This window comes from Myotis daubentonii, chromosome 17, assembly GCF_963259705.1.
Source record: "Myotis daubentonii chromosome 17, mMyoDau2.1, whole genome shotgun sequence".
NCBI classification, from domain to species: Eukaryota; Metazoa; Chordata; class Mammalia; order Chiroptera; family Vespertilionidae; genus Myotis; species Myotis daubentonii.
The window spans coordinates 7,133,248-7,421,605 of record NC_081856.1 but is presented as its reverse complement, the minus strand read 5'-3'; the positions used below and the strand labels follow the sequence as shown (position 1 = coordinate 7,421,605).

At 41.1% G+C, this 288,358-nt stretch overlaps 3 protein-coding genes, 1 long non-coding RNA gene and 1 pseudogene across 8 annotated transcripts in view; 4 read left to right on the top strand and 1 right to left on the bottom strand.

Annotated features, from left to right (window-relative positions):
• Window positions 1-27,894, top strand: part of PKIA (cAMP-dependent protein kinase inhibitor alpha) — a 28,292-nt gene extending 398 nt beyond the window's left edge. Inside the window, exons 1-3 of one of the 2 annotated variants that reach the window (XM_059672690.1) lie at window positions 10,842-10,957; window positions 19,632-19,809; window positions 21,512-27,894. In XM_059672690.1, coding sequence (XP_059528673.1) covers window positions 19,659-19,809; window positions 21,512-21,591 — 231 coding nt within the window. In that variant the 5' untranslated portion in view covers window positions 10,842-10,957; window positions 19,632-19,658 and the 3' untranslated portion in view covers window positions 21,592-27,894. Of the gene's footprint in view, window positions 1-10,841; window positions 10,958-19,631; window positions 19,810-21,511 lie in introns of those variants that run through there. The other variant, XM_059672691.1, reaches the window with a different exon arrangement.
• A 36,894-nt stretch (window positions 27,895-64,788) lies between these two features.
• ZC2HC1A (zinc finger C2HC-type containing 1A) lies at window positions 64,789-124,956 on the top strand. Of its 2 annotated transcripts, XM_059672678.1 has the most exons (10): window positions 64,789-64,909; window positions 74,983-75,056; window positions 78,959-79,075; window positions 84,836-84,977; window positions 87,247-87,395; window positions 93,099-93,198; window positions 94,014-94,113; window positions 102,864-102,980; window positions 106,550-106,657; window positions 123,248-124,956. In XM_059672678.1, exons 1-10 carry the CDS (start codon window positions 64,894-64,896, stop codon window positions 123,411-123,413), a joined length of 1,089 nt encoding a protein of 362 aa, XP_059528661.1. In that variant the 5' UTR covers window positions 64,789-64,893; the 3' UTR covers window positions 123,414-124,956. The 2 variants fall into 2 exon arrangements, with proteins under 2 accessions (XP_059528661.1, XP_059528662.1); XM_059672679.1 differs by lacking the exon at window positions 102,864-102,980.
• A 4,597-nt stretch (window positions 124,957-129,553) lies between these two features.
• IL7 (interleukin 7) lies at window positions 129,554-186,391 on the bottom strand. 3 transcript variants are annotated; one of them, XM_059672673.1, is made up of 6 exons: window positions 185,822-186,388; window positions 178,017-178,150; window positions 139,584-139,664; window positions 138,444-138,575; window positions 133,177-133,230; window positions 129,554-130,272 (listed from the first exon to the last, which is right to left on the bottom strand). In XM_059672673.1, exons 1-6 carry the CDS (start codon window positions 185,829-185,831, stop codon window positions 130,153-130,155), a joined length of 531 nt encoding a protein of 176 aa, XP_059528656.1. In that variant the 5' UTR covers window positions 185,832-186,388; the 3' UTR covers window positions 129,554-130,152. The 3 variants fall into 3 exon arrangements, with proteins under 3 accessions (XP_059528656.1, XP_059528657.1, XP_059528659.1); XM_059672674.1 differs by lacking the exon at window positions 139,584-139,664 and having other exon boundaries at window positions 185,822-186,391; XM_059672676.1 differs by lacking the exon at window positions 138,444-138,575 and having other exon boundaries at window positions 185,822-186,390.
• A 415-nt stretch (window positions 186,392-186,806) lies between these two features.
• LOC132219919 (uncharacterized) lies at window positions 186,807-225,407 on the top strand. Its single transcript, XR_009449634.1, has 3 exons — window positions 186,807-188,387; window positions 221,939-223,587; window positions 224,499-225,407. It is a non-coding gene; the product is annotated as an uncharacterized LOC132219919 (long non-coding RNA).
• A 29,045-nt stretch (window positions 225,408-254,452) lies between these two features.
• LOC132220063 (tropomyosin alpha-3 chain-like) lies at window positions 254,453-269,295 on the top strand (annotated as a pseudogene).
• The last annotated feature ends 19,063 nt before the right edge of the window (window positions 269,296-288,358 follow it).

The following is a 288,358-nucleotide window of genomic DNA, read 5'->3' as shown; positions in this document are numbered from 1 at the left end:
AGTATCTCCATGATCTAGCTGCTTATCAAAATTAAGTGCCATGATGGCCTCACGTCTCCTAAGCGGGGAGCAGCCCGGTAACGGTGTGAGGAAACCGGCTGGTTTCGTGTGGGGTACATCTAGTCTTACTCTCAGCATGGAAGGGAGCAGAAGGGGACTGGGGAAGGGGGAGGTCTGTTTTAACGTACCTATGTATGTCAAAACCACACCAACTTTATCTTCATTAGCAATTTGAGATAAAGGGATAACGAAGATATCCCAAGAAGAAAGATTCTAGTGACATCAAAATCAGGGCCTATTCATCTCATTCATTATTATATCCTCAGGTGTTAGCTCCTGACTCCTGGTTAGTGCTCATTGAGCAACCTTTAAAATCACGTTCCTTGCAATCCAATAAGTAAATTAAAATAGTTTTTGTCTTCAACAGTTTCTTAAATCAGCACTTAGAGAAAGGAAAACCTTGCCTTTAACTGCGAGAAACCTGAGCAGTTATTAGTTTCAGCAAATGTGCTGCCCAATGGATCTACCCCTGGCTAGAAATAGCTGTCAGACTTGGGAACCCCCGGACCTGAATGGACTTCCTATGTATAGCTTTTCCTCTCTTTAAAGGCTTGTAGAAAAATGCTGTCTTCTGTGAAAACTTGGCCTTTATAAAGGGCATAAAAACACGCAGTGATTCTTAGACCTTGAAAAGGTTTGAAATATTTTCCTTAGTCTGGGAATCCACATTTTGGAGGCATGAAAACTGAAACTCAAGGAAGTTCAATATTTTGCCCAGCATCGAATGGCAAACATCGAATGGAAAGTAGCAATGGTGGCACTCAAATCTGGCTTCTAAATCCCTTTAGCGTGGCCTATAATACATCGCAGTAGCTGCTTATTTTCATTGTCCACAACACCACATTCCCACTATGCCTCGTCCCTCGTGCTTCTTCATGAAGGATGATAACATTATTTGCAAACTTTAGCCATAATTACCTGTTTAAATATTCGCTTTTTGTAACTAATTGTGAAATGCTGTTTCTGTTAAAAATATGTAGAAGCATGCTTTTTCCTTCTCGAAATATCTCCGCCTGAGTTTATGACCTTTTACTGTTGATGGGTGAACATGACCTGTCTGCTTGGAAAAGATGAATTCAAGGGTTCTTATGTGTTAAATATTTACCTCACTCCCTGCAATGTGCATAGAACCCTTTTTCCTGAAATTTTGAGCACCAACTAGAAAAATAGAAAATCTTCATACTCAAGTAGTTTTTCCTGCAGTCAGTGAAAAGTTTCCACTTGGAGATATTTAATTTCTGAATCCATTGTAATTCTTCATCAGATAAGTTGGTTTTTGTTTGTTAAAACCAGTATTCTGTACTTAGTTTGTTGAATGTTTCTGATAATAAAATATAGTCATAATGGTAATTTCCAGTACTGACAATAGAGTTGGTAATAGAGACAATCTATATTGATAGTAAAGTGATTTTTATAATGTAAAAAATGTCATAATGTTTCCAGATAATCTGTCTCCTGGATCAAAATGTACTTATTATTAATCCCTCACTTTACAAAAATTTTTAAATTTCACTAATATAATGATTTTACCACATCTTTTAATTCATATTTTAAGATACTTTGTTCAGTGCATTATCTCATTTTAAAATGAGATTACTATATATTATATATTAGGTAAATATTAACATATAGTTCTTAATGGCTATATTAATACTTAATTACTCAGATTTGTTTAATTCCTACTGCTGTTCTTTAGCATTCGCTTTCTCTCTGGAGTCTATCCTACTGACTTCAAAAGCTTGCAAAGTCAGAAAGCCCCATTTAAAGTGAATGGATGGACAATGCTTTAAATAACATAGTGATAGTTTCAAAGAAGGCGATTAAACTTTGTGCTGAAGATCATCCCTTTAATAAAGAGATTAATAATAATTCTAACACTCAGACGTATAATAAGGATGAAAACCGTTAATGATAATACTGAACAATGACATTTTTAGTAAAGGGAGATATGAAATACTATTTAGGAAACTAGTATTGCAAAGCAGATAAAGTGACAAAGATTATACATTATTTAAAATGTGTTCAAACATAGTCATAGCAACTGTTTTTCTTTCTGGCTGCAAAGAGGCATATTGGAGTGTTTAAGCACTATTGCAATTGGAATAGCTAGTTAGACACTACACAGAAAATACTTGATTGCAGAAGAGCAGATGTTAGCATATGTGGGAATGTGTGTGCTTAATGAATGCATTTTTACTCATTCAGGAAGGAAAAGAAGGCCATTTTTACTTTAAACGTGGCATTGGGATATGTTAAAGTGCCATTCTTAGACTTTTGCCTCTGTTACTGTTCCTCTGGCATTCCCCAAAGGGTACCATCCTTCATTCATCCAAGCCAGAAACTTGGAAGCAATCCCAGGATCCTCATTGTAGGTCCCCTACCTTCCTGCTCTCCATCCAGTAAGCCACGGATTCCCGGCTCTCCGATAGCAGATAGCTCTCACCAGTGTACATTGTTCGGTCACTCTCCAGGCCACAGCTTCCCACTGACCCACTTCTACTCCTTGTGAGCAGGCCACCTTTCAATGTCCCTCATCCTAGGCCAGTGGTCGGCAAACTCATTAGTCAACAGAGCCAAATATCAACAGTACAACGATTGCAATTTCTTTTGAGAGCCAAATTTTTTAAACTTAAACTATATAGGTAGGTACATTGTTATTAACTTAATTAGGGTACTCCTAAGCTGACCTTTGCTAAAAAAGTCTTCAATCTGATTGAGGTACGTTCACTGAGGTCGACCCCTTCCAACTCTCCCATCCACACTCGTCTTGTATACTTGTTTCGTTTATCTCCTTTCATTCATCCTCTCTATATGTGCAAACCATCTCAACATACCTTTCTCAATCCTCGACACTACATCTTCTTTCACTCCACAACGTTCCCTAAAATTAACTTAATAAACTTAAAGTTTTAAGTCAACTTCGCACGTGGTATTTTGTGGAAGAGCCACACTCAAGGGGCCAAAGAGCCGCATGTGGCTTGTGAGCCGCGGTTTGCCGACCACTGTCCTAGGCGATGGCACTTTTGGAAGCTCCACACACAGCATATTAAATGTATTAAAATGTGCCCAAATTAAAGATTCAATATAATTTATAGATAACTAACTATAGGAGAGCTGAGTGACCCTGCGTTTGATGAGATGTGCTAATATAGTGATAAAATATTAATTAAGTAGTTCTCTATCTCAGTTTTGCAGGTTTTTCACACTATAGAATTATTTTTTCTGGTGTTAAATAATTTTGTAACTCCCTCTCAAATTCAAGGTCCGTGGAAGTGTGCTTTTCCTATCAGTGAGGTGTCTGAGATGAGGGCCGTCACATGGACAAGAAGACCAGATACCCGGGAGTTGGAATGTAAAGTGTTTATAGAACAAGTATAAAAATCAAGGAAGAGCCTGTAGTGTCAATTAATATTATGTGTATCAGATCGTGGTTTTAAAAAGCAGAATTTGTTGGGATGTCAATAAAATATCACCTTATAGAGTAATGTCTCAAAAACATAAAATAAAGTTTAGTATACTGTAAAAACAAATATTGAAAATGGCAACTGGTTTAGTAAGTGGTCAAATCATCTCTCGGTTTCAAGACTTAATGCTTCTAAACCTTTGTTATTTCATCTTTAAAATGGAGATAATGAGAGTACCTATTTGATAGAATTGCTGCGATACTGAACTTATATAACTCACATAAACTTCTTAATGTTATAGCTGGCAAATATGTGGTATTTTTGTTATTATTATTGACTAGAGGCCCGGTGCACTGACATTCCTGCACTTGGGGATGGTGGGGCGCATCCCTCAGCCTTGCCTGTACCCTCTCACAGTCCTGGAGCCCTCAGGGCACGTCCGACTGATGACTTAGGCCTCCTCCCCACCTAAGCTGGCAGTCAGACATCCATAGAACTGCCATGGAGGCGGGAGAGGCTCCTGCCACCATGCCACCGCCTCTGCGCTCACCAGCAGTGAGCCCATCTTTGGCTGAGTGGTGCTCCCCCTGTGGGAGTTCACTGACCACCAGGGGCAGCTCCTGCGTTGAGCATCTGCCCCCTGGTGGTCAGTGCAACTCATAGTGACAGTCCGTTCTGCCATTCAGTTGATTTAGCCTTTTATTATCTCTCTATATAAAAAGCCTGTTGTCATGATGCCCTTATACCGTAACAACCGATCAGCAGGAGGCTGTGTGCACGGCAGGTACACGCGGGTAAGCAGGGTCTTGACGCTGTGTCCCCGCGAGCACCAGTGGGGACTTGACTAGGAGGTGCATCATGGGAGTCCTGCGGTGCTGGCCGCAGGGTGGGACTCTGGGACTCGGGGCCATTGTGCAGCACACCGGCCCTGCAGGGCGGGACTCCGGGACTTGGGCAGCCCCGCGGTGCGGGCAGGATCCCGGGTCTTGTGCGATTTCGTGCGGTGGGTCACTAGCATAGGATAATGCACTAGTAAACAAAAGCCGTTTCAGGATTCTTGTGGTCATTGTTACAACTTAGAATAGAAGAAAAAAATACTACTCAGCTTGATGTGACTTTTCATTATAATTTTAAAGATGGAAATGTTAATAATGAGTGATTTTGAGAAGAAATGTGTCATTGTTCAAACATCCTTTTAAAAGCTAAATATTTATTTGAGGTAGAAAAAAAACAGTCTTAGTTTAATGTAAAGGTATATATTTTAACAGTATCTTTCCTCCTTGGACTCCTCCAGAGCCAGAAAAGGAGAATATAAGACAGCGATTTAGAAAGTACTGCGTTATATAACAAAGAACAGCACCAGCCGCAGGCTCTTCATGCTTCTGTGATTTTGATGTGAATAACCCCAGGTTCTCAGTCTGACATCAGTACTACCACTGACTGAGTGAGACACAGTCCAGTTGATTAACCCCTCTCTGCTTTAGTGCTTCATCTGTAACGTACAAATAATATTACTTGTCACTTGACAACCCTGGGTGCTTCTCCAGCTAATTGACTGTCTCAGCAGGGATGCTACAAAGGGTTTATAAATGATTTATAAATCATTTGCAATATTAAATAAATGATGTAAAAAGCCCTAACAAAGGACAGAACAAATCATTCCATGCAGTGATTTGCTACTTTCGTCGTATATGTTTTGTAAAAAAACAAAACTTATAAAGAGGTAGCCCTCAATAAAGTGAAAATAGGATAGATTACTAGGAATTCTAGACTGCTTTTGATTGCTGTTATCTTTTAAAATCTGTTGTTATAATTAAGAATATACAGACGAAAATGTGTATTAGTGGGAATAATTACACTTTATCTCCTTGTATTAAAACTCTTACAAGCCCTAGTCAGTTTGGCTCAGTGGATAGAGCATCGGCCTGCAGACCAAAGGGTCCCGGTTCATCTGGGCAAGGGCAAGTACCTTAGTTGCAGGCTCCTCCCTGGCCTGGGCCCTCATCTGGGCTTGTGCAAGAGGCAACCAATCCATGTGTTTCTCTCACATCGATGTTTCTCTCTGTCTTTCCCCCTCTCTACTACCCTCCTTAAAATCAATGAAAAAGATATCCTTGGGCAAGGATTAACAACAACAAGTCTTACGGGACAGGAAAAAGAACTAAGTAGAAGTAAGGAAGGCTTACTTTCACTATTGACAATGGTAGAACCTTGACAAATGTACTTAACCAAGAAGGATATTGAGTAAGATAATTAAAAACAGATCTATGAAACAATTTTTGTAGATGTAACATCAACATATAAAATCCTGTGCCAAGCATTGTAGGGGACTCCAAAATCAAAGAGCCAGATCTCAAAGAAAACATAATACATCCCTATTAAAGTAACATGAAAATAATTATTGCATAGTGGTGAATTAAATAAACACCGTAATAAACATTATTATTATTATTACGATGGTAAATTGGAGAAGAATAGGTTTAGGTAAGTAAGTAGTTGGCCCACAGTTGCAATAGTCAAGAAAGAGATGACGAAGGTAATGACCAGAAAAAGAATGGAAATGAAGAATACTGAAGTCACATTGAATGGGTAGAGTTAAAACATGAGTTTTATGAAATGATTGGATGTGAGGAATTAGTGAGATGGAGTAATTGAAGACAATTCTAATTTATCTATCATAGACACCTGAGAAAACAGTGTTACTGTACACTATAGTATGAGGGGAATGAATAGTTTTGAGGGTGAAGGTGAAGATAAAGCAAAAAATTCCATTTTGAACTTACTAAATGTGAGTTTTCAAGGACATTAATGGTGGAATACCCACTAGGCAGTAAAAGCTCTCAAACTACCGGGCCACAAATTTATAGATTTGATAGTCACATACACACAGCTGGCACTTAAGAATTACCAAACAGAACTTAAAGAACAAAGAGGAGAATAAAGATTCTTTAAGAGGTAAGTGGAAGAAAGAGCAAGAAGAAATATGAGAAGATTATAGGGGAACTGAAAGTATAATATCTGTGGTAGATTAGGGAGAAAAAAAGGACTTGCATGCATGCATCTAGGCATAACCAATGGACACAGACAGTAGGAGGGTGAGGGCCTGTGCTGGGGGGTGGGAGTGGGCAGGGAGTGGTCAATGGGGGAAAAGGGAGACATATGTAATACTTTAAACAATAAATAATTTAAATTAAAAAAAGAGAGGGGTAACAATGTGAACTGCTGTGTACAGTTGTTATAGATGATTATTGTGAAAAACCTATTGAATTTTGTGATTAATCTGTAACAGTCTTTCTTTGAGAAAACAATGGTAAATTGATAGCTATGAAAGTCAAATGGCAAAGGAATTAAAAGTAAAATAACCCTGACCAGTTTGGCTCAGTGGATAGGGTGTTGGCCTGCGGACTCAAGGGTCCCAGGTTCGATTCTGATCAAGGGCATGTACCTTGGTTGCGGGCATATACCCAGTAGGGGGTGTGCAGGAGGCAGCTGATCTGATGTTTCTAACTCTCTACGCCTCTCCCTTCCTCTCTTTAAAAAAATCAATAAAATATATTTTAAAAAAGTAAAATCATATAGAGGCAATAGGAACAATCAGCACCCACCTCTATTCCTGTAAGTCTGACAGTAAATGAAATTAAAACAGGGGAGTATATTAAAGAACATGCCACACATACCACGTTAAAAGAAGGAATTATTTTACAACAAGGAAAATGCAAGCAATTTTATAGGCATTGGGGAAGTAGGAAAAATGAGACTGCAAAAGCACAAGACAGACTTGAAGACCTGTAATGGAAGGGAAGATGGAATCAGCACCAGTCAGGTGTTAATATTGGGCAAAAGGATTCTTGAATGAGGAGAGAAAGACACCTTTTGATGTGATAATAGAGGGGAATTGATGAAATTCATGTAAGCCAAGTCTTGCCATAAAGTCAATGGGCAAGATGTTCTGTGAAGAGTAGGAAAATGAAATATAAGTAAAACTGAAAAAGGTGAAGGGATTGAGAAGTACAGGTTGGTTGTTACAGAATAATCGTGTGGATGCAAAGTACAGCATTGGGAGTTAGTCAATAATATCGTGGTAGCTATGTATGGGGCCAGGTGGGTACTGGAAATATTGGGAGACCATTCTGAAAAGTACATGATTGTCTCACCACTATGCTGTACATCTGAACTTACACAGAATAATAGTGAAAGTGAATTGTAATGGAAAAAAAACTGAAGAAGCACAGAAAAATAAAAAATTGCTATTGTTAGTGTGGTGAAAGAGATAGCTAGAAATGAGCCAAGGGATTTATGAGTAGCTGTAAGGTCACCTGTTCTTTATTTCCTTAAGGAAGACAGCTGTGCCTCTGGCTTCATAAAATTTACAGGCTTGGATTTCTCATTATAAAGTTTTGATTTGTTAAGCATTGTGTAAAGAAAAAACGGGATTTGAATCTTGGCTAAAGAAAGTTTCTGAAGAAGAAATTAATGATATAATTGACTAGGTATGTTATAAATTACAAAAAATATGAAAATGTGTTCATGTATTGATAGATAGATGAGAGATAGATTTAAAGGCATCAGGGTCACAATGATCACATCAGAAATAAATTGATGAATAGGAAAACAATTGAGAGGAATGATCAATAGTATCAAATACTGGAACTTTGAAATGAGAATTTTTATTACATGGTGGCAATCAGGGAAGAGGTGGAGACCTTCCTCCAACTAAGGAGTTGGGATACTATCTCTAATAGTATTAGTCAAAATGTACTGTGAAAATCATTAAGAGACATTCTATTTTTCTCATATTTTATTCTAGCAATGTTTTGTGGTAAAAGGTCAGTGCTGTGGGTTTAGAATAAACACACACACATGATTTGACGTGACCTAGTTAATAGATGTTGGCCTGTATCTGTGATACAACTCAGTACGTGAGGTCGCTTTTTTAAGTGTGGTTTTGATAGAACATGATCCAAACTCCTGTGAAGGGCAATCCGGGAGCATGTAAGTCACGGTCTGATGCGGGGATTATAATTATGCCTTCACAGAGGAGGCTTGTGTGGACATTTTCAAATCAACTTGTTGCTATTAATAGGGTTGTGGTTCTTGATTTTCTTCCCTTGATGTCATTCACTCCAAAGTGTAACTAGATGATAGACCAATTCAAGGGAAAAGAGAATTGAAGTAGCATCAAGTCCCGGAACCCTGTCCAGAGTTCCTGAGACTTAGTTTGACACCCTGTGGCTTGTGAGATTAAGTGGCTGTTTTGGAAATAAGCTACTAGATTGTTTTTAAGATGGAATTAGACAAGTAATATCCTAAGACAGCAAAATAAAAGAGAAAAAGATGGATAATACTTAGCATGGTAATAGATCAGCTGCTACTTCGTCGTGGTCAGAAAACCACGGCTCGCGAGCCACATGCGGCTCTCTGGCCCCTTGAGTGTGGCTCTTCCACAAAATACCATGTGTGGGCGCGCACGTACAGTGCAACTGAAACTTCGTGGCCCATGCGCAGAAGTCGGTATTTTGTGAAAGAGCCACACTCAAGGGCCAAAGAGCTGCATGTGGCTCGCGAGCCGCGGTTTGCTGAGCCGCAGTTTGCCAACCACTAGAGGATTCTAGGAATTAATTATTTACTTAAATTCTTTACAAAACAGTTTCCTCCTCTAATCCATAGAGTTCATCAATAGCTTCCTCTTACTATGTACATCAATGGTTCTCAAAGTTTGGCCCCTGAATTCCTGCACGTCCCCCCAGCCCTTTCAGTCATTCCCAGAGACACCTTCAATAGGTTCTCAAGTTCAAAAGAATTCCCATAGTAACCCTCATGCTGTCTGCCTTGTTTGCTTGTCTGCCATTTGCACCGCTGGCGCAGAGGTGGTGGGGAAACGCTGCACCTCAGCACTGGTCGAGTCCGTGGCCCCAACACTCCTAGCAGCCCTGGGATCCCTCACCACCCACACTCACAGTTAATATTATTTTACATGCAAATTTACCTAAGAATGTACTTGGTGAGACAGTAAAAAAAATATTTTGTCAAATCTCGCCCTTTAAGTGTGGGTCTTTTTAATATTCTGTGTGATGTTGGGGGCTCCCCAGGCACTTCTGCCAGGTACCAAGGGCATGGCCATCTAAGTAACTGCTTGACGGCGGCAGAACGAGCACCTTTTCCCATGAATCACCATTTTTACACGAAAGAACAACTGACAGGCAAACTGTGGTTTCTCAAATTTGGGTATTTGGCAGAGTTTTCTTGAAAATGAACAAAGTGAGCCTGTCACTTTAAGGGATCCAAAATCCAACTGAATCTGTTGCCAGTGAAAAAATCTGAGCGTTGAGACAAAAATTACCATTTTGGAAAACTTATCTGTTCCTGGGGACTTGTCAGTTTTTCACTTCTAAAAGACTTTTTTGATGAGAGAGCTGGCTATAATAATAAACTTAATACTATATAGTGAAATATGATAGAATTTGGAAATTTTATATAACCCAAGAAACCAGTATTTACCAAATGACGAATGCCTGATATTTTTAAAAATATGCGTAGGCGAAAGAGCCATTTAAAGCACTAGGTATACAACAGGTTTTAATAAAACAGAATCTGGAAAGCATATTAATATGGCTTTAGATTACACATTGCAAAAATTTAAAAAATCTGCAATTATCCCAAAAGGCTATTGCAATTTGCCTCACTTTTCCAACCCCCCCCCCAAAAAAAAATCTGTGTGAGGCCAGATTTTCTTCACATACTTCAACTAAAACAACAGATTGAGACAGATTGATTACAGAAGCAGATCTGAGAGACCAGATGTCTTTCATTAAGCCAGACATTTGCAAATTTAAGCCAGAGAATTACAAAATTTAAAGCAATGCCATTCTTGTCGCTTTTTTTTTTTGCTTTGGAAAATATATTTTATTTTATTAGAAATATTTATGGAAACATTTAATGGTTTATTATCTATATTTTAAGTAATTAACAAATATTTAACTCAATTTGTCATGTGGTAAATATTGGCAGATATAACCACAGAAACAAAAGCTCACTGGAGTTCTCAATAATTTTTTAGAAAGTTATGAAAATCTGAGTCAAAATACTTCCGAAACACTAATGTAGACCACGCCCTAAGAACATAGTAATATACTCAAGGGCTTTTAATATTCCCCAGGATTTCATAAAGTAACAGTTGGGACGTTAAAGAATTGCCTTTGTAATAATGGGACCGGAAGATTTTTCCTTCTCTTTTAAACTTAAGTCATGTCGTTCACATTAGAAAGAAAGACGTCTCCAGTGCATGCTGATGGCATTCTCTCCATTCTTTCTTCCAAGTCAGTGAGTCTCATTTCATGTGTCCCCATTTGCAGGAGTAAAATTAGCATGACATCCAGTCACCATTTGGCTCATGACTCAATGTCACTATAAAGATCATTTTAGCAGCTTCACAGGCCCAACTTCTTCTAGGGTACATCTATGTGGAACTCTTCAATTTGTGTAATACAGGACATGTAAGTACATACCTTTCCTAGCCTCTTGCACTCTATCTACATCTGTAAATTCTACTAGAGTAAAATCTTCTGGTTTATTTTCTCAAGGACTTTGTGTATATGATATTTCAAAAGGTAAAAGTTACAAACAAGGAAAAGACCAGCACGGATCATGAATCTCAGTTTAGAAAGCCTTTATACAAGGGAAGAATCTTTAGACCACCAGCGTACCGTACTCCTTGTGTTAAAGAGTGAGGTAGGGGAACTTTTTAAGGGGGAGAAGAAAGAGCAAGCTTATTTCTTAGGCGTGGATTTTGACTGAACTTTCAGATATAAATATTACAGATTTATGCTTTAAATTTTAACCTACCTTTAAATAATACAGTACTTAAATAATAAAGTGTCTTTTCTCCTCTCTAATCAGACGTTAAATATTAGTACAATTGGGTCTTTTGTAAACCTGGATACAAAAAAATAGCAGCATGTTATCTTGTTTATATCTAATACTACCGTTTTGCCATGTCTAGAAAATTCTAATTATAGCAACATAAACAGGGACACGCTAGTGAAGATTCAAAGCCCACTTTTGGTAAATTGTCCAGGCTTTATTCCGACTCGCTTATTTTTATAAAGCCAGACTGTTTGCTAATTACTTCTCTTTAAGCCTCTGCCAGCTGCTGACATTTATTAGAATTTTGGTGACTTTCATAATTTTTTTGGTGAATATCTGTCAGAAAACATCACTTGGCAACAGTTTCCCCAGAATTTCTAAGCAAAACTTTTGGTGTAACTGAAGAGCTATGGCTACATATTTATTAACTGAAAGAAAAAAAATAACATAGCTGCCATGCACGTAAAAATAACTGTTTTTGAGCACATAGTCAGAATTCACTAAAAGAATTATAACATGGAGAAAGAAAAAATATATTGAGTTCACAGCACCTACATATTTTGTATAAAATATAATTGTATTCCTTCACTCTCATATTTCTACATGTGCTATTTGTCAGTTATTTTTTTTACTGAAAATTAAGTCTATTGCCTGGAGAAAGAAAATGTAATAAAAATTAAATACTCCTACAATAATAACTATAATAATTATAATCACTACTATAATTGAATACCCAGGACTTAGTTTCTATGTTCCCTTAAAGGGTTAAAATTGGGTGCACATCAGTTTAGCAAATATATTTCATAAATACTATAGGAATTCTATAGGAATTAGCTCTTTTCACAATCGCCATTATTATCTTTCATTCTATTCAACTGAGTGGTTGAAGTTAAACAGCAAAAGTGGGTTCTTTTCAGATAGCAATAATTCTGGTATGAGCTTTTCCTATTTTTCACAAGGTAAATATGAGAGTCATCAAATAAAAACCAACACAACCTGGGGAAGTGATTAAATATGGATATCAAGCGAGAGAAATGAGTAAAAGATGCTCCAACATAATGTATCCATGAGGCCAGTTTTCTCTATTTGTGTGTTTTGTTGTTGTCTTGTTTTGCTTTATTGAATTTGAAATGCCTGTGCAAAACCAAGTGGAAATACCTATTCGGCAATTTCCCTGGTGTATGAGAGCTTATGAGAACAGTCTCAGTAGAAGATGCACATTTCTGCATTAGCCATAGTGAAGAATTAGATGCCTTGGGATTAGATGATTTATTCAAGTCAGGAAATGAGGAAGGGCAGGATTGATCCTTAATTCCTACAAAATGTGCCCTTATTTCAACAGGTGACCCTAGAGAAATGTGAAGAATACAAATAGGATGGAGCCAGAATAGTAAGATATCGTGGAAGCTAAGAAAGCGACAGCTGGTATTTTTAACAGCACTTCCTACCATGTGCCAAACATTGTGTTAGCCTCTTTAGATACATAATCCAAATAAATCCTCATAGCCACCTTGACTAAGTATAGTTATCACTATTTATAGATGAAGAACTGAATACAGAGGGATTAGACATAGCATAACAAGTTAATGGAAAGTCAAGGTTCAAATACAGATAGGTCTGATTCCTAGAATAGTAAATGGGCCTCATTACTTACTGTATATTCAAGGGGAGAGTTCCAAACAGAATGTAGCTGGCAGCCTCATGCACTGCAGAGACCTCAAACAGGACCAACCCTCACAAGAATGGTTAACATTAAGCTGTTACTTAATATTAATAAAGATCACTGCAGTGATCTATAAGAAAGTAGTCTACATAAAATATACTACATAAAGGCCAATGAAATACAAAGAGTATAAAGATTCATTCAAAAAAACTGAAAATAAAAATAGTTGAACCCTTCAGAGAATTTTAATGAAGGAAAAAGATTAGTCAGTGCAAAGACGAGTGAAGGTTGAGGAAAGGGTATTTGTTTGAATGGTTCGTCCAAGTTTTTTAGTTAAAGAAGACCTGAACATGCATATAAACTTAGGGAGAAATCCAGAGGAGAAGGGAGACTCAAATTCTGAGGGGGAAAAAAGTGGACGAAGCAAGGTACTATGGAGGTGATAGGAAATAGAATTGGCAGCATGCTTCCGAAAGAAAGAGGTAGTTTGTCTAGGAAAGAGAGACTAGTGACCCCGGAGAAATGTGTTGGAGAGAGGAAGAGATTTAAGAGAATTTGCAACAGATGTCCTGAATCTTCTCAGAAAAGGAAGATCTAAGTCATCTCTTAAGGCAGGTAGTGTCTGGTTGTGTGGACAGAAAGGGTTTGGAATCCTTCCCACGAAGACAAGCATAAGCAAGAGTCAACTAGAGGTGAACAAAAGAATTTCCCAACAACTCAGAGTGTTTACTAATAATAGTGTCACAAGTTTCTAGTTGAGCCAATTGGCACAATTTTGTGACTTTTTCTGGTAACACCAGCTACCCAGTAATAAGATCAGAGGAAAGGCACCTTGCTGTTTTCCCAGGTGAGACTTAGGAAGGTTGAGGTCACAGAGGGACTTCTTTTTTTAAATCCTCACCCAAGGATATATTTTGATTGATTTTTAGAGAGAGGGGGAGGGAGGAGAAAGAAAAGCAACAATTCGAGAGAAAAATATCAATAGGTTGCCTCCCATACACACCACAACCAGGGAACAAACCCGCAACCTAGTATGTGCCCTGAGTAGGAATTGAACCTGCAAACTTGGTGTATGGGATGATGCTCCAATCAACTGAGCCACCTGGCCAGGGCCAGAGGGACTTCTTGGTGCTAATTAGAAGCTACATGAGATGTTGGGCAATTGATCCAGCCTGGAGCTAGAGGAAACTAAAATAAAAGGAGTTAAAATAATTAAAGATATGACCTAATTCACTAAGAGTAAGAGGAAAAGAAAACGAATAGGTGGTTATGGTCACAGAAGGGGAATTCCAAATTCAAGATTTTAAAAATGAGGTATTGAATGATCATTGTTTTTACAACTTCATGTGCGGTGCCATAATGAGCATGCCATCTAGCTGTCTCCCTTTCCTTAGGAGAAAATGGAAGGCCATGAGGTTGAGTGAGTTTCCAAAAGTCACTCCATGACCCAGGGGAAGAACCAGGACTAATTTTAAATAAAATTATAACAACTATTAAAGCATATTCCCACAAAAAAGAATAGTGAATATAGTCGAGGGAATGGAAACCAGTGTTATCCATAACACAGTCTCAGTAAAGCATGTAGTAAACACATAGTTCTTATTTCAAAATTGTATTATACTATTCCTCCTGCTCTCCTGTTCCAGCTTCCCCTTAAAGAAGAGAGAATATGAAGTTTTCTGCAGGTTGAATTAGCAGCTCCCTCCATGTGCATTGGGAGAAGAACTCAGCCTGCAGGAATGGGCTGCCAACCTCAGTTGCACTTGAATGGCATCAAGTCATTTCAGAGCGACAGGGTGTATGTCCATGACGCATGGGATTCACTATGTTTGTGTCCTCCCCAATTACTATGTTTTGAAAACATTCCTTTCTCTTGATTAGTGCTATGAGTATTTAATCTTAAACTATAGTACAATGTAACTGGTACTATAGGAGTGAAGAAAATTGTGCTATTTTAAAGTTCTGTTTAAACAAGTTAACCTAACAGAAATTCATTATTTCACCTTAGTATATATGCCTCTTTTGACCTCCAGGGAAGGATATAAATTTAAACATAGAAAAAGAAATTAAAGATTTGCAGTTGGTGTTTTTGTTAACACACATATCTCATTTTACCTTGAAAATATTTTTCTTCATTATGTCTTTCATTTTCTTTATTGTTGAAAGTATTACTGATGGCCCCTTTGTTTTTTGTTTTTGTTTTTCTATTGACCACCTTCTCCCCACATACTCCTCTCCCAGCCTTCACCAACTTATTGTCTGTGTTCATGGGCTATGCATATATCCAGGTAAGTTCCCTGGTTATTTGCTGCCCTCAACCGCCCACCCTTCTCTTCCCTTCCCTCTGAGATTTGACAGTCTGTTCCATGCTTCTATGTCTCTGGATCTATTTTGTCCATCAGTTTATTTTGTTCATTACATTCCACATATGAGTGAGATCATGTGATACTTATCTTTCTCTGACTGGCTTATTTTGCTTAGCACAATATTCTCCAGGTCCATCCATGTTATCTCAAAGGGTAAGAGATCCTTCTTTTATATAGCTGCATAGTATTCCATTCTGTAAATGTACCAAAGCTTTCCCCCCCACTCATTTACTGATGAGCACTTGTGCTGCTATGAACATAGGGGTGCATACGTTCTTTCTAATCGGTGTTTTGGGTTTCTTACGATATAGTCCTAGAAGTGGGATTGCTGGGCCAAATGGCAGTTCCATTTTTAATGTTTTGAGGAAACTCCATCCTTTTTTCCACAGTAGCTGCACCAGTCTGCACTCCCACCAGCAGACTGCTACAAGAGATGTCTGAGAGGTTGCTGCCTATGGTTTCTTCTAAGATTTTTATGGTTTCACTTTTAGATCTTTTATTATGTTGAGTTTATTCTTGGGTATGGTGTAAGTTGGTGGTCTAGTTTCATTTTTTTTTTTTGCATGTATCTGTTCAGTTTTTCCAACACTATTTATTAAAGAGACTGTCTTGACTCCATTGTATGCTCTTGCCTCCTTTGTCAAATATTAATTGAGCATAATGGTGTGGGTCAATTTCTGGGGTCTCTGTTCTGTTCTTGTGCCAGTACCAGGTAGTTTTGAGAACAGTGGCTTTGCAGTATTACTTGATATCTGGTATTGTGATCCCTCCAACTTTGTTCTTCTTTCTAAAGATTGCTGCGACTATCTTCATATACATTTTTGGAGAGTTTGTTCTAGGTATGTGAAATGTGCTGTTGAAATTTCATTTTATTTATTTTATTTTTATTAAAGGTAATTTGTTTATTATTTTAAAAAATATTTTTTATTGCTTTCAGAGAAGGGAGAGGAAGAGAGATAGATAGAAATATCAATGATGAGAGAGAATCACTGATTGGCTGCCTCCTGCATGCCCCCCACTGGGGAGCAAGCCCACAACCTGAGCATGTGCCCTAAACCGGGATCGAACCTGGGACCCTTCAGTCTACAGGCCAATGCTCTAGCCACTGAGCCAAATCGGCTAGGGCGCCATTGATATTTTAATAGGAATTGCATTGACTCTAGAGTGCTTTGGTTATTACAGACATTTTAATGATGTTGATTCTACCAATCCATGAACATGGTATATTCTTCCACTTGTTTATATCTTCTTCTATCTCTTTTCTCAACATCCTGTAGTTTTCTGAGAACAAATCTTTTTACCTCTTGGTTAAGTTTATTCCTAAGTATCTTATTTTTTGTTGCAATGGTAAATGGTATTATTATTTTTGTTTAGTTTCTCATTCTGAGAGTTCATTATTGGTATATAAAGATACCACTGATTTCTGGGTGTTAATTCTGTATCCTGCTATGTTGCTGAATTCATTTATTAAATCTAGTGGTTTTTTAATGGAGCCTTTAGGGTTTTCTATGTACAGTATCATGTGATCTGTGAATAATGATAGTTTTAATTCCTCCTTTCCGATTTGGATGCCTTTTATGTATTCTTCATTGTGGCTAAGACTTCCAGAACTATGTGGAGTAAGGGTGGTGAAATCGGACATCCCTGTCTTGTTCCTGTTCTTAGGGGAAATGTTTTTAGTTTTTGCCCATTGTATGATGTTGGCTGTAGGTTTGTCATATATGGCTTTAATTTTGTTGAGGTATGATTGCTTTATTCCCACTTCGCTGAGAGTTTTTATCAAAAATAGGTGTTGGATTTTGTCTAATGCTTTTTCTGCATCAGTTGATATGATCACATGGTTTTTGTCTTCTAATCTATTTATGTGATGTATCACATTTATTTGTTTGCAAATATTGTATCAGCCTTGCATCCCTGGGCTAAATCCCACTTGGTCATGGTGTATGATTTTTTAATGTATAGCTGGATCCAGTTTGCTAATATTTTGTTGAGGATTTTAGCATCTATGTTCATCAGGGATATTGGCCTACAATTCTCTTTCTTAGTAATGTCTTTATCTGGTTTGGATTAGGATAATGCTGGCCTCATAAAAATAATTTGGAAGTGTTCTTTCTTCTTGAATTTTTTTTTTGTAATAGTTTGAGGAGGATAGGTGTTAGTTCTTCTTTGAATGTTTTGTAAAACTCCCCTGTGAAGCCATCCAGACCAGGGCTTTTGTTTGCTGGGAGATTTTTAATTACTGCTTCAATTTTATCAGTAGTTATTGGCCTATTCAGTTTCTGTTTCTTCCTGTTTGAATTTTGGAAGATTGTATTTTTCTAGGAATATGTCCGTTTCATCCAGGTTGTCCAGTTTATTGGAGTATAGTCGTTCAGAATATTTTTTTATAATCCTTTGCATTTCTGTGAGGTCAGTTGTTACTTCACCTGTGTTATTTCCGATTTTGTTTATTTGGGTCCTCTGTCTTTGTTTGTCGATGAGTCTGCCTAGAGGTTCATCCATCTTGTTTGATGAACCAGCCCTGGGTTTTGTTCTTTTGTAGTTCAGTAAGTTGTAGGGTTAGGTAGCTTATTAAAAGTTTTGCTTGTTTTTTGGAGGTTGGCCTGTGATGCTATGAACTTCCCTCTCAGAACTGCTTTCACTGTGTCCGGTAGATTTGGGGTTGTTGTGTGTTAATTTTTATTTGTTTCCAGGATGTTTTTTATTTCTTTCTTGATCTCTGTGGTGACCCATTCATTGTTTAATAACATGCTTTAGCCTCCACGTGTGAATGTTCCTGAGTGTTTCTAATTTCATGCCATTGTGATCTGAGAAGATGCTTGATATGATTTCAATCTTCTTGAACTTGTAGAAACTTGTTTTATGTCCTAACATGTAGAATATCTTTGAAAATATCCCATGTGCACTTGAGAAGAATGTATATTGTGTAGCTTTAGGGTGAAATGTTCTGAAAATGTTGATTAATTTCACCTGATCTAGTGTTTCATTTAAGATCACTGGTTCCTTGTTTATTTTTGTCTAGATGTATCCAGTGATTTCAGTAGAGTATTAAAGTCCCCTAATATTATTGTATTGCTGTCAATCTCTCCCTTCAAATCCTCCAGAAATTTTAAAATATATTTGGATACTCCTGTATTGGGTACATATATGTTTACCAGGGTTATATTATCTTGTTGTGTTGATCCTTTTACTATTGTGAAGTATCCTTCATAATCTCTTATTATGGCTTTCACTTTGAAGTCTATTTTGTCAGATATGAGTATTGCCTTTCCAACTTTTTTTTCATTTTCATTTGCCTGGAAATTTTTTTTCATCTCTTCACTTTCATTCTCTGTGAGTCCTTTTTCTGAGGCGGGTCTCTTGTAGACAGTACATATATGGGTCATGTTTTCTTAACCATTCAGCTACAGTATGTCTTTTGATTGGCGCATTTAAGCCACTTACATTTAAGGTTATTATTGATAGATACTTATTTGTTGCCATTCTTTTCATTATGTCTTTCATTAAGGATGTGCATCACCAAGTTTGTTCTGGAAAATTCGCTTTGACATCTTTGTAAAGCTGAAATTTTATTTCAAAGATTCAGTCAAGGAAGATTGTTATTTCTCTCAAGCAATGGCTTCCCTAGGGGCCACATGGGAACTGTCCTTCCTCACTGGGGGCAGTATTTGATTCCTGACATTGTTTAGAATTGCTGGTTCATGCTGATGATAAAAAGAAAACTGAATTTTGCTCAGTTTTATTATTGTTCTTAGACTTTCTGCAGACGAGGCACTACCTTACTTACTACCTCTAGGATGGAAAACTTCCACCTCTCCCCAGCCCCCTCGCCTTGGTATACAACTGACCTCAAGTTCTCTTCTCTGGAGTTGAAGGCTGACTAAAATGGCATTAGAGAAGAATTTTATGATCTAAACCAAGTGGCCACTATCTATGGCTTGCAAACCAGTTCTGGCCCTATGCTTATTTTTGTAAATACAGTTTGTTTATTATATTTGTTTGACATTTTATCTTCGACTGCTTTTGCACAACCACAGAGTTGATTAGCTGGGACAGAGACCGTTTGTCCCTGAAAGCCTAATGTATTTACTATCAGGCCCTTTGCAAAAACATTCCCTGACCCTTGATCCAGAAGCAAAGCATTGCTTGCTTTGTGGCCATGTAAGCAAAACAGTTATTTCACATTCCTATTATAGGGCCATAATTTACCAAGTGTCTTGCAACATTATATTACCTGCTAATTTATGTGTGTGTGATTTTGTTTTTGTTTTTTAGTTCCTGCTATGTGGATATTTGTTAGCAATGACTGATGTGGAAACTACATATGCAGATTTTATTGCTTCGGGAAGAACAGGTAGAAGAAATGCAATACATGATATCCTGGTTTCCTCTGCAAGTGGTAACAGCAATGAATTAGCCTTGAAATTAGCAGGACTTGATATTAACAAGGCAGGTGAGTTGTTTGATACGCATCTCTCTATGAACATAGAATGTCAGCATTTCACCAAGTCGGATTAAGGCATGACAATCCATCTTCAAAAGTAGTCTATAGAGTTATAAACAGTCTAACGCAGGATAAAAGTCAGGGACTGATCTCTTATTCCCACTCCATTTTCAATGACTTCTCTTTACAGGGTTTCTCACTCAAATGCTCTACAATAATAACAACTATATACTGGCAAACAAAATATCACTAGCTAAGAATTATAATTCTTGAGTATTTCAGCTTCTTTTAGTTTATACTCAACAATATTGCTATCCCATGTTTACCTTAACTTGTGAACAATCACCTATTTAGCCATTTATAGCATTGTGTTAAACCTAGAGAATTGTCCCCAGAAACTCTAGAAAAGTCACCTAGGAAGTCCCAAACACCATGGGGGTCAAATTCTTCATCTTGTATTTATGCAACAAGTTTTATCTTTAAATATTTTACTCCCTTGCACCTGCCCTAGTCTGACTTCATTCCTTTGTTTACCAAGAACTTCTCCTTTTTATCAAGTTCTTGTCGCATGCTAATCCACACATCTTAGTTCTAGGACATCTGCACATCTTGGGCATTTAGTCATTGCTTCATGATGAAAGTAGTGTATGAGAATGATGTATAATGTTCTTGGGACCTCTTTACAACGGAATTACTTTTTAATGTAAAAGAACTACTTTTAATTTCCCTGAAGTATGGTATATGGTGAGATGTTTTGTGTGTACTTATTAAGACTACAGGATAATTCACTTTTCAGCATTTCCACCTAAAGAATGGACCAGCCCGCTTACCTCTAACCATTTGAATTATGATAGCAAACTCTTAGCAAACATTGTTATAATTTACATGATTGCAACATCCCCAGATATTTTGTCCATGAAGTCATATTGGTTGCTTAGCAATGAACTACCACAAGCAAATATACGTATCTTTGAATAAAAGATTGCCTACAGCTTGCCCTCAGGTGAAGTGACCTATATGGAGAGAAAGCATAGTTTAATTTCAGAGTTTGCAGCATCTCTAGCTGGAGTTGCTGCGGAGGGTGCAGTGAGGAGGGTGGTTTTATTGGGGTTCTGTGCGTGTTCTCCAAGGGCAGGTCGAGCCATCACTGCTGTGTGACAAGAGACTGGCCAGCCGGCATAATGTCCTTTCATCTGCCACGGTTGCTTTTAATGTAAAGTAATGAAACCTCTGAGAATTCAGCTGGGGTTATCATCAAGTGCTATAAATGATGTAAAATGCATAAAAAAGTCTTAAATTAAGAAAGTTAGGAATAAAAAGGGAAGCTTCCTCCCCACTTCCGATTTTGGCCTAAAGAACTTGTGATTTCTGGCCCCCATAAGCCTTCTAAAAATGAGCTCCAGGACCTGGGTGTGAGATTTCCTAGTTACTTACCAAAGGCGCACGAGATCACTAACCACTGTGAAAATGCAGTTATTGTTTTATTTTTGAGCCAGGCTGTACCAAGGTCACAGATTCAGAATTAGCCAGCCCACTTAAGCTATTTTCTTGATGGATAATTAATTACCAAGAAAACACACTTTTCCTACGAGGAGTTCAGACTTCGGGAATATTTCTTAAATTCCCAGTGTGATATGCCTAGGCCGAGAGCGGGTAAGTATCAGCGGTGGCTTTTATTTTGCCTCATCCTGTGTTCCGTTGTCTCTTACAGAAGGTGAAAAGGATGCACAGCGGAGTTCGACAGAACAGAGTGGGGAAGCTGAGGGGGAAGCAGCCAAACCCCAAAGCTAACAACACCCCACGTTGATCTTCCTCGGCCTGACGATGTCTCAGGTCTCCGGGCCTGGCTGGAATGCATTTGTGTCCACGAGGGACAAGGGGAGAAAGGAAATGGCTGTGCCGCCCAGCAGGAATCTGCTCGCTGTCCCGTTAGACATGGGGGCAGAGGCTCTGGCCGCAGACAGACCTTTCTCCACCTCTGTCCTTAGCAATGGCTGAAGTCACGTGGCTTGTGTCTGGATGTCACCTTGTACGGATCCGTGCACTTGACCACATGACGAAATGCTTGTAGACGGTAGCAGCAACCTACGTGATGATTCTCCCCGTAGCATCTGGCCCCTCACAGTGTCAGAGGATTTAATTGTGTCTAATTGCAAAGGGTTGGTTGATCCCAGAGTTTAAGTGTCTCTGGCCCAAGTATTCACCCAGTAAGAGAACTACCCAGAAAGCACTGTTTTTAGCATCTTGTGTCCGTGTGTTCCTGCTGTGTGACTTACACTGTTTTGTATTGTATAATATAGATGCTCGGCACTGCCCCCTTCTTTGATTGCTCATGAAAAACAAAAACAATGTATGTTACTGTGAATTTTTATACCACTCATTTTTATAAGGGCTGCCTTCTTTTCTTCTCCATAGTGTGGTGGTGTATACAGGATAGAGCACACTTCCTTTTTAAAATTAGTCTTTCCCCTTGATTCACGGCTGAGGAATCGACAAAGACTAACAGATTTATCAGGACGCCTTTGCTTTTATCAGGCCAGAATTTGGAAATATCCATTAATGTGAATATTACCTGAATTCAGTTTGTTTGGTGTCTGCACAGACCAGAATTCAATCTGCAAACTTTGTTTTATTCCCAAGTGCAGAACTTTCCCCAACTAATACTTTTATTTATAATTATGAGGATTTTGGAGAACGAGGAAGGTGGGAAAGAGAAGCCAGGATAATACTAACAACTGGAAATGTTTTATTCTTATGGAATCCAATTTCTCACAGTGCTGTATGCTACTGTTCAAATATTGAAGACAGCTCATCTCCAGGGAGATGAGAAAGATGGAGAAAATGATCTCCTTGCAATTACGTGGACACCAATCACAAAAGTAAAGCCCTCGTGTTGTGTTTTTCTTGTCTTTTCTCAGCCCTATCAGATCCAGATGTTATTATGCACTTTTTAATGTTTCTAAACTTTTACTAATAACTAGTGTGAATTGCATTCTGATATAATCATCATCATCATCATTAGAAGCTAACAAAATCCTCATTAATACTGTTGATGGCCTCAGCTATGTTTTGACATCATGGTTCTTATTTAGAAAGTTTCTGTGAGCAGTGTAATCCCTCTGGTCAGTATTAGGAAGTCATTTGTCAGTGGTAATAAATAAGGACCCAGTACTATGCCATTGGCTCATGAGTTACTGGACAACAGGGAGACCTTTTATGATAAAGAGCCCACTTAACCGTCCTCGAGGTCTCAGTACAGTCCCCTATGAAGAGGGCTAAACAGCATTTCAACAGGTAACTCTATGGATATACCAGGAACTCAGCCTTCCTTTGTATTTGCAAGCAGGATGAAAGGTTAAGCCTGTCCTTACCCCCTACCCTCACCCCCTAACAGTACTTTTCAAAGGAGAGGGATAAAGGCATCGGTATTGTTTGGTCCTCAATCACAGATTCCTAGAAAAAATGTTAATAGTGTGAATCACTCAGAAAATAGAACAATGAGCTTCCAGAGGACTTTCTTCTATCTAAACCATTAGGGTCCAAAATGTCCTCTTAAAATTCAAACAAACCTACCTGTGAATGGACTTAAGTGGGAAAGAGGCTATTTTAGACAGTCATTGGTAGTCCATTTAAAACACCCAACCCATAAAACCCCCTTTTCAATATCCTCATTTACTATCCTCCTAGTTTTCTTGTGACCCTAGGTTAGGTTCTCTTCACCCCTCAAGTTGTGGGATTCCACACTGATTTTGTGTGATTTTGTAAAGTGTAGGACTAGTGCTGAGTATTTATGGAGGGTTGATATTCCTATGTGATACACTATGATTAATGCATGTGGTGTCCTGCCTGTCTTTGAATATATAATAGTGCTAAACCGTGAAGTCATATGGAGCTTTTGAATTATTTTGACCTCTTACTGCTACTTTGTCTGCTGTATTCAAACCCAGAGGCATACCCAAGATGAAAGATAAAAATCCACTTTCCAATACATCTCCTTTACTCATGTTACTCAGCAAAAGTTCACAGTATCTTCCAGATTTTATTATAATATCTTTGATGTGCAAGTTAATAATACACAAGGAACTGCATTTTTAAGGAGAGAAGGAAAGGGTAGTAAACGAAGGCACTGGTTGATAATACACAGTGAATGCCCATTAACTAACCAACATGCTTCCCAGCACATATTCTCCCATTTAGTCCTCAAACAATTCAATTTAAGAGGTAGTGTTATCCCATTTCACAGATTAGCAAAATAAGGGGGAATGAGATATAACTTTTCAAAGCTTAAGAGGCTATAAATGATGAGATTTAGATCTGCACCTATCTTTGTCTGTCTAGAAGGAGCTTTCTCCTGCACAGTCATAAAACAAAGCCAGGCATGGACGTTAGAGATGGGCGAGTTGACCTCCACATGTTAGAAAAGGAAACCGAGTTCCAGGAAGGGGAACTGTTTTCCTCAAGGTGACCTATGTAATGACAGAGATGTGTCTAAATCATGGAAAGTGTACTTTTTAAAGAAAGAAATTCAATTAGCATTTATTTTTGTGTGTGTTATACTTCCCGAAAGTTATTTTTCTGGCATGTAGTCTATAAATTTAGCACGGGTCACATATTTTTTATGTCCCATGCTACCCATTTGGTTTACCTAGAAATATGACAATTTCAGTTTTTCGATTCATTTGCAACAAGTGTGAACTTACTAAATTCAACTTTTATCGATTGTGAGCCTCCTATGCCAGCATGTAGTTATCATAATTCATTGACATATTTTACCAATAGATAACAGGTATCCTTCGATTTGGGGGCAATGCCCCAAGAGCTGCACATGGCAGTGCCCTACCCTCGAGTCTTCCTCAGACCCAGTGGAAATGCATCGTTTTAGAGCTGGAATGACACTGCTATTTCTCTTCAGAGAAGCAATAAAAGGTCAAGAAATGTAACTAACTGCCTGCGGATAGCAATGCTTTGTGACACCTGTAGTAACAGGGAGAAAATGTATAGTCATTGAGTGAAAACAGGAAAGGATCTATGATTTATGGTGTCTCCATAGGCCCTCAATTGTACTTTAATTACAAGTGGCAGCCTCTGAAGTCATTTGTGAGCTTGTATGACTTTTGTATTTAGCAATGTTGCATGCTCACATAATTGCTATTAAAAGTAATACATTTTTCTGAAACGTACAGCCTGCAAAGAGTATTTATTGAACGCACACACGCCAGGTGCTTGAGAAAGTGCCGAGGGTGATAAAGGAGAAATACAAGCCTCAGCCATCCTGTGGTGGACACACCCCCATTCCAGCCGCACCCTTTCCCGGCCTTTACTGCAATTATTTTTGACTCCATTCCACCAAGGGAGCCTGCTTCCTGGATTTATCATCTACCAGAGCCAACTCTTACATCCTCAGCCCCAACATCACTCCTGTGATTCTTACTTGCTCATCTGCAGGCAGTAATTTAATAACAGAAGAAAGTCGGGTGTTTACCAGAATCTCCTGAAAGTTTTTACAACACTCCCTCCTCCACCAGCCCACCTGTGGATTCATTCACTCACAACACTCTCTTCCCTTGAACGCAGTCCTATGCAACTTTGCTATCTCTCCTCCCACCCTCACTCCCAGCAACTTGAGAACCAGAGATCTAGAAGAAGTTCAAGTTTCCCAGATGCACCTGCCCTGTTCACTCCACCGAAAAGCTGTAAAATACAGTGCTCGCAGACACCCAGGGCCTTACTATATGAGAAGTAAAGTCTTGGCGTAGAGGAGCAAAGAGAATTTATCTTTTATCTTGCTGTTGCTCTCTTTTCATCATTTTCCCCACACGCAGGCAGTAAAGGCTGAGCAGAGACTAAAGTGGGATGGACTCTGGAGAAAGCCAGCATCACACAGCACTCAGCCTGAGTCCAGGGGAAGTCTGGAGCCAAACAAGGCAGATATAACTGTAGATCTTTCAGTTCATCTTACTGAGGGCACAGGATAAAACACTACATAGGGCCGTGGGGCAAACTGCAACAGTGCGGCGAGTCTGCACCCGCTCCAGTGTCTCTTCTCTTGTATATATTTTTGCATCTGTCTGGTCCCGGACATGGGGATTTGGGATCCTGGCCAGCTCTCATCGTTAAGCCAAAATGAACAAAACTATCTGACTACAACTGTGTAACTGTGGGCGCATCCCATATCCTGCCTAAGATTTAAAACCTCACCTGAGGTTTTAAAATCCTATTTTCTTTCTGACCTTAGTGGTTCTGTTAATTATCCTTTACACTTCACTGACTTTGCCCTTTTCCACAAATATACTCAGGTTCTCAAGTTCCCCTCTTTCCGTCACCACTTATATTTCTCAAAATAGTAACCTATGCGTTCTGCCTTCATGCTTCTCCTCCTTATTTCTTATCTTTCTGCATTTTGACTTCCAATTAAAATGTTCTCATTACGAACGACATCTGCGGTAACTCCCAGACTCTCAGTAATTGTCATTGATGCCCTGGCCACTGTGGAAATGAAAAAGAGATGATGGTACAGAGGACTCAAGCTTCACCTAAAACAAAATTTAATGATTTTATCATTTTAATTGATAGCTGCGTGACTGGATAGAGCTAAATAACAAAGTCTTCTTAAGGAAGGAATCTACATGTCCCAAGAAAAAATCCATTTGCTCTTCCATCAAAAGTGGATGTGTCCCCTGCCTTTGCCCACATGCTCCCCATGGTAGGTGGCTACAGCCTCAGATCTTGCGGTGCCCATCTCTTCATGGGGCGGTTGCCATGTGTACAGGCTCGAACCTGGATGCCGGGCATCTAAAGATGGGCCCGTTCTCTCCTGGTGTTTTTGAGTTCTGTGTTCTATTGAATTCTGGGATAACTGCCAGTGACACATCACTAGTTCCTCTCAACAGCAGCCACGTACAAGCAAAAACACCCAACTTCCCTGGCCCCAGTCCCACTCCAGTTCTCTGAATGAGATCTAAACAAGCATAGCAATCCCAATGGCCCAATATATTAGAGCGTTTATATACATTTACTAGCCTACCCTGTGGCTTGTAATTCTGTTCACCACGGGACCTTTTTTGAGATGCTTCATTTGCCTTCCTATTGTTTCCCTCCCCTCCCCCAGATAAGTTTGTTGTTGTTCCTTTCTCTTGGGCAGTTTCCCACTCTTCTTGACTAGGTCCTCCTTGCCTACCTCCCCACTAACTACTGTGGTTCCTTCCCTGGGGTTCCATTCTTATTTCTATTCCTCAATCCCACTCTTCAGATGACCTCTTCCACTCCAACACCATCGGTCACCCTATTTACATGATCAATTCACATCTTCATCTCCAACCCAAAGCTCACTTCTGACCATCTGACTTACTAGATAGATCAACATGGATTTCCCAAAATTATCTTAGTATTAAATATTCTGACACTAAATCCAGTAAACGATGCCATTCTTCATATGTGCTTCTTCATATGCTACAGGGTTCATATAACGGCAGCACTGCTTTCCCAGCAACCTCAACTCAACATTCTGAGTTTTCTTAACTCTTCTTCCTCCACTTTTTTTTTAGTCCATCAATTCTAAGTCTTAGCTACTTCTTGAAACAGCCCACTTCTTCTTGTCTACACGTCAAACTTTTAAATCATCACTTAGCTAATATAATACAATGGCCTGCTCGCCAGGGCCTACCTCATCGGGCACACTTTCTATCTGTCTTGCAACCAGATGTATCTTTCTAACGCATAAGTGATGGTTTCACTCCTCTATTGAAAAAAAATCCTTCAATTTAGCCAGACAAAATTTTTTAATATAAGTGTCACATTTTATATTTATGTAACTTTGTGCTCTGTGTTAGCTATTTTCCTGTTCATAAGATCTTCATGCTTATTGGCAAATTCTTATTGATCCTTTTAGAATATGGTTTACCTTTTTCTTTGGAGCCTTTCTGAATTATATTCCCACTCCCAAGTCCTACCCTAAGAAATTAGCTGTTCTATACTCCTTGCTCCCCTAATATTTGCTAATCACAACTATTTGTTTACATGTGTGTTTCTCCAACTTAGAATAAGCTTTTTGTATCTTTATTGTCTATTAATACTCAATAAATATTTGTAAATGAATGCCTGTCCAACTGAAGCTCACAATATAGCTACGAGACAGAAATCACACACAAATTAAGAGAAAATGCAATTCAGAGATAAAGTTGATAGTTGAAAATAGTGAAGACTGTATAATATTGCACTATGAAAGGCAACTTGATTTCTATCACTCTTTTATAGTTTATGCCATAGAGTCATTATTTTTAAATTTGATTCTCAAATTGTATGCTGCATGTTTCACATACACACAGAGATTTGATATGACTTATATTGATGAGATGTCCAGTAGGATAATGTATAAATAAATGAGCCGGTCAATGCAAGCCTGATAAAGGTATTTCTTAGCATTCCGTAGTGTGAATTCCCTTCAGTTTGCTGGACTTGAAAACAGCTAAAAGAAGGAGATTGTATCTTAGTCCCCTGGCCTAATTAACACATTAGCCAGACAAGAAGATTGTGGAGACTTTTTTGAACAAGAGGACAGTGGAGTTACTAAGAATATGCATTACAGAAATACACCCTAATTTACTTTAATAGCCTAAAGAAATGGGAGTTCTGATAGAATATGATGAACCTCAAAATGGCAGGAATCCATGGGGAAAATAATATGAAGAGACTAAGAAATATATTTTTCTATACTCAAGAAAGGATGCTAACATATGTGTATAGAACCTGAAAATCTTTGTCCTGAATATTGCATCTATAGGAAAACACAAAAAATAGTGGCCATGGAAATAACACTGGAAATCTAACAGGACTAAAGAAGCATTGTGTGCATTATGACTCTGAAACTAAGAAATAAGAATGTTCAAGTTCATGATGAAGGTTCTCCCAATAGAACACAAGTTTGCACTTGGGCTTGCGTGAGTCACTGTACACATTTCATTGAGTAGGACGATATGACTATTATGACTTTTTACTCAGATGATTCCCAGGCCTTTGTAACACAGAACTGGGAAAAGAGATCTCGACATAGGTCAGAATGATAAGAGAAAAAGATTGTTTATGAAGAATCAGTATCAGAGTTGTTCTTCATTAAGGACAAACCAAGTAATGGTTCAAGCAGATTAAAAAAACTTTTTGCAAGTGAACTATATTCACATAATAAAAGGGCAAAAAATTAGAGGGCGAGAAAAGCAATGAACCTAAGGTTTCTAAAAGAAAGTTTGGGAGGTTTGACAATAGATTTCAATGAAAAAAATAGTCAAAGATAATTGAGGAGAAAAAAGAATATTTTTATAGGGTGTGAAATAGACCTTCTTTAACATTCTTAGAGATATATGTATATGTGAGACTTTTGAATGTGGTTCCATACAAAGACAGGACCATGTGACACCCTCAGGTTTATTACAGTATATTAATTTAGTAGTAATAGTAAGGCAAGTCCATAAATATACAGGATGTCCCAAAAAATGTATACACACTTTTTTCTGATAGCTCAATTGGTGTATAGTTCTTTTCAGATTTAATCTATTAGAACTAATAATTATTCAAAGTGTATATACATTTTTGGGACACCTTATATATGATAAAGGTCTGACTCTGATGAGCAATAACAGATGAACATGGAGCATGGCATGCAGATTCTGGGAGAGAAATATTGCTCAACAAGAGTGATCATGGAGAAGGATACACTGGAATGATGTCTTGAAATGTTTATTTCATTGAAGAAACAAAGGTTAGACATTCTGCATTTAAAAATGGCATAACTTGAGGTACACAGGTAGAAAAACATGGGGTCATATATTTTTCAAATAATGCAAGTTGGCTGGAGCACCCTATATGAGTGCTAAGTCCAAGGAGAGACGCTGGAGCAGGTGGAGGTGTAGAAACCTGAGACCCTAAGGAGGACCTGGGAGCCTCGGGAGCTGGTGAAGGTCACTGAGGACTCAAGACTGTGCCCAATAACCCGGCCACAGTGGGCAGGGCAGCTCCAAGAGCTCACTCCCGCTGAAGACTATGGACATCAGGCAAAGTCCTGGGCACAAAGACCCTAAGACACATGAGGTCCCTGCCAAGGGGCCTAACATAGAAATGAAAGAATTCTGAAAGTGAGAGAGAAGTGTTTGAAGATGGGCTAAGGGCTTTGAGATGGAAGGCCACACAAGGACTTATTTCAAGGTTAAGACTCCAGGAGCTAAAACCCCCAATGTCTGAGGGAATGTGAGCAGCAGCAGAGATGCATACAGCTTGTGCACACACAGGACCCTCCCTGTCAAAGCAGCTGCCGCTGTCCTTTACCCACGCTTGCTATTGTGCGCAGACGCACTCCTCAGAATTACAGGCACCACACGTCTCTGCTGACAACATATGTATCTTTCATACAGCTCCACAGGAAGGGGGGTCGAAGACTCCTTGATCTTTTCTCAGGGTAACAATAACTGTCAGGTTCTGAACACATTTGGATGTTTGAATATATTACCTGCATTCCTCACAATTCCTCTGAAACATGAGCACACGTATCCCCTTATAAGTGATACGGCTCAGAGTGCTCAAGTGCTTGTCCAAGACCTTGTGGTGTGCAAGTTGCAAAGCCAGGACTGAAACCGACATCCACCTTCTCAGGTGACAATTCCCATGCTCTTTCAACACGCCAGAGCTGTCCAATCAAACCACAACGCAAGCCAAACATGACACTTTATGGTTTCTAGTAGCCACATTGATATAAAAAGAAAGTAGTGAAATAAGCCAATGTATATATAAAATATTGCCATTGAATATATAATCAATATAAACATTACACATTTGAGAGTATCAATTCTTCAAAGTCCGGTGTTTATTTTATACATAAATCAGACTAGCTACCTTTTAAGTGCTCTGGGCACATTGCACTGGGTTACGAAGTATTCAGCAGAGAAATGACTCACTCTTGGGGGGCGGGGGTACAAAGTGTGCATGTGGGTGTACAGTTCTTTGTCAGTGATTCTCAACTCAGGCTGCCTGTCAGCATCACCTGGAAAACTTTTCAAACATACTCTTAAGAACTGAGCCCCATCTCTACAGATTTTCATTTTATTATACAACAAGGCCCAGGCATCAGTATTTTTTAAACTTCATTGAAGTGCCATAAATATTTAAAAGTGCACGTAAATGTGCAGTTTTCTGGATTTTCATAAAATGAATAGACCTGGGTCATCAGCATCCAGATGTAGAATCAGAATATTCCAACCCCTTGAAGCCCCTGCCAGGTTCTCTTCCAGTCACCATCCCCTGCCAAGGTGAAGTGGTGGATCCCCATCTGTTCTTACAGAGCAGGCCCTGGAGGTCAGCCCAGAACTGACACCTAATACGTTAATACCCATTGCAGATTGCTCTTCTGCAGAGTTCTGTTCTCAAGTTTCTTAGGTCAACTTGTAGTCCCAGAAATAATAAACACATGCCAATCCATCTGTCTTCCAGTGGCTCTCTACTCAAGAAAACACAGGTCTTTCAAACCTCCATGTCCCCTGACCCACGCAGGTCTGACCTCCATTCAGCCCTGGACCTCCAAGCTGGCTCCATCTCAGTTCAGCCCTTCTTGGCTGCATGATCCTAGGAAGTAGGTCTTCTCCCTCCTTCCCTCAACTATCTACCTATTTTCTCACTTGAGTTTTACCTTCCTCAGTATCCGCAGATCAAATGAGTAACAAATTTGCACAGTCAGTAACACAGAGTCCAACTTCCTGCTGAGCAGGCTTTTATATAAATCCCAGGCTTACAGCTTTTCCTTGGTACTTAATTCCCCAACCATTTGTTTCAGCCCTTCCCATTACCACTTGGATCCTCTGATCCTCTAAATTCAATTCGTTGGAAATAGCATTTTTTCTTCCTGTTGGTCATTTACCTTCCTCAGATGTGAGTGATTTAAAATATTCTAAGAAAATTCAAATAGATGTCTTCAACAGATGTCCCCTCATTGAATGACAGGGGTAAAATCATCAATTTAAACATTTCCTAACTCCGGCCAACCTGATCGACAGAAAAGTGGCCCAAATCTTTGAGCCCCATGCTACAATGAATTCTGAGGAATAAAGAACTCCTCTGTGTATTAAATACCAAGCAATATTTAGCCTGCCATTTGTGGAATTGCGATTGCTTCACAGTGTTTTTCTCCTGCTCCCAGAACAATGTCGTATTGTACTTACAGCCTAGACAAGAATACGTGAAGAAGTCTGACTGCAAAGACAGCACTTGCAGTTGGAAGAAGGAAAACATGGTCATCAGTGCGCTCCCTTCACGGTTCAATGTGACAATATCCTAGCACAGCTGTCTCCTTGACTCCATCCCACTGGGCTGACTTGTTCCTCATTTCCCACTTGAGCGTCTTCACTTCCTTTGATTCCTCCCCTGCTACATATCACTACTTCCCTCCATTTGATCGCTTCATGATCCTTTTAACCCTCAAGGACACCCACTCAATTGCTTTCCATTCTCCATCCCCTAACTCCGTGTCTCTCCCTCAGTCCCTCTGCCTAGGACTTTCTTCACTCTGCTCCGCCACAGCCTAACTTTCTGTAGGAGGGGGAAAACAAAAAAGGAAAGGAGAGCCATACCCGAGCTTCTCAGATCAACCTGAAGTTTGCAGGAAGCATGGACATAAGCCCTGGATATTGGCGGGAAGAGAGGCCTGAGAGAAAGTGAAGGGGAAGAATGCATGAAAAATACTGGTGGTAAGAGTAATTCCACCTCGATCACCATAGAATTCCGCTGAGTCACGTTTCAACTCTGGGAGCGGGGCAGAGACTACTCAGTGCCACCGAGTGTCACCAGCAGCAGAAGTGAGAACTGCTGTAAGTTCCCCAAATGTCAGAGAGACAACTTGATTTCTCATCTGTCTTTTCAGTGAAATGCTGAATGATTGATAATTGTAGGAAACGCTTGGAAAACATATTTAGGAGAGACTAGTTTTTAAGAGCAGAGGCTCAGAACCCAGACACCTTACTAACGAAAAGAATGATTTTGCCAAATTTATTTAACCACGTTGGGTTTCAGTTTCTTATCTGTAAGAGGAATGATATCTCTTAAGAATGTTGAATAACAGTAGGTAAGAGAATATTAAAAGGTTGCGATTAGTTAATACATGTAAAGCACTGTTCTCAGTGCCTGGCACTAGGGATAAAGATTGACGAGTGACATTACTGCGGTTGTTGTGTTGTTATGTGAGATGTGTATTTATAGTCTGAGATCACTCAGAAAGCATAATCATATGGCTCTTAACTCTTGATTAGTGGTGCCTCCCAGTGGCACAGAGATTTTATCTATTCACTTGTGAACAAATGTGAATGAGTTCCTTCTACTTGTCAGATACTTTGTGAACTACACAATGGTTTCACCATAGGGATGATCTCCAAGATGTGAAGCTCACAAAGCAGTAAAACCTGGTTTAGTCGGATCCTAGTAAATGATATCTTAGAGCATTTCCTTCGGTCTATTGTACAAAAGCCAAATTTCGAGGAGTAAAATGAGGAAGAGGAGGAGAGAGAGAAAGTTCTTCAGGACTGTCTTAGAGTAAATTCAAGTCTGTCTCTAACTTTTTCTTACAACTGTTACCTTTGCACGTCCACAATGCCAGTAGATAGTAGAAGGGCATATAAGTTCTCAAAATGAATACGAAGTCATCAGGATTGGCCCTGGAAGGACAGGGATGACCACTGGACAGGCTCAGTCATTTGATGACATTGATTTCCTCTGTCATCTCTTACTTGGCACCTCTGAGCGCTGTTTCTTTTTAGTCTTCTGACTCAAGTACATACAGAATCTCATGCTTGTGTTCCCCTTAGTAAAACTGAGGCCAGGGAGAGTCTGGTAAACACCAAAGTGGCCAAAGGGAGGGAAAAGAGAGAGAGAGAACAGGTTGTTTGGATGACTAAAAGAAAGTTTCTCAGTTTTAATCTAGTTAATGTCAGTCTAGGAGCTCCAGGCACTATCCAGAAAATCCCCCCTGTTCATCCATAGGCTTTTCCTCCTATCCTAGTTTCTAGACTAAGAGACTCCTCTTCCACTAGTTAGATGCTTCATGAAAGCCACCTTTAAATAAGTATCAATGTCCAGCATACAATATTATTTATATGATTAATATAATACTCACACATTTTTCATATATACTAAAGAAGTGTTTTCTTATTGATATATATTTAGATATATATATATTTTAAAATCATCTTCAAACTCTTATAATCTCAACCAGCATATACCAGCCCGAAAACATGGGGTGGGGGAGGGACTGTAGGGAGAATAACTGGTGAGGGAAGGAGACTTGACTTGGGAGTGGTGAATATACAATACAGCATACAGATGATATGTTGTGTAATTGTGCATCTGAAACCCATATAATTTTGTTAACCAGTGTTATGCTAATAAATTCAATAAAAAATAAATAAAATAATTTATAATAATTTTAAAATAAAAAGCATTTTCCTCTTAATATTAAGCAAATTTTATATAATAGATGTTCTGGTCAATAAAATATTTACTATAATTTTCCTTGAATAAATATTTCTGTGTTAAATAAAGCACATCTCTCAATCTGATAGGAAAACCAAGTCATTTAATAAAATTAATCCAGTGTTTCATATATCTCAAATGAAAAATAAAAATACATCTTCGGCCGTAGCCAGTTTGGCTCAGTGGCTAGAGCATCGACCTGTGGACCAAAGAGTCTGGGTTCGATTCTGGTCAAGGGCAACTACCTCAGTTGCAGGCTCTTCCCTGGCCCGGGCCCTGGTCGGGGCATGTGCAGGAAGTAACCAATCAATGTGTTTCTCTCACATTGATGTTTCTCTCTGTCCCTCTCTCTTCCACTCTCCATAAAAATCAATGAAAAAATATCCTTGGTTGAGGATTACCAAAAAAAAACCCCCCAAAAAAACAAAATAAAAAACCAACAAAAACACCTTCATATTTTTCTATGTCTCTAGACTTTTCTATGTTTCTATTTTCTAGCCTGCATTTTTGTAAATATTGGTAAATAATAAGTAAATAAGTAAAAGATATCAGCCTTCTGGTGGATATGCAGTTCTTGAAAAAAAAAAATGCCCTGTGTCTCTTCTAACACAGCAAAGAGATTTTGTTTTCGGATTTTGTTTAGAAAGCTGCTCACTCTGAAAAGCAGTGGTAGGTCGGCTTGGTACCAGAAGGAAGGAAGTCGGCAGCGGCCTCCGACTGAGAGCTCCCAAGGATACTGGGACAGCACACTTCCCCCTTTCACTCAACTGGCCTCTAAGTCATAAATATATGCACACAATCTCCGGAGAGTCCTCAGGAAAACCAGCTTAATAAAACGAAAATGTTTTCCTGGCGATTCTAATACCTTTATTACAAATATCTTCCTTTAAGCCCCAAAGTCCGAAGGCACAGTACAATTTGCCTTTACTGCCTTTAGCCAAATGGAATACTCTTCATGTATATCCTCCTGATGTTAGATCCCTGTGTCAGTCAGATATGGCCAAAGAAACAGATGCTTCTTTGTTTGGTTAAGTGTCTTTACTTGGCAATGGGAATACAGCCTTTTGGGAAGTATCATCCATTGATAGGAACAAAGCAATACCTACTAAAACTGCATGTTAGAAATGCAGAAAACTTTGTCGAAAATCATTATTTCAGCTGAGGCCATTTTTAAAACTCTGATCAAATTCTGAAACAGATTTTGAAGTGTTGCCTCAGTAGAAATATAGTAAAATATGGTGTATATCATATCACTAATAAACATTTAACTTAAATACTTAAACACTTTATGATACAGAATCATTTTTAAATAGAAAACACATATTTCAATATACAATCTTAGCAGCTAAGATTAATTTGTAAAAATCTTTAATTTGGAAATTTTTAGATGAATCAACTCAAGGCTAAGTATTTGAATCACTTTTGATTGCAACATTGGATTTAATTGAAAATGTAACATGGGAAATATTTATGATTTCTTCCACATATCTCACCATATTCTTTTGATTATAGTTGGTCTGAAGGAGGAATAGGATTGAATGGCTATTATCCTATATAATAAAAGCTTAATATACTAAGTGTCCAGTCGTCCAGTTGGCCGTTCAACCAATCAAAGCATAATATGCTAATGATATGCTAAAGCCGCTCAACTGCTCGCTATGACATGCACTGACCACCAGGGCGCAGACGCTCCAACCAGTGGGTTAGCTTGCTGCTGGGGTCCAGCCTATTGGAACTGAGTGAGACGGTCCGGACACACCCTGGAGCCCTCCTGTGGTCCCTCCCGGGCTGGCCAACCTCCTACGTCTCTCCCCGGCCCCAATCATGCACTGGTGGGTTCCCTCAGCCTGGCCTGCACCCTCTTGCAATCTGGGACGCCTCAGGGGATGTCAGAGAGCCGGTTGCGGCCCGATGGCAGAATGACCAGTCACTATGACACACACTGACCACTAGGAATCTGACGCTTAACACAGGAGCTGGCCGCTGGTGGTCAGTGCACTCCTATAGGGGGAGCACTGCTCAGCCAGAAGCCAGGCTCACAGCTGGCGAGAACAGTAGCGGTGGTGGGAGTCTCTCCCATCTCCGCTGCAGTGCTAAGGATATCCAACTTATGGCTTAGGCCCGGGCTCTCAGACTGTGAGAGGGCATAGGCTGGACTGAGGGATCCCCCTCCCCCTGAGTGCACAAATTTCGTTTACCTTGCCTCTAGTTTTAACATAAGTAGTAAACATAACAGACAAGTTACCTGAACCCAATTCAATGAACATATCTGTTTTTCAATATTTTTGTTAAACTGTACCAGAATGTTTTTGCTATTGTTTTGAGACTATAAAAGGGTTGAGTTATCACAGGAGAATGCCGTCTTAAACAATTGTAGAAGCAACGAGTTCATGAGAAGAAATAATATATTTGCCTACCAAAGCATTCATTTACTCACGACAGCTCTCTAATATGAATTTTAACTTTAAACATTTATTAAAAGAAAATTTTAAACATATAGCAACTTAAAAAATAGTCTAAAGAACTCCTTTGTAGTCATTACCCAGCTTCTGCATTATCACTTCTTAGGGAATCTTGTGTCATTCACACGCCCACAATCCCCAACCCAACTGGATTATTGTGAGGAAGGCCCAGACATCAGATCATTTTACCTTTAAATATTTCAGTTTGTATCTCTAAAAGATAAACACTGTTTTATACATTATCACAGCAGCATTATCACAACTAAAGAAAAAGAATAATGACCTACCCTATATGATAACAATAAAACAAAATAGGACATATAGAACCAAATAGATTCATGGAACTCAAGGGACCACTCTGACCACTACCACCAGTCCTCTGACCAACATTTAAATAACTTTTCCCCTAATAACATTCTAGAGTTCACAGTTCTCCTTAGTGATTATCATTGACCATAACCTCCTAACCATCAATTATGCCTCCATTTTCCACTTGATTTTTCACGGGGCCACATTTGTGCTCATGGTAGCCAATAGAAATAGAACCCATCAGCACTTGAGAGAGCAAACCACCCTGGGACAGTTCAAATTTGTGATGAACTAGTGAAATGTATGAAAAATTTTAATCTAAGATTCATTTTATAATTTTAACACAAGAGATAGTATTTCTTGACCTACATACTGTAAGTTTAATACAAGAAATAGTATTTCTTTTTTTAAAAATATATTTTATTGATTTTTTAACAGAGAGGAAGGGAGAGGGATAGAGAGTTAGAAACATCAATGAGAGAGAAACATCGATCAGCTGCCTCCTGCACACCCCCCACAGGGGATATGCCCGCAACCAAGGTACATGCCCTTGACTGGAATCGAACCCGGGACCCTTGAGTCTGCAGGCCGATGCTCTATCCACTGAGCCAAACCAGTTAGGGCAAGAAATAGTATTTCTTGATTGCTCTCACCTACCACTTCTGCAAAGTTGAAGAAATATAATCGGTAACCAACACCATTTCTCACCTACCACACCATACTCACGTCACCCTGAGATCAACAAAGCCAGGAACTCTCACATCTCTGACTATGATTATATACCTTCTGCTAACATGAAAAGGGACACTGGACCTCTGCTGAACCACTGAAATAGTTTCTTCTTCTAAGTGCCGAGGTCAACTCTGGCTGACTACCATACAATGATCTGAATTTTCAAGGACTGCTCGGGTCAGCATTCCAGCGAAGAAAAGAACAGAAGGGACTTGTTTCCATTCACCCCAAAATCCACAGGCTTGAGCTGACTTGTCTGGTGTTCCTAACAAACCGCAAATGGTGCTGGCTGCTGAGAACCAAAATACTTCCTGCTATTCTTAACAGAATGTAAATTTGTCTCTGGCTCTCCTGCAGTTGTCTTTGTCTGTTAAGCAAGACACCACATGGCCCATTTGTGTCCCAGTTTGCCCATTTTGTGAGGCTATTTGCTTTGGAAATGGAAAGCAGCTTAATTCAAAGAATAACAGATTATTCTTTCCTAATTTTGGTTGAAAATGACCACATTTATTTCATAAATTTAAAAAAAACCCACCCTTATGATTGAGAATAATATAATGTTTAGTAGTGAAGTTGCTGTTACAAATCCACAGAGAACGGTCCTCCTAGAAAATAAACTCTTATCTGCAATTACCTCAAAAGATTTACTATCCTGAGGACATGGGATAAAATAATCTTAAAGGTCTGAGGCCGTTACTTTGATTTCAAATGTGGTTGAATGTAGCTGTCTCACAGCTCTGAAATTGTCACAGAATAAACATTTTGCAAATTCTGTGGGCTATACAGTTTGACTAGAGAGAGAGCCATCCACTGGGGGCTGCTAAGCCAATTATGGGGCATGTTCACTTTCTTAGCTCCTGCCATTATGCAGATAAAATTAGGCTAATATGAAATATCAAGGACAACTTTAAGAAAATAAGTGTGTTACAAACGAAAGAAGATATGTATGTTAAAAGTCAGGAAGCAGGGGAGAGGCCGACTCTACACTTGGTCCTCAGAGCAGCCTTGAGTGCTGAATCTAGAAGAATGCTAAGATGTATAAAAAATCAGTTCTTTTTTTTTTTTTTTAAACTATCAACAATGAATGGCCTATTGAACATTAAAATTCAGTTCATTTTGTTAGAAATATTATTGTACATGCTCCACAGACAGGAATTAAAAAGTTACCCCTCCCCTTGGTATAATAAGCATCAGGTGCATATTAGGAAACAACTGTTACTTCATTTCTTCTATTCGGCGACCCCACTGTCCTATATAATAAAAGGCTAATATGCAAATTGACCGAAGGGCAAAACAACCAGTCGCTATAACGTGCACTGATCACCATGGGGTAGATGCTCAATGCAGGAGCTGCCCCCTGGTGGTCAGTGCGCTCCCACAGGGGAGTACTGCTCAGCCAGAAGCCAGGCTCACTGCTGGTGAGCACAACGGTGGTAGTAGGAGCCCCTCCTGCCTCTGCAGCAGTGCTAAGGATGTCCAACTGCCAGCTTAGGCCTGGTCTCCGTGAGGAGTGGGCCTAAGCTAGCAGTCGGACACCCCCTGAGGGATCCTGGACTGTGAGAGGGCACAGGCCAGCCTGAGGCGTCTCCCCGCCCCCACCTTCCCCCCCCCCACCAAGTGCATGAATCTCATGCACCAGGCCTCTAGTGTCTCTATAACAGACTTGGGCCCCTTAACAAGTGGTCCTTAGAGGACACTTAACCATGACATAATAGAGCAATAATTTTGGCACATAGGACAGTGACATGAAATACAGTTCAAAATCTATTTCTTGTTCATGAACAATTCATATTTTGTAGTAGATACTGGTATATCTTGCATTGACAATCTTCAGCATACTATGAAAAGACACCACACCAAAGCCCTCATCTCTTCCTCCCCTTCCCTCGGTCAGCATGTGCTTAATCCTCTGTGCATCCATCCTTCAATCTGTAAGTTCATCTGAACGCAGCAACTATAATGTCTGATTTTGTATTCTCTTTCCTGGAAAAAAACTCTTAACATAGGTTTGCCATATGTATGTGTGTACATGTATCTGTGTAATAGATATACATATGCATGACATTTTTAATACTTACTGACCTAATTTTATTCAGTAAGACTATAGGACTAGCCACTGATACAATGGTAACAGTAATTATAATATGTACACACATGTTCCAACCTATGATTTTTACTTCATTTTCAAAAACTAAAAATTTATTTTAGTCATGTTTTATATCTTGAACAGAAACATGGGATGAAAAATGTGTAGAATTTCTCCCCCCGCAGGAGAAAGCAGATTGGATGGTAAAGGTCTGCCAGAGAAAGAGGTCCTCTGCAGTCTGAGGGAGTGACTCCACACAGGAAACCAGGGTGGCTACATTCCAAGCTCTAACCTCAGAACCCCCAACCCCTGGATTCTGCTCACGCAGCTCTAGTCCACTCTGCCCTCCCTCTGCAGAATCCCACAGAGAAAGCATGAGGGACTGGTGTCAGGTCTGAAGAAGACTGGACAACACATCAGGAAAGGATAATAGGGGACTTACTGTGAATAAAGCAGTGTCAAGTCTCAGGACTACAGGGGAGAAAATGGTGGCCAAATAAAATATACTAATGAACAAAATAGATCCAGTGACTTAGAATCATGGAGCAGACTGATGAAGATCAGAAGGAAGGCAGGTGTGGGGATGGGGATGGGGGGAGAGAGTAATCAGGGAACTTACATGCATATATGCATAGCCCATGGACACAGAGGACAAGGTGGTGAAGACTTGGGAGGGATGGGTGTGAGGTGGAGAGGGCCAAAGGGGGAAAACAAAATGAAGGGGACATATGTAATACTTTCAACAATGAAGATAATTTAAAACATAAGAAAAATGTGTAAAATTCAAATTTAATACATGTGTAAAATGACACTAAAAGTTATTTATGCATAAGAAAGTAACATGTAAAATTAGTAGATTCGATAAATAATTACACTATCAATTCTGGTTATATTACTAAAATATAAACAGATAATATCTAAATATATTCATTGATAATAAGAAAAATAAAATAGACATATTCTAATTTGGTAATTGTAGGTTTTGCAAGATTATGGCATTTCCAGGAGCAGCTGTTCAATGTTTCATCTTCCAAAAGTAAAATTTAAATTTACTTTTTGAGAAAGTCTTTTTAGGTTCTTATTCTCTATATCAACAGTGATTTACTGACCTCTTAGAATATGATACATATTTAATGTAATCTAACAGCCCTGATAACGGTAACCATTTCACATATACATAATTTACATATATGTTTACATCTACATGTAACTATAGATATATTTTCTTTTTGTGGTTCTCATTCTAGTGCAGCTCCTCCTTGTTTATTCCTAAAAAAACACCACCAGGGGGCAACCAAGCATAATTTCTGTTTCATGTCTTGCTCTAATTACTAATATTATTTAGATAAAATGAACATTGCATAAATGTTCTACTATAACTTAATTCTTTGCTACTCCTGATGATTTTTCAAGTTACTAGAAATGTTTGAACAAAATTGAATCCAATACAAATTAGTAACAAAAAGTTTAAGTACTTGTAACTCTCATATTTTGTTTACAGCATTTGATTAAGCAGTCATAATCCCCTTAAAATCTGAATAAAGGTCAAATGTGAACTATGAATTGTTTATGCAAACAGAAGTGAATTTTTTATTCCCTCTGAGATTATGAATTAATCAAAAGTTTTAAAATAAAATAAATAAGAAAATGAGGAATGATAAAGGGAATTGAGGGACTGGGAAATAGTAAAGACAATTTGGAGAAGAGAAACAGAAGTGAATTAAAAATGTGCATGTTTCCATTTACACTATACAAAAATAGTTGAAATAGATTCCTGGTAAATATATTCCATTAAGAAATAGTACTAGTAAAAAATTGGCACTCAAAGTAAAAATGTAAAAGTATTTCAATATGAAACACAAGACAGTGGAATGGGAAACTTTTGGATAAAGTATTACATAACTCATTTAGCTCTATGGGGAGGGAACCCTGTAATGGACATTTCTGCAAGCAAAACTTTGTTTTTCCTAAATTCATCTAAGTTACCTAGAATCATCCCACACATACACTTAAATATATTAAACTAAAGTAAGTATTAATCTAGTTATGACTGTTTTATGATTACATCTTTAGAAAGAAATATTTATTTTCTAAAGGAATTCGCAGCTACCAGTTATATGGTTTTTAATTTATCAAGGCAGATTTCATGCTACCCAATATTAACACAGAATTTATTAAATGTAGATTCAGTTTAATAGTAACTGATAGGTTTTTTTTTAATATATTTTATTGATTTTTTACAGAGAGGAAGGGAGAGAGATAGAGAGTTAGAAACATTGATGAGAGAGAAACATCGATCAGCCGCCTCCTGCACACCTCCCACTGAGGATGTGCCTGCAACCCAGGTACATGCCCTTGACCAGAATCGAACCCGGGACCTTTCAGTCCACAGGCCGACGCTCTATCCACTGAGCCAAACTGGTTTCGGCGTAACTGATAGGTTTTAAAAATCAATATATAATTATAAAAAATAATACTTTTTGACAAATGTACATAACAGTTTTTATTGTCTGCAAAAAACTGAATGTTTATTATTAGGTAGGGAAAAATGGCTAGAAGAAAAGGGAATCACTGGAATACAAATGAGATAAACTTGTGCAACTTAACATGCCTCACAAGATTTCTTTATATATTAGGATAAAATTGTGCAATGGTGGCAATAGTATTGATAACCTATAAAAGTTAGGTTCTAAATTCCTATGCAGTGTGGTTCAGCTAAAATAGAGCCTAGAATTCCTAATTGGGAATAGTCATTCAAATTGAACTATGTATTTTTTTTGTAGGACATATACAGTGTGATCCAGTTGTTTTCCATTATTTGGTTGTGCTGAAATAGGAATGTTGGTCACATCAAACATTACACTTAAAAATGACCAATCTTTTAATTAAAATTAACTTTTAAATGTTTATAAGAGTATTTGCTGTGATCTGAAATTTGTGATATTTTTGTCATGAACTGTAATGCTCCTAATTATTGTAAGGTAATAAAAATAGTTATGGGGACTATTAAAAATGTGAATTCAATATTTCCTTTCCTAGGGAAGAAAAAAGCATGAAATGTTTTTGACTCAATTTTTGATTTATTTTTTTATAAATCCTACAAGAGGCCCGGTGCACTCGGGGGCCAGGGGGGGTCCCTCAGCCTGGCCTGTGCCCTCTCGCAGTCTGGGACCCCTTGGGAGAGAATGACCTGCTGGCTTAGGCCTGCTCCCAGGTGGCAGAGGGCAGGCCCAATCCCTAGGTGCAGCCCCAGGTCGGGCTCAGAGCAGGGCCGATGGGGGAGTTGGGGCACTGCCCCCTGTCATGCACAGAGCAGGGTGGATCGGGAGGTTGCGATGCCACCCTCAGTCACGCTCAGGGTAGGGCCGATTGGGGGGTTGGGGCACCGCCCCCTGTCACACTCAAGGCAGGGTCGATGGGGAGGTTGCGGCGCCACCCCCTGAAACGCACAGAGCAGGGCCAATCAGGGGGTTGGGGTGCCACCCTCTATCACCCACAGAGCAGGGCCGGTCAGGGGGTTGGGGTGCCGCCACTGTCACACTCAGGGCAGGGCCGACGGGGAGGTTATGGCTTTACCCCGTCACACACAGAGCAGGGCCCGTGGGGGGGGGGGGGGAGGGTTGGGCGCCGCACCCTGTCACACACAGAGCAGGGCCAATCAGGGGGTTGGTGTGCCGCACCCTGTCACACACAGAGCAGGGCCCGTGGGGGGGTGGGGAGGGTTGGGCGCCGCACCCTGTCACACACAGAGCAGGGCCAATCAGGGGGTTGGGGTGCCGCACCCTGTCACACACAGAGCCGCAGGGCGATCAGGGGGTTGGGGAGCTCCCCCCTCTCAGTCACAGAGCAGGGCTGATCAGGGGGTTGGGGTGCCTTCCCCTGTCATGAACAGAGCAGGGCGGGTAGGGAGGTTGTGGCCCTGCCCCCTGTCACACACAGAACCACAGGGCGATCAGGGGGTTTGGGCACTGCCCCCTGTCACACTGATCCCGGTGCCGGGAGGCCTCGCGGCTCCGCTGATCCCTGTGCTGGGAGGCATATTACCCTTTTACTATATAGGATAGAGGCCTGGTGCACGGGTGGGGGCTGGCTGGTTTGCCCTGAAGCGTGACCTGGATCAGGGTGAGGGTCCCCACTGGGGTGCCTGGCCAGCCTGGGTGAGGGGATGAGGGCTGTTTTCAGGCTGGTGGGTGACTGAAGCTCCCAACCTGTCCTTTTTTTCTTTTTATTCTGGGCCAGCTTTAGCTCTGGCTCCAGCTCTGAGGCCTCTGCTGCTGAAAGCAGGTATCTGGTTTGTTTGGATCCTATAATCGAAACACTGTATCAACTCCAGCTCTGAGATCCCGGCTCGCTGAAAGCAAGTTTCTGGGGTTTTGTTTAGCTTCTATATTTGTTACATTGTTTCAAACTGCAGGCTCAGAGGCCGGCAAGGCAGGCGGGGAACGTTGGATTCCTCCGTCACTGAAACAAGCAAGCCTCATGTTAGTTTCAAGCTGCCTGGCTGCCGGCCGCCATCTTGGCTGGCAGTTAATTTGCATATCACCCTGATTAGCCAATGGGAAGGTTAGCGGTCGTACGCTAATTACCATGTTTCTCTTTTATTAGATAGGATTATTTTCATGACTAGAGGCCTGGTGCACAAAAATTTGTGCACTTGGGGGGATTCCTCAGCCCGGCCCGTGCCCTCTTGCAGTCTGGGACCCTTCGGGGGATGTCCACCTGCTGGATTAGGCCTGCTCCCCGGGGGATTGGGCCTAAGCTGGCAGTCAGACATCCCTCTGGAAGCCCAGGAGCCCTCAGGGGATGTCCAGTTGCCAGCAGGGAACAGGCCTAAGCTGCAGTCGGACATCCTTAGTGCTGCTGAGGAGGCAGGAGAGGCTCCCACCTCTGCCGCTGTCCTGGCAGCCGTCAGCCTGGCTTGTGGCTGAGCAGAGCTCCCCCTGTGGGAGGGCACTGACCACCAGGGGGCGGCTCCTGCATTGAATATCTGCCCCCTGGTGATCAGTGTGTGTCATAGTGACCAGTCATTCCCAGTCTTTCTGCTGTTAGGGTCAGTTTGCATATTACCCTTTTATTATATAGCATAGAGGCCTGGTGCATGGGTGGGGGTCAGCTGCTTTGCCCTGAAAGATGTCCTGCATCAGGGTGGGGGGTCCCGCTGGGGTGCCTGGCCAGCCTGGGTGAGGGGCTGAGGGCTGTTTGCAGTCTGGTCACAGCCCCTTCAGGGTAGGGGTCCCCGCCTGGGTGCCTGGCTGTTTGCAGGCTGGCCATGGCCCCCAGGCACCCAAGCTTCCAGTGGAGGCTGGCTGGAAGCAGGTATCTGGGTTTTAATTATCTTCTATAATTGAAACTTTGTTGCCTTGAGCGGAGACCACAGCCGGCCAGGGCAGGCGGAAAGCTTGGCTTCATCCATCGCCGGCCAACCAAGCCTCCTGCTTGCACCAGCTCCTGGCTGCCAGCTGCCATCCTGGTTGGGTTAATTTGCATATAGTCGCACTGATTGGATGGTGGGCGTGGCTTGGGCATAGCGAAGGTGTGGTCAATTTGCATGTTTCTCTTTTATTAGATTACACTAGAGGCCTGGTGCACAAAAATTTGTGCACTCGGGGGGTCCCTCAGCCAGGCCTATGCCCTCTTGCAGTCTGGGACCCCTTGGAGGATGTCCACCTGCTGGTTTAGGCCCACTCCGTGGGGTATTGGGCCCAAGCTGGCAGTCAGACATCCCTCTGGCAGCCTGGAAACCCTCAGGGGATGTCCACTTGCCAGCAGGGAGCAGGCCTAAGCTGCAGTCGTACATCCTTAGTGCTGCTGAGGAGGCGGGAGAGGCTCCCACCACCACCGCTGTACTGGCAGTCGTCAGCCTGGCTTGTGGCTGAGCAGAGCTCCCCCTGTGGGAGGGCACTGACCACCAGGGGGCAGCTCCTGCATTGAGCGTCTGCCCCTTGGTGATCAGTGTGTGTCATAGTGACCAGTCATTCCCAGTCGTTCTGCTGTTAGGGTCAATTTGCATATTACCCTTTTATTATATAGAATAGAGGCCTAGTGCACGGGTGGGGGCCGACTGGTTTGCCCTGAAGGGTCTCCTGGATCAGGGTGGGGTCCCGCCTGGGTGCCTGGCCAGCCTGGGTGAGTGGCTGATGGCTGTTTGCAGTCTGCCCAAACCCCCTTCAGGGTGGGGGTCCCCACTGGGGTGCCTGGCCAGCATGGGTGAGGGGCTGATGGCTGTTTTCAGGCTGACCAAGCCCCCTGGCGACTGAAGCTCCCAGCATTTCCTTTTTATAATTTTTTTTTATTTGCTTCAGCTTTGTGGCCATGGCGACTGGAAGCAGGTATCTGGGGTTTATTTTCCTTCTATAATTGAAACTTTGTTGCCTTGAGAGGAGGCAGCAGCTGCTGGGAAGCTTGGCATCCTCCATCAAAGGGGCAAGCAAGCCTCTTTCTTGCTCCAGCTTCGTGGCTGCTGGCCGCCATCATGGTTGGGTTAATTTGCATATAGTTGCTCTGACTTGCTGGTGGGCGTGGCTTCAGGCATAGCGAAAGTACAGTCAATTTGCATGTTTGTATTTTATTAGTATAGGATGTGGTGTTTATATCTAATTTTATCTATCTATAGATTTTTAGTGTCCTAGGATTCATAAAATACATTATAATTTACCATATTAGCCTGTTTTGTTCCATGTTTACTCTCTTATTTGGAAAACATGACATTAGATTTAATTAAATTTTATATGCACATCCCCACAAGTTAAGGTGAACTTCGTGGCCAGATGGTACCACTGTTTACAAGTGAACTACTGGAGTGAGATGTGAAAAGTCCTTCAAATCATTTGGATATTTTGAAAGTTCTATCTGGAAATACATCTAAAACACAATAGAGAGGAGATATTTATCTTTTCATAGTTTCAAGCAAATAAAGGTTTGTAATTTAAAATAGAAATTTCCAACGATTAAAACAATGCTATTCATTTATGATCTGACTCTGATATTTGCTTTTAATTTCAACTGTGTAGCAAGTTTGTTAAAATTGTTATTTAAAACCAAATCTTAATAGCTACTTTACATAAAAATTACAGAGGCTTGTAGAAGACACTTCCTGTATATCTTTAAAAATTTTTTTGTTATTGACTTTAATAAGAGGAAGGGAGAGGGAGGAAGAGAGATAGAAACATCAATGATGAGAGAGAATCATTGATCGGCTGCCTCTTGCACACCCCACACTGGAGATTGAGCCGGCAATCCCGGCATGTGCCCCAACTGGGAATGGAACCGTGACCTTCTGGTTCATAGATCAACACTCAACTGCTGAGCCACACTGGCTGGGCCCAGTATATCTTTAATATTTTAGTTTTAGCATCATAATCAAAATTTCTGATTTCAGAATATTATTTTTAAGATAACTTTTCACAAAGTGGATATTCATGCAGATGTTTATGGGAATGACATTTAGGGAATTAAAAAAAGAATCTCACTTCCACATCAGGGTCATTGAGACCAACCATGTGGGTAAAGTTGAAAATTCAGCAGGACCAGGAGTCAGATGTGACCAAGAGAATATAAATTCTATGAACTGGGTAGACTTGCCACAGAAAAGAGTGTTCAGTTTAAATACAGTCCCACAGGACAGACTGACCTCAGGTGCGTCAGTTCTGCTCCGGGTTTATGTCAAAGCTGCCTCGACGCTGATTTTCAGCCACACGTCACTGGGCATAGCGCTCAGCAGTCCTTTGGAACACAGAGGTAATTTTGTAATTGGTTTCTGTTGTTGTCTCTGAGGAAGAGCTTTAAAGTGTTTATGATGAAGCCGCTTCCACTCTGTGTAAAGGAAACAAATAAGATTCCAACAAAAACATAGACTTTCCGTTTTTGCATCTTTAGGGTCCATTTGTAAAGGATAAATCATTTCAACCTCATGAATTTTACTTTACTTTAAACTTCTTGGCTTCATTGGTACTACTAAGTTGTCTTTGGAAATGACAATAGTAAAAAAGGGTATATAAAACCCCTAAAATTTAGATTTCATGTGTGCATACTATCTACCCTGATATAAAACCAATCATGTTCACTTTTTTACTATGTCAAAATAGAAATTATGAGCACCATAGTAATTATTTCAACTCTGGGTGCAAAAATATATCTGAAGCCAGAATTTACAAGCTTCAGTTAGAAATTTAATGACAAAACTTGGAGGAATGAGAAAGTACTGCCATAAATGTTTTTGGAAAAAATAAAAGGTTTATTGGATATTTATAATTCCCAATAAAAAAATTGAGGTCATATCTATTTTAATCTGTATCTTTTTACTGTAAAATTTTAATCTGTTCATTCACCATTTAATTTCTATCTGTTTTCATAAAACAGTGAAAATATTGTTTATAGTTCTAAGACATTCTTGCTTAGAACTCTGAGGTTATGACTGTTTGTTATACTAAACAACATTTGTTTTGGAAATGTGTGCCTGTTCACTTAATGTTGAATCCTATGTAGTGAAAAGTGATTAAATTTACCCATCAATCTGGTGATCATTAACTCATTATCATTGTTCTGTAATTTCCTACATACAAATGGTTTGACTTGTAATCATCAAAACTTTTAGTTCTTAATATCTTGCTACAGAAATGTCTGTAAAAAACATGGCTTTAACAACTCATTTCTAAAAAGAAATACAAACCAAGTTTTTCCTTTTTTTTTAAAAAAAATATGTTTTTATTGATTTCAAAGAGGAAGGGAGAGAGAGAGAGATAGAAACATCAATGATGAGAGAGAATCATTGATCGACTGCCTCCTGCATGCCCCCTACTGGGGATCCAGCCCTTAACCCCGGCATGTGCCATGACTGGAAATTGAACCGTTAACCTCCTGGTTCATAGGTTGCTGCTCAACCACTGAGCTACACTGGTCAGGCCAAGTTTTTCTTTAACAAATACATCTCCCGTAATATTGGAAATACCTACTTGGCTTTATTTTTCATTTTTAAAAATTTCTCATTATTATAAACTAGAGGCCTGGTGCACAAAAATTTGTGCACTCAGTGGGAGGGGGTCCCTCAGCCTGGCCTGTGCTCTCTCACAGCCTGGGCCCCCTCGGGGGATGACCACCTGCTGGCTTAGGCCCGCTCCCCGGGGGGATTGGGCCTAAACTGAAAGTCAGACATCCCTCTGGCAGCCCGGCAGCCCTTGGGGGATGTCCACTTGCCAGCGGGGAGCAGGCCTAAGCTGCAGTCGGACATCCTTAGCGCTGCTGAGGAGGCTGGAGAGGCTCCCACCACCACTGCTGTACTGGAAGCCATCAGCCTGGCTTGTGGCTGAGCAGAGCTCCTCCATGTGGGAGCTCACTGACCACCAGAGGGCGGCTCCTGCATTGAGCGTCTGCCCCATGGTGGTCAGTGTGTGTCATAGTGACCAGTCATTCCCAGTCTTTCTGCTGTTAGGGTCAGCTTGCATATTACCCTTTTACTATATAGGATAGAGGCCTGGTGCATGGGTGGGGGCTGGCTGGTTTGCCCTGAAGGGTGTCCTGGATCAGGGTGGGGGTCCCGCTGGGGTGCCTGGCCAGCCTGGGTGAGGGGCTGCTGGGTGTTTGCAGCTGGTCACACCCCCTTCAGGGTGGGGATCCCTGCTGGGGTGCCTGGCCAGTCTGGGTGAGGGGCTGAGGGCCGTTTTCAGGCTGGCCAAGCCCCCCCGGTGACAGAAGCTCCCAGCCTCTCCTTTTCTTCTTCTTCTTTTTTTTATTCTGGGATTTATTTACCTTCTATAATTGAATCTTTGTTGCTTTGAGAGGAGCTCAGAGCTGGCCAGGGCAGGCGGGAAGGAAGCCTCCTGCTCGCTCCAGCTCCATGGCCATGGCCAGCTGAAAGCAGGTATCTGGGGTTTATTTACCTTCTATAATTGAAACTTTGTTGCTTTTAGTGGAGCTCAGAGCTGCCTTGGCAGTTGGGAAGCTTGGCTTCCTCCATCATTGGGGCAACCAAGCCTCCTGCTTGCTCCAGTTCTGTGGTTGCCGGCCGCCATCTTGGTTGGGTTAATTTGCATATAGTCACTCTGATTGGCTGGTGGGCATGGCTTAAGGCATAGCAAAGATATGGTCAATTTGCATGTTTTTCTTTTATTAGTGTAGACTTTTCCAATAAACTTCTTTGCCAATTGCCCTACTTTACAAATTAGAATTTCCAATTTTTTACTCATCCACACATCATCTTAACTTTCTAATTTGCCTTTAATTATCATGCTCCACTGTTAGCTGTTCTATAGCCCAGTTTTAAGAGTAAGTTTCCCAAAGAATCAAAATACTTCCTAATATCCGATAAAGAGACTTTGTGGCTCAGTTTCTTTCTTCTCAGCTGGAACTGTAACTGCCAGGAGGTCACGGAGTAATGGTTAATCCTCAATCACAGCTGTTATTTTATCCTAGTTTGGGTAAAATGGCAGATATTTATTCAATATATATCTATCGAGCATGTATTAAATGTGGTTTATTAAATGCAGATTTTATTATAATTTTATTTCTGCATTTGTGGTTTTCATAGTAAGATTATATGTATATTCTTAATGTTATTATTGATTTTTTTTTTTTTTTTAGAGAGAAAAGGAGGAGAGAGGAACATCGACCAGTTGCCCCCTTCACACATCCCAACTGGGGCCGAACCCGCCACATGGGCTTGTGCACCTAACTGGAAATCCAACCCATGACACTCAACCAACTGGGCGAGATTATATTTTAATGGTGTTATTAGAGGCTGCCTTCAATATTCCTGGAAGTATATACTTGCATAAAGACAAAATGAAGAAAATACTCATCTGATCCATGACAAGTCCTGTGAATTCCTTCTTTGAAATATTTATTTTACCCTTTTTGACCTGTGAAGTTATCTCACAGGAGAGTACACTGCCTCACTATGTCATCTTTTGCACACACACTCTCTTGGGGGGACGTTTAATAGTGAGAAGTCATTGTAAATTACAGTGCCATACACATTATATGTCACTTTTTAACCCAGTAGCATGTCTAAGTCAATGTCCCTATGGACTGGATTGTGCCCTCCCCCCAGTTCACATGTCCAAGCCCTAACTCCCAGTGTGACTATATTTACAAGGGGCCTGTAGGAGGTAATTAAGGTTAAATGAAGTCATAGGGGTGGGGCTCCCTTCCAGTAAGATTGCTGCTGTATAAGAGAAGAGGAGGTCTTTCTCTTTCCTCCTTGTAAAAGCGCAGCAAGAAGCTGGCCGTGTGCCAGCCCCGAGGAGTGTCAGCACCAGGAGTGGGCTCTGCTGCCATCCAGAGCTCAGCCCTCCAGTCGGGAGAAAATACGCTTCTGTTCAAGCCCCCAGGCTGTGCTATTTTGTCATCGCAGCCCAATATGGCCAAGTGCCAAACTTGGTTTTACATGTTGCTATTATTTTTTCATGGGTAATCTATTTAGGGCACCCCAAGGGTGGCTGGAGTATCGGCAAAGGACAATTTGTATATAGTTGACCCTTGAACAACAAGTTTTATCTATGTTGGTCCACTTACATGCACATTTTAAATAATAAATCCACGGTTGGCCCTCCCTATCATGGATTTCACATCTGCAGATTCAACACACCATGGGAATCTGTGTATGGGGAGGGCCAGTTTAAGTTATAGGTAGATTTTCTACTGCCCAGGGGTGGGTACCCCTAATTCCTGCTTTGAATAAGGGTCAACTGTACTTGTGTCCTGGAGAATGATAATATCAAATACAGTTTAACATTGTCAATAGGTTCTGGAAAACTGGGACTGTAAGTGAATCATCCTATCTAATAATAGACAAACATGGTAATTAACTGTACTTCTGACACGCTTCCCATTGGCTAATCAGGGAAATATGCAAATTAACTGCCAACCAAGATGGCGGCCGGCAGTCACGCAGCTGAAGTGAACAGGAGGCTTGCTTGCTTCAGTGATGGAGGAAGCCAAGGTTCCCCGCCTGCTGCTGCTGGCCTCTGAGCTGCACTCTAAGAAACAATGTTGCAATTATAGAAGCTAAACAAACCCCAGAAACCTGCTTTCAGCAGCCAAGGTCTCAGAGCTGGAGCCGAGCCTCAGAGCTAAAGCCGGCTCTCAGCTCCAGTGACAGCCATAGAAGGTAAATAAATCCCAGAAAAAAGAAAAAAGAAAAAAAGGAGAGGTTGGGAGCTTCAGTCACCCGCCAGCCTGAAAACCGCCCTCAGCCCCTCACCCAGACTGGCCAGGCACCCCAGTGGGGACCCCCACCCTGAAGGAGGTGTGACCAGCTGCAAACAGCCATCATCCCCTCATCCAGGCTGGCCAGGAACTCAGGTGGAACCCCAACCCTGATCCGGGACACCCTTCAGGGCAAACCAGCCGGCCCCCACCTGTGCACCAGGCCTCTATCCTATATAGTAAACGGGTAATACGCAAACTGACCCTAACAGCAGAAGGACTGGGAATGACTGGGCACTATGACACACACTGACCACCAGGGGGCAGACGCTTAATGCAGGAGCTGCCCTCTGGTGGTCAGGGCGCTCTCACATGGGAGGAGCTCTGTTCAGCCGCAAGCCAGGCTGATGGCTGCCAGTACAGCGGTGGTGGTGGGAGCCTCTCCTGCCTCCTCAGCAGCGCTAAGGATGTACGACTGCAGCTTAGGCCTACTCCCCGCTGGCAAGTGGACATCCCCCAAGGGCTGCCGGGCTGCCAGAGGGATGTCTGACTGCCAGTTTAGGCCCAATCCCCCCAGGGAGCGGGCCTAAGCCAGCAGGTGGTCATCCCCTGAGGGGTCCCAGACTATGAGAGGGCACAGACCAGGCTGAGGGACCCCCTCCCACTGAGTGCACAAATTTTTGTGCACCAGGCCTCTAGTTATATAATGAAACTGATTTTACCACAGGCTAATTCATATAGACAGGAGTAAAGTTGCTACGGCATATTCCCTTAGGCACATCACCAAAATCCTAAATAAAGATCCAAAAACACTTCTAATATTCAACATTGAAATAAATGTGTTATGCATACACTTACTTGTAAGAAAGATTAATAAAAACAAGTAAGATAATTCTTTTCCAACCTGCATATTCCAGTTCAGGTTCACTGGTGGCCAGAGCCTCTCCCAGCAGCTCAGGGCACAAGGTGGGAACCCACCCTGGAAAAGATGCCTTTTCTGCCACCACAGGGCCACTACACCCTCGCCCCCACACTCACACACACCCACACTCACACACACATCCCCACACACACTCACACTCACACATACCCACACTCACACACACACTCACACATACCCACACTCACACACACCCCCATACTCACACCCTCACACTCACACATACCCACACTCACACAGATTAGGACAATGTAGACATCCAATTCACCTTGGTATGTGGAGAAAACCCATGTAGACGTGAGAAGAACATGCAAACCCCACACAGATAGGGCCTGGCCTGGCAATTGATTTTGTTTTTCCATCAACATTATAATGAAACGATATTGAATAAAACAATGTTATTTGAGGACCTGCTGTTTGATAAAACCACACACTTGGATTTACCAAATCTGTCCCCAACAATAGGCCAGACCATCATCATGCTAGGTTTGGGTCATTTCATGTCCATCCACAATATCACCCTGCTCACTGTCTCTACCAGATAGTCACCTTAAATTATCCTTTTAAAAAATGTCTCACCCTGCCCCAAATCATCAAGACTGAAGATTCTCCATTGTCTGTAAAATAAATTTTAATTTGAAAGCCCAACACTCATGATCCTCTGTAACCTGGGCCTAATTTTTATTTTTCACATGTAATACATGCTCAGTAGACACTTGCATAATTAGTGTTCCATCTTCAACATATTCTCACTGTCCTCAGAATTTGCCGTTATCATTCCTGCTTTTTTTTAAACCTTGATTTCTCCTGAGATCAACCTCCTACCTAAAATACCTGTCATAATCATACACATTCTAAAAGAAAAAAGTACAAAATCCATTTCCTATAAGAAACTTCCCCAATTCCAAACCATGTGGACAGTTTTCCCCAGAACTCCCCTACTTCTTTTGACCTGAACTCTTCATCCTAGCGTTGTGTGCCTTGTGTGTATGACATGTATCCCTAGTATTTTTTTATATCCTCTTACCCTATCTAGCTCGTAAACCTCTGTACCAGTAGGTCTTCCATTCTCTGTACCCAGTCTTCTCTATTAATCCTTCCCTAGAAACTCAGTCTCCAATAATCTCTCTATCATGAATATTTAGTACTTATTTCCTATAGCTTTCATTTGCCCCTTAATTATGCTATTTATTGCTATTTGTCATGTATTATTATATTCTTCACATGCTGTTGCTCAATTCACTAGATTTAAAGTTCCCTGAGGTCACAGGCTTTTATGCTTACAATGTCTAGGGCTAAACTATGTAAAAGTACGCAAATAAAGAGACATAATTACAGCCTGAAGGGCAAAGAGCCAGCAGAAGTCCTTGGTTTAGCCAACCAATCACATGAGACTATATGGGAAACGGTATGCATAGTAACATATTAATCATAGACATATGTGTTCAATAAAACCTCTCTGCCCACTGAAAAGAACTGTGAATATCACCCCATTCACTCATATCTATTCAGTAATTTAGCAAATATTTTTTGAACATCATTGGCGAAGTGTTAAACTAAGTTTCTCAAAACCGTCAATGCCCTATGAAAATTGTGAGAATTCTCAATAGCACTGAATAAATCGTGGCTATCCAGTGTAGTTGCTATCCACTCAAGCACAGCTGGGCACAGGCTGGGATCGCTTTGGATAGCAGCACGAGGTCATTAGATGTGCACGACTATGCACCTATAACGTGGGCTTAGGTCACGTTCCCTAGAAGCAGAGACTGCACAGGGGGCTTCTTGTGAGAGAGATTGTTAGAGATGGCTCCTCTGAGTGAGGGAAGCAGGTTAGGGCAGCGGAGAAGAAAGGTAAGCGTCAGCCCACCTTGAGTCAAAGGCTGGCCTGCCATGTCCCGGGGTCAGTCAGTCATTGGCTATGGGCTGCCTTCCTGATGATGAGGCCGCAACTCTCAGGATGGCAGCACTGTTTATAAGAACAGTTCTTTAGGGAATGGAGTAGCTGTGGGTTATCAGCCAACATCCTCATTAGCCGAGGCTGGATGCACCTTCCAGAAAAGGCAATTAGAGACGGGCAATAACTGCCTGCTATTGATGCAGTCAACAACATCAATGACTAAATAACAATAACAGCTTCTGCAAAGGTGGTGAGAGCTCTCTGAATTTTCAAAGGACTGACTGACATCCACTATAATCTTTCATAGTATTCAAATTCTTGGAACACTGGTGTTTCTTGAATTATAGGTAAACTAAGTTCTGAGGAATATTCATATTTTATTATCTGGAATTCCTCTTTCTTACGGAAATATAAACTTTATTGTGTTTGAAAACAGAGCCGGAGGAGGCTCCTATTTCTGTTTTGTTGATGGTCTGTTAGCTGCTAAGAAACAGAAATGTACATAGGCTTAAGCAACTCTATGTTTATTGGAAACAACAAGCAAGCAATTGTTGGATTCATATGATAAGATTGACAATTTACCGAATTAATAATTTTGGTATACATTCTAAGTAAGAAGGGAGCAACTAGAATCTTATACTTTCAATGTAAAACTGCAAACAAGGAATTTTTCTAGAAAGACAGGTGTGCAAAAGTGGGCTTTTGTATAGTTAGTGGCAGGTAATTCTAAATACATGTGTATCTACAATGAAAATTAGAGCTTTGGTTTTTCACTTTTTCTTGGTTGTTCATAAGGCAAAACCAAGTAATCAATTATACTAGTAATTAGCAGGTGTTCATAGGGTGAATTCTCATAGTCATTTCCATTAAAAGGTAACTGCGGAACGGATAATATTTAATTAATTGTTTTTACAAACAGAGCCATAAAGCTTTAAAATTGTAAAGAAGTGTGAAGATATTCATTAAGGTGATTTATAATAGGAGAATTTTCTTTCTTTGTCCTTAGTATAAATACCCTGACATCACCAACATTACATAATACTTATTTGCAAAACAATACTTTAAGGAAACTCTTTTAAAGGCCTGGGATGCCCGGCCGGTGTGGGTCCATGGTTGAGCTTTGACCTATGAACCAGGGAGTCATGGTTCAATTCCTGGTCAGGGCACATGCCTGGGTTGTGGGGTTGGTTGCCTGCTTGATCCCCAGGGGGTTTCTGATGGTGATGGTGGTGCAGGAGGCAGCAGATCAATGATTCTCTCTCATCATTGATGTTTCTATCTCTCTCTTCCTCTCCCTTCCTCTCTGGAATCAATAAAAATATATTTTGAAAAAGGCCCCAGGAAGCTGCTATGATTAATAATAAGGAGTAAAGGGGGAAGGATTCTTGATATTTTTCTCTTTTTTTCTGCGTCTCTTCCTCCAGGTGGTAAAAGGAGCAACTGAAGGTCCTTGGCTTTCCTCAATAAAGCTAAAAATTCACAACTTCTCAAACAGTCTGGGCATGGGATTCTGTCTGAATTTTTAGAGTTACCCAATGACAAAAGGAAAATATTTTTATTGTGCTTTTGGGCTTGTATCTAAATTGTCTCTGTTTTCTTAGGATCAGGTTTGGCTATAGTAATAGGAAAATGTGTAAGCAAATACCCTCATTATCTGGAGGTGAAGACAATTTTAATAAAAACTCAAATGCACAATTTTTAAAGAAAATATATTGATGGACTTAATAGAATTAAAGTTAAGGATTTCTGTTCAATGAAAGGCATCATAAACAAAGTGATCAAACAACTGACAAACTGGAAAAAAATGTTTAAGTAATCACAATTAGCAAGAGGCTAATATCTAGGACATATAAGAAATGTACAAATCCACAAAAAGATGAGAATCTTAATATAAACTATGGATAAAATCAAGCAATTCATTGAAAGCCAAATCTGAATGAGCAAGTATATGAAGAGATTCCCAACTCTGGACTTTCGACCGATTGGCAAAAATTAGTGGTAAGCCAGCTATTGGTGAGACAGGAAGATGGGCCCTCTTGCACATCGCTGATGGGAGCACACGCTAGACCAGCCATTGTAGAGAGCCATCTGGGCATACTTACTGGAAGTGAACGTGATCCAGTAACCCGCTCCAGGGATGCATCCCAGAGAAACTCGAGCCCAGGTTCATAAGGGGATAGGCACAAAGATGTTCATTGTGGTAGCAGGCTAGAGGCAACTGAGTACCCATCACTGCAGAAATAGGTAAATAAAATGTGGTGGGTAAAATACAGTCCAGCATTTAGAGACAATAAGCTAGTGTTACATGCAGCAGCATGAGTGAATCCCTAAATGAATATTTATTTAAGAATACAAACTGAATGAAGGCTGTAGTAAAACTGTCATGTATATAAATTAAAAAGCAATGCATATATAAAAAGTACTATACATGTTTCAAGGAACCACATATATCCAGAAATATCTGTGAGCTTAGAGCTTAATACAATATAATGGTACTAGTGGTGAGGAAGCTGATAAATAGAGTTAAACTGAAGGATGGAAGGAAAAGCAATGAAATGGGAAAAAAAAAAGAGATGTGTTTGCATGGACAGTTAATGTATGTGCTATATCCTAAAAAGTATTATGAACTTAACCTGCATCTGAGATTGAAAAAAAAATAAGTTATATAACTATGCTGTAGTTTATAATTTAAACCAGGAAAAATGTAATTTAAACCAGGAAAAAATATAAACAAAAAATATGTTAATAATCTCCTTGTTTACTGACTGTCCCAGAACTTGCCAAGCTTGCATTATTTTTTTAAGGAGACTTAGGCCATCACTCCATCATCCTCAGGGATCTATACTTATCCAATGACACCCTTCAAGACACAGTTTAGGTTTTACATATCTTTAAAACCTTTTTTTAAAATAAATCTTTATTGTTCAGATTATTACAGTTGTTTCTCTTTCCCCCCCCCCATAGCTCCCCTCCACCCAGTTCCCACCCCACCCTCTGCCCTTACCACCCCTCCCTACTGTCCTCATCCATAGGTGTACGATTTTTGTCCAGTCTCTTCCCACACCCCCCACACCCCTTTCCCTCCCGAGAATTGTCAGTCCACTCCCTTTCGATGCCCCTGATTCTATTATATTCACCAGTCTACTCTGTTCATCAGCTTTTTTATTCACTTGATTTTTAGATTCACTTGTTGATAGATATGTAATTGTTGTTCATAATTTGTATCTTTACCTTTTTCTTCTTCTTCCTCTTCTTAAAGAATACCTCTCAGCATTTCACATAATGCTGGTTTTGTGGTAATAAACTCCTTTAGCTTTTTCTAATCTGTGAAGCTCTTTATCTGACCTTCAATTCTGAATGATAGCTTTGCTGGATAAAGTAATCTTGGTTGTAGGTTCTTGGTATTCATCACTTTGAATATTTCTTGCCACTCCCTTCTGGCCTGCATAGTTTCTGTTGAGAAATCAGCTGACAGTCATGTGGGTACTCCCTTGTAGGTAACTGACTGTTTTTCTCTTGCTGCTTTTAAGATTCTTTGTCTTTTGCCCTTGGAATTTTAATTATGATGTGTCTTGGTGTGGTCCTCTTTGGATTCCTTTTGTTTGGGGTTCTCTGCACTTCCTGGACATGTAAGTCTATTTCTTTCACCAGGTAGGGGAAGTTTTCTGTCATTATTTCTTCAAATAGGTTTTCAATATCTTACTCTCTCTCTTTTTCTGGCACCCCCATAATTTGGATGTTGGTATGCTTGAAGTTGTCCCAGAGGCTCCTTACACTGTCTTCATATTTTTGGATTCTTTTTTCTTTTTGTTTTTCTGGTTGGGTGTTTTTTTGCTTCTTCGTATTTCAAATCTTTGACTTGATTCTTGTGATCCTCTAGTCTGCTGTTGGATATCTGTATAATATTCTTTATTTCAGTCAGTGTATGCTTAATTTCTAGTTGGTCCTTTTTCATATCCTCGAGGACCTCACTAAATTTATCGGTGGTTTCTAGAAAATTCTTGAAAAACCTTAAAAGTGTGGTTTTGAACTCTATATCCAGTAGTTTGCTTTCCTCCATTTCTGTCATTTGTGACCTGTTTCTTTGTCTCTGCATTTTGGCTGCTTCCCTGTGTTGATAGAGTGGCTTTGTGTGCTAGGTGTCCTATAGGGCTCAGTGGCTCAGCCTCCCCAATTACCTGAGGTGGACACTCTTGGTGCACCCCTTTGTGGGCTGTGTGCACAGTCTTGTTGTAGTTAAGCCTTGATTGCTGTTGGTATCACTGGGAGGAATTGACCACCAGGACAATTGGCTGTGAGAATCAGCTGTGTCTACAGTCGGACAACTTCTGTGCTGAAGACACCCTTCTGGGGCAAGACTTGCTTCAGTGGGGCTTTGATGCTCACTGAGTCTGCCCCCTGAGTGTGTCCCTTATGGATCTGAGGAGTTGTAATCTGGATGGTCCCACTCTGACCACTGGTTACATGGGCTCTTGGATCTCTAAGGAGGTACTAATTTAGCTTCTGCCTGAGGCTACTCAGCAGGAGCTACGGAGAGATCTGCAGGTTCCTCTTCCTTGTTTGGGGTTTGGAGGTGCCCAGACGAGGCCTAGCTGTGAAGCAATGCAAGCTGCTGTGGGGCCTTGAGCCTTCTTTTGGATGTTCTGTGTCTCTCTGACCCAGCTGCAGTTTGTTAGGTAATTTTAGATCTCAAAGGGCCAGGCCATTCATATGCAAAAGCCTCTGCTCACAGCTTGGGTGGGGCGGGGTCTCAGGGAATCAACAGGGTGAAGCAAACAGCTATGGCTGATCCTCAGCCCTGCCCTAAGAGGCCCTATGTCTCAGTGTCCCGGGTTATCGCTGCAAGCACCTCTGAGAGAAAGCTGCCCTCGAGTTCCGCCCACTACCAGACAGTCCAGTTTCTCCCCGTATGAGTCTGGGTCCCCAGGGACTCTCCCGGCACTGGAGTTCAGAGCCGTCGGGAGCTTGAGACTCACTCCCGACTGAAAAAGACACCAGCGTCCTCTGTTGCTGGCGTCCTCCCTTGCCAGCCCTTTGCGCGCGCCTCCGTACCTCTGCACTTTACTTCCGCACCTCCTCAGTCTCAGTGTGCTTTTTCTCTTTCCTTCTAGTTGTAGAATTTCCACTCAGCCAGCCTTCCTGTGGTTCTGGATGACCTCTGCTTTGTCTTTTAGTTGTATTTTTGAAGTGGTTGTGCAAGGCAGCAATTTCAGGTGTTTACCTATGTCGCCATCTTGGTTTCCTCATATATCTATAAAACCTTTTAAATTGTTCCACTGATGTAAATGTCTTTCTGAAACCAATTACTCTAAGTCTTAATAATATATCAAATACATTGTTCCCTATTGCTCCTTATTATATCTTCTCCCCGGGCTTTCACTACTAGTTGTTAACTTCCTAGGGACCAGAGAAACGTATTTGGAGCTTCCTGTGGGGAAGGAACATTGTTGTGTACATAGGAGTATCTCAGTAAGTATTTGGATTCATAGATTTTCAGTTGAGATTTGGAATTGTGGTGGCAAGGTATGGGGGATGGGATCATACCTGAAGGCTGATAAAATGTCTCCTTTTGCAGCTGGAGATTAGTTTTGAGGAGGATGAGGGTTTCTTCTGGAGAAAGACAGGATCATCGTTATCACACTGTGAGTAGAGTAGCCCTCCAATCAATGAAGGAGATGAACTTTGCTTTAGGTTCCTCTATTTTTTCTTCTCTTGCTGTTTTCTTCTTCAGGACTATCACTAAAATTTCCCTGAACACTCAAAGAATTTTGTTTTTACTTCAATTTACAAAATAAAGCTAACAGTCAACTCAACGTGCTTCCTCAATCACTATTAAACAGCTCCTTCTCCCCACATTTAAGGGAAATGTGTTTCTTTTATTTTTGATAAAAATTATCATCTTGTTACGATTATTAAATGTATGAACTCATTTTTACATACTAAATTGTGATGGGTTATTCCTCTATAGGCTGTGGAAGGAAGAGACACAGCACGTAGCAGAGTTGATAAACTTCCATAAGATTCTCACTGAGATTGAAAAACTCATTTAGCTTGTGTTTCGCAATTTGAATGAGAGCCAAGGGTTGTCTCTGAAAGGGAAATTGATCTGTGTGTAAGAACAACAGGAGGCTGGAGCTTTGAAACAGAAGATATATGTAGCTTGCTCGGCCCTTTGAAAGGTGCAGTAAAGATGTGGACTGGCTCCAGGGAATGGTGATTGAATGGAAAAGAAGGCAAAGTGGAAAGAATGATCTATAATAATAAAAGCGTAATACGCTAATTAGCCTGGACCTCCTTCCGGACATCCTTCCGGACCAAAGTTGCAGCAGGTGGGGGTAGAGGTAGAGGCTGCCGTGGTGGCAGCGGGGGGCCAAACCCCTTGCATGAATTTTGTGCATCGGGCCTCTAGTATAATAAGAAAAGGTTACAATATCTATTTTAGCTACTTGCTAGTCTTGGGATCTATGTTAAGTCAGTAACTATCTCTGAACCTTTGCTTCCTTTTTTTGTAGAAGGAGGTGGGAAGATCTCTAATACATATTCATCTAGGAAAGTTATCATCAGTTACAAAGATAACTTGTCAGCTAAAAATATGAACAGGAAAGAAGTTGGGAACATAAGAGAAGAAACTGAGCTTCATTCATTTTTGTAACTGGCTAGTAACGAAAGGGCCTAAAACATTATTGGTACTCAACAAATATTTGTTGAATGAATACATCAGAAAAATGGAATGAATCAGAGGAGATGTAAACTCAGAAGAAAACACTAAGACCAGGAAGACTCTCAGACAACCCCTGTAGGAGGCAGAGGAAGGAACTCAGGACAGCAGATAGGATATTGTCCTCTGCACCCAGGGGCCAGGCCAGAGAAAAGGTGCAGCAGCCAGGGTAGTTGTAGCATCGAAGTGCTGGGAGCCCAATCCTGCAGAGGAAATTGGCAGGCATGGTTTAGAGAATTAAGATTCACAGGAGTAATGACTACCCTAATAGTACTTAAGTAGCATATCTGAACATTTGGCTTTACATTCAAGGCAGCTAGAATGCAAGATGAGGAAGGAGGTGAGGAATCCCATGAAATTGTCATAAGGTAGAATCAGCCAGACCAGAGTTTAAATCCAAGCTACCATTCAGTAGTATAAACTGCAGTGAAAAAAATGTAATCTCTCCGAGATATCTAAGAAATGAAGACTTTCATTCTAAAAAAATGAAAATTACAGTAAAACCTTGATATAACAGACTAATTCAGGTAGGGGGTGTCCATTAAAGCCTAAAGACCATTATATAATAAAGTAGGTTTTCCAAATGCATATGTTAAAAATTTGACAAATTAGTTTACCTGTTTTCACTTATGCACACATTTGTGTAATTAAAGTATGTATGAAAAGATTAATTTCACAAAGTTTTCTAGATGTATTGCAGTAATTTTAAATTAACAGTGAATAAGTCTAGTAAATGCGTGCAGTCACCAGTCCCTGGGAGTAAACAAATGCACAGAGTGGTGTGTGGCTTAGCACGTGTGGGAACGTCGGCCTTTGGGTTAATGCTGCTGCAGAAAGCCAGCCCATGAGACAGCAGAACCAATGACCACTCCAGATGCAGTGTGATCGGGTACTAATCATTCCCAGAACATTGTTTACAAGCAGTGACACTTGGATTTAAATATGTAGACTATGGTTGTAGATGAGCAATATTTTCTAAAAGTTGTTCAAAGTAACAGTTCATTTATAACAAAATAATAACAAAAACAACCTGTTAATTTAATTATAAGCAAATCTTGGTTAAAAGCATTTTAAAATTAACAGGGCATTAATTTTCACATATGAAATATGGGCCGAAAGTTTTGTCCATTAAATCCAAAGTCTGTGAAATCGAGGTTCGCTAAATCAAGGGTTTACTGTGCCTATTTGTAAAACTGTTTTTAAGATGAAATAAGTAAATATACGAAAAAGACGTAAAACATGCCTAATGTGATTTTTAAAATTGTTATCATTATTATTGTTTTGTTGTTACTATAGCTTTTATGCCCAATAAGGTGTAAGTCAACTAATTCAAACTCTGTCTTGACGTCAGTCCAAGAACTTGTAATTTGTAAACTGCCTCTTTATCTTTGGCTTCTCTTCTATGTGTGCTTTTTTTCTTCGTTAGTGCTAATTTTAAAGTTGCCACTCCCCCAATTCTAACTCTGTCTTAGCAGCACTGAGAAAAGGGCCTTTCCACACTAAGTCAAGGGTGGGGGTACGGAGAGGGAGGGGTGTTAAGTGGCCAGCATGATTGCGGTTTGGCCAACGAAGGCCAGGATCTCAGATTTCAGAGGAGCAGGAGAATGGGAGCAGGACCTGGGGAAGAGCAGGAGTCTAGACAGGCGTGGTTGAAGTTTCCCTTATGTGACTGCAGGTAAGAGATGGACCAGACCACATTCAAATGCACTTAGAGCACCTTCCCAGTAAGAGCTGATGTCCCCCTCAAGTGTGTGTTTATAATACTTTCATTTGAATGTACAACTACAATAGGATTTTTGCTTCCTAAAGGCTACTTAAGATCCATACTATTTGTAAGTTACATACTTTTCACAAATAAACAAAGTTAGATGTAATGTCAAAACTTTCCAATGGAATAGATGAATGAGAAAAATCAATGTAAGATTTGTTGTGAAAATAATATTAAAACATAACTTCACAGTAGATATACTAAAGGTAACAAGCAATATGATTTATCTCTGCCACATCAAATTTTCTCAGAAATGTAATTCTGGTGATATGTGTTAAACTGTTAAGCAAAGGTCTTAGCTAGATTTGAAGTTCCCTTTGTCAACAAGTTAGCTGCACCAACCCAGTGCCAACAGGTGCCCCCAGTCTGGCAAGCACAGTGTGCAAACTAGGGAAACGCAGTTCTGTGGCTTTCCCCGGGAATCCCAGCTTCAGGTGGAAACCCCGGAAAGTGGGCTCCGCGCCCTGGTCCCTAATTGGTCCACTTTCATGCAAATGAGAGTCTACATTTGCAGCTTGATTGGTCCAGGGAGCACTGTCCTGATTGGTCAGAACTGCACATCAGATTGGTCTTTCCGAAGCCACTCTGTGTGGCCAGTGACGATGCAAATATGAGGACACTGCTGTGCAGCCAGGGTTGAAGATGCACCTTAGGAGAGCTCTCTGCAAACTATGCCTGCTAGGTCTGATTATTCTGATTGGGCCCAGCGAACCACAAGGAGTCCATTTTGGCCGGTACAGCCCTTCTAGGCGATCGACACCTTCATTCCCAGTTGGTTATGACCGACAGCCACAGGCCTCATTCGTCAGGTGCAGATCAGTGGCCCCTTTAACTTAATGTGCGTGCTGCCCCATTAGTGGTGCAGCCAGCAGGCTTCCTGAGCTCAAGGGTGATCAAGTGGAGGGCCTGGTGGCCGAGAGGAGGTGCAGGTGAGGGAGCTGCTTTCAAGTGTTCCCTAAATCTCAGTTCTGCGCGCCGGACAGAAGTGGGTACCCGAGGAAGAGGTGGCTCAGTTCAGAACGCTGTGCGATAGCGACTAGAGTATGCTCTCCAGGCAAACCCTGCGCCCACAAGGCGGAAAATGGAGAGTGAGCCGCGTGCAGGACGTGCGCCCGGTTAGCTTGTGGGCTGAAACAGACCTCAGGGGGGCGGCGGGAACACAGAACTGCACGGACTGCTCGAGGCGCGGGCGACGCGGAGCCCATGCGGTGCCGAGATCGTGTGAACAGGAGGACAAGTTGTGCGGGCAACGAGGCTGGAGAGGAACAAAGGCAGAGCTGGGCGGCGAAGGCCCTCCACGGGGTTAGGTTTACGGCCGGATCGCCAGGGCGCCGGCCGGCGGGAAGCAGCGCGGCGGCGGCGGCGGCAGCAGGAGGTGCGCCCCAAGCCCCGCCCCCGTGAAGCCCCGCCCCCAACGTCAGCCAATGGGAGCCCGGGATGTTAGCGGGTGGGAGGCGCGGCCGCGTTGCTACAGCGAGAGCTGGGGAGCTGGGCGGCGGCGGGCGCTGCCCGAGGAGTGTCCCGGAGCCCGAGGCGAAGGCGCGATGGAGGGACTGGAAGGTGAGAGGGGAGGGGGTGCGGGCCGGGCCGCTGGAGCGGGCCCGGGACAGTTGCGGGGTCCTGGACGCTGGACTGACCAGGCGAGGTCAGGTCTGGAGCGGACCCCGCGGTGCCTCCGCAGGCCTGGGCGGGCGGGCGGGAGCCGACAGCCCCCGACGCTGTGCGGCTGATGACCTTCAGGCTCCCCCCTGGTGTGGTCTTCAGCCGAGGTTTCCACCCGGAGCCTGATTCGCCGCTGGCGCACGCCTGCGAGTCCCTTGCGACCATTTTCTGGGCTTGCCGGACTCCTGCTGCCCTACTGGTGATCACAGCCTCCGGCCCGATTTCATTTTCCTTGCAAAGTGGACCCTCCGCGAGTGTCCGCAGCCTCCCCACCGCCGGCGTTGGCCGGGGGCCTGGGTGTGTCTCCCTCCGCGAGCTGCTGACACTTCCCTGGGCCAGTGGTCCTAGGTGACCGCTTGTCCGTCTCCACAGCATCTTCAGGGAAGGATGCCAAGAGCATCTTCCAAGGAAGTGGCCCCGGCCAGCTTGAGAGCCGGGACAATAGATGACCAGGACGCGTCCGGGGCTTATTTGCGACGACTCCACTCGTGCAGAAGAGCCCACACTGATGCCTTATCTCGGGTTTATCCTCGTGCTGTAACCATGATTCCGGATTGTCCTTTGTTTCCACTTCTTCCCCCCCCTTTTTTTCCTCTATTCTTTTTACCCATTTTATCTTCTGTAATATAGCATTTGCCTAAAAACAACAAAGGAGGAAAACACCCAACTAGCATTGACAATAACAGTTTCAAGATTCTTTTTCAAATTGTGGTTAATCCTTCTGATGAAGGATAGCCTGGGAATTGGAAGATGCATAGGAAACACCTGAAGGATGAGAATCAAGAATTCTGATAAATGTCTATTTGTGGGCAGCTGCAGTATATAACAAATGAAGGTCTTGTTCTTTGCTTATTTAAGTCATTTTGGGCAGATCATTCAAGTTTCTATGAAATAAAAATTATAGTGACAATACTTACTTTCAAGATACTTTTGTTTAGAGGACTCCTGGAAGCAGATTTTTTTTTTTTTAATGAACTTTAAAAGGTGGTAGGTAATATTATGGCACAGTAGGATCTTGGGTTCTGGAATTCTCACAAGGTTATCATAATACACATAAAAGTGCCTAGAACAGTTTCTCTGCAGATTTTTATTTTGAATAACATTTATGTTGAATAACATTTGTAATACAGGCAAAGATCTTCATTTGATTTTTCACTTATATATGCTAAGCACCTAAGACAGAGTCAATAAATACTTGTTAGATAAGTGACTGTCTATGATAGGCACTATTTTAGACCCTGAGATGCAGCCAAAAAAAAAAAAAAGAAAAAGAAAAGTCAAAACCCTGCTCTCGTTGAGCCTGCATTTTAGTGAATATATATATATATATATATATATATATATATATATATTCATTTTTAAAAGATATGTTTTTATTGATTTCAGAGGGGAAGGGAGAGGGAAGAGAGAAACATCCTTGATGCGAGAGAATCATTAATCAGCTGCCTTCTGCATGCTTCCCGCTGGTGATGGAGCTGAAACCCAGGCATGTGCCCTGACTGGGAATCAAACCATGACCTCCTGGTTCATAGGTTGATGCTTAATCACTGAGCACACCAGCTGGGCAAACCTTATATTTTAGCAGTGCCAAGACATTACTATTGAAATCTTACTAAGAATGCTTTTAAAATATAATGAAAACCTATTATAATACTCACATGGGTGGAGAAATACATGAATTCTGATGTAATATGTATAGTATGTTATGGGCTCAGGTTTGATGCAACATATTAAACAATATTTGCTCTTTACTCTTCATTTGATGTTTTTGTTCTTTTTATAGGGCAAAACAATTGAATACTCATTATTTCAAATGGTTTAAACTAATAAAAGCTGAGAGTCTTGTTGAAGTTAGGACAGTGCCTTTTTTTTCTTCTTTTTTAAAAAATCAGTCCCTTTTAAGTCATACTTTGCCAAGATCAAAACTTTGAGTCTTAAGGTTACTACTCAGTAATTTCATCTGTGTCTTCATTTAATAAATATTGATACAATGACAGATAATTTTTTTGCTCTATTGGAAGTTAATGTTTAGTATCTTGGAGTTGTCTAATAAGCATTATATTGCCGTTTCCAGTAGAAAATCTTAGGAGTTTGCTTAACATATCATAGTAATTGAGCAAATATTGCACTGTTGGCATTAGACCAGTGTTTCTAGTTGAAATCAGTTACCAGGCTAATCTCGATGGTAAAACCAGAAAATATATGGACCCCTGAAAAATTTCGTTGTCATACTCTTGTAACTTTCTTTGCATGTGCATCGTATATCACTTATATTATTTTTTGTTTTCCTGGACCTTTATGTTTCTGGGAGTGTCAAGAGATGAGCTATTATGAACACTGTATTTCAAAACCGATATATTTCAATACCAATGCTTTCTCATGATTTTTTATAAACTATATCTGAGCACTTTTGCATTGTGTGGATAATTAGAGCAAAGCCTTTACTTCCTTTTCACCTAAACCTTGTCACCAGTAGGTGTATCTAAGGGCAATAGAGGTAGTTCTAGACTCAGGACAGTTCCAATCTCTCATAAGCTTTTCATCTGCAGCCATCCTGTCTCATCAGAGTTCTTTTTTGTTTTGTTTCTCCCTAGTCTAAACACATATTAGTTTACTGACTTATTCTTACCTTTATTAACATATCTAGCATTCATTGTTTTTTGGTACTCAGTTGGATGCTAGGTATTTTAATAACCAATGCTTTGGAGAGGCCTGTGTTTGGATCCTAGCTTTGTTTCTTTCCAGCTCTATGATTTGTACCTGAACCTCAGTTACCTCAGCTATGAAAAATGGAGTTATTAAAAGCCAATCTGCCTGAAGTATATTATTAACTGACATCCTATCTAATAAAAGAGAAAAATGGTAATTGGCGTACGACAATACCCTTTTCATTGGCTAATCAGGGCTATATGCAAATTAACTGCCAACTAAGATTGGCAGTTAACTGCCAACAAGATGGTGGTTAATTTGCATATGTAGGCACAGTGCAGGGAGGCGAAAGGGAAAGCAGGAAGAAGCCCCCTGCCACTGATAGTGAGATCGGAAACCCAGGGGGGAGCTAAGAGCTGGGGGGCAGGGCAAAGGCGGCCCTGGGGCCGCCTTTGCCCTGCCCCCCAGCCATGATCGGAGAATCAGGCGCCTTTGCCGCCCTGGCCAGTGATAGCAGGAAGTAGGGGTGGAGCCAGCGATGGGAGCTGGGCATGGTCGAAGCTGGCAGTCCCGGGAGCTAGGGGTCCCTTGCCTGGGCCTAAAGCGGAGCCCACAATCGCAGGGCCGCTGCAGCTGCGGGTCCCCGCTGCCCAGGCCGGACGCCTAGGCCAGAGGCGTTAGGCCTGGGCAGGGGCGGAGCCTGCAACCACGGGGAGCTGGGGGTCCCCTGCCCAGGCCTGACACCTCTGCCGGAGGCCTCAGGCCTGGTCAAGGGGCCGATCCGGTGATTGGTGATCGGAGGGTGATGAGGGTCAACTCCTCTGGCCGAGGCGTCAGGCCTGGGCAGGGGGCGGAGCTGGGGATTGGGGGGATATGATGGTCCCCTTGCCCAGGCCTGAAGCCTGGGTCAGAGGTGTCAGGCTTGGGCGGGGGGTGGAGCAAGCGATCAGAGGGAGATGGGGGTCCCCTGCCCAGGCATGATTCCTGAGCCAGAGGCCTCAGGCCTGGGCGGGGGCCAGAACCAGTGATCAGGGGGAGATGGGGGTCCCCTGTCCAAGCCTGACACCTCTGGCGGAGGCGTCAGGCCTGGGCAAGGGGCCGATCAAGCGATCGGAGGGTGATGGGGGTCTACGCCTCTGGCCGAGGCATCAGGCCTGGGCTGGGGGCAGAACCAGTGATGGGGGGAAATGAGGGTCCCCTGCCCAGGCCTGACGCCTCTGTCAGAGGCATCAGACCTGGGCAAGGGGCCGATCCTGCAATTGGAGGGTGATGGGCGTCAACGCCTGAGGGCTCCCAGTATGTGAGAGGGGGCAGGCTGGGCTGAGGGACACTCCCCTCCCCCCCCCCCCACACCCAGTGCACGAATTTCGTGCACCGGGCCCCTAGTAATATATATAAAGCATTTAGCAAAGTGCCTACTACATAGGCCCCCTTAGTACTTGTTTATTGGGTGGACAAAACCACAGGAGGTGTTAAGAGTAGTTCAGTATAGATATAGCAGGGTGCTTGGAAGTGACTGGGGGCAATCCCACTAGATAACCATAGCAGGAGGATAGTAGGAGAAGGGAGAGGCTGAAAATACATATATGATGAGAATTTGAACTAAGAAAAAAGCGGGAATTAAAAATGATAGATTGGAAGACATTTCTGAGCTGGAAAGATGAGAGATGACTGCTGGATGTGAGAGGGAACAGGAATCAAAGCAAAAGCAGCTTTCTAGCTTGGACTAAGAAATAGTATTAATGTCTTTAACCAAGAAGAAGGCCAAGTTTGGAAGATGAGGTAATGAGTTTGTGGCTTTCCAAATGTATTTGTGCAATACTTTGGGGATATATGGTGGAAAAGCCTCATAGGTATTTGGAAGTATCTCTCTGGAGTTTTTAGTTTAGTAGTCATCAGCATAGCAAAGATAGCAAATGGATGCATTCACCTGGGAAAGCTATATTTAATGAGATGAAGAAAGAAACTTGGGCAGAACAGATGCTATAGGTTTGAGCAGGAAGGGAAATGGAGAGGTTTAAACATTGTCAAGAAAGGCCAGTAGGGGAGAAACTAATATTCATTATGTGCCAGAAAAAAGCCTGTGACCCCTGATACTCCTTGAGGTCTAAGTACTGACCAGCTCAAACTCTGCTTAGCTTCAGATCGGAAAAAACATGGGTTAGAAGAGACATACATTGAAGCCAAGAGAGAAAGGACGGTAAAGATAAGGTGGAAGGGGTTGATCAGCAGTGCCTGATGTTATAGCAGTGATGGCGAACCTTTTGAGCTCGGCGTGTCAGCATTTTGAAAAACCCTAACTTAACTCTGGTGCTGTGTCACATATAGAAATTTTTTTATATTTGCAACCATAGTAAAACAAATACTTATATTTTTGATATTTATTTTATATATTTAAATGCCATTTAACAAAGAAAAATCAACCAAAAAAAATGAGTTCGCGTGTCACCTCTGACACGCGTGTCATAGGTTTGCCATCACTGTGTTATAGAAAGATCTAGTAGGATGAGGATTCAAAAGAGGCCTTTGAATTCGACAATTAGTAGATGAATGGTGTTTCTTAAGGCCTCTAATGTCTTTGATTAAAACAGCTTTCCCTGATCCTACCCTCTTCCCAAGCACACATACACATAGCATTCTGACTGTCCTCTCTCCCCTTCCTTTGCTCTATTTTTCTACATCGCGCTTATCTCCACCTGACATTTCATACATTTAATTGTTTTGATTTATGTTTTTCTATTAGAAGAGAAGAAGCTTCATGAAATCTGGTTCTTTTTTTCCCCCAACACTGTTTGCCTACCACCTAGAACAGTTCCCACCTTCTAGATGCTCAATAAGTATGTCCTTGTTGAATCAACAAGTGGATCCATTTTAATACAGTGATTAGACCTAATAAAGTTTGCCTGCAGTTTAGGTCGGGAGTGAATGAGAGGTAGTAAGGAGGAACTAGTCAGTAAATGTGTTTCCAGAAATGTGCTACTCTGGACATTGGTCCTTCTATATCTCTGGGAGGAGAGGGGAAAAATGATTTCGGTTGGGGAAATAACAGCATACTAAATCCTTTTTTTAAGACTGAGAAAGTTCTGTTCTAAGAAAACCCATTTGTTTCATCTAGAATTTTCCAAACATTAGACTATGGAGCAAAGAATATGAGGGTGATTGGTCAAACTAGTGGAAATGACTAGTCAGGTTCAGACTAGGTAGAAAGGGACATGCAGCCGGAGTTAGGTTACCAAGAACATGTAAGTTACTCTGAGATGGAGACAGTGTTCTAGAGAGCAACAGAAGGTCTGTGATTGGAGGGAGCTTGTGTATTTTGAGAGTCCAGAGGAGGACCCTTGGTGCTTTTGCTGAAAGAGGAATGGAGGTGAAGGTTATGTGTTGAGTAGGTTAGGTGTGAAATCTAGGATGAGCTGGAAAAGGGAAATCCTGTGAGATAGTAAAGATTGTCAAACTGGAAGTAATACAGCGGGTTGTAACAGATGCCGTGGCCTCAGAAGCGGGGAGGCTTGTTGCGCTTTAAAGGCTGGGTTCAGATGGTGAAGGGGCAGACATGCCACACAGAGACCCGCACTGTTCTTCGTTTCCAGGACTTCTTTTCTCTTGAAAATGCTCTCTCCTGGTTTTAAAATTTATACATTTTAGAATTTCATAACTATTTTAGATAACAGCATATTATTTCACATCACCTATATAATAGTATTATGTAATTATCATGCAGGTTTTGAAGTTGCTAAATACAGCAACTCATAACAGAATCAGTAATGTGTGTAGGATCAATTTTGTAAGGCGAGGTTGGCTTCTTGAGTGTTTTAGAATATTAAAGTGCTTTATATGCTTGGTTCTGTCCATCACTTTGAGTGCTTCTTTGCACACTGTTTGCTCTCTGCTATAATCATCATCCCCTGAATGTTATCTCTACTGTATTTTTATAAGCTGCAAAATTTGCTAGCTTTTGCTATTCAGGAGAGAGTAGTGGAATTTGCCTGCATGCCCTGGAGAGTAGTATTTTTTTATTTCATTGGTTGTGAAGCATTTTTATATGTAACATCTCAGTTGATCCTCTTTAAATTTTAAGGTAGATTGAACAGGTATTATATCCTAATTAAATGGAGGCTGCCTGTATGATTAATCATCCCTTATAAGGCCATTCCCTAAGACCAGCTAATAAAAGAAATTATAAATTTATATATCTTTATTTTGAATGAAGTAATTATATTTTTTCTTTTTTGAGATAACTGTTTTAAGTTCTTTTTCTTTAATGCTATACCTTTTTAAAAAATGTCTTTTAGTGATAATAATTTTCTTTTCCTTTAAAGACAATTTGAACATGTTGTATAATTTGTAGGAATTAATCCCAGGAGTTGAATTTTATTATGATGTAGTTTTCTGGTTGTTGTTAAGTTTTAAGTTTTTGAATTTTAAAAAAAGGAACATGATTTGGTGTTTAGCTATATGAAGACATAAGTCATGTGGACTGTTAGCTTTGTGGGAGCAGTGATGCTGCCATTCCAGTGATGCTGTCACTAGTACTTGATACAGGCTTGGCAAGTGGGTGCCTGAGTAGGCACATTATTTCCAGATGTGGAATTGATTTTTCTCAATAATTAGTTTTTATAAGATTTTGCTTTGTCATTTATTCAACGAGCAGATACTGAAATGCACTTTGAAGCAAGTAAAATATGTGATACTTTTTAACATTTAGGGTTGATGAATTTTTAAAGTCATTACTTAGAACTTAAAGGAATACATGAAAACTATAAATAAGCAAGCTAAAGAGATTACGCAGCATGTGCTATCATTTTGACCATCATTGTGAAGACATTTTTATTTTAATGTACCTAGTGTATTTTATCTGGCAACCTGAATTAAGTGATCCAGATAAATGGAATTGCTCTCCCTAAATAACCTGGCTTCTGGTATTGGAGAAGGACAAATCAGGCAGATCTTAGCTTTGCTTTTGTATTGTCCACTGCTTAACTGCCAACATAGGCATTGCCTCCATCTGAGGTGACAAATAGTCACTATCAACTACTAAAATAGGGCAGTGGACTGTTAGGAGAAGAGAGAACAAACCAGTTCCTGTCACTGTTTGATTGTGTTCCCACCAATGTCTTGATTCTCCTGATTCATTTTTGTGAACCCACTAAATATATGAAGAAAAAATTATATGAGATCATAATTGTACTTTATGCATGAGTTTATTTATGTTACTTCTTTGTCTTACATATGACTAGTGGCCTAGTGCATGAATTCGTGCACATTGAAAGGAAATTAATTAGAAGAAATATTTTAGTATTGCTATTCACCCTTTCTCTATAATAGAAGTGTCAGCCAAATTCACAATCAACAATGACAGATGGAGAAACATGCGTGCAATAGGCTACCAAGAGCTTTATATGCATCGTGCATGTGCGAGTCAACTTAGCCTTTTATAGATACAGAATAAACTTGCTTAATTAGGCCTGCTTTCTGATTTAGCTAAACTTTTTCCAGCCCATTGAAGCACCCCAACTTCTCTTTCAGGTAAATGTCAGCATAACAGCAATAAATATCAACACTAAGCAGATGATTATTGTAGATCACGCAGGGAGAAAAAGGGTAGAATATTTAATTGCAGCAGTATTTGACTATATTCTGCGCAGTGAGAAAACCTGAAGTCATTTTTAAGGTCCACCATTTCTTCTTTTCAGTCGGGTCAAGTTTCTAAGCTTTCTAAATCTGTTTTCCCAGCTAATGAAAAGAAAATAGGATTCTGCAGAGACTCCTATCTACCTACTCCAGGACTTAAGTGAGGATCAAATGAGATGAGGCATGGGAAAATGCTTCACAGACACTTGGTTACAGTGTAAAATGTTTCCACCTGGCTATAAAGCAGGTCATATTCCTGGGCTGAAGAAACTCCAAGGGGGGTAGTTGCTAGGGAGAGGAAGCCGGGTGTTGCTATGTTATGTCATTACCTGGATGGACACTTAGCATATTAACCTTTTATAGATGTAGATAAAAGAATTGTAATAATTAGTGAAATATTCAGCAGAAAATATGGTAAAGATATATGTTTAAGTATAATTTTTAGAAAATTACAGGTATGGAAATAAATTTAGGTTTGATATATTGAAAGAAAATAAAAATGACAAATTGACTCAGTTATGTAGAATCCCAAAGAATGTAGTTTCTATTATCATTTTCATAACAAAATTTGTTGCATGAAAGTACATGATATATGTATTAATTTTTTTAAATCCTCACCTGAGGATATGTTTGTTTGTTTTTTAATTGACTTTAGAGAGAGAGGAAAGGAGAGAGAGTGAGAAAATGACATGAGAGAGAAACTTTGATTGGTTGCCTCCCGCATGTGCCCTGATGAGGATCTAACTGCAACCCAGGTACATGCCCTGACTGGGAATCACACCCACAGCCTTTTGGTGTATGGAATGGGACAACTCTCCAACCAACTGAGCCACCCAACCAGGGCTGTATTAATTTTTGATTGAGTACAAGTTGCAGCAACTTCTGTCTTCATCAGTTTATGCCCGTAAGGTCAGAATATCTCAACTTGTTTGACCATTGAATTTTAATATATGTATAAAATAATGAAAAATTCACAAAATATGCCTATTTGCATAGTAAGTAGGTGATCTTGTCCTTAAAGCAGCGGTTCTCAACCTGTGGGTCATGACCCCTTTGGGGGTCGAACGACCCTTTCACAGGGGTCGCCTAAGACCATCGGAAAACACATATATAATTACATATTGTTTTTGTGATTAATCACTATGCTTTAATTATGTTCAATTTGTAACAATGAAATTGGGGGTCAGCACAACATGAGGAACTGTATTAAAGGGTCGTGGCATTAGGAAGGTTGAGAACCATTGCCTTAAAGCATTATACTTCCTATTTTATAAGGTGTTAAACAGAACAAGTTTCTTTTTATCCGAGATTATCTCAGGAAACCAGCTGATTGATCACCAATGTTGTTTCTGAATGCTTTGAAGATTAATACTATGTAATATTAACCTTCAAATAAATTTGGTTTTTAAAGTTGAGTAATTTACAATGGAGCTATCCTATAAATTAAGAGAATATGATAAATTGATTTGGTTAAAAGTAAACCAGATACATCCAACATATCAGTTTGGTATCATTTTGACCAAACTCTTAAGTCTGGTGTTCATTTTAATTGATGATGTTGCTTATTTAAAAGGAAACGACATTTTTTCACAAGAACTGATAAAACATAAGAAGCTAAGAGAAGACATTAAAACTTGGAACTTCACAATTTGAACATACAATACTATTGAGTAAATTCTTTTCTGTTTTAGAAAATGGAAGTGTTCAAGTTGGAGAATTATTACCTTGCAAGATTTGTGGAAGAACATTTTTTCCAGTGGCATTAGTGAGTACCTTCTTCCTTCGGGATATGATAGATCAGTAGTCGTTCAATACTTTTGGACAATTCTCCTAGAAACAACCTCTGCGGAATGATTGGAAGAGATACTGGCTGGAGATTCTTTGTTCAAGAGTAGAAGTTCCATCCATGTCTCCCTTCCATGTCTTCTCATCCCTTCAGAGTTTGATTGGTCTTCAGAACTTGTCTGTTAAAGTGTTAAAGTGTACCTCTCATTGTGGGGATATTAACAAAAACAAAACAGAAAACTCTTAAAAATGCATAATAATATATTTAAAGGTATAGAATGATACAGTGTCTGGTTTCAGAAAAAAGCTGGGATATATGGAACAAGATAGCTAAAGGGTTTGTAATTGTTGAAGCAGGGTGATGAGTAAAAGGGAAAACCACTATTTTCTCAGTGGTTATGGACGTTTGAAATAGTTCAAAGAAAAATTGTTTTCAATTAAAAGTATACCTAAAATATATTACACATTCTTTAGATACTTAGTACATACAAATAAAAGCAATTTTAACTGATTTTACTATAAAATAGCCATCTAAATAGAGAATAAGAAAAAAATGCCTATGTACCTTACATATTTTATTGTACTTTCAAATATAAATATACATCTATTACTATTTTGATGTAAAGACTTTTCTTTGAATATGGGTCTGATTAGAATTCTACCATATAGTATTTTTCATCCTCTTAATATTTTCAATTTGTTTCTTTTAAGCAAAGTGAGGAATTAATGATTCATAAATGTCAGTCTGACTACAGACTCCTCTTACATGACAACTCTTCTTAATTCTTTAAAATTGGTTTTCCTGCCCTAGCTGGTTTGGTTCAGTGGATAGAGCTTCAGCCTGCGGACTGAAGGGTCCCAGGTTCGATTCCCGTCAAGGGCACATGCCTGAGTTGCAGGCTCGATCCCCAGTGGGGGGCATGTAGGAAGCAGCCGATCAGTGATTCCCTCTCATCATTTGATGTTTCTCTCTCTCCCCCTCCCTCTCTGAAATCAATAAAAAAAGGTGTGTGTGTGTGTGTGTGTGTGTGTGTGTGTGTGTGTATCCTATCTAATAAAAGAGAAACATGGTAATTAGCCGTACTTCCGCTACCCTTCCCATTGGCTAATCAGGGCGATATGTAAACTCAAGATGGCGGCCGCCAGCCAGGCAGCTTGAAGCGAACATGAGGCTGGCTTGCTTCAGTGACGGAGGAAACCAACATTCCCCGCCTGCCGCTGCCGGCCTCTGAGCTTGCAGTTTGAAACATTCTTACAAATATAGAAGCGAAACAAAACCCCAGAAACCTGCTTTCAGCCAGCCGGGATCTTAGAGCTGGAGTTGAAACAGTGTTTCGATTATAGAACCCAAACAAACCAGATACATGCTTTCAGCATTGGAGGCCTAAGAGCTGGAGCCAAGCCTCAGAGCTAAAGCTGGCCCAGAATGAAAAAAAGAAAAAAAGGAGCGGTTGGGAGCTTCAGTCACCCGCCAGCCTGAAAACAGCCCTCAGCCCCTCACCCAGATTGGCCAGGCACCCCAGTGGGGACCCCCACCCTGAAGGGTGTGTGACCAGCTGCAAACAGCCATCATCCCCTCATCCAGGCTGGCCAGGCACCCCAGTGGGGACCCCCACCCTGATCCAGGACACCTTTCAGGGCAAACCAGCCGGCCCCCACCCGTGCACCAGGCCTCTAACCTATATAGTAAAAGGGTAATATGCCTCCCAGCACAGGGATCAGCGGAGTCGCGAGGCCTCCCGGCACCGGGATCAGCGTGACAGGGGACAGCGCCCAAACCCCCTGATTGCCCTGGTGCTCTGTGTGTGACAGGGGGCGAGCCACAACCCCCTGATCGGCCCTGCTCTGTGTGTGACAGGGTTCGGTGCCCAACCCCCCCCCCCCCCCCCCACGGCCCTTCTCTGTGTGTGACAGGGTAGAGCCATAATCTCCCCATCAGCCCTGCCCTGAGTGTGACAGGGTGCAGCGTCCCAACCCCCTGATCCGCCCTGCTCTGTGTGTGACAGGGGGCGGTGCCCCAACTCCCCTATTGGCCCTACTCTGTGAGTGACAGGGGGGCGCTCCTCAACCCCCTGATCGGCCCTGCTCTGTGCGTGATGGGGGGAGCTCCCCAACCCCCTGATGGGCCCTGCTATGTGCATGACGGGGGAGAGCTCCCCAACCCCCTGATTGACCCTGCTCTGTGCGTGACAGGGTACGGGCCCTAACCCCCCTGATGGGCCCTGATCTGTGAGTGACAGGTGGCAGGGCCCCACCCCCTGATTGGCCCTGCTCTGTGCGTGATGGGGTGGAGCCGCAACCTCCCCATCAACCCTGCCTTGAGTGTGACAGGGGGCGGTGCCCCAACCCCCCATCAGCCCTAACCTGAGTGTGACTGAGAGTGTCATCGCAACCTCTCGATCCGCCTGCTCTGTGCATGACAGGGGGCGGTGCACCAACTCCCCAAACAGCCCTGCTCTGAGCCTGACCAGGGGCTGCACCTAGGGATTGGGCCTGCCCTCTGCCACCTGGGAGCAGGCCTAAGCCAGCAGGTTGTTATCTCCTGAGGGGTCCCAGACTGCGAGAGGGCACAGGCGGGGCTGAGGGACCCCCTCTCCCCCCTGAGTGCACAAATTTTTGTGCACCGGGCCTCTAGTATGTGTATGTATGTGTATATATATATATAATTGGCTTTCCCACACTTAATTCAGTGATTTTTAAAAATCAATTCACTGTTTTTTCATACCATTTTCAATGCATTCACCTGAGTTTCCATAGGAAAAAGTTCTTTATTTGCCATCATTTATTTATGTATTAGATTTAATTAGATTATGTGATCACTGTAACAGCTACAACTGGCATATACCTCAGTTTTGGGGACAACCATTACATATTTTTGACATAGACAAATCAGCATGTGAAAGACCTTTAAGTCGCCTGCTAGCCATACTTCTTAATACTTAAAAGATTTTATTCTAATAGCTATAATTACAGTGCTTGTTTGTCAAATGAAAAGAAATATGTACAACAATAGATTACTAATTGTGTATTGAAAAATATGAGAGGCTCCAGGACACTGAGCCAACCAGTTTGGAGGTTTTCTCTTATTGAATAGTTTAAGCCGTTCAGTTAGTGTTTATTGAAATATAAAAAAGGAAAAAAGTGCATTTAATGCACTGATGTCATCAGTCCACATGTTTTATTTCGTGGAGGGATTATTTATCCAGTAGATTAATTGGAGGTCAGTTAACAGAGCTTCTATTGTAATGCTCTTAAAATGAATAAATATGTGAATAATTGAATGAATGAGTTGGCAATCATGGTAAGAAAAATATCGGTAGGAGTGGAGCACTAGAAGGCTCAAGAAAAATCCTGGATAAGGAATGGCAGAAAATGTGAATGCTAGAGAGAAAAAAGGGATAATTGTGGAGGTAGGACACAGGCACACAAATCTGACCACTTTGTCCTGTTATTTCATGCTAGCTTTAGTAATCCTAATTACCTCTATTATAGCAATTTTATAATCTTAATACAAATGCATTCTCCACATACACTTTTTTTAGTATTTATTTTTAGGTATTTAATGATGAAAATAACTTTTCCCCCACTCAAATAGCTTTGACTTACTGACATTATTACCCTTATTCTTAGCAATGTGAACCTGGGAGAATGTTAAATAACTCAAATTTTGAAAGGGTTTTTATCTATACCGTTTATGGTAAGAAAGATAACTAACAGCATGCAGTATATATGCTTTATAACAATTTTAGTCAAAGTAAGGTATGTCTTATTTATTTATGTATTATTTATTGCTTATTTCATCTTAGATTTTTAAACTGTCAACGTAAAGTCTAACCTTCTATAGAAATAAAAATGATATATTGTGTTTCTTTACCTTAACAGAAAAAACATGGACCCATTTGCCAGAAAACTGCCACTAAAAAACGGAAGACTTTTGATTCAAGCAGACAGAGAGCTGAAGGAACTGATATTCCAACAGTAAAACCTCTTAAACCTAGGGTAATTGTATAACCTTTGAACAGTATGAGCCTTGCTGCTATGTATATGTATTGAAAAAATTATCATTATGTGTTATACTAATCTATAATAATAAAAACGTAATATGCTAATTAGACTGGACAGCTGAATGACCTTCTGGACGAAGCCACTATGGCGGGGGCCGAAGCAGAGGTGGTCAGGGGCAATCAGGTAGGCAGGCGAGCAGTTAGGGGCGATCAGGCAGGCAGGCAGGCGAGCAGTTAGGGGCGATCAGGCAGGCAGGTGAGCTGTTAGGGGCGATCAGGCAGGCAGGCAGGCGAGCAGTTAGGGGCGATCAGGCAGGCAAGCAGGCGAGCAGTTAGGGGCGATCAGGCAGGCAGGCAAGCAGGGGCAATCAGGCAGGCAGGCAGGATGGTTAGGGGTGATCAGGCAGGCAGGGTGGTTAGGGGCGATCAGGCAGGCAGGCAGGTGAGTGGTTAGGAGCCAGCAGTCCTGGATTACAAGAGGGAAGTCCGACTGCTGGTTTAGGCCTGATCCCTGGCATCGTGCCTAAACTGGCAGTCGGACATTCCCCGAGGGGTCCTGGATTGTGAGATGATGCAGGCCAGGCTGAGGGACACCCCCTTCTCTCCCCCAATGCACGAATTTCGTGCATCGGGCCTCTAGTATTGAATAATAACCAAAATTTTGTGTACTGTTCTCAGTTTAGAAATGATCACAAACTTATTTATTTTAGACTTTGGAAAGAGGGAGGCTGAACTACTCTCTCAACTCCAACTGTTACAATGAGGTTATTCAACATTGGAGGATCACTTGCTTAGCTGTAGGCTGGAAATAATTAAAAGCCTACCTCACATGTTCCTTTTAAGTCATTGTTAATTACCTCGGGTATGCTTTAATGTGTTAAAGTCTCTCTTACCAATAGAGCAATCCCTGTATACAAAGGTAAAGGTATAATTTATAGACATCTTAGCATAATAGAGATTGATTATCTTGATTGCTAGATTGTCAGTATTTGTGATCTTATTATGCTTTTGGGAAAAACTTGTATCAGTTGCTAACTGTCCTCACATAGCCATTGACAGCTTCTTTTCTTTCTTGTTATCAAAGCAATGAATCTCCTATGATAATGTCTCTTTAATGTCACTGTGATAGTTTATATTGCTAAGAATAAGTCACATAAATACTTTGTCTGACAAAGTTTTAAAGCATTATTTCAGTGAAATAGTCAAAATTTGAATACCTCATAGAATAGGTTTTTGAAACAACCTTGCTTTCAGTGGTAATAACTTCTCCCAGTGGTACAAAAAACATTTTGGAATCTCTGAGGGAAGGTGGGAGAGGATGGGTGGGTGGGAGATAATCAACCAAATACTTTGTATGCATATATGCATAAACCATGGACACAGACAATAGGATGGTGAAGGTCTGGGGTGGGGATTGGGAGCAGGTTGGAGGAGATCAATGTGGGGGGGGGGGGAAGGGAACTTATGTAACACTTTCAACAATAAAGATTTAAAATGAAACAAAACATTTCCCTGTGGGCCAATTAATCTTACTGATGAAATCATTTGGGTAATAGAAAAAATGGAATGTTCATTTTTGTATTTTTGTCTATTTATCTAAGGGAATATTGGTGAATTTTGAATAAGGTAAACCATTATTTGAAGTTTTTCATAGTCACCTTCCAGATATATGATTGTATTCGCTTTAATTAGCTTTGAAGATAAACTACTGAAATCTCTGGGAGCAGTATAACATAGTGGGTGTAAAAAAGGGTCCAAGAGTTAGACTGCCTGATTTTAACCTTGTTCTGTTATTTAGCATGTTGTGTTGAGTTACTTAATCCATACTTCTATTTATCTGTAAAATGGTAATAGGAGTTGTAGCATCCATCTCATGGGATTATTATAGGGATTACATAAATTTATCCATGGCAATCTACACTAATAAAAGAGAAAGATGCAAATTGACCATACCTTCATGATGTACACTAGCCAATCAGGAGTGAGTATGCAAATTAACCCTACAAAGATGGTGGGTTAATTTGCATATGCAGGCGCTGAGTGGCTGGGGTGAGGTGGAATGCTTGTATCGTCGCCAAGGCAGAAAGGCGGCTCTGGGCTGGAGGGCTCCGGGCTGGAGAGAAGGCGGTGCTGGCAGCCAGGGGAAGAAGGCCCATTCTTGCACGAATCTTTGTACATTGGGCCTCTAGTCTCTTAATAAGTCTTATCTTTAGCCTATGTCTTTCATATGGGTCTATATACTTAAAAATTTAATCTTCAGATAAAAGCATTGATTTACATTAAGTAGTTTACATTCTTGCTACTTAAATGGTGGTCCATAAAGCAATAATATCAGCACCATTTTAGAACTTGTTAGAAATGCAGTGTTTCAGGTCCCACTCATGTATACTCATTCAGCACCTGCATTTTAATCCAATCCGTGTTTGAGTCATACACATATTAAAGTTTGAGAAGTAGTATGTTAGAAGATTTTGAAAATTGTAGCTTAATTCTCAGTATCTTTATCTGTATTAAGGAAATCCTACAAAATCACAAGCAGAGTGGAGCAAAGCATATACAAAATCCATTTTTGGGGAAAGTAAAGGCAGTTATAATCCATAGACCACCAAATGCAAGGGCTGCCCAAAGCACCTGAGGTCCAGGAGAAGCTACCCAGAAAGGAAGTGCAGGAAGTGCTGGGGGGCCAAGGGCCCAGAACCAGAACCTGGCAACCTGGCATCTTACAGGTGACTCCTTGATGCTAAGGGGCGTATCAGGAAGTTTATATCCCTGTTTACTACAGCCGGCAGGAACTGGGCTGAGCTACAGGGGATTGGATAGCCAGGGACTGGAATGAGCCTGGCTGAAATGGACAAAAGCCAGGAGGGAGGAGGTGGGGAGAAGAAGCAGAGTGTTGAGGCCCCACTAGTGCAGAGACTCTGAGAAAACACTAGAAAAGGAAAATACCCTTTCTGAGGGCGTGGCGCTCACTCAGGGCTGTGTCCTGTGGGAGGGAGTGTGGCTGGCAGCAGGAACCCTCTTGACCCACATTGTTTTAGAGAAACAGAAGGGGGTGTCTAATCACACTTTGAGGCCTTATTTGCATCTGTATCTGATGCCAACAGAGAAGGGAGCTATTGGCATGTGTAGCCTGGAAGGCTACCCTGGGCCTCTCCTCCCTAAAACCTCTTAGAAATAGCTGAATAGAAGAAACCCTAACTCATGTCGAGCAGTAAACTACTAGCTCAGCACTGATACAGACACTGTGTGAAAAGGGAGAAGAGGGCAGCAAGACTGACCAGTAGGTGAGCGATGCTCACTGTGGAGCCCCTTGGAGTTGTGATCAGACATTTCAGTATCAAGGACGAAATGTCAGAGTCGCTCACCTCAAACGTGGAAATGTTTGTATCTTTAGTTAAGATTTTTGCATAGATAGTCATGAGAGAAGTGGAACTATAATTATTCTTTTTATCAGAGTTTTGCTCTTGTAAGACTAGTAAGAAAGTTGTTCTTTTGTTTTCTATATTTTTAAAGAATTTTTAAAGGATTGGATGCTATTTTTTTCTTAAATATCTGCAAGAATTCAATAGGGAAGACATCTGGGCCAGGAGTTTTCTTTGTGGGTTTTTTAAAATAATAGATTCATTTAAAAAATATTTAAAACTATTGCGATTTTCTGTTTCTTCTGGTATCTGTTTTGTAGTATTTGCTGAGAATATTGTTCAATTCATCTTAATTATCAATTTTTTTTTAACACAAAGTTTTGTTTTGTTTTAATAATGTTTTCATTCTCTTGTTTGTAAGAACTGGATCATATACTATTTTCCGTTCTTGATAATTTGATTTTCGTTTTCTGTTTCTCTCTCTCTTTGATTAGTTTTGCCTTATTAGTGTTTTTAAAGAACCATGTTTTGACTTTGTTGATTCAACTTATATTCTTGATTTAAAAAATAAAGACACAATAGGAATAGTTGAATATTTCAATAATATGACAAAATAAATCTCTGGTAGCACAAGAGATTAGCATCATGTTTAATGGAGAGATACTTAGAAGTAGTTCCATTCATGTCAGGAACAAGATTAATCTCTAACCAGTATGCTACTAGCCAATAGAAAATAACAAGAAATTAGATGTGTAGGGACTGGAAAACTGCCATTATTAAGAGATGAAAACCCAAAAGAATCAACTGATAAATTACTACCAATAATAAGAGAAGTCAGTGAAGTAATGAGATATAATATTAGTATACAGAAACTACTAGGTTTTATATTTCAACATAAAAATGAAGAAAATACCCTTTATAAAAGAGAAACACCAAATATAAAATATTTAGCAATAAACCTTAAGATAATAGAGGTATGAGTTCCACAAAGAATAATTTAAAATACTACTGAAAGACAAATGAACACTTCTTCAAATGGAAATATATCTCATATTCTTGGATAGTTAGACTTAGCATATTAAGGTTTTAAGTTCCTTAAGTTGATTACGAATATAATGTTTCATTTTTACAATTATAATAGTCTTTTTAAAAAATCAGACAAGCTAATTTTAAAGTTCATATGAAAAAATATCACACAAGGATAACCAGAAAAGATAGTAAAAGAAGCAGAATGAAGTAAGCTATCCTACTAGATATTAAAATATCATAAAATCTCAATATTTAAAACAGGTATTGACACAAGGATAGTCATAATAATGGAACAAAAGGGAAAGTTCAGAATAAGCTCAAATACAAAGAGAATATGGTAAAAGTATTGTCCAAGTTCAGTGGGAAGAAAAGTCAGTAAAGGATGGTGAGACAGCTACATAGCTATGTTAACAAACAAAAAATAAAGTGAAATCCATATGTCACACCACTCATCAGGATAAATTCCAAACAAGTAAGAGATTTAAAATTTTAAATGAAACCACAAAAGCTCTGGGTGGAACCATGGAAAATTCCCATTTTACTTTGGGGTGAGATTGGGCCTTGTTAACTGTGACTACAAATCCAGAGATCATAAAGAAAAGATTTGTAAATTAAACTACATTTACAAAATAATTCTTCACATCAGAAGACTCTTTGAAAGGATAAAAAGAGGGACATGATTATTAGGGAGGGTTGGGGCTTTTCTCCTTTAGAGAGTTACTGGAAATTATTTAAGAAAAAAAAAAAAGACCAATCATCTTACCGACTTCTGCGCATGGGCCACGAAGTTTCAATCGCACCGTACGTGCGCGCCCACACGTGGTATTTTGTGGAAGAGCCACACTCAAGGGGCCAAAGAGCCGCATGTGGCTCGCGAGCCGCAGTTTGCCGACCACTGATCTAGTAGATAAGTTGACCAGGCATATAAACAGTTCACAAAAAGGCAATGCTAATGATTCTTAGTTATATGAAAAGATGCTCACTCTTACTCATTATAAGAGAAAAGCCCGTGAGAACCACAGAGAGGATTATCTTTCACCCCTAATCAATTAAAAACCAAAAAGTGAGAGAACATACTCAATTGGAGGAACTATGGGAAAACAGGAAAATATCTTAGAGGGAACTTAAGTGCAATGTGATACCTAGAGAAGTCAATTTAGTGTCTATTACAATTAAAATTGCATTTCAAAAATTACATATAACGTAGTTGCATTAAGTTCTCTTTTTGTAACTGTAAATTTGGGAAGGAAATCATTTAAGAATTCCTGGTAAGAGAATATTTAAAGTAATATGGCATTTCCTCAAATTTTATCTCAGTTTAGTGTAAAAAAATGTTCTAAAATTGATTGTGTGTTTTTTTATAGCCTGAACCGCCAAAGAAACCATCTAATTGGAGAAGAAAACATGAGGAATTCATTGCCACCATACGAGCAGCTAAAGGCCTGGACCAGGCCCTTAAAGAGGGGGGCAAGCTTCCTCCTCCTCCTCCCCCTTCGTACGATCCTGGTACATGCCTGTTGTTGACAGTTCTGCTCATGTGGGGATAACATATTGGTAGAATTTTTATAAATTTTAAGTTGTTATTAAACTGAATCCGTAATAATGGAACGTGATGAAGCATAATCTTTAAAAGTTTTGCCTCAAAGTAATGTTGATAACAAGCATTTAGGCTTATTAATATACATCAGTGTTGAACATAGAAATGCATTATCTTTTCATCTCAGTACTTCTATTTAAACATTATGATATCATTTTTAAAATTGTAGTAACTATTACATTTTAATATTCCAGGAAATATTTTAATCATGCTCACTGTGAATTGAAATGTAGTCATTCAGTAAAATTCACACAGTGATGTTGCTTAGTTCTTTGGAATCTTCTCATCTGGGAAGGAAGAAAACCATAATATTGCTTCAAAAATATACAGTTCGTGTGAGGAAATTACCATATAAACCGATATACCTAAATATGCCCTAAACTCATGCATTACATTTTTTTCATTGAGTGGGTAAAAGTTGCTTGTTATTGTTATAAAAAAAAAAAAAAAAAACAAGGCAGGATGCTGGCCACCCCATTTGAGTTGTTACGATACTAAAAGGTTTAAAATAGCACAGCTGACATTTTGATATTGATGATTACAGTAGCCTGAAGAGGTAGTTATTTTAATGTAATAAGTTAACTGCATGAAAATTGTGTTAGTATTCTGGATTTGGATTTATTTCTTTGTAAAGAGAAATTTCTTTAGAAAATATAGATATGATCATTTTTAATGTTTTATTATAGAAAAGAAGTTGGCAAACTATTTCTATAAGGGCCAGATAGTAAATATCTTAGGCTTTGCAGGCAACACTCAGCTCTGTTGCCCCTACTACAAGAAATCAACCACAGACAATATGTAAGTAAATGGGTGTAGCTGTCTTCTAATAAAACTTTATTTATCAAAACAGGCAACTGGCAGAATGGATTTGGCCTAGGGGCCCTAGTTTGCCAGCCTCTATTGTAGAGTAATTAACTTTAATGTTAGGTTTGTTTCTGGGATGACCCAACTAGGTTTGGGTCTCTTAATTCTCCCTAAATTTTCCCCATGTAGTTGAATTTTCTGTTTTGGAGGAATTTGTATATCACGTCTTTTTCAACATAGCTATATTTCTCATGTTTACGTAAGTAAGAGAGCAAGACTTCCAGTAGTTGAGCATGATTTGGGCTATAGAAATTTTAAAATCTCTTAGTTTTGACAAAACAACTTCTTTGTTAGAAATTTTAGACCTACTCACTAATTAGCAGGACAAATTTCTGAGCTTCAAATGAGTATAAATTTAAAGGTAAACTCCTATAGAAAAGTAAACTTGAAATAAGTTGAGATTTTATTTTTGACACTGCTAAGTTTTTACATTCATGTCTTTTCAGTGTCTCAGTTGAGATCTTTTATAGTACTACAAAATTTAGTTCAGCATGGGATAATTTGAAGATTTAATTTTGAAATAAATTTTATTTATAGTATACATTGCATTTTAGAATATTTTATCATGGAAGCATTTGCTCTTAAATTTGAATGGATGTTCCACCATGGAATCATGCCATTGGGCTGAATTAATTATGTTGAGATATCTTGCTTTACTTCTTTCATCTGTTGGGACCTCTAAAAGAAAATAAATACAGAGTTGATAAACTATTTTATGACAGTTTTCCTCTCATTGAAATACAGTATTTTAATAGATGATCCTAAATTTTAAAATATATTTTGAATGTAATGTGCTATTACTGCTAAATTAGTCTAACTTAAAAATATGTATATATGATAAAAACATGGCATTATAGAGGTAAAAAGAAATAACATTTTTCCTCCACTTCATATTTGTATCGAGGACTTATCTTTTTTTTCCCTTCAAATTTGATTCTAAGCTGGGAGAACATTGGACTTTATCATATACCAGAGGCCCGATGCACGAAATTCATGCAAGGGCCTTCGCCCCCACTGCTGTGGCGGCCACCTCTCTCGGCGCCTGCCCGCCGAGGCTTTGTCCGGAAGGAAGGACATCTGAAAGGATGTCTGGTCTAATTAGCATAATATGCTTTTATTATTATAGACTAGCACACTTTTTGCTTAAACATCTTTATACTAAGTTTGGATAAGTCAGGTTGAGTGGTTATAAGGAAATGAGAGATTTTGTTTATTAAATGTTATTATTTATGCTTATGTCTTCATATAAACTTATAATTCATATGTCTTATTTAAAGTATTGTGTTATTAATTGCTTCTTCTTTTTTCCTTTAGATTATATTCAATGTCCATATTGTCAGAGGAGATTTAATGAAAATGCAGCTGATAGACATATAAATTTCTGTAAAGAACAGGCAGCACGTATTAGTAATAAAAGCAAATTCTCTACTGATGCCAAAGGCAAAGCGACTTCTCGGACACAGGTGAAATGCGCTACTTAATCATTTCTACAAGTTAACTGTTTTATGTTTATGCTTTATAGAACATTTAAGTATCATTTTCTGACCTAAAATTTATGTATTACTGTTCAGGGATTTAGTAATAAATTTGAATGGCTAATTGAAAACAAATAATTACAATTAATCAATTTGAAATGGACTTGAGTTAGTAGAGACTTGTAAGTATATAGATTTTGAAGTAGTGTTAGGAAATATGTAAGAAAATAAGTGAAAAATTGGTGAAGCAGATGCAGAAGAAACCAGAGGTGATAGAGGAGTAAGAAAATGCCAGTCAATTCCTCATTGAAAATCATGTAAGTGTTGCTCTGGCTGGTGTGGGTCAGTTTGTTGGAGCGTCATCCTGTGTACTGGAAGGTCTGTGTACTGGAAGGGCACAAGCCTAGGTTGTGGGTTCAGTCTCCAGTCAGGGCATGTACAGGAGGCAACGAATCAATGTTTCTCTCTCTCTCCCTCTCCAGCCCCTTCCCTCTCCCCTTCAACTCCCTCTCTCCTTCTCTAAAATCAATTATTTAAAAAAAATCATCTAAGAACTGAATGTTTCCATGTTACGTATGAGTAATGTTTCCATGTTATGTATGAGTAATGTTCATGAGGGAGTGAATGTAGGGTCAAATCCAAATGACTAATTTTAGCCTTTATTTCTTCATTTGTGCAGTGGTGATTTCCATGAGTATTGTGAGAAGCAGATGGAATAACTTATGTGAAAGCATTGCAAACTATTAACCATAGAACAATTTTGTTTTTGAAATTGATTTTTACAGTACTATTGGTTTTCTTTAAGCATATTGGAAGTATGAAAATGTCATACTTCCAAGCAAATTTCATTTTTTTTTATAAAGCTTTCATTTGTAAATAATTTTTTTAGTACTATAAATCTAGCAGGTAATAAATCCATTTCTCTTGTTACTTACAAATAAAATATTGAATTAAAAGACTCCATTACAATTGGGGTCTTCTTGAGAGAATTTTTTCATTGAATTTTTGTTAATATTGGAAGTAGAGCACATCATTATTACTGTCACTATGGGGAAAGAACAGTGACTCATTTTGAATGATTTCCTAAACAGACGTCAAACGCATATCTTACATATAAACAGTTAAGACCATAATGCGATTTTTTGTTTCAAGAATAAAATAATCAGCAGAGCAAAGGAAATACAATAGAATGTGTATATGGCAACAACTTTGTTCCAAATGATTGATAAATGTGAAATCCAAGTAGTTGATTTTCTCACCATAAATCAGTGTTAATTCCATGCCCAGTTGTGTATGTTCATTTTAGTTTAACCCCATATTTTCTTTCTTTTTAAAAATACATATTTTTATTGATTTCAGAGAGGAAGGGAGAGGGAGAGAGAGAAACATCAATGGTAAGAGAGAATCACGGATCGGCTTTCTCCTGCACGCCCCCCACTGGGGATCGAGCCCGAAATCCGGGCATGTGCCCTGACCGGAATCGAACCATGACCTCCTTGTTCATAGGTTGACGTTCAACCACTGAGCCATGCCAGCGGGGCCATATTTTTTTGTTTCTATTCATTCAACAAATTTTTATTGAATACCCTGTTCAAGTCAGACACTGTAGCAAGTACTGAGTGTATATTAGTAGACTAAATACAGTACTTTTTCTAAAGGGGTTTAGGTGCATCCTTGTCATATTTAGCAGCTGTATTTTCATCAGCATGCAGTATTATCAGTCCCGAGCATTTTTAGTGCTTACTTGAAAAATCATTCCAAATAGTACCTTCTGCCAATTCATAAGAAACTAGCGGCCCAGTGCATGAATTCATGCACCTTGAAAGGAACTGTGGGCCACGAGGCTGTGGTAGGCACAGGGGCTGGTCTCAGCCCATCCTCTGGGCCCCTGCCTGGCCCCTTTTGCTGCGGCCTCCGGTCCCTTGTCTGCCTGCAGCCCTGCTCCTGCTGCCGCCACTCCCACATGCTGACGGCACCGGCCACGTTCGAACCCGCTTATGGCGTGAAGCAATTGGGGCCGGCGCCAGCAGCGGGTGCGAGTGGTGGTTGCTGCCCTGATCTCCCCTCAGGAGCAGGGGGAGGTGGAGAAGGCCTCAGGGGTCATCAGGGCCATCAGCTGCCACTTGCACCTGCTGATGGTGCTAAGTGATTGGAACTGGAACCAGGCACTGGCAGTGGGTGTGAGCGGCAGCTCTGGCGCTGGCAGCGACTGGCGCCCGCCTTGGTCTGGCATCCCCGCTCACCTGCTCCACCATCCTATAGTGACCGATTGTTCCATCGTTTGGTCTATTTGCATATTAGCCTTTTATTATATAGGATTAATGTCTTCCATGTTCTTTAAGCTTTTCCATTCAAAAAAGTCTTCGTAAGTATAAATATTTTGCTAAGGAAATTTACTTGAGTTGTGATCAGCATAAAAAAACATGAAATAATCAGCACCTACCAAATACTTAATGAATGAAAGAAATAATATATTGAGTGTACTTGTATTAAAAAACAATTATTTTGTTCTTTTGAATGAACTTACACAAAATTGTTGATAGCTAGTCATCCTGAAAGCCTTTCTGACACTGGTAGAATCCGGCTAGATGTTGTGGGATAGATAAAAATGCAGCTCAGTGAGGAAAGAGTCCCATTATCTAGGGCAGGGGAACAGCAACCTACTGAGAGGCAGGTGAATATGCTTTAAACAAAAGGCACTCAGAGCAGTAGGAGGATTCACAAAGGAAACTAACCTGACTCTTGTTGAAAGTAACAGGAGCTATTAGAGGAGATAGATAAGGTTGGGCCTTAGGTTGGTTCCTAGGGACCTCAGGAAGCAATAAAATTGAGTAAAATCATAGAAGGCCCAATATAGAGAGCAGAAAAGCAAAGCACCATTTGAAAGGCATATTCTGCCTTTTTCAATTTCTAATCCATTAAGTTAATAAATTCTGAAGTGGCGTAAAAATCTGTAGTGCTCGATATGTAGTTTTACCAGGCCCTTCCTGCCTGTACTCAATCTGAAGGCTTGACCTCTCACTATGCAATGTGCCCCCCTTCGTGTATGCAGCTCATGAGGGGATCACCAATTCTGTTTCTTAATTCAGTTTTATGGGCCCTGTTTTTAGTAGACATATCTCTGGTATTTTGACAAATTTTTTTACGTGTTGTTTTCCATATTTATTTTAAAATCTTTTCTAATATCTTCATTGGTATTTTAGTGGGAGACATTCGAACAGATGCCCTTTTATTTTTTTATTTTATTTTAAAAATATTTTTATTGATTTTTTAGAGAGAAGAAGGGAGAGGAAGAGAAAGAAACATCTGTGAGAGGGAAACATTGATTGGCTGCCTCCTGCACGCCCCTTCCTGGGGGAGTGAGCCAGCAGCCCAGGCATGTGCACTGACTTGGAATCCAACTGGCAACCTCGGGGTGCATGGGACAACGCCCAACCAGCTGAGCCACACAGATGCCCTTTTAAGCCAGAAACGCCTCAGCCCTGGCAGGTTGCTCAGTTGGTCAGAGTGTTGTCCCGAAATGCCAAGGTTGCAGGTTCGGTCTCCAGTCGGGGCACATCCATGAGTCAACCAGTGAATGCATAAGTAAGTGGAACAACAAATTGATGTTTCTCACTGCTTCCTTTCTCTCTCTAAAAATCAGTTAAAAAAACCCAAACAAGCCCTTAACCGGTTTGGTTCAGTGGATAGAGCGTCACCCTGAGGACTCAAGGGTCTCAGGTTCGATTCTGGTCAAGGGCATGTACCTTGGTTGCGGGCACATCCCGGTGGGGAGTGTGCATGAGGCAGCTGATCGATGTTTCTCTCTCATTGATTTTTCTAACTCTCTATCCCTCTCCCTTCCTCTCTGTAAAAAGTCAATAAAATATATAAAAAACAAAAACAAAAACAAAAAAACAAACAAACCAGAAAGACTTCTCAAGTTTTTAAAGAAACTGTCTAAGGCAGTGGTTCTCAACCTTCCTAATGTCGCGACCCTTTAATACAGTTCCTCATGTTGTGGTGACCCCCCAACCATAAACTTATTTTCGTTGCTACTTCATAACCGTAATTTTGCTACTGTTATGAATCGTAAATAAATATCTGATATGCAGGATGTATTTTCATTGTTACAAATTGAACATAATTAAAGCATAGTGATTAAACACAAAAACAATATGTAATTATATATGTGTTTTCCGATGGTCTTAGGTGACCCCTGTGAAAGGGTCGTTCGACCCCAAAGGGGTCAAGACCCACAGGTTGAGAACCACTGGTCTAAGGCTTATCTCCAACGTCTTCCAGTCATTTGTTCATCTGATAGTTATTGAAGGTTTTCTATTTGCCAAGTGCTCAAGAAATTTTAGTGTCTGGCATAATAGTTCCAAATGTGCGTGGTATTTGAGTGTCTGTGTATGAGACCCTTTTATCAAGATTTTTTTTTAAAGGTCATATACTGAATTTCAGAGAGTTATAATGTTTGACTTTAAAATTTGTGTTTAGCTAGCAACATTTTAGTAGTGCTACTATATTATAAAATATGATTTGACTTTTGAAAATCAGGCTTAAAACCCATTTTCAGAAAAAGTTCTAAGCAGTCTACTGCATTAGGCTAATTCAAGTACAGACGCAATGCAGTAATCACCTTATGGTGAAGCATTGGCTGGCACTGAGGTGGCCTGAGTCTTCATTTCCGTTCTGTTGTTAAGTTGGAGTGTAAACCTGGGCAAGTTCATTTCTTTATATCAGATCAGGTGGTTGATAAGATACTTTTGTATTTAGTAAATGAGCAAAATTTGGATCATAAGAGACAGTGAAATAAAATTAATAGTGATATCTCTTGAGAGAGTGGAGCACAAATAAAAATAACATAAGCTGATGTGCCCTGTTCTTTCTTTCTTTTTTTTTAAATATATTTTATTGATTTTCCACAGAGAGGAAAGGAGAGGGATAGAGAGTTAGAAACATCCATGAGAGAGAAACATGGATCAGCTGCCTCCTGCACACCCCCTACTGGGAATGTGCCCGCAACCATGGTACATGCCCTTGACCGGAATCGAACCTGGGACCTTTCAGTCCGCAAGCCGACGCTCTATCCACTGAGCCAAACCAGTCAGGGCTGCCCTGTTCTTTCTTAACCCACATCCCATCCCTCTGATGTGGTCTGGTGGGACGGGAAGCCAGACTTGGCTGTCTCTTCACATTGGGGCATCCCGAAGGCGGCTCTTGTAAACCTGTCTGGGCTGATATGTAATCTTAGGCATTTTGATCGGGAAATGTGGCTGGAGTATACATATGAAATATAAAACCACACCAGGAGCATGTTATATCCTGACCTTTAAAAGTCGCTCCACCCAGTGAGAAGCATTGGGTGTCTTTAAGTTTTTCTGTTAATACTTGCTTGGTGTTTAGATTCTAACATTGAGGAAATATTTCCCACTAAGCCTTTCCCCTGTGAACTGGGAAAGTTGCTCTTTGTTTATTTTAGAAATGGAACATCTTAGCCAAACTTCCAGTCCAGCAGTTTTGAGAAGGAACATTTTGGGAAACCTCTCTCTGAGGGGACACTTTTTAATCTACACTTTCTTACTTTGGGCAACAGTAAGGAATAAAAGGATTGCTCATTGAAGGTAATAAAATAATGGTTGTGAAACAATAGTTTACAATTGATATTAAAGATGATGGTGAAATAATTTATTTTCATTATTTTAGTATAAGCCGCCTGCTCTTAAAAAGTCCAATTCTCCTGGGACTCTGTCATCGGGATCTTCACGATTACCACAGCCAAGTGGCACCAGCAAAACTGTTGTAGGTAATGAGAGCCATGAAATAATTCGCTTCCATTCTTTATTATTTATAGTGTTGGTAGAGAAGAAAATGAAGATAGTGTTCTATTCGGATCATTAAAATAGATTTATAATTAGTTAAGAGATAGGGAGGGTAAAAATAAAGTTACTTTCAGTAGCTTTTACTTTATATCAGTGGTTCTCAACCTTCCTAATGCCCCGGCCCTTTAATACAGTTTCTCATGTTGTGGTGACCCCCAATTTCATTGTTACAAATTGAACATAATTAAAGCATAGTGATCAATCACAAAACCAATATGTAATTATATATGTGTTTTCCGATGGCCTTAGGCGACCCCTGTGAAAGGGTCGTTCGACCCCCAAAGGGGTCGTGACCCACGGGTGGGGAACCACTGCTTTAGATGTTTTAAAGTCCTTTTTTAAGCTTCAGTGATTATCCTTGATGTTGTTAATGATACAGCATTTGTTCAGAATAGTCAACCAAGTTCTTTTCTTGATTCTTTGACTATTTTTCCCTCATTTCAACCTATACTGCTCTGAACTTGATAGTTGTTCTTAAAAGACAAATGTTTAATGGTTAGAAGACAATATTGACTACTGAAGTGTACTTTTATTTGTATGTAAATTATAAGAAATATGGAAATTAGAAATGAAGGATACTAGATGTTCCCTGGAAATTTTATTTTTTTAAGAAAAATAATTCTTAGTTGATAATGAGTTTAGATTTATTGCCAGTAATTCATTATTTTCCTTGTCAGATACTAATTTATGTGATTTCTTTTTCAGAGTTTCATTAAAACTAATACTTTTTTATTGTAAGGTGTCTCTTCAGGTAGAATGTCTTCAGTTAGCAGCTCGTTGGGAAACAAACTTCAGACCTTATCTCCCTCGCATAAAGGGATAGCGGCCCCTCATGTAGGGTAGGTTAACATTGAACCTAATTCATTAGTGACATATAGATGTATAAATAACACTAAGGTTTTTTTGTTTAGATAATTGGCTTTTTCATTAACCTTAATTTTCTTCTAAGTTCACTTGTCTGTTAATATTGCTGCTCAGGACCACACTGAATTCTGGCGAGGCTCTAAATTAGTATACTCACTTTGGAAGGAAGTCTGCCTAACATTTATTAAGAGGCTTAAAGTATTCCTATTTTTTATTGAATAATTTTACTCGGGGAATCTAGCTAAGGAAATCATTTGAAATACTGAAGATTTTTGTAGTAACCATGATTTAGTAAGCATTATGTATCAGGCACTGTGCTAGACATTTTACACACATTTTTATTAAAATCACCCTACTACTGTATCATGAGAGGGTCCGAGAAGCAAAGTAATTTGTTCAAAGCTGCATAGCTGTTAAAAGTTAGAAGCAGGGTACAGACCAGGGTCTCTTTAGCTCTAAACATTGGTGTCTTTTCATGTTTTTATTACAATGTAAAAAATATAAAACCACCTAAATGTGTCTAGCTTTGTTTGAAGAGCAGATGTTGAAAGTTTACAAAGGGATATTATGCAACCATAAACAGATATATAAATCTTAATAAGCTGATTCTGCTATAACACGAGTGAAATGTAGGGTACAAACGCCATATTTGCTATGATAGAAGGTAGAAAAATATAGACAAAAAAAGACCAGATATGCTGAAATAGTAAAAATGGGTGATTCTTTTCCATTTATTTAATATTAAGTACTTTTTATTTTTCTACGGTTTTATAAACATGGTTTTCAGTAAAGTAGCATAAGTAAGCTTTCAATAATTATGTTACTGTGGGGAAATTATTGATAACACTAAAGATTTTAATAGAAGGCCTGGTAGTCCACTAAACTCAATTTCTCTTCCATTTTGATGTCAGAAAATGAAGGATTACCATGTGGTCATTAGAATGCAGGTTGATGTCTACATCTTTAGAAATGCCGATAAGGTTGGTATAGGAAATATAGCCCATATTACTTTCAGATATAGGTTATCACTTCAGTTTTTTATGTAAGAAATATACTAGTATATTAGGGTAAATATAAAATGAGAATAATTGCCTTTTGTGTCCTAATTTGGATTATGTAGAAAGTGCAAGAACTAAAAGGAATTTAATTTCTTTTGGAGAAAAAGAAGAACAATCAACTAACAACATCTGATTAGTTAAATGTTTTTTTCTTTTTGTTGTGCTTCCAAAAAGAAGAGACAGGTTTTCCTTAAGAAAGAGAGAGGTTATCAGTAGAACAAGTGGTTGAAAAGTAAAAGGTTCTCAGTTTCCAGTGCTAAAACGGATTTTTTTTCTTGCTTCTCTACTGATTTTATTTTAAGAACTGAAGTAAAGACATAGCCATATGTGTTTTGATTTACAAAGCCTTTCTGACCATATCACAAAGAATTACCTTCCATGTTAGTTTATAGTTTTTGTTTCTAGTGTTATTTATAGTTTCCTTTGTGTGTGATTATGAATTAAAAGCTGGTATTTTTAGGACCTCTCCTATCATGCTGGTAATTTAATCATTTGACAATAGTAGTTGCACTGACACCCTGTATTCTTAAATAGGGCGAGTGAAGCTGGCTGGTATCATCAAAAGGGGCACTGACTTTGAATTAGAAAATGAGGCTTCTGGGCCCAACTTTGCTACTAAATAGCTTTATGACTTTGACTTTGTGCCTCTCTCCTTTCTGTCTCACTCGGACCTCATCTGTGGCTCGGCTTAGATGATGACAACTGACCTAAGAAAGTCTGATCAACATTTACATCATCCCTTGGAGAAAACGTTTTTACTAACAAGCAAAGATTGTGAGCACACATTTTATGTTATGTACTGCTTACAATATGATGAAGAGTTAATATTTCTGGTTCTCTCACATCATATAAAACTGTCAAACATAACTATTCAAATTCCATTTGTCCATTTATATATGACTAGAGGCCCGGTGCACAAAAATTTGTGCACTCGGGGGGGAGTGGGGGTTCCTCAGCCCGGCCTGTGCCCTCTCGCAGTCTGGGACCCCTTGGGAGATAACGACCTGCTGGCTTAGGCCTGCTCCCAGGTGGCAGAGGGCAGGCCCAATCCCTAGGTGCAGCCCCTGGTCAGGTTCAGAGCAGGGCTGATTGGGGAGTTGGGGCGCCACCCCCTGTCATGCACAGAGCAGGGTGGATTGGGAGGTTGCGATGCCACCCTCAGTCATGCTCAGGGTAGGGCCAATTGGGGGGTTGGGGCACCACCCCCTGTCACATTCAAGGCAGGGTCGATGGGGAGGTTGCGGCGCCACCCCCTGAAACGCACAGAGCAGGGCCAATCAGGGGGTTGGGACGCTGCCCCCTGTCACGCACAGAGCAGGGCCGATCAGGGGGTTGGGGAGCTCCCCCTGTCACGCATAGAGCAGGGCCAATCAGGGGGTTGGGGAGCTCCCCCCTGTCATGCACAGAGCAGGGCCCATCAGGGGTTTGGGGAGCTCCCCCCTATCACGCACAGAGCAGGGCCTATCAGGGGGTTGAGGAGCTCCCCCCTGTCACTCACAGAGTAGGGCCGACAGGGGAGTTGGGGCACCACCCCCTGTCACACACAGCAGGGCCGATCAGGGGGTTGGGGTGCTGCCCTCTATCACCCACAGAGCAGGGCCGATCAGGGGGTTGGGGAGCTCCCCCCTATCAGGCACAGAGCAGGGCTGATTAGGGGGGTTGGGGCGCCTTCCACTGTAACAGAGTAGGGCGGATAGGGAGGTTGTGGCCCCGCCCCCTGTCACACACAGAGCCGCAGGGCTATCAGAGGGTTTGGGTGCTGCCCCCGTCACGCTGACCCCGGTGCCGGTAGGCCTTCTCTGCTCCGCTGATCCCGGTGCTGGGAGGCATATTACCCTTTTACTATGTAGGATAGAGGCCTGGTGCACAGGTAGGGGCCGGCTGGTTTGCCCTGACGGGTGTCCTGGATCAGAGTGGGGGTCCCCACTGGGGTGCCTGGCCAGTCTGGGTGAGGGGATGATGGCTGTTTGCAGCTGGTCACACACCCTTCAGGGTGGGGGTCCCCACTGGGGTGCCTGGCCAGTCTGGGTGAGGGGCTGAGGGCTGTTTTTAGGCCGACTGAAGCTCCCAAATGCTCCTTTTTTTCTTTTTATTCTGGGCCAGCTTTAGCTCTGGCTCCAGCTCTGAGGCTTCTGCTTCTGAAAGAAGGTATCTGGTTTGTTTCGGTTCTATAATCGAAACAATGTATAACTCCAGCTCTGAGATCCCGGGCTTGCTGAAAGCATGTTTCTGGGGTTTTGTTTAGCTTCTATATTTGTTACAATGTTTCTTAAACTGCTCAGAGGCCAGCAATGTAGGCGGGGAATGTTGGAGTCCTCCGTCACTGAAGCAAGCAAGCCTGTTAGTTTCAAGCTGCCTGGCTGCCGGCCGCCATCTTGGCTGGCAGTTAATTTGCATATTGCCCTGATTAGCCAATGGGAAGGGTAGCGGTCGTACGCCAATTACCATGTTTCTCTTTTATAGATAGGATACTTACATGTTACAGGAGTGCTTTTAGATACTGGGAAGAAAGCGGTGGTGTTTGCTTCTGGCTAATATATTACTATATTAACTGGAACATAACCATATTACATATATTACACAGAACCATTCATGGCCGCTGTTTAGTGGCAGGCTTCATTCCTTTTTTAGGATTACTGAGGTAACGATCTGTTTGTGCTAGATTATAACCTCTGTGATCACAAAGCTCTGTGTGTGTGCATTGCTTGCAGTTATAACTACAAAGTATTGTATAATGCCTGGCATATAGGCACACAATAAAGTTTTGTCAAGTAAATAAAAAAAGTAATGAATTCATACATTAGATCCCTCATTTGTCAACCTGTTGGCACATCACAGAATCATGGTGCCAGTACTGATGAAATACATACATGAAGTTTGTATGGCAACTATTATTTCCAGTTACAGAGGTGATTCAGGACAGAGTTAAAGGAATTAAGACACCTGGTTAACTGAAATGGTCCAGAAATTGGGCATCGTTTGAGGTTAGTAAAATAGTTTCAGTGACTTGGAATTATTTTAAGCCTACATATATACACAGAGTTTGTTCTGTTCAGCTTTTTATGCATACCAATGATCTGTAATATTTAGCATATATTGGAATCAAACCACAGACAAATTCTTTGTTTTCTAATTAACTTCTCGACAACTTTTGAGTCAACCAATTTTAACAGTTTTTTTAAGCAAAGCATACACCCAAAGGAAATTTTTCCCTAATCTAGAAGATGACTATCTTTAATTTTTAGAAATTTGAGAAGTATTATGAAATGCAGAGCTTTTAAATAAATATTGCCACATTTGAATTCTGTCACAGAGTTCACAGTCTTGCCTTGGAGAATTGTGTTTTCTTAATGGTTAGTTACCAGCTTAAGTAGATGTTTATCTGGTAATTTTCAATAGCTAAAATATCAAATTTCAAAGCTTTACTTCTGTTCTGTTGCTATGAAAAACAGCAGTTTACCCTGAAACAAAGAATGCATGTAAGGAACATTTCTTAATACAAAAATTGAATTTGGATTTTCATACTTTATATTGACAATAGTAAGAAGTAAATGTCTAGTTTTTAAGTACCTTTTGCATTGCCTGTGGCTGCCTTCCTGCTCCAGTGGCACAGTGGAGCATTTGTGGCAGAGACAGTCTAACCTGCAAAACCTAACCTATTGACTGTCTGACCCTTTTCAGGGAAAGTTAGCCACTCCTTATCTTAGAACAGTGGTCGGCAAACTGTGGCTCGCGAGCCACATGCGGCTCGCGAGCCACATGCGGCTCTTTGGCCCCTTGAGTGTGGCTCTTCCACAAAATACCACATGCAGGCGCGCATGTACAGTGCGATTGAAACTTCGTGGCCCATGCGCAGAAGTCGGTATTTTGTGGAAGAGCCACACTCAAGGGGCCAAAGAGCCGCATGTGGCTCGCGAGCCACAGTTTGCCGACCACTGTTTAGAATAAGTCAATGATTGTAGCATTAGGTATTTATAATTTGAAGGTTAGAATAAGTAAATGATTGTAGACATTAGATACTTATAATTTGAAGGTAGGTGTTTTTAAGTATTCTTCATTTACACCCAAAGATGGAACTGTTATTTTTTTAAGTCATTTGGGCTCTCCAGGAACTTTGGCTATAGATTAGGATTCTATATATCAAACACCAAACTGTTTTTTAACTTTTATTAATCTAACACTTTTTGATGGTTGAATAGGAAGAACAATGATGGATTGAAAATATACTTTCATATTGACTCTGACTAAATCTAGATGCCAATTTAAGGACATGTCATATGAGATTATGTTAAGTTTCATGATCAAATTGCCAAAATGCCTGCTATGTGGGAGTGCTTTGTTGGCTTCAAATCCTCCTTTGTTTTCCTTAGCAGCAGCAAGACGGCTTTTACTGCAGAATGGATTTGTTTATTCCTGCCTTAATTTCTTGTGGACTTTGGCTGTAAAATAATTGCCATTACTGAATTGGAGCCTTTAAACAAAAATGGCATTGAAGCACTCTAAAAACATTTAGATTGTTAGTTCCATAATGGGGTACTAGCAGATGATTGAAATTATATTCCTCAAACTTTGTAAATAATTAAAAAATACACCATAAAGTAGATTTGTCATTGTATTTTCCCAACATTTATTAATTCTCAAAGTAACCTCAGAAATAGATAATGTATAAATTCAATATGAAAATCAGCAAAGGTATTTTTTTCATAACTTGAAACATCTAAGGCCCTTGAGGTCAAGGGAAAACATGTACTAGATACAGACTTCCTGGTTTCTATACTCATGTTATTCGCTGCCTTAACTGATGGTTTGCAAGATCAAGAAAGACAGAGAAAACTTCCACCAAAGAGCGATCAGTTGGTTTGAAGTCTTTAAATTCCTTTTGATAATATCATCACTTTTGCAAAGATTTCTATTTCTTTTCAAATTCCCTTTATCTTGTTGTTACTTTGACAACTCCAGTGCTACTGGAGGTAGAGGCACAGAAATAGGAGGTTTGATAGAAAAGGGGATAGGAGTACGGAAGTGTTTACACCAAAATAAATATGAAGATGGCACATGAGAAATGTCTGTTATATCCTAGGTCTGGGTACTTTAGGGAAAGATTTAAGTATTTGAAAGTTCTTTTATAAACTAATATTTAAAAAATTTATTAATTACTCCAATATTGACTTTTATTACATAGTATTTTAAAATATATGTGTAAATAAGATTTTATATGTATACTAGAGGCCTGATGCACGAAATTTGTATAAGAGTAGGCCTTCCTTCCCCGGGCTGCTGGTACCAGCTTCCCTCTGGCACCCGGGACCTGGGACCTGGGCTTCCCTCGCAGTTCCGGCTTCATCTGAAAGGTTGTCCGGAAGGACATCCGGTCTAATTAGCATTTTACGTTTTTATTATAGATATTTATATGTAATTATTGTAAATGTAAATTACATATAATGTATTTATATGTATATATTTTTATATAGGTAATATTTTGATTATATTATTGAAATTTATAAATTTAGTTTTTGTCTGGTTATACCTTGATATGAACATAGTGAAAAGTAGCAAATAATAGCAGAATGTAAGTTTACATGATTTTTCATTTAAGACTAATATTTACTTACATTTAGCCTAAGTAACATTTTAATTGTGTGTGTTTATGTATATTCATATACATATATATACGTATATATATTTGTATAGGTAGATAAATAAATCAATTGACTTGAATTTAAAACAGGTATATGGCATGATAAATCATCATCAGAACCTGCATTTCTATTAGGCAATCATCTTATATGTGCAAAAGTGGTGATATTATCAAAAGGAATTGAAAGACTTCAATCCAACTGATCACTCTTAAAATACTGGCAATCATCTTATATATGGAATATATGGAATATTTCCATTAATTACCTCTAGATTTGTATTAGATTTTATACATCTCCTTTCTGAAAATGAACTTGTTGTATCATATGTAAGATCTGAGTAGTTCTTATATTAAAGGAATCTGACTTAAAATGCAATTTAAATTTTTCTACATTTTAATTTTTATTAAATTTATTCTGAGAAAGAAAATAAAATCTTTCATTCCTTATTCTAAATTCAGATACAGTTTGTTAAAATAACAGTTGGAACACTAATGTTTTGATCATTGTTAAACAATTCAAAGAAAATTCTGATTTGTTAGTTTAAATTCCAAATAGGTGACTTTTCCAATTATTTTTCACAAATAAAATTAACCTTCAAAATTAATCTCTGATATTTTAGAAATTTTGTTTAATATATATTTAATGAAGGCATTTAAAAAAAAGACTTTAAAATGTTTTAAGTAATGTAAACATCACCACCTGCAGAGTATTAATATCAACCTTTACAACAAAATGCCTACCATGTACAGGATAGTAAAAGAACATAAAAATGGATGAAATCTGTCCCTCCTTAGAGACCCTTATAATCTAGAAAAATGAAGAGATTCTTTTTTTGAGACATGAAACTCCATAAGAACAAGCATCAGATCTCTCTTACTTACCATGATATCCCCAGAATGCAGCACAGTGCCTGACACATAGGTGCTCAGGATTTGTACTGTCAGTGAATATATGGAAGAATGAATGAGCAAACAAGCATTCCTTAAAAAGAGTATACTTTTAAAGTTAATAAGCAGTGAGGTGTTATTCAGTGGGCTTTTAAGGTAGTTCTCCTAATTTCATAATTTAATTTAATTTCCCGTTCCCTACGATGATGCATATTGGTTGGTGATAGTACACGATTTGGTTATTTGGTTGATGTAAAACAATGAAATATTTACAAACCAGCAATTCCTCTACTGCCCTCTAGATGGGGATCCTTTACACTTCTGGCGTGGCTACTTTCTTCTTTTTAAAAATATATATATTTATTTAAGAAAGGAAGAGAGAGAGAAACATCATTGATGAGAGACAATCATTGATCGGCTGCCTCCTACTGGGGATTGATCTGTGACCTCTCGGGTCATAGGTCAATGCTCAACCACAGAGCCACATTGGCCAGGCCACTTCACGTTTTCACATGTGATTTTTCAATTGCTGCCCACAGTTTTCACAGAGGATCATTTTTACTTTTCTCTGGTTAAATTTCTAAAATAGTCATTCTTGGTTAGAAAGTCAAATTGGATAAAGATATGCATATTTATTTGATTCCTTAGTTTATATTTGTAATTTTTAAATGCAGGGGAAATGATAAAATAATAAAGAAGAAAACAAGAGAAAGGTTCTATGAATTTAGGGAAGGTAAAAAGTGAGGTTATTTGGTAGCTTCATAAGAATAAGCATCAGATCTGTCTTATTTATTAGAGTAATAACGTTCAGTTCCCATCTAACTTCACCAATTTTACTTGAAGCAGGTGTTGTCTTAAGTGTCTTCATTAATTTCATTGCCCTGCTGTGCACCAATGTGGCATTTCTTTGGCTAGTCATCAAAACTGGCAAGGTGACCTGCACGGTCAGAATTTTTATATCTATTAATGGACATTGTGCGATCTATCTGACGATGTCACATTAATCCTTACTTGGCAGTCAGATAACTAAGAGCTTGGGAGTTGGATTTCTGATGAACCAGAATAATGCCTTTAAAAAAATTTATATAAAGAAACAAACATAGCAATCTCCTTATGGGTACACCTTTATATATTTTAATAGTAAAATGGACAAGTTAGGCCCTCCACTTCGAACTGGAAGACATGTGCAAAGGTTGTATGGCAGTGACACAAAATCAGACAGTGCCATCAAAAGACATGAGTTATTACCCATTTACAAGTAAGTATTTGTAACTCAGTTTGGTTAATCTATTTCAGATATTTCCTTAAAAGCTTTATATACTGAATACTATAAACTTGTACATACCTATACTTTAAAAAAATCTTACTTTAATGATTTTTAAGCCACAGAGTGCTAAATAATCTTTTAGGACTTAAAACGGCTTGATTTTTGGTGAACATTTCTATTGTTCTAAAGCTGTTTTTAGAGCATACATTTTATTCCATTCAATTTTAATTTTTAGAGGTTGAAAAAGCAGTCACCTTCAATAATTGTTATTTTTTTTTGTAGGAGTAATATTTTTGAAAAGAAGAATATAGGTAATATTATGCCATGTATATAATATATTACTAGATTATCTTTTAGTTAAGTAGATGATGAATTGTTATAAAAAGGCAGAAAAAAACAATTCTATTATTTTATTTTTAAAATATATTTTTATTGATTTCAGAGAGGAATGGAGAGGGAGAGAGAGATAGAAACAACGGTGAGAGAGAATCATTGATCAGCTGCCTCCTGCACTCCCTCTACTGGGGATCGAGCCTGCAACCAGGCATGTGCCCTTGACTGGAATCGAACCCAGGACCCTTCAGCCCACAGACAGATGCTCTATCCACTGAGCCAAACCAGCTAAGGCCCGAAAAAACGATTTTAGAAAACATTTCCTGTAGGGACCTCAGTCTTTTTGTTAGATGGTTATGAATTCCACGTAAAACAGGAAAAGGATGTGAAAGCCATTTTGGAACTCTTTCATGTGAGACTTCAAGGGTTACTAGTGTGGGCTCCAATACAGGTCTAGCCCGCTCATTTTAACATTATGAAATTAGGGCCTAATAAATTAAGTTACTTATTAAAGGTAAAAAATACGTTATTAGAGTTCACTTAGGTAACTTTTAAACCAAGGTCTACTATCTTATATTCTCTTACCATGTATGAAAAGTAGTAAGTTTAGATATACAATTAAATAAAGATGGAGTATGTCTTGAAGATATTAGCAGCCAGCAGCCCTGAGTTATATTTAAGCAGTTAATGATAAATCCTAGAAGGAAGAATCTGTGCCCTAAGCCAGTTTTCTTTGTACTACTGCTGTCTGAAGCAGATCTGAAATAAACGCTGACTAGCAGTAAGCTAGATTAAGTGAATTCCAAAATTAAACCTTCTGTCATAACTCTTGGAACTGTATATAGTGGGCAGATTCGACCATGTGAGGCTGGGCAACATGTCAAGTGCTGATCAAGATAGTTCTTCCCAGAATCTAAGAATGGTTCCTAACATTCAGATTCTGCCTTTTAGAAGATGTTACCAAAATACATGATCGGCATTAATATGGTGGCTATTATTCATAATCTTATTTTTTCCTAATTATTTAAACAACTGTAAATTATTGATATGGTGAAATTGTGTCTGTGTGTGTGTGTGCGTGCGCACATGGTTATATTTGTATTACCTGTATATCTTATGCGTGCATTATATGGAAGTGATAGGATTTCTAACAAGACTTATTTCTAGAGCCAAAATATAAAAAATGAGTCCTTTCTGTTTCTCTTATGACTTTCAACTGGAGGAATTGCCATTTATTGGCAATTATTTTTTAGAAATTAAATTCCTAAAAAGTCACAATAGCAGTTCTGCAACATCCTTAGAGGGACCATCTAATAATTGCAGAGTAGAATACACCTCGTAGATGGACTTGCAGTGACTATTTGGGGGCCATTTGATGTCATCTATGTACCAAGGTGAAAGATGATTTTTGTTGAAGTTTAGGAATAATTTAAAGTAACTATTCAAAGCAGCCTCTCCCTGAATGATAGCATTGCATATTAAACATAAGGTTTGTAAAACCTAAATTCAAGTTAATCATGTAATCATTGTGCAAATTATTTAATCTCTCTGCCTATGAGTTTCTTTAATTTTAAAATGGGAATAATATCTTTGGAGATTTTTGTGAATATTAAAGTTACATATGTATCATATTTAGCATATAGTGTTATTTGAGAAATAGTAGATGTGTTACCTACATTATTTTCATGGTAGCTATTTGAAATTTTAGGAAATTCTATTCAACTTTATTGTATAAGTAGACAAAGAAGAATTTTAGCCAAAGTTTAAGAACTTTCTGTGTAAAGGAAATTTGGAAAGCATTTTGCTTGTTTATAAATCACAACATTGCTTATCTCTGAAATGAAAAGATTCGAGTAAATCTCTAAAGAGGGGGCAGAAACTAATACTTTACTGAACATCTAGCCGCTACTTCAGCAATGCACTTAGCCGTGCCACTTTGGTAAGTTACTTAGCCACTCTTCGCTCAGTTGTCACATTTGTAAAGTGCAGTTATTAATTCTACCTACGTCATAGGGGTATTCTGAGGATTAAATAAGTTTATGTGTAAGGTATATATAAATAAGCTTATTTATAAGAAGATAATTAGAAATATGACAATACCAAATATAGTACGCACCATTGCATAAATGTGAATTTGTAGTAGCAGCAATAGCCATAGTAATAATAATAGTATTATCAGCAGCAGCATTGCTAAATGCTCATATAAATCGCAATTTAAATCATGGAACATCCTATAAGATAAGTGAGGATGGTCCCATTTTATAAATTAGGGATTTTGGTCTCCGAGAGGTTGACCACCTTAACAGAGTTGGTTATAGCAGTTGGGATTTGAATGCAGATTCATCTGCATCTCAGAACCTGTCCTTTCACCATTAACTGTCATAGGACCACCTTATTTTCCTTGGATTCCTGAAGTCTCAGAAAGGGAATCAGGGATGTCCTCACCAAAACTTTTCCACTACTGACAGTGATAGCCCAGACTGTGTAGTTAGTGAAATTAAGTTTTTAAAGGGAAAATTGTATTAACCCATTTATTTGAGTTGATATTCCTCACAACAGATTTTCATATATTGAATATTACTTTTTTTAAAAAAATATATTTTATTGATTTTTTACAGAGAGGAAGGGAGAAAGATAGAGAGTTAGAAACATCGATGAGAGAGAAACATCGATCAGCTGCCTCCTGCACATCCCCCACTGGGGATGTGCCCGCAACCCAGGTACATGCCCTTGACCGGAATCGAACCTGGGACCTTTCAGTCCACAGGCCGACGCTCTATCCACTGAGCCAAACCGGTTTTGGCTGAATATTACTTTTTAAAATAGCTAGCTAATGTTTAAAGTGTTTAGCTGTGGGTTTTTTTTTTATCACATCTCATGCTTAACATATTATTTAAAAATTATTTGTAGGCATTTAACAAACCACATCTTTATTTTGAGGGAACTGTCGATATTAAACTGTAGATAACATTTCATGTAAAGCATATATACATATTTTCATTGATTTTATATACCATCAAGAGAATGTTAGTAAATGCAAAATGCGTTGGCTTATCTTTAGTTTTAACTACTATTGTTTTCCATTTAAAAATAATTATTTGAATTTTAATCTTTTGACTTAATCTGTCTACAGTTTCTGATTATTTTTCTCATCATGCAAATAGCAATTTGAGAAGTAAATGATTATTATTCAATACTTTTTCATTGCCACCTTTTTCCCTTTCTAGCGCTAACATCAAACCTCGAAATTCCACACCACCTAGTTTGGCACGAAATCCTGCCTCAGGTGTCCTTACAAGCAAGAGAAAAACATATGGTGAGAGTTACATAGCCAGGTATGTTTAGCCCTGGTATTTTAATAACCAGAATAAAAAATGAAATGTGTAGTTTTCCAAGGACCATATACAAAAATGTACCAGGCTTTGATAGAAAATCTGATTTTTTTCCTTTGTTTTTTATTTAATCTGGCTTTTAATTTGTATGCTAAAGAAATAGTTTGGACATAAATAATATTGACCTATACTTTGTAGTTAGAATTATTGTTATAAATGTTGAAGAATAGTTTGTTTGGTTCCACTGGATTAATTTGTGTTTTTCATGTCTTCGTTTTTAACTGCAACATGGTTATTTTTACCTCCACAAAGTGAATAATAGACTCTTTAAACCACTGCTGTTGTAATTTTCAGCAGCATTTTAATACATTTAAACTCCTCCACTGAGGTTGTGATTATTCATCTACTTCCCTTTCTAATCTGTCCCAATTATAGATATTTTCTTTGTCTCAATTATAGATATTTTTTTATAGACATCCCAACTTATTCCAAAAAATTTTAAGGCAAGGTACATAAAGGTACCATAAGAAGAAGGTACTTAGCTCTCACAAAAACAGGGACAAAAATATAAGGAAGTTCTAAGAAATTCTTAACTAGAAAAATAACTTAGTTTGGTTAGTAGCTCAGAGCCTGTAAAAGCAAAGGCAAATTATGTGGTATGAAATGCTTTTTACCCAGGCTTTCTGGTTCTCACAGGTAAACAAACATAAGCACACAGTTCTGACTTACAAGACATACAGAGAAATTCCAAATTGTAAAAACTAGCAATCAGGCACCAGTGAGGAAAAAATAAGTATAAGTACCTATTACTTAAAATATTGAAATCATCAACCATTGACTTATAAAATAAGTCTGCTTAAAGTATGTAAATATGTACTACTCTTTGTAATTTTTAAGCAATAAAACAAAATTTTAAAAAAAAGAAGAGAGGGCATTGGAATCATTAACAATGACAATATACTGTCACATACTGAACATCTATGCAAAAGAACTAAATAGAACTCAACATGAGGAAAAAAATTAGACTCAGAAATGGTTTAAATTGTAGATAAGTCACAGCGAAGGAAGAGAGAAGTGAATTAGAGGATAGATTCAAAGACATTATCTTGGGACAAATACAATGCAAAAGAAAACATTTAAAATTTCAATATTTACTAAAAGAGATCGGGATTCTCAGATGCTGCAGAGTAGCTGGAGACTTCATCCACTTGTTCCAAACTCCACAATGGATTTGTGGGTAAACTGCAGAGTGTTCAGCTTGAAAATCAGCTGAAGTGTAGATGATCTGAAGTATTGTAGCCAGGGAACGTGAAGAAAGGACAGGAGACACATAGAGGGTGAGCCAACTTGTGCACCTGCATGGCAGGGAAGCCTGAGGAAAAGTGTAGCTTTGAAGCCTCCGGCCCCTGGGAGTGTGAGGTCTCAGCCCCAGGAAGGGATTCCTCAATCCAGAGCAACAGAGAAGGGAAGGGGAGCCTGTGCAGCATCAGGCAGTGGGAATCAGTGGGGATTCAGTCCACCTGGGAATTTCAGACCGCACCATCCCAGACAAAGAGTGATTTCTTTGTTATGATACCAGCCTGGGAAGTCCACTTAGATCTGTGTCTGTGGGAAGGGCCATGTGGCAAAGACCAGGGCCAGCAGAGGGGTCTGATTGGTACACCCAGAAGAGGAGCCCTTTATTCTCTGAAAGAACTTCGGGGAGAGAGCCAGAAGCGGGCTGGACAGTGGTGTGGGAAAGAGCATAGATCTAGCCCAACTCGAGCTGACAGGCAGTCATCCTCCCCCCACCTGCAAAACAGCTGGGTGTTCCCGATCCTGGTTCTGCACCTCTATGGCTATGGCTATGTCTGATGGCACAGAGGACTTGGACATTTGGCCTGGTAGGAACATGGGTGGAATCCCCAACCAGTGGGGGCTGGATGTGCTGAAAGATTGGAGTGCCGAGCTGGGTTGATTTTATTCTATGCCCTCCTGCTTGGTGTGGCGGGGAGGGGGTGCCAGGGAGCCAGGCATAGATGAGTTATTGTGACCCTGTCTCCCGGGTGAGTTCAGCCAGTGCAGTCCTTGGAAGGAGAGGAAGTATCTGCCCCACCCTACAGACTGTGGGCACCAACCCCAATGCAAGTGTGTTTAAACCACCCTGGCCAGGTCCAGGATACCCCACAGACCCCAGTTCTATGGGGGAAGGGAGAGCAGCTGTGAACAGAGACATTTAAGGTGTGAGACCAGAGGCAGACCCAGCCTCTGGGCTATGGAGCCTCCGCCCATGGGACTACTTGGGGCTCCATCCTGCCAGGCTTCAGCCAGATTGCTGAGGGCCAGGAAGGGACAGCGACTGGCATTAACTTGCACCGCAGAACCTTCTGGGAGGCCCTGGACTGGAACACCAAGAGGCCGGATTTGGGCAGCATCAGAGCAAAATCCCACCAGAACTGTGAATCATAGCAATAGTCTTTAATGCATGGAAACAAACACAAAGAAACAGCAAAAATGGGGAAACAAAGAAACAGGCCCCAAATGAAAGAATAGTAGGAATCTCCAGGAAAAGAGCTAAATGAAATGGAGGCAAGCAGTTTATTAGAGTTCAAAGTAATGGTTTTAAGAATACTCAACGACATGGAAAAGGACATAGAAACCATGAAAAACAACCAGTTGGAAATGAAGAATGACAGCTGAAATAAAAATACACTGGAAAGAATAAACAATAAATTGAAGGACTTGGAGGATTAACCAGAGAGAGTAAAGAAAGTGAGCAAGGGATAGAAGAAATAATTACAGAAAACTAGTGGAACCTGGTGAAGGTAAAAGCCACACAGGTTCCAAAGCACACAGAGACCACAACAAGACACATCATAATTAAAATGGCAAACGTTAAGACAAAGAGAGAAATCTTAAGGGCAGCAAGAGATAGTTATCTATAAGGACTTTACATTAGGTTGTCAGCTGATTTCTCAAAAGAAATACTATATGTGAGAAAGGAATGTCATAAGGTATTCAAAGTAATGAGAAGCAAGGATCTGAAACCAAAACTACTCTATCCACAATGGCTATCATTCAAAATTAAAGGTGAAATAAAGATCTTCCTAATCTCCTCCCTCGCCCCCCCCCCCCCAAAAAAAGCTAAAATTTATTACCACCAAACCAGCATTTCAAGAATTGTTAAAGGGATTGCTGGAAGAAGGAGGAGGAGGGGATAGAGGAGAAGGTCTGAAGGGAAAGGGGTGGGGATAGAGAGCGGTACATAGGCATGAGGAATAAGAATGTCAATAAATAAGTAGCTATTGATAATAACCATAAATGTAAATAGGTTAAGTACTCCAAAAGACATAGGGTGGCTGAATTGATAAAACATGACCTATAGATATACTGTCTACAAGAGACCCACCTCAGAACAAAAGAGTTACACAGAATGAAAGTGAAGGGATGAAAAACTTTTTATGCAAATAGAAATTAAAGAAAAAAAAAGCTGGGGTAGCAATACTTATATATCTAACACTAGAGGCCCAGTGCATGAAAATAGTGCACTGGTAGGGTCCCTAGCGGCTGCTGGTGGCCGGCCGGGTACTCCCTCCCTTCCCCTGCTGCCTTCACCTGCTGCCACCGCCACCACCAGCTGGGGCCTCCCCCCCTTCCCCCGGCAAGCCCCGCCCCTTGGTCAAACTCCCGGATGACCTCCTGGTCGAAGGGACAATTTGCCTACTATGTTTTTATTATATAGGATGATAGACTTTAAAGGCTATATTGAGAGACAGTGAAAGGCACTACATAATACTAAAGGAAACTACATAATACAGTCCAACAACAGGATATAACCCTTATAAACATATATACACCCAATATAGGAGCACCTAAATACATTAAAAAAACCTCTTGAAGGACTCTTAGGAGAGATTGATAGCAATTCAGTCATATTAAGGGACTTTAACACCCAGAGGAGAGATCTTCCAGACAAAAAATCAATAAAGAAACAGTGACTTTAAACTATGCACTAGATAAGATAGATTTAATTGATATTTACAAAGCAACAGAATATTCATTCTTCTCAAGTGCACATGGAACATTCTCAAAGATAGACCACATGATAGGACACAAAAGAAGTCTCATCAAGTCCAAGAAGATTGAAATCATATCAAGTATCTTCTTGGGTCACAATGGCATGAAACTACAAATCACTATATTAAAAGCATTCAAACACATGGAAGCTAAATAGCATGGTATTAAACAATGAATGGGTTACCAATGAGTTCAAGGAAGAAATAAAAAAATTCTTGGAAACAAATGAAAATGAACATACAACAACTCAAAATCTATGGGACACAGGGAAAGTAGTCCTGAGAGGGAAGTTCATAGCATTACAGGACTACCTCAAGAAACATCTCCCATAAACAATCTTACCCTATAATTAAAAAAAATAATTAGAAAAAGAACAAGAAAAGCCCAGAGTAAGTGGAAGGAAATAATAAATATTAGAGCAGAAATAAATGATACAGAAACTAAAAAAAAAAAAAAAAAAAATCCTACAATAAAATAGACCAATGAAACCAAGTGCTGGTTCATTGAAAAGGTAAACAAGATTGGTGATTCTTTAGCCAGTCTCATCAAGAAACAATGAGAGAGGACCCAAATAAATAAAATCAGAAATGAGAGAGGCAAAGTAACTACTGACATCACAGAAATACAAAGAATTGTAAGAAAATACTATGAACAACTATATGCCAACAAACTGTACAATCTGGACAAAATGGACAAATTCCTCAAAACATACAATCTTCTATAAATCAGGAAAGATCAGAAAACCTAAGTAGACAACTAATGAAATTGAAGCAGTAACAATAAAAAAAACTCCTAGCAAATAAAAGTCCTAAACCGGATGGCTTCACAGACAAGTTTTACCAAACATTCAAAGAACTAGCACCTATTTCCTCAAACTAATCCAAAAAATTCAAGAGGAAGGAAGACTTCCAAACTTTTGTTTATGATGCCAGCATTATTTTAATTCTTAAACCAGATAAAGACACTACAAAGAAAAAAAATTACCAGGCTAATATCCCTGATAAACACGTGCTAAAACCCTTAACAAAATATTAGCAAATAGGATCCAGCAGTATATTAAAAAGGTCATAAATCATGGCCAAGTAGGGTTTATCCTGGGGATGCATGGCTGGTACAATATTCACATATCAATCAATGTGATAGATGACATAAGCAAATGAAGGATAACAGTCATATGATCATATCAATAGATACAGAAAAAGCATTGGACAAAATTCAGCACCCGTTTATGATAAAAACTCAGTAAATTGGGAATTTAGGGATCATAGCTCAACATAATAAAGGCCATATATGATAAACATATAGCCAACATCATTTTCTTTAATGTCTTACAAGTTTTTTTTAAAAAATATATTTTTATTGATTTCAGAGAGAAAAGGGAGAGAGAGATAGAAACATCAATGATGAGAGAGAATCATTGATCGACTGCCTCCTACACATACCCTACTGGGGATTGAGCTGCAACCAGGGTATGTGCCCTGACCAGGGACTTGAACCGTGACCTCCTGTTTCATAGGTTGATGCTCAACCACTGAGCATGCTGGTTGGGCAACATCATTTTCAATGGACAGAAACTAAAAGCATTTCCCTTAAGACTGGAAAAAAGACAGGAATGTTCATTTTCATTACTCCTATACAATATAGTACTGGAATTCCTAGCCATAGGCATCCAAATTGGAAAGGAGGAACTATTTATTTTTTATTTATTTTTATTTTTTTATTGCTTAAAGTATTACAAAGGGTATTACATATGTGTCCATTTTATCCCCCCGCCCTAGACAGTCCCCTAGCCTCCCCTATCACCCAGTGTCTTATGTCCATTGGTTATGCTTATATGCATGCATACAAGTCCTTTAGTTGATCTCTTACCCCCCCTACCTCCTGCCCCCCAACCCTCCCCAGCCTTCCCGCTGCAGTTTGACAATCTGTTTGAGGCAGCTCTGCCTCTGTATCTATTATTGTTCAAAAGTTTATAATGGTCTCTATTGTCCATGAATGAGTGAGTTCATGTGGTATTTTTCCTTTATTGACTGGCTTATTTCACTTAGCATAATGCTCTCCAGTTCCATCCATGACGTTGCAAATGGTAAGAGTTCCTTCCTTTTTAGAGCAGCATAGTATTCCATCGTGTAGATGTACCACAGTTTTCTAATCCATTCATCTACTGATGGGCACTTAGGCTGTTTCCAGATCTTAGCTATGGTGAATTGTGCTGCTATGAACATAGGGGTGCATATATCCTTTCTGATTGGTGTTTCTGGGAAAGGAGGAACTATTATTATGTCATTATTCATACATAGAAAGATATTGTACATAGAACACTTTAAAGACTCCACCAAAAAACTACTAAGTTTAATAAATGAATTTGGCAAAGCAGCAGGATACAAAATTAACATCCACAAATTGATGACATTTTTATACATCAATAATGAACTCTCAGGGAAACTAAACAATTCCATATACCATTGCAACAACAACAAAAAGATACCTAGGAATAAACTTAACCAAGGAGGTAAAAGACCTGTACTGAAAAAAGAAATAGAGGAAGATATAAACAACTGGAATCATATACTGTGTTCATGAATAGGAAGAATAAACATCATTAAAGTGTCCATACTACCCAAAGTAGTGCGTGAAGCGGCAGGTGGCCGGGGAGGAGCGTGTGCCTCTCCGCTCATCCCTCCCTGCTGCACCTGCTGCCGCCACTGCTTGGTAAGCTTGCTGAGCGGCACTCCCACTGTGGAAGCGCAATGACCCCCAGGGGGCAGCTCCTGCATTGAGTGTCTACCCCCTGGTTGTCGGTGCCCATCATAGCGACCAGTCGACGGGTTGTTCAGTTGTTAAGTCACTTTGGCTTTTATATATATAGATGAGACTATGTCAAACTAAATAGCTTCTGCACAGGAAAAGAAACCATCAACAAAAAGAAAAGGGAACCCACTGTATGAGTGAACATTTTTGCCAATGATACAGCTGATAAGGAGTTAATTTTCAAAATTTATAAAAAATTTATACAACTCAATACCAGGAAGGCAAACAACCAATTAAAAAATTCAATGGACTATCATGCCAGCATGGCTCAGTGATTGAGTGTTGACCTATGAAACTGGAGGTCATGATTCAATTCCCGGTCAGGGCACATGCCTGGGTTGCTTGCTCAATCCCCAGTGTGGGGCATGCAGGAGGCAGCCAATCAATGATTCTCTCTCATCATTGGTGTTTCTATCTCCCTCTCCCTCTCCCTTCCTCTCTGAAATCAATAAAAATATATGTTATTATTTTTTAAATCTTTATTGTTGAAAATATTACATAGGTCCTCCTCCTTCCCCCCCATTAACCTATTCCAGCCTGCTCCAGTCCTCCCCACCAGACCCTTACCACTTCATTGTCTGTGTCCATGGGTTATGTATATATGCATACAAGTTCATTGGTTGATCTTTTCCCACCTACCCACCCTTCCTGCCTTCCCTCTAAGGTTCAACAGTGTGTTCATGCTTCTATGTCTCTGGGTCTATTTTTGATCATCAGTTTGTTTGGTTCATTAGATTCCACATATGAGTGAGATCATGTGATACTTATCTTTCTCTGAATAATACTCTCCAGGTCCATCCATGCTGTTGCAAATGGTAAGAGTTTTCTCTTTTATTGCTGTGTAGAATTCCATTGTGTAAATGTAACAAAGTTTTTTTTATCCTCTCATCTGCTGGTGGGCACTTAGGCTGTTTCCAAATCTTAGCTATTGTAAATTGTGTTGCTATGAACATAGGGGTACATATATTCTTTCTGATGAGTGTTTTGGGTTTCTTAGGATATATTCCTAGAAGTGTGATCACTAGGTGAAATGGGAGTTCCATTTTTAGTTTTTTAAGAAAAGCCCATGCTGTTTTCCAGAGTGCTACAAGAGATGTCTGAGATTTTGTTGCCTATGGTTTCTTCGAGGACTTTTATGGTTTCATGTCATACATTTAAGTCTTTTTATCCATTTTAAGTTTATTTTTGTGTATGGTGTAAGTTGATGGTCTAGTTTCATTTTTTTACATGTACCTATCCAATTTCCCCTACACCATTTCTTAAAGACACTGTCTCTACTCCAAAGTATGCTCTTGCCTTCTTCATCAAATATTAATTGAGCATAGTGGCTTGGTCGATTTCTGCATTCTTTGTTCTGTTCCACTGATCAATATGTCTGTTTTTGTGTCAGTACTAGGCTGTTTTGAGCACAATAGCTTTGTAGTATAACTTGATATCTGGTATTGTGATTCCTCCAACTTTGTTCCTCTTTCTCAAGATTGCTTTGACTATTCGGGGTCTTTTTTGGTTCCATATAAATTTTTGGAGTGTTTATTCGAGGTCTGTGAAATATGCTGTTGGTATTTTAATAGAGGTTGCATTGAATCTGTTAATTGCTTTGGGTAATACAGACATTTTAATGATGCTGATTCTATTCATCCATGAACATGGTATATTTTTCCATTTGTTTATATCTTTCTCTATCGTCCTGTAGTTTTTGGAGTACAGGTCTTCTACCTTCTTGGCTAAGTTTATTCCTAAGTATCTTAATGTTTTTTGTTGCAATGGTAAATAGAATTTTTTAAAAAATTTTTCTCTTTCTGAAAGTTCACTAATCCTATATAATAAAAGCCTAATATGCAAATCGACCAAACAATGGAATGACCAGTGGAACGATCAGTCGCTATGATGCGCACTGGCCACCAGGGGGCAGATGCTCAATGCAGAAGCTTCCCCCAGCCCACAGGCCCCAGGACAGCCAAAGTAGGTGCTAGCGGGGTCCCCCAATTGTCCCACCCGTCACTCCACAGATTGGCCCTGATCGCCGGCCAGGCCTAGGGACCCTACCCATGTACGAATTTCATGCACTGGGCCTCTAGTGGTATATAAAAATGGTATGGATTTTGTATCCTGCTATGTTTCCAACTTCATTTATTAAATCTAGTAGTTTTTTGATGGAGTCTTTAGGGTTTTCTATTTACAGTACCATGTCATCTGTGAATAATGAGAGTTGTACTTCCTCCTTTCCAATTTGGATGCCTTTTGTTTCTTCTTCTTGTCTGATCACAATGGCCAGGACTTCTAGTACTATGTTGAAGAAGACTTGTGAAAGAGGGCATCCCTGTCTTGTTCCTGTTCTTAGGGGAAATGATTTTAGTTTTTGCCCATGAAGTATAATGTTGGCTGTAGGTTTGTCATGTGGCCTTTATTATGTTGAAGTATGATCCCTGTATTCCCACTTTGCTGAGAATTTTATAAAAATAGGGTGTTGGAATTTTTCGAATGCTTTTTCTGCATCAATTTATATGATCTATGATTTTTAAAAAAGATACATTTTATTGATTTTTTACAGAGAGGAAGGGAGAGGGATAGAGAGTTAGAAACATCGATGAGAGAGAAACATCGATCAGCTGCCTCCTGCACATCCCCTACTGGGGATATGCCTGCAACCAAGGTACATGCCCTTGACCAGAATTGAACCTGGGACTCTTCAGTCCACAGGCTGACGCTCTATCCACTTAGCCAAACCGGTTAGGGCGATCTATGATTTTTGTCTTGTAGTCTGTTTTGTAGTCTGTAGTTGTCTTATGTGCTGTATCATAGTTATTGATTTGCAAATATTGTATCAGCTTTGCATCCCCGGAATATATTCTACTTGGTCATGATGTATGATCTTTTTATCTTATTTTAATTTACTTTTAAAATATTTATTTCTTTATTGATTTCAAAGAGGAAGGGAAAAGAAGAGAGAGATAGAAACATCAATGATGAGAGAGAATGATTGATCGGCTGCCTCCTGCACACTCCCTACTGGGATCGAGCCTGCAACCCAGGCATGTACCCTTGGCTGGAATTGAACCTGGCACCCTTCATTCGGCAGGCTGATGCTCTATCCACTGAGCCCAGCCGGCTGTATGATCTTTTTAATGTATTGTTGGATCCAATTTGAGAATATTTGTTAAGGATTTTAGTGTCTGTGTTCATCAGGGATATTGCCATGTAGTTCTATTTCTTTGTCATGTATTTATCTTATTTTGGCATTAGGGTAATGCTGGCTTCATAGCAAGAGTGTTCCTTCTTCTTGGAATTTTTTTGAATAGTTTGAGGAGGATAGGTGTTAGTTCTTCTTTGAATATTTGGTAAAACTCCCCTATGAATCCATCTGGACCAGGGCTTTTGTTTGCTGGGAGGTCTTTGATTACTGCTTCAATTACATTAGTAATTATTGGCCTATTCAAGTTTTCTGATTCTTCCTGATTGAGTTTTGAAAGGTGGTAGTTTTCTAAGAATATGTCCATTTTGTCTATTTATTGGAATGAAGTCATTCATAGTATTTCAATATCCTTTGTATTTATGTGGGGTCAGTTGTTACTTCACCTCTTATGTTTCTGATTTTGTTTAGTTGAGTCCTCTCTCTCTGTTTTCTGGTGAATTTGGCTAGAGGTTCATGAATCTTATTAACCCTTTCCAAGAACCAGCTCTTGGTTTATTAGTCTTTTGTATTATTTTTTGGTGTCTGTGTCAGTTATTTCCTTACTGGTCTTTATTATTTCCTTCTACTTATTCTAGTCTTTTCTTGTTGTTCTCTTTCTAATTCCTTAAGTTGTAGCATTAGATAACTTATTACCAGTTTTTCTTGTTTTGTTTTTTAGGTTGGCCTGTAGTGTTATAAACTTCCCTCTCATGACTGCTTTCACTGTGTCCCATGGGTTTTGGATTGTTGTGTGTTCATTTGCATTTGTCTCTAGGGTGTCTTTTATTTCTTCTTTGATCTCTTTGGCAACCATTCATTCTTTAATAGCATGCTATTTAGCCTCCATGTGTTTGTTTTTGAGCATTTTATTGATTTCTAATTTCATGCCATTGGGGTCTGAGAAGATGCTTGATATTATTCAATCTTCTTGAATTTGTAGAGATTTAGCTTGTGTTCTATCATGTGGTATATCTTTGAAATTGTCCCTTGTGCCCTTGAGAAGAATGTAATTTTGTAGCTTTGGGGTGGAATGTTCTGAAGATATCAATTAGATCCAATTAGAGTGTCACTTAGGATTGCTGTTTCCTTAGTGATTTTTGTCTAGAAGATTTATCCAGTGATGTCAGTGGGGTATTCAAGTCCCCTACTATGATTGTATTGCTATCAATCTCTCCCTTGATAGCCTCCAGAAGTTTTTTTTTAAAATATATTTAGATGCTTCTATATTTGGTGCATATATGTGTACCAGAGTTATAGCCTCTTGTTGTATTGATCCATTTAGTATTATGAAGTGGCCTTCCTTATCTCCTGCTTTGGCCTTCACTTTGAGGTCTGTTTTGTCAGATATAAGCTACCCAGCTTTTTTTCATTTTCATTAGCATGGAAAAATTTTTCCATCCTTTCAGTTTTAGTCTGTGTGTCCTTTGCTCTAAGGTGTGTGTCTTGTAGACAGCATATATATGGGTCATATTTTCTTATCAATTCAGCTACCCTATGTGTTTTGATTGGAACATTTAATCTATTTACATTTACGGTTATTATTGACTAGAGGCCCAGTGCATGAAATTCCTGCACTTGAGGGGGGGTCCCTCAGCCCATCCTGCGCCCTCCAGCAGTCCAGGACTCCTCAGGGGATGTCCGACTGACAGCTTAGGCCTGCTCCCTAGCAGGTCTAAGCTGTCAGTCAGACCTCCTTAGTACTGCCGTGGAGGCGGGAGAGGCTTCCACCACCACTACTGCATTTGCCAGCCATGAGCCCAGCTTCTGGCTGAGTGGCCCTCTCCCTATGGGAGTGCACTGACCACCAGGGGGCAGCTCCTGTGTTGAGCGTCTGCCCTCTGGTGGTCAATGCGCGTCATAGTGACCTGCCGTTCTGCTTCAGTCGATTTGCATATTAGCTTTTTATTATAAAGGATAGGTACTTGTTTGTTGCCATTTTTATTCTTTATGCCTGTGTTTTTTCTTCTCTTTCTATTCTTCTTACAACAGTCCCTTTAGCATTCCTTGTATTGCTAATTTGGTGATAATAAACTCTTTTAATCTTTTTTGTATATCTAGCTCCTGATTTCACCTTCAATTTTGAACGATAGCCTTGCTGGATAGAGTAGTCTTGGATTCAGTCCCTTGCTTTTCATCACTTTGTATACTTCATTCCATTCCCTTCTGGCCTGATGTGTTTCTGTTGAGAAATTAGTTGATAGTCTAATGGGAGATCCCTTGTAGGTAACTTTCTGTCCCTCTCATGCAGCCTTTAATACTCTTTCTTCCTCTTTTACATTTGCCAATTTAATTATGATGTGTCTTGGTGTAGGTCTTTTTGGATTCATCTTTATTGGGACTCTGTTTCTTGGACTTTTGTGACTTTTTCTTCCCCAAGTCAGGGAAGTTTTCTGTCTTTATATCTTCAAACAGGTTTTCTATTCCTTTCTCAGCTTCTTCTTCTGACACCCCTATTATGCGGACTTTGTTTCATTTCATGTTGTCCCAAAGCTCTCTTAAATTCTCCTCCTGCAGGAGGCAACAGATCAATGATTCTCTCTTGTCACTGATGTTTTTGTCTCTGTCTCTCTCCCTTCTTCTCTGAAATCAATAAACATATATTTTTTTAAAAATTCAAAGGACCGGAATAGACACTTCTCCAATGAAGACATACCATTGGCCAATAGACTTGTGAAAAAATGCTCAATGTCACTATTCATCAGAGAGATGTCAATTAAAAGTACACTGTGGTATCACATCACACCTGCCAGAATGGCTACCATCAATAAATCAACAAACATCAAGTGCTGGTGAGAATGTGGAGGGAAAGGAACCCTAATATACTGCTGGTTGTAATGCAGACTGGTGCAGTCTCTGTGGAAAACAATTTGGAGTTTCCTCAAAAAAGTTAAAAATGTAACTACCATTTGACCTAGCAATCCCACTTCTGGGAATATATTATAAGAAACCCAAAACACCAATCAGAAAGAATACGTGCACTTCTATGATCATAGCAGCTTTATTTACAACTAGGGGCCCAGTGCACAAATTCGTGCACCTTGAACTGTGGGCCACAAGGCTCTGGTGGACACAGGGGCGGGTCTTGACTCAACCTCTGTGCCCCCGCCCGGCCCTCCCACCACAGTCCCCAGTCCCCTGTCTGCTGGCAGCCCTGCTCCCACTGCTGCCACTCCCACGCGCTGATGGCGCTGGTCCCTCTCATACCCACTGATGGCATGGAGCGATTGGGGCCAGTGCAAGCAGCAGCTGCTGTCCCGATCACCCCTCAGGAGCAGGGGGAGGTGGAGAAGCCCTCAGGGGCGATAGGGGCCAGCAGCCACCACTCGCACCTGCTGACAGTGCTGAGCGATTGGAGCCAGCGCCGGGCGCTAGCAGAGGGTGCGAGCGGCGGCTCTAGTGCTGGCAGTGGGTGCAAGCGGGGCCGGCACCAGCAGCAGGTGTGAGTGCCAGGCAGGACCGTGGTGCGCAGGAGCAAAGAATTTTCAGTAACTACCAGAGGCTCGCCCCTATGACAGTGACTGGCACTTCGCCTTGGTCTGGCATCCCCGTTCACCTGTTCCACCATCCCACCATGGCTGACGCCTGCCATGTTCCGTGCACACCCCCCTGGTGTTCAGTGCATGTAATATCGACCGGTTGTTCAGTTGTTCCACCGTTCAGTCTATTTGCATATTAGGGTTTTATATATATAGATAGCTAAGATCTGTAAACAGTCCAAGTGCCCATCAGCAGAAGAGTGGATAAAAAAGCTGTGGTACATACACATCATGGAATACTATGCAGCTGTAAAGAAAAAAGGATCTTTTACCCTTTATGACAGCATGGAGCAACCTGGAAAGTATTATGCTAAGTAAATTAAGTCAATCAGGGACAGAGAAGTATCACATGATCCCACTTATTTGTGGAATCAATGAACAAAGTAAGTCCAGAGACAAGGATGCATGGAACTAACTGATAGATCTGAGGAGAGGGTAGTGAGGGGGACTGGGAAGAAATAACCAGAGAACATATATGTATGTATGCATAGTCAGTGGATACATACAGTAGGCCTGGGGTGGGGCGGGTGTTTGGTAGAGGGGACTTAGGGGTAAGTAGGGAACATCTGTCTGTAATACTGTCAACAGTAAAAAAAAAAAAAAAAAAAAAATCTGAGCTGCACTATGGCCATAACTACCCATTTCAAACCATCCTAAATGGATGCTAGAGTTTTCCAAAAGCAGCAAAACGCCTTGATTCAAGAACATTAATCAATTATGTTTAAGTGCCTACACCACATAAATACAGGGCTCGGGACACAAAACTCTTCAAAAAGCAGTAACAACAGTGAGTGAGAGAACTAAAATAATTACTTGGCACTGATCAGATTAAGATTAAGAAGAGGATATGAAAGCAGGAAATTGTATTTAATGTATAAATTCTTGTGAACTGATACTACTAAAACAGAGCATTTCACATTGCAAATTTAGAATCCTGCTATCCTTATTTAATTGAAGAGAGTAGATAGGATGAGAAAGAGAGAGGGAAAAGGAGAAAGTAACTTTAGTAAAGATAGCAGGCAGGGATGTAAAATAAAAAGCTTTTGCACAGCAAAGGAAACCATCAACAGAACAACAAGAAGACCCACTACATGGAAGAACATATTTGCCAATGATACCACCGATAAGGGTTTAATATCCAACATTTACAGGGATCTCATGAAACTTTACAAAAGGAAGATAAACAATCCAATAAAAAAATGGGCAACGGACCTAGATAGACACTTTTCGAAAGAGGACATACAGAAAGCCGAAAGACATATGAAAACTTGCTCAAAGTCACTAATTATACGAGAGATGCAAATCAAAACGACAATGCGTTATCATCTCACACCGGTCAGAATGGCTATCATCAACAAATCAACAAACAACAAGTGTTGGAGAGGATGTGGAGAAAAAGGAACACTTGTGCACTGCTGGTGGGAATGCAGACTGGTGCAGCCACTGTGGAGAACAGTATGGAGCTACCTCAAAAAACTACAAATGGAACTCCCATTTGACCCAGTGTTCCCACTACTAGGAATATATCCCAAGAAACCAGAAACGCCAATCAGAAAGGATATATGCACCCCTATGTTCATAGCAGCACAATTCACCATAGCTAAGATCTGGAAACAGCCTAAGTGCCCATCAGCAGATGAGTGGATTAGAAAACTGTGGTACATATACACAATGGCATACTATGCTGCAGTAAAAAAAAAGGAACTCTTGCCTTTTGCAACAGCATGGATGGAACTGGAGAGCATTATGCTAAGTGAAATAAGCCAGTCAGAGAAAGATAAATACCACATGATCTCACTCATTTGCGGATTATAGAGAACAACATAGACTGATGAAAAGGCACAGACACAAAGACTGAGAAACAGCGATCAGGCTATCAATCCCCAGAAGGAAAGTAGGGGAGGGCTGGGGTAAGGGGAAGAGATCAATCGAAGGACTTGTATACATGTATATAAGCCAAACCAATGGACATGGACAACAGGAGGATGGGAGCATGAGTGTACGGGGCGGGGGGGAGGGGGGTTGGGGGTTAATGGGGGGATGAGGACACATTTGTAATACCTTAACTAATAAAAAAAAAATACAGCATAGAGAATGTAGTCAATAATCTATAATAATAAAAGCATAATACACTAATTAGACCGGACAGCCGAACATCCTTCCGGATGTCCTTCTGGATGTCCTTCCGGACAAAGCCACAGTGGCTGCAAAGGTTGAGGGCAGGCTGGGGGCGATGCCTTCTCCTGATCGGCCTGGTCGCCTCCCGCAGAGGCAGGCCAGACTGCGGCTTAGGCCCGGTCCCCGCGGGGAGTAGGCCTAAGCCGTCAGTAGGATATCCCCTTAGGGCTCCTGAACTGTGAGAGGGGGCAGGCTGGGATGAGGGCTCCCCTCTCCCCAGTCCATGAATTTTCGTGCACCGGGCCTCTAGTAGTGTAATAATTATGGTGTCAGATGGGTAGTAGACTTACATTAATTACATAAATGTCTAACCACTATGTTGTGCGCATGAAACTAATATATTATTGTATGTTAAATGTAACTGAAAAAAAAATGTAAGAAGATAGGAAGGAAATAAAAACTTGACATTGTGATTATACAGATTTAGAAATGTAAAGGCAAAAAGCAGAAGGAAGGTCAAATTACGGTTTTATTCTTTTCCATGCATCATTAAATAACAGCTGGGTGCATTCCAAAGACTAGAGCTTTTATTGTTAGTAATAAAATTCACAACAAAGTATGTTTCTTCAGAGATGAGATTGTTTTTCAGAGAGTAGATCAGAAAGGAAGTAGAGTTCTAAAAAAAAACTTATGCTGTCTGGCAAATGGGATACCTCAAATACATAATTCAAATAAAGAAATCTGTAATTCTAAAAAAAAAATAAGAGAAATAAGAGTGTTTTCTTAATCTGAACTGGAAGTGAGATGAAGCAAGTTTTTAGTTATGCTTAATGTTAGCCCTGTTTCCAAGAGTTATGGGACTTGAGACAGCTGATGGGAACTTTTTTCTGTACTTCCCAGGCCAGATGGCGACTACGTATCTTCACTCAACGGTGGAAACATGAAAGGCTTTGAAGGAAGTTCCTCTGGACACTTACCCAAATTCTGCCACGAGTGTGGGACTAAGTACCCTGTGGAATGGGCCAAGTTTTGCTGTGAATGTGGCATTCGAAGAATAGTTCTGTGAACAAAACCCCAAACGAAAGAGCGAAGTCCAGAGTTTGATGACTGTTACTGCTTCCAGCCAGAGCACTTCCTCTAGTTATTTTGTGCTAAAATTGATACACTTTTTTCCAGCAATTTTTGGAACATAATCCCCTTGCTATATAATGTGTGTGGTGTGTGTATATATGTGTACATATACTGTATATAATAAATACCTATTATTCCAAACTGTGCCAGTCAAGAAAATACTCATCTGTTGGAAAATGATTTCAAGTGGAATCATTAACTTAGGTGTTACTCTTCTGTTGTTGTGAAAACACATCAAGTACAAATCCTCGAACTCTAGTGCTTAGCCCTTCAGGCTTTAGGATGATCATTACTTTGAGCAAAAAATCAGAATAAACATTTTATTACTGGTGCCTATTTTCAGATAGTCTCCGCGATATTTGGATGGGATGCTTGGAGTTTTGGAATTGAGAATATTTTTAGTTGCAATTAGTTATGTGAGGTCATTTTGCAGTAGTTCTCTTCAACAATTTTATAAATTTTTTTTAAAAGAAAAAATAAGTTCTGTGTTACCTTTTACTCAGTGTATGATGATATAATTTAAATATTTTTACTCATTCTCTCAAAATGTAATTATGCAATTTCCTTTTTGGAGACACAGGCTAAAAATACAAATCTTATTCTAGTTATAACTGAAATTTTTACCTCTGTGTCTGCATCTTCAAATTTCAGTTCTTTCTTTTCTATAACCTAATGTCTAATGAGTAGTTTTATTATTATTTTTATTAATTATTATGTTTTAATCCTCACCCATTTTTCCACTGATTTTTTTTAAGGGAATGAAAGGGAGAGAAAAGAGACAGAAACACTGATGTGAGAGAGACACATCGGTTGTTTGCCTCCTGCACACCCCAACAGGGCCAGCAGCCTGCATCTGAAGCATGTGCCCTTGATTGGAATTGAACCTGGGACCCTTCAGTCCACAGGCTGAGGCTCTATCCACTGCACTAAACTGGCTAGGGCTATGGAATAGTTTTAATTTACTACTTCATTTTTGCAAAGTTTGAAAATGTAATTAATAAGAGATGCAAAAATTTTCTTCAAATTCACGTTTATTTCTATGCATCGGAATGTAGAATAAATTACTTTAGTGGATTTTAAAACAAATCACCTCACCAAATAAGTAATAATTTTGGTAATAATTATCAGTGGAGGGCATGCAGGTAAAAGAATTTGAATTTTAGTCTCTTGAAGTATAGTTAGATGTAGTTATGAGTAGGTTAAGAGAATATCTAAGTATTCCTACTCAAATTTTTTTTTTTAGTTTTTCATGTTGAAATACCATTCACATCACAATAAAAGCCACAGAAAATGTATTGCTTTGCATACCTGACTTATGTAATTAAGCATTCACAAAAATTTAATTATCCTTCTTTACTTTGGCTAAAATACATCATGTAATCATTGTCACACTCAGTGTAGCATAGTATGTAGTAGTAAATCTCTTTGCTTGTGTAGCCATATTCAGTGATTCAGTAGTAATTTCTGTTGAATCAAGCCTAACAACTCTATTATAAATATTTAAGCAAATCTTTTATAGGCAGTTCCTAGCTTATTGTTTATGATTCTGTTAAACTATAAGGATCAATGTAGAAATTTGTGGCTTATACAGTTTCCTGAAATTTATTTATGCTTATACTTTATAATTTTATTCATAAGTTGTTCTTTTCATTCAGGCAGGGGGTATAAACTTAATGTAATGGGAATTGTCATTTTACTTACATTAGAGTTTCAACCCTGAATTTTTATTAATTTATTTCTGGTTGTCTTTATTCAGTTACGTTGGTCAAAAGAGTTTCATGAATTATGAAACATGTTATGACAATATTTAAATATGTTTTTATATTACTTGCATATGTCATTTTCACATTGATTTGTCATGCATTAGTTTGGTTTTTAAGAAATTTTCCTAGATCTATGCATCATTTATTTTTATTTATTCTCACAAGCATTTGCCAGTGTGGTAGAATTTAAAAGATTGTAAGCTTAAATTAAAACATAAAAATTTCTTACACATTATTTTTAAAGTTATTAGCTTGAAAAATAAGATTATTATAATTGCTGTTGTCTCCTGTTCATTCTATGGGTTTTATTACAAATAAGTTTTCATTTTTGCACCTATTCAATAAAGACATGAAGCAAAAAAATTGCTAGTTGGTTTTCATTGATGTCTTATCTTTTAGCCAGACGTAGGTAGAAAGATAGGAAGACAAAGAAACAAAGAAAATCTTTGAAGTCAAAATGTAAGAGTTTTAAAAGTCAGAGTTTTAAAAATGAGCAGATTTTTGTGGCCATTAGCTGTCAAAGAAATTACTATTTTATTGAAGTGTTTTTGACCTTAAAGGTTTGTCACAGATTAAGGTATTGAAATATTCTCTTCATAGCCAATAAAAGCTAGCAATTGAAAACATTTAGTGACGTCCAGGTTAAAACACATTGAGTATTTCTAATTAGGTAACACACAATTGAATGGCAAACGTATTCATCTGTGATGAATACTTACTAACTTAGAGTCTAATTTAGACCATCATGCTTAAAATTATAACAGGAGTTACCTCCAGTGAAAACATCAGATTAGACATGTTTAATTCGTACTCAGTTTTCTGTAGGCTAGAAGTGAATATTGTTACCATGAGTAGAGAGGCTCAGGGAATGAAAAAAGTGATAGAACTCCTGTCTGTTTGCATTGCAGGTGTAGGTATTTTATATGGTTAAATATATTTTTAGTTCTGAGTTAGAAGATAGGCTGATTTTCCAACTGTCTGAATTATTTAATAGGGCAGTGGAGAGTCATTAAAACGGAGTTAATGATAGCCACACTCATTTTTAGTCTCACTTAACTTTTTTTTTTTCAATTGTTACTGTCGATACTCATTGATTACATACAGTTTTGCTTGGCTGTAAAACTGTATGTGGATTGATTTTTATTTTGCCGCTAGGGGGTGCTTTAGGCTAATATTACCAGCCCTCCATTATTTTAAAAGCTCCTCAGCAACATAAGCATGAATATCTGAGTGGGGATGGGAGCATGGAATTACAGAGATTTGTAAGAGAGAGGTTTTTGGATTTCATAACCCATCTGTTGATTTCTTAGAAACCTAATCTAGCTCATTTTGGGCACCAGCGTGCTTATAATTGATAGAAGTATTTAATATTTACCTTAAATTTTGTTAGCAATTATATATCTCTAATGTATTACTCATGCACATTACCAAATATTCCTTGTTCTATTACTTTAATATTTTATCTTAGTTGTACAGTTGTGTAATCTTTAAAATAAGGCCTTTTATCCCAATCATCTGGCCTAACTTTAACATGTGACAGTGACATCAATTTAAATAGGAGATAAAACGCTTAGCCTAACGTAACATGCACAAAACTAAAGCTTCATATACACTTAAAATATGTTATATATGGTCTTCCTTCTATGAAGTATTCAGAGAAATAAGATGTGATTAATTTCTGTCCTAAAGTTGATCATTTATTTGGAGAAGTTGGTAGATATACAGACAACTACAACTTGGGACAAACAAGGATTTATTTTAATAGAATTTTCTATATTGTAAAAGCAAGAACAAAATATTGCAGAAGTGTTGAAAATGCAGCTTTCTTATCACAAGTTAGACAGCCGACCATTCCATTTTCTGTTTTTCTTCCCTGTCCCAGTGCTCAGGAGGAGACCGGAGGGCTGTGAGCGAGAGCCGTACTAACCACCTTCGGAGGGAAAGGCAAGTGGCCGTGGAAAGGATGCGTGTGTGGTGGGTCCACGAGAGCTGCAAAACGCGGCTGACTTCCAGTGTCCTGGTGACTCAGAAAAAGTGCCTTTGCATAAAAGTTACCGATGACACATCAGTTCCCTCTCTCTCACATAACCCTTCCCTTTCCCCTTCCCTTTTCTCTATTTGCCCAAGCACCTCACTTTCCATCCTATTGTGAATTTGCAGCAATGAGGCTGGGAATAGGAGGTTGCCAGGATTGCTGAGTGTACTCCACAGAGAAGTGCTGATTTTATTCATCAAACCAGCAGTCTTATAAAGAAACTGAAAACTGCCACAGGGCATGAAGATGAAAGACCTTATATGCTGACAGAAATAGAAATTGATAATACATTTTTAAAAGTTGACTAAATTTAATATAAAAGCTTTAAAAATATTCATGCTTCATAACCTAGTCATCCTATATAATAAAACTTTAATATGCAAATTGACCAAACGGCAGAATGACCGGTCCCTATGATGCACACTGACCACCAGGGGGCAGATGCTCAACACAGGAGCTGCCCCCTGGTGGTCAGTGTGCTCCCCACCACTCAGCCAGAAGCCAGGCTCATGGCTGGTGAGCGCAGCGGTGGTGGTGGAAGCCTCTCCTGCCTCTGTGGCAGTGCTAAGGATGTCCGACTAAAAGCCATCAGTCAGACATCCCCTGAGGGGTCCTGGACTGTGAGAGGGCACAGGCTGGGCTGAGGGACCCCTCCCGCCCCAAGTGCACAAATGTTGTGCACTGGGCCTCTAGTTTTATTTATAAGATACATACTTCTTGATGGAATAATTGGAAGTATGGAAAAATATTTAGCAGAACCCGTTTAATAGTACTATCATTGGCCCCGTGTACGTTCTTGGTAATAAGGTATTAAAGGTTATGTGTTCAGTGAAAGAGACCAAATAGTAGGGCAATATTAAAAATCTCGCCTTAAAAAAATCCTGTTGGCTCACTAGTCATAGGGAAATGCAAATTGAAATCACAATGAGATATCACCTGGTGCTTGTTAGAATGGCCATCATAAAAAAGACAAGAGGTAACAGATGCTGGTGTGGAGGTGGAGAAAAGGTACCCCACGTGCACGGTTGGTGGGACTGTAAATCAGTTCAGCCACTATGAAAAACAGTATGGAAGAGCTTAAAAAATTAAAAACCACTACCATATGATCCAGAAATTCCACTTCCAGGAATATATCCAAAGCACTAACTCAAAATGATAACTACCTCCATATTCATAGCAGCATTGTTCACAATAGCCAAGGCATGGGAAAAATCTAAGTGTCTTTAAGTGGATGAATTATTCAGCCATAAAAATGAGGAAATCCTACCATTTGTGGCAACATGGATGGACTTTGAAGACATTATGTTAAGTAAAATAAGTCAGACAGAGAAAGACAAATATTGTATGATCTCACATGTGGAACCTAAAAATAAAAGCTTGTATTAAAAGACACCAGACACAGCCCTGGCTGGTTTGGCTCAGTGGATAGAGTGTCGGCCTGCGGACTAAAGGGTCCTGTGTTCGGTTTCGGTCAAGGGCACATGCCCGGGCTGTAGACTTGATCCCCAGTAGGAGGTGTGCAGGAGTCAGCCGATCAATGATTCTCTCATCACTGATGTTTCTATCTCTCCCTCTCCCTTCCTTTCTGAAATCAATAAAAATGTATTAAAAAAAAGACACCAGACACAGAGGATGGGGGAGGGAGACGCTGGAGGCAGGTGGTCAAAAGGTACAAAGGTCCAGTTATAAGATAACTAAATCCCAGGGATGTACAACATGATGACTATAGCTAACATTGCTGTACGCAACACAGGAAAATTGTTAAGAGTAAGTCCTATAAGTTCTCATCATAAAGAGAAAACAGTTTTTTTCTTTCTTTTCTTTTTATTATATGAGAATATGGATGTTAGCTGACCTTATCGTGTTAATCATTTCACAATATATGTAAAACAGATCATCATATCGGATACCTTAAACATATACAGTGATGCATGTCAAATATTTCCCAATAAAACTGGGAAAAAAGTTCTGTTGAGATTAAGTGAATCTGACAGTGTTAATACATAGGTCATTTATTATCAAAGGAGAAATGTTATCCAAAGCAAGTAATTTGTTCGTAATACTGTATGAAAATATTTTTATATACAGATATAGTGTCAAAATTAAATATACACACTCTATTAATTAAAAGGCAACATATATTATTCTCTTAAAAATATACTTCCCAAATTGCAAACTCATTTAGACAAGTTTTATTACATGTAAATGACAGAAGAAACTCGGTACTATGGCTTAGCAGCCTTAAAACAGGTGACTTCCTATTTTGTGAAATTATTCTGTTTTCATTTTAGGACATTTGCTATGCCATCTACTGGAGGCAATGTGCTACACAGTCACACGCCTCTGAAAGCATCTTGGACTCCTTTACGTTTCTGCTTTAAGATACATGACTTGTTCTCATGGGCATTATCCATACCTCACTGTCAACTCTGCCAGAAGATGACACTATCCACACTCATTGCATTATACTGATGCATAGTAGGCCATAAAGAAATAAAGCAAAGCTAATTTTTAATCCTTGTAACCTTTATATACACCACAGATTTTACATGTCTCCTGAACATTTTTAACAGGTCTAAAAAGGATTATTGCAGCTAATACCTTACATGGATCGTCTTACAAAAATCAGCCCCAAATTAACACCAGCTGACGCATGTGCACACACATAGGAAATAGTCCGTTGATTGCAGCGTTCGGTTCCATTGCTTGTGTCCTTCTAGTACCACAGCATGTATTTCTCAATTGCTCTAACCCATTTTTACCAGGTGCATTCAGTAATTTCTGGGAGGCGTTCTACCCCGGAAAATTGCACGAGCAGATCAATTCTTGAGGGATGCAACTAAAGTTCACGTCTTTATATTGTCACGCCATACGTTTCAGTGTTCTTTAGTGCCACTCAAAATTTTATTCCAGCAAGTTTTTATCTTTTCTAGTAGTATCATGAGGAAACACATTTCATCCTGTTTTTTCTGTCCCTTCGAAGATTTTTTCTCTTCCTACAGAAATATGCAAAAAAGTTTTAAGTTCACATTTTTATAAAAATACATGTTTTCAAATATTCAATCTTTAATTTCCACCATCTTAGGTTCTACTGAAAATTCTGTGTCATGGGAAAGGAGAATCTTGCATCATACTTTAAACCTGTGATTTCTAACTCTAGTTAGGATGATATGTAGGAAATTCAATGTTGTTGTGGTTTAAGATTTAGAATTCATTAAAGAGTGATGCCTGGTGGCTACAACAGGACAAGAATGCTATTTAAATTTTTGTGAGAAAGGTATTTGTAAATTAATTAGGTTTTTTAATATGGGAAAACATATTTTTGTGTGGAAGTAATAGTTAGCACTGAAAACAGGCAGCGTATTTTAGCAAAGATGATGACTAAGGATCTACCTGAGTGAGCATGTGCCCGAAGGTCCACCCTACCATCGGTCTGCACCCACCTCATGAGCTAACTGTCATTTGTTGATGAAAATCCTACAGTTTCCTGTACAGCCTCTGGAGAGCGGAGAAAGAGGTACCTCCCATGGAAGAGAGGAGCAAGGAGTAGCCTTGCTGATACTCTTACACTCCCATGAGCCACTGGAAGTGGGGCTGGGACGGGGCAGGGAACCTTCCTGAGATTACAACCAGTCATTGGGTATTTTATAGGTCAGATGTTGTGCTTCACATTCTTTCATTGCATCTACTTGACTCTATGAAATTGCTGATTTTACCTCCTTTCACAGATGAGGGAAGAGCTGCAAGGAGGGTAAATAAGCCGCTATGGTCACATGTCAGGTAAGTATAATGACTGGGTCTTGAGCTCAGTTGTTCTATTTTTAGTTAAGGCACAGATTTGGGTCTCTTTTAGGTGTGTGTTGAATAACATTAACACACGGCCTTGAAATATCCATTAAAAATATTAGACAACAGATATCAAAGATAATTATGAAGGAGAATTTCTCATAGATTTTTTAGTGAGGGTCCCAGGACATATTTAAAGAGTACATGTTTGAGTTTATGTAACTAAGCAGATGGGAAATACATGGATGTGAGAATTTCATGACTTTTCTTCAGAGACCAAGAGTGAACATTCATTAAAAAGACATAAGCGAAGAACCATTTTATTTCTGTAATCTTGAGAACACAGATGGTATCTCCCTTCTATATCTTTCCCAGTTTTTCTTGTCTGGTGTTGTTCTCATGTCCTTTCTTTTTTAAAAATTACATTTATTGGGGTAGACATTGGTTAATAAGATTGTGTAGGTTTCAAGTGTATGTTTCTATGATGCATTGCGTGCCCACCACCCATGTGTTCTTACCCAGAGCCCTCAGTGTGTGTAAATTGCTCATGTGTTCATCTCAACTCTGCTAGTTCAAGTGGGATTCCTAGGCTTCCTGAGCCCCAGGTAAGCAAGCTAGCCCCTTCTCTAAAAGGAGCACGGGATTTTCATGCTCCCATGTATCTATTGCTCAAATGACATCCCATCTAATAATAGACAAACATGGTAATTGACCGTACCTTCGCTACACCTCTCATCGGCTCATCAGGGAGATATGCAAATTAACCACCAACAAAGATGGCGGTTAATTTGCATACATAGGTGCGAAGCGGCAGAGCAAAGGCTTGAAGGCGGCTCTGGCCCAAGCAGTGAGGGCTTGAAGGCAGCTCCGGCCGGAGCAAAAGCCTGGGTCCCGGGTGCCGGAGGAAAACCGGTGCCAGCAGCCAGGGGAAGGGAAGGCCTATTGCACGAATCTTTTCGTGCAACAGTCCTCTAGTTATAATAATAATGGAAATATGAAAGGAGAACCCATCACTCTTATGAACCAGGTGCATCCATTTTTACATGTCCTTTCCTAATTAATATTGATATCAATTTAATGTTTAATCAAATTTCATTATCCTGAGTTTTTCATTCATATTTATTTTTATATTGCTATATAATTTTGTGCAATAGTATCTGTTAGTATAAATATTTAATACTAGAGGCCTGGTGCTTGACATTTGTGCACTGGAGGGGTGGGTCCCTCAGCCTGGCCTGTGCCCTCTCGCAGTCCGGGACCCCTTGGGGGAATGTCTGCTTGCCATGGAGGGAGGAGAGGCTCCCGCCACTGCTGCTGTGCTCACCAGCCGTCAGCCTGGCTTCTGGTTGAGTGGCGCTCCCGCTGTGGGAGTGCACTGACCACCAGGGTGCAGCTCCTGCGCTGAGCATCTGTCCCCTGGTAGTCAGTGTGCATCATAGCGACCGGTCATTCCACCATTCGGTCTATTTGTATATTAGCCTTTTATTATATAGGATAAGTAATATAAAGATGATCTATAAATGTAGAATATTCACATATACCTATAGTATATATTGTATACTCTGTACTGATAAAATAGGTAAAAAATAGGTTCTCATGTTAAATTTTTATTTCTTTACTAAGGAATAAGAATGGCTTTTTTTCTTCATATGCTTGTTTTCTAGTTTACTTTCTCCTATATACTTAATTCATGTTTTGTCTATTACCTAGTGATGTTTCAATTTTGTTGCTTTCTAAAAAAAATCAATGCTCTGATATTTCCCCTAGCTTCTTTTACTTTAAAATAGTGGTTTGGATGGTGGGCACATGATGCCATATTGAAATTTTGTAACATGAAACCCTACACATGAAACCATGAAACCTATATGTTCATGTTGACCAATGTCAACCCAATAAAATAAAAAAATGATATAAAGTAAAATAAAATAGTATTTTTTAAAGAAAAAAACAGTTTAAAGGGATGCAATTTCAAAGAAGTACCTTCGTGCTACTTTTAATAACATTATAAAATATTTTCAAAACCAACTATAAAAAAGAAAATTCAGAGAGAAACATTAAGAGATTAAGTTAAATAAAAAACTGATAAAGGAAGAAAATTATACAATTATTCTCACCAAATTCTTAGTGGGTTGGACTTCACCCAAGGAAGGTTGTTTTTTTTCTTTATCCTTAAAAACAAAATTACATTTACAACATTGAATATTAATTCTTTATTGCTTCTCCCATTAATGTTATTGCTAATTTTTGTATATTACTCTCAGCTCATCTAATCTTTTTGAGAATCTACTTTCAATTATTTGTTGTTAGCAGATACTCATTTTATTTAGAAGTAGAATACAGGCATACCTCGTTTTATTATGCGTTACTTTATTGCACTCCCCATATAATTGCATGGTGTGTTTTTTATTTTTTTTCATTTTACATATTGAAGGTTTGTGGCCACCCTGCATTGAGTAAGTCTATCAGCGTCATTTTTCCAACATTAGTTTACTTTGTATCTGTGTGTCACATTTTGGTAATTCTTTCAATATTTCAAGCTTTTCCATTATTATATTTGTTATGGTATCTGTTATCAGTGATCTTTGATGTTACTATTGCAATTGTTGTGGGGCGCCATGAACTGTACCCATATAAAATGGTGAACTTGACTGATAAATACTGTGTCCTGACCAGCCATTCCTCTATCTCACTCCCTCTCCCTGGGCCTCCTCATCCCCTGAGACACAATTAATAACCCTACAGTGGCCGCTAAGAGTTCAAGTGAAAGGAAGAGTTGCATATCTTACTTTAAATCAAAAGATAGAAATGACTAAGCTTAGGGAGGAAGGCATGTCGAAAGCCAAGTGGGTTGAAAGCTAGGCCTCTTGCTCCAAAGTTAGCCAAATTGTGAAAGCAATAGGAATGTCCTTGAAGGAAATTAAAAGTGCTTACTCCAGTGAACTGATGAATGATAAGAAAGCCAAACAGCCTTATTGCTGATCTGGAGAAAGCTTTGGTGGTCTGGATAGAGGGTCAAGCCACAACATTCCCTCAAGCCAGAGTCTAATCCAGAGCAAGGCCCTAACTCTTCAATCCTATGAAGGCTGAGCGGTGAGGAGGCTGCAGAAGGAAATTCTGAAGCTGCAGAGGTTGGTTTATGAGGTTAAGGAAAGAAGTCCTCTCCATAACATAAAGTGCAAGGTGAAGCAGCGAATGCTGGTGTAGAAGCTGCAGCAAGCTATGCAGAAGATCTAGCTCAGATAATTACCGAAGATGCTGCATGAAACAACAGATTTCAATGTGGATGAAACACACTCATTTGGAAGAAGATGACAACTAGGACTTCCGCAGCTAGAGAGGAAAAGCCAATGCTTGGCTTCAGAGCTTCCAAGGCTGACTCTCCTGTTAGGGGCTAATGTCGCTGGTGTCTTTAAGTTGAAGCCAGTGCTCAGCTTCCATTCTGAAAATCCTAGGGCCCTTAAGAATTATGTCCAATCTACGCTGCCTGTGTTCTTTAAATGCAACAAAGCCTGGGTGACAGCACATCGGTTCACAACACGGTTTGCTGAATATTTTAAGCCAATTGTTAGGACTTACTGCTCAGGAAAAAAGATTCCCTTTGAAATACTACTGCTCATGGCCAATGCACCTGGCCATCCAAGAGCTCTGATGGAACTAGACAACAAGTTTAATGTTGTTTTCATACCTGTTAACATCCATTCTGCAGTCCATGGAACAAGGAGTAATTTCAACTTGCAAGTCTTATTATTTAAGAAATACCTGTCAAGCCCTAACCGGTTTGGCTCAGTGGATTGAGCGTCGGCCTGCAGACTGAAGGGTCCCAGGTTTGATTCCGGTCAAGGGCATGTACCTTGGTTGCAGGCATATCCGCAGTAGGAAGTGTGCAGGAGGCAGCTGATAGATGTTTCTCTCCCATCGACGTTTCTAACTCTTTATCCTTCTCCCTTCCTCTCTGTAAAAAATCAATAAAATATATTTTTTAAAAAAAGAAAAATACCTGTCAAAAGGCTGTAGCTGCCATAGACAGTGATTCCTCTGATGGATCTGGGCAAAGTAAATGGAAAACCTGGAAAAGGATTCACCATTCCAGATGCCAGTAAGAACATTCATGACTCATGGGACAAGGTCAAAATATCGACATTAACAGGACTTTGGAAGAAGTTGTTTCTAACCCTCATGGATGACTTTTCGGGGTTCAAGACTTCAATGGAGGAGGGAACTGCATATGCAGTGGAAATGGCAAGAACTAGAATTAGAAGTGGAGCCTGAAGATGGGACTGAATTGCTGCATCTCATGACAAAGCCTTAATGGCTGAGAAGTTGCTCCATAGGGTTAAGTAATGGAATCTACTCCTGGTGGAGGTGCTGTGAAGAGTGTTGTAATGACAACAAAGGACTTAGAATATGACATAAACTTAGTTGATAAAGCACCAGCAAGATTTGAGAAGACTGATTCCATTTTGTAAGCTCTATGTGGGTAAAATGCTCTCAAACAACATCACATGGGACAGAGGAATCACACATGAAAGGAAGAGTCGATTGATGTGACAAACTTCATTGTTGTCTTATTTTAAGAAATTGCTACAGCCTCTTCAACCTACAGCAGTACCCCCCCAGCAGTCAGTAACTGTCAACATCAAGACAAGACCCGCCAGCAGCAAAAGATTACCACTCAAAGGCTCAGATGATGTTTAGCATTTTTTTGCAATAAAGTATTTTTAAATTAAGGCATGTACATCTTTAGGCATAATGTTATTGCACACTTAATAGACTACAATGTAGTGTAAACATGACTTTTATATACACTAGGAAACAAAAAATAATTCAGTGACTCGCTCTTTTGGGGTGGTCTGGGACTGAACCCACAATATGTCCGAGGTATGCCTGTATGAGGATGAGGGAAAAGGAAGGAGCAGGAGAGATTATCTTCCGAATACCCTGGATCCTGCAGGTATGCCCAGCACTGTCTTAATGGCTGTGAGGCATGAAAAACGAATATATGGGAAGGGGGGGAAATTTGTGATGTTTTCAAAAATAAAGATAAATTTAAATAAATAAATAAATAAATAAAGTAAAAAACCTAATACAGAAGGGTATAGTAACACAACACTAGAATTTTAATCAATATGAAAATAAAGTCATCATTAAATTGTGAAATCCTGACCATACATTTTATTGTGCTTTATCTATCAGAAGCAAAATGAAATAATCAATAGTACATGCAGACCTGACTCATGAAGAAAAGTCAATGTAGCTGACTGTATTTAATATCTTACCTTATCATTTTAAGAAAAATGCAGATTGTATCAGGTTAGTTTTGTGACATAATTTTATTTCATTTCAAGAATAAATCATTTGTGTTTTCCTTCTTGACAGTTAGTTGATTTTGGAACATGGTGATCCATGCAGAGCTCAGCACATGAGAGAAGGAATTGCAAATACATAGCATACCCACAACCCCTACCCTTCCTAGGGGAAGAGGTGATATCACTAGTTTGTCTGCAGTTTTTCAGTTGAGCCTTGACGTGAGGCTAACACACAACATGGTGTTTCCAACAGGCATTACTAAGCATTTGGATGTGTAAGCAACAATGAACCTATTGGCCTTTCTTGCATTAGACAGTAGTTTGATATCACTCTGAATAAGGATTAAGAGCTGGTAGGCTAGACTGTGAAGTCTTCATGAGTCTTGAGTGTGGCCTTGAAGGATGTAGAACAGGGCAGATCAGAATTATAGAAAAGAGACTAACATAAGTCAGGGGACAAAATGGGAAACGAGCTTGGCAAACCCAGGACACCAGGAGGAGACTGGCTGGCACTGTGCACCTAACACATGATAAGGCAACTGGTTCAACTTACGCCATCTTTGTCATCACTACCAGCAGGGCGCAAAAACAGTTTTACCACTTGAGCTGTGACCTTTTTGATCCTAAGCATTTTACATGAGTTATGCCACTTAATCTTAATAGCCTATAATGTATACTATTATTTTCCCTTCGTTTTATAGATTAAGAAACTTTCTATACTCAAGATAATCTTTTCCAATTTTTTTTTGTTTTGTTTGCTTAACAACCGCTAGCAGGCAGTAGGGAAAAATTAGCCCTATACTTATCAAAATTATTGAAACAAAGAAATAGAAAATTGTTGGTCACATACACTGAGTGGCCAGATTATTATGACCATCCCATCAGTACTTCATTGGGCCACCTTTTGCCTTCAATACTGCGGCGATTCTTCTTGGCATTGACTCCAGGAGATATTGAAAGGTGATGCAAGGAATCTGACATCATGCCTGATGAATAGCACTGTCCAGTTCTGTGAGTTTGATGGTTGTGGAACCAGCTGCCTGATGGCTCTTTTAACTTCATCCCACAAATGCTCAGTTGGATTGAGATCTGGTGATTGTGGGGGCCACCTAAGCAAGGTAAAGTCTCCCTCGTGTTCTTGAAACTCCGGCACAATACTAGCACTGTGGCATGGCGCATTGTCTTGTTGGAAGAAGCCATCTCCATTGGGATACGCCATCAACATGATAGGATGAACTTGATCAGCAATGATACTTAGGTATGTTGTGCTATTCAGACGTTGTTCCACACAAATTAAAGGGCCCAAATCATGCCAGGAAAACATGCCCCAAAGCATAACACTGCTCCCACCAGCTTGAAGGGTTCTACTCATGCATGTGGGGTGCATGCTTTCATCCTGTTTCCGCTAAATTCTCACTCTGCCATCTGCATGATGCAACTGGAAACGTGATTCATCGGACCACATGACTTTTTTCCAATGCTCGACTGTCCAATCCTTGTGTTCCTGTGCGAATTGGAGACGTTTTATCTTGGTAACAGCAGACAGCAAAGGTGTTGAAACAGGCCTTCGGCTTCCATATTCCATATGATGCAGTGTACGGCTACTGTGCCTACAAACGTCAGGTGGTCATAATAATCTGGCCACTCAGTGTATATGCCCAGTGTTAATGAGAAAGATATTTGTTAAATACATTTTACCTGTTCTATTTGCTATGAGTTTTTATAAATCTATACATATGTGGATTAAAAATATTAATAGGTTTTAGTGATAAAAATTTGCCTTTCCCCACCCCACTTATCACACTAGCCTCCTTGAAAGTTGTTAAGGCAATGAAATATGCATTCACTTTTACTGCCCCTTTAAAACTATTGATTTGCCCTAGCCAAGAGAAAAATAGGTATTTTCAAGTTGCGATTTTCCTCTTCCAGAGTTGAGTAAATGTATTTCAAGTTTAAGTTATAATAAGCACTTAGACTTCTATGATAATGGATCATTAGAGAATGATAATATCTCTAATAAAACTATAAGGGGAGTAGTTTATATTTTTGTTCAAAGTAAATAGTCCTCAGCTTACCTTCCTGGTGCAGTTCAACAGTTTTAATGTGCCCTGTGAAACTATTGATAAGTGGAGCTTGAATTCCTCATGGATATTCATTTTAAGAAATTGCTTCAACTTGCGAGCAGCAGTTTTTAAAAACGTAGCTTCCTATTACAGAAAAAAATCAGAAGGGCTGTGGTTCAAATAAAATATTATGAAATGAAAAGCTTTCTTAAGGATCCTAAAGCCAGAACCCTGTTGCTAAGCAATACCCCACCTCCACCCAGCTTTCTTTTCCAGTTAATCACATGACTGACAAGTAACTGGACCGAAACTGTGGCCTAGAAGCTGACAGCCTGAAGGGCCTGGAACTCAGTTTAATGATTAGCTTTTAAAATTCTCTTTCTCTGTAATGTATGTGTGATCTTACCACTTGTGGGTGGACACATAACAAGTTTATTTAATTTTAAGCAAGATAACCAAGGGAGAGGTCTTCTGGAAGCAACAACAATGAAAGGTATGTGTGGCTTTCTTATTGTTATGATGTTGTACATTTTGAGCTATGGATGAGTAGCTGGTAATAGGAAAATAAAGAGTCATATTCACCCAAAACAAATCACACTGTAATTAGAGAAATTTTAAAAATAAGAACTTATGACTATAGACTATTAGATGCCATAAGGTTAACTCAGCTATTATTTTTTAAAAAGACTGTTGAATACCACACTGGTTTTTGTGGAAAGAAATCACACAAGGGTTTGTTGAAAGTTTTACACCAACTAGAAGTTGTCGTGGTGTGAAGATTAGCAAATATTAAAAGAAAACAATTTCTAAATGCCTACAACTAAATTATGCCCTAACAAGCGTTTTCCTTCATAAAGATTTCAGAAATAAGAGATGTGTGTCTCTTTGAATTCAACAGTTCTAGCATTTTATAAGTGAAAAATGAAATGCTAAAGTAAACATATTTATCAAATAAGTGCAGGACTATTTGTAAAACAAGAGTATAAAAGAACACCACAGGATGACTTAATAGATCAATGGGAACTGCCTGCTTAGAGCCAAAAGAATAAGTTATTAATATAATCAATATAATTATCTAACAGATACAAAAGCATATAAGCTTCTATGAAATCAAGCTCGAATGACATACAAACTCCAAATAATTATCATTACCTTATCATCATCACATGAATGCTTTTTAAAAAAGTTAGGTTCATTATTCAGGCAATTGCTATCATTTTCTCTTATCCTGTCCTGTAATAAATAATATAAAATTAAATTATTAAACTGGGGAGTTTTCTAATATGGAGTAATTATAAAAATAACAATGTTATAATACTTGGTAGTTATATGTACATTTTCAGGAAAATACCTTTACCTTGGCTTAGCTGACTATGCATGAAGAATAGTTTCTATAGTTGAAGAATAAACAAGTATATACACAAAGCCCCACAGACACAGAGCTCCCTCCCGACTCCATAGTTTAACCCCAGAAATCATTGAAAGAATCTGACTCATTTAGGGAATAAAAGCACCTATTTTAGAAGTTATACTATAAACAGAAAATATTGTAACTTTGAGATCTTAAAGTTGAAATGCATTTAAGAGATTATTTGGCCCAATTTCCTACCACTATCAAACAGTAAAAAAGGGACTTTTCATTAGAATGAAAGGAAAAACTCTTGAGAGTGAGAGTAAAGTAGAGTCATTCTGCAGCATTTTTAACAATCCAACTTGTTTGGTATGGTTGAGGTGGGCATTTGCTAAGAAACAACGGAATGGCATCTGTGTATATTGTATCTAGCCTATATAATAAAACTCTAATATGCAAATTGACCGAATGGCAGAATGACCAGTCACTATGACTCACACTAACCACCAGGGGGCAGATGCTCAATGCAGGAGCTGCCCCCTGGTGGTCAGTGAGCTCCCACAGGAGGAGCACCACTCAGCCAGAAGCTGGGTTCACGGCTGGTGAGCACAGCAGTGGTGGCAGGAGCCTCTCCTGCCTCTGCTGCAGGTGGGTGGTAAAAAGTGAGGGGTGTTGGGGTTTTGGACGGCGAGAGCCCCGAACTGCAAGAGGGATGTCTGATTGCTGGCTTAGGCCTAATCCCTGGGGGCATTGGGCCTAAGCCGGCAGAAAGACATCCCTCAAGGGGTCCTGGACTGCGAGAGGTGCAGACCAGGCTGAGGGACCCTCCCCAGTGCACGATTTTCATGCACCGGGCCTCTAGTTGTAATATAGGAGTGGGAAGGCAGAGTAGTGCATTCCCATACTTCCTTCCTAAGGAATGTGGTATTCGAAGGTGGGGATGACTTGAATCAAGAACTTAGTGGCAGGATTAGGAAGAATTTCCTAAGGACTTAGATTCTCTGATGCACAAGGGTGGACTAGGTCTGCCTGGCAAACTCCGTTTATGTTATCAGCCTCCAGGACTCCAAGCAGACTTAGCCTGTATGTTGTCACCGAAAAACAGAATAAGAAGTGGAGTAATTGCAGGATTTAGTCATGGGCTTCTAATCTCTGCATCTTAGAAAGTGCATGACCCTTGTCACCTGTGAAAAGCATAGATGGTTTCTGGGTTCATACTGACCCTAAATGAGCATACTCTCTGTTTTACCTTCAGGAATCAGTGTCTGAGCACGTAATTATTCACTTAACATTCAACACCTAGTGGGAGCCAATGTGCAAGGCCCTCTACCAAGCCCTCTGGGGAATCAAAGATAAGAAAACAGTCCTAGTTTCTTGTGTAGTTTGATATAAATGATGGTGTTGTACTCATTGGACATTTTTACATAACTTTTCCTTATCTTTGGAAAAGTGTTTTTGCAAACAGATTTGTTTAGTACCAACCACCCCAGTCATACTGCAGACGCTTCTAGTGCAAACACATATCCTATATAATAGGAGAGAAATATGCTAATTAGTCATTATGCCCTGAGGCACAACGACCAAGCACATCACGACCAGATCATGGATCAGCAGGAGGGTGGGGCCAGTGAGGTACAAATGGGCTGCAGAGAGCTACAGGAGGGTCAGGGCAACAAGCTATGAGGAGGGGTGGGGGGAGCTACAGGAGGGCGGGGCAGTAGGTGGAGAGCTACAGGAGGGTGGCAGCGACCTACTGGCACACAGATTCGTGCGCAGGGCTACTAGTATTCTTTATAACTATCCTCAGGCTGCCCTTATACACATTCCTGAAATGTAGTTGAGAATTAATACTTGTCTATTAAGTCATTTTCTTATTGGCTTCCATTTAGTCCAAAGGAGGAGATTGTCACATTTACATTTCTCTTTGATAAAACACTCATTCATTTTTTTGGCTATACCATTCTTCTAAAAAAAGAGAACTCAAATGTACAGCTAATCCCTGTTATTTTCCAATTTAACAAAAAATATTGTATGAAAATGTGTCACAGAATTAGTGCCAATTTCTTGGGGGCATGACACATAAATATTTGAGAAGTCATCCTAAGCCTGTGTATTTGACAAAACTCAGTTGGGGCAGGTACAGAAAGGTAATGTTATACCAGTTGATTTGTTTGCCAAGTGTTTGCTCTAGTACAGTGATGGCGAACCTATGACACGCGTGTCAGAGGCAACACGCAAACTCATTTTTTTGGTTGATTTTTCTTTGTTAAATGGCATTTAAATATATAAAATAAATATCAAAAATATAAGTCTTTGTTTTACTATGGTTGCAAATATCAAAAAATTTCTATATGTGACACGGCACCAGAGTTAAGTTAGGGTTTTTCAAAATGCTGACATACCAAGCTCAAAAGGTTCGCCATCACTGCTCTAATATATACAGATGTCACTATTCACTGGAAAGGCTGACTTCTATAAAAGTCACAATTATTCTTGGCTAGTTGACTTCAGTGCACTCTATGAATAAATTAAACGTAAGTGTAAAGCTGTACAGTTACATTTTCTTTCATAGTCTATTTTCATTAAAGCCCTATAAGAAGGATGACACAGACTAAGATTTACAGAATCAAAGAGTTGGAAAGAAGCTCTCTCCCCATCTTTTGATCTAACAAATGGTAGAATTTCTTTACCAATAATAGTTTCTTGTAGGCATCTTGACATATTTGAAGATTTATTAATATATATTATGACTATGGAAAATCACAAGGGAAAGGCCAAGATCACATTGACTCTGAACTTCAATATTTTCTAGTAAAAAACATTATTTTAGATCAGCTGTTCCTAAAATACATGTCCTTTCAGTTTTTTTAAGTACTTCTTTCATTTCAGCAGTTTTAGTCTATCTTTGATTTCTTTCTTGTTGTAACAGTCTATTTTTCAGAAACAATAATAATGTATACAATGGATTTTGTATATCACTTTTCCTTTTATATATTTGTCTTTGATTTTTAAAACATGTTATTTTGTGTCATTTTCCTCCATCATGTCTTTCATATGCCTGTTCTAATGGGACACTTATTTATGATTTTTATTTTAATCCCCATTCTCCCCCTAAAATCTAGAGAACTCACTTTCTTTCCTTTTCTATCTTTCACCCAATATTATATTATTTTGAGCTCTTTTTAATTTGGTTTCTAAGTGTTAAGAGAAAATTTTTTGACATTTTCTACTGCTCTCATGGACAATTAACCTGTTATCTAAAGTCTTCATTTTCCTTATGTATTCATTTGATAATTTATATTTGTTCATTTATTTTAGTAGTATCAATACATAGCAGTTCCTTTTTGATTTTATGGTTAGTTTTTGAAGGGATGCTACAATAGATTGCATTATTGTTCAGCCACATGAACATATGTATAATTTCTCATAGTTGATCTCCAACTAACTTGCTGGGTTTGTCAATTCTCTATTCCTTCTGTAAAAATTCTTGACTTAAATAATACCCATAGCACACTAAATACTCTCAATGAATAGTTTAGTTTCTAATATACTCATCTATTTTTACTCCCATGATTCGAGTCACGTGTTTACTAAATCAATTCCTTAACCCTAAAGTCATACTTATTTATATATCACTTAAATACTATATAAACCAAAGAAATATTATTATGAAAACAGAGTTGTTTGGAGGACATCCTGTTTCCAGTCTGGCACATAAGTACTCTAGGAGTCACCATTCTATATAATAAAAGGCTAATATGCAAATTGACTGAACTGCAGAATGACCGGTCACTATGACGTGCACTGACCGCCAGGGGACAGATGCTCAATGCAGGAGCTGCCCCCTGGTGGTCAGTGTGCTCCCACAGGGGGAGCGCTGCTCAGCCAGAAGCCGGGCTCACAGCTGGCAAGTGCAGCAGCGGTGGCGGGAGCCTCTCCCACCTCCACGGCAGTGCTGAGGATGTCCAACTGACAGCTTAGGCCTGCTCCCTGTGGGGATTGGGTCTAAGGACCGCCAATTGGACATCTCCTGAGGGATCCTGGACTGGGTGCAGGCTGGGCTGAAGGCCCCCCCCCCCGAATGCATGAATATTGTGCACCCGGCCTCTAGTTTCATCATAACTTGTAAGAAGTTGAACAGACTAAAGAATCTGGAACTCTTCTTATATCCATCAGAAAAGTGAGGTCACCAGGAAAACTGCTGCCCCAAATATTGGAGAGACAGACAGGTAGATACAATAATAACAATGTATAGGAGCAAAAACTTCATGGGAAACAGTGCTGGGGTAGGGAAACCTCAACTACAGTTGGTGAATTAATTGCTGAAAGCTCAGAGTGGACAAGTCTGAGAGCTAAAGACTCTAAGAAGATCCCATCATCAGGGGTGGGGGAGGGCATTTTTCTGAATTTTACCTGCAGGATTTTTATGAATTCCTCACAGTGAATATCTGAAAAAATCGCTTTATGCTCCTGGCAGAGGGAGGGGAGGAAAACCATTCTGAAATATGCCAGAGTATTATGTTCTTCTTCTTTTCCAAATCTTTATTGTTGAAAGTATTTCCCATGTCCCCTTTTTTCACCTCCATTGACCTCTTCTAGCCCGCCCCCTATTGTCTGTGTCCATGGATTATGCATATATGCATACATGTTTTTTGATTGATCTCTTCTCACCCACCCACCCTTCACGGTCTTCCCTGAGATTTGTCAGTCTGTCCCATCTTCTATATCTCTGGATCCATTTTGTTCATCATTTTATTTGGTTCATTAGATTCCATATATGAGTGAGATCATGTGATACTTGTCTTTCTCTGAGAAGCTTATTTCTCTTAGCACAATACTCTCCAGGTTTCTCCATGCTGTCTCAAAGGGGGAGATATCCTTTTTTACTGCTGCATAGTATTCCATGGTATAAATGTACCACAGCTTTTTTATCCACTCATTTACTGATGGGCACATGGGCTATTTCCATATCTTAGCTACCTATAATAACAAATTGGTAATATGCTAATTAGACCTGACGTCTTCTGGATGTCATTCTGGATGTCCTTCCTGACAAAGCCGGGGCCCAAGGGAAGCCAGCCTGGGTCCCGGGTGTCTGTGGGCAGCCGGAGGAGGGAAGCAGCTGGGTCCTGGGTGCCAGAGGGAAGCCAGTGCTGGCAGCCGGGGAAAGGAAGGCTTACTCTTGCATGAATTTTCGTGCATCAGGCCTCTAGTTGTAAATAAAGCTGCTGTGAACATGGGTGCATACATTCTTTCGGATTAGTGTTTCAGGTTTCTTAGGATATATTCCTAGAAGTGGGGTCACTGGGTCAAATGGCAGTTCCATAATTAATTTTTTGAGGAAACTCCATATGTTTTCCATAATGGCTGCACCAGTCTGCATTCCCACCAGCAGTATACTAGGGTTCCCTTTTTCCCACATGGACTCTCCAACACTTGTCATTTGTTGATTGATAATCATTCTGACAGGTGTGAGGTGATACCTCATTGTCGTTTTGATTTGCATCTCTCTAATGATCAGTGACTTTGAGCAATTTTTCATATGTCTCTTGGCCATCTGTATGTCCACTTTGGAGAGGTGTCTATTTAGGTCCTTTGCCCAGTTTTTAATTGGATTGTTTGTCTTCCTTTTGTTAAGTTGTATGAGTTTCTTATATATTTTGGATAGTAACTCTTTATCAGATGTATCATTGCCAAGTATGTTCTTCCATACAGTGGGCTCCCTTTTCATGTTGTTGATGGTTTCTTTTGCTATGAGCTTTTTATTTTGATGTAGTCCCATTTGTTTATATCCTTCTTAGTTTCCTTTGCTCTAGGACAGGGGTCCTCAAACTTTTTAAAAAGGGGGCCAGTTCACTGTCCCTCAGACCGTTGGAGGGCCGGACTATAGTTAAAAAAAAAAACTATGAACAAATTCCTATGCACACTGCACATATCTTATTTTGAAGTAAAAAAAACAAAATGGAAACAAATACAATATTTTGTATTTGCATGTGGCCCGCGGGCCGTAGTTTGAGGACCCCTGCTCTAGGAGATGTATCAGCAAACATACTGCTACAAGAGATATCTGAGATTTCGCTGCCTATGGTTTCTTCTAAGATTTTTATAGTATCAAGATTTACATTTTAAGTCTTTTTTCCATGTTAATTTTATTCTTATGTATGGTGTAAGTTGGTGGTCTAGTTTCATTTTTTTGCACATCCAATTATCCCAACACCATTGATTGAAGAGACTGTCTTGACTCCATTGTATGCTTTTGCCTCCTTTGTCTAATATTAATTGAGAGTAATGGTTTAGGTCAATTTCTGGGGTCTCTGTTCTGTTCCACTGATCTGTCTGACTGTTCTTATGAAAGCACCAGACTGTTTTGATTACGGTGGCTTTGTAGTAAAATTTGATATCTGTTATTGTGATCCCTCCAACTTTGTTCTTATTTCTCAAGATTGCTGCAGCTATTCAGGGGCTTTTTGGCTTCCATATAAATTTTTGAAGTATTTGTTCTAGATCTGTGAAATATGCTATTGCTTTTTAATAGGTATTTCAATAGGGATTGCATTGAATCTATAGATTGCTTTGGGTAGTATGGTCATTTTAATTGTGTTAATTCTACCAATCCAAGAACACGGTATATTCTTCCACTTGTTTATATCTTCTTCTATCTCTTTCTTCAACTTCCTAAAGTTTTCTGAGTATACGTCTTTTACTTCTTTAATGTATTCCTAAGTATCTTAATTTTTTTCTTGCAATGATAAATGGGACTGCTTGTTTAGTTTCTCTTTCTGAGAATTCATTATTGGTGCATAAAAATGCCATCAATTTCTGGGTGTTAATTTTGTATCCTGCTACATTGCCAAATTCCTTTATTAAACCCAATATTTTTTTGGTGGAGTCTTTAGGGTTTTCTATGCACAGTATCATGTCATCTTGGAATAATCAGAGTTTTACTTCCTTCTTTCTAATATAGATGCCTTTTTTTCCTTCTTCTTGTGTGATCACTGTGGCTAAGACTTCCAGTACTATGTTGAGTAAGAGTGGTGAAAGCAGACATCACTGTCTTCTTCCTGTTAGAGGAAGTGGTTATAGTTTTTTCCCATTGAGTATGATGTTGGCTGTAGGTTTGTTACATATGGATTTTATTATGTTGAGATATGATCCCTATATTCCCACTTTGCTGAAAGTTTTTATCAAAAAAAGGGGGTTGGGCTTGGCCAGCATGGCTCAGTGTTTGAGCTTTGACCTATGAACGAGGAGGTTATAGTTCGATTCCCCATCAGGAATATATATATATATATATATATATATATATATATATATATATATATATATATATATGTGTATATATATATGTGTGTGTGTATGTGTGTGTGTATATATATATATGTGTGTGTGTATATATATATGTGTGTGTGTGTGTATATATATATATATATATATATATATATATACACACACATATATAATTTATTTATTCATGCCTGGGTTGTGGGCTTGATCCCCAGCTTGGGGCATGCAAGAGACCAAGAGACATCCTATCAATTATTCTATCATCATTTAAATTTCTATCTCTCTCTCCCCATCCTTTCCTCTCTCTGAAAACAATAAAAAATATATTATAAAAATTGGGTGTTAGATTTTGTTGAATGCTTTTTCTGCATCTATTGATATGATAATGTGATTTTTGTCTTTCAATTTGTTTATGTGATGTTTGATGTTTATTAATTTGCAAATATTGTACTTGTCTTGCATTCCTGGAATCAATTACACTTGGTCAAGGTGTATGATCTTTTTAGTATATTGCTGGATCTGATTTGCTAATATTTTGTTGAGGATTTTAGCATCTATATTCATCAGGGATATTGGCCTGTAATTTTCTTTGTAGTGTCTTTATCTGGTTTTGGAATTGGGAGAATGCTGGCCTCATAAAAAGAGGTTGGAAGTGTTCCTTCCTCTGGGATATTTTTGGGGATAGTTTGATTAGGATAGTTATTACTTCTTCTTTGAATGTTTGGTAAAACTCCCCTGTGAATCCATCTGGACCAGGGCTTTTAAAAAATATATATATTTTATTGATTTTTTACAGAGAGGAAGGGAGAGGTATAGAGAATTAGAAACATCGATGAGAGAGAAACATCTATCAGCTGCCTCCTGCACACCCCCTACTGGGAATGTGCCCACAACCAAGGTACATGCCCTTGACCAGAATCAAATCTGGGACCCTTCAGTCTGCAGGCTGACCCTCTATCCACTGAGCAAAACCGGTTAGGCTGCAGTGGTTCTCAACCTGGGGGTCGAACGACCCTTTCACAGGGGTTTCCTAAGATCATCGGAAAACACATATACAATTACATATTGTTTACAGTAGCAAAATTACAGTTATGAAGTATCAATGAAAATAATTTTATGGTTGGGAGTCACCACAACATGAGGAACTGTATTAAAGAGTCGCAGCATTAGGAAGGTTGAGAACCACTGGGTTAGGGCAAGGACCAGGGCTTTTGTTTGCTGGGAGTTTTCTGCTTCAATTTCATCAGTTGTGATTGGCCTATTCAGGTTTTCTGACTCTTCCCGATTCAGTTTTGCAGTATTGTATTTTTCTAGGAATTTGTCCATTGTTGTTGGCATCTAGTTGTTAATAGTATTTTCTTTCAATCCTTTGTATTTCTGTGGTGTTAGTTGTTACTTCACCACTTCCGTTTCTGATCTTATTTATTTGGGTGCTCTCTCTGTTTCTTGATGAGTCTGGCTAAGGGTCCATTAATCTTGCTTATCTTTTCAAAGAACCAGCTCTTGATTTCATTGATCTTTTGTATTTTTTTTCTTTTTGTCTCTATGTCATTTATTTCTCCTTGACTGTTTAGTATTTCCTTCCTTCTACTTACTCTGGGCTTTTCTTATTCTATTTCTAATTTTTTAAGTTGTAGGGTTAAGTAGTTTATTATTAACTAGTAGCCCTGTGCACAAATCCATGTGCCAGTAGCTCGCTGCTGCTCTCCTGTAGCTCTCCGCCCTCTGCTCTGCCCTCCTGTAGCTCACCCCCACCCCCTGCCTTATAGCTTGCTGCCCTGCCCCCTCCTGTAGCTCTCTGCCGCCTGCTTGTAGCTCACTGCCTCACCCTCCTGCTGACCTGGTCATGACAGGGTCAGTCGTTACACTTCATGGCATAATAGCCATTTGCATATTACATCTTTATTATATAGGATTTTTCTTAAAACTTCCCTCTCAGGACTGTGTTCACTGTGTCCCATTGATTTTGGGCTGCTGTGTGTTCACTTTCCTTTGTTTCCAGGAAGTTTTTGCTTTCGTATTGGTAACCCATTCATTACTTAATAACATGCTATTTAGCCTCCATATGTCTGAGTGTTTTTACTATAGTTGATTTCTAATTTTATTACATTGTGATCTAAGAAGATGCTTAATATGATTTCAACCTTCTTGAACTTGTATAGACTTGTGCCCTAACATGTGGTTTACATTTGAGAATGACCCATGTGCACTAGAGAGGAATGTATATTCTGCAGCTTTGGGGTGAAATGTTCTATAAATGTCAATTAAATACATCTGATCTAGGTTGTAATTTAGAGTCTCTGTTTCCTTGTTAATTTTTGTCTGGAAGATCTTTCCACTGAAGTCAGTGGGGTGTAAAGTCTCTTACTATGATTGTATTGCTATAAATCTTTCCTTAAAGTCCTCCTGAATTTTTTATTTTTATATGTAGTCACTGCTATATTGGGTGCATATAATTTACCTGGGTTATATCCTCTTGTTGGATTGAGACTTTTTAGTATTATGTAGTGACCTTTATTGTCTCTTGTTATGGCCTTCATTTTGAAGTCTATTTTGTCAGATATGAGTATTGCCACCCCAACCTTTTTTTTTTAATTTACATTTGCATGGAAAATGTTTTTCCATCCCTTCTTTCTCATAGTGTGTGTCTTTTGTTCTGAGGTGGGTCTTTTGTAGACAGCATATAATTGGATCATGTTTTTGTATCTATTCAGCTACCCCATGTCTTTTTATTGGAGCATTTATTTCATTTACATTTAAGGTTATTATTGATAGGTGCTTATTTATTGCCATTTAAATTCTGTATGCCAATGTTTCTCTCTCTATTTCTTCTTATTACAGCAGTACCTTTGGCATTTCTTACTGTGCTGGTTTGGTAGTGATAAACTTATTTAGCCTTTTTTTCCCTCTGGAAAGATCTTTATTTCACCATCTATATTGAATGATAGCCTTGTTGGACATATAAACTTGGTTTTATATTCTTGCTTTTCATTACCTTGAATAGTTCATGCCATTTCCTTCTGGACTGTAGAGTTTCTGACGAAAAATTAGCTGACAGCTTTATGGGAGCTTCTTTGTAGGTAACAAATTGTTTTTCTCTTTCTGCCTTTAAGAGTCTCTTTTTGTCTTAAATTTTTGGCATTTAAATTATGATGTGTCTGGGCATGGGCTTGTTTGGGTTCTTCTTGCTTAGGACTCTCTGTGCCTCCTGAATGTGTGTGACTTTTCCCTTCACCAGGTTAGGAAAGTTTTCTGCCATTATTTCTTCAAACATGTTCTCTATCCCTTGCTCACTTTCTTCACTTTCTTTATGCCTATTATGCGAACATTGTTATGTTTCATGTTGTCCCACAGCTCCTTTAAGCTGTCCTCCTATTTTTTTCACTTTTTTTTTCTTTTTGGTTCTCTGATTAAATGATATTTTTCTACCTATCCTCTAATACACTGATCCAATTCTCAGCTTTCTCAAATCTTCTGTGCATTTCTTCCAATGTGTTCTTTATTAATTATATGTCATTCTTTATTTCCAACTGCTTTTTTTCATAATTGCTACATCTTTTCTCATGCTGTTGAGCATCCTTGCCACCATTATCCTGAACTTTATGTTTGATAAACTTCTTATCTTTATTTATTTTATCTCTTCTTCTGGAGAATTCTCTTGTTCTTTCATTTGGGGCTTTTTATTTGTCTTTGCATTTTGGCTGCCTGTTTGGTTTTGTGTCTCTGTATTAGGTAGATATGCTATGACTCCCAATCTCTAGTGCAGGGCAATGTCAGATGCTGTTTGTGACTGGCCCTGAATACCTGTTTGACGTATCAGCAATCCACAGCTTGTGGCTCCCTCTGCTGGGGCTGTGGGAACCTTTGAAAAGGACCAAGATGTACAACAGTGTCTGCTTTTCTTAGCCTTGGGCCCAGGATGAGATCGGGCAAAACTCAATGCCTCCAGAAATCTGCCTCTGCCTGCAATCCCATTGGCACTCAGTTTGGATTAGCTTCAGGCTATTGACCACAGGGTGGGGTGAGAGGTCTTCCAACAGGGTTGGCTAGCTTCCTTCTCCCCAGGAAAAAATCACCTATATAGCAAAGGTCTATAGGAGAAACATATAACTCTGCAGCATGAGGGAAAGATTCAGCACAGGAAACCAGGGTGGCTGCCCTCTGGACTCAAATCCCATAGTTCCCAACCTTGGACTCTCTTCATGCAGCTCCAGTCCACTCTGCTCTCCCTCTGCCAGAGCCCAAGGAGAGTGGCTGCACATGAAATTTTGTGCATTGGCCCTTTAAGAGGGTGCCTGCATTTCCAGCCTTCTTTCCTTGGTAGATAGCAACCCTGCTGCTTTTCACAGCCAGTTGTTGTATGGGCATCTTTCTCAGTTCTGGTGCTCTGGGATGGGGAGCCCAGCTTGGAGTTTAGATCCCAGAGTTCTCAGTGGGGATGCCCCCCGCAACACACACAGCTGAGTTATTCCTCTGGAACTTCAGCTGCTAACTGTAGGAGCCCAGCCAGCCCTCTTGTGTCTCTGTCCCTCCTACTAGTCGCTATGCAGTCTCCACTTTACATTCTTAGTTATCAGAATTCTCTCCAGTTAGTCTTTAGTTGATTTTCCAAGGTGGTTTTTCTGTATTTTAGTTGTATTTCCAGTTTGGTCCTGGGAGAGTGTTGGTGTAGCTTCCACTTACTCCACCACCATTTTGGAAACCCTCTAGAGAATTATTTTCTTAACAAGGTCTGCTCTTAGGAGAAACTATAACCAGAGCCTAACCTACTGGGGTTTTATCACAGCCCAATCTATATTGTGTAAGGAAAATACCCACCTTAGTCCCCTCTAGCCATTCTGTCTCACCTATGGGTGGCAAGTACTGAGAAACACTAGTCAAGTTACAGCCCAGGGGCACAGACTCATAAAAAGACTAAAACCTATTCAGGGACCATAAAATGCTTCCCTTCTCCCCACACTTCCCACTCCCTTACTAAAGCCTATTTACCACACATCTTTTTACCCAGTACAACCTGTTCACATTTCAACAAAAGTTACCAGGCATACGAAAAGGCAATACAAGTATAATTAGAAGAAACAGAGCATTTATCAGAACCAGAGTTTGATATGGCAGAGATGTTGGAATTAGAAGATGCTTTTTTTGAAGTCCTGGCTTCTCATTAAGAAAAGAAAGGGAAATAGAAGGTATACATGCCAAGGACTTTAATAAGGAAGGTAGAAAATAGAAAAGAAAAATAGAAAATGTATAAGACTGAAGTGGGAATTCTAAGAAAGAAGCATAAGAAATTCTACAGATTAAAAAAACTGTAATAGAATAATGGGCTCTTTATTAAACAAACATGGCTGAGGAAAGAATCTCTGAACTTGAGATATGACAATGGAAACTTCCAAAACTGAAAAGTAAAGAGAAGAAAATACTGGGGGAGAAACAAAAGTGAATAGCTAAGAGCTGTGGACACCTACAAAAGTGTGTAATATATGCACAGTGTAAATATCAGAGAAGAAGAAGAAAAAAAGAAGCAGTATTTGAAGCAATGATAACCTAAAATTTTCTCCAAATTAATGTCACACATAAAACCATAGAACAAGGAAGCTCAAGAACTACCAAGTAGGATAAATGCCCTAAATCATATACCTATGCATATCACACCCAAAGTTTAGAAAATCAGAGATTATGAAACATTCATGGGGAAAAAAGGTATGGGGTGGGACCTTACTTATAAAGGAGCAAAGAATTATAACCAACTGATCCTCAGAACACATGCAAGCAAGAAAAGAGCCAACTGAAATGTTTAAAGTGTTGAGAGAGAAAACCAACAACCTAGAATTCTGTACCCCAAGAAATTATGCTTTAAACACTTTCCTAAGATCAGGAACAAGGCAAGGATGTCCTTCTCACCATTGCTTTCAACACTTTTTGGGAAGTCCTGGCTGACTCAATAAGAAAAGAGAAGGTAGGAGAAACCAAGATGGAGGCATAGGTAAACACCTGAAATTGCTGCCTCGCATAACCACTTCAAAAATACAACTAAAAGACAAAACGGACATCATCCAGAACCATAGGAAGGCTGGCTGACTGGAAATTCTACAACTAGACAGAAAAAGAAAAGCACACTGAGACTCAGAGGAGGTGCAAAAGTAAAGTGCAGAGGTATGGAGGCACACGCGGAAAGGGCTGGCAACTGAGGACACGGTTGTCTTTTTCAATTGGGAGGGAGATACAAGCTCCCAACGACTCTGAACTCCAGTTCCAGGTGAGTCTCTGGGGACCCAGACTCATTCGGGGAGAAACTGGACTGTCTGGCATCGGACGGAATTTGAGGGTGGCTTTCTCTCAGAGGTGCTTGCAGTGATTACCACGGGACACTGAGACCTGGGGCCTCTTAGGGAAGGGCTGAGGATCAGCCATAGCTGTTTGCTCTGCTCTGTTGATTCCTTGAGACCCCGCCCCACCCAAGCTGTGGGCAGAGGCTTTTGCATATGAATGGCCTGGCCCGTTGCAATCTAAAATTACCTAACAAACTGCAGCTGGGTCAGAAAGACCCAGAACATCCAAAAGATGACCCAAGGCCCCACAGCAGCATGCATTGCTTCACAGCTGGGCCTCATCTGGGCACCTCCAAACCCTAAACAAAGAAGAGGAAGCTGCAGATCTCTCCGTAACTCCTGCTGGGTAGCCTCTGGCAGAGGCTAAATTAGCACCTCCTTAGAGATCCAAGAGCCAGTGTAGCCAGTGGTCAGAGTGGGACTATCCAGATTACAACTCCTCAGACCCATAAGGGACACACTCAGGGGGCAGAGTCAGTGAGCACCAAAGCCCCATTGAAGCAAGTCTTGCCCCATAAGGGTGTCTCCAGCACAGATGTTCTCCCACTGTAGACACAGCTGATTCTCACAGCCAATTGGCCTGGTGGTCAATTCCTCCCAGTGATACCTACAACAATCAAGGCTTAACTGCAACAAGACTGTGCACAAAGACCACAAAGGGGTGCACCAAGAGTGTCCACCTCAAGTAATTGGGGAGGCTGAGCTACCAGGCCCTATAGGACACCTAACACAGAAAGCCACTCTATCAACACAGGGAAGCAGCCAAAATGCGGAGACAAAGAAACAGGTCACAAATGACAGAAATGGAGGAAAGCAAACTACTGGATATAGAGTTCAAAACCATGGTTATAAGGTTTTTCAAGAATTTCCTAGAAACTGCCGATAAATTTAGTGAGACCCTCAATAAATCTAGTGAGACCCTCAAGGATATGAAAAAGGACCAACTAGAAATTAAGCATACACGGACTGAAATAAAGAATATTATACAGAGATCCAACAGCAGACTAGAGGATCACAACAATCAAGTCAAAGATTTGAAATACAAAGAAGCAAAAAACACCCAACTGGAAAATCAAAAAGAAAAAAGAATCCAAAAATATGAAGATAGTGTAAGGAGCCTCTGGGACAACTTCAAGCATACCAATATCTGAATTATGGGGGTGCCAGAAGAAGAGAGAGAGCAAGATATTGAAAACCTATTTGAAGAAATAATGACAGAAAACTTCCCCTACCTGGTGAAAGAAATAGACTTACAAGTCCAGGAAGCACAGAGAACCCCAAACAAAAGGAATCCAAAGAGGACCACACCAAGACATATCATAATTAAAATGCCAAGAGCAAAAGACAAAGAGAGAATCTTAAAAGCAGCCAAAGAAAAACAGTTAGTTACCTACAAGGGAGTACCCCAGGGGTCCTCAAACTTTTTAAACAGGGGGCCAGTTCACTGTCCCTCAGACCGTTGGAGGGCCGGACTATAGTTTAAAAAAAAAAACTATGAACAAATTCCTATGCACACTGCACATATTTTATTTTGAAGTAAAAAAACAAAACGGGAACAAATACAATATTTGTATTTGCATGTGGCCCGCGGGCCGTAGTTTGAGGATCCCTGGAGTACCCATACGACTGTCAGCTGATTTCTCAATAGAAACTATGCAGGCCAGAAGGGAGTGGCAAGAAATATTCAAAGTGATGAATAGCAAGAACCTACAACCAAGATTACTTTATCCAGCAAAGCTATCATTCAGAATTGAAGGTCAGATAAAGAGCTTCACAGATAAGAAAAAGCTAAAGGAGTTCATCACCACCAAACCGGTATTATATGAAATGCTGAAAGGTATCCTTTAAGAAGAGGAAGAAGAAGAAAAAGGTAAAGATACAAATTATGAACAACAAATACATACCTATCAACAAGTGAATCTAAAAATCAAGTGAATAAATAATCTGATGAACAGAATAAACTGGTGAATATAATAGAATCAGGGGCATAGAAAGGCAGTGGACTGACAATTCTCAAAGGGAAAGGGGTGCGGGGGGTGCGGGAAGAGACTGGACAAAAATCGTACACCTATGGATGAGGACAGTGTGTGGGGGGGTGATAAGGGCAGAGGGTGGGGTGGGAACCGGGTGGAGGGGAGCTACTGGGGGGAAAAAAGGAACAACTGTAATAATCTGAACAATAAAGACTTAATTTTTTAAAAAAAGAAAAGAAAAGGTAATAGAAGGTATACAAACTAGGAAGGATGAAATAAAACTGACTTTTTTTTTTTTTTTTTTTTTTTTTTTTACTATATGACATGATCAGCTATTTGCACAATCCAAAAGAATAAAAAAAAAATAAAAACCTCCTGGAACTAATAGATGATTTTAACAAGGTTGCAGTATACAAGTTAGTAGAAAAAAGTTGTTTTCCTACAGACCAGCAATGAACAAGTGGAATTTGAACTGAAAAAGACAACCCAATTTTCAGTAGCATCACACCATCCCCTCCCCCCCAAATACTTAGATATAAATCTAACCAAATATATACAGGATATTTATGAGGAAAACTATAAAACTTGATGAAGATCCAAGGAGAACTAAATAAATGGAGAAATATTCCATGCTCATGGATAAGAAGACAATGTTGTTAAGAAGTTAGTTCTCCCAAATCTACCTGGAAATTTATCACAATCTCAATAAAAATCCCACTAAGTTATTTTGTGGATATCAGTAAACTGACTGTAAAATTTACATGGAGAAGCAAAAGATCCAAAACAGTCAACTCGATATTGAAAGAGAAGCTCAAGTCAGAGCACTGACACTACCCAACTCAAGACTTACTATAAAATTCCAATAATCAAGACTGTGTGATAATGGCAAAAGTATAGACAAATAGAAAATAGAACAGAAGAGAAGCACAGAAGTAAACACACATAAATAGAGTCAACTGATCTTAGACAAAGGAGCAAAGGCGATACAAGGGAGCAAAGACAGTCCCTTCAACAAATGGTGCTGGAACAACTGACATCCACTTGCAAAAGAAGGAATGTAGGCACACACCTTACACCCATCACAAAAAAGGACTCTCGGCTGGCTTTTTCTGGGTGGAAAATTATCTGTGCAGGTCTGCATCCCGGAAAACTCCAGAGGGGAGAGATAATGGTCTTAGCAAGTTGAATGTAGTCTAAGCAAGTGAAATGTCCATTGTGAAGTGGCCTAAAGGTCAGTTACCAGGGGAGGGGGTCTCAATTCAATTATTTGATCAGACCTAACAAAATCAATAACATGTTTCACCTAAAAACTAGTAATATACAAAGCAAATGGTTACAGAGGACTGAGAGAAGGTAAAACTGATGATAAATCCCTCTTCTTCTATCAAAAGGACCAATAGATATGTTTACTGTTTAATATTGAGAGAATATAATTACACATTTTTGGAAAACACTTCTAAAAGAATTTTCTTGTATATGCTAAAATTTATATGCCAACCAAAATTACAAAACAAATGAAAATGAACAAAAAGAAATAATAATGAATATTTTACACTATGGATTATTTTAAACTATGAAATTAAGGAAGACTAACTGTATAAAATATGCATTATACTAGATATATACCTGAAATAAAACATCAAAAGTTTTAAAAATTCCTAATATAAAAGGTACAAACTGATCATTAAAAGACAAATAACCTAAGAAAGTGGATAAGAACAGGCTATTGATATAAAGAAAATGCAAATTGTCAATTAACAGGAAATGATGCTCATCCTTTAGCAGTCATGGAAATGCAAATTTAAATGATAATGGGGCACAAATTGTCCTATGTGGGGATTGGTAAAAATTTAAAGGTTGATGACATCTGGTGCTGGCAAGGATGAGACAAAACAGGTTCCTTTATTTGCTGGTGGAAGTGTGAATTGTTTTTAAAATAAATATACTATTTTTTTCAGCAAATCTCAATTATGGGAACCAGTTCTAAAGAAATACAAGCATTACTATAAAAGAAGGTTATCCTATCTAATAAAAGAGCAATATGCGAATTAACTGTCACTTCGCAATAAAGATGGCAGCACCCACAGCCAATAAGGAGGGAATATGCAAATTGATGTGACAAAGATGGAGGCGCCTGCCAGAGCCATGGAGCCAACCGGAAAGGCTTGGCTTCCTGGGTCGCTGGGGCCATGCCAAGCCTGGCCAGAGAGCGGGAAATGGAGCGGGAAGGCTTGGCATCCTGGGTTGCTGTGTATCTTTACTTTTCTTGCACATTCAATTAAATTTGCTCAGATCTAAGATTTTATATTCATACTCTTGTTTTCACAAATCTCAGTAGTAGAGAATGGTCAGCTGGAGGTAGAAACTGGTGAAAATTTGGAGAGTAGCCCAGTTTCATTTTCCTTTATTAGAAACCCTTCCTTTCTATTCTTCCAGAAAGGATGCTTGTTTGAAAATTTTCTCTTTGGTTTATCCCAGTGTTTGTCTCTTGTTATTATTGTTGGCTCATAATCAACAATCTTAATCTAACTAATAAAAGACAAACATGCAAATTGACTGCACCTTTGCTACACCTTAAGCCACGCCCACCAGCCAATCAGAGCAACTATATGCAAATTAACCCAACCGGCAGCCATGGAGCTGGAGTGAGCAGGAGGCTTGGTTGCTCCAGTGATGGAGGAAGCCAAGCTTCCCGCACCTGGCTCTGAGCTACACTGAAGGCAACAAAGTTTCAATTATAGAAGGTAAATAAATCCCAGAATAAAAAAAAAGATAAAAAGGAGAGGCTGGGAGCTTCCTTCGCCCGGGGGCTTGGCCAGCCTGAAAACGGCCCTCAGCCCCTCACCCAGGCTGGCCAGGCACCCCAGTGGAGACCCCCACCCTGAAAGGGTGTGACCAGCCTGCAAACACCAATCAGCTCCTCACCCAGGCTGGCCAGGCACCCCAGCGGGACCCCCACCCTGATCCGGGACACCCTTCAGGGCAAATGAGCTGGCCCCCACCCATGCACTAGGCCTCTATCCTATATAATAAAAGGGTAATATGCAAACTGACCCTAACAGCAGAATGACTGAGAATGACTGGTCACTATGACACACACTGACCACCAGGGGGCAGATGCTTAATGCAGGAGCTGCCCCCTGGTGGTCAGTGTGCTCCCACAGGGGGAGATCTGCTCAGCCACAAGCCAGGCTAATGGCTGCCAGTACTGTGGTGGTGGTAGGAGCCTCTCCCACCTCCTCAGCAGCACTAAGGATGTCAGACTGCAGCTTAGGTCTGCTCCCTGCTGGAAAGTGGACATCCCCCGAGGGCTGCCGGGCTGCCAGAGGGATGTCTGACTGCCAGCTTAGGCCCAATCCCCTGGGGAGCGTCCCTAAGCCAGCAGGTGGTCATCCCCTGAGGGGTCCCAGACTGTGAGAGGGCACAGGTCGGGCTGAGGGACACCCCCCGCCCCCCCCACCCCCAAGTGCACAAGTTTTTGTGCACTGGGCCTCTAGTTTTTTTAAATAAAAAAATATATTTCTCTTCAATTCTGGAATTTTGACTTCTGTTTCACTTGTTACTTTCCCTTCAGAATCATTTATTATTCATAGATTACCTCTCTGGGCTCTGTTAATTGCCTTCTATTAATTGTATATATACACAAATACACAGACTAATAAGTATGTATATGTGTGTGCATGACAGAGATAGGGAGAAAGAGAGGAGAGACAGAAATAGAGAGATAGAGATGGGTAAAAAGATAACATTTATACTTGTGTAGTTATATTAAGTCTTTGTTTTCATTTTGGGAGACTTTACATGTATGTTCATAATGGTTATGGCATAAAGTCGCTCTTCTTTATTATTTATTTATTTTAATCCTCACCAGAGGATATGTTTTTATTGATTTTAGACAGAGAAGAAGGGGGGGGGGAGAGAGAGAGAGAGAGAAACATCTATGTGAGAGAGAAACATTGATCGGTTGCCTCCTGTATGCACCCCAGTTGGGGATTGAACCACAACCTAGGTATGTGCCCTGACTGGGAATCAAGCACACAACCTTTTGGTGTACAGGATGATGCTCCAACCAACTGTACCACCTGCCCAGGGCCACTCTTTGTTTTTACTTATTTTTATTTAAAAATATTTTTATTGATTTCATAGAAGGGAGAGTGAGAGAGAGATAGAAACATCATTGATGAGAATGATGCATTGATTGGCTGCCTCCTGCAAGTCCCAGGCTTGTGCTCTGACTGAGAATCAAACTGGGACCTCCTGGTTCATAGGTCAAAGCTCAACCACTGAGCCATGCTGGCCGGGCCACTCTTCGTTTTTATACACACATTAACAAGCCAGTGATTTACAAACTTTTCCATCTCATGGCACACATAAACTAATGACCAAAATTCTGCGGCACACCAAAAAACAAACAAACAAACAAACAATATATATACATATTTTTTTTCTGATCTGACAAAAAATAGGTGTAATTTTAATTGACTTACAAAAATAATAATAGTAATTACCCCATTTAAAAAATCCTCACCTGAGGATATTATTTCCCATTGCTTTTTTAGAGAGAGAAAAAGAGAGAATGGGAGGGAGGGAAAGAGGGCGAGGGGTGGGGAAAGAGAGAGAAACATCTATTTGAGACCAGACACATTCACTGGTTGTTTCCCACATGTGCCCTGAATGGGGCTGTGGATCAAACCTGTAACCAAAGTTCATACCCTTGACCAGGAATCTAAATAGTGACCCTTCGGTTCCCAGGCCAATGCTCTAACCACTGAGCATGTTGGCCAGGGCTTACCTACCCTTTTTGCTCCAAAGTGACAGTAAAAAAAAAAAAAAAAAAAATCAGGTACCTATCCTTGTATATAAGGATTTCTGGTACCAAGAAATAACCAATGAAAGACAACCTTACTATTCAAGATGACCAATAAGATGCAACTCTATTATATGACCATGTATTTATGGTTCAAGAAAGGGCATTCACACTGATGGTTATAGTTGTGTTGGCTGTTGTCATATTTTTATTTGACAATCTAGGAAAAAAATGCCAGTGCCCTGACTAAATAGTCAGGTATTGCATGTTTTAAAAATTCTTAGTTTCCTGCCTGATGGAGATGAACTCCTCTCAAAGCACCATTGTATTTTTGAAATTCCCCACGGCATTATCTAATGTGTGCTCTTCAATAAAATCAAATTCTTCCAGTTGATCTGCTGAACTTGCTGTCAAAGTCTGTCTCTAGAGATGATGACCTTCATGATAGCACCCGTTTCCTGGGTAAAGCTGTTTCCGTAGGGACAGTCACCTGTGTCCCCACTCTGGCTGTGGAGAGGGAGCAGAGCCCTTATTAAGTCCAAAGCATTTTTCTGGGCGCTGGAACTCCAAACATTCCCGTCGCAAAGGGCGGTGTGGTGTTCCTTTCATCTTACATGTCCTCCCCTCTCCATTAGTTAGCATAAGGCGTGCTCTATGGGAGTAATTCCACTCCCACCTCTCAGTTGGACTTTGATGGGTCTAATACTTAGATACTAAGTCAGTAAGGATGAGCCCATCTTCTCTACCAGAGCAATTGGCTCAAATAACCAAGGTCTAAAGCAGTCAGATCCTTGATGTTCCCCTGGCATAAGGGCTATTTCCTAGGTAATCCAATCAGAGTGTAGCCAGGATCTTGGGGGATTAGTTATAAGCAAGACAATGGTCATTTTTCTGGATTTCAGAGAAGCAAGAAACTCTGGTTGCTACTGGAAAGCCACAGCCTGAAGCCAAGTGACACATGGAGAAATGCAGAGTGAAAGGACTTGTAAGGAAATAGAACTGAAGTCCTAAGCCACACCCCAAAGCACTCAGCTGCAGGACCTTTCAGTTATATAAGCCAGAAAGTTCTCTGTAATGTTTACATTCATTTTGTTCCGTTTTCTGTTATTTGTAAGCGAGAGTGTACTAACTAATATCCCTTCTTGAGGATTTCATAACCGCTACCCTGGATCCTGGCTGCCCTGAAAACAGCCCTCATTCTGAGAGCGAGGTCCACCCATTTCCTGTGGCTGCCTCCTTCCAGCTGTCACCTGCTCCGAGGAAGTGCGCCTTGAGCATTAAACAGCTCCTCTCCTCACTGAGGTTTTTAGAGCAACTTATTTCCAACTCCAAAGAGAGGACAGAGCTTCTCTTCCTTAAAAAAACAATCTGTCACATCACCTATCCCAGGAATGTCCTTTTCCTGGAATGACTGAAAGTGCAAATAGCTCTCTCCACACAGCAATAGGCACCACCCCCATTACGTCCCAGAGTCCCAGACAAAGCAGGTTCACAAACAGAGCAAGTGGGGAAACGAATGATACACATGGCAAGCATGCAAACAGGTTCACCCAGTTCCAAAACCCATGCTTTTTCTACTACACCAAGCTTGCCATCTAAATAATGTGAATTTGATTTGAAAAATTTCAATCAACAGAGTTTAATAAAAGGGTTGAGTTGCTAAGTTCAAGACAAAAGAAATATGATAAAATATATTCTTTTCTAAATCTTGAACCCTGTCCACATGACATGATTTGCAATCCCCTTTCTTTGGTTATTCATGGTGTGTCTACTTAGAAAGTTTATGGGATGTATGTGCACATTCATACTTTATTCATAAAATGGAGTGATGACTGCCTTCATAGTAAAGATAAAATGCTATAAAGGAAAGATTCCTTTTGACAGGTCTTAGGCATAAAATATCAGCTGGGCCCCATCTTAAAGGTACTCAAATGTGAGCATGTGAGTATTTGGGGAGACAGGGGAGGAAGAAAACTCCAGAAGGAGAGAACACAGAACAAAGTACGCTGGCACAGAATGTGAGCTCATTTGGGAAATAGCAAGTAGGCTGGCTGGGCTGCGTAGGGAGGGTCAGGGCAATGCAGAGAGGTAATCAGGCTAGAAATGCGGACTGGGAGCAGACTCTGCTTCCCAAATGCCCAGAGAAGGTGTCAGGCATGCGCTCCATAGACAATGAGGGGTAACCTGTGGAAGGTTGCCGGGCAGGGATGTGGCGTGTTTCATCTCTGCCTTGTGATGATGACTGCATGTTGGGGAAGTGTTCATACTGTATAGCTGACCATGATGCTTATCTGCTTTGCCGGGAGAGTCAAATTAGGGGGCGAGTAGACATAAACTGTGGAGAAATACAATGTGAGGAGGTAGAGGTAGAGCAGGTGAGAAATACAGAAGAATCCGAAGGAAGGCGGTTTGTAAGATTTCTGTCTCCCTGGAACTGTACATCTGGTGCAAGTCCAGCTGAGTAAAGGAACTGACTCCAATTTGGAGAGATCTGCATAGTTAGGTAAATAAGCTTCTTGATTTTGGAATAGTCACTGTGAAAAAGTGATCAATTAATCAACTCCAAACTTATAATCATGTTCTAAATTTTCCCCCAAAAAATCAGGAGAAAGAAAACACATACAAAATTTCATATAGATATTTGTGCGCTCAACTCTGCTTAGCCTGTCTCGCAGTTTGGACTTCTCTGTTACTGAGAATTCATCATCAATGGACAGGCTTTGAGAAGATAGCATATATTTGTAAAGACTAAGACAGCACATCCTTATTTATCAAACCCTGTGTTCCTGCCGTCCCATCGTCTACTGCCCCACTTTTCAGGATAACAATGGGGGAAGTGGGGGAATAGGCAAAGTCTCTTGGCATTAGCATTTATTCTTTCTATGACAACAAACATATATTAATTATGCTCTGACCTTAAAAAAAAGGAGATATTGAGTACAGTGATTTAATAGTCAAAACATGTTTCCTATTAAATTTTATGCTAAAATTCTAAGGTGACTAAGTAGCACTATCCATTCACAACTGTAAATGAATTAATCAAAGCTCTGTGACTACCAAAGCCAATCTGTTAATTCCGCAGTCCTTCCTATGACCAAGAGTAGTCTAAGTAAAGCCGTTCAAATGAAGTTTATTGTTAATTTGTTTCTCATTCAACTTACACTCATCAAATAGCATGTTATATGTTGCATGTCTTCACTGGACAAATGATAGCAGAAACAGAAAGTTAAATGCTTTAACAATTGAAATTGATGGCCATCTACTGTCGAGAACACTCCAGGAATAAAACAAAGGACACCAGTCTAGAAATAACATTGGAAATGCCTATATTATCAAATATGGCATTTCAAAATAATATCATAAAAGTACCCCAAAATGCTTTTTATGCAGAAGAGTTGGAAAGGAAAACTTATGAGTGTGAATTTCCCCTTTTGAAACTACCTCTGTAGAATTTCTCTGATGAAGCTCAATTTAAAAAAGATCAATCCACAGAAAGCATCAGAAACACCTACAGTGTCATGAATAGAGTACGAAGGAGGGTACCACAGAAGGGATGATTAAATCTTGCTGTTCAACCTATTCTTTAGCTTGTGTAAAGTTCTGTATACCTGGCGGCCTTTTTCTGGTGGTGAGTATGTAATTTCTATTCATGGCAGGCCTTCCCAGCTTCCCCAACACACCCTAGATACACAACTCGGTTTTTTATTCACTTGTGTTAATCAAGGTGTGGTTATATATGCATAGGGATAAGAAATGGTATTCCAGAAATGCATGATTCAGCAATTGGCAGATTTTCCTAAATATCAATGTTCATGTCAAACACAGACACTAAGAATTAGGATCCTGGTAACACAGGCGCCTATAATCAGGATAGTGCCACAGATGAAAGAGTAAGCGCATCTTCCTCTGGGTGTGTAGGATGTTGTTATGAGAGTTCCACAGAAGTTTGCCACAGGGCATCCATTCTCTGTGTATTCTAAGTAGACTGGAATCCTACATCTGTGCAATGGAAAGAACATTGAAATAGAGGTGTGGGTAAGTGTGTCCTAACATTTCCATTAATGGCATTAAATTGCCATTTTCAGCAGGAATGGGCCTCTGAGATTATGTAAGCGAAAATTCTAATTTTCTGAATAATGAATTTTAAGGTCTGACAGCAATTAATTGACTGCCCAAAGTCTCCATGCCAAAGTGACGAAGCTGGGATTCGGACCCAAACATTCCCAGACCAGGAGACCTTCCTGTGGCACTGTGCTGTGGGATGTAGCCTCTCCTTCATCTCCTGTCTGCGAAATGAGTGCAGTGAACTGGAGCGGCAGTTTTCACAGGGCCGGTGAGAAATGCGCAGAAGGTGATGCAGAGTGGCCAAGGCCGGAGGCCTCCCTGGAGTTTGGGGTAGGATTTATTTGGAAAAATTCACAGATAAAAATTTGAAATCCAGTTACTGATGATCTACTTCTAAGTTCTACAAATGCAAAATCATCTTGTATATGTTCACATTTTAAAATAATTTCACTCTCATGAATCAAGCAGTGTATAGCCATTCAAAAATAGTATAGGTTTTGATTTGCTTTTTTTTTTTAAGGATATGAAATGGGAAATTTAGGAGGTATTATTGCAGACACATTATTTCCAACATGAAAATTATCATAAAAACCATCACTTCTTGAATGCTCACTAAATTGCAGGCATTGTTTCATGAGTATTGTATCTATTAGTTGATTTAATCCTTATACTATCCCCATTTTTAGAAATAAGGAAACTAAAGTGTAAAAAGCTTAAGTAATTTATCCATTGTCACAGAGCGAAGCAGGCGGCACACTCAGGCTAAACATTCACCCAGGGCCCATTGCGTCATAACCCAAGTATGTTCATTATAAATTATTTACAGTCAAATGAAAACATATCTGTGGCCTTCACGGTGCGCAGAAACCCTTTATCTCCACAAACTGCACTTCTAACCTCACAGTCCTCAACACCAGTGACGGTCATTGAATTAATAACCACATGAACTACCACCATTCATTGAAAACACCTGACACACACATGTTGCCATCACGTTCTATCCACACATCTTGCTTGGTTACCTGGGTGAGATTGACCTTGATATGTACCCGGCAAAGAAGGCAAGTTCTGTAAAACTTACAATATTGCCAAATCTAATGCTGACACAGAGCTGGGTTCAAAACCAATTTAAAAATTACCAATATAGAAATTCTCACAAAGTAGCTATTAAAGGGTGGGGGTAGGAGAAACCCCATTGTCCTCAAAGGGAAATGCCCAGAGTCAAGAGAAACCCGACAAGTGTGAGTGAGCCACGTCTTTAATGAGAGGCACCTAGGAAAGGGAGGCCGAGGGGGCCCCGTTCTTCCCTCGCAGACTGCAGTCGGGGTTGGCTCCAGCTCTCATCCCGCTGTCCCTGCTTAGAAAAGCCTCCTCTGTTTCCCTCCAGCTGCGGGGCCCATGCCCCCTCACTGTCGTGTCTCAGGGAGGCCAGGGTGCTATCTACTCTTTCTGCTCTCATGATGCCTGGGACACAGGGCGGGTGGCTGGGGTGTGGAGGTGAAGGAAGCGGGGAGGGAAGCAGGCACAGTCATAGTCAGTTGTGTTGGGGAACAAGGGCCGTGCTCTTAGTTTAACAATTTATTTTTCCCAAGTCCGTTATGGGGTTTGGCGAACGGCCTTCCTTGGGGAGAAGAGAGTGGTCACTTCCAGGTGACGGTGACGTGTCCTTGCTTTGGAGGAGGACTGTGATATTCCGGGGGTCATCTGCCCACACCGCTCGCCTTTTCCCCAGCAGACATTTCCAAGGTAAAGCATTCGTGAGATCTTTGTCACCGGCTGTATGCGCTTTCTGTGGCTTCCATAGGAAATTCCCACAGACCGGGCTGCTTAAAACAACAGAAACTTTATTCGTTCACAGTTCTGGAGGCTGAGTCTGAAATCAGAATGCTGAGAGGACCCCATGTCTCTCTCCTGGCCTGTGGAGGCGCTGGCCATCCTCAGTGTCCCTTCGCCTGTGGCTGCGGAACTCCAACCCCTGCCTCTGCCTTCACGTGGCCCTTTTCTCTTCTCTGCTCTTCACTTCCAAGGGCACTTGTTGGGTTTAGGACCCACCCAATCCAGGATGTTCTCACCTGAAAAGTTTTAATTATATCTGCAAAGACCCTTCCCCCAAGCCAGGTCACACTCACAGCTTCCAGGTGCATGTGCATATCAGCTGGGGCGCCACCACTCAGCCCAGGACACCATATTTTATTATTTTGGGAGGCGTGTTGTTTTAGGGTGCTAGTCAGTCATGTGGGTTCTTGAAAGATTTTTCTCATTCTTAGCCTGCCACTTTCAATGACTTGTGTGTGTGTGTGCAAAGAAGTGTCTTTTCCTTAGTTTGCTGTGCTATTTTAAACTGGTTTTTATTATTGATTTTTAGAAAGAGAAGAAGCAAGAAGGAGAGATAGAAGCATGGATTGGTTGCTTCCCGTATACACCACAACTGGGGATCGAACTCAAAACTAGGGTGCGCACAGGATGACACCCTACTGACTGAGTCACACTGGCCATGGCATGACTCTCTACTTGATACTTTTGCGAGGTTTTGGTTTATTTTAATGTGCTTCCATCTTTCAACTTACCCCAGCAGCACATTTTCAATCATGAATGACAGCGACAAATGTACCATTAGACCCTCTGTGTCATCATCTAAATTGGTCTGTTAAAGTCCCTTATGAAGGTTAGAATCTACATTATATCATTTCTTTGTAATGAGATCATCATACTTTGCAGGGCAGGTATGAACCCCTCAGCAGATTGATAATACTCAAATTTCATGTCTTTTCAATTTTTCCAATTAAACTAGTTCTATCCTGACTTGCTAGATCCACAGAAATCTTTCTGTTCAGGCGTCTGAATTGTGTGAGAATATAGAGCGTTTAATCAGTGCAAACAGAAGATATTTCCTTCCATTTGCCACGTAGGAAAAACAGGACTATTTCATCCAGCCACACCTTTTAGCTTATGCTTTTTCTTCCTGCTCTTGATTTCTGTTGCAGCTGTAAGCTCCCAACACAGAAAATCCATGCAACATAGTCGGATGTTTTTGTTGTTCCAGATGTTGTACCAGCTCCAACCATGCACAGGCCTGAGGTACCAAAATTATAATTATTTAATTCACTCTTATATGCCCAACACTGTCTCCAAGGAGATCTGCAGTGGTGGGGTCCTCAGATCTCTGTCTGGGTCTCCTCTCTCTCTTCCTCCTCTCTAAAATAAAAGAAAAATTAAAAAGAAAGAATCTAATATCATGGGATCTCAAAAACCCAAACAACAGGTTGGGTTCTTAATGTCATTCTTCCCAGGAAAATATCTATGGAAATGTAATTATTTCATCCCTAGCAACTAATTGTCCATACCACAGGATGTTGGAGGTGGAGAATTTATATATTCTTAAAACAGGTACTATTGGTCTTCTTTTTTAAAAAATTAGTTACTTATTATTTTACTAGAGGCCTGGTGCATGGATTCATGCACTGGTGGTGTCCCTGGGCCTGGCCTGTGCCCTCTTGCAAACTGGGACTCCTCTGGGGATGTCAGAGAGACAGTTTTGGCTCGATCCCTGCAGGCCAAGCCTAGGGACCCTAGTATGCATATAAGACAGTGGTTCTCAACCTTCCTAATGCTGCGACCCTTTAATACAGTTCCTCATGTTGTGGTGACCCGCAATTTCATTGTTACAAATTGAACATAATTAAAGCATAGTGATTAATCACAAAAACAATATGTAATTATATATGTGTTTTCCGATGGTCTTATGCAACCCCTGTGAAAAGGTCGTTCAACCCCCAAAGGGGTGGCAACTCACAGGTTGATAACCGCTGATATAAGATCTTCGGTTAATATCTTACTGCCCTTCTCCCCTGCCCCCTTCCCTCTGAGATTCATCAGTCTGTTCCATGTTTCCATGACTGTGGTTTCCGCTCCTGCATTGAGTGTCTGCCCCTGGTGGTCAGGGTATGTCATAACTACCTGTCAGCCGGTTGAATGGTTGGTTGGTCAGCCAGCTGCTTAGGCTTTTATATGCCAGTATATAGATTTTCCTTTTTTAAAATAGACTTCATTTTTAACACACTTTTAGGTTTACATAAAAAAGAACATCTGTCCATTCACAGTCTCCCCTACTATTAATATCTTGTATTAATGTGTGATGCCTTTGTTATAATTCATGACTCAATATTGTTACATTTTTAATAACTGAAGTTCATTGTTTACACTAGGGTTCACTCTGTGCTGTAAAGTTCTCTGGGTTTTGACAGGTGTGTGTCATGTATTTACCCTTACAGTGTCACAGATAATCGCACTGCTCTAAATTTACACCGTACACCACCCATTTCCTCCTCCCACCCCCTCCTCTGACCCCTGACAACCACTGATCTCTTTAATGGCTCCACAGTTGCCATTTCTAAAAGGTCATACGGTGGAATCATGCAGTATAAGCCCTTTAAGACTGGATTCTTTCACACCATATACATTTCTATTCCTCTATGTCCTTGGTGGCTTGGTAGCTCATTTCTTTTTATCACCAGTTACACTCCACTGAATAGAATGGTATGGTGTCTGTTCTGGTATTTTGCCCATTTTTTAATTGGATTGTTTCTTTTGTTATTGGTGAATTTTAACAGTTCTTTGGATATTTTGAAAGCACTTCCTTTATCATATATATCTTTTGCAAATATTTCCCCCGTATTCTGTGGCTTGTCTTTTTATTATTGTAACAGAGTTTTAATTTTAATGAAGTCCAACCTCATTTTTTTCTTTCATGGATTGTATTACTGGGTGTTGTAGCTAAAAAGTTATCACCAAATCCGAGGTCACTTGGATTTTTTTTTCTTTAGTAGTTTTATTGAAATATAATCCACATACAATTCACCTAAAGTGCACGACTCAATGGTTTTTGCTACACTATGTTAAGTTTCTAAATTGTGATAAATATATACATAAAATTTGCCTTTAACCATTTAAAAAATATTTTTTCCATCACCTTTTACTATGCCCTTTTCTATGAGTTTTGTAGTTTATGTTTAGGTCTAGGATCCATTTTGAGTCAATTTTCATGAAAGGTAAAAGGTGTATTTTTTGTGTGTGGATGTTCAGCTGTTCCAGCATTATTTGTTGAAAAGACTATCCTTTGTCCACTGAATTGACTTTGATCCTTTGTCAAAGATAAGTTGACTATATTACTGTTGGTCTATTTATTCTGTTCCATTGACTTGTCTACTCTTTCACTAATATCATACAATTTTGATTACTCTAGTTTTATAGTAAGGCTTGAGTTTGGGTCATGTCAGTACTCTGGTGCTTTTCAATATTATGCAGGCTATTGTGGGTCTTTTAACATTCCACATAAACTTTAAAATCAGGTTGTTGATATACATAGAACAACTTCTGGACTTTTATTGGAATTGCATTGATCAAGTTGCATTGACATCTTTACAATACCAAGTCTTCCTATCCTTGAACGTGGAGTATTTCTCTATGTATTTAGTTCTTCACTGATTTCTTTTGTAGGTTTTCACATATAGATATTGTACATATTTTTTTATATTTATACCTGAGCATTTTTCTTTTTTAATGCTACTATAAATGCCAATTGGAAAAATAGAAAAGCAATTGTCTTTTGTATATTAATCGTGTATTCTTCAACCTTGCTATAATTGCTTATTAGGTTCAGGAGTTTTTTTGTTGATTGTTTTGTATTTTTTATGAAGACAATGATGTCATTTGTAAACAAAAAACATTTTATTTCATTTGTATATATTTTATTTCCTTTTCTTGCAATACTGAATTAGCTAGGATTACCCAAATGATGCTGAACAGGAGTGATGAGAAGGTACATCATTAAAATGTTCTTAAGATAAAGAGACTTTAAAGCGTTAAAGAGTTTTGCAAAAGGAGTGAAAGAGAGCGAATCTTATTTGAATCATATGTATCAGATTTGAATTTTGGAAAATCAATTCAAATGCTGGTGAAGATGTACAGTGGAGGTAATCAGATCACCCAGGGGCCCATGGAAGGCTATGTGCTACTGAACTAAGATTATAACAGTGGAAGTCAACAGAATGAATGACTTATACAGGCATTACAATGATACATTAATCTATAGGATTTGGTGATGAAAGAACAAGGGTGTCAAGGATAATGATGGGATTTCAGGATTGATTGACAGGACAAATATAGATGCTATTACCAAAGACAGAGAATGCAGAAACAGGAACAAGATAAAAGTGATGGTAATTAGTTCTCTATTGCGTATGATGTGCCACAGTACATCAGGGCAGAGATTTATAATTGATATTTGAACTAAATGGTTCTAAAGTTCATGTGAGAGGTGAAGACAGAAGTTGAATCTCTGAGGGCCTCTAGAACAGAGATAGAGATAGAGATAGAGTTAAAGATATTAGAAATTGTAAAAGCTAATAATAACCTATTAGTCATTAGATATTAAATTTCATAACTTAGAACAAAGGACAGCCCTTAATGAATGTGTATTATACTGAGTCATCCTTAGAAAGTGTTTGCCCTTCTCTAGCGGTCTTCATATTTTAACCAGCCTCAATTCTGGTGACTCAGTTATGGTAAGAGTTCCATAATTCAATCATATGAGTCATGTTTAAGCAAAATAATTTTTTATGAATAAAATCTACACTAATAAAAGAGAAACATGGTAATTGGCGTACGACTGCTACGCTTCCCATTGGCTAATCAGGGCAATATGCAAATTAACTGTCAGCCAAGATGGCAGCCGGCAGCCAGGCAGCTTGAAACTAACATGAGACTTGCTTGCTTCAGTGACGGAGGACTCCAACGTTCCCCGCCAGCCACTGCAGGCCTCTGAGCCTGCAGTTTCAAACATTGTAACAAATATAGGCTAAACAAAACCCCAGAAACCAGCTTTCAGTGGGCTGGGATCTCAGAGCTGGAGTTGATACAGAGTTTCGAGAACCAAAACAAACCAGATACCTGCTTTCAGGAGCGGAGGCCTAAGAGCTGGAGCCTCAGAGCTAAAGCTGGCCCAGAATAAAAAAAGAAAAAAAAGAAAAAAGGGAGCAGTTGGGAGCTTCAGTCACCTGCCAGCCTGAAAAAAGCCCTCAGCCCCTCACCCAGACTGGCCACCCCAGTGGGGACCCCGAATCTGAAGGGTGTGTGACTAGCTGCAAACAGCCATCATCCCCTCATCCAGGCTGGCCAGGCACCCCAGTGGGGACCCCCACCCTGATCCAGGACACCCTTCAGGGCAAACCAGCTGGCCCCCACCCATGCACCAGGCCTCTATTCTATATAGTAAAAGGGTAATATGCCTCCCAGCACCGGGATCAGCGGAGCTGAGAGGCCTCCCGGCACCGGGATCAGTGTGACAGGGGGCAGCGCCCAAACCCCCTGATTGCCCTGCGGCTCTGTGTGTGACAGGGGGCAGGGCCACAACCTCCCTATCGGCCCTGCTCTGTTTGTGACAGGTGAAGGCGCCCCAACCCCCTGATCGGCCCTGCTCTGTGGGTGATAGAGGGCGGCGCCCCAACCCCCCCTCCCACGGGCCCTGCTCTGTGTGTGATGGGGTAGAGCCATAACCTCCCCATCGGCCCTGCCCTGAGTGTGACAGTGGCGGCGCCCCAACCCCCTGATCGGCCCTGCTCTGTGGGTGATAGAGGGCGGCGCCCCAACCCCCTGATCCGCCCTGCTCTGTGTGTGACAGGGGGTGGTGTGCCAACTCCCCTATTGGCCCTACTCTGTGAGTGACAGGGGGGAGCTCCCTAACCCCCTGATGGGCCCTGCTCTGTGCATGACAGGGCGGAGCTCCCCAACCCCCTGATCAGCCCTGCTCTGTGCGTGATGGGGTGGCGCCACAACCTCCCCATTGACTCTGCCTTGAATGTGACAGGGGGCGGTGCCCCAACCCCCCAATCGGCCCTACCCTGAGCGTGACTGAGGGTCGCATTGCAACCTCCCAATCCGCCCTGCTCTGTGCATGACATGGGGCGGCGCCCCAACTCCCCAATCGGCCCTGCTCTGAGCCCAACCAGGGGCTGCACCTAGGGATTGGGCCTGCCCTCTGCCACCTGGGAGCAGGCCTAAGCCAGCAGGTCGTTATCTTCCAAGGGGTCCCAGACTGCGAGAGGGCACAGGCCGGGCTGAGGGACCCCCCTCAAATTTTTGTGCACCGGGCCTCCAGTAATGTATAACATCCCAAAATAGTTGCTATCAGATATCAAAGAAATACCTGATATTGGATTCATGACAAGTTTTCAAAGAAACAAATGTTCTAGAAAAAAGATTTCCTAACTTATTTGAAACAAATTCCATGTTCTCATTAACATATGAAGTTGATTTATAATTCATATATTATTTATCATATATTATTACAATTCATATCTTTGTTTATATGGAAAAATATCAGGTGCAAGGTGGTGCACTGAGCATTCTGTGGGATACAAAGATAAATCAAACACGAACCGTCCTTGAGATACTTATAGACTAGTATGGGAAAATAAGATACAAACTTAGGTAAGTATGCAAGGAGTAAGAGTTAAGAATCATAAATTTCAAATAAAATTGAGAAAGCAATCCTACTTACAATAGCATCAAAGATACATAAAATGCTTAAGAATAATTTTAACAAAAGAAATTCAAAGCTTACAGCCTGAAAACTACAAAACTTCATTCAAAGAAATTAAAGATCTAAAAAAACGGGAACCATCCTGTATTCATAGATCATAACCATCATTATGCCTTGTCAAAAAGATAGTACCCCCCAAATTGATCTACAGGTACAACAAAATCTATTAGAATCCCAACTCACTTCTTCTTAGAAATTGACAAGCTGATTCTAAAATCCATATGGAATTGCACGGGACCTGAAATAGCCAAAACAAGTTTGAAAAGGAACAAACTAGAAGAACTCTCACTTCCTGAGTTCAAAATATACTCCAAGTCAATAGCAATAAAAACATATTAGAATAGAATTGAAGAGTCCAAAAATAAACCCATACATGTATGGTCAAAGGATACCAATACTATTCAATGGGGTAAAGAATAGTCTTTTCTCTCCAAGTATGGCTTATTTGTTGCTTTATAAGATAATTATTTCTGAATAAATTTCATGGCAGTCCTTGATTATATGTTCATTGGAGACCACTTAATAATATTATTGTTATTATTATTTGGAAGAACTTGACATAGAGCATTGCACATAGTAGGGGATTGATGAATATTTATGAAAGGAGGAAAATAATCAGGACAAAAGAAAAAGAGGAAGGGAAAGAAGGAGAAAAGAAGAAAAGAAAAGGTGACTTTTTTGCATGTCTCAAAAAATTTGAGCACTATGAGAGATCTCCGGGAGAATTCAATTTCCATATTTTATAAGGGACTGAAGAATCCAAAGAGGTTAGATGAGGTATCCAAAATCAAAATGCTTGCTAAGAACAAAGCTAGTAGCAAATTAGATCTTCTGATCCCTCTTTCAGGGCCCCTCACACTGCACTGTGATGCTGGTTCACAGTAAAGCAATTTAACTGAGGGAACCAGTGAAAATATATTTTTCCATGAGGCAGAAGATTGCTTTATTAATCCTTAAAATGAATGTTCAATCATGGATTGTAAAATAAAATGTGTAACTTAAAAATAATAGCTAATTGCCCTGGCCGGGTGGCTCACTAAGTTGAGCATTGTCCCCTGCACCAAAAGGTTGCAGGTTCGATCCCTGGTTGGGAGACAAATGATCCATGTTTCTTTCTTCTCTCTTCTTTCTTATTCTCTCTCTTCTCTCCTCTCTCTCCCTCTCTTCTCTTTCTCTCTCTCTCCTCTCCCCTCACCCCCCACTTCTTCTCTCTCTTAAATCAGTAAAACATATCCTCGGGTGAGGATTTATTGAAAAAGCTAATTGAATTTATGGTCCAGTTTATTCTACTTTGTTACTGTGTTTGAGCTAACCACTGAAAAACAAATAAGGAAACCCATGTCAGCTAATACCCACAGGTCTGGCTTTGTAGATCTGATGCAGCAGAATTTAGGTGTTAGACTAAAATCAGGGGACTATTCTAATTTTTTCCTTTGATTCATAAATTATTTTCAAATAGGATGGTCATGTATGAAATTATCCAGTGGGCCTCCCACATCACTGAAATTCTTTAAAAACAGGAATCTCTGGAGGTGAGTCCCAGCAGTATCTTGACAGACCTTTCAGTTTATTGGGAAGTACCTAAAATTGTGAATTACAACCTTGGTTTACACCCGTCAACAATGTTCACCTAAATTAATGAAGTATTTCCTCTTGTCCCCTTGCTTCCCATTCTACCCCACAAATTTATCTACATGGTTGCCAGACAAAAAGTTGTAAACAAAATATGATGTGTTATTACCGTTTCATTCATTCATTCATCAATTATTTATTGAGAGTCCTAGTCTTTCCTGGTACAGCAGTGAATACAAAGGACAAATATTTCTATTCTATAGTTCATACATAATGAGCCTTTACCAAGTAATAGGAATATCAACAAAAGCCAATAGGAGAACGGCATTGACGTCGAATGCCTTCCCCCTAAAGTCCTCAGTGGTTTCCTGGTGTTTAGACTCCTGTGTATGGCGGACACAGCACTGAGTGGTCTGGGCTTCCTGTGAGGATTTGGTTCTCATCTTGCATCCCACAGTCCAACCACACCAAGCCTATTGGTTTCTTATTGACATTCCTTTTCAAGGTCACCCATCCTCTCCCTGATGAGGGACCCTCTCCCAAACCTGTTCTGCTGCTTTTGGTAACACCTACATGTATTTTAAGATACAAGAATCATGTGTCACCAAAATTCATGTAAGAAGAAGTAGATGTCTATTAAATAAATAGAATCAATAATTAAAAGCCTTCCAAAGCAGAAAGCACTAGGTCCTGATGGGTTTGCCATGTAGAGACTAAAAAAATATATAAAAGATCAATGAAACCAAGAGCTGGTTCTTTGAAAAGATAAGCAAGATTGATGAACCTTTAGCCAGACTCATCAAGAAACAAAGCGAGAGGATCCAAATAAACAAAATAAAAAAATGAAATGGGTGAAGTACAACTGATCCATGGAAATACAAAGGTCTGTAAGAAAATACAATTAACAACTAGATTCCCACAAACTGGACAATGTGGATGAAATGGACAAATTCCTAGAAAAATACAATATTCCAAAACTGAATCAGGAAGAATCAGAAAACTTGAATAGGCCAATCACAACTGATGAAATTGAAGTAGTAATAAAAAACCTCCCTGGTTAGATGGCTTCATACTGCCATCTTTTTTTTAAAAAAAAATATTTTTACTGATTTCAGAGAGGAAGGGAGAGAGATAGAGAGGTAGAAACAGCAATGATGAGAGAGAATAATTGATCGGCTGCCTCTTGCACACACAACACTGGGGATCAAGCCCACAATCTGGGCATGTTCCCTGACTGGAATCAAACTGTGACTTTCTGGTTCATAGGTCAATGCTCAACCACTGAGCCATAATGGCTGGGCCACTTCCAAGTTCCCTTTATGAGGCCAGCAGTTTGCAATTTTCCAAAACTCGATAAAGACACTACAAAGAAAGAGAATTATAAGCCAATATCCCTGATGAACATAGATGCTAGAATCATCAACAACATATTAACAAATCCGATCCAACAATACATTAAAAAGATCATACACCACGACCAAGTGGGATTTATTCCAGGGATGCAAGGCTGGTACAATATTCACAAATCAATAAATGTGATACATTACATAAACAAATTGGAGGACAAAAATCACATGATCATATCAATTAATGCGGAAAAAGTATTCGACAAAATCCAACACCCTTTTTTGATACAACTCTCAGCAACGTGGGAATAGAGAGATCATACCTGAACATAATAAAGGCCCTATATGACAAACCTACAGCCAACATCATACTCAATGGGCAAAAATGAAAACCATGTTCCCTAAGAACAGGAACAAGACAGGGTTGTCTGCTTTCACCACTCTTAATCAATATAGTACTGGAAGTCCTAGCCACAGCCATCAGACAAGAAGAAGAAGAAAAAAGGCAGCCAAATTGGAAGGGAGGAAGTACAACTCTCATTATTCGCAGATGACATGATATTGCAAAGTAGAAAACTCTAAACACTCCACCAAAAAATGCCTAGATTTAATAAATGTATTCGGCAATGTAGCAGGATACAAAATTAACACACAGATATTGATGACATACCAATAATGAACTCTCAGATAGAGAAACTGAAAAACAATTCCATTTACCATTGCAAAAAAAATATTAAGGTACAATGGGGCCTTGACTTACAAGTGTCCCGACTAACGAGTTTTTTGAGATACCAGCTCTCACTCCATGGATTTTTTGCATTGAGTTGATAGAGTAATTTGAGTTAACGCGCTCCTTAACAAGGTTGGTCTCAGAACGAATTAAACTCCTAAGTCAAGGCCCCACTGTATTTAGGAATAAATTTAACCAAGGAGGTAAAAGACTTATACTTAGAAAACTACAGGATGTTGAAAGGGAGATAGAGGAACAAGTAGAGAATAGACCATGTTTCTGGATTAATAGAATCAACATCATGAAAATGTCCATACTACCCAAAGCTCCACATGGTCTTTCTACAAAATCCAGTAATTGCTCTCCTGGCTATTTAACCAAATGATTTGAAAACTCACTTTATATTTCTGTACAAAGCACTAAACATGAATGTCTATAGAAGGTTTATTCATAAGAGCCAAAAATTGGGAGCAAACAAGATTAAGTCCTAGCAGTGAATAGAAAAACAAACGGAGGTGCATCCATTCAATGGAATTTTATTCGACAATAAAATGGATGAGGCATCAAGCCATAATAAACCATGGGGGAACCTTAACTACATATTGCTAATGAAAGGATCCAGTCTAAAACAGCTACACAGGGCATGACTCCAATACAGGACATTCCAGAAAGGCAAAATTACAGAGACCACAAGCAGCTCCGGGGTTGCCTTAGGTTCAAGAGAAGGGCATGAGAGACGAGGCAGCGGGGCACAGGGATGTCAGGGGCAGTGAAACCATCCCTATAACACTGTAGTGGTGGGCACATGACATTTTGCATGTACAACACAAGGAGAAAAACCTAAGGTCAATTATGAGCTTTAATGAATAATAATGTATCAAGATCGGTTCAATCAATCGTAACAAATGTACCACACAAATACGAGATGTAAATAATGGGGAAACTTGTGCAGAGGGACAATGGGCATCTGGGAATTCTTTACTTCCTGCTCATCTTTCCTGTAAACTCATAACTGTTCTAAAATGAAATCTATTATAAAAAATTGTCCATAGTAAATAGAAAAATTTACTCATAGCAAATTATATAAAATACATACTATACTGGTATATATGTTCACATATTCAGATAAAAATAAAATAGCTATGTACATCTTTCCATGATACCTTTTCAATGTTATGTTCTGTTATTTTCCCTCTCCTGATATAATGGTTCCACAGAGACTGGCTGTTAATGGGAGGTGAGGAAATGCAGACAGTGATATTACATTATGCTCATGAGAAATTTGATGGTGAAGGGCAGTAGGGCTGACGTGGGCAGTTGTGGGAGTCTGAAGGTCTAGGAAAGAATTATTTTTAAAGGATGCAATGATTGCCAGCTATGAAAATATATAATTAGTAGCTCACTGAATTTCATCCCTTAGTTATTTCACTTTCAATAATTATAAATGGATACTTGACTATATAAAATTGCATAGTGACAGTATCTATCACATTTTCCCAACGAGTTAAAATGTGAGAAGCAGCACATACCAGGTCATTGAGGCTGACCATGATGACATGCTGGTACTCTTCGCCACTTTTACCTTCGATCTCACAATCAGATGACGCGACTGGCAACAGAACGAGGATCAGGGGAGGAATTCCAAAGATATACCTGAAAGAAACTGAAGACAACAGTACATAAGAACGAGCTAGTAACTGTTACGTCACGTGATCTGATTTGATGGTGGCCTTTCAATGAGCCTGGCCACATATTTCTAATCCTTGTAAACATGCATCTCTGGTTTTGGATAGAGTGGGAGGAACTCTGAAACTCAATACCGAGTAACAACCAAAGCAGGACAGACTTCCAGTGTCTGAGTTTCTTTCCTGTTTTAACTGAGGAATTACTGTTTGGGAAAGTGCAGAGCAGTGGTGGGTGCCAGCAGGGTCTCTTTGCTTCTGGAAAACACTCCAGGGTATGAATTCAGTTTATCCAATTTCAACTTATGTTGAACATCCCCACAGGGAAAGGCATCTACAGGTGAACAGGTAATCTAAGGACAGGTGAAAAAGTTACACATTTTTGACATTTTATGATCTATGGCATGTGACTGTGTATGGAAACCCGATGGCTGTCCAAGCGTCCAGCAGCTTCCTGAGGTGGCGTCGCAGGTTGATCCCACGCTATGACTCTGTGATTATGTTTTTGCTTTTTAGTGATGGTTTACTCTTCCCAGAACTGTGGCAACATTGACATTATATTTCGAGACTCCTTATCTTTTCAGTAGCTTCTGTTTCTAAGTACCCTGAGCCCCTATTCTCTTCAAACACTGATCTGTTTAGCTTCTTGATATGTTAGAAAAGCCCAATAAGTAAGTTCACACCCTGTTAACTAATGATTTCTATCTGTTTTTTATAAGCCTTCCTAATTGGGGGCGATTAGCTAATAAAAAAGAATCTATATTAATAAAATATGCTAATTAGACCAGACATCTTTCCAGACAACCTTCTGGATGAAGCCGGGGCTGTGAGGGAAGCCCAGGTCCCGGTTGCCAGAGGGAAGCCAGTATTGGCAGCTGGGGGGTGGAAAGCCTACTCTTGCACGAATTTCGTGCACCAGGCCTCTAGTTATCCAATAAAAAAGAATGAAATTATAAATGAATCATTTGGGGCAATAGTAATAGACTGAACAGAAAGCCTGTGGCTCCCTGAGGCATAAAAATTTGCTTATATAGGGACTTAATTCTTCATAAGCCTGTCAGAGTATCTCCTCTGCATCTTTCTGGAAACTCTTGGGTTATGTTGACAACATCTTTCCTGTGAATTTCCCAAATGAACTTCCACTGCACTTGCTGAGTGCAAGACATTTCACATGTGTGCCTTCTCTGATTAAGATAACAAATAATATCATCCCTAAGAACACACGGTAGTGATATCGTGACAAAGACCTAAAGATGGTTAAATATATCACAAAAGTTTCCAATAACATTGTCCTCTATGCTATCATTGTCCATCATATAAGAATCGGTAGCACTCCCCAGTAAATTATGTGTTATTAATGACCCATATTTTACACATAGAGGCAGTAGGCTGGGCAGATCTGGGAACAAACATGAATCCTCCATGAATCTCATCCTCTTATGTCACTGACTCTTGACCAAGGCAAGAGAAACAAATTGAGACATGGCTTCCGTTCATTGCTCTGCCAAGAAATATCTATATACATGACAAGCAATAATTCACTTAGGAGGTGAATAATAAAGATGACATCAGTTACCTTTCACTGAAGACCTACCATGTGCCAAGCATCAAGTGTCATATACATACTAGTTCCAAAGACCAAAAGAGTTCTGCAAGTTCATCTTTTTCTGAAATGTAGGTAGTAACTGCCAGGTCTGGATTTTAACCTGGCCTTGCTGCCTCACCAGGATTTGATCAGAAATGGCCACAATCTTTTGATAACATGCAAGCACACTGGTCCGAATGCAAACCACTTCCAGGTAACAGTCTCCAGCTCTGAAGCTTTCTTCTACTCCTGTTCCTTCATGCCAAAGGTTCTCAAGCATGACCAACTAATGATTGACAGGTCCTAGCTTTGTAATCAGACTTATATGCATAGTAGAGAGATGACCTTTTCTCTGTCACCTTGCAGATGCCCACGTGGTGCACGCTGGGAGGAGTAGATGATAAAGGGAAAGTTATAGAGCATAGAACTTGAAATGACCTTTAAGGGAGATAAATACAATAAAGTATGAAGTACCAGCATGAAAAGAGGCATTTTTACCACTATACATGCATGCTATTTCAAAGGAGGTTGTTTTATATTCTACATAGAGCACCAGCTGTTGTGTCCCCAACTTTCAGTAATTGGTGCTTCCCAATTCCCATCGGCCTATTTATTCATTGAAAGGCATCTGATCAATGCTTTCGAATACGACCTGGTGGAAAATTCAATCTTTTTTTGTGTATCACAACTAATTTCAAAATTTAAAACATAATTTGACTTGTCAGTAAAGAGTGTATTTTGTTGCCACTGTTGTTAAATAATTTAGCCCCAGACAGACGAGGACAAAGCAGAGTGCGAGGGTTTGCCGAGTGGAGATGGGGGTTTTGTCTTGGTGTGATGTTGAGTTGTTGCCTGACTGAACCACAGAACATCTTTTAAGCGTCACTCCCCTGATTTGTAAAATGAAAACTGTAGACTAAATGGTCCCTCCATGTCCCTTCCAGTTCTCAAGCACCCGAAATTCTCATACTCTCCCTGGCCATCGAAATGCAGTAACTCTTTAGATCTGAAATTGCCTCCTGGACAATGCTGCAAACACAGCCGGGCCTTCGGACCCACAGCTCCTCATGACTTGCACTTTGGTCTGGACTTGAAGTCTTTTCTCCACACCATGGAGATAGTAATATGAATGTTGCCTAGTTTGAGCTTGCTTTTAACACCGTCCCAGTAGAAAAAGAACTCTTATTTTGTTTCAGAATATACAGATACCCACACTTCCCCCAATCTTGCCATTTTCATTAGGTTACAGAAAAGATAAACCATGAGGAATAATGCAAGGCGAGCTGGGGCTTGTGGAATTTTCTTTAGATCTCCTGAAGGGATTGAAACTGGAGAATTTGTTTTCAGTGGGGAATCTGGTTAAACCAAAATGATGGCTGTCTAAAAAATTCTTGATGGTTTTAATGTAAGCCAAATAATACATTCAATCCTCAGCTACTTAAGTTATGGGGTCAAAGTGAACATAAATAAATTAGTTCCTACACTCCATCCAATTCAATTTTTCATCAGCCTTTAAGCCCAATGAGTGTTAATTGACTGTCCATTATGGACATTGCATAGACTTGCTTTCACTGGGAATTTGAAAACAAATGGTCCAAAGACATTCCGGTTGGACTGGAAGACATGAGTGTATATGACTTTACTAGTAATCTGATCAATTGGCACAAGCAAATGGGTGAATAAAGAAAATGTTAATAAAGAGTAGAAAACAGCCATATACATTGTATGGAAATCAGCTTTTAAGGTTACAAAAATGAATTTGATGATGTTCGCATAAAGAAATCTAATAACTGCTATAAGTATATTCAGACTGGAATGTAAATTCTATCCACAAATCCCATGATAAATATTTAGACATTTCTGAAGTCAACCTATGACATTGCATATCATATTTTACAACCATTTCATGAGGCACGTATTATATACTAATACTAGAGGCCCGGTGCACAAAAATTTGTGCACTGGGTGGGGAGTCCCTCAGCCTGGCCTGTGCCCTCTTGCAGTCTGGGACCCCTCGGGGGATGACCACCTGCTGGCTTAGGCCTGCTACCCGGGGGATCAGGCCTAAGCTGGGAGTCAGACATCCCTCTGGCAGCCTGGGAGCCCTCGGGGGATGTCCACTTGCCAGTGGGGAGCAGGCCTAAGCTGCAGTCGGACATCCTTAGCGCTGCTGAGGAGGCGAGAGAGGCTCCCACCACCACCACTGTACTGGCAGCCATCAGCCTGGCTTGTGGCTGAGCAGAGCTCCCCCTGTGGGAGCACACTGACCAACAGGGGGCAGCTCCTGCATTGAGCCTCTGCCCCCCTGGTGGTCAGTGTGTGTCATAGTGACCAGTCATTCCCAGTGGTTCTGCTGTTAGGGTCAATTTGCATATTACCCTTTTATTATATAGGATAGAGGCCTGGTGCACGGGTGGGGGCTGGCTGGTTTGCCCTGAAGGGTGTCCTGGATCAGGGTGGGGGTCCCGCTGGAGTGCCTGGCCAGCCTGGGTGAGAGGCTGATTGGTGTTTTCAGGCTGGTCACACCTCCTTCAGGGTAGGGGCCCCTTCTGGGGTGCCTCGCCAGCCTGGGTGAGAGGCTGATGGCTGTTTGCAGCTGGTCACACCCCCTTCAGGGTGGGGGACCCCCCTGGGGTGCCTGGCCAGCCTGGGTGACGGGCTGATAGCTATTTTCAGGCTAGCCACACCCCCTTTAGAGTGGGGGGGTCCCCACTGGGTTGCCTGGCCAGTCTGGGTGAGGGGCTGATGGCTGTTTGCAGGCTGGTAAAGCCCCCCCGCCCCAGTGGGGACCCTCACCCCATGGAGGTTTGGCCAGCCTGGATGAGGGGCTGATGGCTGTTTGCAGGCTGGCCACACCCCCTTCAGGGTAGGGGTCCCCACTGGGGTGCCTGGCCAGTCTGGGTGAAGGGCTGAGGGCCATTTTCAGGCTGGCCAAGCCACCCCTCCACCCCACCCCCCGCGACGGAAGCTCCCAGCCTCTCCTTTTTTTCTTTTTTCTTCTTTTAATTCTGGGATTTATTTACCTTCTATAATTGAAACTTTGTAGCCTTGAGAGGAGCTCAGAGCCAGCCAGGGTGGGCAGGAGGGAAGCTTGGCTTCCTCCATCACCAGGGGCAACCAAAGCCTCCTGCTCGCTCCAGCTCCGTGGCCACGGCCGGCTGAAAGCAGGTATCTGGGGTTTATTTACCTTCTATAATCAAAACTTTGTTGCTTTGAGTGGAGCTCAGAGCCGGCCGTGGCAGGCAGGAAGCTTGGCTTCCTCCATCATTGGGGCAACCAAGCCTCCTGCTTGCTCCAGCTCCGTGGCTGCCGGCCACCATCTTGGTTGGGTCAATTTGCATATAGTCGCTCTGACTGGCTGGTGGGCATGACTTAAGGCGTAACAAAGGTCAATTTGCATGTTTGTTGTTTATTAGTATAGACTAGAGGCCTGGTGCATGAAATTCATACACTGGGGTGGGGGAGATGTTCCCTCAGCCCAGATTATGAGAGGGTGCAGGGTAGGCCGAGGGACCCCACTGGTGCACAATCAGGGCTGGGGAGAGACATGGGATGTTGGCCAGCCAGGGAGAGGCCGCAGGAGGGCTCCAGCATCTGTCTGGCCTGTCTCACTCAGTCCTGACAGCCGGACCCCAGCAGCAAGCTAACCTACCGGTTGGAGTGTCTGCCCCCTGGTGGTCAGTGCATGTCATTGTGAGCAGTTGAGCAGCCTTAGCATATCATTACCATATTACACTTTGATTGGTTGAATGGCTGACCGGACGACTGGACAATCAGCATATTAGGCTTTTATTATATAGGATATCAATTATTAATATTTTTGCAAATGAAGAATCTGGAGCCCAAAGAAACTTTTTTGCCCCATACATAATGTGTCTGGTAAGAAGCAAGTTTCAAAGTCAGGTTTGTCAGGTTGAAGAGTCTAGAAACTCAGCTTTTAGCCAGCAAGCTAACCTGCTTCCTAGAAAAACTGCGGTGTGTAGTCAAGGGGAATGTGCAACACCCCACCTTGCTCCTCCTGGACTCACTAAGGTACTTCCTGGCCAAACTCTGCCGCATCATCCTGTCATCTCAGGAAGAAGGACACTGCTTACTTGCTGTTAGCACACCAGGGTATGTGTCAGTGGTGAAACCAGGAAAAAAATCTCACATGTGAATAAGACATGTAAGTTAGTCCTACAAAATGTCCTTTTCCATGTTTGTTTAGGACATTTCAACATTGATGTGGTGCTTGTTCAGGTTTCCTAATCTTTCTCAGGTTGCTGTTTTTCTTACTATTCCAATTTTTTGGTCCTCAGATAGCACAGTTGAGGACCACATAGTAGGTCCTCAATAACTTCAACTCTCCAAAGAAGTAGCAAAGAAAAAGGATAAAGAGTAACCCTATTCTTAAGCTTCTAGTGAAATCTACTGAAAAATATGCAGAAAGCCACTTGTAGTCATTATTCAAAGTTTAGAGTTCTAGCATTGCTTGCTGATAGCAATTTATGGTACAAGATCCTTATAGATACGTTTCAGGAAATAAAGGCTCCTTGACCATGATGGACACCCTAGCTTCCTTTCCTTGTTTTAGCTCTCACTCAGGTCACAGGTGATGCAAGGAGTAGATAGAACCAGGAGGGATCCAGACAGAGAAATTGCAGGAGACCCGTGGGCAGTGTAAGGAAAACAAGGATAGACCTAATTTTTAAAAAAATATATAAATAGTTCTTTTTTAAAAATTGATTTGAGAGAGAGAGAGAGAGAGAGAGAGAGAGAGAGAGTCAGTCATTGGTTGCCTCCTGAACACACCTTGACCAAGTATCAAACCCACCACCTATGTACGTGCCCTCAACCGGAATCGAACCCAGACCCTTTGATGCTCTGGATGATGCTCCAACCAACTGAGCCAAACCGGTCAGGGGGGCAGTGTATAACCTGGTTTCTATTTCCCCACGACCTTCCCGAGGACGCCCATCATAAATCTCCTCCACAGTTGTCTTCTACACTGTGACCCCTGCCCCTTTATTTTGTCACTGATCTGGTAATTCTGGGCGATGTCAGTTCTTGATTCTTTAATACCTAGGAGAGGGGAAAGGGCTCTTTTGATCCCTTGGTGGAGCCAGGAAAGTGCACAAACCAGGCATCAAACGGACCAGCAAGCTGCTCCCTATTCCCCGCCCTCCCCCACCCGGCTCCTTTTACTCAGACAGTATCCCAATTCCCCTCCGCAGATCCACTCCCCTCGCGTTTCTTTGCCCCATTTCTCCTTCCAGCAAACTTTGGGGTTCTTTACATTGGCCGCATGACTGCCAACGGAGCCCAGCTCCCCCGCTCTGCCCTTGTCCATTTGAAGTCCGCATTTGGCACAAATAAAATAGATTCGATCTCAGCAAGAGCCTATAATTTAGAATTTTGCCCATTTAATCCTGTCGCCACCAAGGAGCCCCTAAATAGCAAGAAATAGAAACCCCAAACTGGCCGCTCCCAGGGCCAGCAGGAGGACGTGGTTCCCGGCAAAAGGCGCGAGGTACAGCCCCAGTCGGAAACTCCCAGCCTCTCCGAGGGAGGAAAACGGGGCTTTCCAGAGACCTGTCCCCCAGGGTTTAAAAGCGCGCCCCGTGGGAACCGCGCTTTCACTTCTCCAGGGAGCTGGGAGCCGCAGGAGCTCAGCGCTCCCGGGCGCCGGCGCCGTGAGTAGCCGTCGGGCGCGCCCTGAGCGCGGCCGGGGCAGCTGGACGAGGGGCCCGAGGGCAGCGTGGCTGGGAACCGACCTGGGGACCGACGTAGCCCCGGCTCTCTCCGAGACCAGCGGCCGGCTTCGCCGGATGGACGGCGCGGAGGCGGCGCCGGGTCCGGGACGGCTCTCGCCGCCTGCCGAGCGCGGCTGCCCCAGGTGCCGGTGGCTCGGGGCCAGGGACGCCGGCGCGGCTGCCGCTGCCTGTGGGAGAGCCGGTGCTCCCGGCGGGTCCAAAGTGCAAGGCCCAGCTGTTCCCGGACGCCCCGGGGCGCGGGGCCCGGCAGCGCGCCCCAGCCCCCCGCGTGCGTGCAGGGCGCGCGGACTGGTGCGCGGGAGCGGAGCGCTTACCATGGAACATGGTCTGCGGGAGGCGGGCGTGGTCATGATGACCGCAGCTGCAGCTCGAGGGGGCTCTCGCAGGCCATGGTCACTGCCAGGACCCCGGTGTGCGCGGCGGTGGCGGGAGTCGGACCGGGTGGCCGTCTCTGCGGCTGGTTCGTCTGCCCCACGCCGCGCCCGCTGCTTCATCCATCCCAGGGGGCGCGGCACACGCCACGGAGGTCTGGGCTCTGCCTTTCCTAGAACTTCCGTAGGATTCGCCGCAGTGTACTTTCAGTTTCTACTTCGCGCTGGGTCTGCAGGTTCGAGCTTGGGGTTCCTCGCCCGGCGCCTCCAGCGCCCCCCTCCCCCGCGCACCTGCGTCCTCCCCCGGCGCTTCCTGTGCACCTGGGTGACCACGGCCGGAGGAGGGCGCCGCGGGAGGACCGAGGGGGCCTTCGGGGGCAGAGCGGTTCCCGGGCGAGACACTTCCCAGATGACCTCTCACCGCCTTGGCAGCGTCAGGCCACCGCGACCGAGGCCACTGGGCGCGCAAAGCATAGGTTGCCACTGCGTCCGCGGAAGCGACACAGGTGTAGGGTGAAAGCTGGGCGAGTGCGAGCTGAGCGCGGAGAGGGCGTCGCAGCGCCTGACGTGGGTGTGGTCGACAATGCCAATGTCTTGTGAAACTTTATATGCTGATGTGCTGTGATTAGAGAAATGATTGCCATTCCGTTTACTCATAGCCCCAATGAGTTGTGCAGAAAAGCTAACAGTACGCCAAGTTCATGAAAAAAGGAACCGGGGAGGGTGGAGAGGGTCATGCCCTCACTCAGTCCCTGGAATCGCTCTCAGCAGCCCCTTTCCGCTGTCTGTGTGCATGCACCTGCCCAGGTGATACCTCACGGAAAGGAATCCCGTGCGTCCACCTACGCTGGGGAGCGGTATCTTTGTGGACGTGGGAAATCAGAGCCCAACTTAGGCGGAGGAAGTGGCGTCCATCACAGTTAAATCACCGTGACTTTCACGTTTATCTGAATTGGCTAAGAAATCACACTTTCCCTTTGGACCGTTTGTTACTGAGGAGTTAATGTTTTATTCCCAGGCCTGAACTATTTAGGTATGTTCTGCTTTAGTTTGGTTTCTGATATTTTGCAGAAACCCTGCTTAAGTGAAGGTGGGTAGTGTAATGGTTGTAATAACGCTGATCATAAGGGCTGTTATGTGTCGGTCATTGGCTCTGTGCTAGTATTAGGCACATGTGGTCTCGTGCAACATCTTCTATGAGGGGGTTGTCTTACCTGCCCTTCACAGACGTGGGAATTTGAGTAACTTGGCAGAGCTCTCTTAGCTAGTTGGTAACAGAACTTGGACACAGACCTGCCCCGTTCTGGCTCCAGAGTCCATGTGTGGAACTCTGTGTTAGAAGTTCTTACAAAAAACGTAGAAACTGATAACAGCAGGGGACAGGGCCATGCGTCCTGTGGGTGTGCCTTTGCCCCAGCCTGCCGACCTCAGGAGGTTGTGAATTCTGAGCAGTTCACCTGGGGCTAGGAGCATTCCAGTCTGTAAGGTGTGAGGGAAAAGGGGGAGGAGGGAGAGAATAACAATGAAAGAGTGAGAAGAGTTGTTCAAGCCTGAAACTTGGATCCCTCATTCCTTTTAGTCTCATGTCCTGCATCCAATCCAGAGGCAAGTCCAGTCAGCTCTGCTTCTGGAACAAACCCGAATCCAGCCTGTGTGCCCCTGGGGACACCATGCAGACCCTGCGGTCCGGGATGGTCCCTCCCCTCACAGAGGCAGGGCACCTGATTTACACTCCCCACCCTCTGGGACGGTCCTCTGGCCCTTTGCCTTGTCCCAGGCCTAAGGTGCTGGGTGACCTGGGCTCTGCTGCCCCCCTCTGACCGTGGCTCCAGACACACTGGCCTGTTTCTCTCCTGTCCCAGCCAAACTCCCTTCCACTGGGAACAGTATCTAGCACTCAGACAGCACTGCCCAGGGACAGAGTGAGAGACAACTGTGGAGTGAGAAAATGTGAATGAAAACATGGGTGAAAGAGAAAGGATGTGAGGGCAGACAGACAGGAGGGGGCCAATGAGAACAGGAGAGGGAATGGGCGGGCAAAGCTGAGTGTTGCCATGTGACTGGAACCTAGAGCAAGGTGAGCAGTGGAGTCCGAATCCTAAATGGGAATTCTGTGCCCAAGCACACTAGGGTGGTTATTTATTTACTTAAAATCCCTGACAGTGGCATTGAGGCACAGAAATTGCATCAGCCTGCACTTTTTTGTTTTACTTTTCAGGGACAAATAAAAGATCATCTATCAATAACTTCCTCAGGAAGAAATCCATCTTCCTTTCTTTTGCACAATCACCACAAAACCTGGCATAATAAGGGCTTGTCATCAGTGAACTTTGAGGAAGCATGAGGTGAAATTATTCAGAGCTCCAAGAGAGATGTAAATTCCTCACTCTCTTCAGAACATATTCATAAAGGATTTGGAATTTTTGTTTTTGCATGAGAGTGGGCACATTCTCACCACAAGTTATTATGCATGAGAGGTGAAAGAGTCTATCTATAATAACAAAAAAAGGTAATATGCTAATTAGACAGACAAAGCCTCCATGGGCAGGAGCTGATCCCCTTGCACGAATTTCATGCATCGGGCCTCTAGTTTATGTATTAATTGATAAAATTGGGTTCTTGTGTAGAAGTAGGAAAGGATGGAACCAAGAAACCCAAGATCTCTGATCTATTTTTTCTTATGATTCCTTCAATTCCCTGTCTATTAGAGAATTAATACCATTTGTAAAAAATTCCAAAAGGAAATCTTAAATGAATGGCTGATATTTTTATAAACTGAATATTATTTTTCATAAGACAAGGATAAAATGTCTTGTGAAATTTTATATGCTGATGTTTTGTGATTAGAGAAATGATTGCTATTCTGTTTACTTGTAGCCCCAATGAGTTGTGCAGAAAAGCCAATAGTCCTCCAAGTTCATGAATTATTATAACCATAAATACTAAGAAAGAAGACAACATTCTCAGAATGATTAGTACAATGTAATAGAAAAAATGCAAATAAGATATGAAAGTCAACTTAAAGAGATAGTTGTTGAAGGTTAATCAATGTCTTTTTAAATATCGTACAGTCTTCCATCAAAATAGTCAATTATTGGTAAGCTGAAAATGTTTTCTTATTTAATTATCTGAACTATTTTTACCACCTCTCACTGCTCTTGATAGTCTGAGATCTGAATGCTAGCTGTTGGTCTGTCTGTGGATATTTTCTGAAGTTTCTATGACTTAATTTTCCAGGCATACTATTTAACATATTCAAACACACACACACACACACACACACACACACACACACACACACACACACACCCCACACACACACCCCACACACACATCCGACTTTTTTATGGGCGTGTGTTCTGTGTAGTGGCATAGAAGCCCATGTAGTGCTTAGAGGGGCTCCCTGCTTGTTTCAATGCTCTGCTGTCTTGAAATTCTTAATTGTTTTTTGACAAGGGCTCTCTCATTTTCACTTTGCACTGGGCCCCGCAAATCCTGTAACTACGTGCGTACAAACACATGTTAAGCTACACATTGTAGATAACAATGCATATCTTCAAGGTGGCTTCAGTCTGGTGGGGAGATCAGAAGTTAGAAATGTAATTTCAAAGATAAAAGAATGTTATAAAAAGGAAAGGACAAGATGTACTTCAAACCAGGGATTTTAAGGCAATCTAGACAGACTCACTTGAAAAATTAGTGAAACTAGGGTCCAGAAAAGATTCATTTACTTGGTTAGTGGGAAAATGGCTATAATGAATAACCTTCCATTTAAATCAGATTTATTTGTTTTTCAAGCCTGACCATGAGGATAAATTTTATCAAATTTTATCAAATGACCAATGAGCATGTTTACATGGTTGTGTTTTTTCCTTGTTGCATTTCCAAATAGACCACAAATTTACCATAATGCTAAACTCTAGTTGATAATATTTAACATAGAATTTTTCAATTACATTCATAATTGGTATATTTTTGTTTTTCATATTATATTTAACTGAGTTTGGACTATTTTTGTCAGATCCTCTTAGCTTATAAAGGGATGTGGGAATTCCCTTGTTTTTTGTTTAAAGAAACTGTAACTGTTTAAGCATTTTATAAACTATTTCTGGGTAGTTGATTAGAGTTCAACAATAAGACATGCCTCATTTAATAGGAGAAAGCCCAGGGATAGGAGGAGAATGCCAGTTTCGAACATTGTAAGAGTGAAAATAAAAAGGATTCCTTCGAAGGCTGAATCAAAATGGCCTCATCAGATATCGGGAACCCTGCTAGAAATGTGCATGTTAGCAGACTGATGGTTGTTTGAGTCACAAAAATGAAATTACCCAGCCTGCAATTAAGAAGAGGGAAGAGAACGAGAGCTAATGCTGGGAGGAAACTTGAGGCATGACATGTCAAAAATTACATGTCAAAATAGTATATTAATATCCTATATAATAAAAGGCTAATATGCAAATCTATCGAACAGCAGAACAACTGGTTGCTATGATGCGCAATGACCACCAGGGAGCAGACAGTCAATGTAGGGGGTGCCCCCTGGTAGTCAGTGCGCTCTCACAGGCAGAGCACCACACAGCCAGAAGCCAGGCTCAAGGCTGGAGAGTGCAGTGGCGGTGGCAGGAGCCTCTCCTGTCTCCACAGCAGTGCTAAGGATGTCCGACTGACACCATCAGTCGGACATCCCCCGAGGGCTCCTGGACTGTGAGAGGGTGCAGGCTGGGCTGCGGGACGCCCTCCCCTCTCCCCCTGAGTGCACGAATTTTATGTACTGGGCCTCTAGTAGTATTATAAAATTAAAATACAAAATATTTTAATATCACTATTCACTCATTCTCTATAATAGAAGTGTCAGAGATGAAAGTTAGTAAAATGTATATGAAAATAATATGTAAATTGATTAAAAATAAACAATAACATGACATAAAACAACAAAGAATGACATAAAAATAACAAAAACATGATATAAAAACATTGATAAAAACAGTGATTGATAAATTGATTAAGCTTAATCTATATCAACCTGTACACCACATTAAGAGTAAAAACACTTTCAGAGTGCTTGGCTAATTTTCCTTGTGCTGAAGTATTTACAACTTTAACTTTAACGTCACATGTTCTTCAAACTTGAGAGAAAGCAGCATATAACTGACCATTTCCAAAAGCGGGTTTGTCTTCTGTCGACAATGCCGCTTTCTTTTAGCTTCAGAAGTACATTGTGCCAATAGTTGGTCTTCAGATACATTCTGGCATCACATGTGGTTGGCACCAGCGAGAGCTTTATATGTATCGCACATGCGCGAGTCAACGTTTATTTTTAAATTGCCAGTGCATGTCATATGTGCCATGTATTGGCCAGTTGGTCGGATGGTTGGACAGACTGGCTGTCAGTTACTTAGCCTTTTATACATATAGATTGATAAAATTAGGTTCTTCTGAAGAAGTAGGACAGTATGGAACCAAAATCCCAAGGTACTGGATTTATTTTTTTTCTTATAGTTCCTTCATTTCTCTTTCCTCTTTCATTTCAGTTCTTAAATTCTGTAATTCTAAATAATCAGAACCCCCTATAAATCTGGTGCCTAATTTTATATTCCTTATTAAAATGTTCCCCATGACACTCTCTTGTCTACTTCTGGATTGAGTATTGGCTAGTTGAAGAGAAAAATATTTCTCAAATTGCCCTTGGAGGAAGCAAATGTAGCTTATGTAGTTTGAATTATCCAAACTTTCTGTACACCAGTGGATATGTTGTTTGCAATCAGAAACATGTTTTATATACTAAATTTTGGAGGCTTTTAACCACTGCCTTTATAGATGTCTAATTAGAGACGATTACGCCTGTGACAGTTTTCTTTATGCAAATTGTTTGAAGAGAGTAAAAAAATATATATATTGCCCTTTATTGCCTTCAAGGGCCTGGACAGAATCCCTGAATATCATCCACTTACTATGTGGAGATGTTCTGTTATTCTTATAAGCTCTTGGACAACAATGGCAGTGTCTTATGCAACCTGGAGTTCTCTGAAGTCAACAAAACCCCATTCCAGATACAGATTCTCCCCAAGGGTGACTCGTGGAAAAGGGAGAAATCAGAAAACAGGTCTTGACTGGTTTTCAAAGAGAACCGGTTCTTGGGGCAAACCTGTGATAGCATCCAGGAATGTTCTAACACCAACTACTGCTTTACCGGGTGTGCCTGAGGGTCTGGTGAGGGTGTCAAAACTCTCCTACCTAACAGATTTAAACCCCTTCTATTATGGACGGCTGTGTGACCTACTAAACCTTTTTGTTACTATATTAGGTAATTAATCAAATCAGCCTCTCCGCCAGGCAAGCCAGGGTTGTCCCCCACATTGTCATTGCCTTGGACTGTGGTTGGAGGCTCAGAGTATCCATTAACTCGTACATGACGTGGATGATTAAGTGTATTGTCACAGTAATGAAGTCAACAAGCAGTTTTCTAAAAAGATTATGTACTTCCCTGAGCTCCTAGGGTATCAGTCATTGCTCTGTGCCAATCCCATGTCAACCCGCATCCTACAAGCCTGAAACGACCATTAATGTGCTTGCCTAAAATGTTAAAATGTTGGTGGCAGTGACAAATACACCTCAATGAGAAGACCACAAAAATGAAGTTTTCAAGAGATTAAAACACTGAGATATCAACTTTGGTGTATCGATGATTTCTTCAAACAATGGAACGAAGCAAAATGTTTTTTAAGTGACATGCCCTGTGAAATGGCAGCTCGATACTTTGATTTCCTTGTTTCTTTTATTATGTTGGCAATTTTTCCTAATGTGTAACTAACAAGTTTTCTAATCATGTTTTCTTTTTCATCTCCTGGCACACATAAACTAATCGCTAAAATTCTGTGGCACACTGAAAAATATATTTTTTGCCAATCTGACCAAAATAATGGGTATGATTTTGATTCTTTCACGTCGATAACTATTCTTGTGTTGGCTGTTGTTATTTTTTAAATTTGCCAATCGAAGAGAAAAGAGGGTAGTGCCCCTGGCTAAATAGTCAGGCATTACATGTTTTAGAAATTCTTGTGGCCACCAGTTTAATGTCCCTGGTCCTAGGTAAGACATTGTTTTGACCTGTGAAACGTAATATTTTCCATTTTTTGTCATTTCTCTCCTGTCAAATTAAGATTCTGTATCATTTCCATTTTCTGAGACCTCTGAACTTTTGTTCAGGTTTTAAAAATTAGGCTCCTTTGATTCTAACTTCAAAATAACCCACTTTATAGCTTTTTATTTTAAAATATGAAATCACTGCTTCTTACCAAATACAAATAAATATATATACAAATATGTATGTATATAGTGTCCCAGAAAATGTATACACACACTTTGCGTAATTATAAAAGCCCTGAGACCAGAGGTTTTTTTCAGGCACTTTTGATCAATAGCCAGATTTAAATAAAACCAAAAACTATAAAAAAAACAAAACAGCAAAAGTGAGGGCTTTTAGGGGTTACAAAGATCACTACCAAAAGGAAAGAGTATAGGCCCAAAGAAACATCAGGAGGTTGAATCTAGAAAAGTGCTAGGAGATCCAGAGAAGATCAAATTCATACTTTTCTGTAGTTGCTTTGTGCTCATCTGGATTTAAACTACTCTCTTCTTTATGACTTTTGTTTTTTCTAGGTCTTTTGATGCCTTTAATAAAGATTTTTTTTCATCGACTTGAATTTGACTTAATACAATTCCTTCTTTTTTACCTCTGACTATATCTTCATTGAATATTAAACTGTAAAAGGAAACAAATGAGCCTCATAGCGCACCTGGTTTTGCCAGTAGACCTCTTTGGGAGTTCCTTCTGATCCTTTTTCCATCGTGGAGGGGCAATGAGTTCAATACACCCTATCAGTAAATGAAAGGAGCTGGGCATTTGCTTTCCCATGATAGTAAGTACCAGCTCAGTGTGTGCTTCTGAAATGTACTGTTGCCAAGGCAATGAGATTTTTCACCCTGAAACAGCACCAACAAAATTTCTTGTAACTGTTTGTTCTGGCGTTGCCTTTTCTATTACTAGAAATAAAGGCCAAATGGCAAGGACACACACGGGAATCAGTTCACTCTGATTGGCATATAGGCCTTCTGAACAGCTTTCCCTGCTTACTACTGTATGTGTACTCTGTACACTCTAAGATACAAAGGGCATCTCATACGGATGGCTTCTGCCATCCTGAAGTTCATTAATCTTGCTTCTTGGTAAAGGTCAAGTTCAGCACATAAATATGCTCAAGTCTCTCCCAACCCTAAATAACCCTTCTTTTTTTTTTTAAATTAAATCTTTATTGTTCAGATTATTACAGTTGTTCCTCTTTTTTCCCCCCATAGCTCTCCTCTGCCCAGTTCCCACCCCACCCTCTGCCCTTACCCCTCCCACTGTCCTCCTCATCCATAGGTGTATGATTTTTGTCCAGTCTCTTCCTGCACCCCCACACCCCTTTCCCCCAAGAATTGTCAGTCCACTCCCTTTCCTTGCCCCTGGTTCTATTATATTCACCAGTTTACTCTGTTCATCAGATTATTTATTCACTTGATTTTTAGATTCACTTGTTGATAGGTGCATATTTGCTGTTCATAATTTTTATCTTTACCTTTTTATTCTTCCACTTCTTAAGGAATACCTTTCAGCATTTCATATAATGCTAGTTTGGTGGTGATGAACTCCTTTAGCTCTTCTTATCTGTGAAGCTCGTTATCTGACCTTTAATTCTGAATGATAGCTTTGCTGGATAAAGTAATCTTGGTTGTAGGTACTTGCTATTCATCACTTTGAATATTTCTTGCCACTCCCTTCTGGCCTGCATAGTTTCTGTTGAGAAATCAGCTGACAGTCATATGGGTACTCCCTTGTAGGTAACTGACTGTTTTTCTCTTGCTGCTTTTAAGATTCTCTCTTTGTCTTTTGCTCTTGGCATTTTAATGATGATGTGTCTTGGTGTGGTCCTCTTTGGATTCCTTTTGTTTGGGGTTCTCTGTGCATCCTGGACTTGTAAGTCTATTTCTTTCACCAGGTAGGGGAAGTTTTCTGTCATTATTTCTTCAAATATGTTTTCAATATCTTGCTCTCACTCTTCTTCTGGCACCCCTATAATTCGGATGTACGCTTGAAGTTGTCTCAGAGGCTCCTTACACTATCTTCATATTTTTGGATTCTTTTTTCTTTTCTGGTTGGGTATTTTTTGTTTCTTCGTATTTCAAATCTTTGACTTGATTCCTGGGATCCTCTTGTCTGCTGTTGGATCTCTGTATATTACTCTTTATTTCAGTCAGTGTATGCTTAATTTCTAGTTGGTCTTTTTTCATATCCTCCAGGGTCTCACTAAATTTATTGGCAGTTTCTAGAAAATTCTTGAAAAACCTTGTAAGTGTGGTTTTGAACTCTATATCCAGTAGTTTGCTTTCCTCCATTTCTGTCATTTGTGACCTGTTTCTTTGTCTCCACATTTTGGCTGCTTCCCTGTGTTGATAGAGTGTCTTTCTGTGTTAGCTGTCCTACAGGGCCCAGTGGCTCAGCCTCTGCAATTACCTGAGGTGGACACTCTTGGTGCACCTCTTTGTGGGTTGGGTGCACAGTCTTATTGTAGTTAAGCCTTGATTGTTGTTGGTATCACTGGGAGGAATTGATCTCCAGGCCAATTGTCTGTGAGAATCAGCTGTGTCTATGGTGGGAGAACTTCTGTGCTGAAGACACCCTTCTGGGGCAAGACTTGCTTCAGTGGGGCTTTGGTGCTCACTGAGTCTGCCCACTGAGTGTATCCCTTATGGATCTGAGGAGTTGTAATCTGGATTGTCCCACTCTGACCACTGGGAACACTGGCTCTTGGATCTAAGGAGGTGCTAATTTAGCCTCTGCCTGAGGCTACCCAGCAGGAACTACGAAGAGATCTGAAGATTCCCCTTCCTTGTTTGGGGTTTGGAGGTGGCCAGATGAGGCCCAGCTGTGAAGCAATACAAGTTGCTGTGGGGCCTTGGGCCTTCTCTTGGAAGTTTTGGGTCTGTCTGGCCCAGCTGCAGTTTGTTAGGTAATTTTAGATTGCAAAGGGTCAGGGCATTCATATGCAAAAGCGTCTGCGGAAGCTTGGGTGGGGCAGGGTCTCAGGGAATCAACAGGGTGGTGCAAACAGCTATGGCTGATCCTCAGCCATGCCCTAAGAGGCCCGGAGTCTCAGTGTCCTGGTAATCACTGCAAGCACCTCTGAGAGAAAGCCGCCCTCGAGTTCTGAGTTCTGCCCTCTGCCAGACAGTCATTTCTCCCTGTATGAGACTGGGTCCCCAGAGACTGGAGTTCAGAGCAGTAGGGGACTTGTGACTCCCTCCCAATTCAAAAAGACAGCCTCAGTTGCCAGCCCTTTCCATGTGCACCTCCGTACCTTTGCACTTTACTTCCGCACCTCCTCTGAGTCTCAGTGTGCTTTTCTCTTTCCTTCTAGTTGTAGAATTTCCACTAAGTCAGCCTTCCCGTGGTTCTGGATGATGTCCGTTTTGTCTTTTAGTTGTATTTTTGAAGTTGTTGTGCGAGGCAGCAATTTCAGGTGTTTACCTATGCTGTCATCGTGGTTTCTCCTAAATAACCCTTCTTTTAATTTTGCTTTATAGTTATCAAGTCACACTATGTGCACATCCCCTGTTCTAGGTGCTTGGGATATGCTAGTGTACAAAACAAATAATGTTTGCTCAAATGAGTTTACATTCTAGTGGAGGAGATAGACAAGCAACAACAAAAAATAAAAATTCTATAAAATAGTGGACATTTCTAAGATCTATGGAAAAAAGTAGGGTCAGGGTAGGGGATTTGTGGATGTGGAGGGAAGTGATGAGGTGAGAAAGAGTTTTGTGATTTTGAATATGCCTCAGTGGGAAGGTGACATTTGAACCAAGACTGAAATGAGGTGACTGAGTGAGTCACATGGATGTCTAAGAAAGCATCTTCTGGACAGTGGAAAGCCAGCCTGCATACGGGGATGTCTGCTTTTAATTACTCTCCTTTCTCTTTGCTTTTTCTGTGCCTGCCTCATTCTGAGTAGTTTACACTTTCAGTGTCCACACCTAGCTATTCACCCCACGGCACCCTGCTGCTATCTACCATGGCCATCATCAGTGAACTAGTTGATGCTGCTGCTTCTTAAATTGCCTTTCAAAATAATCAAAGCAGATCATGTAAAGTATAAGCATGTAACCAATGGAGACGAGCAAAATTTTAAAAATTAAAACACCATCTAACCATTGCACTTGTGACGATTAATATACTGTAAATTTATATCTTTCACCAAAATGAGACCACACTATATTTATTGTTCTGTAGCATGCGTTGTTTTCAGTCATCTGTCTCTACTTTTATATTTCAATAAATTCTTACCTAATAACTAGATACTCAAATTTCCAAAATTGATCCCAAAGCATTCATTACATTGGAGCTCTGGTTTCTTTTAGTAGATTTTTGTATTAGAAATTGCAACCTGGGCACTAGAAGTACCCACTGTTTCTAGGCCACTTTCGTGGTCACAGCTGGAAAATTTGCGACTTTGTGTTGATCTTTCTAATTACATTTTAATAGTTTAGGTTTACTCAGTTAATTTTTAAATTTAGAATGGTGTCACTTTTCTGTTTCACTGAAAATATTGACTGACTCCTGAGATCATTAACTGAATTACTTATTTTTTTACCAGTAGATATAAAGTTGCTACAAAATTTCAATACAATTAATATATTAAATAATATCACTTCCAAGAAGTTTAAACCATTATTATAGTTCTCCTGTTCCTGAATGCCTCCCTCAGGATGTATAAAACTTCAAAATGTTGTATTCCAGAGCCACTTAAAGTCTATCTTTTCTATTATGGTTATTCTACCAATTTAATACATGATATATTCCATTGTTTCCAATGTTATTTTTTTATTTTTAATTTTTTTTATTGATTTCAGAGAAGAAGGGAGAGGTAGAGAGATAGAAACATCAATGATGAGAGAGAATCATAGATCCGCTGCCTCCTGCACATCCCCTACTGGGGATCAAGCCCACATCTGAAACCCAGGCATGTGCACTGACTGGGATTCAAACTGTGACCTCCTGGTTCATAGGTCAATGTTCAACCACTGAGCCACACTGGCGGGGCTCCAATATTATGTTTAAAAACCTAGCTACACAGACAAGCCTACTGCAGACGTGTTGGGTGGAAACGTCTACCTCTTTCCTCTTGGAGCCTTTTCTCCTTGTCCTCGTTGGTGAATATTTTCTCCATTCAAGAACACAGAGACCTTTTGTAATTTTTGAAACTGCTGCATTATGTACAAATGGCCCATAATTTTCCCCACCAGTTCTCTCTTGCTGGCCGCTTGGTGTGGTGCAGTCTGTAAAAATACTTCGGGAACATGTCACCACCCCGTTTCCTTGACATCTCAGGAGCATCGGACACTTTCTTGGACTTTCCCCTCCTACATTTCCACTGACATCGCTCTCCTGAAATCTTCCTTTTAGTGCTCTGGACGGCCGTTCTCTGCCATCTATTGTAACATCTCTAATGCTGCACTCCTTTTCTGAGTCACCTCGTCCGCTCAGATGGTTTTTACCACTGGCTATGCTCATTGCCCATATTTTATATTTCCAGCCTCATCCTCCACAGCCCTAAATTCTAGCCCTGTCTTTCAACAAGCTATGGTGAGTCTCTACCTGAGTTTCTCAAAGGTATCTCAAACTTAACCTGTACAAATGCATACTTATTTTCTACCTTATTATTCCCATCCTATGCCCTTTCAGAAGATATACTTTAGTTGTACAGTTTGTCCCCCAAGCTAGGAACCCAGGAGTGACAAAATTAATCACTAAATTCTATTGGTGCCATTTGCTTGATACTAAGTGTGGTCTGTCTACCATTCCTACTATCTTTAGGTGTTCTTTCTCTTCTCAACTACACAGTCTCCTTAAAAGACGTTTTTGAAAAAAATTGACTATGTTACTCTCTGCTTAAAGTTTTTCAACGGCTTCCTGTTTCCTAAGAGAAGTGTCCATGCACCTTCTGCACGAAAACACAAAGTTTCCATCATTTATCGCCATCCTCCTGCCATCCAATTACTTAGATGCCCCACCCGGCATCTTGAACCCAAATCATTCAGACCTTCAGGCTAGCCTACCTCTGCCCTGCTGTCCTTTCAGCCTGGAGTGCCCTTGTCCACTCTGTTCTTCAGGGTAAGCCCAGGTTTTATTTCCTGAGGAATGTCCTATCTAAGGTCACTCGTGTGGACTAGATTCTTCTTTTATCTAGGGCTTCTCAGCTATCATGGAATTGTGATGATTTTCTCCCTAAATGTGAGGTCCTTGAAGGCACAGACTTCTCGGTATTTATGGGATCTTTGAGCCCAGCACAGCGGCTATCTTGCTTGGGTGTTTGATGGAAGTTTGTTGGATGAATGGATGGCCTCCTCTGCTGTCACATGTGTTACACTACTAGACTGTCACAGTCTCCTGAGGACAGGCGCCCGTCTTGGTTGTGGCTCTACTCTCATTGTTTCCCACGGCCCCCGGACATCACAAGCTCCTGGGAACATACAGACAGTACCATCCCGTACACGCAACATAGGTAGATGCTTACAGTCTTGCTGGTATGTTTAATCATCAGCTGGTAACTAGGATTTGGATTAACTGGGGTACCTCAATCTTCAGAAATTATAGGTAGAGACAGACTCCACCTTTTAGACACAATGAACAACAAAATCCACTATTATGATTTCATCATGCATGTCTGATTTCGAAAGAATATTTAGCTGTGTTAAAAATGTGCTAGGAGGGACAACTCCTATGAAGACAATCCCGTGCCATCAACCCTCATGTAATTTGGATAGAATAAACACTATAAAAATGAAACAAGACTTTCTTTTTTAAAATGGTCTTATTTGGTTGAAATTAAAGATTGATTTAAAGTCAACCAAATACCAGTACATGTATTTGTGTATGTTCTATAACTAAGAAATAAATATAAGGAAATAGCAAGGTGAAGGGGAAGAGAATTTGAGTTTAATATAAAATAGCTTCTTAGGTCAAACATTTCTTATCTAAACATTTCCACTTACATACATTTTATTAACTTGAAATATAATTTTAGTTGTAAGATCTGCTTTAGTTACTTTATCCTCCTCCTATTCCTTCCAAAAATCAAACAAACTATCTAAAATTGATGAAACTGGATCTAAAAATTATTCCAGGATCAGTTTTTTTTTTATTTGCAACATTTGGTTTATGGGAATGACGTGGTGATAGCAATATTATTAGGATGACTAATAATGGTTTCTAGGCAGCATTGTAAATAGAATTTTGTAAGTAATATGTGTCTTGTCAGATGGAGGGTGATATTTCATAAATGGAGTCCATAAAATATATTTTATAAATCATGGAAGGTGTTGGTTTTGTCGTTTATTTGTATTTTGGAATGATGAATTCTAAACATGTTTTATCTTAATGGGATAGGCAATAATTTGATAACCTTCATGCTACATTCATTGAGGAGAAGATATTTGCATTGATTTGACATTAATTGAGTTAAACTCCTTCATATTGTTCTGTGCATATTAAATGCTTTCAAAGTATGACATGCCACTTATATTTCATTGTATTTTAGTCATGCTGATAGGGTAAGGGCAACACAAGAAGAAACTCTTCTCTAATGTTACAGTTTATATTAATAGACACATTGAATAATATCAGTATCTGTATGATGTTATGCATCTTAATTACCAATACAAGGTATTATGTATGTTTTAATTCTGAAGATTTTATTTCCTAATGTTTATTTTTCCCCTTCAAAGTGAATACCTTATTTTGTACACCTGTTTTATATTCATGCTATCATTCTTACTAGTATACCTCAACATAATAAAAACCTTATGTGACATACCTACAGCCAACATCATACTCAATGGGCAAAATCTAAAACCATTTTCCTTAAGAACAGGAACAAGACAGGGATGCCCACTTTCACCAATCCTGGAAGTGCTAGCCATAGCGATCAGACAAGAAGAAGAAATAAAAGGCATCTAAATTGGAAAAGAGGAAGTAAAACTATCATTATTTGCAGATGACATGATATTGTACATAGAAAAAAACTCCATAAAAAAACAACTAGATTTAATAAATAAATTTGGCAACATAGCAGGATACAAAATTAACACCCAGAAATCTATGGCATTTTTATACACCAATACTGAAATCAGAGAGAGAAACTAAAAAATAATCCCATTTATCATTGCAACAAAAAAATTAAGAAACCTAGGAATAAACTTAACCAAGGAAGTAAAAGACCTCTACTCAGAAAACTACAGGACATTGAAAAAATATATAAACAAATGGAAGAATGTACCATGTTCATGGATTGGTAGAATCATTAAAATGTCCATACTACCCAAAGCAATCTATAAATTCAAAATGCAATCCCTATTAAAATACCATTGGCATATTTCACAGACCTAGAAAAAACTCTCCAAAAATTTATATGGAATAAAATAAAAGACCTGATAGCTGCAGCAATCGTGAGAAAGAAGAACAAAGTTGAAGGAATCACAATACCAGATATCAAGTTATTCTAAAAGCCACTGTAATCAAAACAGGCATATAGATCAATGGAACAGAACAGAGACCCCAGAAATCAACCCAAGCCATAATGCTCAATTAATATTTGACAAAGGAGACAAAAGCATACAATGGAGTCAAACAGTCTCTTCAATAAATGGTGTTGGGGAAATTGGACAGATACATGCAAAAAAAATGAAACTAGATCACCAACTTACACAATACACTAAAATAAAATAAAAATGGATAAGAGACTTAAATGTAAGACATGAAACCATAAGTTTTTTAGAAGAAAGCATGGGCAGCAAAATCTCAGACATATTTTGTAGCAGTATGTTTACCAATACATCTCCTAGAACAGTAATCGGCAAACTGAGGCTTGGCAACCCGTGGCTCGTGAGCCACATGCGGCTCTTTGGCCCCTTGAGTGTGGCTCTTCCACAAAATACTGACTTCTGCGCATGGGCCACGAAGTTTCAATCACACTGTACGTGCGCGCCCGCATGTGGTATTTTATGGAAGAGCCACACTCAAAGGGCCAAAGAGCCGCATGTGGCTCGCGAGCCGCGGTTTTCCGACCACAGTCCTAGGACAATGGAAGCTAAGGAGGAAATAAGCAAGTGGGACTAAATAAAATAAAATGCTTCTGACTGCAAAATAAACCATCAACAAAATGAAAAGAGAGCCACCGTATGGGAGAACATATTGGCCAATGATACATCTGATAAAGGGTTTATCTCCAAAATTTATAAGGAACTCATACAAGTTAACAAAAGGAAGATAAACAATCCAATTAAAAAAATAGGCAAAGGACCTAAATAGACACTTCTCCAAAGTGAACATACCGGAGGCCAAGAGGCATATGAAAAAAGCTCAAAGTCACTGATCATCTGAGAGCTGCAGATTAAAATGACAATAAGGTATCACCTCACACCTGTCACCACACACAGTTACACAAGAAACTATCTTGTGATGAGAACTTTTAACATTTACTCTCTCAGCAACTCTCAAATAGGCCACACGGTGTTATTTCCTGTAGTCACTGTGCTGTAATATACGTGACATCCCCAGGACTTACTTATATTATAACTGGGAGTTTGTACCTTTTTATCACCTACGCCTATTTCTCTAGTGTTATTAGTTTTTATTTTCTGAAAACATGGCATTCTTAAATCTTCTGTGACTTATGTTGGTGCATGCTGGCAGGTAGGGATGTAGCTTTGTAATGAATCTTAAAACTTACTTGATTCTTTTTTCTAAATTAAAAACGCAGTTTTGGTGGTGTGCTCGCCCCTTAAGCAACATCCGCGTGGCATGAACGTGCATTCAGTGCGCCCCGGATGGCGTGGCCATGCAGCGCTTTGTGGAGGTCCGTGCTGTCCAGGGATGCAGGGCAGCCGGAGGGCCGGGCAGGAAGCAGAGCCGGTCCCAGTCGCCGGGGAAATGCCTGACTCAGAGATGCGAGCAGTTGGGGCCTGGCCGGGAAGCAGCTCCCTTCCCCAGTAGCTCTTGGCTGGCGTTTATTTCTTCACTTAGTCACGCAGTCTTTCACATGGTGGTAAAGCACAGGCTGATGGGAAACACACTTGGTTTTTGTTGTTTGCTTTGTGCAGTTAAGTGAAACGATCCAGCAGTTTACAGTCATGGAGACTCGGCATGCTTGGAGATAAACACAGTACCGAGGGTGAAACACTGACTCACGGCATTATTCAGTCCCATGTCACGTGTGCTAAGATTCATAGGCGGATGTCATCACTCAGTTCTCCAGCCAAGGACGTGTAGATGCTCCTCCCTACGCAGGCATGATGGGGACCCTGGGATCTGCAAGAGCCTACAAAACGGAGATTCTGCAAATTAGTGACAGGAGTGTGTGTGAGTGGTGATAAGGGTTGTGTGCGAGATGAGAGAGAGAGAGAGAGAGAGAGAGAGAGAGAGAGAAGAGAAAAAAGAAGAGAAGAGAAGAGAAGAGAAGAGAAGAGAAGAGAAGAGAAGAGAAGAGAAGAGAAGAGAAGAGAAGAGAACCAGATGTAGCTGGTCAGAGGCAGGTGATTTGCCAGGACTTTGTCATTCACCCTGTCTTAGCCTAATGCACCTTGCAAAGAATTTTTGGTGACTCCTGGCTATAATGGCTTTAGGGCAAAAAGAAGACGTGCCTTCTGAGTGCCACGGACACAGAGCAGGCAGTCGCAGCCACGGTGCCAGTTTGCTGCCTTAGTAGGAACGTCAGGTCCTACAGTGTCAGCTTCAAATACTCCTGTCCATTAGGGATCCCTGGAAAGTTTGAACTCTGCGTAGAACTGGTCTGCTGCTTTGATTTTAGAGAGGACTGAAAAAACATCGGCGTTTGTTTTATCAGTTACTGGTGTTTTTTTTTGAAACCCTTGTATTTTAAATCTGGAAGGAGTGGGAAAAAACCCTCATGCAGTAACATTTTTCTGCTATAGAAACAGGTCTTCCCAATATCAGCGTGGTCACATTTAGAAATTTCTCAAGGCACACATCCTTTTTTAAATCATCTGGTCTCATTTCTCCAATTGGACATCTTTGAAGACAGGTTTTGTATACTTCACAAATCAGAAAGTATTACCATCCTTTATCACAAATTGATAAAAGTTTAGTTGCAGGATGTCCACCTATAGTCAGCAGTCTAAGTGCTCCCAGTGCTGTGAGTTACCGGGGTGCGATTTATCCTGGCGCCTCCAGCGCACCCCCGCAGGCCATTGGCACCAGAGGTCACAGAGCAGACGGGATGGCACACTCAGTGGCGGCCCATGGAGCGCCCCATTGTGTTCAGTAAATGTACAACATGCTGTGACAGCCAAGGGAAGGCGTGGGGTCGGTTAACACTCTGAGGGTATGAGGCAATCCGAGTGGGATCAGAGCATCTGAATCCTGGGGTATATGAAGCTGAACTTGGGGTCAACAAAGATTCAGCTATTTGGAAATACCTTGTTGATTTTTCTCAGCTTTAAGTTAGGTATTTGTTTCTTTAGAAACCCATTTCGTTAACTGTCAGAGTAGAAAGACCTACAGAATCAACACTATGTAATTGCAATATGTAAACTATAAGGCAGATGCTAAGCAATGTGAGATGTGATTATTTCTGATATTGATAACAAAGTGCTCTGAAGCGCACCATTCCCATCGCCTGCTCTGTGTCGGCAATGAGCCACTCACAGAGAGTCATTCATCTGCTCACCCACTCAAATATTTATGGCCTAGTGGCCCCATGCACAGATTCATGCAGACTGAAAGGAAAATAACTAGAGGAAATATTTTAATCTTGCTATTTGCCCTTTCTCCCTCACCACTTGGGAGTCAGGTGGCGGCCATGCCCCCTCCGCTACCACTGATCACTGTCTGTGGGGTGATCGGACCCTGCTCACACCTGCCTTGGCCTGGTGCTGCCTGCTTACCTGTTCCACCATCCCGCCGAGGTCCGGCTCTCGTCGGGGGCCCATTGGGGCTGGCAGTGCCTCTACTGCCGCCCACTGTCAGCGTGCGTCACCGAAGCCCGCCATGGTCTGTGCCGCCCCCTGGTGGTCAACACACATCATAGTGAGCAGTCGAACTCCCGGTCAAACGACTGCCCTTGGGGACAATTTGCATATTAGGCTTTTTAAAAAAACACAAACAGAATATGATAATATTTAATGCACAGTTTGATACAACCAAAAAGTAAAACACAAGAGTAAAATAGTAACAAGAAACATGGTATTTCATTTGCAATGCATGAGAAATGATTAACATCTTTAGTTATAAACAAGCTCTTAAAATCCAGTGACACTATAAAATGCAAGGAAGCTGGAAAAATGAAATGAAAAAGTACAAGTGATGATTAAGCAGCGAGCATATGCATATTAGGCTTTTATTACATAGAGTTTGCTATGTGCCAGGTGTAGCCTGAACACTGGGGCTAAAGCAGTGAACACACGGCAAACATCCCTGCCCTTCCAGAGCGTCCGTTCCGGTAAGGGGAGAAGGACATAAGCCACAGTAACTCATCAACTTGTATGTTGTGCAAGAAGGCCATATGTACTATGAAGAAAAACAAAGCAAAGTAAGGGAGTTGGGAAATACCCGGAAGGTTGGGGGCTGCAGCCAGGTTAGGTCTAATTGACGAGGTGAGGTCTGAGCAGAGTGAGCCTGCAAATATTGGGGGAACAAATGTGAGGACATGTGTGTGTAGCGTAGAGATCAGATTCTAGAATTAATTTGGAGACAGAGCTGTCAGGATTTGTTACAGACTGAAGGCAGACTGCGAGCAGCAAGTGCAAAGGGCCTGAGGTAAAGGGCCTCATGTCTTCCGAGCACCACGACCTGTGGCCAAAGCAGAAGGATTAAGGCAGGGGTGGGGGTCAAGGCAGCAGGAGGTCCCAGAGGTTGTGGTGGGGCCAGATGTGAAGGGTTTTGGAGGCAATTTGAAGAATTTGGCTTCTGCTGTAAAGTGCGAATCTATTTTTTTATATGCAGGGTTTTATATGCACGTGCATTTTATATGCAGGGTTTTAAGCGGAAGAGTAATATGATGTGACTCGTATTTTTTAAATGGTCACTCTGGCTGCCTGTTGAACACAGAGACTGGAGTGGGTTAAGAGTGAACACAGGAAAACCAGTTTACAAGGTGCTGCAATAATCAGGCGCCAGTCCAGGGTGGTAGGAAGGTGTGAGGGAGCAGGTAGATCCTATACAATCTGAGCACCAAGTCATTGGAATCTGTGCAGGTGGAATGTAGGGTGTGAAGGCAAGTGAGGAACCACGATAAGTCCAAGGTTTTTCATCTGAGCACGTGAAGGGATGGCAGCACTGAGATGGGGAAAGGGAACAGCATTTGGGAAGGCTGTTTGGAAATATCCATCTAAATCGTGTCACCGCCGATATATGAACATGTAATCAGGGGAGAACTGTGAGCTGCAGATGTACCTGTGGCTGTTGTTGCGCAGGGTGATACTGAGGCTGTGGATGAGGATAGAATCACCAGGCAGTGGAGGCAGTTAGAGGTGACATTAAAGGGCTGAGAGATGAGGAAGGTGGGAAGGAAACAGAGTAGCGACCACCAGTGAGTGGAGGAAAGTCAGGAGCACATCTTGAAAGCCAAGTAAAGAATCATTGCCAACGCATCTAAGCATGACCAATGGACACAAACACTGGGGCGGGGGGGGGGGGGGGGCGGGGGCGGGGGGAGGGCATGTGTTGTGGGGAGTGGCTGGGGTGAGGTCAATGGCGGAAAAGGGAGACATATGTAATACTTTAATCAATAAAGAATTAAGGGGAAAAAAGGATCATTGTCAACGCTTCCAGTTGCTCAAATAAGATGACAGTTGAGAAGTGATCAGGGGTGTCGTGAGCAAGGGAGCATCCCCCAAAGGAGTCACTCACACAGGTTTGTGTCTGCCCACAATGTGGGGGAGCACTCCCCATAAGCCAACAGAGTCACACGCAGGTTACACACACAGGGGGAGTGTCTCGGGCGCGAAGTCTCTCCAGGTCCTACACGGCATCTCCTCGGTGGGGTGGCGAGGGCAGCATTGGCCTCCAGCCTGGCGGTTGGGGCCGGGCTCCGGAGCTCTGCGTCCTCACATTCCAGGGGTGGGGTCCCACTCATATGCGTGTCCAGATGGAGTCCTTATCCACGTGTCCAGACTTGTGGTTTGGGGCAGTCCGGGCACCTCCAGGGGTGTTCCCGTTACACCCCATCACCCCAGCCTTGGTAAGCACTTGGCGTACCTGTCGCACCGACAGAGACTTCACACTGGATGGTCCAAGGTGTCCCAAGGGTCTGCTCTGCTGGTGCCCCGTGCCGCGATTCAGTAACGTGGGGTCATGGGGGACCCCTCTGAGCGTGGTCAGTGCAGAGGCAGGAGGAGGAAGGGCACGGGGGCCGCGTGGACAAGGGGCAGCATCGTAGAGAAATGAGGTCAGAGAGTTGAACGGGTGTTGTTTTTAATTTAATAAGGAACATATGAAAGTGGAAAATAAGAAAAATGGAAGTGCACTTGTATGGAGTGGGAAAGTGATGGAGGGAAAGGAGAGATCTGAGGCGCTGTGACCTTGAATGGCTGGGCTGCACGCAACCCAGTGCCAGGCAAGGAGGCAGCAGTTCATCTACAGAAACAGGAGGACAGAGGCAAGGAAGAGAGTGACGATGGGCAAATATGATGGTGGGAGCCAGTGCGGGGGGCGGGGGGGGGGTGTCGTCTGACTGCTTCAGTCTTTCCCGCAAAGTAGGGAAGTGCCGCCACAGTTGAGAGTGGTGTTAGAGGTGGCGTTTGCAGGCACGAGGAAGAGACTTTAGTCACCGGAGAGGGATTAGATCATCATGATACACAGGTCTGCGGGGTGCGTGAGGTGCCCTAATCATCACAGCACAGGCCGTTCCATTCTTGAACCTCTATCCGTGGCCTCCTTCCTCTTCTGCATCTGATTCCTGAGGAGCAGACCCAACATCCCTCTCCCTTTCCTTGTCTTAAAGGCACTGCTTACCCTTTGGTGATTTACTCACTGTCCTGGGTGTTCATGGTTTGCACGTGGTAACTTACTACACTGTGATGTTAGTATTTAATGTTGGCCCTGGTGGCTGTCCTTCCCTGAAACTAAGATGTAAGACTAGATATAGAAGAAAGATCTCTTTGTTTCCGAGTCAATTTTGTGGATTGGAATCAGGAAAACATGATTATAAACGAGAGTAACCACTTTGTGACTAAAACAGTATCTAGCATCTGACTTGGTGCTCGGGTTCGGGATGCTCATGAACAGGCCAGGAGGACGTGTGCGTTGGTGAATGGATATGCCAAGTGAATCCGTTTTTGTTCTCGGGTGAATAGGAAGGAGAGCAGGGGACAGAGGAGCCACTGGAAAGCGGGCCAGTTTCCAATATTTTATTTTATTGATCTGGTGGAAAATAACGATGTCATGCCTGCGGCAGAGGGGTCAGTATCAGATGAGAAAAGATACATGCACGAGTTTTTGATGCCAGACTAGCCTGAATACCTCAAGCTCCACTGATAAATTTGACTAGGTCAGAGTATTAGAGTGTGTTGGAAGAAGTGTCTCATCAATACTCTCAAATCTATGCTAAATTAAACATCAATACCTAAGACAATTTTATGAATATAGTGAAGAGTGAAGTGGAGAAGAGACATTAGATAAAAGTAAAGGAAATCTGGATTCAAAATGGGAAGTCCTCGTTTTTACTTTCTATTTTTTTAAAATATATTTTTATTGATTTCAGAGAGGAAGGGAGAGGGAAAGAGTGATAGAAACATCAATGATGAGAGAGAACCATTGATCGGCTGCCTCCTGCATGCCCTCTACTGGGGCCTGAGCCCATAGCCCAGGCATGTGCCCTTAACTGGAATAGAACCTGGGACCCTTCAGTTCGCAGGCTCCAACCACTGAGCCAAACTGGCTAGGGCCTGGATTTTACTTTTTATGTTTTTCAAATTATAGAATTTTTATTGTTTTCAAATGCTATACAAAAGAAAAATAGACAGTGTGCATTTCTTGATTAACAGATCCCTAAATAGTGATTCTAAGTTAAATATGCTTTTTTCTCTATTTCAGTAGTTTGAGTTACCAACATGATAATCCTGTGAGTTCTCTCTTCCATTGATTACTTTGGCCTCATAAGCATAAGAATTCTTTTTTAAAAATATATTTTTATTGATTTCAGAGAGGAAGGGAGAGGGAGAGAGAGAGAGAGATAGAAACATCAATGGTGAGAAGGAATCATTGATTAGCTGCCTCCTGCACGCCCCCTACTGGGGATTAAGCCTGCAACCTGGGCATGTGCCCTTGACTGGAATCGAACCCGGGACCTGTCAGTCCACAGGTCGTCGCTCTATCCACTGAGCTAAATTGGCTAGGGCTAAGCATAAGAATTCTTGCTCTTCCCCCACAAACTCCATAAACCAAAGACATTCCTTTGTAAGAAGAGGACAATTTCAGGGGTGATTTTCTTCTCACTCTTCTTAAATCTTTGGCTTTTGCTTTCAAATTGCTGTATTTTTAAAATGTCAAACACAAAACAAAACAGAAGGAACTGTGAATTCATAACATGGAATCCTCACAAAGACCAATTTGAATAGTATTTCCAAATCCATATCAATTTTTCTAAATTCACCCTCCCCCTACTTTTGACTACTTCCTTTAAGAGGCAACTTACTATGCAGTAAATTAAATCATTTTTAGATTAAATATCTCGATTCTCTGATTTCTCCTTTCATAGCCATTGCCTATACCCCCGCACAACCATCCCATTTCTACCCCCATTTCTATCACTTCTCTGCATAAGCCAACGAGACTTGAGGATATTTCACTTATCTAAAAAATTGCCGTCTTACTCCATTTTGCCTTGTTGAGAAGATAGTAATGGCAGGATGCTCAAGAAACAACATGATGAAAAGGTATTGTGATAAAAAAAACTTGAAGATAACATAGTTGGTAGAAAAATATAACTTAACAGTTATGCTGAGGAACCACAATATACCTATAAAACATTTCTACAGATTCATTCCTCTGGGACAATGCTTCAACTACCTTTGCCTTAAATCCTCTATAAGGAAATAATTTATAATATGTTAGTCTGATACCATTAAGCAATGATTTAAAGCAGAGACACCATTGATGATTTAATACAACAAGCTATTTGCAGACCATTGGTCTTGTAATATATTGAGGTCTGGCTTTTAATCCTGGTTTTGCCATTGACTAGAAACCTTAAACTCAATTGTGAGGCCCTAAGTATGCTATTTGAAAGTGAGGGCTTCAGTTAGACATCTTCTAGACACTTCTAGTACTAAAAAATAGTAAATAAAATCCTAATATATAAAAACCCAGGGTCTGTAACAACCGACTGAAGGCTTGGCCGAACAGCGGAAGTTAGTCCTTCTGTCAGTCACTGACTGCCGAGGGACTGTGGATCAGGCCTGGAGAGGGGCCTGCAGAGAGAGGCAGGATCTTATCCGCAGCCTCCATGGCGGCTGTTGATCAGCCATTGCCTCTCTTTCTTTCTGGGCTCCGCCAGCAGCTGCACCTCTGTTTCTCTCCAGGCCTGGCGGGGTGGGGGTGGGGGTGGGGGCTGTTGATCAGCCCCACCTCTCTGATCAGGCCCAGAGATAGGCCTGGAGATGCTGGCTGGCATAGAAACTGACCAATGAGAACCAAAATTGGGTGAACTGTGAGGAGCCAATGGCTGCCTAGGAGGTGGAGCTTTTGATGCTTACTGGCATAGAAACTGACCAATCAGAACCAAATTGACCGGCAGGGGAGGGCAGTTGGGGTTGAGATCAAGGTTGGCAAGGGAGGGCAGTTAGGGGTGATCAGGAAGTCAAAGGCAGTTGGGGGCGAGATCAGGCTGGTAGGGGAGAGCAGTTGGGGGTGAGATCAGGCCAGCAGGGGAGGGCAGTTAGGGGCGATCAGGCTGGCAGGCAGGTGAGTGGTTAGGAGCCAGTGGTCCCAGATTGCAAGAGGGATGTCCCCGATTGGAGAGGGTGCAGGCAGGGCTGAGGGAACCCCCCCTGTGGTGCATGAATTTCGTGCACTGGGCCACTAGTAAACAATAATAAGCTATAAATAAAATACTTGTATGAACTGAATCTTTGATACACTTATTAAAATATAATGGTGAAACATTGATGTATTTTATAAAGGAAGTAGATCTTTAGGTATTGATAATAAGATTGATGCGTGCTTGATTTAAGCAGTATAGACAACTAAGAAATAAGCAGGAAGAAGCACAGATAAGCCCACCTCTCACTGTTGACATTTGATGTGTAAGGCTATTGAATAATAGTTGCTACTGTAAGCGGAGAATGTTTGCTCTCTTCTTATTAGTTATTTACTGATATAGTAAAGCCACATTTTAAAACTTAAATGTCTCTAGATGCCTTTGCAGAGTTCTCTTATTTTAAGTTATTTTTAGTCAATGTTTTTGTTTTCTTCACATAGGGAACTTTTATCTGCAAATTAAAATTATTTAACAATATTGAGCACTTATTTTTTGAAAACCCCTTTCAATTATTTATACTTCACATCCTTAGAAAATATTTTAAAACAATTTTTTTGTCATTTCTATAATAACATTAATAGCAGTGTTCACAGAAAATAATATTTGCCTGTCTGTAAGGGTGTTTTTTTTTTAATCGTGTTAAAAATCTTTATTAAGAAGTTAAGAAATTGGAGAATAGGTGTTTGATGACTTTTGGGGCACTTATGATGATCACAGGGTATTTCTTTCCTGTATCTTTTTTTTTTAAGAGAAATTTTATTAACAAGCCTTCTAGCATTAAATCATTCTTACATCCTGGGAAAGAATATTGGTTGGTCATATAGTAGTAGAATTTCAATATAACAGCAGGTTACAGTGTTAACATTTTAACAATTTTTGTTGTTAAATTTACACTGAGATGAGCCTATGGTTTTATTGTTTTAGCTGTTTGGATCAGCTTTATTTCAGGGTTACATTGACTTCATATAAAGTACAGGGAAGCCTTCCTTCTCTCTGTGTTCACAGAAGTAACCCTTCCTAGAAATTTGAAGGAGTTCTGCTATAAAGCATTCTTTGGTGTTACATAATAGCACTGTCAAGGCTTTTATGTTATCATTGATTTCTTTTGAGACAATTTGGTTGAATTATATTTTTCCAGAAAAAAATAAGTGTTTCATATAGCTTTTCAAACTTACAATCATAGGGTTGAATACTTTACATAAATCTAATAACTTTTCTAGGAACTTGAAAAGAAAGAATTATCTGTAGATAATAGTTTAAGTTATTTCATATATTTCTGATTATCTTGACACTGTAGTTCCTCTTTAAATTTCCCTCTCTTTTCTAGAGTGAATCATTTTTCAGAGAATATGCTTAATCTATGTGTTGCATGCTGTGCTTTCTACCATATTTTAAGTCTTTTACTCTAAAATAAAGCACAAATAAAGAAAACAAAAGAGAATATAGAGATCCATGAATTATTATGAAGTGAATAATCTTATTTTAAAGTATGATTGAAGTATGATTGACATGTAAAAAGTTGTACATAATTAATGCTACAACTCGATGAGTTTGCAGATACGAGTACACCCATGAAACCATTACCACCATCAAGGCCATAAACATATTATTCACCTCCCAAAGTTTCCTCTTACTCCCATTATTATTATTGTTATTACTTTACTTAGTGAGAGAAATACTTAACATAAGAACTACCCTCTTAAAAAGTTTTAAGCATATAATACAGGATTGTTAGCTACAGACACTATGCTATAGACATCTCAAGAACTTACCTATCTCTTCATATAAAAGCCTAAGTGACTGTCCGACCGTTCAACCATTCGCCTGGTAGCTATGATGCACAATGACCACCAGGGGGCAGACGCTCCGACCAGTAAAGGAGGGAGCCCAATTCCTCGTGGAATCAGCTGTGGGTTAGGTTGCTTCTGGGACACTGTTGGCCCCTAATCTGCTTCACCCGCACCTCGGACCCAAGAGAAAGGAGGAGGGAGCCCGATTCCAGGTGCGTCACCCGAGAACCAACTTCTCCCAATCCAGGACCCCTTAGGGGATGTCGGAGGGCTGGTTTTGGCCCAACCCCTGCAGGCCAGGCCAACGGACCCCCATGGCTGTATGAATCCAGTGCACCAGGCCTCTAGTTTTACATAACTGAAATAAAATGAATAACTTTATTCACTTTAGGTCAATAAATAGAACTTTAACAGCCATCTCAGAAGCCCCTCCACTTTCTATCTTTTGTTGTTGTTGTTGTCTTTGTTGAATTTTATTTTTTATTGAGATACTAGAGGCCCGGTGCACAAAAATTTGTGCACTCGGGGGAATGTCTCTCAGCCCGGCCTGTGCCCTCTCACAGTCTGGCACCCCTCAGGGAATGTCCACCTGCTCCCTGGGGGATCAGGCATACGCTGGCAGTCAGACATCCCTCTGGCAGCCTAGGAGCCCTCGGGGAATGTCCACTTGCCAGCAGGGAGCAGGCCTAAGCTGCAGTCGGACATCCTTAGTGCTGCTGAGGAGGCAGGAGAGGCTCCTGGCACCACTGCTGTGCTGGCAGCTGTCAGCCTGGCTTGTGGCTGAGCAGAGCTCCCCCTGTGGGAGCGCACTGACCACCAGGGGGCAGCTCCTGCATTGAGCGTCTGCCCCCTGGTGGTCAGTGTGTGTCATAGTGACCAGTCATTCCCAGTGGTTCTGCTGTTAGGGTCAATTTGCATATTACCATTTTATTATATAGGATAGAGGCCTGGTGCACGAGTGGGGGCTGGCTGGTTTGCCCTGAAGGGTGTCCTGGATCAGGGTAGGGGTCCCGCTTGGGTGCCTGGCCAGCCTGGGTGAGGGGCTGATGGCCATTTTCAGGCTGGCCATGCCCCCTGGCGACCCAAGCTTCCAGTCTCTCCTTTTTTCTTTTTTTCTGGGATTTATTTATTTTCTATAATTGAAACTTTGTAGCCTTGAGTGGATCCAAGGGCCGGCCAGGGCAGGCGGGAAGCTTGGCTTCCTCCATCACCGGGGCAACACAAGCCTCCTGCTAGCTCTGGCTCTGTGGCCGCCGCCATCTTAGTTGGGTTAATTTGCATACTTGCTCCTGATTGGCTGGTGGGCGTGGCTTGAGTGTAGCAGAGGGATGCTTAATTTGCATGTTTCTCTTTTATTATATAGGATAATTGACATGCTGTATTAGTTTCAGGTGTACAACATAATGATTAATATTTGTATATACTGGAAAATGATCACCACAGTAAATTAACATCCATCGCTTCACATAGATACAGCTTTTTTCTTGTGATGAGAACTTTTGAGATCTACTCTCTTAGCAACTTTCAAATATACAATACAGCATTATTATCTATAGTCACCAAGCTGTACATCACATTTGCAGGACGTGTTTAGCTCATTTCCCCAACTTAATCACAGCTCTTCTCCCTTCAGAAGTACCCACTATCCTGACTTTTATAAAAATCACTTCCTTGCTTTTCTTTATGATTTTTATGTAAAAACAGTAAATTACATTTAAGTGTCTTTTAATCTAACATTCTCTCCCTTTCCCTTTTTCTTTGTTATAATGAATATCTTGAAAAAAAAAATCTATAAAAAAACTCTATAGGTCCGGGGAATTGGACCTATAGAGTTTTTCACAGTTTGTCACATTTCTGTGTCTTTCTTATTTCCTGCAAAATGCCAACTGGAACCACATGCTTGATGAGACTCTGGTCCGATTCCCTTGCCAGGATTGTAATTGTGATACATTCTTTCACTAGGAAGCACATTTTTTAAAAAGTTAACATCCACTTATGTTCAACACTTAGATCTGTTAAATCATCGAGGATTCTAAAATGCCAATATTCACGTTCTCTCATTTCGTTTTCATTCAATACCTAGAATAATTTACAAGGAGATTTTCCCCCCTGATCGTTTGGTTATTCGGTGGTACAGTCAATAGGAAAGTAATGATAAATGCTTGATTCATTTCTTGTAATCTAGCAATGAAAAATGTGGTAAGAACTCAACAGAGATCTACCTTCTTCACAGGTTTCTGAGTGCAGGGAATAGTGTTGTTATCGACAGGCACAATGTTATACAGCAGACCCTAGAATACGCCGGTCACCAGGACAGAAACTGTATGATTCTGCATGGCTTTTAAACATCTTTGAGTAAAGATTGCAGGACTACTGTTGTCCCATAATAGCATCGCTAGATTAGCCTCTTCTGTTTACCTGACTCTTCTTGGAATTCATCTTTCAAGTTTAAACGTAAATTCAGCCACGCTACACCTGAGACAGGTAGGAGAAATGGCCTTGGCGAGCTTCCTTTCTGCATGTTGTGCTCTCTATATGTGAGGGGAGGTGACCCTGCTTTCTGTGTATTGCGTGCTCTCCTGTGTGGGGGATGTGGGGGGCGGGGGAGGGTTCTGTTTGGGTCCTTATTGAGGGTTTGAAGAAGCACCTCTTCTTTTCTGGATTGGTCCCCTTCTTTAGCGAGCCAGGGCTTCTGTACTGAATTGTTTGTGTCACCCCACATTCATATGTTGAACTCCCAAGGTGATGGTATTTGGAGGTGGCCTTGGGGAGGTGATTAGGTTTAGATGCTGATGAGAGACGTGGACCTCATGATGGGATCAATGGTCTCAGAAGAGGAAGCATCTGCACCAAGGAGAGGCCCTGTGAGCACAGCGGGAGGTGGCCAGCAGGAGGCCCCCCGCCCCCCCCACCCCCCACCCCCCCCCCACCCCCCCACCCCCACCACAAGCCAGGAAGAGAGCCACCATGACACCCCTCTTCCGACCTCGGACTTCCCGGTTCCAGACTGTGAGAAAACAAGTGTCTGTTTAAGCCGACTCAGTGTCTGGTATTTTGTTCTAACAGCCCCAGAAGGTTAAGGCAGAGGTGAGAGGTCAGGCTCCCAGGGGAGGGAGGCACATACTTTGCTCTGTTTCCCCCTCTTTCTTACACAACCACCTTTGCTCTGTGGACATGCCGCACCCTTGCTTCTAGAGACCTAGGTCATAAGACTCCTTGCACCACAGTCTCCTTGGAGAAGATGTGTCACTTTTAGGAAGATTGACACCATTAAACAATAACAAAGTTAGCCCTGGGCGGGGCAGCCAGGGCGGTAGTGCTTCTCCAGGCCTCCTGGCCCCGCCTGCTCTCCCTGTGCTCAGTATCGGTGAGAATTGCCAGGATTAGCTTTAAGTTGCTGCTCTGAAAACTGCACATTTTCAGGAAGGGAAGTTGCCCAGCAATCTCTGATGTTTCTTCCTTCACACCGATTCAAATTTATTGTATTTGGTAGGAGTTCCTGCCAGAGATTTGAGCTATATTTGGCAGTATTTACTAGATTCAGTTGATAAACATTTACTTTCTCATTTTTATTTCTTTTTTATTATATCTGTCAGTTTCCCAGAGGAGCCTTTATAAGGGGTTTTCATAAGATAGTGTCCATTGTATTTCCTTTCAAATAAAAGTGAGTTTATTTGAACCACAAGACAGCATCTCATGTAGCAGTTCATCTCATACAGCAGTTATCAAAGTGTGTTCCTCAGAACCCAATTCTACATCATGTTATAGGAATTATAGGAGAAAAGGTTTTGCAAAGTCAAATAAATGTTCATAACACAAGTGAAACAAAAATTAAACACGATTCTTTACTGAAGGGCTTTTCAGCACTTTGAATATGCAAAAGGCCATTCTGTAAGACAGATATACGGCATTTCCCAGCATTTATTTAAATTCAGCATCTTTTATTTCCTATAAAGCATTACAAATGAAAAATAAATTTGTAGACTAGACTGTGTGAAATACTGGTATAATAGAATCATTTCCTAACTGTAGGTGGAAAAGTGAGGAATAAAGGAAATGTCTTCAGAATGTGAGCCTTGCAAATGTAATCATGAAAACATGCCTCCATTCTCCCCCTTTTCCCCTGCCCCCCCGGCTCCTTCCTTCCCTCCTTTCATGTCAAAAATGCTGAAATGCCCCTTCCTCCCTGCAGGGAGGCAATGTGCCTGCATCCCACTCTCCGGGAGCACTGTGAGGACGGAATGAAGCCATAGGTGTAGAGCGCTGTAAAAATCCCCTTGCCTGACACTGAAACCCATGCCAACAGCTTTCTTCTTTAATTTTACTTTTAATTGCAGTTTACACTCAATATTATTTTATATTGGTTTCAGATGTACAGATTAGTGGTCAGACAATCATATACCTTACAAAGTATTTCCCCCGATATTTCAAGCACCCACCTGGTACCAACCAGAGTTATTACAATACTAGAGGCCCAGTGCACGAAATTCATGGGGGGGGGGGTCTCTCAGCTTGGCCTGCACCCTCTCCAATCTGGGATCCCTCTCGCAATCCAGAACCACTAGCTCCTAAGCACTCACCTGCCTGCCTGCCTGATCCCCCTAACTGCTCTCCCCTCTTGGCCTGATCCCCCTAACTGCCTATCTGTTCTCCCCTTCTGGCCTAAACCCCATAACTGCCTATCTGCTCTCCCTTCCCCTCTGTTCCTTTAGACCCTGGCACAGGAGTGCTAAGAGCTCTCCACTGAGGCCCCACCCCCATCCTGACACCCCCCTCCAGGCCGGGCAGCACTGCGGGCCTGCGTGTGTCTCCGTCTGGGGGGCTGCCCCCAGCGGCAGCGTCATGTCCCGGTGGTGCAAGTCCCCACCCCCGTCCTCGCCCACCAGCTCCCGTGTGCGCGCAGCCTTTTGAACAGTCATGATTGGGACGCTGTTAGGACTAATCAGCATATTACCTGTTTATATATATAGATTATTGACCATATTTTCCATGCTGTACTTTACATCCCCATGACTGTCGGTGACTACCAATTTGTACTTCTCAATCCCTTCACCTTTTTCACCCAGTCCACCGAACCCTCTCCCATCTGGCAGCCATCTGTCTGTTCTCTGTGTCTATGAGTCTGTTTCTGTTTTGTTTATTTATTTATTTTGGTTTTTTTGCATTCCACATATAAGTGAAATCATATGGTGTTTGACTTTTTCTGTCTGACTTATTTCACTAAGTTTAACACCCTCTAGGTTCATCCCTGCTCTTGCAAATAGTAAGATTTCATTCTTCGTTTATGGCTGAGTAATATTCCATTGAATGCAGGTACCACAGCTTTTTTATCCACTCGTCTACTGATGGGCACTTGGGCTGCTTCCATAATATTTTGCTGAACACACGGGTGTGTTCAGATTCCTTATGAAATATGTTGTGAGTTCCTAATATTTGCAAGTTTGTGATATTATATACTTTTCTTTTTAAAGACATAACATACCATGCTCCAGGTTGTACTTATAATAGCACCATTGTCACTCATTTGATTTCAAACATGATTTCTTAAGTGGGAGAGAAAGGGGAAGGTTCTAGCTCACCTTTTGGAAATGGCCCAGGGATGGATGGTCTCAGTTGTTGCTGTGTGCATGTGAGGGCAGCACAAAGGTTGGGAATGGACGCAGCAGACTCTGCCTGGGAGGGGCGGACAGTCACCATTTTGGTGAAGAAAGAGTGCGTGAGGCCGAGACTTGATGTTGCTGAGACTTAATCCCGTGCACCGTGGACCGGCCTTGCAGACGATGACTCACTTGGCAATGATTGAGTTTAGAAGCTCTTGGCAGAAACATGACTTGGGAAAAAGTCCAGAGCTTGTGCACATATCCCTGGGAACAACATGGGATGAAGGCACTGGTTTGCCTGCTACTGTGAGTGAAGTATGAACATTTTAAGGAGAATTTTTATTTGCATAAGATGATGTTAACGGAAGTCATCAAATCACTTGGCCACCTTAGATTTTTCTTTTCGGGGCTAACGAATTTCATATAGGGGAGGAGTTCTACGCTGACTGGCTGTGACGGTCAATGCAGCCTGACTGAGAATAGATGTGGTGCACAGGTCCATGAGGAGCCAGCCTCCGCACTGCAGGAGACAGGCACACTTTCTGCTTAGTTGCACTGCGTGGATCTTATGATTCAAGGCGGACTTGTTCTGCCCTCCTACTAACCTGGGGCACCTAGCAACAAGGATGAGCACCTTGTGCCTGCGTGTCGCTGCTCCAGTCCATACAGTGGTGACATGGCACAACCCTTTGGGGGCAGATGTCTTTGGGGTATGCCCTCTTGTAGACAGCAACCCAAGCCACCGAGACTTTTCTGTGCTGATTCTCCACACCGAAGCATCCCTTATTTGCCTTGATTGGCAAGTATTCTTTTAGACACAGGAAATGCATTCCTCCAAAATGGTGGGGTTTTGTTATTCAGGCTTCCCTTTGGGAAGCATGTCACCAGCAAAGCACCTGCATCTGCCAAGTGCTCCCTATTGTGCAGCTCACCTGGTTGTTTGGTGTCTGACACGCCACAGGTGCCGTAGAATTCAGTGCACCTTGCTTCTAGAAACAACCTTTGTCAGGGTGGTCAGCCCCTGGGGAGGACCCCAGCTCCTATTCTGTACACAGTGTCTCTGACATTGGTACTGTATTAATATACAGCGTGCGAGGGCTTTAGAGTTTATAGAATGTGTTTCTCACACTTGCTCTTGATGTTTTCATGGCAGTGTTTAGAGTTATATACTTGGATGCAGATCTTCAATGCAGGTCAGGTTGGAAGGCGCGGCAGGAGCCATGGCTGGGTTTGGGGTCAGTGACTTTGCTGTCGAGGCTGGCTCACTGGAGGGCAGGCAGCTGTGAAGGTTCTATCTCATTCCTATCTATGGGTGTGCGTGCTGAGCTATGCCGTCGTCCGGGTGGGGCAAGACAGGTGTGATTCATCTCTGGTTGGAAAGTTGGAGCCCAGGTGGTTGGCACGTGTCTTCCCTAGAGAGCCAAGCCTTGGGGGCAGATCCCTCATCACAAGGGACAGGCACACACGGGAAGGGCCTGACAAACATTACCTGTAGTCCTAGGACTCAAGCATGACCTAGAGTTCAGGAAAGGCTTCAGTTCCTAGAGGGCAGCCAAGAAAATGCAGCAGAGGAGCGGGGCAGACCAGGAGTGGGAGCAGCATTTTAGGAGACCAGTGGGTCTCTCGCTAGGAGAACTCTGGCAGATGTCTCCAGCCCCACGGAGCACCCAGTCTGGAGCCCAGCTGTTGCAGTGAGGCCCTCGGAAGAGTGTTCTGAAGGTGAGACCTGGTCCAGTCAAGGGGCAGGGCCAGTGCAAGTGTACATTAGTCCCTCCCCAGAAGATTTCAAGGTGAAGAAAAACACTGCTTATTCTGCTTAAACTCGGGATGGACCAAGAGCCGCAGTTGCGTGTGGGAACCACTGTCCAGCCCACCTGAGGGCTTGGAACCATGGCAGCGGGGTGATGAGTGCCGAAGAGCAGCTGGTTCCTCCTGTCTCTCCTTGAATTTACTTGTCTTGTCACCACTGCTCTTTATCCTGCTCTCCGTGAGGGAGGGGCATGGTGATGTGCCCTCCACAACATTGGGCAAAGAAGACGTCGGAGGGTGGGAAGAAAGCCAAGGAGCGGTAACCAAGAGGGAAGGAGGTGTCCTTTGACTAGCTTGGGCTTGCAACTTGATGGATGACCTGGGTACTTCTAAATATCTCAGTGTTTGGGTCTCACCTCAGAACACTGTTTTCAAGGTCACTGTGTGTGAGACCCAGATATTGTTGCTTTTCATTTTAAAGCTCTTCCGGTGATTATAATATGCAGCCAGGATTAAAGTCTAGTGACTACCCATATTCCATTACAAAGGCATTTAAGAATTGTAAATTAGGCACAAGAGCGTGGAATGAACATATATATATATATATACTAGAGGCCCGGTGAATGAATTCATACATGGGGTCCCTCTGCCTGGCAGGTCATCAGGGCTGATCGGGGCTGTCTCGCCCAGTCCTGATTGGACCCCAGCAGCAAGCTAACCTACTGGTTGGAGCATCTGCCCCCTGGTGGTCAGTGCTCATCATAGCAACTGGTTGAGCAGTTGACTGAATGGTAGACTGATTGGTCAGACACTTAGCATATTACGCTTTATTATATAGGATATATATATATATATATATATATATATATATATATATATATAATGTGTGTGTGTGTGTGTGTGTGTGTGTGTGTGTGTGTGTGTGTGTGTGTTTGGAGAAATTTTCATATAGCTCCAAACGTGTGGGTGGGTGTAAAAATCCTCTTTTTAGATGTTCACTAGGTTACTGCATTTACACAAATTCTACTGTGAAGCTCTCCCCAAAGCATGTTCTGGAATGTTCTAAAATTCTCCCAGCCCCAAACTTCTCCCCCCTCCCCCACCCACATTTTCTTTTTCATTTTTTAGATTCAGTAAAAAAAATTATATGTAAAATATAAACTTACTGAACATTCCTTCTCCCCCTCCCCTTCTTCTTCATTTCCAATGTTATTATGTGAAACATTGCCCAAACCCAGTTGATCTTAGGAAAGATGTTTTTCTCCACAGAAACGTTGCTCTACTGGTGTCCTGTGGCAACGTGCTTGGGAAGGTGACTGTGGGAACAGGCTGAGGGGAGGCATAAACACAGCCACCAGGAGGGCGAGTCCTCGCTGCCCGTGGCTGTCCCTTTTGTGTGCCAACTTTCCATCTCTGGGTGGTTCCCCATCTCAGTGTTGCTCTTAAATTCATGAACAGTTCTTAAGATTTTTCTCATACTGTTCAGTTAAGAGCTTGGGAGAGCCCTTGGGGGAAGGAGGAATCGAGGCAATGTGACCTGGGTGAGACAGCCGCTCCTTCTCCCCCTTTTGCTGTGAGTGCCCTAGAAACAGCCTGGGCTACGTACAGATGAACACGGAAACAGATAGGCCTGTGTAAGTACGCGGCCGCAGGAGTGGGGCAGCGTGGGTGTCCCCACAGGGGCGTGTCTGATGGTTTCTGAGAGTGCTCACATTCTTAAAGCCGATCTTAGGAACCTGAAAACATGACTTTATTTTTCCACAGTTGAGCCATTTCTCTCTGAATGTTGTTTTAGCTTTTAAAGTGTTGATAATAAAACTTTTCATTCAGGTCCAGAGGAGATGGATGAGATTTCCTTTCTTGATGGGGCCCCTGTGAGAAGAAGCACAGAGGATTTGGCGAAGGCTGGGATGATTGGAGGAGGTGGGGGTCTTCCCATGTCGGGAAGGTTTTCCAGGAAAAGAACCACTGTCTGACTCCCTCCCCACTTCCAGGACACCCTCAGGCCACCACGATTAGTGCTATTTACGACATCAGCCAAGAAAATGTGATTGATGAAGAACTCTGACAGAAGCATTTGAATCTCCCTGTAGCTTCAGCAGGAAATTTTTAGCTCTACCATGACCCAAGCAGTGAGGGTCCTCACTCCACTCTGGGAGGGAAACTGATAACGTCGTCCTCCGTCATTGGTCATGGGAAAGGAGAGAGGGGCTGGCAAGTCCTGTTCCCTTATGAGAATTAGGAAAGAATGAGGGAGAAATAGATCCTTCTACCCAGGAGACTGTCAAGTTATTACTTCTCTGGAAAAGCAACTATCGTTTTGTGCTGGGTGAATATACACAAAACATTGGACAAGATAATAAAGTTGTTGAGAGAACATATTGGTAACAACAATGGAAGTTGTGGATGGTGCATTTCTTGATATTTAAGCACTTGATGTTTTGTGCTTTTAAACAAATGTGTAATTTGCTTTGCCTTCTCTGCTTGTTTTTGACAAAATTGTTTTCGTCTGTGACTGCGGCCAGCAAGGCAAGCCAGGGTTGAGTAGAATCTTCCTCTTCCTCCTCCTTCTCTACTTCCTCCTCCTTCATCATTACCAACACCCTGATGAGTGTCATATCTGAAAAGTAAAAAAACCCCTCTCGTATTCTCCAGAAAATTATTCTATGTAGATCTGTTTTTCATTCCTTTTTTGTTTGTTTAGCATTAACATAAAAGTGATATTTTATTCAACCACCAGAGGGAGTCCCCTAATCTATGGATTCTAAATGCCAACAAGAATAAAATAAAATAAAAAATAATAAAATAACAAAGTCACAAACTTTATATGTTTTATGGCTGAAAATAAAAAACGTATTCAGCGGTGCATCGTGGGAAGTGGCTCACCCATCAGGTCTTTTGTACACAAAGGGCTTAAAATCTTGTCCTCCGGCAGATGCCACATCATTTTAATGAACGGTTATTAAATAATAGACTATGGTTTTGTGTTCTTCCCCTGGGAGAAACAAGCGTTCCATATACTTTCCCCACCATGTTATGTGGGTGTGGAATGGGAAAGGAAATTATCCAACTGCTTCCTGCCGGCAGAGCTGGCCCCTGCAGCCGCATTCTGTCCGGTATTGAGGAGTCCTGGATCTCCCAGAAAAAACCTTTCCAATGTCAGCATCTTATAAGCAAGCCTCCGAGTGGCATGCCTCTGGATGGCCAGGGTCTTCTATGAGGGCAGTTCTTGGGGGTGGAGGGCAGTTCCTGGGAGCTCTCAGCGGTTCTCCACGGCCTCTAGAGCTCCTCCACGTTTTCCCACACAGGCATTCAGGCCACCTGCTTTGTGCTGTGGAAACTGTTGCTCACATGGGGTTAAACAAATGACCTAAGGCCATGGTGCCGATGAGTGAGCCCTGGGAGCGGGGCCAGGACGCTCTGTGGCGCCGCAAGGCTGCAAGCTGCCTGTTTCTCCCAGAACACTGACTTAGCGTCAGGTATTTTAATTCCCATCTCTGAGTGCATGTCAGTGGTATTTCGCCACCATAAGTAGAATGTTGTCTCAGTGGGAAAGGAGACCATAGACGCTCAATAGTGACAGAACCTACTTATTCGCAGGCAGCATTGATATAGCCCCCCCCCCCATCTCCTTCATTCTCTACAGTTTGTAGGCTGCTTACAGATAAAGTCAATGTACCAACAGCTTTCAATAAAGACACTGCCTGTATATTAGCATTTTGGACCAAAATATTAATCTAGTTGACGCTAGCATAACTCTGCATTTTAATCAGGTCTGTATCTCTCTGTGAATATCTAAAATGTATTTGTCCATAAAGTAGAATAATAAATATAGAAAGTCTTAATTTTGACACTTTTTCCCCCCAAAAGCACAGCCACTCTCTAACAAACGTGTGTGACAGGTGGGTTGATTGTGGTTTCTAGGAGCTTGCGAGATCCCTCTCTCCAAACCCGAGAGGCCTGAGCCACGCCCTGGTCTCCCAGACACAGGAAGCAACAAGCCCTGTGCGCACTGGCATTTCCTGGGCCAGCCTCTGTGGCAGGTGCACAGGAAACACACCACAGCCGAGACAGTCTGGCTCCCTCAGGAGCCTGGGCCCGCCCGAGGGCTCTCTCCCCTCCCCTCCCCTCCACTGGCCCTGCCAGGGCTCCTTACAAAGCCCCAGGCGGACCTGGCACTGAAGGGCAGGGTCCTCGCCACCCACATTCTGTGACTTTCACTAACATATACACGCGACTCCTGCCTCCTCCACGCACCAGAAGGGACAGGCACCCAGTGACAAAGTGTTCAAAGAGACAAATCCCCAAGTACAAGCCGGGAGCTACGAAAACGTAAAAGAAGGAAAGAAACGAATACATTTTAAAACACGTTTTCTGGTGCTACTTTTAGAAACGCATCATGTGAGATGGAGATCATTTCACTTACTGCAAAGCGAACAACACTGTCGCTGCTGGAGGCGTGTGGACTTCAAGGATAAAGCGAGAGCGATTTACATTTTTTCTGCAGAAAATTACTTCTGGATCGTGTGCTCTTTCTTACCCTTTAATTTCAACTTTAATAATTCTCTGACTATGTTCCACTCGAATGTTATACTCCCCCAGATGAAGCGTATGTTCTTAGGAAATTTCCTTCCCAAAGAGGAAGCTGTGAACATCCATTTTGCCTTCCCTTGCCAGGCGCTGATTTTCATTTTTTTACTGTTCTTCCTGAAATCCCAAGCAAAGGTGCATAAAGCACTGCTATTTTCATTGAGATGAGCACCGCACAAAGTTTAAAAATCTCAAATCTGTGGAAGGCTCCACGAAAAAGTAGCAGTGCCAGTGGCTGCTCCATGCAGATTGGCCTGCGCTCCCAACTTACTGTTCAGTGTGAGGCAAAGACACAGGCCTGCCGCCAGGATCTGAGCTTCTGCTTCACCACTTACTGAGCTATCGTGGACAGGTTAGGAGGTCCCTGTGCCTCAGTTTTCTGACCTGCGAAGTGGGGATAATAATAGTACTTATTTTGCTGTAAAAATTAAATGTCTTCATTTGTAAATTATGAGTATTCATTAAAAACAAAACAGTGCTTGACAGTGGTATTTGTTTAAATAAAATAAGCACACACATTTTTTCACACCACTACTATGGTCTGGTCAACAATTTCAAATTAATGACGGGTCTGTTTTTCCCCGTCTATCCAGAATGCTTGTGTTAGAAGTTTATTTGACTTTCCAAAAGGATTATTCAGAGAGAATTTATGAAAAATTTGTCTCTTCTGGTTATATAGTTGTTTCTCTACTTATACAGGACACAGATTGCCAATCCTATATAATAATAGACAAACATGGTAATTAACCGTAGCTCCGACACACTTCCCATTGGCTAATCAGGGCGATATGCAAATTAACTGCCAACCAAGATGGCGGCCAGCCAGTGGCCAGCTTGCTTGCTCCAGTGAAGGAGGAAGCCAAGGTTCCCCACCTGCCGCTGCCGGCCTCTGAGCTTGCACTCTAAGAAACAATGTTGCAATTATAGAAGTTAAACAAAACCCAGATCCCTGCTTTCAGCAGCCGAGGTCTCAGAGCTGCAGCAGGGCCTCAGAGCTAAAGCTGGCTCTCAGCTCCAGTGACAGCCATAGAAGGTAAATAAATCCCAGAATAAAACAAAAAAGAAAAAAAGGAGAAGTTGGGAGCTTCAGTCACCTGCCAGCCTGAAAACGGCCCTCAGTCCCTCACCCAGACTGGCCAGGCACCCCAGTGGGGACCCCCACCCTGAAGCAACAAGATGGCGGCTAATTTGCATACTGAAGGCGGGCGGCAGCCAGCAAGGCTGTCCGCAGTCCGGGACTGGATCTGTGACCCTGCCAAGCGGGGGAGAGTGCTTGAGGCTGTCCACGGTCTGGGACCTAGATCCATGACCTGCCGGCCAGGGGGCAGTGCTTGAGGCTGTCTGCAGTCCTGGGACCTGGATCCGTGACCCTTCCCGGCGGGGCGGCAGCTCACACAGGGGTGGATCGGCCAGGGTTGGGCAGGGCAGGACGCCTGGCTTCCACCCAGCCCCAGTCACCCTGGGCAGGTGAGCAGCACAGAGAGCCTCTGGACAGGGGAGGCAGGCCGGTGGAGGGCAGCCTGTACTCCCCACATGGCGGTGGTGACAGCTGTGAGCACACCAAGAGGAGCCTGCAGGCTGAGCTGAAGTAGCGCCTGCAGACCATCAGTGCCCAGGAGTGGCTGTGCAAGATCCGCCTCCTGGCCCAGAAGGTGCAGGATCGCAGGGACAGCCACCGTGGCGGGCCAGACTGACGTCCTCCTGGCCGCACCACGGGGGTTTGCGGATCTGCAAAGCCAGAGGCCTCCGGTGTGCACATCCCCCCTGGCGTTCGAACATCCCCCAGCACACTGTCACCCTCCCGCGCCTGCAACAGTTGCAAACCAAGGCGTGCACAAGTTCCCCCCGCCTCTCCACCACACTTCCATCAACCCGGCATGCCTAACACCCCCACAGGATGTGCACACATCCCCTCCGATGTGCTCACGTCCTTTGGAGAGTGTCTGGGTGTTCTGGGTGCTGAGGGTGGGCACCTGTGAGATGACAGTGAGAGGGCGGAGTGGTGAGGCCCTGTTCCCACGGAGGCCAGTGCAGCTATGAGATCACCTCTAGGGGGTTAATGCAGGTGCTGAGGCGGGAGCAGATGCAGACAGACACACCTGGTGGGTGCGGGCGGCCCTAGCTGAGGTGCCTTCGGTCAGCGTTCAAGATCAAGAACCCAGAGGAGGAGTGGAATTCCGTCCTCTCAGTGAAACAGTGGGATAGTCGGGGCGACTGTAGAGGAGGAATGTGCACTTCGGGTGCCAGCACCCATGAGCGAAGGCTGCCCTGACTGAGCCTCGCTTGCTTGGGGCCTAGCGCACTCCTGCCAGGCGCGGGTGACAGGGCGTGCTTTTCCAAATTAATGAGAGAAAACGTTGATTCTCCTGCTGCCCACGAAGGTGGAAAGTGAAATGGGGAGAAATGTGGGGAGTGAGCGAGGTTCCCTGTCTGGAGGTTCCAAATCTGCTGTTGGTTTCTTTCACCACTGACTAGAGATATACAGGGTGTCCCCCCAAAATGTATACACACTTTGAATACCTACTAATTCCAATGGTTTTAAGCATAAGAAAGAAACAACAATGGAGCTGTTATCTGTTAAAAGTGTGGGCACAAACAGGCAGTTGGACATTCCCTGAGGGGTCTCAGATTGGAGAGGGTGAAGGCCAGACTGAGGGGCCCTCCCCCCCCCCCCGCTACCCCAGTGCACGAATTTTGTGCACCGGGTACTAGTATGTTAATAATGCATTTTGAGTCCTTGGAAAAGTAGAGATACTGTTCAGGTTTACCCAGATGCCAGCAAAACAAATGGAGTCACATGCGTTTCTCTCGTCTTTGTGCCATGCGGTGGTGGAGGAATAACCATTCATGGTTTCCTTTGGGAGGGCAATTAGGCAAGATGGAAAGCACCTCTGAGTATAGTTGACTTACTTACATGCAAAAAGGAGGTAAAATTTTGTGCTGTGGAGTAGGCACCACCATCATTTGAATGAGCCAGGTTTTTGTACCAGGAGACTGGGAATAAAACCACCCTGCACGCATTCCTCATGTGCGGTCAGTCACTGAGGCCTGGCAGAGAGATTTGGAAGGAAACGATCAGGCTCTGTTGACATGGACAGACAATAACCAAGAGATGCAGGGAGAGTAGAGGCCTGAGAACGACGGGGTAGGAAGAGCTGATGTCAGGGCCGTCCATCTGGCACCAGGCAGTGGACATCACCGTATCGCAGGACTGGAGTTCAGGGCCAGCACTCCAAACCTAGAGGCCTGGTATCAGGCAGAACAGAGACCTGCTTGAAAAGACATAGCCTTGCGAGGGCAGAACTCAGTTACCGAAGCTGGGCTACAGGACAAGGGCCTCATTTTAGTGAGAACAAGATGAAAAACTGTTCCATGCTTAGAGCAAAGGCAGGTTTTAAAACCCAGGCTAAGGTTGGACCTACAGGCGACGGCCTTGCTGTGCAATGTAATCAACAGGATTTCACTCACATCGTCCAGTGGCTGCATTTGTGTGTCATATCCTCCCCAGAGGCAGATGGCATAGACAACCAGAGTGCCACCGAGCCAACACCAGCTCAGATGCCATGGATCTACCCATCTGCTTTCATGCCAAAGAGTTTTTGTTTTTATGCTGGTGGAGCCGAGGTTAAGAGGCGCGCACCTCTTATGGACAGCAAACGCCAGATTCGGAAGCACGTGAACTTGGAAGGAGGGGAAACACAATGATTTTTGTTACCTAGATCAAGAGGTGAGTGATGGGGGCAAAGTAAACTTGTAGCCTGTGAGGGCCATGGCACTTGAATTGCTTTTCTCTTTTTTTGAACATAGTTTTGGGCTCCGCCAATAGAATTAGAGGCCGCAGCGTTTGCTCCTGGATGCACTGTTCAAACAGAAGGTCGACAGCCCCTGACAGATGAGCCAGGGCTGCGGTGCCTTCTCTCTAGGCTGGGCAGCTAGGCGGGTGGCATGCCGTGTCCTCGAGGCTGGCTTCTTTTGTAGGCGACAACAGGGAGGAATTGGTGGGGAAGCAGAGGCCCGACAGGGCTCTCATAGCCTCACTGTTTCCCCAAGGACAGGTGCATCTCGACCTGGTGTATCTTCTTAAACGATCAATGGTACAACACCATCAGGACATAAAACGTGTCCCTCCATTGTGAAATGCCTGGAGGGAAAATGGAGAAAGAGTTTTCTCGAGGGAAAATGTTGCCACTGAAAAACGCTGTGCTCAGCCAGATGACTGGTCATGTGCTTTGCCCATACAGAAAGTTCCTTTCTCATATGCAAATTCTTAGGAAATACACTGCCCACACCACTCACTTCTGAAAAAAAGAAAAAAGTTTCACCAGTCTAACAAGAAATTAATTAAAATAGAGATCACAGAAGTGAGGAAGCTATGGTACAAAATGACAGCAGTAAACACTGAGATTATTTGAGCATTGTTTAATTCAAAACCATTTTTTAAAGAGGATATCTAGAGCGTGTATTAGTACCCTGTTTGAGCTAAGGATTCGAATTATCTTTGATTAGAACAAGGCAGTGGGGTGTTTGGTGGCAGGAAGAGAGGAAGTGAAGCAAGCTAAGTTCTCATCTCATAGGAGGAAGTCAATGGTAACACTTGGGCACTGATATAGAAAAATTTAAATGCACATATTACAGTATGTTTTTTAGATGTTTATTTTCAAGTAATCAGTAAAAGCTAAATCACTACAAAAACTAAGCAAATAAAATGTCTATATAGAGAAAGACAAGTAAAAGGAAGCAGCACAATAAGCCAGTCAGAGAAAGACAAGTATCACATGACCTCACTCATATGTGGAGTCTAATGAACAAAATAAACTGATGAACAAAATAGATCCAGAGACATAGAAGCATGGAACAGACTGACGAATCTCAAAGGGAAGGGGGGGAGGGGGCAGGAATAGATTATAACTAAAGAACTTATATGCATATATGCATAACCAATGAACACAGACAATAGTGCCATGAAGACCTGGATGGGGCAGGGGGGTGAGGGGGTGGGGGGAGCAAGTGCAGGGTGGAGGGGTCAATGGGGAAAAAAGGGGACATATGTAATACTTTCAACAATAAAGATAAATTTTAAGAAAGGGAACAACATAAAATAAACCGAGCATAAACCCCAGAAGATATGACTATTTCATATATAACCATACATTTTTAAAAAGGTTAAACTCACTGTTTGACTTTTTATCTTCAACAAAGATATCTAGAGGCTAAACATTTCAGATTTAAATGTGGCCACTCCAAAATATCTAAGTAAACATCATACACAAAAGATAACCCAAAATAATATGGCAAAAATAATCAGTAAAAGAAAGGATGGGCAAGCAACAACTAAAGGAGCAGGACCATGACTATCCACTGAAACATAATTCCAAAACAAAATAGAAGAAAAATAAAAATCCACTATTCATGCTGAATTGATAATAGAATCAAAAGTATGGTATTGACATATACAGAGCAGAAACTGCTAGAGAAAGGGGAAGTCAAGCAGGGCAACAGTTTTGGGACTGTTATTTCCACTTTCAATTTTTGACAAATGATTAGATATAAAACACGTGGGGCTGTAGAATACTCTAAATAATAGATATAATTATTAGAACGATAATTGACATTTCTTCTTTTAAAAATATTTCAGCCTTTTTGTTTCCCTTAAAACATTTATCAAATTGATGATATACCCCAGTAAATTCCCCAATCAGGGAAACTTACAGTCAGATTTTAGAATATCCCTTCAATAAATCTCAAAATTATGTAGACATAAATAAAATCAACAGCAGACTGCTTAACAATGGAAGCCAGAAGAACATGGAAGGGTACTTTCAAAGTGCTCAGAAAAAAAATCTGGCATTTTTTTTCTCTTTCTAGAATGAGAGTGAAATAACTGAGAACAAATAAAAACTGAACTTAAGTCCAACAGATCCTCACTAAAGGAACTTCAGAAAGAAGGAATGTTATCCTAGAGAGTATGAGATGCCATATTAAATGATGAACAAGATATCCATAGGCTAAACATCTCAGTCAACATAAAAATATTAAATGTATAAAATAACAATGTCTACATTTTCAAACAAATAAACCAGACAGATACAAAATGCAGCACAATGACAGTATTAAAGATTGGATGGAGTTGGCTAGACTCAGTGTTATAACATGCTTTGTTGTTTGAAAAAAAGATTACATAGAGAAAATTTCAACTTTTAAGTTCAGTATCAAAAAGTTTGAAATAGCCATTGGAAAAAATAGGCGGTATACATTCTCAAGAATAAAGACGAGAAATAAAATAAATTAAAAAAATAATAACCCAAAAGAAGCATAACAGGAAAGAAAAAGAGATCATAAAAGCAGAACACATAGCAACCACAAGGTAAGATGGTAGAAGGAGTTCGAAATAAGGTAATGATTACAGTAAATAGAAATGAATTGTTCTCACCAGTGAAAACAAATATGTAGACTATATTTTAAAAAATCAGCTATATGCAATTTAAACCCAACAACTTGAGGATACATAAAGATAGCCAAAAGAAAAGCTACTCAGAAGATGTTAACCAAAAGAAACTGTTATTATTATATTAATATCAGCACATTATATTTCAAGACAAAAGAGTTACAGTTGAAAAGAACCACACCTGAGGATTCAGTACTCAGTCAGGTGACCAGGCATCACTGGCCAGCTCCCTGTACCGTTGGCTGTTCATATGCCTTTGCCAACTTTATCTTCTGTTCTCAGTTTTTCTCTTACTAATTGTAGAATGTTTCATATTTCAGTTATGAATCATTTGTAGTCCCGTGCCTTGCACATATATTGTCCCAGCATGTGCTTGTCTTTTCAGAGGTTTGTGCTGTTTTTAGGGATTGGTTCTGTTTTCTCTTTGAGCTAACCTTGAATGCGTTGCTGAGACTCTTGCCAAAAGGACCCCCAAATCATGGGATCCAACTTAGCCCGGGCATTTGGCGACACTGAGATGAACAGCCTCAGCGCCCACAGTGGGTGGTGCTGTGTTTGGAAAGTGTTTGGAAAGCTCAAGGGGCTGCTGGGTCTCCCTGTTATGGCTCCAACAGTGACCGCAAACCCGGAGTGCGAGGGTGGGTCCTGGTGCAAGGAAGCCCTTTCAGAAAGATGATACTGCAGATCTTTAAACTCTCAAGCCACGACTCAGTTCATATTCGGAAAACCAGAGAACTTCTGTGGTGAACCTAAACGTCATCTCTCATTTGCCGAGTTCTATGATAATCTTGCTGAACAATCAGAAACAAATTTAATTGTAGGAGGTCACTGAAGGTAAATTCACAGCCTCATCAGGTCTCTTATATGAAAGTTAGGCATTGGTTAGAAAGGAGTGGACCCTGATACCTGGAATCCTTTCTGAAGACGACTCTGCTACAATCTGTGAGTAACCAGACCAGAGAGAAGGCAACCTCTGCACAGGTGGGTTAAATAACATGCGCCAGGTCTTACAGGTAGGTCATCTTTATCATAATGCCAGCGTCACCGATCAATGAGAAGAGATGGGCTTAAACACAGCAAGAAAAATGAATATATTTTTTTTTTCATTTGGAACAGAGGGGAGGATTACCAATGAGGGCGATGATCGTGTGTCTCTGTGGATAAAGAATGGCTGACTAGTGAGGAGTGAACATTCTGGCAGGAAACAGAACAAGACAGAATGCAGACACATAATTCACAAACCAGACAGCGAGAGAGAAGCTTCAGAATAAAAAGAAGCATCGACATTTGTGCGGGTAGCAAAGTGCGATCCGGGTGGCCACGGCTCCTGTCGGAAGGGCAGTGGCTGTCAGCCTCTGAACGCATTTCATCTGTGGGCGCTAAAGAGCAACACGAAATGAGAGAGCCTATTTGGCTTCAGAAAAGTGATGGAATTGTTTCCAGGAAGAATGATTAAGAGTGGAATTTTAAAATAGGGAAACAGCTTCAGGTTCTCTGAGTTTATACTTAATAAAATCTGGACAGAGGAGGGTGAGGGGGTGGTAGGAGAGGATAAAGGGGGATAAACGGTGATGGATGGAGATTTGATTTGGGGTGGTGAACACACAATACAATTTACAGATGATGTGGTGTAGAATTGTACCCCTGAAACCTATATAATTGTATTAACTAATGTCACCTCAATAAATTCAATTGAAAAATCTGGACATAGCTTGCATTCAATATGAATAAACTGTAGAGAGCTCATCTAATCCACATGTAGATGTTTGACATTATATTTATAAGGAAACTGAGGCCCGGGCGGCTAAGTGGCTTTCCAAGGTTCTGAAACTTGGTGGTAAAGCTGAGGCTAATGCCAACAATTTACAGATGTCAGATTATGTGCAAGTGATTGTACTCTGGATACTAGCGTTCACTATTTTAAAAAATATATATTTTTATTGATTTCAGAGAGGAAGGGAGAGGGAGAGGGAGATAGAAACATAAATAATGAGAATCATTGATTGGCTGCCTCCTGCACACCCCCTCTTGGGATCGAGCCCACAAACTGGGCATGTGCTCTTGGCTGGAATTGAACCTGGGACCCTCAGTCCACAGGCCCATGCTCTATCCACTGAGCAAAACTGGCTAGGGCCTAACATTCTCTCTTTAATACAAATTGGAAATGCTTCAATTAGGAGACGGGTTTATGATCATTACTCTACCTTTATGTTATTTAATTCAGCTCAATTCAAAACATGTATTGCATTAGGAAATACAAAATTGAAAGAGATACTCTCCCTGTGTTGAAGAACTTATAAGTTATCAAGACAAACTAATATAGAAGAACATCCAATATGGCAATAATTTGTGTCCAATCTTTCCTGAGGAGGACATATACCTGTGACACTTTAAAAATACAGGTCCCTGTGTCTCGGCCTTGAAGATTCAGGTTCTTAGGTGTAGAGCTGTGGTTCTCAACCTTGGCTGCACATTAGAATCACCTGGGAATCTTTTTAAAATCCTGATTTCTGGGTCTCATCCTCCGGAAATTCTGTTTCTTTGTTACTAATGTTGTGGCCCCACCCCATAACAAAGAAACACAATTTCCGGAGGATGAGGCCCAGAAATCAGGATTTTAAAAAGAATCCCAGGTGATTCTAATGTGCAGCCAAGGTTGAGAACCACTGATATAGAGGTTCCTTTAATTGCTTAGTAAATATTCCAGGTGATTCTTATGATCAGGAAGATTGGGGAGACACTAGCGCCCTATTTATAGATTTGTCTGCAGAGTGGAATCACCGAGGAAACTTCAAAAATTAGCAACTCTTCTGTCCCACCCAAGACTGTGATTTGATTGATTGTGCTGCTCTGTGCCCTAGGGAGTGGATACTTAAAGATTCTCCCGGTGATTCCAATGGACAAATGAGTTGGGGAAATACTTCACTTTGTTATGGGGATGTGGCACACAAGGAAGGCATCACAAAGCCAATGCCATCCAAGGACTTCCCAGCTCGAATCCATCAAAAACCTACCAGGTGATCACCCTTTGTGTCGAGTACCTCTTAGTCATTAAAATAAACCTACTAGGTTAATACCATTATTATCTGTGTTTCATAGACTAAAAAGTGGTTAACGTTTAGAGAACTTGCTCAAGCTCATAGAGTTTGACAGGGACTGAGCAGGTGTTTAAAACTAGCTGTCTGAATCTGGAGCCTAAGCCTTTGTCACTTTGCCAGACTGACTTTCAGATGCAGCTTGAAGGATGGATGGGTTTGCAACTGACAGAAACAGGGACAGAAAGTATCCAAGGACAAGGAAGGCCCAATGTCCACACAAGGAAGAAGTACGATAAGTCAGGTTGGAAAGTTTGGTTCCAAGGAATGGAGGGCCTTGAAGTTATTGATGCTTGACTAAGCATCAGATGGTTGATGGGTTCATTTGTTCATTCATTCATTCATTCATTCACTCATTCAACATATTGTTATTTTATGGGGAATGTCAACTCACCTGTTTATAGAAGGGAACATGAAGGGCTAACATTTCAGCATTTTCTAGCACAGTAGTCCTGAAAAGCTATGAGTATAAGCAGAACCATGATAAACAACTGCTTTGTCAAGTCTGTCAGTATCTCTGTTAGATATTTGGTTCAATTATTCAGCAGAGAAGAATAATGAGAAAACATATGAGCTATTTTTATAATGTTGGATATAAATTATTTTTAAATGTCACTAGTGAACTTTGTCAATACTATATTGACTTATTATTTACAAAGAATTGAGAAAAGTTAGGTCATTTTAAGGATGTATGTTTTAAATCCATAGTTTTTCAGTTAATTAAAAAATTAAATTGAACTTATCACTTCAACCTGAAAAGCTCAGTGAATGTAGTAATAATAGAAACGTCCTCAGCCCAGGCCACATGTGTCCATCACTTGGAATCCATAATGGACCTCAATGCATGGACCAGTGAAACTGCATTTTATCCACCTGAGGCTTTGCAAACTCACAGTATAAGCCACCTTCCAAGATCAAGTCTCACTATTAATTTCAAGGGAGTTTCCACAAAGCAACAAAAATCTCTCAAGCAACTTCCATGCTGTCAAGGGTAGCAGACCCAGTAATTGCATCTCTATGCAGCACGGAGATGAGACGGCTTCTGATCTAGTATTACACCAGTAAAAGCACCGCATGGGTCAGGAGGAGCAGTTAAATCAGATCAAGCACAGGACCTGCAAGAGCGCGTGTATGTGCACGTACTTGCCTAATGAGGCTGAAATCCAATCTGTGGCCTTCACAGAGTCACCGTAAGAGGCTCCGGGCTAAAGTTAATGTGGAATGACATTTCTATATAAAAATGTTTATATATACATATGTATTTATATATTTTGTTAATTCTCGCCTGAGGATATTTTTTCCTATTGAATTTTAGAGAGAGTGGAAGGGAGGGAGGGTGGGGGGGGAGAGAGAGAGAGAGAGAGAGAGAGAGAGAAACATAGATGTGAGAGATACACATCAATTGGTTGCCTCCCACATTTGCCCCTACAGAGGCTAGGGATCTAACCTGCAACCCAGGCACATGCATGCCCTTGGCTGGGAATAGAACCCGTGACCCTTCGTTGCTCAGTCTGATACTCTACCCACTGAGCACACTGGCCGGGGCAAAAGTGTTTTTAGTATATTTTGATACAAAGTAATGTAACAGGATCCTTCCAAGTTTCTTAAATGATAAAAAGATTCTCATTAATCTTTTTAGTTTTCTTAATCAGATTATCCAACTCTTGGTAAAATGGAAAGGTTTTAAGAAATATGGGGAAAAAGCAATCATAACAGAGCTGAGGAAAATCATCAAACTTTAAAGAAAATGGTACTATAAACTTAAGTTGAATTGAAGATGTCCTATTTTCCCCCACCTTTTTAATGTGAACGTAATAATGCTTAAAATGGCTCTATTATACATTTTTCATTACCTAATTTAGTTCTATTAGACCGCTAGAAGTAAAATAGTTGCAATGTTGTCTACTTTTTCATAACAGAAAAAGGTATTTCAGTCAGACAGCTTGGCATTCTTCAGAGAACTCTCTAATACAAGGTCTTGACTTATCCTGGAAACATCACAACCAAACTGGAGATAGCTGAGCCAGTGGGGCTGCGCTGAAGATGAGGAAACTGGCTTGCAGAAAGTTTAAGTGGCTTTTCTGAAAGCACAGTCATCTAAGTGGCCTGATGCTTCAATTTTTTTTTTTCCCCCCCGGGGAATGGAGGAATGATGAATTTATGTAACCTACAGAAAGAGACTATCTCTTAAGATAACTATATTCCTCTGTAAGGGCTGCCATAACAGTACCACTAACTGGGTGGCTTAAGCAACAGAAATGAATTGCCTCACAGAAGGCCACAGTCCAAAACCAGGTTGTGGCAGGCTGGTGCCTCCCGAGCCCTGGGAAAGAAAGATCTGTTTCAGGTCCCTCTCCTTGCCTTGCCGACGGCCATGTGCACGTCCACACGGCGCTCTCCATGTCTTCATGTCTTCTTCCCTCTGTGCATGTCTGTGCCCAAATTTCCCCTTTTAATAAAAACAGCAGTCATATTGGATTAGGGCCCACAGGAATGACCTCGCTATAACTTGACCTCTGTAAAAACCCTATCTCCACATAAGATCATATTCTGAGGTCCTTGGAGTTAAAACTGCAACGTACAACTGTTGGTGGGACACAGTTCAACCCATGACAATGACCTTGACCTCATATCCAAGAACGTGACATGGCTGGTCTCCTAACTGCTAGGAAGACAAGTGCTGGGATTAAGAGTCGAGTGTCTGCCAAGCCCACCTTTCTTTTAAGAGACCTGCTCCGCTATAGAGGTCAGTCCTCGGCAGTCACTTTAGAGCCTCATGAACCTTGACCTTCGTTAATTGTTCCACATTGGCACGTTACTCAGCGAAGGTTCTCAGATCCACCTGGGGATTTCAAATTGGTGGACCAAGGGCAGCTGCTCTGTCTGGTTGGGTTGCTGGACTGGATGCACATGAACTCAGCAGCTCTGGGCAGCTCCTCCGTGTCTGGCCTTCGCCTGACCCAATCCATGTTGTTGTAGGTTCTCCTTAGGGTTCTAGGAGAACCTACTACACTTTCAATAAATTCTCCCCTCTCTTTCTCTCTCGTTACTTGTATGTATGTCTTCTAAAAAAAGTTTAACATCTATTTCTCTTCCTGGCAGCAACAACAAAACACTTAGGTAAGAGAAACACAGCGTGATAGATTTCTGGTTATCAAACATTGTGTTTAATACACGTTTCTCTTTGAATCCGAACATATAGAAAAAATAGCAGAACTCATTCTCATGAACTCTGATCCACCAGAGTCCCCCCAGATCCACCAGAGTGAGTCCCCCCCAGATCCACCCCACAGCCGTCCTGCCACTGAGGGATCTCTCTGCAACCGAGTCTTTTTATAAATTGTGGCTTAAAAACCATGGCAGCTCGGTGCCCCCTCATTCCTAAGTGTTTCTATTTTATTTTGGGTATGCTGAAAATATACTGATTTCATTCAAAAGTAACTGAGTTTAAGAAAATTATTTTCTATCCCTAAAAAGAAGCCCGGGAGAGCCAATATGTTCTCAAATAGATGAGAACACGACATGAGCTGAGCTGAGCAAAATTTCCCACAAGGTCCTTGGGAGTCAAGGGGCTTCATATTTCTGACTGTATCTCTTGTTTATTCAAATTTCCAGGGCCTATGTGTCATGTTCAGTAACACAGAGTTTGATAACTAAAGGAAAGTAGATTCTAATTGCAAATAATTGGTCACTATTATAAAAGTGGCAGTGTTTAAAAATATGTGAATGCGGTTATTAATTCAGCAAGATGTGTTAATAATTATTAGTATCTTTCTTTAATTTTTGTGATGATCCTGAATTGCTCCATGGTCCTTCTTTTCAACAGGAATGTGTCCTGATGGTTCATCTTTAATTGGTCATTCTTTTTGGACTTAAAAAAAAATCATGGGTAGAAACCAGAAGGCCTAAACTGCCTTTAAATTTCTTTTTAGTTTATTGGAGTGACATTGGTTAATAAAATTATATAGGCTTCAGATGTACAATTCTATATACATCATCTGTATATTGTATTGTGTGTTTACCACCCCAAGCAAGTCTCCTTCCATCACCATTTATTACCCCCTTCTATCTTCCCCCAACCCCCTTCTCTCTGATCGAAATAAACGTACTGGCCCTTAGACTCTTTGTCTGTAAAATAAAAGGTCTAAGCTATAATATTTTATATTTCGACTGACTTTGCAAAGCAGACGCTGTAAGTCACCTTCTGGTTAGTGATGCCACACTGCGCAACTCCAGGGCTGCTCACCACACAGAGGACAGGGCAGCCCAGACCTGATGAGTCAATATTTTAATCAATTCTCTCTTGTTCTCATTGAAATTAATTAGTAATATGGCCAAATCTCAGGCACATAAATCATGCACAAATTCCTTTGACACTTCAATATAAGATATGAAGCTTTCTCAATGGATCTTCTGATAGCATTTCCATTTTGAAAAATGAATTAGGCAGGAATCAAATTTTTATAAAGCATAACACATGAAGAAGAGAATCCTATATAATAAAGAGGCAATATGCAAATTGACCATCACCCCCACAAAGATGGCTGCCTATGACCAGGCCAGCAGGGGGATTAGTGAGGGACGACCAAACAACTGAACAGCAGGCTGCGTGGGGTGACCAGGCCAGCAGGGGGGTTAGTGATGGATGACCAAACGACTGAACAGCAGGCTGCATGGGGTGACCAGGCTGGTGGGGGGCCCATGAGGGGTGACTAGGATGGCCGGGGGAGGGCAGTTGGGAGTCACCAGGTTGGCAGGGGGGGCAGTACGAGGCGACCAGGCTGGCAGTGGGGGGGCAGTTAGGGGCAACCTAGCTGTCAGTGGGGGGCAGTTAGGGGCAACCAGGCAGGCAGGCAGGTGAGCAATTAGGAGCCAGCGGTCCAGGATTTTGAGAGAGATATCCAACTGCTAGCAGGGGGATCAGGCCTAAACCGGCAGTCCGACATCCCCAAGGGTTCCCAGATTGAAGAGGGTGCAGGCTGGGCTGAGGACCCCCCCTCCTGTGCATGAATATTGTGCACCAGGTCTCTAGTGTTATAATAATACTCCATTTTTGTGGCTAGGAAATATTTGCTTTCCTCCCCCATGATGGTGAACAGTAAAGAACAGAACTAAGTGAAACATGCTTTCTTCAGACCATTTTTGAGTGGTGTCTTCTTAGTTAAATCTTATGTTAAGGACCATCTTTCCTTGGTCAGTCTATAGCAGCCACCAGGTACTTTTAATCTTATTGACTCTAGTTTAATTCTTCTTAGAGAATGTATCACAATCCTATGTAGTTATGCTATTCATGCGTTTATTATCTAAAAGAAGGTTCATAATTATGGGGACATTCCTACCTTGTCATCATTGTATCCTCAATGTTTAGAATCCTGCCTGCTACATAAAGTGTAGTTGATATTTGTTGAATACATAAAAATCATCTCCTGTCTCAAGAGAGTAGTAGAGTGTAGTGATTAATGACGAGTTCAGGAGCCAACACTTCCAAATCTGAGGAGGATCAGCTACAGTGTTCGCAGGGCCCAACACAAAATTAAAATGCAGGAAACTCAGTTCAAAATTGATTAAGAATTTTGAGACAGGGAGAGTGGAGCATGAAATCTTCTACATATGATGTCCTTCAAAGCACTGCCAGGTCGCATGCCCAGGAAGCTGACCCGAGTGACCCTGGGCAAGCTGCTTAGCCTTTCTGTGCCTTTTTACTCAGAGCTCTTCTATTTCCTCAGGAGGTTGTTAGAACCTTAAATGAACATAATGTACGTAAAACTCTTAGAACAGTTTTTGGGCATAATCAGTACTATCTGAGTGTTAGTTCTTGCTATAATAAATATATTACCAAATATTATATACTATTGTTATCTTTACTATTTTTCATTGTATTCCAAGAATATCTACTAAATAGCAAGGACTTAAATTATGTTGAATGAGAAGAGGAAAAATGGAAAATCTATGTTGTCAAATTGAGACCATGTACATGGATAAAAGGCAAACACGAAGCTTCAAAGACTTTTTTTCTAAAAAAAAAAAAAAAAAGAGTTACTTATCTTGACTGAATTGTTAGTAGATATCAGTGTAATCTATATAATTTTTTTAACCCATCACATTATAAAAACAGGAAAGGAATTTATTAAGGATGATTAAGTCTCTAATTTTGGAATAAAATTATATTTACTTTATACAATTAATTTCAGCATGCAAACATATATGAACACATTGATTACAATGGCCAGAATTATGATAAGGTTACGGTATTAGTTTCTAATCACTTATTAGTAAAGAATTGATTATTATTGTGTCAGGTGAAATTAAGGAAAAGATCTGTCTTTATCTGGTCTCTTCTCATCATTTCTTTTATTATCTGGCCCTTCCCATGACCCAAACCTATGTTTTAGAGTAGGTATCTTATTGAATAAGAGGCCTTTATTTTTAAATTATAAACTACAGCAACATTCCATGATGAGAATTATCACACATACAGTTATCAAATATAAAATGTTATCATATTTGTTTTAGATTTAAAAAAATATAGATTCAGTAAATTTAGCTACAATAATCATTTCATTTTGAGTTTATACTATGTGCCAGGTGCTGTTCTAGTTACAAAAACTGCAACAGAACAAGTCCCTGCTCCCAGGAACTTGCACTGCAATTATCCACACCTTTATCAATGTGCCTTTAATTTCTCAGACTCTTGTTCTTTGCCAGCTGATGAGCTGGAAATTACACTCATCATTCACTCCACATTTCTCTGATTTTTGCTGAGTTAGACATTCTTCATATGTTCATGAATATTCTGTTATCCTGTTCTGTAAATTCCCCGTTCATATCCTTTGCTAATTTTTCTGTTTTACTTTTAATTTATAAGAGCTCTAGCTCTTTCTCCCTCACCCTCCTTTTCTTTTCTTCTGGATGTTCATTCTTAATTGGTTAGGTGTATTGCAATGAATGTACCTGAGTAGTTTGCTTCTCTTATTTGTTAAGTAGCTTAAACAATAAAGGAAGTTAATTTCCTTGTGCTGCATTATTTCCAGGGTGGTTTTCTAAGCAATGGTCCATTCAATGGCTCAAATTATCAGAATCCAGGTGCTGTCCACACACCGCTGGTTTCCCTAAACCCATCACAAGCGAAGAGAATGGTCAACATTAACAACTGACTCTGGCCTTTTAGAATTGACTCCTGAGCTGGGAATGGCGACCCCTTCCTTGAAGGAAAGAGTCTGACAGCATCAGAGTTGTATCAGCACAGAAGATGGGAGTGGATGTCTGCTTTGCAGGCAATGCAAAGTGCATGCTACGCCTATGTCATTAGTTTACTGCGATTGTAAATGGGCTCTCTGGTCAACTGCACCTTTAAGCATTTATTACTGATTTATACTGGTACTAGTGACTATTTTATGAAACAACCTTGCTGAATTCCCTCACTGGCTCAAATGGCATAATAGTAATTTGCTTGGAATTTTTTGAACACTGGCATGTTTTAAGGACAATTTTATATTTTCCTTTTAATTCTTCCATCTTATTTCTTTTCCTTCTTTTACTGTATAGGCTAAGATACCTTCTACAATGTCGAATACCAACAGAGATAGAATCTTTGTCTTGTTTCTAATTTTAATAGTAATCACATTTTTTCCTAAACAGACTCATGTACTAGAACCAATCTCAAAGTGTGTGGACATTTCTAAGGGGCATACATAAGCTTAGTATATATCAGATGTTTAACAGCTGTGCAGAGGAGAAATCGGCTATAATGAGGGGCCTTGAGATCCTCATTGGAAGAAGTTTCCAAGTTGCTTGCCAGCTTCTTGGTAAGTATATGGTAACAACAACAATTCAATTTTATCTCAGAAATAGGATGCAGGGTTATACTCAAAGCTTTAGATATTCCCTTGATCCCTCGGTAACAGTAAGCAGGGATACATTTCTCAACAAGTTCATTTGTTTATTTTCTTCATTCAACTAACTTTTTTTTTTTTTTAATTACTAACTCTGGGCCAAATTTTGGAAGCACATAAAATAAAGCAATTTAGACCTTGTCCCTTTCTTTCAGTTTCTGTATTCTATGTCAGAGATAAATATGTACAAATATTAATAGTACGTGCTCCAGGGTGTTACATACAAAGTGCCAGGAAAGGAATGTTGAAAAACTCATCGGCAGGTCAAATGGAAGGAAACCAGGCTGTGACGCTGTGGGTGGGTCCGTTGGCGAGAGGGGCCCTGGATCGAGCAGCGGAGTCCGCAGTCACAGGCGTGGGCGGCGGGAAAATGGGCTCAGGGACTTCAGCGAAGGCTGGAGCGGTGGGATCCCATCCAGGCCTGAGGGTCGAAGTCCGGCAACTTTTCTGTCTTCTGCTGTGTGGTTGCTGTGGTTGCTTGGCTACATTCAGGTTTCCAGGTTGGATGAGCTTCTGAGACAATGTGTGGGCGTGTTAGCAGACAGAAAAGAAAATAGATACTGTTTTGTTCCCCTCTTTCTGCGGGGGGTTCCCAGAAGCTGGGGTTCTGTGACAAGTTGTTTTTATTCTCTCGGAGCCCCAATGCTCACAGTCTTGCCGAGTAACTGGTGAAACCCCCTTACTATCTTTCTCGAGCCTAAAACATTAAATCCGGTTTAAAAGGTTTTTATTCTGTCTACCAAACTCAGCTTTGGACCCCGATGAAGTGCGTCGCACCAGCGATATTCTTTCATGTAACGATGGGTCCCATTCACAATTACCCACAACAGGGGGAAGAGTCAGGCTAAACCTTGTACTTATCATTGAAAACCAGCAAGGGCTGCTTTCTGCAGGTTTGTCATCTTGGGTATCCAAGACCATCTGGACCAAAAGAGCAAGCTCTCCACAGATCAGGTAAAGGGCACACACAGACTGCATCCCAGAAATTGTTGTTAAAAGACTTAACGAGTCAGACATAATTGGTGCCATTCAAAGATGGTCACCGCCCTGTTACTTCTTCAAGAACGCTATTACAACCTGAGGATGCCAATGAACCAGGGTGAAATTAGCCTTGCCAACAGGAAAATGAATGTGCAGTGTTTCTGCACTTGGTACAGCTTTCTTACAGGAACGTGGTGTGTAAATCAAAATTCCATTTAGATGCGGAGAGACTCGCTAGAGAGTAATGATCTTCTCACCTTTCCTCCAGTTTCCCTTGCTCTTAATTTTTTTTCACCTGTTTAACCCCCAAACCCGAGACGCTGAATGTTCTCATCTAGAATCTCACTGCAATAGGTGGGGGGACATAAAGAGCTCTGCCCAGGTGGAAGCTCTGAAAAACACCTGTAGGGTCATTTTACAAATGGAATCACGCACAAGCAATGCCTCTTGCTGGGTAATAGCACAGAACCTTTCAATCACAGAAATTAGAGGCAGGAGACTGTCAGGCCACTCCTGCGGCAGCTTTATGTACTTAGTGTGAAATGACACGGCAGCCAAGCATTTCCAGCTGCCCCGGGGAGACTGACTCTCGGTAATGATCTTCCCGCTGAGAAAATGCCGCTGGGAGCAGGCCAGCTTTCCTCTTGCCTAATTTCACATTGTTCTGCTTGGTTGCAGGCTTTAAAAGTGCAACCACACTTTCTGTTGCCCTTCTGTCTTTAAAACCTACAACCTTGGAACGGGGCATTATCATTTTCTTCCCTTGTAGTTATTTGAGCCAAGCTGTGCAAATTTCCTCTTAAAATACTGCCTCATACATTAGTGCCCACTGTCAAGTCCATTGCTTTTCTAAAACACACACACACACACACACACACACACACACACACACACACACACTGAACTCCCATTCACTCTATTTCAGGAACTATCCATACTAATAATGGACAAATATGTAAATTGACCGCACATTCACGACACCCACAGCTGATCAGGAGTGAGTATGCAAATTAACCCGACAAAGATGGCGGGCCTGTGGGCAGCACGCACATGCACAGACATTGACAGTGAGTAGCCGGGGGCGGGCAGGATGCTTGTGTCGTTGCCACACCACCCCAGCCGCTCTGGGCCTCTGGGCAGCATGGGAAGGCGGAAAGGCGACTTCAGGCCAGAGTGAAGGTGGTGCCGGCAGCCAGGGGAAGGAAGGCCTATTCTTGCATGAATCTTCGTGCATTGGGCCTCTAGTCCTATATAATAAAAGACTAATAAGCAAATAGACTGAACAGCAGAAAGACCGGTTGCTATGACACACACTAACCACCAGAGGCAGACACTTAAAGCAGAAGCTGCCCCTTGGTGGTCAGTGCATTCTCACAGGGGGAGCACTGCTCAGCCAGAAGCTGGGCTCATGGCTGGAGAGCTCAGTAGCGGTGGCGGGAGCCTCTCCCGCCTCTGCAGCAGCACTAAGGATGTCCAACTGACAGCTGGCCTAAGCCATAGGTTGAACATCCCCCAAGGGCTCCCAGACTGCAAGAGGGCACAGGCCAGGCTGAGGGACTCCCCTCCTCCAGTGAATTAAGTTTGTGCACTGGGCCTCTAGTGTTTCTTATAATTTCGGTGTGTGTGTGTGTGTGTGTGTGTGTGTGTGTGTGTGTGTGTGTTTATAGAATTATAGAAAATGAAGATGGTGCTCAAGCCAATCCCTAGACCTTACAATTCCACCATGATTAGGAGAAATTTGCTGCCAGCTCCTAGCCCCATGATTTCAATTTCTCCAAGCCATCATAGGTGTAGAGCAGCCGTGGGCAAACTATGGCCCACGGGCCGGATGCGGCCCGTTTGAAATGAATAAAACTAAAAAAAAAAAGACCATACCCTTTTATGTAATGATGTTTACTTTGAATTTATATTAGTTCACACAAACACTCCATCCATGCTTTTGTTCTGGCCCTCCGGTCCAGTTTAAGAACCCATTGTGGCCCTCGAGTCAAAAAGTTTGCCCACCCCAGGTGTAGAGTGTAGTGTCCCACCAGCCTTCCTGGGTTATCAGGCTGTCCAAATATATGTCTGAATAACACTGTCATTGAATACCCCTCTTTCTGGGCAAAACCTGTGGAGAGCTATGTGATTGAGTCCTGAATAACTTACTTCATCTACAGGTATTTTGAAAATGCCATGTATTGCATGAACTCCTGTGAGATCAAACTGCACATTTTGCAGTTATAAAGCTTTCATGTCTCCTAGTTTGGAAATGGAAAGATAATCTTCACCTAAGATATGTGGAGTGGGGGAAAAGTCTCAACTGAACCTTAAAGACCTGACGTCATTCCGCCCTTCAAAGTGCCAAGGCTCTTGTCATTATTTCTGCTTCTCCCACCACCAGCAGCACCCACACCACCAGGCTGGCCTCACGTGGTGCACAGCTCACTGTTTAACATCCCGACTCCACTGGACGTGTAGTTTTCCCCAAAATGCCCCAGGGCAAGGCTATGATGGTTCAACAAGACATAAGTAAAGGTTTGGGGCAGCCTAGGGAGACCCATAGGGAGAATCTGTCATGAAGTTGCTTGAGTTCTTGGAATTGTAGGTTTCATTTCATGCTAGTTTTTGACCTGTCTCTATAACTGCAAAACGAGCTCAAAATGGTCTTGTCCTGTTTGATGAGATACTGAGTTGATTTTCAGAGAGCACAGACCAAAACTGCAAGTCATGCAGCCTGGGCATCCGTGGAAGAGATGCGACTTCAGCTGCACCCGAACCAAAGTCTCACCTCTGCCTCCACGGAACCGAAGTATCAAACACAACCAGAACTTGAACACCAGAACCTTTTCAGAAGTGAAGGGTCCACTTCCAGGAAGATCCAGTGCTGATGCCCTGTACCATAAATGGCCCAGCTCCAAGGTCCCCCATCAGCAGCTGCTCCCCCTAAATTATTATAAACCCCTAACCGAATGCAGCGAGCAAGAAGGATTTGAGGCGCCATTAAGTCTCCCATCTTCCCGGTGGCCAACTTCTCTATCAATAAATGTGTCTTTACTCCAAACTCTGACTTTTCTTTGAGCACACCAACTGAGAGATCTTCTGTTTCACCCAGGTGTCTGAAGTGTAGGCATTCTGATGCCTCAAACTTAAGACATGCGAACTGAGGAGGATGAACTGTGGAGAACAGCTGCTTAACCTGCCCTGGGAGACTTGAATGAGGTGGGATCTGGACGCTGTGGCCCATGCATGGCGGTTAAATCGTGACCTTAAGTTTTTATGATTTCTTCTCTGAGAGGATCAGGGTATTTTGGGGCCAAATAAAAAAACACACAGAAAAATTCCAACAAAATTGTCTCAGTTCTCACTTCTTCAAAAGAAGAGAGGGAGTAGGGGTTGCTGGAACAGACGATCAGGGAGAAATGGCTGGTGGGTCTGGAGAGCGAAGGAGAGAGATAATTGTGTTGAGTGCTTACCACGCAAGCACATACTTGATGCACATTATCTCATTTACTCATTACTGCAAAGGTCTGTCTGACTCCCTGGCTCATAGCCTTCCATACACATGAGGCTGCACTATTTTTCAAAGATATGAGATTAATGAGACAATAATGTTGGTAAAGTGTTTCAATTTCCTTTGAGAAAAAAAAAGTCATAAAATTTTATTGTTATTGTTACTCTTATTATTGACGCTCAATGAGTGCTTTAGGGATGCCCTGATATAACTAATATTACTCTCATTTATTTCCGCTAGTGAAATAAAGTCTAAAGACCAGAATGAGCATATTTATTGGGCTTTAGATTTAGCCAGTTGTCTAGTTCAATTGCAAATTTTTGCAGATCTACGAACTCGAGGACTAACTCTACAGCCAAGGTCATGGCACTGTAATCCAGGGGATCCTCCTTCAAATGGTGGGTTCTCCCAAAGAGTGGGAGAGGGGTGGATGAGAGGGAGGCCTGACACAGGGAGCCTTCTCAGTCTATAATTGTTAGGAAAAGAATGTAGCCGCAATTCCTCTACTTGTTTGTGGAAGTAAAAATGGAATCAGTTCAGATAATTTGCTTCTCCAAGGGCAGACATTTTTTCTCTTTTCTGTGAAAGAGAGTTAATTGTGTTAATTATGAAACACAGAATTATGTAAAGGACAGAAAGCCATTGTAAAGGGACATGGAGTTATGCACATGTTCAAGCACAAACAAGAACCCTGGCATGACTTATTTTAATTTTTCCGTTTTTACACGTCTCTATATTGGGAAATAATTCTGATTCCTTCCCAAAACTGCATTTATGCTCAATAATCAGCAGCTGGAACTGTAATTTGAGAATAAAAGAATGAGAATTTGGCCTGCATTTTTAATATGGCCATTATGCTTCATTTTCATTTGCCTAAATTGGGCTTTATTACATTCAGATTTTCTTCAATGTGCTCTACATTTTTAATTTATTTAGTAGAATTCTGCCCTTTATTTAGTCCCATGTCCTTATTGGACCTTAAGCAGAAAAGATTGTCCGTATGATCACCTTCGTGTTTGTAGGGAAGAAAACCGAGTTCCTGAGAAATCAAGTGTGTCAGGTAAGGCACCTCAATCAGTCGGCAGTGTCGGGGTTTAATCCAGGTCCCCTTCGAGCAGCATCCCCACAGCATTGACTTTACACTTGGATAGAGAACCCTTCGCATTTATTTTACCTTGAGTTTCTCTAATCTTTTTCCTAAATGAACAGAGCAAAAAGGAGAGAGAAGCTCTCTGCTGGCCGTCTCCAGGACAGGGCAGGTGGACAGCGCCCCGTGGCCTTGGCTGTTCTTTGTGGCCCTGTGTGGGCTCCTGACGTGGAAGAGCACATTTAAGCGTAGGCATAGCGCTGAGGCCACTGACTGTGACAATTAGGTGGCCTGACTTATGTCTGGGGGTAACAAATCATGGATTAATGCAAAATGTGCAAGAGCAAATTATTTCTTCATTGTAATCCACAAGGCATGTTTCTACCCCCTCCCTCCAAAGTTCTTACTTTTCTTTCTCAAGTTTGCTCCAGGAAGTGTCCAGAACTAAGAACTGGAAGAAAAGAAGGAGGAGAGATACAAGAAGTGGCCAGGAGAAAGGGAAATGGCAAATGGCTTCACACATGTACGGAAACCCTGTTGGTATCTCGGTCTCCAAATAAATTCATTGTCTTGAACACATGTGCAAGTCTCACTTCCTCACTAGAAAAAAAATAATTGCCTCCATCATCAACTCCTCTCCATACTCCTCTCCACCTTCCCAGGAACCTTGCTGTGTGTTTCTTAAACCAATCAATTTCCTAAAGAACAGGAAAGGAAATCTTTTTGTTTTAGAGCTGAATAACTTGTATTTACATAGGGAACATTTTAGTTTTTCTAGCTAAAACTCTAATGCAGTATTGAATAAAGAGTAGTGGAGGAAATATCTGTTGAGTATATTGATTAGATTTGGTGATTACTAGTAATTTTCTGTATGTCTATGACTGGTCAAGCTTTGTAGAAGGACTTTGTGGAATCACAACAGTTCATGTGATTAAAGAACTTATTGTAATCTAATGGAAGAGAAGTACAGGTAAATAAATAATAAAAGCTGATCAATGTCATTAAGAGATAAGAGCAAAGCTTGGTAGAATCATTAAAGGGAGCGCAAGGCTTCCCTGGGGGAGGCAGGCAAGGCTTGCAGAGGTGTGAGCCCTCAGGTTGGCTGAGGGTAACTGAAGGATTACGGGGACTCTGGGAGCAGAGGTGGGAAAAGCTTTCAGGCTGAGGAAGGACTGGATGTTACAGGAACGTGGCGTGTTTGTTGAACTTTTAGAAGCTCAGTGGCAGGAGCACTGAGGAAAGTGGCCGGAGACAGTATAGGGTGGGGCCAGAGTTTGAAAATTCTTGTACATCATACTGGAGGGTGTAGGTTTTATTCTGCAGGCAGCAGGTAACACACAGAGGCTTTCAACCTGAAGAAGACAAAGATCAACCAAGATCATTTTTTTTTCTTTTGAATGAAAGAAAGCTAGAGATGATACACATCATGACCTTGACAGAGAACCTAGTTGGGGAGATGTGATGAGGACTCGCAGTGGCAGCAGAGATGGGGACAGAGGCCCTGGAAGAATACACACAGATTGATGACCGGGGACTGAGGTTCCCATCAATTAATTTGAGAACACAGATGCAGGTCAGGTTTTCATTTATTCAACATACCTTCCACTGACCATCTTCCACATTCTGGGAGCTGCTTAGGATGGCTGAGAAGTAGCTCCTACCATCAAGAATCTCAGTGTTCCGTGGGGAGGGTGTAGGATTAAATAGTAAATATGTTGTGGTAAATGACTAATGATGGCCACATTTTAGAGTGATTACTATGTGTTAGACCAGGGGTAGGCAACCCCTGGCACCCGTGCCAAACATGGCACACCAGTAACTTTTGCTGCCACTCGAAACCCTCTTATAATCTTCCATTTACAATTTTTTTCTTAATATCGACTTTTTTATTTTTCAGATAAATTCAGTGTAGGTGCATCTTAGATAAATAAATAATTTTACATAACATGTATACATTAAAAAATAAATGTATTTTTCATCATCATATACTGTGTTTTTGTCACTCGAATGAATTTTATTATTTCTTCAAGGTTCTTCACATACATACACCTTAAGAGATATCAAGTAGGTGTAACATGTTCTCAAAAAATTAGGGTTGGCACCCAGAAGAATTTTGAGTCAGAGATTTTGCTGGTTTTGCCATGCACTCACAAAAAGGTTGCCCGCCCCTGTGTTAGACACTTGTCTTAGTCCCCTTGGGCTACTATAACAGAGTAACACAGACCAGGGAGCTCAAACACCAGAAATTTATTTCACACAGTTCTTGAGGCTGGGAGGTCCAAGAGCAGGGTACTGGCAGATCCCATGTCTAGTGAGGATGATGGGGAACATAAAAATACATTTTTTGGAGGGGGCTAGCAATCTGACTCTGTACCTAGTTAATCAGTAACCTAATGCACATGCTTGTTAGCCTATAATCAAGTCACTGCTTCTTCCTTAATTATCTGGTCTTGCAAGACCTGTTTACCTAAATACTCACATTTTACAGAGGCCATAAGCCATGAACCATACACAATCCCCAGAGGGGGTTATCTGCGCTGGCGCCAGGCCAGATCTTTAGGTGTGGTCTCATGGCCCCCATCCCAACACACAGGGCTTTTTGCAAAGCCTGCGAAAGGTCCGGAAGTCTGATCCTTATTTGGGGGACAAAGAAACCAAAGGGTAAAGAGAAAGCTTCCTCCATATTGGTTTGCTCAGGATTGGGAAACAGGGTGCCCTGAGTCATGGTACTAATTCAGCAGGAAATAAAGGGTTTTTTCCTGTATCTACGGGTACTCCTGTGTATTTTTTGGTCGCCTGGTAAATTCTTACAAGGACATGCTTCCTGGTTTGCAGACAGCCATCTTCTCATTGTATCCTCACATGGTGGAGAGCATATAGAGAGGAAGTGAACCCTGTAATGTCTTTTCTTAAAGCCGCTAATCCCATTCATAAGGGCTCCACCATCGTGACCTCCTAAAGGCCCACCTCCTAATACAACCACACCAAGGGTTTAGGATTCCAACCTATGAATCTAGGAGGACACAAACATTCAATTCATGGAAACACTTTTCCAAATATTTTACATGAATTGTTATGCCCAGATTTCAAGATCCCCAAAAGCCCACCAGGGAGCCAGCCGAGTCCGATGCAAAAGCAAAGAGTCTTTATTTGAACTAGTTCGGCTCCCCAACCACACATTGGCAGAGAGAGAGAACTCTGTGTAGAGAGAGGTTTTATAGGGGGGTTGGAGCAAGGGGAGGAGAAAGGACTGTGGGCCCTGCCAATTGGCCAGGCGCAAGTCAGTGTCTTGTCACACAGGATGTGGTCATATCTATGGCGACTTCCCTTGATTGTCATTGGTTAGTTCAAAGAAGTCCTGGGTGTGGCCAGCAGAGGCTCGGGCTTCTGGGAAGAAGCCTTGCAGAGCACATGGCCAAGGTAAGATGGAGGGCGTAGCTCTTACCCTGGGGCAAGATGGAGGGCGTAGTCCTCGTCCCTTCAGAATAACCTGTTTATATTTTTATAACAATCTTAAGAAGAGAGTGCTAATATAATCCCCACTTTACATGTGAGAAAGTGAAACAGACAAGCTAGGCAACTGTCCAGAGTCACAGAACCAGAGTAGTGAAGAGAGTGACATTTTAACAGGTGTGTGGCCCCAGTCCATGCTTTGGAAACTAGACACACTTCCTCTCTGATGGAGATGTATGCAGGCATTCTGCATGTGGAGGCAGGCATGTTACAAATTTTGTTCTAGATGCTAATTTGGAGTAGCACAATATTAAAGTTTATTTTCCCGGGAGACTATTAGAAATTTTGATTTAGAGGCTGGAAAACAGGTGAGAACTAAAAACATAATTATAATTTGTATGTAAGGAAGGCAATGGGAGTGTATCTCCAAGGGAGATTATTTGGCCCAAGATTAGATGATCCTAGTCTGGGATCCCTAACACACAGTCAGTTTACAAAGGACAATCCAAGAAACGAAAAGAGCAGGAATGTCACAGGGTTACTAGACAGGGGAGAGAGTGGGATACAGATATCAGGACAGAGTTTCTAGAAAGAGGGAGTGAGGGTGAACAATTGTCTGATCACCTGGCATTAACAGACCATCACTGTCTTTGGTCTGTAAACTACCTTCTACAACCAGAAATCATCAGTCACTCTTAGAATGACCTTTTATTTTCAACCTTTTACAATGTAACTTCACAACATTAAAAATTGTTCTAAAAAAACCAACAATAATCTCCCAATGGCTAAATTCCATCACCTATTTTCAGTGCTACCTAACTTCTCTGAGCATTTGTAATGGATAATTTTTCATTGAATAAAGAAGCTTCTAGAACAAAGAAAGATATAGTCTGTTAATGCCAGGTCATCAGACAGCATTTGGGAAATTGTATTTTTTGGGAGATGGGGGGACAGAACAGACCATGCAGCTACCATTTTTATAAGGGGACAAGTTAGCCCACAGATTTGGGATGGTTAATCAGAGTTTATTAGTTTTACTTCTCCTCCATCACATAGCAACTTAGTAATGTAGCCACAATACATTTTTACTCATTAATGCATTCATTTATCCAATAAACAGAGTTAAGCACTTGTTAGTGCTATGCATGCACACTGTATGTATGTGCAGGTGTTGGTATGTGTTCAGTGGATGGAAGAGGAAATGGTGTTGGGAGGGAAGGCTGACATGGGAAGCCTGCCAGGCGTAGGGATCAGCATTATAAAGCCAGAGAGACCAAAAGGACACACACAGCCTGTTCTTTAAATGGTGCCAGTGCAGTGGGGCTGGGGAGTTGGTGGGACATAATGTTATTACTGGCAGAAGCCAAAATCAAGACTCAATGATAGCGACCAGTTTGAATCAGATTTTATTTCAGAAACTTTTAAAAACTATATATGTCCTACATTTTAATATTAGTACTAGTAATACTGGCATGTCACATGCTTCCCTTCCTGAAAATATGCATCGTCATCATATTGAAGCACAATTTTTGGACTGGAACATGCTGTGTTCCCCTGGGCAAGATGTCCTGGATTCTTTGTCCACTGGAGTCAAAGAATGAATCCACGGACAGGAGGTGGTCTAGCAAAGGTGGAAATTTATTGAAGAACAAGTACAGACTCCCACGTGGGGAAAGGGAAAGATTCCCACAGCACAGCCTCCCACCCACGTGGGGAAGGGGGAAGAGTCCCACAGAACGGACTCCCTCATAGGGAGGGAGAAGAGTCCCACTGACTTCCTTTTCCCTATGGCTTATAGAGGCTGCAGATCTTTGTGCCTTGATATCCCCTGTGATTGGTCACTATTCCCTTGGACTGGTTACTATAGTAACTTCTGAGCTCAAAGGTCGGACCTCACATGGGCCATGTGATCTCCCCCCTCCTTCTTTATTGTTTCCTATTCCCTTTGGGCTTTCTTCTCCTTCTGGATGAAGGGCTTCCTTCCCTTTATTTTGTAAATAGAGACCTTTTGCCGTTCCCAGCTCCCTCATTCTGTGGAAATGTACCCGTTGCAGCTTTTCAGCTCCCCTATTCTATGGAAATACACCTTCTGCTGCTCTGCGGCCCTGTGCTTCCTCCATGGTCCTCTTAACTTCTAAAATTTCCTAAACCTGTCTTTTCCACCCCAAAATTCCTGTTTGAATGTTTATGAATGTGGGATGCATATGCTATACAAAAATAATTTTATTAGCAAATATATGTGTGCTCACACTGATATTTCCATATTTTATATCTTTTATTCTTTCCTAAAGGTGACAGTTGCGCACGGTGAACGCAGATCGCATTGTCTCGCCTGCGAAGCTCTGATGGAGCTGGTTGGAGGAAGAGCAGATTTCTCCTGGATCTGACTGCCTGGGCCACCTGGGAAGCCAGGTGAAGCGGCTAAGGCAGTGAACACAGCGCTCAACCCGCCACAGCAATCCTCTGTCAGGGAGGAGAATCAAAAAAATACAGGGAAAAAGTCAAAGAAGGAGAGGTGGAATGTGTGGGAAGTGAGGGAGGGGAGAGGAGGGAGAGGAGGCAGGGCCGGGGCAGGAAGTGGAGGCTCTGGGAAGGCCCGTGTGAATAAACATGGGAGAGTGTTTTGTTTTTGCTTTTCTTATTGTGGCAGGTGATACATAAAGAGTGACTTTGTCCTGGATTACAGCTCGAGACACCAAGCAGCATGCTGCTTCTTTTCCTGTGACATCCCTTGCGCCCTAAAGACAGAAAACAGGGCTGTTGATTTCACTGTAGGACCATCAGCAGGAGCCAGCAGGAAACACAGGGAATGCTCAGCTTCCAGGTCAGGTGTGTGTGTGTGTGTGTGTGTGTGTGTGTGTGTGTGTGTGTGTGTGTGTGTGTGGAGGGGGTGGAGGGGCGCTGAGATGCGAGAAGGACCCTGAGAATTATGGAGGAGGAAGGAAACTGGCTTGCATTTGATGAGGGTCATTCTAGAAGCTGAGGACCCAGCTCCCCACCCCATTGAAGAGGGGGAGAAAGGTGTTTGCAGGTGTACCCCAAGCTTCACGAGAGCCCCGGGCAGGGCATGCGCCTCTGATTTCCCCCTGGACGGCCACGCACCTCCTCCAGAGCCCAGGGCGCCCTTTCTTTTGTTGTCTACTTGTGACGTCCGCTTCCTTCCATTCTGGTCAAATATAAACGATCAAACTCGCCTCTGCGAAGCTTTCCATCCAGCATTAAGCAAAATCAATCCTCCGCCTGTGCCGGTCCACACACTCTCCACTTCCCTGTGCTCGGTGGTTGTTCCTCTTTGGTTCCCAGAGATGATGGGGTCTCCGTGCCTGCCACCCGCAGTGCCTGGGAACACCTTGCTGACCGAGGGAATCAATGAATCAGCAAACAAACAGCTTTTGGACAAGGAGGACCTGACGCAGGTGAAGCGAGAGGATTCCAGAGCTATTACACGGATGGCAAGCTGTGGTTGGAAGCAGGTCTGCTGAGGCCTTGGGACCTTGAACCATGGGCGCAGCCTCTATCCTGCTGGGCAGGGCTGGGCCTCGGGGAAGGAGGCGGCAGAGACCTGCCGCTGCGCAAACAGCGACCACAGCCAAAGACAGAGCTGCTCCACCAAGGCTGTCAGCAGAAGCGAGGTCTCAGTGCCGAGAAGGCCTTCAAGGGAATTGCACTCATTCCTGTAGAAATTCACAAGGAGAGGAGGGGGCACACCCGGAGCCCGCTGACCTGCCTGAATGCTGGGCAAGGCCGGGCTTGTGGTGGAAGCAGGCATTGTTCTCTCCATCGCAGCAAAAAGTACTTAATTGTATTTTAGATGCATACGATAAAGACGCAGAAAGACTTAATTATGTCTGAATATTTTACTCACTTATGTCCTTCAAATTCTAGGATTTCCAGGTGGATGTGTGCTGGGCTGCATATCTGGCGCTTCGGCCAGATGGGGCGCGCTGTGCTCTCTGTTCCTAAAACACATAGATTAGGAAGGTATTGATACTATACTGTGTCGGGAACTAAGGTTTTTGTAACTTTGTGGTTTTTGCAAATAAAAATGCTGTAATTCCTATAGTCTGGGCTGCAGTTCAGCCTTTGCTTGGGCAGGGTGCTGTAACTGTAGTCCCTGGGCAGTTTAATAAAGGCTCCTAAATTTGATCTGAGTCCCTGGTGGTCGTCTCCGTGGGTCGCCCCTTACAGATGGACAGCAACTTTCCTTACAAATAGTATCCTTAGAAGGTGAAATCTAGCCCACATTACTAGAAGCATTTGAAATTCTCAAAGTTGAATGTTCTAAGAAGGGGTTTATTTTAAACATATAAAAACAGATGGAAGTCTCAGTTGATTATCAACAAAGTGGATCTTGGTAAACAGCCGTAGTAATCAAGAGATATAAGCTACTTAGGTACTGAAATGCCAAAAATTTTGAGGGGGGGGGGGCAGTTTTGTGTCTTCCTGCAAGCTCATCTGCACCTTGAGTAGCTGGGGGTAGGCGGGTGAGGGATGTGGGGGTTATTGGCAGCCCAGTTCCAGACACGCAGCTGCGTGCACGACTTCAGATCAGGGCTCAGCCACAGCATCTTGGGCAAGTTACTTCCTGCCCCCGTGCCTCAGTTTACTCATTTGTGTCAAGGTGACAGTAGAACCGCGTACGTTTGCTGTGATGGTTCCATAAATTAGGATGCAAAGCACTTCGAATAGTGCCTGCCACAGGAAACCAGCTGATATTGAGAAGGCTAACCCCTGTTTTGTAAAACTATTGTTTGGAATTCTCTGCTATTTTTTAGATGGCCTCTTATTCTTGAAAAACAAAACAAAACACAAAACTTTGCTTTTTAGCCTGCTTGAATAATGAGGAAGATAAACTTAGCTGTCTGACCTTGTAGGCCAGAGACTAGAGACGCCCATACTCTCAATGCCATGCCAGGTGCATTTTTTAATTGGATAGAACTGTGTAGTGTCCAAGGCCGCCAGCAAGATAACCACTAAGCACACCCAGGGCTGGCTCTTTAATGAAAAGGGAAGTTCTGCTTGTAGCTTTGCTGAGGATTTGAATTCATTTTCTCTGAGCCCACCGCGGTGAATAAAGAGTAACTCCAAACTTTCTGAGCATTGCTTGCTTTATTCCGGTTCTCTGTCACAATATGTCAAGTTGTTGTTTGTGATGTGGGGAATCAAGACAGAAAAATAAGTAATGCCGTTCTCATGACAGTCCAAATCTCAGTGTCTGCTTTTACCAGGCCTGGTTGGTTTAAGTATTATAAAGTGGGGTAATTCTACAGATGAGCCACCACGAAAGGCAGCGGGCACACAAAAATGACCAGGAAATGGGCCTCGTCCTGAATGACAGACCATACAGACTCAACGACCTGCAATAACCCGTCACAAGGGCAGATGGGTTTGCAGTTGTTTATGAAACCTCCATGAAATTGTATCTGCTGACATGAAAATAGCATCCCATTAATTTTGATGGTATTCTAATCTCTTTCCTCTCAGATGCATAGCAGTCAGGGCAAGGAAAGAGCCTGCAGGTAGCAACAGCCATCAGCCTTGTTCCCCATTTAAGTCACATCTCCAGCATGAGGGGCACTTAGCCAGGGCTCTGAAAAATGACCTGGAAAGTACCTATGAAACAGCCCTATCCTGAAATCAGCAGTTTTGTCATTTCAGAGCAAAATGTCCTTGTTTCTGCAAACTTCCAGCAAAGCAGGTTAATAAGCAGATCCTATATCCTATGCAGTGCCACTGATCTTGCACTTTAAACTTGGAAGGACTGGTGTGTGTCATGCATTCCCATTTGGGCGTTCGAGAATTCCTTGTTTTATGTTGGTAAGAAGGGCTGGACCCGGTAATAACACCACTGATTGTCTCACTAGTGTTGAGTCAGCTGGCTTCTGGGGGGCGGCTTGGAGAATCTGTGTAGTGGCTTTCTCTGACTTGAGAGCGCGCAGTCGGCATTTGGGGCCTGAAGTCCAAGTCCTAGCGTTTCAGTGGTGTGGCATGTCCTGCGACAGGCCAGCTCTTGGGAACATTTGGAAGTTGGGCCTGCATTGCTGGCCAGGAACTTGTTTCTCACAAATCAAACTGAAGTATGGTAGCAACCATCTCAGGTAGAAACTGTAGTTTAACTCTAATCCTGTTGTTTGGCCTAACAATAGAAAAGTTATTTTGATTTTCTGAATTATATAAATCATCCCATTCGATTAAATGCCTTATTGATTGTAATGTGACTATCCCATGGGTTGTGGTCATACTGGTCTTAGAAAGCACATTTTCCTTCACCTGGGAAGGACAGCACAGTTATCCCAAGGTCAGAGGGCTCTAGACACAAAACTGTAATTTAGATAACATGCGGTTTCTGCTTCTGTAAACTGCTTTTTGCAAACTAGGTTCCTCATTCCAGACCCGAGGGCTCTAGATAATGTGTTTGACCCCGAGACCCAAAACTATAATTAACATGCTTAATTCTGCTTCTGTAAACTGTTTTTTTTTTTTTTTTTCGAACCAGGTTCCTCATTCCAAACCCTGGGATGTAATCAATACCTCTGTGATTTTTTGCCTATATAACCTTGGAGCTGCGACCATCTTGTGATGAGATTTGGGAAAGCAAAATGGCCCCTCATAGTCCCGGATTGCAATAAATGTGACTCTTTAATTCAACTTCTTGAGGAGTACTTCTGTAATTCACAGGGTACATTACAACAAAACCAGCTACCTTGCCCATATCATAATTCAGATTCCACATTTAAATCTACTTTTGCCTAAATGTTATTTTCTACTCTCCAAAACATCAAAATTGGTTTTGATCCTCTATGACATCGTGATTTTATGCATCATGCATTTCTGTGAATTTTAAATTTGGTTCCTTTGTAGAATAAGGATATAAGCAACACTGAAGTAAAATAAGGCTAAAGACATGCTAAATTCTCCTTCACCCTCAAAAATAACATAATCACACCGCAGGTCTCCATTAATAACCTCTCAGCAGAACAGAGAGAGGCCACGCATTTCATGTTCAGCTACCGCTGAGAATGTGCTAAAAGCTTTTTCTCGGACTGGCTGTCATTTCTACAACTTGCAGACATGCCATGCTTCAGAAAGGCATTTTCATTTGGATAATAACTGAGAGCTTGTCACATGCTAAGTCACTGGAACTGTTCAGCAGGGAAGAAAATAGCATGCTCTCCCCAAGCCTCTTCTAGCTTCTTCCCGTGTCCCACCATCAAAGCACACTGTTTTGTATCACACAAAGGAAGTTTTGAGTGGTTCAGGTCTCCTGTGAGAACTTATTTTGTGCTGTTTTAGTCCCGTCATTAGAGGCTTCTTCTTCCTTAATAGTGGCTTCTTACTAGATCTATCATTCTGTCTGTCTCTGAGAAAGCAGAAATTATTGCATTAATATTTATTTTGCAAAGGAATATAAGATATGAGGAAGAGACTATGCCAGCATTACATGCGGATAATGTGCAGAATTCTAGGTATGTGTCATCAGCTCCCGCATAGGTTTGGTAGTTCTCATCTTATAAATTCTGGGGAACACTGACTTAAAAATTAGATACCTCCTCTTTCTTCCTGGAGGTAAATATTAAACAAGGGCCCTGGAAATCCTCTGGTAGCAATGAGCGCATCGAACACCTAGATCTTGGTTCCTAATATCATTCTTCAGTAAAAGGATCATAGCTCATTAAGAAATGACTGATTCTAGGGTTTGGGCAGGGGATAAGATGAGTTTATTGATATAACTCCCGAAGACCAAAGTTGAAATTATTTAAACAAAATAAACCAAATAATGTTAGATTATAACCCAGAGTATAAAATAAACTTCCACAAATCCATATGTGATTAAAAGAATAATAAATAAAGGGGACTTGGCAAATCTCTTGGGCAGAAGGATTCCAAATAATTTACACAGATACTCCACCCTTGGTAAAGTGGAATATAATTCTTCTCCATTCCTGAAATGTGGATTTGGTATAGTGAGTGTTGGGAGGGGAAAAAGTGGGAAGCATAACTATACAATATTGAAACATGACCAACACTACTGCAGCCACATGGTCAAGGTTAATATCAACAGTGATAGGTCATGTTGATAGTATGTACCCAATACATGATATGATAATGACAATACTGCACCTCTGTGTTCCTCCCCTAAGCTCACTACCCCAGTCCTACCCTGAGAAATACATTAGACTAATTCCAATTGAAGGTCATTCTACAAGCTACCTGATTGGCACTTCTCAAAATTCAAGGTCATCAAAGACAAGGGAAGTATGGAGCTATCAGAAACCACAGGAGCCTAAGGAGACATGGCAACTAAATGTGATGGGATATCCTGGAAAAGGAAGAAGATATTAGGTAAAACTAAGAAAATCTAAATAAAGTGTGACCTTTAGTTGATAATTTTATATTAACATTAGCTCATTAATTGTGACAAATGTACCACACTAATGTTAGATATAAATTTTAGGAAAAACTGGGTCCAAAATCTTCATACACAAATTTAAAATCCAAAGTATCTAGGAAAATATTTTTTAAGATTTACAACAATTTTATTTGGTGCCAAAACACTACCTGTTTTTGTCTTCTTTTATTCCATTCTAGTGTAAATGTTTATATAGTTTAATTTGTATATACTATCGTCTGATTTCAGTATCCTGCTCTAAAAACACTTCCAATGGGGTTACAAAATATATGCTCTATGTACCATATTGTCTTTCTAGAATCCAAAACTTTTGGGATTCCAAAATTCATTCTTTCCCCAAGGGTTTTGGTCCGTCACTGTGGACCTCTGGGGTGTATCCCATTGGGTTTTGTGAGAATTATGGGATTCACATGACAAGCTTTACCCAGTCACAGTCACCTAATATGCATCCAATAATAATTTATAATTATCATCATAATTACAGCTCCCTGAGTCCAACAAATATTCCCTCTGCATCCTGAAATCCCCGGAGGTCTCAGCTACTTGAATGGCTTGGAGGAGATCTGTTTCTCCAAATCAAGACACATATGTTTTCAATGCGGACCCCTGCCTTGACCACTGAGAGACATTGGCCTACCCCTTGCATTTCCATTTTTGCTTTATAGATGGGATCTGTTCAAGAATGTGACCGATTGCTTGCACTGAGCAGAGCTGAAAGATGTCCCAACGCTGTGGTTTAATTTCTATCTCACAGACTGCTTTTTCCGCAGACTTCAGTGTGCTCTGACGCATCCTAAATCTGCGGTAAAAAGTATGTCAGCGTGCTTTCTCTGCTCCTGTTTGTAAGTGGTAGAATCGTGCTCTCGCATCTCTCCTTTCCCACAAGAGCTCCCGCGCACAGAAAGCGGCATGCATCCATCTGTGGATCATCACCTGTTCTGGTGGCGATCCAGGTGGCACCGGATTTATTTTCCTTGAGAGATAACCAGACACGGGAGGACGAACACACTGCTGTCACCCTTTGGAACCCGATTCAGATGCTTCCTCTCCTTCCTGTTCGGAAGCCGGTGGCAGGAGGGGCTGACAGTGACCCCACATCCACAGTTATTGTTCAGGTGCCAAGAGCGGGCCGACCAGGAATCGTTTCCACATGTTTTTGGCCAGGCATGGCAGCCCTGGCGTGTGATTCTTCCTGCTCCCAAAACAAAATTCCTTTATTATGACTCTCCTTTCTTCTTTCCTTTGTGTCCACTGCCTTTTCAGTATTTCAACGGATCTCGCTATCTCGCCCTTGTTATTAAGCCACATTTTGACTTTAGGGTTTCCTCCATTTGGGACGCGCCATTGCTGTGGGATAGGAACCCACACGCAGGAAAAAGCCCAGATGTTCTCTTCTGAGACACGAAGTCCTCAGAGGCATCAGTGTTGTTGGTGAGCTTGTTTCTGACAACCACTTCATTAGAGAAGGTCTGATTTCCATATGGGAACCTCTGTGCTTCAGAACATTGTCAAACAATTTCCAAAAGTTTTTTTTTTATTGAGATATAATTGACACGTTACATTAGTTCCAGGAGTACAACATAATGATTTGATCTTTGTATCTATTGCAAAATGACCACCAAAATAAGTCCAGTTACCATGTTTTACTCATAATTTCAAAAATTAATTTTTTCACGTGATGAGAACTTTTAAGACTTATTCTCTTAGCAACTTTCAAATCCAAGACACAGTATTAACAGGAGTAAGGGACAAAATACTGTCGTCACCACACTGTACATCACAGCCTATGCCTTATTTTATAACTGGAAGTTTGTACTTTTTAACCCATTTCGCCCACCCCCACCCTCCACCTCTGGCAACCATGAATACATTCTCTGCATCTATGAGCTTGGTTTTTGCTTGTTTGTTTTGCTTCCTGATTGTATTGGCTGCAGATGTGCATTATAGTGATACAGAGGTTACTCGGCTCAGAGGCCTGTATCATGGCCACGCCTGTGATGGTTTCAGCTGTGTGTAGCTGTAGGTCTCAGCTGTGTGTAGTTGCAGGTTGTAGCTGTGTGTAGGTGCAGGGATGGTCTCAGCTGTGTGTAGCTGCAGGTCTCAGCTGTGTGTAGCTGTAGGTCTCAGCTGTGTGTAGCTGCAGGTCTCAGCTGTGTGTAGCTGCAGGTCTCAGCTGTGTGTAGCTGCAGGTCTCAGCTGTGTGTAGCTGCAGGTTTCAGCTGGGTGTAGCTGCAGGGATGGTCTCAGCTGTGTGTAGCTGCAGGGATGGTCTCAGCTGTGTGTAGCTGCAGGGATGGTCTCAGCTGGGTGTAGCTACAGGGATGGTCTCAGCTGGGTGTAGCTGCAGGTCTCAGCTACTTGCTATTTAAACAGAGGAAGGAACAAGTACAAGGCCTGCTGGGAGTTCAATGCCCTGAACTCTCCCCCACTCCACGCCTTGTGAGGCCCCTCCACTTGAGAGCTAGGAGCCTGACATTTGTAGAACTTGAGCTGAAGGCTGTTACCTTCCTATGTTATTTATATTTAGTATGAATGTGGGGATCTGAACACAAGCTTCAAAGAGTAGGAAGAAAAGGTAGGACACAGGCCCGAGGCAGGGAGAGGTGCCATTAGCAGGAGTGGGGGACAAAGTACCGATCGCTCATTTAAGACCCCATGTGAGTCGAATCTCCTCTTGAAATTACCTCTGCTACCCAGCAAGTTTTGCCCCTCCACATTTCTAGTTTTAAAACAACAACACAATGTGTGTGGGCCATCCCCAAGTTCTGTTTCTAAAAGCACAGTTGACCTCTTTTAAAGGAAAAAAAGACCATTCCACTTGAAAAGCATTCAAACCCATCCCAGTAATCACACAGGAGTCCGAGCTTCCAGCGTGTGGCCTGTAACTGTCCTCAGTGCGGGGACGGCTGGGGCTTCCTCAGCGAGCCGATCAGATTCCGAACTTTCCTTCTGCCCCTCATTGGGTGACAGAGGATCTTCGTCCTCTCTGCCTCCCTCCGCCTTTAATCATCTCTGCAAACAAGACGACAGGTGACAGGAAGATTTCTCTAAAAGAAGGAGTTGTCACGACTACAATCACATCAATAATAAAATCAACAAGTTAGTCAATTACCCAGGTAATTCATGTCAAGGTGAACCTTAACCTTTGAAATGATTAGGATAATAACCATCACTCTTCATTTTCCAAGAACTGATAAACTCTTTCACATAGTATAAAACTTTAATGCTCTTTATTTATTTATTTATTTATTTATTTATTTTAAAATATATTTTATTGATTTTTTACAGAGAGGAAGGGAGAGAGATAGAGAGAGTTAGAAACATCGATGAGAGAGAAACATCGATCAGCTGCCTCTTGCACATCTCCTATTGGGGATGTGCCTGCAACCCAGGTACATGCCCTTGACTAGAATCGAACCCGGGACCTTTCAGTCCACAGGCCGACGCTCTATCCACTGAGCCAAACCGGTTTCGGCAAATGCTCTTTATTTAAATGTAATATTTCCTGTAAAAAACTTAGTTCTGGATTTAGAAAAAAATACACAGGAAGCTATATATTCAATTAAACTTAGTGATTAAAAAACATTGAAATGTTGCTGTGATAGACAGATTGCTTAGTAGGAAGAAAAAAATTGGCTGATGTTAAGAGAGAGGTCCTGTGAGCATCTTTTTGGAAGCCCAACATCTATTCAATTGATTTATTTTCTTATTTTTAGACCTACCAAAGAGTAACTTTTTTTTTAAAGGGAGCATTCTAAAGAGTTCTTAAAGATCCACATCTCTGCCTCTTTGTCCTAGGAACATTATTTCAAAAGCTGAATGCCTTATAATATAATTGCACACCAGTTTTTAGAAATTCTGTTAATTTTTACACAGGATTCAGAATGGTCTGCAAAAAGCAATTTTCAGTTTTAATTACTGCGAAAAGTGGGGAGCCAAGATTAGCCCCCTTTGCTGCCACCTATTGTTCTACCAAAGAAATGACTCACTTGTAAGACTTGCTTTTTGCATAAATTACTCATCAAAATGGTTATTTCCAAAATTAAGATCAGATTATATTCATGATGCTTTTTCTTCAGGGACTCTTTTTGTCTCTAACAGTTGGGGAACAGGTTTCCGAGTGCTCATGCATGAGATTTAGACTTTCCTCCAGGCACATGCTGCAGACATTGGAGAAGGTTGAAGAGACAAAAACAAAGGAGGCCTCTGATTCCTAAACAAGCTCACGTTACCCCCAAAAGGCTTGGAAGCTCATTTTTGTCAAATAAAAGCATTTAGCTTGATGACAGCACTCTTAGCCCCGGAAGCCAACTTTAAAGTGAAGATTCCCCCACCGCACGGTTGCTGTGTGCCGCGCAGACAGTTAAAACCTGGAAATATAGCCATGGCTGTATCATGGTCCCAGCCTTTGGACATGTCAGAATTTAAAAGAGAAGAGAAATGACATTGAGAGAAGGAAGGGCCTTGTTCGTCTTGACAGAGAATGGATTGGTGAGGAATCAGGAAATCAAGATAGAAAGCTACGATCATAATCCTGCTATGAGGTAACATCAGTGAGAAGGAGAGTTGGTGATAGGAATGGAGAAGATATAATGAAAGAGATAATCTAAAGATTGAGACTCAGTGACGAAAACAGGTGGAAGAGAAAAGATCATTTCAAGTTCAGGATGAGGGAGGTTGGAAGGGGTGTTGGTTGGCAGGAAAAAATGGTTCTATCCCTGTATGTCACTTACCAGGAGATTCATGCAATTACTGCAACCATCTGAAATGTACCCCCTCCACACACACACCAACTCACAATAATAAACCAATGAATAGAAGTCACATGACCAACAACTGAGTTGCTCCAAAATAGATACAATGATAGGATCTCAAATTAAGCTCCTATATTGTAACCATATTAGATTATTGTTGTCTCTGGCTAAGATGTTATTAACTTTCATTTTAGAAACTACTTTCACTTAGTTAAAAAAATTAATGCATGGTACATGAGAAGCCAGAAATTAGGACAAGGAACAAGGTGGGGAAATAATTTCCAGAGGAAGCTCTAAGAGTCATGGTGACTGTCCAACTTTCTAAATAGTTTAGGCTTCAAATTTCCACCAATTCCCCGATTTAATATCACCCCCTTGTCTTTCTCAGAATCTTTTGCTGTTCACCTTAGACTGATGCTCGAGCCAGGAGAGCCAGTTTGGGAATGCCGTGGGGTGAGTTGGTGAGGGCTCTCCTGGGGAGGGAACTTCTGAGACAGAAGACTGGCCCAGTGCACGGCAGCCAACCATGTATTAACAACAACAACAAAAGTAATAAGAATGCACACACTTCGATGGCACTAAGCAGGTGCCCAGCACCATTCTAAGTGCTCTACATATATTAGGTTAGTGAATCCTCCCCATTACCTCTGAGTTCAATGCTATCCCTACCCCTGCTGCACAGATAAGGAATGGAGCACAGAGGTCACACAGAGCGTGAGGCGTGGGGCTAGGATGCAAATCCAGAAAGTCCGCATCCCAGCCTGCGCTCTTACCCACTACCCAGGGCACACACTGTACCGTAGTGTCAACAGCAGGCAGAGGACCTTCCCAAAGGAAGTATGCTTGTTTCAAAGTACTCAAAGCTTGCAAGCTGTAGACATGCAAAGCTGATGGTAGTATATCCAGGCTGGCATTTGGTGTTTCAAGACATCCTTTCATTCGAACAGTCTATGCATGGGCTATTTTCTCCCCGTTGACTTTATAGGTAGACAGATTAATTCAATGAGCTAATGGACCATACATCCATAAACTGGTACTGTGTGTTGTTCTTGTCAAATGACTCGTCTCATTATTTTTAGGATTAATAAGCCATTTTATTGAGCAGCCTCTGGTTCACAATTTCTGATTCACCTGCTACATTGTTCTAGATGGATTTCTCACATACATTCTAAATGTTTAATTACTCTTCACATATATAGAGTATCACATAATAGGAATATGATAGGAATAAAAAGAATAAAATTTGGAACAACATAGTACATGGTATAAATAAATTCATTTTTCTTTTAGTTTTTTTCCTACTAAATGATCTAAATTACAAAACTAGTAATGGCTCATCTTAAAAATGAAACAATATATTTTAAAATGACAATCTCTCTCTATTCCTCCATTTCTACTCACCTGAGGTATCTAATATTAATAGCCTGGCCTATGAAAGACACAGAGAGAAGAGTGACAAGTAAAAATACAGAAACAATAACACAAACCTAAAATCAATCCAAGCTAACACACACACACACACACACACACACACACACACACACACACACACATCTTCCAACATTTGTCCAAACATTTGTGATATATCCACTCAACTAAAATTGTGTATGTGAAGTATTCAGAGGGGTGTGGGCAAGAAATACACAAATAGATACACACACACACACACACACACACACACACACACACACACATGTGCGCGCGCACACACATACTCCTCTTGGGTGTCACTTGTATATAGCTTGTATCTCAGGGATATCCCTATAGATGGCGTAGTGTTAAAAAGGCAGTCACAAGTCCTACGTGCAGCATGACTATTCACCAGGAATAAGCAGGCCATTAGTCTGAGATATGCTTGTATATATCTGTATTTGTTTAAGCAAAGATACAGGTGCGGAAGGGCACACGCTGGGCTGTTAACAATGTTACCAGAGGGGCGGCAGTGGCGAAAAGGATCAAAGAAAAGGGATGGGGCAAAAATTAGCTTGTTATTTGTATATTTTTGTACTATATTGTTTTGTTTGCCTCCGTATGATTTTTTACTTTTTAAAATTAAAAATATATATAATGTAAGGAACGTTTAAAAGAGGAAAAGATTCAACAGCAACAAACACACAACCTAATAGGTATGTCTTTCCACACCTTTATTCTCATTCCCAGAAACATATAAACACATGTAGGATTTATTTTATATAAAAATGGAATCATATTATATACTTTAAATTACTATTTGATTTTTCCATAGAACAATACACAACACATTCTTTTACACAGTCACATAATATTTCATAGTTCTTCCATCAGCAGGCATTATACCAGGTTTATACCACTCAGGCCAGTGCTGAACATGTACATTTTTCGTCTATGGGATAAATCTCAGGGGCACAAGTCATAGTACTTTAGTTTTAAGAAATGTTGCTGCATTAATTCCCAAAGACTAGCAACTTGATTTCTACCAACATTGGATGTTACACTTAGTTTGTTTATTTGTTTTTAACTGTAGACCAGTTTAATGTTTAAAAAATGGAATCTCACTGCAGTTACAATGTGCATATTTCTGACCACTTGTGTAATTAAACATGTTTTATGTGCTCATTTTCCATTTTAATTCCTGTCTTGTAAATAGTTTGTTAAATTCAGTTACTCTATTGAGTTACCCATCTTTTCTTTTATAAGACTGGTAAGAAATTATGTAAAATACACTTCCTCCCAGTTGCAATTTTTTCTAGGTCATTGGTATTTTACTTTCTGTCATTGTCTGACATGTGAGATATTTTTGTTTGGGGGGCCAGGTTTGTTTTTTGATTATTTCAAGGATTCTGGAGTCCCTGACTTCTTGAGATTTCTCATGCTAAGTTTATATAATAACTAGAAGCCTGGTGTACGAAATTCGTGCATGGGTGAGGTCCCTAGGCCTGGCAGGCGATCAGGGCCAATTGGGTTCCCCTCCTCCCCACCTCTCCTCCTCCTCCTTCCCTCACCACCTGCATCTGCCACCACCCACCCCCAGTTCCCTGTCCCAGCCCGGGGCCCAGCCCCGATCAGGTGATCAGGACCTGCTGGCCTGGGGGAGGGACCGGGAGGTTGGCCAACAGGCCCCACCCCTGATGGGGTGTGTGTGTAGGGGTGATTGGGGGTGTGGCTGGCCAGGGGGAGGAGCCGTGGGAGGTTGGGAGGGCAATTGGGGCCCCGATTGGGCCAGTTGGCTGCTTGCAGTGCTTGTCATAGCGACCGGTCATTCCAGTCACTGGATATATATTATAGGCCCAATGCAAGAAATCCATGCACAGGGTGGGGGGGGCGGTGTCTCAGCCCAGCCTGCACCCTCTCCATTTCAGGACCCCTCGGGGGATATCTGACTGCCAGTTTAGGCCTGATCCTAGTTTAGGACATCCCTCTCTCAATCTGGGACCACTGGCTCCTAACCACTCACCTGCCTGCCTGCCTGGTTGCCCCTAACTGCCCTCCCATCCTGGCCTGGTCACTCTAACTGTCCTCCCCTGCTGGCCCAGTCACCCCTAACCACCTCGGCCCCCACCACCGTGGCTTTGTCCGGAAGGATGTCCAGGCTAATTAGCATATTACCCTTTCATTAGTATAGATAGGTTCCCATGGATTCTATGGTAATGTTTTAGTTTAAAACACATTTAACTTATTTATTCATTTGTAAATAAGAATAATTCAGTTTACTTTTGTGAATGTATAGTATTAGGTATTTAAGTTTATTGTGTTGAAGCTTTGTCTAGGAAGTCTAACAAATTTGAATGAAGAATAGTTAAAGATTTTTCTCTTCCATAATTGAATGGAAATGGTTACAATATTTCACCATTTGTAGTATTTACTAATGATTACTTAAACTTTAACATGTTAAGTAATTTTATTTTTTAATTAGAATTTTTGTTAGGAAAGAGCTTACTTTTGTCATATACTTTCTCAGCATCTATTGCTATAATCATGGATTTTACCCTCTTTAATTTAATGGTGCAGTGAACTATGCTGACAGATTTTCTACTGTTGAATCACATCAATAATTTTAATAGAAAGCTTACTTATGAATCCTTTAATATGCTACTGGATTTGATTTACTTGGAGTTTTGCATTAGTATTAGTGAAATTGGCCTACAGTTTTGCATTTTGAATTATCTTTGTCAAATTGCGGTATCAAAATTTTCTCAACTGAGAAGCTTAGCAGCGTGGAGCGGAGGAGGCAGGAAACTGAACGGGAGCAGGGGCTGGGTGGATACCATGGCTGGATCACCACCATGAGGCGGTGAAATGCAAGGTCCAGGTTCTGCAGCCACAGGCCGACGATGCTGAAGAGTGGGCCAAGCACCTCCAGTGGGAAGCCAGGGGAGAAAGGCGGGCTTGGGAGCAGGCTGAGGCTGAGGCGGCCTCCTGGAACTGTAGGATCCAGCTGGTTGAAGAGGGGCTGGACCATGCTCAGGAGCGCCTGGCCACTGCCCTGCAAAAGCTGGAGGAAGCTGCGAAAGCTGCCGACGAGAGCGAGAGGTATGAAGGTTATTGAAAACCGAGCTTTGAAAGATGCAGAAAAGCTCAAACTCCAGGAAATACAACTCAAAGACGCTCAGCACATTGCAGAAGGGGCAGATAGAAAGTATGAAGAGGTGGCTCGTAAGTTTGTGATTATTGAAGGAGATTTGGAACCCACAGAGGAATGAGCTGAGCTGGCAGAGTCCCGTTGCCGAGAGATGGCTGAGCAGATGAGACTCATGGACCAGAGCCTGACATGTCTGAGTGCTGCTGAAGAAAAGCACTCTCAAAAGGAAGACCAATATGAGGAAGAGATAAAGATTCTTACTGATAAACTCAAGGACGCAGGGACCCGTGCTGATTTTGCTGAGAGATCGGTAGCCAAGCTGGAAAAGACAACTGATGATTTGGAAGATAAACTGAAATGCACCAAAGAGAAGCACCTCTGTACACAGAGGAGGCTGGACCTGATCTGCTGGACCTGAATGAGAGGTAGAGCCAGCCAGCCCGCCCTGCTGCTGCGCCTCCCTTGGACCTTGACTCGCCTGAGGCCAGCCTGCGTGAGGCTGACCTTTAAACTGAGGGCTGACCTTTAATGGGAAGGCTGCTTTCTCCTTTCACCGGCCCCTACCCCACTTCCCCACCCGTGTCTTTTTCACCAAATTGTCTCTGCCTCCCCTCAAAGATTTTGATTGGGCTAGAGGCTGAGCAACTTTGGGAACAACATTTAAAGCAGCGGTTCTCAACCTGTGGGTCGTGACCGCTTTGGCAGGGGTTGCCTAAGACCATCCTGCATATCAGATATTTACATGACAATTCATAACAGTAGCAACATTACAGTGATGAAGTAGCAACGAAAATAATTTTATGGTTGGGTCACAACATGAGGAACTGTATGTAAAGGGCCAGAAGTTTGAGAACCACTGGTAAGGGAATGTGAGCACAATGCAAAGTGTCTTTAAAAGCATGTTGTGATGTACACATTTTACAATTGCTTTTTTTGTTGTTGATGTACTCCGCGGCTCAGGGGACATCCTGGGTCTGTCTGTACATCTCACTGCCTCTCACCCATAGATTCCGATCTGTGGAACTTACTTTTTGTTGTGACTTAACTCTTTCTCCCAATCCTCAAGAACCCTAAAAAGCGAATTAGCACACTTCTTTCTTTTTTAAGTTTTTTCAAAAAAATTTAACTTGTTAATAAGCAGGAACCAGATTCATTAGTTCCAGAAGCCTTTTAGGAGCGCCCATTCTCTCTCCTTGAGGACCCTCGGACTTTCTGCCTGCAGGCTGTTCATCTCTGCCTTAGTTCTTACAATGGAAGCAAGTAACTTTTGATCTCCCAGCTTGATTTTTTCCTCCGTAAGTAAAGGAGTACCTTCTAGAAGTTTTTCTTCTGGTTGTGCCGTTGCTTATGGTAGATGTGTTTCCCCTTTGTGTCATGGGGTGGTTTCTTCTCTGCATCTCACTGCAGGCGCCATGCATGGTTGCCTCTCTGCTGAGGTGGTCAGGGCCTGCGGCACCCCTGGGTGCCTGACTAGGGGCTCTTCCATCCACTAGCACATAACCCCTGTCCAGCTCCCTGCCATCATGGTGGGTGCTACTCAAAGACCCACTGGCAGGGAGAGGTCACACACATCCCTGGGTGCCCTGGAGAACTCTGCCTGCATGCCACTGTGGAATTCTAGAGAGAGGATGAGAGAAAAGAAACCAGTGAATAAAAGGTTTGAAAATGTGGGTTCTACTTGGAAAACAGGTAACCTGCCATGTTTAGTAAAATATTCAACTACTAGAAGCCCAGTGCATGAAATTCGTGCACAGAAGGGATGTCCCTCAGCCCAGTCTGTGCCCTCTTACAGTCTGGGAACCCCACAATTGATCACCCTAAAGGGGTAGGCCCTGTCCACCTGGCTGGGGCTCCTTGATGGATCATCCCAAAATGGTAGGCCCTGCTCACCCGGCTGAGGCTCTGTGAGGGAGGCCCTGCCCACCTGCCACAGTATTGCCGGCTGGTGGCCTGGGCCTCTCTCTGTAGAGGGATCATGGGGCTATGTCTGGGCCCCTGACCAATCGCATCACACCCGCCTTGGCTGGCCTGGCGCCAGTGGGTTTCATAGCATGGTCATCCAGAAGGTTGTCCAGAAGGACGACCGGAGGTTGTTTGGCTGTCCAGCCTAATTAGCATATTATGCTTTTATTATTAGATAAAAATTGTTGAGAGCTTCAAGTTGTATAAATTTCAAAATTTATAAAACGTGAAAATATCGTTTTATTCTGCATTAAGCAATTCAATCCTCAACAAGTAAAAAGTTGTTTCCTAGAGTGCAGAATAAGTTTGGAAGATTATTTTTTAAAAAGGTTAGAAGCTGACCTCTGGAGCAATTTGTAAGAACATTCATAATTTCAGTTATTTGCTAGGCGTGGTCATGAAATCTCCCTTGGATGGTTTCACATTCAGCCTCTATTTGTGGTCCCTGCATAAGTTATTTAACCTCAACATAACTTCATATTTTCAGTTTAAAATATACACAATATTAACAGGATATTTGATGATTAAATGAGCTAACTCATGGCCTACATATAGGCTCTTGCCAAACAGTCTCAAGTATTTTTTTTTGCCTGAGCTACACTAAAAATCACAAGATCTCATGATCTTTTATTTTATTTTATTATTTTATTTTATTTTTCCCAACACCATTTATCCCCTTTATGCCTTCTTCCACCTTCGCCTGCACCCCACCATCACCACGCTGTGGCCCATGTTCATGGTCCTGTGTAGTTTCGTTTTGTGAATGAAAACCTAGGATACCAAACCTGTGGCCTCATTTTGAATTTTCAGGCTGCCTGTGTATGGCATGTGTATGCACACACATGCATAAAGCCGCCCATGTGAAAATGTGATACTAAGTATTGGATTTTATCAGTAAAAATTACCATGAATTCAATACTGAGCCAAGAAAACATCATGAAAACCTACAGAGTGAAACTCAGATCTAGGAAAACCCGATTCAAGCTTCCTGTGTGGGAGACTAGAGAGGGGTAGAAGGTAGGATCAGGTTTAAAGAAATTCTAGAAGGATACCTGTAATGCTAGAAGGTTTCCATCAGATAATCCTTTTTCTGAAATTCTCTTTTTATTGGCAGTTGCTCTCTGCCTTTGGGTGATTTATTGGAACGCCTTAAATTCCCTACCAGCTGTTACAGCTGATAGACTAATAGGCCTTTGGAAGGTTAACCCATGTCCCACTACATTTATTGCTTTTGGATCCAATTAGAACACCTCAGTCTGGCATAGAGGTTGGCATAGATGGTGACAATCATGCACCTAAAAAGGAGGGTGTGTGTGTGTGTGTGTGTGTGTGTGTGTAGGAATGAGTGAGTGGAGGTGTGTGTGTGTGTGTGTGTGTGTAAGAATGAGTGAGTGTAGGTGCATGTGTGTGTAGGAATGAGTGAGTGTAGGTATGCGTGTGTGTGTAGGAATAAGTGAGTGGATGTTTGTGTGTATGTGTGTGTGTGTGTGTAGGAATAAGTGAGAGAAGGTGTGTGTGTGTGAGTATATAGGAATGAGTGGAAGTGTGTGAGTGAGTAGGAATGAGTGAGTGAAGGTGTGTGTGTGTGTGTGTATAGGAATGAATGAGTGGAGGTGTGCGTGTACATGTAGGAATGAGTGAGTGAAGGTGTGTGTGTGAGTATATAGGAATGAGTGGAGGTGTGTGAATGAGTAGGAATGAATGAGTGGAGGTGTGTGCGTGTGTGTGTGTGTGTAGGAATGAGTGAGTGAAGGTGTGTGTGTATGAGTGTGTAGGCATAAGTGAGTGGAGGTGTGTGTGGGTGAGTAGGAATGAGTAAGTGGAGGTATGTGTGTGTGTAGGTATAAGTGAGTGGAGGGGTGTGTGTGTGTGTGTGAGTGTGTAGGAATTAGTGAGTGAAGGTGTGTGTGTATGAGTGTGTAGGTATAAGTGAGTGAAGGTGTGTGTGTGTGTGTGTGTGTGTGTATAGGAATGAGTGAGTGGAGGTGTGCGTGTACATGTAGGAATGAGTGAGTGAAGGTGTGTGTGTGAGTATATAGGAATGAGTGGAGGTGTATGAGTGAGTAGGAATGAATGAGCAGAGGTGTGTGTGTGTAGGAATAAGTGAGTGGAGGTGTGTGTGTATGAGTGTGTAGGTATAAGTGAGTGGAGGTGTGTGTGGGTGAGTAGGAATGAGTAAGTGGAGGTATGTGTGTGTGTAGGTATAAGTGAGTGGAGGGGTGTGTGTGTGTGTGTGAGTGTGTAGGAATTAGTGAGTGAAGGTGTGTGTGTATGAGTGTGTAGGTATAAGTGAGTGAAGGTGTGTGTGTGTGTGTGTGTATAGGAATGAGTGAGTGGAGGTGTGCGTGTACATGTAGGAATGAGTGAGTGAAGGTGTGTGTGTGAGTATATAGGAATGAGTGGAGGTGTATGAGTGAGTAGGAATGAATGAGCAGAGGTGTGTGTGTGTAGGAATAAGTGAGTGGAGGTGAGTGTGTGTGTATGTGTGTGTGTGTAGGAATAAGTGAGTGAAGGTGTGTGTGTGTGAGTGAGTATATAGGAATGAGTGGAGGTGTGTGAGTGAGTAGGAATGCGTGAGTGAAGGTGTGTGTGTGTGTGTGTGTGTGTGTGTGTCTGTGTATAGGAATGAATAAGTGGAGGTGTGCATGTACATGTAGGAATGAGTGAGTGAAGGTGTGTGTGTATGCGTGTGTAGGTATAAGTGAGTGGAGGTGTGTGTAGGTGAGTAGGAATGAGTAAGTGGAGGTATGTGTGTGTGTAGGTATAAGTGAGTGGAGGGGTGTGTGTGTGTGTAGGAATGAGTGAGTGAAGGTGTGTGTGTATGAGTGTGTAGGTATAAGTGAGTGAAGGTGTGTGTGTGTGTGTGTGTGTGTGTGTATAAGAATAAGTGAGGTAAACCCTTGTTCAACTTCTTGCTAGAGATTTAGAAAACAATATACTTTAGCCATGATGACCTTTAAGGCAAATATTTTGATTTTTTACACAGACAAAAAGGTAGTAACGGTGCCTTTTCCTTGCTCACCTCTGCATTGCTGTCTTTCCACTGAGAGGCGGAGGCCTCCATTAACAGTCCTTGCCTTTTCCCTTCCGTGGTAAAGAGATGCTGCTGTAAAGACTGCAGCGTAGTCCCAGCCCCATGATGTATTTTCTGCTCAGCAGGGCCATCAGGAAACATGCCCCCCGGTCATTTCCTGCTAATGATGTGCTGTGGCACACTAGGAGGGGTCTGGCCTGGCCGCTGACCTTCTCAGTTACCACCGGTCAGTTTTCTCGTCCATGCATTGCTGCCTTTGGGAAAAAGGACTGTTTGCTTTGTGAGAATCAATATTTTTAAATATCAATTCCATTAACACCTTCGCATTATTATACTCACCAGCACAAGTCAATGTATTGCATTGAACCATTTCGAATCTGCTTTGTGCACCTGCCTGCCCCCCACTCCCCCTCACACACCACACACACACTGCCCCCATGCCCTCTTATTCCCAAGAAATCAGGTCTTTGTTGTCTGACTTAATTTTATTCTGAAAGAAACTCAAGTAATTGCATCAGGATATTTCTCAGTGGGCCTGCATTTATGTCTCTAAATATTGCATGCTTGCTGCCATCTTTCTACAGGTTGCTGCACATCTCTGCCGAAAACAGAGATTTGGTGTCTAATCAAATATTCGTTTGTTATTTTATTATGTGTAATTATTCTCTACCTTGGAAATTTTCAGTCCATGCACACCACAATTAATCAGCAAGGATGTGTTAAGAACCCTCTTTCAGCCCTTGTAATGAAATGTGAGATGTGATGAATATTTCTTGGTAATGAATAAGTACTGTGTTAGGTTGATTCTGATTTATACTGAAGTCACTACTGACAGCCTCTTCCTTTATAATTTCTCTTATTTCATCCTTTGATTCTGTCAGCACAGCTTCATGACAATCAGTTGAAAAGTGGAGTTCTTTCTGTCTGTTAATTACTTTGTTTACACAGGACTGAAATACCTGTTTAACTACCTGTTTTGTCACAGTTACATGATGTAAATTTTAGCAAGAATTTAATTTGGAGGCAGGAGTGGTAACAAGGAAGTTAACTCTTCTGATTGAGATAAAACATTTTCAAAATAAATATGTAGATCTGGTTTGCTAGAATGATTGAAAAGGAGAATGACGGCTTTTCTTACAAAATATGCAAACACCTTTCTAGCGGTAGAGGCAGTGTAGGGAGAGGCAGTGTAGGGTGTCTGCTTGCCATCTGAACCTGATTTCACTCCCTGCTCGGTTACGGTCATGGGGCTATATGACTTGACTGATTCTTTAAAAAACTGTATTATTTTTCATTTCTATGATCAAGTTAAAGAAAATCGATTTCATCAGATCCATCTTATTATTGGACATATTAACTTGGTCCATCTTCTAGGTCTAATCACGTGAAGGATTTTGTGTCTAGGAAGGAGTACCGGCTATGAAATATATTTTAGAGTGAAGATGATCCAGTTAGTAGAGCCATCTGGAAGCAATGCTGCATCTCACCTGAGCTACCTGGACATGCCACGTGGGAAAGCCTCTCCTTCCCCTGGCTGATGCGGCTGGACCTGAACTGAACTTTCCACAAAATTGGAGAACAGACTGTAATTCCGCAGGCGCCAAGTGCTTTCATTGCTGGACAGAAGGCTTTCCAAGCCATTTCCACAGGCAATGAGTCCCAGACTGATTGGAGCTCGATTCTCCGCTCATCTGCTGTTTACCAGATAAGGTACACACACACCTTCACTCACTCATTCCTCCAAAGAGGCTGAGGCTCCTCCATTGAAGGACACACCATGTGTCCATCAGTGCCTGGGCCCAACCCCCCTCTCTGTGGGTTGATGGAAGAAATGGGCAGCTGAGGCCTTCTTTTGCAGGCTGTGGCATATACATTTCCCTAATAAAGCTCATTATTTAGTCCATACCATGTGACACAGTGGCTTCACCTTCTTGCCCAATGGTAGGTCTCAGTCTATTTCCGTACTCCCCCCCCCCTTCCCTCTGCTGATGAGGACATTTGTGATGCTGAAGAGAAGAGCATCCCCAGGCCTTGCAGGAGGCCTTGAGACCAGGATCCAAGCGGGTCCATTTTTGTGTCCTGTGGACTGACAAGGCCAGCATTTTTCATTTATTCCTCCATCTTTCTGCTCCAAATGCTCCTCTTTCTTCACAGGGTCAGTTGACACAAAGTACTTTAAAAAAATGATATGCAATAGTATGGCATAAAGATGTAATAGGCACATTTTTCCTATACCCCCCATTATCATCAGTTAAAAATCCTGGAAGTTATGTATACAAAATAAGCAGAAAATGATTAAAGGTGGAGAGAGAAAGGTAGACAAACTGGAAACCACAGTAGCTGGGGAATGGCATGTGGTGAGTAACTGGGAATTAGTAGCCCAGTCAGGTGAGCACATCAAAACTTCTGTCATGAAGCTTTAACTTTATTGGAAAATGGGCTGCATTATAAAAATGTTACTTTCAGTTCATTTTTTAAAAGTGATCTTTCTTTTTATTAATCATTTAAAATATGTTTTTATTGATTGCAGACAGAGGAAGGGAGAGGCAGAGAGTGATAGAAACCTCAGTAATGAGAATCAGTGATCAGCTGCCTCCTGCACGCCCCCTACTAGAGATGGAGCCCTTAACTCAGGCATGTGACCTCCTCATTCATAGGTCAGTTGATGCACAACCATTGAGCCACACCGGCTGGGTTGTTACTTTAATTTCTTAAAGAATTTCCACCAAATCTCTACATATCAATGTATTTAAGTCAAGAGACTTAATCAAGTTAATTATCAATAGTAGAATTACTACAGCAACATTGCCTGTGATATCTGTCAGGTATTACATCATTAGGTATTTGTGCAAACTATTTTACACATTACATACTCATTTAAATGTATTATATTTTGTAGAAACATTGAAAATGTTTAGAAAATATGGTTAAGTATAACAAAATAGGATACAAGGTGGAGTAAATACAATTATAGGTGTGTATGAATGAAGTAGGTGCCTGAAGAGGCAGGATTTAAGGCTGTGAATAACCTTAGTGGCTAATTTTTATGGTTTTATCTACTCACACTAATGATTTTCTTTGTTCATGGATTTGTAAGCCATTCTGGCACCCATTGCTCTGGGGCAGGCTGAAGCAGGACCTTTTGTGGCCTGAAAAGTCGGCAATACCACTTGGTAAAAGGAGCTGTTCCTGTGAGAAGTGAACAGTTTCCAGAGGGACCTCTTGGGAGGAGAGAATGTTTCTGACAGGTTGAGGTGCTCTCGATCTGGTCCCCTGGGAAGAAAGGACATCTAAGACTCTAAAGAGGAACTCTCCTTCAGGGAAGAATCTATCAGGGCTGGTGAGCAGAGCTGAACAGAAGGACCAATGTGACCCCAGGCTGGCTTGTTCTGCCCCAGCAGAAAAGGGGGAATAGGAACCTGGGTGGATGGAGCCCCCTGGCAGGTCTGTGAATGTTGACCACAGTGGCTGGATTCTTAGAGCCTCATGTTTTGGCACCAGGGTATTCTTGATAAAGAATGTAGTTACCCCCTGAGCCCTAAGCTCTCTCTTACTGCACTGACAGTTCTAGGTAAGAGGTAGCACTTGACCTGTGATAGTTCTCAAGAGAGCAGCATCACGCAGAACACATGGGACTATAGATGCACAGATAATCATGTGAGTTTTGAGGACAATTAGCCCTCTAGGAAGTATCTCCCTTGAAAGTAGCCTTCCATGTCCACTCTTTCCCTTCCCACTCAGTCATTGGTGTTGGCAAAACATGTCACGTGGTGCAGTCACTGAAAAAGAAATCTCCGCACAGGACAAAGGAGAAGGCTGCAGGAACATTCACCATATGCTTGATCAGACCTGTTAGGGGACATTCCTTTTTTTGTCCTAGTTTCAATTTTTTATTAAATTTTTCTTTATTATTTAACTATTATATTAATATCAGTTTTAGAATAAACTGATGTTAGAAATTTGAAACGTGTTTTTTATCTTTTTGTCCTTATGGCCTAGTTAGTGATTTATTTAGCTATGCTTAACATCTTGGATTACATTATTTCATCTTCGACACGTAGTTAACTTACATAGAATGTTCCTTGAGATTTTGCTTGTAGCACATACTAAAATGAATTTGGTTAAAGTGATACATGACTTTTTCTTCACCTGAAATACCACTAACTTGACACATCTTTTCATGTTTACACACGAGTTGTATGAATTATCAAACAATGACTTGGTATCTTCTGTGTTGCCCATCCTGCTCTAAACGGTGGAAGGCTGCCCATTGGACACATCAATGAGCCTCCTCATCTATGGCTTTCACTAAACTCCCCTGGATCCATGACAGCTTCAGGCAGGAGATGAGAAAGGTGGAAGGAAAGTGATTTGGGGTATTGTTAACCCTGGTTTTGTTCACCAGACAATTTGTTGAAAAATAGTTCTTTCTTTGGGTTCTAATAACTGCTGCTTCCGCAGGACCTGATCTGAACTTTTATTGGCCCTGGGGTTCTGGACAAGTCCTTGGTGTGTTCACTCAATCCTCCCCACACCCTCCCAATAATTATGTACACAAAGTAATTTATAAGATGATAGAGGCTCAGGGCACAAATTTGTGCACCAGTGAGGTCGCTCAACATGCGGGATTGGCCGAAACCAGCTCTCCAACATTCCCCAAGGGGTCCTAGATTGCAAGAGGGTTCAGGCCAGGCCGAGGGACCCCACTGGTGCATGATCAGGGATGGGGAGAGACACAGGAGGTTGGCCAGCCAGAGAGGGACTGTGGGAGGGCTCCAGGGCATGCCTGGCCCATCTCGCTCAGTCCCGATTGGCTGGCCCCCAGCAGCAAGCTAACCTACCGGTCTGAGCGTCTGTCCCTTGGTGGTCAATGCACATCATAGTGAGCGGTTGAGTGGTTTTAGCATATCATTAGTATATTACACTTTGATTGGTTGAATGGCCAACTGGTCGACCAGACACTTAGCATATTAGGCTTTTATTATATAGGATAGGATGCTCAAGTTTCCTATGAAGCCATATGTTTTGGGACCTCTTATAAAGTAACTGGTAGCAGGTAAGGCTCTAGGAAGGTAAGACTCTAGGAAGCAGACCTCGAAGGCAGATTCTGCACTGGTGTTATCATGTATTTGAGGTGTGTGTTTTCTTGCTGGGAGGGGGGATGAGGTCATTTATGTCATGTGCTATCATCACAAATATTCAAATTACCCCTGGTGGTAGCTGGAGGTAATGAATATGGATGATAAGAGATCCAATGACTGAGTCTAATTTAGTTGTTAGAGAAACCACAGTGGTTATTAAATCTGTGTATATATTTGGCTTTTTATAAATGTCCTGTGGGGCTTACACAAGACAAAGTGGAGCTACAGGCTGTGAAATTCCAGTTCAGAATATCATTGGAGAATGATAGCTCCTGATGACAACTTAGAGCAAATTCCTCATCTCCTGTAGTGCCAGAGCAGATAAGCTGAGGACCAATATCGGAACTAGATTGTAAAGGTCATTGTTGCAGTGGCCATGAGATGCTCCACTTAGTAGGTCTCAAGGCATGAAAAAGGGCACTGCTGGGGAAGGGATGGGATTCCAAGAAATAGGATGGCAAGGTTGTGGTGGAGATGACAAGGCTGAGGACTTGAATTCCCAAATTTCCTGAAATCACCCTCGTCTGCCATCTCTTAGCTCTACAACTGTAATCAACACATTGTGCTATTTATTTTGTTCTTATTGTAGTTGTCTTTCTTAACATTTGTTTTGATGGGTGTTAACAATAACGTGTCTCTTAGCTGAGATTCTAAGAATGGCTCCGTGCATATGTATGAACCTATCACTGACAGTTGTATGGAGCAGTGATGAACAGCGTGATTTTCAGTGACAATGGGATAATTACTGTCTTGTATTCCTGAATAGCCCTTGATCACCACTGCTGCTGGTTCTGTCACTGAGTTTGGCACCATATGGTTCCCAGTGGACCAACAATACAGGCAAACCTCAATACAGCGGACTAATTTGAGCAAGGGGGTGCCTGTTAAGACCAAAAGTTCGTTATATAATAAAGTAAATTTCCTGACTGTATATGTTAAGAAATTGACAAATTAGTTAGTTTACCTGTTTTTACTTATTTAGACATGTTTATGTAATTAAAAATAAGTATGTACGAAAAGTTAAATTTCACAGAAAAGTTTTCTATACGTATTACTGTAATTTAACTTTAAGTTTATATGTTAGGTCTAGTGAATGCATGCATTCACCAGTCACCCCCAGTAAACAAATACACGGGTGGTTTAACACAAACAGGAACATTGTCCACTCGGGCGTTAAAACTGCTGCAGAAAGTCACACACGTGACAACAAAACCAATTACAGTGCATGAGATATAATGAGATCACATGCTAATCATTCCCAAACATTGTTTATGGGTGGTGACTCTTGGATTTAAATATGTATAGTTTTAGATATGTAATACTTATTTATGTCAGCGATGTTACTAGTGTTTTTTCCAACATATGGCCTAGTCACTAAAATCTGTTAAAAATAACCGTGAATTAATAACAAAAAATAAACTGTTACTTTAATAATAAGCAAATCTTGGTTAAAAGCATTTTAAAAGTAACAGAAGTGTTAATTTTCACATATGACACACAGACCAGAAATTTATGTTTGTTAAATCTGAAGTCTGTTAAATCAAGGTCCACAAAATTGAGGGTTTACTGTATTCTCTTCATCCTGTAATCTGAATCAATTTTGCTGAATTAACTCAGCCACCTTATCCCATGTATCAACTCATGGATCTTGGATATATAGGTGACCTCCTAAAATGTACACACACACTTTTAATAATTATAAAGATATTATTTATTAAAATGCATTTCTTTTTTTTTCTTGGTATAACAAATTTATTTATTTATTTATCTTTTTAATTGCTTAAAGTATTACAAAGAGTATTACATATGTCTCCTTTTTTTTCCCCCGCCCTTGACAATCCCCTGGCCTCCCCTACCCCCCAGTGTCTTATGTCCATTGGTTATGCTTATATGCATGCATACAAGTCCTTTGGTTGATCTCTTACCCACCCCCCTCCTGCCCTCCCACCCTCCCCGGCCTTCCTGTATTAAAATGCATTTCATTTTCAAAATTGAGCTATTAGCTATTTGAGTGTATACATTTTTCAGGACCTTGAAAAGTAATAATTGCTACAATGGATAAGGAACCAAGGTCTGTCTAGGCAAGCAGGAAATTTGAATTAGGGAGACATACTGTACAAAATAGAAAAATTTATCAAAGAACAAAGCTGCTGAACATAGCTGTATTTGTATTAGTATACAATAGACTATCAATGAAATTGTATGTGATATCAAAATATTAGGTGCCCGGCCAGTGTGTCTCAGTGGTTGTGCATCAACCTATAAAGTAAGAGGTCACAGTTTGATTCCCGATCAGGGCACATGCCCAGGTTGTGGGCTCAATCCCCAGTGGGGGGCGTGCAGGAGACAGCCCATCAATGACTCGCCCTCATCATTGATGTTTCTATCTCTCTCTCCCTCTCCCTTCCTCTCTGAAATCAATAAGAAATATTTCTTAAAAATTAGGTTATACACTCAAACATTTCTCTAAACCAAAGAGAGTCCTTATACTTGGAGTAAGATCATTCAACTACAGGCATCAAAAATGTGTCCACAGACTCAAGTGGATTGATAGTGATCAGTGGCAGTCCGGTGGGACCCCTAGAAGCAAGTGTGTTCCTGGGGAGACCGCCCACCCTCCCTCTTGCAACATTTACAACTTCATCTCCATGATCTAACTGTGCACCGTCTGTCATTATCTCATGAGGACCTTGTCTCTTGTTCTTCTCTGTCTCCACAAGAAGCTTGCAGTCCCAGGCCAGGCCTCATTCCTTGGACTTCAATCCCCAAATCACTTACAAGAAAGTCTCCCTAAATATGTATGTAAAAAGGTGCCTTGTCTGGGTCAGGAGGTGGAGTCACCTCCTCCAGCCCTTTTGCACAATGCTCCCTGGAAGGCAAGGTTCTGGCAGAATTCCTTATGTCCTTGACCCCTCATGGGAATATTTCATGTTACTTAGTGAATAGGAAAGGGAAAGGGTGCAATAGTAGAAGAGGGTGGACAGTTTGGCCAAGGAAAGGCTTGTGGATTTTATTTAGAATAAAAGTCCAGTTATTTGATGTGATTTACATTATAAAACTCACTCTGGCTGTTGTGTGAATAAAGAGGGATAGGAGGGGGGGAAAGGGCCCCACTTGTCAGGCTGGTGGAATGTCCAGGCCAAAGATGACTGTACTTTGGACCAACAAACTAGCAATGGGCATGGGGGGAAAGTATGGGGGGAAAGTGAATGGATTCTGGAGATATATATATTTTATTTAAATGTTTTTTCTTTATTAATTAAGGTATTAATATGTGTCCTTATCCCCCCATTGGCCCCCACCCCCATCATGCCCTCACCACCCTGGTGTCTGTGTCCATTGGTTTTAGATGGTATAGTGGTCATAATTTGCTGATTGTTTTATTATTGGGGTAAGAGAAAAAAATAATTAAGGGCACTTGCTATGGGTTGATTCCTGGATGAATAGAGAAATGATCTATGGAGATGGGGAAGATCTGGGAAAGAATAGGTCTGGTGCAGCAGGCATAGCTATAAAGAGTTTTGGCTCTTCTGAGGTTAAGACACCCATTTGATAACCAAGTATAGTATGGATTTCAGGTGACAATTTAGAACTAGAATAGAAATACTTTTACTGACTCTTGTGTTTCACTGTTGAGAATGAGAATAGGTAGCCCTGGCCAGTGGTTAGACGTTGGCCTGCGTACTGAAGGGCTCAGTTCCAGTCAAGAGCATGTACATCAGTGGCAGGCCCGTGGGGGAGGCAACCAATTGATGTGTCTCTCTCACATCGATGTTTCTCTCTTTCTCTCTCTTCCCTTCCCCTCTCCCCTGCACTATCTCTCTCTCTTAAAAAAAAAAAAAGAATAGTTATGAAGTTTGTAGAAAAAAATAGCTTTTGAACATTTATTTTCTTTTTTACTATGCTACTGAGTAGGAGCATAACATTACTTCTAGATTTCTGGCTTATAGACTTTTCTTCAACAAACAAATATGTTGGTTTAATCACAAGTGCAAAATGAATGGCATGTACAAGTATAAATCTGTTTCAAAAAACAAATATCAGAGGATTAAGGAAGTCAAGGTATGTGAAAGATCTAAATTTCTGGCTCTTAAGTAAAGTACAGTATTATTCAAATTATTGAACTAAATTCTGACTCTCACTGTTAGTAACATATTGAATATGTAATTTTTACTGCAGATTCTTCAGTACTTAAAAATAGTGTTTTTAAATAATTTTAAAAAACACTTTGTAAGAAAGTGTCCTGATAATTTTATTCTCTTGTATTAAATAATTCTGGTTTAAAAAAGTATTAATCTTTAATGACTCCACACTTTGTCCTATTACCATTTAAAAAATACTCAATAACTAAGATGTTAAAATATAGTATCATATTATTTTTAAATGTGAATATTTCAAACATATAAACTCATAGATATTATAAAATAGATACTTACATACCTATTACTTGAGTTGAAAAATTGTTAACTCATATTTGTTTCAGAACATTTTCATCCCAAGAAGTAAGAGTGTACAGGGATAGCTTGTTTATAGGTATATATGATGCATATAGGTGTATTTTTAACATGGATATTTAATTCTCCCAATACAGTGTATGGCTGCCAATGCCAATTTTCTATATATGTACACCTCTGTTTCAGTATTCTCTGCTCCTCTCAGTCAATTTGTCTGCTCCTGTGAGAACATCATATTCTTTAGGCCTGACCAGGTATCTCAGTTGGTTAGAGCAGGTTAAAACCCTGATCAGGGCACATACAAGAATTAACCAATCCTATGTAATAAAATCCTAATATGCAAATCAACCAAACAGTGGAACGACCAGCAGAACTGGTCACTATGATGCGCACTGACCACCAGGGGGCAGACACTCAATACAGGAGCTGCCCCCGGGTAGAGAGGGCAGCTCTTGTGTTGAGCATCTACCACCTCCCACCCAGAGGGAGGTGACCAGCTGCCACCAGCCAAGGTGGGTACCAGCAGGGGTCCCCCAATCACCCCACCCACCAATCTCCCCACAGATGGCCCTGATCACTGGCCAGGCCTAGGGACCCTACCCTATATATTGGGAACAGTCTCTTAGATTTAAAAATTAAAACCTGGCAAGGCTACGCTAAAACTTAAAAAAACAGGGATGATTCAGTGATGACATGCATGGACTCTGGCTTGCACATTTTGTGGCCAGCCCTGATTCTGACACTTATAACTGTGTGACAAAGCCAATTACTTAACTTCTCTCTGCTTCAGTTTTTCCACCCTTAAGATGGGGAAAATGGCACTACTGCCTCAGAAGGATCATGTTATGTAATACTTTTTATAATCAGGGCAAGAAAATGTAGCTGCCCATACAACAGCAAGATGCCTTTCACTGGTATGAAAAGTATGGTCACTGATGCATGGAGCGTCCCGGGTTGCGACAGGGATGTCCAACTCCTGGTTTAGGCCCAACATCCCCTGAGGGATCCCGGATTTTGAGAGGATGCAGGCCGGGCTGAGGGACCCCACTCCAGTGCACAAATTTTGTGCACTGGGCCTCTAGAGAATACATAAATGAGTGGAAAACTAATTTCTCTCTCTCCTTCCTTTCTTTCTCTAAATAAAAATAATCATATTATTTAAATTGCTGTAGCATTATGTTAATTCTGGGGTCAATATTCCTTCATTCTTTTCTTCTTCAAAATATCTTGTCTGTTCTTGGTCTTTAATTGTTCCACATGGACTTAAGAATCAGCTTAAGTTCCCTACTGAACTGTGTTGTATTTTTATTTAACTTGAATTTTATTAGAAAATAACTTGGGAACAATTGCCACTTTTTTGGGTAATACACTTCTCATCCATTAACACAATATTATCACTCCATGTATTCTGTTTTTTAAAATGTCTTTATGGATCTTTCACATTTCTGTTGGATTTCCTTAACTATGATATATTATGTTATTGTGATAGTTGCTTTACTATGTATTTATTACATTTTAGCTGTTTCTACAGGTATATAAAATCCTGCAGGCTTCTGTGTGTTGGCTTTGAGTTCAGCAATGTTGCTAGATGCTCTTAATTTAACAGTTCATTTGCAAAATCACTTGGATCTTCTATGGACACAATCACATGATCTACAAATAATGAAAACGTTGCCTCTCTCCTTCCAGACCTTCTCTAATATACTGTATTTTCTTGTATGCGTATATTCACCGCAACTCATATTAGGAAATTTCAAAATTTATGGTGGTTGGAATGAGATTACTAAAGCAAGGTGGTAGAAGGAGAAGGGGAAAGAGCCAAAGACAAAGCTTTGGGGAAGGCTTATATTTAGTGAGTCCAACAGTGAGTCAGGAATGATCAAAACAGGAAATAAACCTGGGTATGACAGAGTCACAGAACTGGAGGGAGGCTTTGGAGGAAAAGCAGTTGTAAGCGGAGTCTAAGTGGCAAAGAGGCATTTTTTCCCCCTGGGGAAGGCCCACTGGATTTTGTAATCTTTGCTGATCATTGGGAAACCATTTTCAAAAGAATGGCTACGGTGACGTTAGCTTCCAATAAGGAAAGTATTGAAAAATAGTCACGAGTTAAAGTTGGGGGAGAAAACATTCTTTCAAGTTGTTCCAGGGAAAAAGGAAAAGATGACAATGAGATAGCAGCTTAAAAAGGAAGAAATGAAATGAGGGTGATATGGTTGAGGAGGAATTTTCTGGTTTTAAAGAAAAAGGAAGGTGGGATTCATTGTAGGCAGAAAGGAAGTAGCCGTTGGGTATAGGAAGGTTCAAGTTGCAAAAGATCAAGTTCCAAAAGAAGATGAATAGGGAACAAAAACACAGGACAAGGGATGAAGCCTGACAAAAGCAGAAAAGCTTCTCCCCAAAATACTCATGAGAAAGCAGACTCGGAGAGTAAAGATAAGGAGACGGTAAGAGGAATCAAGGAAGCACATTTGAAAGACTTGGGAACGATTACCAGGGGTTAACATAGCTGAGAGCACCTAGGCCCGGGACTCATGTTCTCCAAGCTACTCTCATGGCCCTATGTTCACGGGAGGCTACAGGTGAAGCCAGGTACTAAACAAAAGCCCACTGTCCTTAGCATCTCACTCGGAGCTGGTGATCATGAGATGACCCTGGTAGGACCAGCAACAGAGGCCCACCGTACTTTACAGGAGCGGTTCTCAACCTGGGGGTCGCGACCCCTTTGGGGGTCGAACAACCCTTTCACAGGGGTCGCCTAAGACCATCGAAAAACACATATATAATTACATATTGTTTTTGTGATTAATCACTATGCCTTAATTATGTTCAATTTGTAACAATGAAAATACATCCTGCATATCAGATATTTTCATTACTATTCATAACAGTAGCAAAGCTACAGTTATGAAGTAGCAACGAAAATAATTTTATGGTTGGGGGTCACCAAAACATGAGGAACTGAATTAAAGGATTGGGGCATTAGGAAGGTTGAGAACCACTGCTTTAGAGCAAGGTTTACAAACCCAAATGTGCTTGGCATGGAACAAGCACATTAACAGTGCATTTTCCATATTAAAACATTCAAGTTCAGCCCTGGCCGGTTTAGCTCAGTGGATAGAGCATCGGCCTGCGGACTGAATGGTCCCAGGTTTGATTCCAGTCAAGGCCACATGCCCAGTTTGTGGACTCCATCCCCTGTGAGGGGTGTGCAGGAGGCAGCCAATCAATGAGTCTCTCTCATCATTGATGGTTCTATCTCTCTCTCCCTCTCCCTTCCTCTCTGAAATCAATAAAAAGACAAAACAAAGAACATTCGAGTTCAACCATCCTAAAATATGTTACTAAAAAGCAACATAAACAGCGGAAACAAAATACAGCACTACCAACAAATATTTGGCCTGGATTTAATCCCTAAGTGGCCAATTTGTAGCCACTTTTTTGCAGGGAAAAATGGTTGTGGCTCAGCCTTGAGGCTTTAATAGCAGCATTCACAGCTAAAACTATTGCCTCAATTGAGGCTGACCCTGAACATTTTAGATGAAAATTATAGATTTTTATAAAAATATAATTTTAATTAGTATAACTGTCATTGGATGTTTCTTATAACAAAACATCAAATATTATTATTATGAACATCAGTTTTTGTTTCAAAAATTATAGATTTTTTACTTTTTAACCAGATTATAGCATTTTTGTTATTTTGTTACTGGTGTTAATAGTAGTGGTAGAGTATGTGTCCACGTGTGTCTTTACTTAAAAAAGTACTTTTTTGCTTTGTTTATTTTGGTGATCTAGCACAGAGATGCTATAGCTGGAATGAGAGGCCCTGGGTGCAAAATTAAAATGGCATTCAGATGGTGGTGTAGCAAGGAATAATGGCACCTATCCTTTCATTAGTTTTGTTTATTTTTAAAAACATTCAATATCCCTTCTTTATTTTTTTGTTATTCTTAAAAACATTTAATAGGCTTTATTTTTTTTAAAATAGCTTTAGGTTCACAGCAAAAGATTAACTGACTATATTTATATTGGTCTATTTCTGGATCATCTATTCAAATTCCTTTGAGCATTTTGGACAACACCACACTGTCTTGATTACAATAGTTTTATAGTAAGTATTGAACTTGGGTACCGTCAGTCCCATGACGGTTTCTTCAATACTGAGTTAGCTATTCTTGGTCTTCTGTCTCTCCGTATGAACTTTAGAATCAATTTATTAATATCCACAAAAATAATCGCTGGCATTTCCATTGGGATCATCGATTTGAATCTGTAAGCCAAGGTGGGAAGGACTGACATGACAATTTTGAATCCTATCAATGAACATGGAGTATTTTTCCATTTATTTAGTTCTTTGATTTCTTTCATCAGTTACATCATTTCTTCATATAGAAATACATCGTTTGCATCTATGTTTATGAGATATAGAGGTCTGTAGTTTTTCTTCTTATGACGTCTGGTTTGGGTCCTAGGGTAATGCCAGCCTCATGAGTGAGGAAGGATTCCCTCCGTCTTTATCAGCTGGAGATAGTGGAGAATTGGTACAATTTCTTCCTTAATTGTCTGGTAAAACTTACCAGTTAAATTATTTGGGCCTGTGCTTTCTATTTTAGGAGGTTATTGATTATTGATTCTATCTATTTAATAAATATAGACCTATTCAAATTGTCCATTTCTTTTTTTGTGAGTTTTAGCAGCTTGTGTTTTTTAGGAGTTGGTCTATTTCTTCTAGGTTATCAAGTTTGTTGGCACAGTGTTCCTTTTTTATCCCTTAAATGTCCCTGGGATCTGTATACCTTCTTTTTAAATTTTAATTATTGTTGAAAGTATTACCGATATCCCTTTTCCCCTCATTGACCTCTTCCACTTCACACCTGTCCCCCCCTCCCCAGGGCCTTCAC

Bases quoted from the DNA above. Each gene is read 5' to 3' on its own strand.
- ZC2HC1A (XM_059672678.1), top strand. The intron at 75,057-78,958 runs GTGAGTACCTTC...TTACCTTAACAG, and splicing joins CATTTTTTCCAGTGGCATTA to AAAAAACATGGACCCATTTG. The intron at 87,396-93,098 runs GTGAAATGCGCT...TCATTATTTTAG, and splicing joins AAGCGACTTCTCGGACACAG to TATAAGCCGCCTGCTCTTAA.
- IL7 (XM_059672673.1), bottom strand. The intron at 139,665-178,016 runs GTATGTGCTGCT...TATTTATTACAG, and splicing joins TGGTCAGCCTCAATGACCTG to GACAGGATAAGAGAAAATGA. The intron at 133,231-138,443 runs GTAAGCTGAGGA...TTTGTTTTTAAG, and splicing joins TGTTGAACTGCACCAGGAAG to GATAAAGAAAAAAAACAACC.